General features: G+C 42.3%; 1 protein-coding gene across 1 annotated transcript; it reads right to left on the minus strand.

Moving 5' to 3' along the window:
- Positions 1 to 103,464: 103,464 nt before the first annotated feature.
- grin2cb (glutamate receptor, ionotropic, N-methyl D-aspartate 2Cb) lies at positions 103,465 to 225,636 on the minus strand. Its single transcript, XM_034038607.3, has 13 exons — positions 224,677 to 225,636; positions 184,953 to 185,370; positions 151,834 to 152,429; positions 149,067 to 149,181; positions 140,845 to 141,056; positions 112,282 to 112,450; positions 110,004 to 110,157; positions 109,158 to 109,283; positions 108,524 to 108,753; positions 107,743 to 107,903; positions 106,643 to 106,830; positions 105,864 to 106,096; positions 103,465 to 105,523 (listed from the first exon to the last, which is right to left on the minus strand). The coding sequence occupies exons 2-13, from the start codon at positions 185,352 to 185,354 to the stop codon at positions 103,970 to 103,972; spliced, it is 4,140 nt and encodes a 1,379-aa protein (XP_033894498.1). The 5' UTR covers positions 185,355 to 185,370; positions 224,677 to 225,636; the 3' UTR covers positions 103,465 to 103,969.
- Positions 225,637 to 288,358: the final 62,722 nt, after the last annotated feature.

Consider the following 288,358-nt stretch of genomic DNA (forward strand, 5'->3'; position numbering starts at 1 on the left):
CATTCTGTTGTAAAGTGTACCTGCAAACCTGACCATTCTGGTAGAAAGTGTATCTGCAAACCTGACCATTCTGTTATAAAATGTATCTCGAAATATGACCATTCTGTTATAAAGTGTATCTGCAAACCTAACCATTCTGTTATAAAGTGTATCTGCAAACCTGACCACTGTGTTATAAAGTGTACCTGCAAACCTGACCATTCTGTTATAAATTGTATCTGCAAACCTGACTATTCTGTTATAAGTGTATCTGCAAACCTGACCATTCTGTTATTAAGTGTATCTGCAAAACTGACCGGCGTAATATAAAGTCCACCTGCAAACCTGACAATTCTGTTATAAAGTTTGTCTGCAAACCTAACCATTCTGTTATAAAGTGTATCTGCAAACCTGAACGTTGTGTTATAAAGTGTATCTGCAAACTTGACCGCCCTGTTATAAAGTGTATCTGCAAGCCTGACCATTCTGATATAAAGTGTACCTGCAAACCTGACAATTCTGTTATAAAGTTTATCTGTAAACCTAACCATTCTGTTATAAAGTGTATCTGTAAACCTGACCATTCTGTTATAAAGTGTATCTGCAAACCTGACCATTCTGTTATAAAGTGTATCTGCAAACCTGACCATTCTTTGTAAGGTGTATCTGCAAACCTGACCATTCTGTTAGAAAGTGTATCTGCAAACCTGACTATTCTGTTATAAATTGTATCTCCAAATATGACCATTCTTTTACAAAATGTATCTGCAAACCTGACCATTCTGTTATAAAGTGTATCTGCAAACTTGACCACTGTGTTATAAAGTGTATCTGCAACCCTGACCGCCCTGTTATAAAGTGTATCTGCAAGCCTGACCATTCTGTTAAAAAGTGTATCTGCAAACCTGACCATTCTGTTGTAAGGTGTATCTGCAAACCTGACCATTCTGTTAGAAAGTGTATCTGCAAACCTGACCATTCTGTTATAAAGTGTATCTGCAAACCTGACCATTCTGTTGTAAGGTGTATGTGCAAACCTGACCATTCTGTTAGAAAGTGTATCTGCAAACCTGACCATTCTGTTATAAATTGTATCTCCAAATATGACCATTCTTTTATAAAATGTATCTGCAAACCTCACCATTCTGTTATAAAGTGTATCTGCAAACTTGACCACTGTGTTATAAAGTGTATCTGCAACCCTGACCGCCCTGTTATAAAGTGTATCTGCAAGCCTGACCATTCTGTTATAAAGTGTATATGCAAACCTGACCATTCTGTTGTAAGGTGTATCTGCAAACCTGACCATTCTGTTACAAAGTGTATCTGCAAACCTGACCACTCTGTTATAAATTGTATCTCCAAATATGACCATTCTATTATAAAGTGTATCTGCAAACCTGACCATTCTGTTAAAAGTGTATCTGCAAACCTGACCATTCTGTTATAAAGTGTATCTGCAAACTTGATCTCCCTGTTATAAAGTGTATCTGCAAGCCTGACCATTCTGTTATAAAGTGTATCTGCAAACCAGACCAGCTTGATATAAAGTGTACCTGTAAACCTGACAAATCTGTTATAAAGTTTATCTGCAAACCTGACCATTCTGTTATAAAGTGTATCTGCAAACCTGACCATTCTATTATAAAGTGTATCTGCAAACCTGACCATTCTGTTATAAATTGTATCTGCAAACCTGACCATTCTGTTATAAATGTATCTGCAAACCTGACCATTCTGTTATAAAGTGTATCTGCAAACCTGACCGCCGTATTATAAAGTGTATCTCCAAATATGACCATTCTGTTATAAAATGTATCTGCAAACCTAACCATTCTGTTGTAAAGTGTATCTGCAAACCTGGCCATTCTGTTAGAAAGTGTATCTGTAAACCTGACCATTCTGTTATAAAGTGTATCTCCAAATATGACCATTCTTTTATAAAGCGTATCTGCAAACCTGACCATTCTGTTATAAAGTGTATCTGCAAACCTGATCATTCTGTTATAAAGTGTATCTGCAAACTTGATCTCCCTGTTATAAAGTGTATCTGCAAGCCTGACCATTCTGTTATAAAGTGTATCTGCAAACCAGACCGGCTTGATATAAAGTGTACCTGTAAACCTGACAAATCTGTTATAATGTTTATCTGCAAACCTGACCATTCTGTTATAAAGTGTATCTGCAAACCTGACCATTCTATTATAAAGTGTATCTGCAAACCTGACCATTCTGTTATAAATTGTATCTGCAAACCTTACCATTCTGTTATAAATGTATCTGCAAACCTGACCATTCTGTTATAAAGTGTATCTGCAGACCTGACCGCCATGTTATAAAGTGTATCTGCAATCCTCACCATTCTGTTATAATGTGTATCTGCAAACCTGACCATTCTGTTGTAAAGTGTACCTGCAAACCTGACCATTCTGGTAGAAAGTGTATCTGCAAACCTGACCATTCTGTTATAAAGTGTATCTCCAAATATGACCATTCTGTTATAAAGTGTATCTGCAAACCTAACCATTCTGTTATAAAGTGTATCTGCAAACCTGACCGCTGTGTTATAAAGTGTACCTGCAAACCTGACCACCCTTTTATAAAGTGTATCTGCAAGCCTGACCATTATATTATAAAGTGTATCTGCAAACCTGACCATTCTGTTATAAAGTGTATCTGCAAACCTGACCATTCTGTTATAAAGTGTATCTGCAAACCTGACCATTCTGTTATAAAGTGTATCTGCAAACCTGACTGTACTGTTTGAAAGTGTATCTGCAAACCTGACCATTCTGTTATAAAGTGTATCTGCAAACCTGACCGCTGTGTTATAAAGTGTATCTGCAAACCTGACCGCCCTGTTATAAAGTGTATCTGCAAACCTGACCGCCCTGTTATAAAGTGTATCTGCAAGCCTGACCATTCTGTTATAAAGTGTATCTGCAAACCTGACCATTCTGTTGTAAGGTGTATCTGCAAACCTGACCATTCTGTTAGAAAGTGTTTCTGCAAACCTGACCATTCTGTTATAAAGTGTATCTGCAAACCTGACCATTCTGTTATAAATTGTATCTGCAAACCTGACTATTCTGTTATAAGTGTATCTGCAAACCTGACCATTCTGTTATAAAGTGTATCTGCAAATATGAACATTCTGTTATAAAGTGTATCTGCAGACCTGACCGCCGTGTTATAAAGTGTATCTGCAATCCTCACCATTCTGTTATAATGTGTATCTGCAAACCTGACCATTCTGTTGTAAAGTGTACCTGCAAACCTGACCATTCTTGTAGAAAGTATATCTGCAAACCTGACCATTCTGTTATAAAGTGTATCTCCAAATATGACCATTCTGTTATAAAGTGTATCTGCAAACCTAACCATTCTGTTATAAAGTGTATCTGCAAACCTGACCGCTGTGTTATAAAGTGTACCTGCAAACCTGACCACCCTTTTATAAAGTGTATCTGCAAGCCTGACCATTATATTATAAAGTGTATCTGCAAACCTGACCATTCTGTTATAAAGTGTATCTCCAAACCTGACCATTCTGTTATAAAGTGTATCTGCAAACCTGACCATTCTGTTATAAAGTGTACCTGCAAACCTGACCACCCTTTTATAAAGTGTATCTGCAAGCCTGACCATTATATTATAAAGTGTATCTGCAAACCTGACCGTTCTGTTATAAAGTATATCTCCAAACCTGACCATTCTGTTATAAAGTGTATCTGCAAACCTGACCATTCTGTTATAAAGTGTACCTGCAAACCTGACCACCCTTTTATAAAGTGTATCTGCAAGCCTGACCATTATATTATAAAGTGTATCTCCAAACCTGACCATTCTGTTATAAAGTGTATCTGCAAACCTGACCATTCTGTTATAAAGTGTATCTGCAAACCTGACTTTACTGTTTGAAAGTGTATCTGCAAACCTGACCATTCTGTTATAAAGTGTATCTGCAAACCTGACTATTCTGTTATAAAGTGTATCTGCAAACCTGACCACTGTGTTATAAAGACTATCTGCTTGTCTGAGGCCAGAGAGTGCAAATCTATCACACTAATGAAACGTCGAGATCCTGAGGTTGTTTATCTTGACATAACACATTTTTCTGTTGTATTCATTTGAAACTTTTGGTCTGTTTGTTCTCAGTGTTTTTCATCGCGTATTCAAAATGACATTTTGGAAACTTTGTATTGGTTATTACTTTGCTCTCCTGAAGTTTGCCTAAAAATAGACATATTATTAAATGGACCCTAATAAATGTATAAATGAAATACCATCTAGTTTCCCAGCATACTCCCTTATCCTGGAAACCTTTTTGTCAGTAGCTGGTGCATCTTTCTGTTTCGGTCTGTGATGAAACAAAAGGATTTTGGCTCGTAATTCCACATCCAAACAGCGGAGGGTGTCTGCCCAGCTTAAAGTACCCTTTACCAGGATCACGTGAGCGAGACAGAAGTCTCTATTGTGGGCAACGCCATCCTGATGAAGGGCAACAATCTGTGTGAGCGAGGCGCGCCCACTCGGGTCAGAGAGGAATTATAAACACCTGTAAGTTAGCGATTGGTGTTTCCAGGGGGTGGGGGGGCACAGGTACAAGAAGGATCAGGTTGTTGTACTCGGGGTATGGTGCTTAGAACGGGAGATGAGAGGAGGAGAGGCGAGATCCAGACTAATGAGACTGTTTCTTTTAAATAACTTGTGTTTATCTTTTTGTTTTCTCGATCCTCGTGGTTGTACAGACTTTTAAACAGCACAGAGAAGCAAGTCCTGGATTTTTGTTATGTTTTGATTTCGCCCTCACAACTTCCCTCCCTCACAGTTTTGTTTTGTTTATATATAAAAAGAAACTTTCTGTTGTTTACAACTGCAACACAGCTGTATACATTGTCTATTTATCATGACCATCCTTAGTCACACAGTCTTACAAATGTTATAGCTAACAAAATAATCCTGGACATATCAGTTTTTAACCAACCCAGTGCTTCCCCTTATTACTTGCCTGCTTTGCAGCCAGTGACATGCTTTTGCCTTAAGACTCTCCTGAGGCAAAACTGCCATGGAAGTGCAAGAGTGCAAAGTATGGCATGGAAACTAAGAACTACTTTTTAACCTAGTGTGGTACTAGATTTTTAATATGAAAACACAGTTTTGCTATAATGTGAAAACTGTACAAATGTGATCTACAACATGAATGGAAGTGCACTACAGGTAAGATTTATAGAATCATTTTGTTGGAACTTTCCTGTAGCTTTTCATTTGGAAAGCGGTCGTCTAGTGATAGCACTGCTAACTATTTGATTAGCTCCCTGTATACCGATCACAGGAAATAACGCAGCTGCCACGATCTGATAGATTTGTGTGAGCTCCTGAATGTTTAGGTTTGATCCGGCTAGGCAGGGCAGCACACAGTAATACTGATCCAGTACAGGACAGGTATTTCGGTAGCAGCTGTCGGCAATTCTTTTCCTCGATTCTCAGATCGACTTCCTCTCCCTGTGGGACTGGCCTTTTCCTGTTAATATAATATTTGTATTGGAGCCCAAGGGGCTGTGCTGTGATAGTCCATTTTACATTGATGCTGGAGATGAAGGATGAATCTAATTAAAGCAGTTTAAATATAGTTGCCTTGGGAGAACTGCAGCCAGCCCACTACACTGTGTGGCTCTGTGGCAGAGCTCTTTGAATTTCAAATGCAGGATAATTTTAGAAGGAGAAACTTGAGCAGTTGGAGAAAATGTGACAGGTCAGGTAAGTAGGGCAGGATGAAACTGTCAGGAATAGGAGCAGTGCAGAATTCACTTTACTATTTATAATCTATCCATGGATTTTAAATATGGATATTTATTTACATTTCTCAGTTTGTACCAGACGCTAAATTGTCATTGTCAGTTCTTTGGCATTTTTTTGCACTTGTTTTAGAACCAAAATATTTCTCTAACAAAATACTTTATTATTCAAAATATATTCTTTCACCAAAGCTAATGAATTCGTTTATCTGATGAAATGCATTAATTAAACATCTATTCATGTATACAGTATTTGCATGTTGTGCTTCTTTCACATTTTGACTGTTAAATAATTATTTTGGAATCCATTTGGAATCCAGTGGCTCAGTTTAGAAACCTGCAAAACTACGGTGGTGAATTTATTAACCTGCAGCCATCTCAGAACGAGATAGCAGAGGCGGGGTTTCAATTCCAGACTGAAGGTCATGGCTGAGCTTTGTGGAGATGCTCACATAGCCCTGCTGACATTTTCATTAGCACTCTATTACAAATGAACTGAGTACAGAGTATAAAGTACACAGCACCTGGGTTTAGTAATACACATGCTTTAATCTGTTAATCCACTTGCATCTGTGGTTCTCAATGATAATACATTACAAAGTATAAATAACTTGCACTATTTACTATGAAAACCAGATAACTGATTTCCCCATTCACCAGTCCTGAGCCAGCCTGACTTAGTGATTTAGGGAGTGGACTGAATGTGAGTGGAGATTGCAATGTGACATATGGCATGTAAAACAGTTTTTTGTTTTCACTGTCAAGATGAGTTTAGGACTAGTATCACATTGCTTTGAGCTGAGGCCTGTTAGCAATGCACCAGCATTTAAAACCAAATACAGTAGTCTCAGCTTGTAGGAGCTGCTTCACCATTCCGGTAAATAATGTATATGTCTTGAATATTGCTCCTGTATATGCATTCATAATTAATCTAGAGCTTCTGCTGCATTTTTTAACGTGTGGTGCTGTGTTAATTTAGTTTGACAGTTTATTAACGTTAGTTTGTTTGTTACTTTATTATTATAGTTTATTAACATATACTTGCCTATTGCTTTTCTTTTACTTATTCAATTCATATATTGATGCATGTGCGTCATGACAATACATATTTATTTATTTTTTGATTAATATTGTGTCTGGTGGCTAACTCTGTCTTAAAGAACACTTGGGCTAAGAGAACACTCCGGCTAAGAGAACACTTGGGCTAAGAGCTGGGACAGGGACAGCATTGCCAGTCTCCTCACAGGCTGTGTGAAGCTGGATGTCAGAGGGGTGGAGCTGGGATAGGGACAGCATTGCCAGTCTCCTCACAGGCTGTGTGAAGCTGGATGTCAGAGGGGTGGAGCTGGGACAGGGACAGCATTGCCAGTCTCCTCACAGGCTGTGTGAAGCTGGATGTCAGAGGGGTGGAGCTGGGATAGGGACAGCATTGCCAGTCTCCTCACAGGCTGTGTGAAGCTGGATGTCAGAGGGGTGGAGCTGGGACAGGGACAGCATTGGCAGTCTCCTCACAGGCTGTGTGAAGCTGGATGTCAGAGGGGTGGAGCTGGGACAGGGACAGCATTGCCAGTCTCCTCACAGGCTGTGTGAAGCTGGATGTCAGAGGGGTAGAGCTGGGACAGGGACAGCATTGCCAGTCTCCTCACAGGCTGTGTGAAGCTGGATGTCAGAGTGGTGGAGCTGGGACAGGGAGAGCATTGCAAGTCTCCTCACAGGCTGTGTGAAGCTGGATGTCAGAGGGGTGGAGCTGGGACAGGGACAGCATTGCCAGTCTCCTCACAGGCTGTGTGAAGCTGGATGTCAGAGGGGTGGAGCTGGGACAGGGACAGCATTGCCAGTCTCCTCACAGGCTGTGTGAAGCTGGATGTCAGAGGGGTGGAGCTGGGACAGGGAGAGCATTGCCAGTCTCCTCACAGGCTGTGTGAAGCTGGATGTCAGAGGGGTGGAGCTGGGACAGGGAGAGCATTGCCAGTCTCCTCACTGGCTGTGAAGCTGGATGTCAAAGGGGTGGAGCTGGGACAGGGAGAGCATTGCCAGTCTCCTCACAGGCTGTGTGAAGCTGGATGTCAGAGGAGTGGAGCTGGGACAGGGAGAGCATTGCCAGTCTCCTCACTGGCTGTGAAGCTGGATGTCAAAGGGGTAGAGCTGGGACAGGGACAGCATTGTCAGTCTCCTCTCAGGGTGTGTGAAGCTGGATGTCAGAGGGGTGGAGCTGGGACAGGGACAGTATTGCCTGTCTCCTCACAGGCTGTGTGAAGCTAGATGTCAGAGGGGTGGAGCTGGGACAGGGAGAGCATTGCCAGTCTCCTCACAGGCTGTGTGAAGCTGGATGTCAGGCGGGTGGAGCTGGGACAGGGAGAGCATTGTCAGTCTCCTCACAGGATGTGTGAAGCTGGATGTCAGAGGGGTGGAGCTGGGACAGGGACAGTATTGCCAGTCTCCTCACAGGCTGTGTGACGCTGGATGTCAGAGGGGTGGAGCTGGGACAGGGACAGCATTGCCAGTCTCCTCACAGGCTGTGTGAAGCTGGATGTCAGAGGGGTGGAGCTGGGACAGGGAGAGCATTGCCAGTCTCCTCACAGGCTGTGAAGCTGGATGTCAAAGGGGTGGAGCTGGGACAGGGACAGCATTGCCAGTCTCCTCACAGGCTGTGTGAAGCTGGATGTCAGAGGGGTGGAGCTGGGACAGGGAGAGCATTGCAAGTCTCCTCACAGGCTGTGTGAAGCTGGATGTCAGAGGGGTGGAGCTGGGACAGGGACAGCATTGCCAGTCTCCTCACAGGCTGTGTGAAGCTGGATGTCAGAGGGGTGGATTTGGGACAGGGAGAGCATTGCCAGTCTCCTCACAGGCTGTGTGAAGCTGGATGTCAGAGGGGTAGAGCTGGGACAGGGACAGTATTGCCAGTCTCCTCACAGGCTGTGTGAAGCTGGATGTCAGGCGGGTGGAAGTGCGGGGATCATTTTAGTAACGGATGCCACAATCTGTCATTTTGCTTGCTGTACTAAAAGAATCCAGACAGGTAATAAAAGCCTATATTTATTCACCTACTCCCAGTTTCCACACATTCAGCAGCTGAAGTAATATATATAAGTTGAAATATGCATACTGAAGCAATAATCCTATGTTGTATTACATCCTCCACTGCCCATTTTAATTAAAGTATTTATTGTTGCGTATCTTATTTCATAGTCTCTAACTGTAGCTGTACCCAGGTAATCTCCCCTTTCATTCCCTAAAATAGGGATGTGGTAACTTTATTATTTATTATAATGAATCAGAAAATTCTACTTTAATAGAATATACGGAGCTCATCTCTTCTCACAGATGGGCTGGGTGTATTGAAGTGCACAGGGCAGGTAGTATGGAGCTCATCTCTTCTCACAGATGGGCTGGGTGTATTGAAGTGCACAGAGCAGGCAGTACAGAGCTCATCTCTTCTCACAGGTGTAGTGAAGTGCACAGAGCAGGCAGTACAGAGCTCATCTCTTCTCACAGGTGTAGTGAAGTGCACAGAGCAGGCAGTACAGAGCTCATATCTTCTCACAGGTGTATTGAAGTGCACAGAGCAGGCAGTATGGAGCTCCTCTCTTCTCACAGGTGTATTGAAGTGCACAGAGCAGGCAGTATGGAGCTCCTCTCTTCTCACAGGTGTATTGAAGTGCACAGAGCAGGTAGTATGGAGCTCCTCTCTTCTCACAGGTGTATTGAAGTGCACAGAGCAGGCAGTATGGAGCTCCTCTCTTCTCACAGGTGTATTGAAGTGCACAGAGCAGGCAGTATGGAGCTCCTCTCTTCTCACAGGTGTATTGAAGTGCACAGAGCAGGCAGTATGGAGCTCCTCTCTTCTCACAGGTGTATTGAAGTGCACAGAGCAGGCAGTATGGAGCTCCTCTCTTCTCACAGGTGTATTGAAGTGCACAGAGCAGGCAGTATGGAGCTCCTCTCTTCTCACAGGTGTATTGAAGTGCACAGAGCAGGCAGTATGGAGCTCCTCTCTTCTCACAGGTGTATTGAAGTGCATAGAGCAGGTAGTATGGAGCTCATCTCTTCTCACAGGTGTATTGAAGTGCACAGGGCAGGCAGTATGGAGCTCATCTCTTCTCACAGGTGTATTGAAGTGCACAGAGCAGGCAGTATGGAGCTCCTCTCTTCTCACAGGTGTATTGAAGTGCACAGAGCAGGCAGTATGGAGCTCCTCTCTTCTCACAGGTGTATTGAAGTGCACAGAGCAGGCAGTATGGAACTCCTCTCTTCTCACAGGTGTATTGAAGTGCACAGAGCAGGCAGTATGGAGCTCCTCTCTTCTCACAGGTGTATTGAAGTGCACAGAGCAGGCAGTATGGAACTCCTCTCTTCTCACAGGTGTATTGAAGTGCACAGAGCAGGCAGTATGGAGCTCCTCTCTTCTCACAGGTGTATTGAAGTGCACAGAGCAGGCAGTATGGAACTCCTCTCTTCTCACAGGTGTATTGAAGTGCACAGAGCAGGCAGTATGGAGCTCCTCTCTTCTCACAGGTGTATTGAAGTGCACAGAGCAGGTAGTATGGAGCTCCTCTCTTCTCACAGGTGTATTGAAGTGCACAGAGCAGGCAGTATGGAGCTCCTCTCTTCTCACAGGTGTATTGAAGTGCACAGAGTAGGCAGTATGGAGCTCCTCTCTTCTCACAGGTGTATTGAAGTGCACAGAGCAGGCAGTATGGAGCTCCTCTCTTCTCACAGGTGTAGTGAAGTGCACAGAGCAGGCAGTATGGAGCTCCTCTCTTCTCACAGGTGTAGTGAAGTGCACAGAGCAGGTAGTATGGAGCTCATCTATTCTCACAGGTGTATTGAAGTGCACAGGGCAGGCAGTATGGAGCTCATCTCTTCTCACAGGTGTATTGAAGAGCACAGAGCAGGCAGTACAGAGCTCATATCTTCTCACAGGTGTAGTGAAGTGCACAGAGCAGGCAGTACGGAGCTTATCTCTTCTCACAGGTGTATTGAAGTGCACAGAGCAGGTAGTATGGAGCTCATCTCTTCTCACAGGTGTAGTGAAGTGCACAGAGCAGGCAGTACAGAGCTTGTCTCTTCTCACAGATGGGCTGGGTGTAGTGAAGTGCATTCTTCAGACCAGGTGTTTTGTCGAGTCTTTTTGAAATTCCTCTATTAAAATACCATCATGAAGGGAAATAATTTGATAAAAGTTTACGATCTTCTTAAAATATTTATAATTTTATGAATATCACCTTTTTTTAAACAGTGTTGCTTTTAAACGATACACAGTGTGTTTAGCAGAATGTATTTACAGAGCAGTGTGTCACAATGAAAGATCTGGTCAATAACTTTTCATGAGAGAACATAAAATTAACTCATGGAAATTTAGCCACATGAGTAGCATAAATCCAGTTACATGTACACCGTAAACCCAATTATAAACACATGCCATAAACATGAAGATATTTTTATTCTTTGAACATTAGCCTATAAGTGTTATTCAGATGTGCAAGTTATAAGCATATGTGTTATACAGAGGGGCATGCTATAAGCATGTGTGTTATACAGAAGTGCGTGTTATAAGCATGTGTGTTATACAGAGGTGCAGGTTTTAAATTAGATTACGGTGCTAACTCTGTGTAGCTTCATTTTAGAAAGTGGGATTGTCTGTCAGTGACTGCACATGCAGCCCCTGCTTTATATATCTACAATTCAATGGCTATTGTGTCAAATGTGGAAAACATTGAAAACATCAACATGTACCTACCACACCTGGGACAGTTTGCTTTGCTCTTAATCAATGAAATCCCAAACAGTGTGCTGGCGGGTGGCAGTATTCTCTAGTTAATGTGTCTTCACACAAATTACTTGCTTGTAAGGTCAAATACTTCAGATTACAGCATAACCTTTTGAATGGTTTCCTTCGTAGAAATTGTCCACTTGATTAATATTCCATACTGGTTGTGCTTTCATATCATCCAATTTATTTCCTCAAATGTAATTATCAGATGTGTAAAATTCTCTGTGCTTGAGAGTCTCGACACTGTAGGGGGGCAGGGCTCGGCTCAGCTGTATCAGTACAATCTCATTACAAACACTAATGATAAGCGTCTTTGAGACAAGATCGAGGACCGCTAACAATCAATAATGCTGCTCCTCTCGCAGTGTATAAAACACTCCCATGCAAAGGGGGACTCTGGAGAAGGTGAGAGCGACCCCACAGTGAATAGTCCACTGTGCAGCTCGGTGCCTTCCGGGGACTGCTCTGAAAAAGGGCCGGAGCCCAGGTGAGCTGAAGGTGAGATCTGACGCTCTGTTTCAAATTGACAATCATCCCAGGAGCTCTTAGTCTGCTGCAGTGATTAGATTTGAACTTTAGGGGAATGGGACGTGCCAGGCGTGTGAAATACAACCGCAGCAACAGACAGGGTTTATTAACACAGAGACATCAAATCTCTGTACAAAATCCAGAGCTCTGACAAAGTTCCTGCCATGCTCCGGGACGGATGTGAATTGAGCAGCCTTCCTCGCGTGCCGGGACAGCAAAACAACAAAAAAAACTGTCTGCCCCGGGACGATCCTTACAAATTCAGTTCCCAGTCTCACCACGTTACTGCCATGCACTTCACTGTTTCCTTTTTCTTTCTATTTCTTTGATTCTTTTCACTTTTCAATCAATCAGTCAATCTTTATTTAATATAGCACCCTTTGCAACAAGTTGCCACAGAGCGCTTCACATGGGCAAAACAAGAAAATATACATAGCAGTAAGCATTAGAAGCAGTCCAACAAATCAGTAAATACAGTAAAATACATAAGTATGATAAAATAATAAAAACAATAAAACATACAGTAAAAAGGCAATAGTACTAATCATGTATATGATAGACTATAAAAATATGTCTTCAGCCTAGTTTTAAAAGCTGCCATAGTTGGTGCCTCCCTTACAGAGACTGGCAATTCATTCCACAGTTTAGGGCAGTGGTGCGCAAACTTGGGGCCGCGCACTTCTGGGGGGGCGCGACTAAAGAGGCAGTTCTGTTAAAAAAAAAAAAGACAGAACATTTTAAATAAATACATAAATGACAGCTAATTAGGCCAAGTTTTTACCTTTCAAATGAGCCGTTGACGATTACTCTAGGACTTCTGGAACCGGAGAAATTATGTTTGAAGTGGTGAGTGTGTCAGTGAAACTGCAGTGAACAGGGCCGATAAGTTTAAAAAAAATGTCCTAAATTAATGTAAATCGCGTATTTTCTCCGAGATTTAAAAAAAAAAAGTCCCGATTTAGATAAATACATAAATGTTAACAAACACAGTCTTAAAAGTCGGAGTGTAAGCGCAGCTCTGCAGCATAGACTGCCAAATCAAACACGTCAATGGGCATGGGCTTGCATGTTAAGAGCTATGCACACCGGACGTGACCTTGCGAATCAAAAATAATAATAATTATAAATAATAATAAAACTATTGATTTAAATGGAGTAATGCACAACACAAGCGAAGCGAGTGGCGTGAATGAAGCGAGCAAATATAGAAATACATTTATTTTATTTGAATTTTATTATGCGCTGTTCGCGTCGCAATGGACCAATCAGAAATAAGGTCAATGGTAGTGGCTGTCAGACTGTCTGTCTCACTCACGCAGAGATTACCACAGAAATAAAAAAATCTACATCAATGAGAATTTAATTATTAAAGTCGAAAAAGATAAAAATGTCAATGTCTGCGGTTATTAAGACAATAAAAAGGACGCACATGTCAAGAAATAGCAGAACAATTGGAAATTGATGGTATGTCTATCTCTCTTTATTTCATCTTAATTTTAGTCAAAGTGATGGGGAGCGCCACACACTGATTTCGTATTTATGTAAAGTGATGCTTCTTTGTTTTAATAATGTTGACCAGTAATAATAATCACATTAGCTCTTTCACAAGCCGGTGTTATTCCCTAAACTGTTTCCTTTTTTAGTGTGTGGTGTTCCCATGCTATCTGTGTTTTATTTATTTTATTTCTTTTGTCTTTTCTTTTCATGACTATTATTTTTTTGTACTCGTACTGTATTCGTGTCGTTCGCTTCGCTCCCGATGTGCATACTGTATTTTGTGAAAACCTCAGATTTAATTGAACGATAACACCGTGTAACAATTTATTTATTTTTTGTTCCTGGGTAGTAAGTTTTATTTCCTAATTGCTTATGCCTCAAAAGTATAGAAAATGGCTGTTATTCCCCACAAACTTTGCTTTTGTGACCAGGACAGAGATATTTTGAAATTTACCTATTTTCCAGAACATTCCAGATAGATTCAGTGCTGAGTAAACTTGGAGTAACTTCTAGAACTTTCTAGAACTTTCCAGTAATATAAATAGTAGTATAAATACAGGGGCCTTAAGCCCACCAGTTCAGTTTAGTTCCAGCTGCCTAAGTGGATACATATCTGCATTTCTCTGAGATGGCATCAAGGTCATAGGAGACTTCAAAATGGTGGCATTCCTGATGGGTCTCTGTGGCAAAGTGGTAACTACGTGCAGGTGAGTGCAGTGCAGAGCGGAATAATCACACAGAAACGTATGGTACAGGTGCAAGGGTGTTTATTAATGTTTATAATGTCCAGAGCCTTATGGCAACAACCTGTAAATAATAATACTGTTGGAAGTGGTACAGCGGCGTGTATGACTCCGTTTATACAGATCCTACGGGTTTGACCTGCAACCAAAAAGTCCTGTTTTTCCTCACCCACACAAAACACAAACACAGACACAGTTTCTACAGTGCGTGAATTAGGTGCTCGTGGTGAAAAGACAGTCCTGAAGTGAAAGAAGTGAGTGCTGAAGTCCCGGTTAATGTTGGCCGACGGCTACAGCTCCGGATTGTGCTAGTACTCTTAAACGACAAACAACACAAAACAGACAGTGTTACAAGACAGACGAATACAGCGAACACTCACGGTTTCAAGTTCACGGGCTCCTTCTAGGTTTATTTGCTTAACCATCTACAAAGGAACAGATCACTCAAGCCATGCCCCCTATTTATACCCTCGCCCATGACCCCGAGGTTAACAAGCACATCCGCTCCTCCAGTCCTCGGATGCCACGCCGCTTACCGTCCGGGTCAATGAGCTTGGGTGCCGTAGCTCTGCCCCCTTCCTAAATGACCGACTTCCACCTACCCTACGGAATAAATTGTTGTGCCATTTAATTAAGGGTACTCTGTTCCTCTTGCACCGTGCCCTCACAGGTCGAGAGGGAGATCTAACACCAAGAGTCATTCGATCTCTGTCACAGTCTCCAAGGCGGTTTTACCAAGTTTCCCTGCTATCTTTGCCTTTGGGACAGCAGGGACACCAAGGCGCACTACCACAGGCGGGACTGGCCACAGCGGACCGAGTTCTCTGTGGGGAGGAACAACGTCAAGTGGGAGCCACTGGTGGACCCCCGGAAGGTGCTGATGCCACCACTGCACATCAAATTGGGCCTTATGAAACAATTTGTCAGAGCTCTAGATAAGGAGTCGGCAGCCTTCAAGTACCTTCAAGACTTCTTCCCTAAGCTGTCTGAGGCAAAGGTTAAAGCCGGTGTCTTCGTCGGACCACAGATAAAGAAGGTCCTGGAGTGCAATGAATTCCCCAAGAAGCTCACTAGTAAGGAGAAAGCGGCTTGGAACAGCTTTGTCGCAGTGGTTCGGGGCTTCCTGGGCAATCACAAGGCCGAAAACTATGTGGAGCTGGTTGAGACTCTGGTGAAGAACTACGGCACAATGGGCTGTAGGATGTCCCTCAAAGTCCATATCCTTGATGCTCATCTTGATAAATTCAAGGAGAACATGGGAGCGTACTCGGAGGAGCAAGGCGAGCGCTTCCACCAGGATATACTGGACTTTGAACGCCGCTACCAAGGACAGTATAACGAGAACATGATGGGAGACTACATTTGGGGGCTGATTCGTGAAAGTGATTTACAGTATAATCGTAAATCTCAAAAAACTACTCACTTCTAAATCTTTTGTAGTCATTTTTGTATTACTTTAGTATAAATACATGTTAATTTGGATTCATATGTTGTTTTTTTCTGACTTTATGTGAACGAAAAGACACAAATTCGCCCGTTTTTTCATTGGAAATAGGTCAATTTCAAAATATCACTGTCCTGGTCACAAAAGCAAAGTTTGTGGGGAATAATAGCCATTTTCTATACTTTTGAGGCATAAGCAATTAGGAAATAACACTTACTACCCAGGAACCAAAATTGTGTTACATAGTGTAATGTTTTTCACATGTATCTGTCAAGTAACGGTTGAATCGCCAAGTTTAAACAAAACAAACAAAAAAAAGAGTTAAGTTACATGTATTTTTTCACTGATTTATTTGATAGAAATGTTAGCTAAATGTTGACTTGCCAAGTGATTTATTTGTTAGAAAGCCAGGTTTAACATGTCAAAATGTTCACTCGAAGTGTAAAAAAAAAGATTTCAAGAATATAATGTTGAATTTGTGATACGTGTGTGTATTTAAATGTTGAATTTGTGATACGCGTGTGTATTTAAATGTTGAATTCATGATAAGCATGTGTATTAAGCTAAATCTGGACTTTTTTGTGGTTAAGGAAAAAATACGCAATTTACATGAAATCAGGGGGAAAAAACTGTTAAAATATAAAGTTATGGGGTATAACGTTTTAATATGGGGGCGTGTGACAGATGCGAGTGGTGTGTGAATAAATAACAGTCCTGAAACAGCATTTCTCCCACAAAAACGACTGTGTTTATTAAAATAAACCCCCCCTTTACCTGCGAGGGTATTGGGGGGAACACAGCTGGCTGACAAACAAAAATACAAAAACAAACAGAAAGTGTCCACAATGAAATCCCGAGTGTCCTGTGCATGAGAGTGCTCTGTAATCCACACGGGGTGTGCTGATGTTGGTGAAGGGAAGGTAGTGCTCTGTGATCTGGAACTGGCTCCGTGGCTCCAGTCCCGCGCTCCTACTCCGCCTCTGAAAACACACAACAAACAACACGTAATCCAAAAAACACAACGCTCCGGCCGGTGGCTCAGTTTCTTTTTTTCTTTTTTTATTACTTTTATTTTTCTATTACTTGTGGAGTGAGAATGGGAAGAAAGAGGATGGGAGGAAGAAAGAAGAGCTGCAGACAGCAGCAGCTGCAACAACTGCAGCAATAGCATGCACAGAAGGAGATCAGCTGGGAAGCCCTCCTCCGCAGCATAAGTCAGACGTACTGTTGCTGCATCTGTGGGGAGTGGGGGCATTTCCCAGTTAATTGCCCCCTCTCCGAAGAATGGAATTACAGCTGCAGGAGAGGAGACAAGGGGAAGGAATCGGTGCATCCACAGCCCAAGAGGGAGGAGGCCGAGCGTCCACAGCCCAAGAGGGAGGAGTCGGTGCGTCACAGCCCAAAAGGGGGGAGGCCGAACGTCTATAGTCCACGTCTCCACCAGCACAGGGAGAGTACCTGCTGGTTCCGCCTCGACCACCGTGGGAGGACTGTGCCGCTCCCACCTCCGCCAGCACAGGGAGAGTAACTGCTAGTTCCGCCTTCACCGCCGTGGGAGGACTGTGTCGCTCCCACCTCCGCCAGAAGAGGGAGAGTACCTGCTGGTTCCACCTCCACCTCCGTGGGAGGACTGTGTGTCACTCCCACCTCCACCAACAGAGGGAGAGTACCTGCTGGTTCCACCTCCACCTCTGTGGGAGGACTGTGTGTCGCTCCCACCTCCGCCAGCAGAGGGAGAGTACCTGCTGGTTCCACCTCCACCATCGTGGGAGGACGACTTGCCGCTCCCACCTCCACCAGCAGAGGGAGAGTACCTGCTGGTTCCACCTCCATCGCCACCACCAGCAGAGGGAGCATGCCTGCTGATTCCCCCGCTGCAGCCAGAAGGGGAGGAGCCCCTGCCACCTTCGCCGCCAGAAGGGGAGGAGCCCCTGCCGCATTGCTGCCAGGAGGGGAGGAGCCCCTGCCGCCTTCGCAGCTAGAAGGGGAGGAGCCCCGGCCGCCTTCGCCAGGAGCAGAGCAGCAAGAGTTGCCTCTGCCTTTGCCTCCACCATCACCACCTGAGGGAGAGGAGCAGGAGCTGCCTCTCCCTTCAAGACAGGACGGACCGGGACAAGATGCTGGCGGTCCACAGCTGCCCTTGCATAGGCTGCTAAGCAGAGCGAGGGGGAAAACTGCCGGGTTGCAGCGGCTGAGAAGAGGGCCAATCCCAGCACCACCGCTGGTCCTGGCTCCCCTCCTGCAATTGCCTCCTGAGGATCCGCTGCCACCGTCGCCTCCCGAGGGTCTGCTGCCGCCGTCGCCTCCTGAGTGCATCGCCTGGGGATGCCAGTTCACCATCGCCTGGGAATGCCTGTTCGCCATCGCCTGGGGATGCCAGTTCGCCATCGCCTGGGGATGCCAGTTCACCATCGCCTGGGGATGCCAGTTCGCCATCGCCTGGGGATGCCAGTTCGCCATTGCCTGGGGATGCCAGTTTGCCATTACCCGGGGATGCCTGCCTCGTACCGCCCAAGGATGCCTGCCTCGCACCGCCCAAGGATGCCTGCCTCGCACCGCTCAGGAATGCCATGCCCGCTCTGCTCAGGGATGCCACATCTTGGTCACCTGGGGCTGCCTGCTGCTCCGCATCGCCTGGGGAGCCACCAGTTACAGGGTACGAGGGAGAAGTGGAGCTCCCGCTGCCGCCTCCGTGGCCAGGGGTTCCCCTCCTGAGTTCGCCTCCCGTGGGTCCGCTGCTGCCATCGCCTCCCGAGGGTCCGCTGCTGCCGTCGCCTGGGGTCGCCGGCTCTGCTTCTCCTAGGGTTGCTGCCTGTCCTGCTTCACCTGGGGTCACCGAGGGTCCCGCTTTGCCTGGTGTCGCCGAGGGTCCTGCTTCGCCTGGGGTCGCCAAGGGTCCTGCTTCGCCTGGTGTCGCCGAGGGTCCTGCTTCGCCTGGGGTCGTCGCTGGCTCTGCTTCGCTGGGAGTTGCTACCAGTCCTGCCATGCAGCAGGATATATTGTGGCTGGAGCCCCATGGAGGGGAGCTGCTGGCCACGAAGAAGGGGGGGGGGAGGTCAGGAGACCAGCTCCCCTAGCCACACTTTCGCGGCAGGAGAAACTGTGGTCAGAGCCCTGCAAAGGGGAGCTGCCGGCCATGAAGAAGGGGGGGAGATTAGGAGACCAGCTCCCCCCGCAGCAATTTTGCTGCAGGAGAACGGGTGGTTGGAGCCCCACCGAGGGGAGCTGCCGGCCATGAAGAAGGGGGGTGGAGGTCTGGAGACCACCCCCAAAATTTCCTTGGCCGGAGGAGCTGGCCTGTGCGCGGTCCACCGGGACGCTGTTGCTGTTTGGGTGGGAGGAGGACATCCCACCGTGGCCGCCACCCTTGGCCCATTGCTGCCCCTGTTCCGGTACTTTGAAGCGGGACTTTGGGATAAAGGGGGGAGGTGACTGTTGGGCCAGATGTGCTTTGCACAAGGGGGGGGGGGGGGGAATGTAACAGGGCGTAATACCCTGTCACAGGGCCCTATAGCCAAATGCTCTACCACCTGTGGTCTTTTTTAAAATGTTTGGGACGGTGAGATACCCAGCATCCTAAGGTTGGAGCAGGCGACCTGAAACATATGAGACCAATAAGTCTCAGGTAAGATGGAGCTAACCCATTTAAGGCTTTATAGGTTAAAAGCAGGACTTTAAAAGCAGGACTTTAAAATCAATTCTGTATCCTATTGGGAGCCAGTGTAGGGATGCCAATACCAGCATAATATGGTCAAACCTTCTTGTTTTCATTAGGATCCTGCAATCTGGACAAAACACAGTTTGGAATACCAGAAATTTGGGCATTACAGTAGTCTATTCTAGAAGTTATAAAGGCATGCATCAGTCTCTCAGCATCCTGTGCTGAGATAAAGCATCTTAATTTAGCAATATTTCTTAGATGGAAAAAAGTTTAGTTACGTTCCTAATGTGGTACTCAAATAAAAGATTAGGGTAAAAAATGACACCCATATTTTTAATTTCTGTCTTTGACTCAGTGGGGTAGCTGTCCACTGTACAGGCACATTGATCTACCCTCTCTCGTTGATTTCTTGACCCCTAAATTATGACCCCTGTTTTATCAGAATTTAAATAGAAAATTTGTTGACATCCATTTCTTAATATCAGTGAGACAGGTAGTTATGGTATTTGCAGATTTTAGATGATACAATTGTGTGTCATCGGCATAGCAGTGAAAGTTTACCCTGTGTCTACAGACATCACCCAGGGGAGCATATACAGGGAAAACAAGATTGGTCCAAGAATTGGTTCAAGATTGAGTCCTGCGGGACGCCACACGTAACTAGATAAGAAGCATATTCTAACCAATTTGAAAGATAGGATTTCAACCAAGAAAGAAGATAGCGCGGAAGATAGCACAGCCTTGTAATTCATGACGCTGTCTTTGCAGGCAAGGTAAAAAAAAACTTTAATTCTGTGGCTTTCCATCTACGTTCATATTTACAACATGTTTATTTGAGGATACGAGTTGTGTCATTGAACCAGGGGGAGAATCTTTTGTTATTAGCGGCCCTACAGTGTCCAAGATATTGCTTAATGTCGTGTTCTTATTATCTAGCAATACATCAACTGATCCTGAACAGATACAGTAAGTGCTGAGGTGGACAATGCATCCAAGAATTCAGCAGCAGTCGAGGAATTTAGGGACCGAGTTTTAATAAAATGTTCCTTACTTGTCAAGACGCATGTGCATGAACATATGAATTGCATAGAATAAGTAAAAGAAAAGCAATAGACAAGTGTATGTTAATAAACTATAACAATAAAGTAACAGAAACTAACATTAATAAACTAACTGTCAAACTAAATTAACACAGCACCCCAATACACATTAAAAAAATACAGCAGCAATATACAAGACATGCACATTATTTAACAGAATGATGAAGCAACTCACCAGAACTGGAAACACCAAATTGCTCGGCGACTTGGTGTCTGATTTAGGTTTTTGTAGCTTTTTTTTTGTTGATGAGGTGTACTCATGGAAATCAGAATGCAAAACGAGTTAATGATATGACGGCGGTTCTGGAAAGATTTAATAAACCAATCAGTGTGCTTTTGAAAAGACTGAATAAAACATGTTGATGATGAGGCAAACCTTTAATGTGTTTCCCCCTGATTTTAATGAGAAAACTGCCTTTGTCCTGCAATGTGATTTTGATGTGAAAACTGCCTTTGCCTTGCAATGTGATTTTAATGAGAAAACTGCCTTTGCCCTGCAATGTGATTTTGGTGACATGCTTTGCCCCGTCCTTTCCCATCTGTGCCAGTGCCAGTGCCAGTGCCAGTGCCAGTGGTTGGCATACACTTTCAGGGTGTGTCCATTGCATGTTAACTTTAAACAATTTCAAAGAGGGCACAGACTCAATGTAACCAGTAAGGGGAGGTTCATTTGAAACGCAGGTGCAGACACTCCCATTACGAAAAGGGAGCAGCAAGTGGTGAAGGGGCGAGCAAGTGAGAGAGAAAGCACACATTATACAAACCATTTTCTATGTTATATGTATTTTTATATTTTAAAATAAGCAGTAAGTATTGCAGTTGTGTGAACTGCGATGTGGAACATGCCTTCGTTGACTTTAGGACTGCTCTGAAAAATAAAGTAATTTATTCCAGTGTTTTACATTTGAATATGCACATAATCATCAGGCTGTCAGAATTTTTCAGAGCAGCATTAAAATGTATGAAGCCGTTTTCTGTTCGATAACGAGTGCCATTGCCTTTGGTCTCGTATGTTAATTGCAAAGTCTTGAAAGATATCCTATATCCATCGAACCGCTGAAGGGCAGCCCAGACTAGGAGCCATGCTGGCTTGTATTTTAGTTTTAGTTCAGTCCTGAACGGCAGCCTGAAAAGAGCGCTGGTGGAAAGTCGTTTTAGCAGCAGTCAGTGGATAAACCCGGCCACAATTCTCTGTGATTGGTTGCAAATATGAATGTTGACTGTTTAGTAATTCTCCATATTTGCACGCCGCTGTACAGCTGCTTTTTAATGCTACTGGTCATTCAACCTTCTTTAGTCGCATCAAGTGTTGTACTGTAATAAGTTAGATATGGTAGAAACACAGCAGCCTACATGAAAATACAATATTCTGTAATTTCTGTTAACAGCGCGACGATGCTCTGGGGAAAAAACGGGACAAAATGAGCTTCCCAAGAAGGTTTTGGGGACACTGGGACTAGTGTTCCAAAAGTGGGACTGCCCCGTCCAAAATGGGACGTTTGGTCACCTTAGGCAGGGCAGCTTGTACAGAGCGCTCCTGGAAAGTCTTGACATGTTACAGTACTGCTGTAAACTGTGGAGGCAGAGTGGAAACAGACGAGTTTTCCCTCCTCTTCTGGGACAGTGCAGTGGAAGTTTGATAGGCTTGTCAGGTCCACTTGTATGTATTCTTTAACGCCTCACTGTGTACTGGTAGAGCAGAGAGAGAGAGAAAGGAAGGCTTTTATACTCTTAACAGCTACCCTCTGCTCTCAGTTTTAGTTATCAATTCAAACACATTTTTTCAAGACTTCTTGTCAAAAAGGGTCTACATTTATAACAAAGTTCCTTTAAGCACGACTGACCAGACTGACCATCGGGCCATATTGCACTCCTTATAAAACCTCATTTTATAAAGATTTCCTCAGTCATGTGCCTTATCCTTGGATTGCTTTTCTTATTTTGTATAAGAAGACCTTTACTGTCCAAACTTAACTAACACGTTTCAGTCTTTTATCTGACTTTTATCATCAACATCAGTGTCAGGGTAGATAGACAGAGAGAATGTCATGGCCCAGATTTAAAAAGCAGTTGGATAAGAAGTTAGACAGTTTAATTGGATAAAAGAAAAAGATTAGCGAAGTCTCCGTCAACCCCATAGATAACTGATCCAGCCGCGGTGCCAAGGAGCGCTCCTCTTGGAATCAAAGGCCTTGTCTCTGAGAGATCGGCAGTGTCTCCTCCAGGAGACACCACCATTATCCAGTGATAATGAAATGGGAAAGTGTTATTAGCACTGTGAGGGAATGGCTCGTCTTAGAGCAAGGGTTTTCAAACTGCAAGGTTATCAGGGGGCCGCAAGGACCCGACTGGTCAAGACATTTCTTGTTTCTTCAAAATACTTTTGATAAAATAAGAATTTCCCTTCAGAAAGATCTTGTTGCAGCCTTTATACATAGGTTTTGTCCCTCAAATCCCGAGATTACTGGTGCACAGTACCAAAGTCAACGCCCCCAGCTCCCATGCGCTATATCACTGACATGAGCGTGACGCTTTACTCAGATGTCTTTTCCGCTCGGTAGAGACAGTTGCTTTGTGAATGAATGGAATGTTGAGTAAAGTTAAGGATGTTGATTCTGGGAGAGGAACAAGTACAGCTGGGCAAAAGAAAAATAGGAGACATGATCCTTCCGACTTGGACTTGGGATTCACATGTACTGGTTCTGACGGAAACCTTGAATCCAATGCGTTGAATGTGGTGAAGTTCTTGCATGAAACCAAGCAAACTAAAAGGTCACTTGGAGGCCAAACATCCTGCCCTCAAAAATAAACCATGGGATAGTTTTGAAGCTCTTTCAACTACACAGACAGATGAAGGTAATCCCAGAATGCACTGCTCCCCCTGCCAATGTATTCGAAGCATCCTATACTGCCTTATAGTGAGAAACGGAAAATCAAAGCAGTGAGGCAAAGTACTGACTGTGCCAATGCAGCACAAATGACGGTTTTCATTCAAAACATCAACTCATCTGAAAACTAGTGCTGAGGAGGAATTTTAGACCCGTACATGACAGATAAAAACATGGAGTGGAATCGTTTTGTTGAGATTTTGTACAGATGTGGCAAAAGTCATGACTGGACGCAATAGTGTATACTGTATGGCTTCACTGTTGCATACACAGGGAGGCGCGAGACACAAAAGCGATGCCAAAAGAGCTGTCAGATTATGGCAGGGCTGAGGCCTGCCCCTGTAAATAATGTATTGTTGGTGGTGGTTTATATTATAAATATGGCTTGGTGGGATTTGTTTGATTTTTTGTAATGCAAATGTATGTGCTAGATATGGCAGGGCAGGGCAGGGAGATTAAACTTCCCTCCCTGCCTAATTGAAAGGAATGTGCAGCAGGTGGCCAGGTGTCAATTGCATAATTGATGATTAATTAACACTGGTCACTTGCCTTTAAAAAAGGGGCTGGAAAGCCAAGCCCTTTGTTCTTGGTTCTCCATTGGCTGGGAATCCTCTCGACTGTGTGTACGAACCAGGGTGAGCAAACAAAGTAACCACTCATGATCACTGTGTGTTAACCGGGATCCGAGTACTCCTCATAGGGATTAGTTTAGGGGATTTTAATCCCACCCCAGTGTATAGAGTGTGTTAGGGAGAAGGTTCCTGAAGTGGGGCCTCCCTTTTTTAGTGGGAGCAGTGCTGAGCCACTAGATGGCAACCTTTTTTTTTCTTTTAGCTGTTTTGCCCTTTTGTATTATGTACACCTGTGTGCATGTCCTTCCGCACTAGGGATACCATTGCCGGTACCCTAGTGGCAGCCACCAACCACTGCAACTGCCTGATTGTTAATAAAGCCTGGACGCCTGAGTGGTGTTTCAACTGCAAACCCTCTGTGTCTCTCTAATATCTCAGTGGATACTGCGACAGGGCCCCCTGTTACAAAGATGTACTGACTTCTCAGTGCTGTGTGAATTGATGGAATCGTTGCACCAGCAACTTCTGCTTCATACAGAAGTGCAATGGCTGTCACATGGTAAAGTTCTGGCAAGAATCTGTGAAGTCAATGTAACTCTGTTCCTAACATTGTCTTCTGTCATTATTAGGGCCCTGCGTTTTTCATGACTTGTTTTAGTCCTCTAGCCACACAATGTCGATATTGCCTCCACAGTAAAACAAAAGTTATTGTATTTCTTGCTCTTACTGTATTACTTGTATTGTAACACTTAATGTATTTGCTTACGATTGTAAGCCGCCCTGGGTAAGGGCGTCTGCTAAGAAATAAATAATAATAATAATAACATAATGAGCAGTCATTAAACAATCATCCTATTACATTACTTTAACCATTTGAATTTCTCATCCCATTACTACAAATTACATATTAGCAGATTAATAAACAGAACGCTGTAGATGCCGACTGACATTTATTTAACCCTTACATCTCTGTGAACACGTATAACAGGATTTTAAAAGGTAGTTTTTTTTCAATATTACTTAAGTACATTATTTATTGGTTTTCGCAATGCGAATGAATTGAATTGCAATTTAGCAGACAAATTAATGACGGTGATGAATTTGGCCGGTGATCTTGTCCCTGGGTGCTCGACAGCTACCCGCAATGCTGGCTGGCAAGCACATACATGAATGATATCATATAGGCTAGTGCCGCAGATAGGAAGTGGCGCGTAGCCACCTCCCCCCAAAAAGACAAAGCCGCAAAACCATGACTGGATAAAATGAAGAAAATAAATGGTTAACGACAACAACTGCAGTGGCGCAATGTCACCTACCTTTGGCCGGGGACCTTGTCCCTGGGTGCTCGACAGCTACCCGCAATGCTGGCCGGCTAGTGAACACATGAACAATATTGTGCAATCTAGTGCTGCGGATAAGAAGTGGCTCGTAGCCACCTCCCCCCAAAAGACAAAGCCGCCAAACCATGAACCCAAAATAGGAAAGTATGAATGAAAAGTAAGCAGTTGAGACACGCACCCTGCAGAAACTAAATACGAACTGCTCTGCACTCAGGTAAGGAAAAAAACCCTACCTGCTGGTAGGAGGAAACCTTAGGGAATCCATGGCTGAGGGTAGCCCTTCCTCCAGGCTCTAAAGATGGCCGTCTCCCTGTTTGGCCTCGCCGCCCATTGCTGAGAGGCCAAACAAAAAAAAAAACAACATGAATGAAAGCCCCACAGAGCCTTTATGCGCTTGTAGATGACGTGTTGAGTAGTGGGTGGATTCTCCCCCGGAAATACAACCAAGTTTCCCATTAATTTACCAGTACACTTTTACGCAAATCATTTGTTAAAACATATTAATTACATTTCCTTGATATCTGGATCTCACTGGGCACAAATATGTAATTCGTCATATTTCTTTTGCACCAATCCTGAACAGTATAGTTAATACAGCAATTTAACAGAATCTGGTAATTTCATAGATTATGTAATATATATAAACTGTGTTTTTTATTGGTCTTGTTTTGTTCTTTGAATATAATGTAATGTAAAGGTTGTTCATAAGGAGTCCATAAGTTTTACATGTCTGCATGAAATACAACAAAAATCCATTCTTGTGCATTAGATTTTGCTATTAAACTGAAGCATCGTCATTTGGTCAACCCGGACTTCTTTCATGGATTAACATTGCTCTGTGAAAATGTTGCTCTGTGGAAATGTGTCCATATGAAAAAATGCAGCGATACATGAAGTCATCGCTCCACAGGGAAAGCGATGTGGCAACCGCGGATTGGAGGAGAAACGGTTGCACTCGCTAACCAAGGCGGCGTGACTGAAGGTACAAAAGGGGAAGTGGTAGATGATATGTTCCTTTGTTATGGTTAAGAGTGAACCGCTAAAGGACGAGTGTAAAATTACCGTGAGTGTTTTGTTTGTTTTGTCGTGTCTAAAAATCTACTTGTTTTATTATTAGATGGATAACACAATCCGGAGCTGTCACTACACTAAACCCGGACAACACTGCACCATTGTACACAGATAAATGGTATTTCACCACGAGCACTATAGCACTCACTCTGGACTTGTGTCTACTGTGTTTATTATTTGCAAACTTTTGTCTTATTATTTCAGGACTGCAACCCAGTGTTTTGGAACAGCGCAATACACATTGCTGTGTGTTGCTTGGGATTATTCTTTGTGGTCGCCAGACTGGGATTATAAATAAACGTATTGTTTGGACCGTGAACTTTGTTGTTTGTCTTCTGTTATGGAATCACATCACCACTACACCTGCACACTGCAAACCACTTTGCCACACGTGGTGTCAGAAACGGGATGGATCACACTACACTGTCGGTGCTGTTGGAGGCGCTGGATAGCAGACGGGAGGCCGAGGAGAGAAGGAGAGAGGAGCAGTACACGGCTCTAATTGAGAGGGTCGATATCGCCATGATGCCCAATGCACCAACGGGACCTGTGATGACGGCCCCAAAGGCTCGGGCACTGAAAATGCGGAGGATGACCCGGAAGCCTACCTTGTCGCATTTGAGTGGGTGGTTACCACCGCGTCATGGCAAAAGGATTTCTGGGCTAACCAGCTAGGGCCCTGCCTGATCGGGGAGGCCCAGGCAGCCTACCAGGCCATGACGGACGCCAAAGCCACCCATTACGACATGGTGAAGAAAGCCATTCTCTGCCGCCTGAATATCACAGGGGAAACTCACCGGGTACGCAGTTTTTGCTCCAGGACTTACAGACTGAGGGTCAATGTGGCCCCCTCTCAAAATTTTAGGGGGACATTTTCTTCAGTGAGGGGGTCAATGTGTTTGATTCAGAACCAACCACCATTTCGTATTTTTGTTTGTTTTAAATATGCCAACAGAGTTTACTGACCTTTATGTTTCTGAAGAACAAAAAATAAAACTGTAAAGCTGTAGATACAACCCCAAGGTGTCTCTACAATACTCACTGTCACTTTTGGGGAAAATATTGGGAAATGTGTCTCAGTGATGCTGGTGTATCACTGAGTAGAGGATATTCATTGTACCAAATCACATTAGAACAGGGGTTTTCAATCTTTTTAAGCTTTGTACCCCTTTCCAAAAATGTAGTCCACCGCGTATCCCCATCTGAGATTTAGTCATAATAAAATGAAAACAGAAAAAAGGGTCTGTACAAGAACATGATACTGTATACAAAACGCACAAGCCTTGGAGTGTGTGATGGATACAATTATCAAAGTTACAGTATGTGACGAAGTGCCCGCCCCTGTGTATATTTTCTGTTATATGTTGCGTGTGGTTTCTCTTTTTGAAGGCCCTCGATCAGGGAAAGTTGGAGGATGCGGAGGAGTGGCTTCGCCTAAAGGCCACGAGACCAGTCCACCACCAGGAGCTGCCTCTGCCTCTTCCGACCGCAGTTTCTGGTTTGAAAACAAAAAAACAAAAACAACAACAAAAAAAATAATAAAGAAATGGAAGGCTGGAGCTGGAGAGATGGCTGCCAGGATCTGGAGGACCTCCTCGGTGGTCTAGAGGACCAAGGCTGGTGCCTTGCCTGTGGGGAGTTCGGGCACCCGGTGGTGCGCTGCCCCTACCAAGAGGGAGAGGAGGAACTGGCCCAGGAGAGGAAGGTGAGGAGGAGGCAGAGAAGGGGAAAGGGGAAGAGGAAGGCAGAGAGTCCACCGCCCAAGTCTCCACCAGCAGAGGAAGAATGCCTGCTGGTTTTGCCTCCAGAGCCAGAGGGAGAGGAGCCGTCTCCAGCGCCAGAGGGAGAGGTCCCACCGCTGTCTCCAGAATGGGAGGGAGAGCCGCACCAGTCCCCTGTAACAAGGGTAGACTACACGCTGCTCCCACCTCCGCCACCAGGAGACTGCACACCTCCGCCACCTCCACCGGTAGGAGCAGAACAGCAGGAGCTGCCTCTGCCTCCGCCACCTCCACCGGCAGGAGCAGAGCAGCAGGAGCTGCCTCTGCCTCCGCCACGTCCACCAGCAGAGGGTGAATGCCTGCTGGGTCCCTGTCCACCAGCAGAGGGTGAATGCCTGCTGGGTCCCTGTCCACCAGCAGAGGGTGAATGCCTGCTGGGTTCCCGTCCACCAGCAGAGTGTGAATACCTGCTGGGTCCCTTTCCATCAGCAGAGGATGAATACCTGCTGGTATCACTTCCCCCACCAGCAGAGGATGAATACCTGCTGGTATCACTTCCCCCACCAGCAGAGGATGAATGCTTGCTGGTATCACTTCCCCCACCAGCAGAGGATGAATGCCTGCTGGTATCACTTCCCCCACCCTCAGAGGATGAATGCCTGCTGGTATCACTTCCCCCACCAGCAGAGGATGAATACCTGCTGGTATCACTTCCCCCACCAGCAGAGGATGAATGCCTGCTGGTATCACTTCCCCCACCATCACGAGGAGAGGAGCTGGAGCTGCCTCTGCCTTCATCACCATCAGGGGGAGAGGAGCAGGAGCTGCCTCTTCCTTCACCAGGAGGACCAGGACTAGATGCTGGCGGTTCTCAGCAGCCCTTGCATAGGCTGCTGAGGGAAGCACAGGGAAAAACCGCCCGGCCGCAGTGGCCGAGAAGGCGGCCAACACCCGCACCCCAGCTTGTCCTGACTCCCTGCCTCGCTTCGCCCAAGGATGCCTGCCTCGCTTCGCCCAAGGATGCCTGCTTCGCTTCGCCCAAGGATGCCTGCCACGCTTCTCCCAAGGATGCCTGTCTGGCATCACCTGGGGCTGCCTGTCGCGCCGCATCGCCTGGGGCTGCCTGTCGCGCCACATCGCCTGGGGCTGCCTTTCGCGCCGCATCGCCTGGGGCTGCCTGTCGCTCCGCATCGCCTGGGGCTGCCTGTTGCTCCGCATCGCCTGGGGCTGCCTGTTGCTCTGCATCGCCTGGGGCTGCCTGTTGCTCCGCATCGCCTGGGGCCGCTGCCTGGCTTGCGTCGCCTGAGGCCACTGCCTGGCTTGCGTCGCCTGAGGCCGCTGCCTGGCTTGTGTCCCTCTGGGTCGCTGCCTGGCTTGCGTCCCTCTGGGTCGCTGCCAGTCTTTCTTCGCCCGGGGTCGCTGCCAGTCTTGCTTTGCCCAGGGGCGCTACTGGTTCTGCAGGACCGCAGGAAGCACCGGGGCAGGTGCCTCGGAAAAGGGGGCTGCCGGCTACAAAGAAGGGGGGAGAGGTCAGGTGACCAGCTCCCCCTATTGCAGTGCAGCTGGATGCCCACCAGAGGGCGCTGCTGGCCATGAAGAGGGGGGAGGTCAGGAGACCAGATCCCCCAGCTGCACTTTCGCAGCAGGAAGTGTTATGGCCAGAGCCCCACAGAGGGGAGCTGCCGGCCATGAAGAAGGGGAGGAAGGTCAGGAGACCAGCTCCCCCAGCTGCACTTTCGCGGCCGGAGATCGTGTGGTCGGAGCCCCACGGAGGGGAGCTGCCGGCCATGAAGAAGGGGGGGGAGGTCAGGAGACCAGCTCCCCCAGCCGCACTTTCGCAGCAGGATATGGTGTGGCTGAAGCCCCGGAAGAGGGAGCTGATAGCCACAAAGAAGTGGGGGGTGGAGTACACTGGATATAAACGGGTCTGTGTGTCACGTGTGATTTAAATTGTATATTTGTATTTAGGCACGAGGATGGCACATCACATCATGTGCATTTAAAGTATTAGTATGTGAACATGGGAAAGTGCACTTTAATTAATTCACATGCAGTTGTACCGAGATTCCAATTGAATGATTGACTAGCAATCGAGTCTCAGTACAACTGCATAAAAGCAGCATGTTTTCACTCACTCGGGGTTGTGTGTTCGGTGAGTGGAGAATGGGTGTGGAGAAGGAGGTAAAACTAACGAGAAGTAAAATAATAGTAATAAGTGTTCTTACTCACCGTGTTTGTCTGTTCGTCTGTTTACTGTTTAGTCCATTTTGTTTATATATTTATTTTGGCGTAAGATGCCGTGTCCTGTGTGTTTGTTACCACCGTTTATTTTCTGTTCTGTTTATTTATTAAATGCTGAGCGAAAGCATTCGCTCAGCTTCACCAAACTCCACATCTCTCTCTGTTTATTTTCCTGTTTCTGGTCTGACGCCACCCACTCCGGCCGTCTTTGTGACACAGTATTATAGCGAGAAAAAAATATATTCTATTTACTTTTGGATAAAAATAGTCCCTCCAGACAGGTTTCTGGTTGTTGAAAACATCAACATCATTTTATTTTAATTACTAATTAATTCAAATCAATGTAGGGATACAGGTTATATTTGCCCCAGCCTTGTTGTTAACAAGCCTGATGTTGTCGTCCAGGCTTTACTGTGAAACTGACTGTAACCAGGGAGGGTGTGAGCGCATTCTACTGGACTGGAGAATAAGAGCACAGGAGTTTAATTATGAAAACGCAAGTGTAAACAAACAAGTAAAAAAGATTAGCCTGTTGTCAGACATGTCATGTTAATGCAAAATGCATTAATTTACTGCATATTGGTATTGCATCTGGTCTGGGAAGGGGGACACATGGGCGCGTTAAGAGAAATTCAGTAGGACATTTTTTATTTCTGGGGGGCATTGGCGCAATATGCGGCCCAGCGCAAACACTGGGTGCGGTTCAGGGAGTACTAACGGTAATGTATAACAAGGAAATGTATATTAGCTCGATTTTATTGGGTAGGGCTTCATAATGAAGTGTCAAAATATGTAGCCACATACCCAGACTGAGACAGAGAGAAGTCAGGTCAAGTGCGCCCTGCCCCTTTGGTCCCACTGGCCAATGAACGCATTGCAATGGACATAGTGGGCCCATTGCTACCTTCTGATTCTGGGTATATGCATATATTAGTGGTGGTAGATTATGCCACGCAATACCCGGAAGCAGTTCCATTGAGGTCCACTAGTGCAGCTGCAATAGCCAAGTGCAGATTATGTAGAGAGTAGGGATCCCCAAAGAGATACTGACTGATCATGGAACTAACTTCCTGTCTAATACGTTACAGCAAGTGTATAAAATATTAAAAATACGTACCATAAGGACATCTTTTTATCATCCACAGACGGATGGTTTGGCGGAACGTTTTAATCAGACCCTAAAGCAATGCCGAGACGATTTGTAAACCAAGAGCAAAAACATTGGGCATCGCTTCTCCCCTACCTCCTTTTTGCAGTGACAGAGGTGCCGCAGAGTTTGACAGGGTTCTCCCCATTCGAGCTCTTGTACAGCCAACAGCCTCGCAGCATCCTTGATCTGTTGAGAGAGGGGTGGGAAGAACAGCATGTGCTCCTACTTAGAGATTGCCTGGATTTGGTTGGTCGTTTGGCCCAGGACAATCTCAAATCGGCTTAGCATCGGCAACAGCAGCATTACAATAAAAATGCACGAATTCTGACCTTTCAACCAGGAGACAAAGTAATGCTGCTGCTTCCCTTGTCGGAATCGAAACTGTGTGCTAAATGGTAGGGGCCATATGAGGGGAGTCGGGCTATAGGAAAGGTAAATTATGAAATTATGCAGCCCAATCGCTGTAATGAATATGAACTTCACATGTTAATTTGTTAAAGCCCTGGCAGGCAAGGGAGACCTTATTTATAGCCCCAGGCGAGATAGAAGATGATTTAGGCCCCTGTCTAAAGGCTCCTAGCACTAGAGACATTCCAATGGGGGAACAATTGGTTCCAGATCAGCAAAGAAAGCTGCATAAGTTAATTGAGGAGTTTGTGTTAGCTAAGAGGTACAGGCAATGCTCAAAATTGGGGTGACTGAGCCTTCCAGGAGCGAGTGGTGCAGTCCTATTGTGATAGTCGCCAAAAAGGATGGCACCAACCACTTCTGCGTTGATTTCTGTAAGGTAAACGCTATTGCCAAGTTTGATGCCTACCCCATGCCTCGGGTCAACGGGCTTCGTATATTGACGATGTGGTTATTTACAGCTCCACCTGGCAAGAGCATTTGACTAGGATTATGGCTATCCTTCAGTCTCTAAGGGTAGCCCGACTGACAGCCAACTTTTGAAAATGTATGTTTGCCAAAACAGAAACTCAATATTTGGGATTTATGATGGGAAATGGTTGGGTGAAACCAGTTGCCACTAAAGTCCAGGCTTTGATGGACACCGCAATCCCTAAAACCAAGGCTCAAGTGAGGTCTGTACTGGGGTTAGCAGGTTATTACCGAACATTCATCCCCGAGTATGCCACAATGTATCAATCTCTTAGTTAACCTCACCAAAAAGAGTGCTCCAAATTTGATTAAGTGGTCAGGAGAATGTCAGGGGGCGTTTGATACTATCAAGCAGAGACTTTGCCAGGCCCCCACTCTCATCACAACAGATTTCACCAAGAGATTCATCCTTGTGCGGTGCGGTTCTGTCCCAAACGGTAGACAGAGTAAAACACCCCATCATGTACCTCAGTAAAAAGATGCTCCCCTGGGAATGCAACTACTCCGTTGTCAAAAAGGAGTGTTTGGCCATTAAATGGGCTACTCATTCCTTACGATACTACCTGCTGGGACATTCATTCGATCTCGTCACAGACCACGGCCAACTCAAGTGGTTAACCACAATGAAGGACAGCAATGCTCGGATAACTCGGTGGTGTCTGGCATTGCAGCCCTTCAGGTATCATATGATTCATCATACAAGGAAAGAACACCAAAATGCAGATTATTTTTCCCGGGAGGGAGGAGTAATGGGAAAAGTAGATTCAGCCGAGTGTTCCTTCGGCTCCACTCTGAGCGGTGGGATATGTGACAGAAAGACAATGATTCTTCTTCCTCTCGACCTGTGAGGACGCAGTGCAAAGGGAACAGAGTGCCCTGGACCAGATGGCCTGACAATTCATTCCCAGGGTTAGGTGGAAGTCGGCCATCTAGAAAGGGGGCACAACTGCGGTACATTAAGTCATCGCTCCAGAAGGAACGCGATGTGGCAACCACGGATTGCTGTGTATTGCCTGGGATTATTTTTTGTGGTCGCCAGACCAGGATTACAAATAAACATATTGTTTGGACCGTGAAGTTTGTTGTTTGTCTTCTGTTACGTAAACACATCACCACTACATCTGTATGCTGCAAACTACTTTGCCACAATGATCCACTAGTCCCTTACCATGTGTTGCAATCAAGGAGAGTTGAGACCAGGTGGATATTGCTGCCTGCTTGTTGGTGCATCCATTTTTTCTAACACAGCAAGTCTCGAAGTAAGTTTTTTCTTTAAATGCATCAATTTCTAGAATGGCCATAAATGTCCCACCTAATTAGGGGGTTTCTAATTATCCAGATGTGTTCATTGCTTAATTATTCTTTAGATCAGAGGTTTAGGACTGAATTGCAGGTTAGTCCTGTCCCGTGAATTTTTCAGGGCCCTAGTCATTATGTACTGTGAAAAGTTTGCCCTTAAATTAAAGATGCAATTCTGGAGCATCTGTCTTAACTCTGAATGCAATTCAGCAATTGTTTTCCCAAAAGAGAGGCAAATGAATTGCAGGATTTCACCTGGGCTTGAAATCCGTTTTCAGAGAACTTTGTAGCAAAAGCCAAGATTGCCAGGACTCGGTTTTGAGAGATACTTTTATAGTCATGCCCCTTGATCAGTTCTGGCTCTCAATTCTAAAAGAGTTAATTGAATTGTCACAAGCAGCCTTCGAAATACTTGTTCACTTTGCCTCAACGTTATCTCTGTGGTGGCTTTTTTGTTACTACATCAAAAACAATTACAGAAGCCGCTTGAATGTAGAGACAGGACAAACAGGCTCAACCTTCTCACTGTTCAGTAGTAGAGTAGTGGTTCTGTGCTATTTATGTTGCATTGTATCTTAAAGCAATGTGTTATGTTGTTTGAGAAAATAAAATCCTCTTGTTCTTTGTAACAGGCAGAGGCTGGGCTCAAACCGACAACCCTGTGCACTGCAAGCGAGCGTCTTAACCACAAAGCAAAACAGACAGGCTTCTCGGCATTCATGGTTTTAGAGCTTCTAACCTCATCTCATCTAACCGATGACAGACTCCGTAACGGCAGTGTATCACATAACTCTGCCTGTTACATATGCAAACATTTCTTAGAAAGAAAGGGAAAACAAGGTTTGGGAACCTCTGTCTTGGAGGATATAATTTCTTATAAAAGTTTACTTTGGTATACCAGAGTACAAGAAAAGTTCAGTGTTGTAAAAATGTTTGAAAGCATGTGTGGCAATGCGCCCCGCCCCTGTGTGCATTTGTGTGTTATGTGTTGTATGTTGCATGTGTAAATGTTGGTGTATAGATTGGTACACAAGATATAAACGGGTCTGTGTTTCACGTGTGTTTAAAAAGTGTAGATTTGTATTTAGGCACGAGGAGAGCACAAATCACTTCACGTGCTGGTTAAATGTAATATGTGAGCACGGGGTTGCACAGAATTAATTCACGTGCTGGGATTCAAGTGAATAATTAATTAGTAATTGAATCCCAGCACAACAGTATATATAGAGACACGTAGCATGCAGTCGGGGTTGGGTGTTTGAGAGTGGAGAACGGGTGTGGAGAAGGAGAAACTAAATAGTGAAAGAAAGCGTAACTATAATAGTTGTTTGTACTCACCGTGTTTGTTTGTCTCCGTGCACCGTTTGTTAAGTGTCAGTCGTTTTGTCTGTGTGTTTATTTTGGCGTCAAGTGCCATGTCCTGTTTTGTATTCCGTTGTTTAAACCTTTTATTTTGTTATTAAACGCTGAGTGCAGCCATTGCACTCAGCTCATCACAACCACCGTCTCTGTGTTTGAAATCCTTTCTGGTCTGACGCAACCCACTCTGGCCGTCTTTGTGACAGCATGATACACAAGAAAACCTGATTAAGCTTGGTAAAGAAGAAGGAATCGTAGTCAGGTATGGTAAAAGCACTTAACACCTGCCAACTGTAAGGTTCCAGATTTAATAAAATTCACATATATACAATTCTAGAACAAAAGTGCTTGACAGCGTAGAAAGCTTAGGTAACATTGAGTTCTAATATCTTCAAAAAATATATTACTTTAAGCAATTGTATTACCTAACTCATTAAGTGCAACAAAAGAACCAGAAATTATCTTAACAGACTTTGAAATTATTTTATATTTGTAGTTTTCCCCTCAATACCAAACATGACCAGACTCCATCTTGGCAAAACAGCCCTGGCTTGTTATGAACAGCATCAAAAACAAAACACTGGCCATTCTAAACAACAAACAATCAAATTTCATTAGCTTCACATGTGACCATGACAATAAAAAAATGCAATGTTCAAAGTTCAAACTCTCAGTTTTTTGTTCAATGTAGAAATGCAGTATATCCAAAATGAAAACAAACAAAAACATCAAACACAGTCTCTAATCCGTAGAAAAATAAAATGACAGCTGCACAAAAAAATAACCCCAAAATGTAACAACATGTGGAGAAAAAAAGAACAGTGATCAGTAAAGCCAATGCATAAAAATAACCAGTTTGCTCTCAACACACATTATTGGCGAGTTTGTACTCCGCAGCAGATCCCGGCGCGGAGTCGATCTTCTTAGCCTGGTTGTGACACAGAGACGTCCTATTGAACTCTGCTGCAGTCAGGCACATTGCTTGAACTGTGTAGAGTGCTTATTCTAGATGAATACATTTGAGCTGTACGATGACGTCATGCAGGAAGTGACAGAGCTGTACGATGACGTCATGCAGGAAGTGGAGATCAGCACCAGGGGAGACCCCGGAACTCTGATACAGTCCTGATTAAGGCAATAAAATAAAAGTACGGGCACAATTCCAAACCAAAACTGCTTAAGAAAATGATTATTGTTTAATATAAATATATTTCTTAGAAAATTGTATGTGAACCATTTTTGCATGGCCAGGCTTTCTGCTGTGCAATTAAGTCACAACAGGCAACACGTTTATTGTGTCACTATTATGTGGACCTCGCCACATAGTCCCCCCCCCCTACCCCCCCACCGGAGGTACGATGGACTTAAGACCAAAATAGGGTTTCAAATTCACCACATTAACATTATCTGTCTTAAGAGGATCCGTCCACTTAATCCTTTAGTTAACTAGCCCTAATTTTTTCAACACTGTTGCGGGTCCCTTCCATTTAGGAGCCAACTTCCTTGAAAAACATGCACAGGTATCTGAGGCAGAAGTTCTCTTCTACGGGAGTTATAACTTTTAGCCTGACATGCTTGAGCCTTACTAACTCTCTGGCTTACTTCTTTGGCTAATTTCACCTGTCGTTCTAACAAGGTATATTGCGGCTGTGAAGAAGAGGGAGCTTTAGCTATTAGACTGTTGAGAGGACTCTTAAGAACTCTCCCTACTGTCAGCTCAGCTGGAGAAAAAACAGTGGTGATCTGTTTCGCCGTGTTAATGGCAAACTGTAGCTCCAGAAACCATTGGTCCCACAGCTGGTGGTTTTCTCCCACAAACAATGCCATTGTTGTTTTTAAAGTCCTGTTCACTCTTTCAGTGAGATTCATTTGGGGGTGATAACTGGTGGTAAGTTTCTGAACTGCCCCCCCCATTTCTTACATATGTCCGACAGCATAGAACTAGTGAACTGGGCTCAATGATCTGACACAAGATACTTTGGCGTGCCCCAACGGGTAAAGATTTTCTGAGTTAAAATCTTGACTATTTTCGGGGTCTGACTGTCTCGGAGGGGAAATGTCTCTACCCACTTGGTATAATAGTCAACAACCACTAGGAGATACACATTTCCCTGCTTGCTGCCTGGCAAAGGTCCCACCAGGTCTATACCAAGCATCTCTCCAGGCTCACAAACAGTGGTAGACTGTAAAAAAAAACCTGCAGGTTTTTGGTTCAAGGGTTTGTACATCTAACATACAGTGCATCTTTTCACATGAGCCCATACATCTCGGTGAACACTGGGCCACCAGGCCACCTCTAAAATGCGAAGAAGAGTTTTCAATCAACCCAAATGACCCCCCACAGGGTTGTCATGATAATAATGCAAGAAAGGAGGTATTAAGGGGCTGGTACCACAAGTTGATATCGTTGCCCTTCTTCCATTGGTACTCTTCTATACAATATCCCCTGTTCGTTTATTATTATTATTATTATTATTATTATTATTATTATTATTATTATTATTATTATTATTATTATTATTATTATCCAGACTAACTCACCTTCTTAATACTGACAGTGTGCTCTCCGGGCATTGTAATTCCGAGCTTGCCGTTTCTGAGCTTTGGCAACGTGATCCCTCACCTCTTCGGCAATCTGCTGCTGGCAATCTAGCAGTTGGTAGGGATCGGTGGATGGAGCAGGAGGAACAGCGATTAACCCTTTGCGGTCCATTGTCGGACTGGGTCCGACATTGCAATTATTCCTCACAGGTCCTTTGTCGGACTGGGTCCGACATCATTATAGCAACGCAATAAACGGGTGTTTAGTCGTTTTTTCTCCGGAAAAAGCCGAGAAAACCATTAAATTGCCGAGTGGTAGCGACAGGAGCCGAGACAAGTCGGAAAAAAAAGGCGTATTTCATGAATAGTCATACATGGTATCAGGTATCAGATAATGGGCGTCCATAGTAAACAAGCTGGCTAAGTGCGTCAGCGCACTGAGACTATCGTGGACATTTGCAGAGCTTTTTTCAGATGTTATAGTAATAAAATAATGACTTGGATCGCATTATTGAGGAGTTTGGTGATAAAACGAGTGATCTGGAGATGATCGATCGGTATGTACGACTATTATTATTATTATTATTTATTTCTTACATAGCTGAACGCTATAGCAAACAAAAGGCTGGGGCGGGGCTGGAGATGCCTAGTGTGTGCTTTGTTGATATGCAGGGCCATTTAAACCCGTTTGACTGTGAAAAAAATACTTTTAAACAGCGCGTATAAAATTAACTGCGCGTGTGAAAATTAATTAGACCTGGCGTGCCTGACGCGCGATTAATAAATGGACCGCAAAGGGTTAATCGGTCCAATGGGCCTCTGATGGTCCTTCCGAGCGCTAGAACTGCAGGAGAGAAGCCAGTGGTTTCATGTTTGGCGGTGTTGAGGGCGAAACGAAACTCGGGTAGCCACTGATCCCACAGCTGATGGTTTTTCCCGATGAAAGATGCAACCATGGTCTTTAAGGTGCAGTTCACACGTTCTGTCAGGTTGGTCTGTGGGTGGTAGCTGGTGGTGAGTTTTTGTACGACTCCCCAGGTCTTGCACACCTCTGCGAGTAGCTGGCTCGTGAACTGAGGTCCACGGTCTGAAAGAATGTGTTGCGGTGTTCCCCATCGAGTGAATATTTCCTGCGTCAAAATGTTCACAATCTTGGTGGTCTTACTGTCCCGCAATGGAAACAGCTCAACCCACTTTGTGAAGTAATCAACAATGACCAGGATGTAAGTGTTACCTTTTTTACTTCTTGGGAAAGGTCCCATTAGGTCCAGACCCAGCATCTCTCCTGGCTCCTTCACAGTAGTGGACTGGAGTTGACCTGCAGGTTTGGTGTTGGACGGTTTGTACTTCTGGCAGGTTTGACACTCCTTTATGTGGCGCCATGTATCTTTACGGATGGAGGGTCACCATGCAACCTCCAGCATGCGCAACAAGGTCTTCATCCTGCCCAGGTGACCTCCCAAAGGGTTGTCATGGTAGTGGTGGAGGAAGGAATCCGTCAGCTGTTCCGGAATAACCAACTGGTATCGGGATCCTTGTTTAGGAATGGGCACCCGGCGATACACAAGTCCCTGCTGTTGGATGAAGGAGATGCAGTTATCATTGGCAGTATTGGAAGCAATGTCATTGATGATGTCAGAGATAGCTGGGTCTTTGGACTGAGCGGCCGCAATCTGGTCCATGGTGGTGGGAAGATCCATGCTACTCGCAGGGGCATTGCTAGCACACACTGATGCAGAAGGAGTTGAAGGTGGTACAAGTGGAGCTCATCAGGTACAAGATTCAGACTACCTTTCCTGTAAATAACGGTAAAAGTGAATTGTTGTAGGCGAAGAGTCCAGCGGGTCAGTCTGGAAGAGGTTTTTGGGTTATTGAATGCCCAGGAGAGTGCAGCGTGGTCAGTGACAACCTCAAACTCCATCCCCTCCAGATAATGCCGCCATTTTTCTACTGCCCACACGACAGCGAGACACTCCTTTTCGGATGTGGAGTAGTTTTTTTCGGCAGAGTTCAGTAATTTTGAGGCGTAGGCTATTACCTTCTCATCATCTCCTTCTAGCAGAGTCAGAACCGCTCCAAGTCCTACATCGCTGGCATCAGTAAAGACTCGGAACGTCTTGTTGATGTCCGGGTGAGAGAGGACTGGAGGACTGATCAAAGCTTCTTGGAGGAGTTTGAAACTCTTCTGGCACTCTCCTGTCCATTTCCAGGGGACAGCTTTCTTTTTCAAGTTGTTAAGTGGGGCAGCAATATCCGCAAACCTGGGGATGTACTTGTGGTACCACCCTGCCAAACCTAGGAACCGTTGCACCTCCTTCAAGTTGGTAGGAATGGGATATTCCTGGATGGCTTGGAGCTTGTGGGGATCAGCAGCTACACCCTCACCTGAAACCACATGACCAAGGAAATGGAGAGTGTGTTTAAAGAAGTGGCATTTTTTGAGATTGAGAGTAAGACGGGCCAGATGAAGTTTGTGGAAGACAGCTTCGAGGTCTTGAAGATTCTGCGCTGCGTTTGGTGAATAGACAATGATGTCATCTATGTATACGAAACAGATCTTCCCTCGGAGGTCTCCTAACATTCTCTCCATCATTGAAAAGTGGCTGCAGCATTTTTTAACCCAAATGGCATTACATTAAATTGATAAAAACCAAAGGGTGTGGTAAACGCAGTCTTCGCTCTACTTGCTGAGTCCATCGCCACTTGCCAGTAACCCGAGCGTAGATCAAGGGAACTGAATACCGCAGCACCACTCAGGGATTCCAGGATGTCATGAATGAGGGGCATGGGATATGCATCAAAGACAGTCTTTGCATTCAGCTTTCTGTAGTCCACACAGAACCTGTAACCACCATCTTTCTTCTCTGTGAGCACCACTGGAGAGGACCATGGGGAGTTCGATGGTTCTATAACTCTGTCCAGAAGCATGTCTTGGATGTGTTCCTTGATTAAAGCCTTTTTCAGTGGAGATACTCTATACAGTCGACCCCGAACAGGGACTTCGTCCTCAGTGGAGATGGAGTGACGGGTGACGGTGGTCATTCCCAACTTATCAGTGCAGACCGATGACCACTTTTGCTGGAGGTTCTGGAGTTGTTACTCGACAGGAGATGGTTCAGCTGAAGTGATGGTCATGGTCACCTTTGCCGGTTGGCATGGCTTTGGATCAGAGGTGGTAGGTGGCTGGCAAGATGTATGGAAGTAGAGGCTGACACTCGATAAGGACCTGTCCCAGGAAGCTTCCCCCTCATACCGTGGCAAAAAAGGATGGTAGGAGAAATCCTTCTGCTGTTTGACACCATACTGCCTATTGACAATGTCAACCTGGTATGAGTTTTCTCCAGGAAATCCAAGCCTAGAACAAGGGGAAATGTTAGATGATGATCCTGTAGGATATATGTGCCTAGAAACCAGATCTCTCCGTGGAGAAGGTAAGTGAGGCGAACTTGACCTTTGGCCTGGTGTGACTGTCCATCCGTCAGCATGAAATACTGGTCCTGTGCAGACTCCAGCTCTTCCCCTGAATGAGCTATCTTCCTCCAGAGACTCTCTCTCATTAGAGTGAAGGTGCTCCCAGTGTCCAGGACTGCAGGCCCTTGGAGCCCTCGAACGCCCACATCCACGATCAGCAGAGTCAGGCTTGCAGAAGGAACTATATTTTTCTTCTCCTGGCTTCTCACCATGCTGACCTCTGCCGGCTTCTTCGTAGCTCCTTTCTGGCTCCTCTTGTCCTGAACGGCTTTGCTGGAGTTTGACTTGACCCAGTATTCCCGCTGGGCAGCGTTGTCTCTCTCCACCTGGGTCCCGATGCGCACCAGTTCTTTCACTGTCTTCACCGTTCCCCTCAGACAGCTTGCCATTTTGGGATTACAGCTGTTGAGAATCCGTCGAACCACTTCAGACTCCTCCAAGTCTGACTTCCAGCGCAGACATAGGGCACGATAGTCATAGGCGAAGTCAAGGATTCGCTCGTCAGGCAGCTGGACTCTGGAGCGAAGTCAGTCTTCCACTTCGGTCTGGAAGTCAGACGGCAGAAAGGCTTGACGGAAGACAGTCTTGAACTGTTCCCAGGAGTGGATTCCCTTGCGCTCTGCAAACCACCAGCTCTTTGCTGAGCCTTTCAGCACACTGGACATGGTTGCCATGATCTCATAGGGTGTCATGGGTCGTAGTGCTAGGAATTCATCACATTTGTCCAGGAAGTCAATAGCATCGCTGCTGGCCTCCCAGCCAAACTCTGGGAAGTTGATTTTAATGGGCAGTTTGCTTGGGGAAGACGTCCTTCAGTCCTGGAGCCATGGTAATCAGCAGACCCACCGTCAAATGAGAACTGTTGTGGTGCAGATTGCTTTCTAGAGGAGAGAGATGGCAAAGAAAGTGGCAGACGAGAGGTGCTGGTCTTTCTGAAGAGTTTCTTCAGCTCTTCTCCCCACCGCACATCGCGGCGTTTCAGGCACTTCACCACTTCCAGATCCATTTCGTCAAGGGCCTCTTGCCTTCGATTCTCCATATCTGCGAAGCGTCCTTCGATGTAACCTCGCAGGACCTGTTCACGATTAATGCTGCTCTCCTGTAACTCAGACAGCTGTGTTTCCAGTTGCTCAACACGGTCAGTGAGATGGGAACAGTGCTCAATCAATTGCCCTATCGCAACACTGTCAGTAAGGTTCCCTTCATCATCATCGCCTCCAGAAAGATCTGCCCCTTCCTGTGTAATGTACAGGTCACTAATGCGGGTGGTTCTCTCTGTGATAGGCTCTCTGATAGTCACATGGGGTCTATCTCCAATCTCAGAGAAGTTTAGCGAAGTCAAGGTCTGATTTTCCATTTCTGACATTAAGTTCCCAACAATTTAAACTGATGAATTTAGATTTGAATTTAATGACACAAAGGGTCCCCGTACGGGCCACCAATTCTGTAACGATCACTCTGCACAACTGAGAAGCAGTTGCACTGTCCTCCCTAAGGAGATACTACTGGCCCTATTCCTATAGCTAAATAAGTCAGCAAGAGTGACAGACAGCAAAAGCAGGGACGTCAGAGGTGTCAATTTCACGAACAATCGGTTTATTATTGTGAACAATAATGTCAACAAATGAAAAAATGAACAAATGAATGAAATGAATAATGATAAGAAAGGAATTCAAATAATTGCAGGTAACAGGTAAGAATAAAGCTGGTACAGATAAGTATGTAGGGACAAACAGAAGGCTAAACAGTATCACCAAATAGAAATGGATGTAGTGTCCGGAGGGTCTCCAATAAACCCACACTCACCAAGACCAAGGATAAATAAATAGATACAGATGACAAACAGTGATTTGTGGAAACAATTACATTTAACAGTCTCTATGGCAATGGTGGGAAAATGACAGGTATGCCCAACAAGTCCAGTAATAGCAGGGTAATTGAAATCCATACAAAGTAACAAAATAACAAAGTATACAGGAAACAAAGTATCAAATTAAAGTAGAAAAATCCAAACAAAAAAGAAATGATCTCACCCACAAATAAGGCAGTCCAGCAAAGTGTCCCGAAATGATGGTGATTGTAGAAGGTTGAAAACATTGAGTTTGTTGAAAATGTTGAGACTGTCCAGTAGTGTTGAGTTGAATGGTGAACAGTTGTTTGGAGAAAATCAGGAGGATCAGGAAAAAATGGAGGCTGTCACACATAAAACAACAAACACTAAACAGACCTAGAAAAACAGCTAAACTTAAACAAGTAACAGTGAAAACAAAAAAAGCAGTTTAGACAAAGCGCAGTGACAAAAGAAAATGAACGGATGCACTGGAATTATCTAAGGATGGTAATGGATTCACTGAAATTTAAGTAGAGAAAATGCTGTAGTTAAATGGATTCCTCTGAGAAAGGGAGTCTCCCTCAGGCCTGATTAGCCAGCTTTAATACAAGTGCTGGCTACTAAGGAACTCTGAGATTGGAGGGGTGGAAATCTGAATGAGCCAATGGGGAGAGAGGATGAACAGAGGGTGGTTGCAAGGAACTATAGGAAATGAAGTTTTAACCTGGCCAGGCTACTGACCCTAATTAAAGGGACAGGTGGGTGAGACTTACACCCACATTATGTAGCATGGGAATTGCTACAAGTTGGTGAGGAAGGTTCGGATTCTTCGGATGTTGCTCAGGAAGAATCGGCAAGTGCGTGCCAGAGTGGAGATGTGCTGGGAATAAGAGAGGCAGGGGTCCAGGGTGACTTTGAGGTTCTTAGCGGAGGAAGAGGGAAAGAGTGTGGTAGATTCCAGAGGAACAGAGATAGAGAGATCAGAGGAGGGGGAAGAGGAGGAGGGAAAGAAAAGGAGGTCAGATTTAGAGAGGTTGAGTTTGAGGTGATGCGAGTGCATCCAGGAGGAAATAGCAGACAGACAGGTAGAGATACGGGAGGGGATGGTGGAGTCAGAGGTGGGGAAGGAGAGGAAAATCTGAGCATCATCAGCATAGAAATGGTATGAGAAACCACAGGATGTGATCAGGGGGCCCAGGGAGCGGGTGTAGAGCGAGAACAGGAGAGGACCCAAGACTGACCCTTGGGGGACTCCTGTTGAGAGAGGGCGAGGTGTGGAGGTTGTTCCACGCCAGGTTACCTGATAAGTGCGGTTGGAGAGGTAGGAGGAGAACCAGGCCAGAGCAGTGACAGAGATTCCCAGGTCAGCGAGAGAGGATAGTAGAATAGAGTGATCGACAGTGTCAAAGGGAGCAGAGAGGTCGAGGAGAATTAGGACAGAGGAGAGAGAGGCAGCTCGGGCAGAGTTAAGTGAGTTGGTGACAGACAGGAGGGCGGTTTCAGTGGAGTGAGCAGAGCGGAAGCTCTGGAGGACACGGACAACATGCTCGACATGTCGATCTGTTCCTATCCAGTTTTAAATAACTTTAGCATAACAGAGGCAAATATGTTAAAGGGACTAGGAGCTCTTAAAATACACAAATCCCCTGGGTCAGATGAGATCCTCCCAATAGTACTCAAAGAAATGAAAGAAGTTATTTACAAACCACTAACCAAGATCATGCAACAGTCTCCTGACACAGGGGTTGTACCGACAGACTGGAAAATAGCAAACGTAATACCGATCCACAAAAAGGGAGACAAAACCGAACCAGGTAACTACAGACCAATAAGCCTGACTTCTATTATATTTAAACTTATGGAAACTATAATAAGATCCAAAATGGAAAATTACCTATATGGTAACAATATCCTGGGAGATCGTGTCAAACTAACCTCCTTGACTTTTTTGAGGATGCAACATTGAAAATGGATAATTGCAAAGCATACGACATGGTTTATTTAGATTTCCAGAAAGCTTTTGACAAAGTCCTGCATAAAAGATTAATTCTCAAACTGTACGAAGTAGGGATTCAAGGAAATGCATGCACATGGATTAAGGAGTGGTTAACATGTAGAAAACAGAAAGTACCGATTAGAGGAGAAAACTCAAAATGGAGCGAGGTAACCAGTGGTGTACCACAGGGATCAGTATTAGGTCCTTTACTATTCCTAATCTACATGATGATTTAGATTCTGGTATAGTAAGCAAACTCGTTAAATATGCAGACGACACAAAAATAGGAGGAGTGGCAAACACTGCTGAAGCAGCAAAGGTCATTCAAAATGGTCTAGACAGCATTCAGAATTGGGCAGACACATGGCAAATGACATTTAATAGAGAAAAGTGTAAAGTATTGAATGCAGGCAATAAAAATGTGCATTATAAATATCAAATGGGAGATACTGAAATTGAAGAAGGGAACTATGAAAAAGACCTAGGAGTTTATGTTGACTCGGAAATGTCTTCATCTAGACAATGTGGGGAAGCTATAAAAAAGGCCAACAAGATGCTCGGATATATTATTATTTATTTATTAGCAGACACATTGTGAGAAGTGTTGAATTTAAATCAAGGGAAGTAATGTTCAAACTTTACAATGCATTAGTAAGACCTCACCTAGAATATTGTGTTCAGTTCTGGTCACCTTGTTACAAAAGGATATTGCTGCTCTAGAAAGAGTGCAAAGAAGAGCAACTAGAATTATCCCGGGTTTAAAAGGCATGTCGTATGCAGACAGGCTAAAAGAATTCAATCTATTCAGTCTTGAACAATGAAGACTATGCGGTGATCTGATTCAAACATTCAAAATCCTAAAAGGTATACACAATGTCGACCCAGGGGACTTCTTTGACCTGAAAAAAGAAACAAGGACCAGGGGTCACAAATGGAGATTAGATAAAGGGGCATTCAGAACAGAAAATAGGAGGCACTTTTTTACACAGAGAAATTGTGAGGGTCTGGAACCAACTCCTCAGTAATGTTGTTGAAGCTGACACCCTGGGATCCTTCAAGAAACTGCTTGATGAGATTCTGGGATCAATAAGCTAGTAACAGCCAAACGAGCAAGATGGGCTGAATGGCCTCCTCTCGTTTGTAAACTTACTTATGTTCTTATGTTCTTAAGCCAGATTGGAGAGGGTCGAGCAGAGAGTGGTTGGACAGGAAAGCAGAGAGCCGGCGGTGTACAGTCCGCTCGAGGGTTTTGGAGAGGAAGGGTTGGAGGGAGACACAGTAGCTCTGGAGGGAGGTGGGGTCGAGGGTAGGTTTTTTGAAGAGGGGAGTGATAGAGGCTTTTTTGAAGGCAGAGGGAAAGAGACCAGAAAGGAGAGAGGTGTTGAGAAGGGAGGAGATGAAGGGAAGTAGAGCAGGAGCAGCAGCTTGAAAGAGGTGAGTGGGGAAAGGGTCCAGGGCACACGTGGTGGGTTTATGACCCTGGAGCAAGGAGGAGAGGTCAGAGTCTGAGGGGCGAGAAGGTGGAGAAGGAGGGTGAGTTAGTAGGGGATGCAGTGGGTGTAGGGGTTGGAGCAGGAGGGGGTGCGGGGGAGGGAGAGGTGTTAAAGAGTTTGCGGATATCTGAGATTTTAGAAGAGAAGAAGGAGGCAAAGTCATCAGAGGAGATAGAGGAGGGTGGAGGAGGGGGGAGGGTTTAGGAGGGAGGAGAAGGTAGAGAATAGTTTACGTGGGTTGTTAGTGGAGGCTTGGATTACAGATTGGAAATAAGTACATTTAGCAGAGGAGAGAGCAGAGGAGAAGGAAGAGAGGAGAGTGCACTAAAGGTCTAAGGCAGCAGGGAGTTTGGTTCTCTTCCATTTCTTTTCAGCAGATCTCAGTGTGATTCTTGCTGAGCGGAGCACAGAGGAGAGCCAGGGTTGGGGAGGGGAGGGGCGGGCAGGTCGGCAGGTGAGGGGACAGAGGGAATTGAGGGAGGAGGTGAGGGAGGAGAAGAGGGTGGAGGTAGCAGAGTCTATGGAGAGTTGTGAGAAGGAGTCGATAGGAAGGAGTTGAGAGAGAGCAGTGGAGGCAAGGACAGAGGTGGGAGAAAGAGCGGAGGTTAAGGCGAGAGGTAGGGGGAGCAGGGAGAGAGGGGAGAGACTGAGAAAAAGAGATGAAATAGTGATCAGAGAGGTCCAGGGGGGTGACAGAGAGGGTGGAGGGGCAGCAGGCCCTGGAGAAGGTGAGGTCCAGTTGATGCCAGCTTTGTGGGTAGTAGGGGATGGAGAGAGACAGAAGTCAAAGGAGTGAAGGAGAGGGAGGAATCCAGCAGAGTGGCTGGGGTTGGAGAGATGGATATTGAAGTCACCTAACAGGACAGTTGGGGTAGACAGAGAGGGGAGGGAGGAGAGTAGATAGTCGAGTTTATCTAGAAAGTGAGCGAGAGGCCCAGAGGGACGGTACAGTACAATGTGGCAGCAGTGTGGAGTAGCGGTCAGGGCTCTGGACTCTTGACCGGAGGGTCGTGGGTTCAATCCCAGGTGGGAGACACTGCTGCTGTACCCTTGAGCAAGGTACTTTACCTAGATTGCTCTAGTAAAAACCCAACTGTATAAATGGGGAATTGTATGTAAGAATAATGTTATCTCTTGTAACAATTGTAAGTCGCCCTGGATAAGGGCGTCTGCTAAGAAATAAATAATAATAATAATAATAATTAGCAGGAGTTGACAGGGAGAGGTTAGTTGGACTGCATGAAATTCAAAGGTATTAACAGAGAGTGAGGAGAGGTTGGAGGGGACAGAAAAGAATAAGGAGGGAGAGAGGAGAAGACCAGTACCACCTCCCCGTCCAGTGAGACGCGGAGTATGGGACAGGACATAGAGAGAGGACAGGGCAGCAGGAGTTACAGTGTTATCAGGGGACAGCCAGGTTTCAGTGAGAGCAAGGAAATCGAGAGAGGTGGGAGGCAAATGCAGAGATTAAATCAGCTTTGTTAGCAGAAGAGTGACAGTTCCAGAGTGCACCAGAGAGTGTGCGGGAGGGGGGGAGAGGCAGAGGGATGAGGTTAGAGGGGTTGGAGGAGCAGCGGCAGAGAGAGGCAGAGGACAAGGGCGAGAGGACAGAACAGGGATGTGAGAGACAGTCATAGCAGGACAGGCAAGACAAATAGGCACAGTGGGAGCGGTGGGGTGGAGGGTACAAACCTGACTTGTAGATGGCATCTTCAAGAGCGCTGTTAGGTTAGAATCTATTCGAACAGTGTCTCGGCGCAGGTCTCCCCTCGCTGGACTCCCCCAGCTAGACTCTTTTGTTGAGGCTCTTCTGTTTGCTGGCGCTTCTTGCTGGCGCGGAAATAGGCTGCCTAATATATATATATATATATATATATATATATATATATATATATATATAACAACTGCGTGGCAAAAGAACCAACTAAACTGTGTGGAAACCAATCAAATAGCAAATCAACTTCAATTCAATTTAACCACTCACCTGGTACTAATCACACACTAACTCAGCTAATTCAAACACCACTTTACAAAGTTACCAAATGTAGTTAATTTAAAAATTACTTGAAGCAGGAACTTACCTATCTGCCTCAGTCCCTGGTTCCTGTTTATGAACCCGATCCGGTCCATCTTGGCCGGGATCAGTGCAGATATGTCCTTTTGAAAACCTACTGTATTTTGGTCTTTAGACTGCGAGCCTGCAATCTCATCCATGGTTGAAGGAAGATCCGAACCAGACGACACTATTTTCCTGGATGAACACACTGACGCAATTCCCTCTGTCTCCACTGGAGATCGGGATAGGGCATCCGGAACTAGATTAAGACTTCCTTTCCTGCACAAAACTTTAAAAGTGAATTGTTGTAACCTTAGCGCTCGTCAGGTTAACTGAGATGAAGTTTTGGGAGAATTGAAAACCCAGGTCAGCGCTGCGTGATCAGTCACCGCCTCAAATTCCGCCCCTTCAAGGTAGTGGCTCCCCTTCTCCACTGCCCATATGACTGCCAAACATTCTTTTTCCGAAGTTGAGTAGTTCAGCTCCGCTTTGTTGAGTATGCAAGATGCAAAGGCGATAACGTGTTCATTGTCGTTATGCTTCTAGGCCAGAACTGCCCCTAGTCCCACCTCGCTAGCATCAGTTTATACCCTAAATGGTTGGGTTAAGTCCAGATGGGCAAGTACAGGTGAAGACTGTAAAACTGTTTCCATGCTCTTCTAACAATCCACCGACATTTCCAGTCTACTCCTTTTTTCTTCAGATTATTGAAGGGTCCAGCAATGTCTGCAAATCGAGGGATGAATTTATGATGCCATCCCGCTAACCCCCAAAAACGTTGCAATTCCTTGATATTGGATGGCGCCAGGTAGTCTGCTGGTCCTTAGTCACAAAGTGACAGAGAAACTTAAGACTGGACTTAAAAAAATGACATTTCCAAGTTAAGAGCCAAATTTGCTTTATGAAGGGCCTGAAACACTGCTTCCAAATCCCTCAAATGGGATTCCTTAGTGGGTGAATAAATTATGATGTCATCAATGTACACAAAGCACAGTTGCCCCATTAACCATTGGAACGTAGCTGCTGCATTCTTAAGTCCAAAGGGCATGGGTAACAGGGCGAGGAGCCCTGTATGTATTATTTGTTTATTTATTGTTAGAACGGGGTCTTCCCCTCTGCCCCTGTGCAATGTATTGTTTTATTATTGTATTTATATTTGTCGCCTGTATTTATATTTGTCACCTGTATATAAATCTGCAGCTTTCTACCCTTGGGGTGGGTGTTCAAGAGGAGGAACGAGAACGGAGAGAGCGAGCAAGGGGCGAGAGAAAATGAAACTTTAAAAAAAATAGTAATACAGGAACAGTGACAGCCATTGCCCAGCCTGACCTGTGTTGTTTTGTTTTGTATTTTGTGTTCATGATTTTGTTTTGTTTAAACCTTTTACTTTCGCTCTGTGAGCAAGTCTTTTTGTTAAAACCTTTTATTTATTTTTGTTATTTAAAAAATAAACGGCGCCCCACGTCTCTTTTGAACTGCAGTACTACCTGGTGTCAGAGTTTTGTTTGGTTCCTGAGACTGATCTGACGTCACCGCCCAGCCACCCTGTCACAGCATGACATTGAATTGAAAAAGACCAAAAGAAGTAGTAAACGCTGTTTTTGGCTTGCTTTCCTTGGACATAGACACCTGCCAATAGCCAGAGCATAGATCAAGCAAGCTAAACACAGTAGCACCCTGAAGGGACTCCAGAATCTCATGAACATGAGGCATTGAATAGGCATCCAGTTGTGTTTTGGCATCCTCTGTAGTCAATGCAAAACCTGTAGGTCCCATCACGCTTCTCTGTACCAGAGCAGGTTTCACAATTCCATCCTCCATCATCTTCTGCAGGTGCTGATGAATTATGGTCTTCTTGTGTAGCCCAGGCACACACAGGTATCCCCATTGTGGATAGTGTGTTGTTTTTCCAAGACTAGTAGAACACACTGAAGGCCATTGAGTCATAAATTATTTAAAAGCGGGTGGTACCTGTTTTTAATTAGCGAAAACATTCAGCTGGGGTTTTATGCCTAAAACAGGACAGATGACTTTGTTTTTTTTCATAGAGTCCAATGCTGCGAAAGTAGGAAAGTGAGATATGGACAAATATAAATGAGCCAAAGGCTGGTCCTTTCTTACTGCTTCTTCTGACTTCCAAGATGCCTCCCAAGCCATCTCGTCTACCAAAAGATAATAAGAATATCCCTCCAGATGGTTGACTCCATAAACTTGTTTGCCAAGGTCAAGTAGTGTGGCTGATTTAAACAAAAAATCAAGTCCGAGAATTAGTGGGAAAGCTAAATGGGAATCATCCATAATAAAAGTGTCCACAGACCACAACTCTCCATGTAGATCTTATACAAGCCTTATCTTCTCCAATGCATGGTGGGAGTGTCCATCTACCAACACAAAGGCCTGCTCTTGACAAGGATAAAGGAGATCTTTCGGTCTTCGAACCTGCTGCCAAAGACTACTTCTTATCAATGTGAATGTGCAGCCTGTGTCCAACAGAGCAGCTCTCTGAAATCCCCTAACAGACATTTGAATTGTCAATAATATGGGTCTCTTATCACTGGTGCTTCTTGGCTTTGACAATCTAAAGTTCTGCACAACACTAACATCAGCAGACAGTCTTGCTGAGCCTTTGCTGATCTTTTTACTGCCTTTATCCCCCTTGCTGTTGACCTTTGCCCAGTAATCCTTCTGTGCTGCACAATCTCTCTCTACCATGGCACCAACATGTACCAAATCTGCTACTGTAGAAACTGAGCCACGAATAAAGCTAACAAGTTTAGGGTTGGAGTTGCCTAAAATCCTCTCGATGATTTCGACTTCCATCATATCTGGATGCCATTTTAAACACAATGCACGGTAATCATAAGAGAAATCCTGGATACACTCCCCTGGATCCTGCACTCTGTCATGCAGTCTTTTTTCCACCTCCTACAAATAATCAGTAGACAAAAAGGCATCCACAAAAGCTGTCTTAAACTCCTTCCATGTCTGTCTCTCGGCTATCCAACAACTCTTCGCCGGGCTTTTTAGAACCGAAGACAATGTTGCCATTATTTCTGGCTCGGTCAATGGCAATACCGCCAAGTAATCCTGACAAGCCTCTACAAAATTGAGAACATCAGAATTACTCTCCCCCTCCCCATACACTGGAAAACTGATTTTTATAGGAGGTTTGGAAGCAGCCATGGGCTGTCGTCTATTTCCAGTTATCATAGGAAGATGAGCTTGATCAAATGTTATGCTGACTTGGTGGTGGAAAGAACCTGGGGGTGCTGGCTGACCTACTGAACAGTTTGAACTTATCCTGCCAAGCCTTCTCCCAGCATTGAAAACAATTTATCACAGAATTCTACAACTGAGTGGCAGACAAATTGACTAATTTTTCAATCCTGTCAAACTGCTGGTCTATATACACCATCAACAGTTCTTCTCTATTCACACTACTTTCCTGTGCAAACCTCAGCACTTCCTCTAATTCCGCTACTCTGTCATTAAGTTGAATTAGAAGATCATAGCTCTGGGATCTGTGGAGTTATCTAGTTCCACCAGCTCCTCTTCAGCGGGATGCTGGTCATGTATAAAGATCACTTAATCGAGCAGTAATTTCAACAACAGGTTCCCTATGAGCCACAAAGGGTCCTGGGGAAAAATCAGTTAAAATAAGGGTTTTCCTCCTGGATCCCAACCTCAGCTTCCCCAGTTGCATGTCATAAAATGGACATATACAATGTTAAATATATAACTATGTATACAATAATACTATGGAATCTGTACCATGATTGATCCAAATCCCCAAAAAGATCACACACTCTGATACAAGTGAATAAAAAATAATTAATAATGAGGAATATTCCCCATATGGGCCACCAAATCTGTAACAAGCAGCTTTTAACACCTGCCAACTGTAAGGTTCCAGATTTAATAAAACCTAAATTGTTGCTCCAAACTCACACATATAGCAATTCTAGAACAAAAAAAGTGCTTGACAGCATAGAAAGCTTAGGTAATGTTGAGTTCTAATATCTTAAAAAAGAAAAAAACATTCCCTTTAGTACTTTGTGGGTATTATATTTACTTTCAGCAATTGTATTACCATTAACTCATTAAGTGCAACAAAAGAACCAGAAATAATTGTAACAGACTGTGGAAGGGTGGTGGGTAATTCACTGACACAGGAGACAGAAATGAGGCTGAAAACACCGCACAGGTGCCCAGTTTTATTAGAAACTTATTTTGGGTTCAGCCCGCAGAGGGCGCTGTTGTCTGTGGCCTGCCGTACCAGCTATGGTAGCGACAGAGCCACAACTATACCGGAGCGGTACAGGGTACAGAGGTTAGAACAAAAAAATACTAATCAAAAGGCAAAAGAAACAGAGAAAACAAAACACAGTAAACAAAACTACAAAATAAAAAGTGCTGCACTCGGCAGCTTCTCCCCAACCGTTGCTACTCGTACGGCCCGGGTCTCCGTCCTACTCTAGCGGCTCCCTCAGCCTGCTATCCACTTTATCGGGGCTGCCCAAGAGCTTTTTTTGTTTTTCCCCGCTACTGCTAAATCTTTCTTTCCCGGCTGATTTTCCTCCAGCGCTTCCGCACGCCGTTTTACGTCTCCGTGGGCAGACCTGAGGGAACAGCAGAATGAAACTTATAGGGTCAGCAATTCCCCCAAGACCCGCCTACACTCTAATCTGTAGAACACACTCTAATCTGTAGAAAAATAAAAAGACAGCTGCACAAAAAATAATCTCAAAATGCAACAACATGTGGAGAAAAAAAAGAACAGTGATCAGTAAAGCCAATGCATAAAAATAACCAGTTTGCTCTCAACACACGTTATTGGCGAGTTTGTACTCCGCAGCAGATCCCGGCGCGGAGTCGATCTTCTTAGCCTGGTTGTGACACAGAGACGTCCTATTGAACTCTGCTGCAGTCAGGCACATTGCTTGAACTGTGTAAAGTGCTTATTCTAGATGAATACATTTCCTGGGCCAAACAGCTAGAACCATAAAGCTTGCTAATACACTGAAATCAATCTGACTCTACTGCTTAAGCATCTCTCTCCCCTACTCAGTTCAGCGGTACATTCAAACACTGAGCTGTACGATGACGTCATGCAGGAAGTGACAGAGCTGTACGATGATGTCATGCAGGAAGTGGAGGTCAGCATCAGGGGAGCCCCCGGAACTCTGATACAGTTCTATATATATACAAACACGTCACTTTCTTTATTGATGATTAAGGCAATAAAATAAAAGTATGGGCACAATTCCAAACCAAACTGCTTATAGAAAATGATTATTGTTTAATATAAATATATTTCTTAGAAAATTGTATGTGAACCGTTTTTGCCTGGCCAGGCTTTCTGCTGTGCAATTAAGTTACAATAGGCAACACGTTTATTGTGTCACTATGAGTTTTGAGACTGGCTACTTTATTACCCTGGACACCTCTGTCATTGTCCTTGGTTGGTGAAAATTATTAACCATGCAATATAATGTGAGGTCTGAAACAGAAGTGTTAACAGAATTGTATGACCTTGCTGCTGCTCATTGTGAATAACAAAATACACAATGAATTGTTTTCTAAAGTTTCGTTCTGCACCTGAAAGTCCTTCCATTATGTTGAGATGAATGTGGGATTTAGGTCCTGTTTGTATTGCACAGGAAGTTCTTAATATGTATTTTTTGTATACAACTGTAAGTCGCCCTGGGTAGGGCGTCTGCTAATAAATAAATAATAATATTAATAATAATAATAATAATAATAATAATAATAATAATAATAATAATAATAATAATAAAGTTACTGAGTCTCCTCCCATAATGTCTACCTCAACGGTTTTTCAGTAAGTGAAACTATTTTCAGTTTTAATCGACTGACCTAGGTTGAACCAGTCTGTCTTGGGGGGGAGGAGTCTCGCTGTTCCAGTCTGTCTGGGGGGGAGGAGTCTCGCTGCTCCAGTCTGTCTGCGGTGGAGTCTCGCTGCTCCAGTCTGCCTGGGGGAGGAGTCTCGCTGCTCCAGTCTGTCTGGGGGGGAGGAGTCTTGCTGTTCCAGTCTGTCTGGGGGTGAGGAGTCTTGCTGCTTCAGTCTGTCTGGGGGGGAGGAGTCTCGCTGCTCCAGTCTGTCTGCGGTGGAGTCTCGCTGCTCCAGTCTGCCTGGGGGAGGAGTCTCGCTGCTCCAGTCTGTCTGGGGGGGAGGAGTCTTGCTGTTCCAGTCTGTCTGGGGGTGAGGAGTCTTGCTGCTTCAGTCTGTCTGGGGGGGAGGAGTCTCGCTGTTCCAGTCTGTCTGGGGGGGAGTCTTGTTATTCTAGTCTGTCTGCGGTGGAGTCTCGCTGTTCCAGTCTGTCTGGGGGGGAGGAGTCTTGCTGCTCTCTAGTCTGCCTGGAGGAGGAGTCTTGCTGCCTTGCCACACATGATGAATATCATTGTTACAACCATTGCTCTTTAATCAAAGTAACAGATGCAATTTGTCTAAAGCTGGATTGCACAGGCTTGCTCTCTTCTGGGTAATCTTTTCTGAAGGCTAAGTACCGCTGGGATAAATATCAGAGCGCTTCTTACAGTAGTAGTGGCAGGGAATCAACCCTTCAGTGCTGCAGGCTGTTGGAGGGGAAAGGGGGTGGTGCATTTAATAAATCTTGAAAATAATGTTCAGAATGTATAGAATTGTTTCAGCATGCAATTCTACTTAACCCTGCAAAAAAAACAAACAATTTGGCGGCCTTCTAAAGCGCCACATCACTAATGGGCTTCTCGTCCGCATGAACCATCTGGCCCATGCTCCAGTTGCCGTGGTTTTCCTAGAAATGTTTAATTACCCTTTTCAGCAGGGCTCTCAATCTGCTCTCACTAACACCCTTGCTCCATGCAGAGCCCTCCCTGGCAGGCTGAATCAACAGTCACCCCACAATAGCACCGGCCTGGGAGAGTGACCCAGAGAAAGCAACTCAGAAGGGGAGATACTGCCCTGTGTGGGTTCATGTGCTGCAGTACACTGTAGAGCGGAGTAATAAATTAACAATATCTGGGGGACGTGTGGCTAATGGATTTGCATGTATGTAACTGAACAGGGTATGGCTTATGTATTTAGGGATGCTAAGATATTTAATGAGAAAGCAAAAGACTGAAGGGTTTTAGTGGTCTCAGGGAAGGCATACAGACTGTTTTGCTTTAGCTGTATTTTTGTGAGTAAATTGGCTCTCCGAAATACACTAGCACCTTGAGGTTACTGAAGAATGAAGACAGATGCTGTCGTATGGAATAATTGACTGAAGGCAGATATAAAACACAGTGGAAGCGTGGTATTGGTATGTTGCTTGAGGCATGTTAAGCAGGCAGCAGAGGGCTTTATTCCAATGCTATATGGTGTCCCATTAGACTGGCAGCCACACCCTGTGACTATCTGCACCACCCATCAGAAGGATCTGAATTCCTCTTTGTAAAGACATTACAGACCTGAAAGAAACAGAGGGATGACAACTAGGAGCCCCTGTGATGCTATATTATGGGACGCTGTGTATATTGATATAGATTTAGAAATACTAAAACAATTGTTAGAAAGTGCCTGCAAGCAAACCTTATGTAGTTCACCAGGCAACTGCACTAGGTCCACCCTTTCCCAGTACAGGATCTGTGTCCTGAGGTTTAGAAACTACATTGACTCTTCTAACTCCCTACTTCTAAAGTAATAAGAGCAAAGGTCTGCCAAACTCCTAAATCTGCTCTCTCACGGATCTCTTTCCACTTACAGTATATCGTTGTATTCAGTGATGATGCTGGAAAATACCAGTGGGGTTAATACAAAGGCAAAATGCAGATGTAAGAACATAAGAATATAAGAACGTTTACAAACGGGAGGAGGCCATTTGGCCCCTTGCTAGTTTGGTTGTTAGTAGCTTATTGATCCCAGAATCTCCTCAAGCAGCTTCTTGAAGCATCCCAGGGTGTCAGCTTCAACAACATTACTGGGGAGTTGGTTCCAGACTCCCACGATTCTCAGTGTAAAAAAGTGCCTTCTATTTTCTGTTCTGAATGCCCCTTTATCTAATCTCCATTTGTGATCCCTGGTCCTTGTTTCTTTTTTCAGGTCAAAGAAGTCCCCTGGGTTGACATTGTCAATACCTTTTAGAATTTTGAATGCTTGAATCAGATCGCCGTGTAGTCTTCTTTGTTCAAGACTGAATAGATTAAATTCTTTTAGCCTGTCTGTATAGATAGCATTAGTGTTTTTAGATAGCAGAAACTTCTGGCAGACAAGACACAATATATTGCAGACGCAAATGTTGGCATTTGAAAGTGGATTGTAAATGTAATATGTTACAGAGAGTATCTTGCATTTTTTCATACACCAATGGGAATTACAGAGGAAATCTAATGGAAATCCTGGTAGTTTAGAGTTTATTTTTCTTTCTTCTATTATTAAACACTAATGTAGCTAATGAGCAAGACTTTCTTTAACTCTAACCTTAACAATAGGCTGCTGTCCCTCATACCACCATTTCATCACATTAAGAAAGGCAATTATTTTCAGTGTGTGTGTGTGTCACAGAGCCGGCAAGTTTGACAAATGACAGCATGCAATTACTGACCATGTCCATCCATCACCATTAATTACGTTTGTAAAACCAGGACCTCGCATTGCAAAACAAGGTCTCTTCTGCTGGAATAATGTGACCTTAGTAGAATATGTATTTTGGGATATAATTAGGGATAGGGTTGGGGGGGGAGGGGGTGTAGGTATATAGATGAATTAGGATTTTTTTATTTATGATTTAAGAACATAAGAACATAAGAAAGTTTACAAACGAGAGGAGGCCACTCAGCCCATCTTGCTCATTTGGTTGTTAGTAGCTTATTGATCCCAGAATCTCAACAAGCAGCTTCTTGAAGGATCCCAGGGTGTCAACTTCAACAACATTACTGGGGAGTTGGTTTCAGACCCTCACAATTCTCTGTGTAAAAAAGTGCATTCTATTTTCTGTTCTGAATGCCCCTTTATCTAATCTCCATTTGTGACCCCATGTCCTTGTTTCTTTTTTCAGGTCAAAAAAGTCCCCAGGGTCAACATTGTCTATACCTTTTAGGATTTTGAATGCTTGAATCAGATTGCCGCGTAATCTTCTTTGTTCAAGACTGAATAGATTCAATTCTTTTAGCCTGTCTGCATACGACATGCCTTTTAAACCTGGGATAATTCTGGTTGCTCTTCTTTGCACTCTTTCTATAGCAGCAATATGCTTTTTGTAACGAGGTGACCAGAACTGAACACAATATTCTAGGTGAGGTCTTACTAATGCATTGTAAAGTTTTAACATTACTTCCCTTGATTTAAATTCAACACTTCTCACAATATATCCGAGCATCTTGTTGGCCTTTTTTATGGCTTCCCCACATTGTCTAGAGGAAGACATTTCTAAGTCAACATAAACTCCTAAGTCTTTTTTATAGGTTCCTTCTTCAATTTCAGTATCTCCCACATGATATTTATAATGCACATTTTTATTGCCTGCGTGCAGTACCTTACACTTTTCTCTATTAAATGTCATTTGCCATGTGTCTGCCCAGTTCTGAATGCTGTCTAGATCATTTTGAATTACCTTTGCTGCTGCAACAGTGGTTGCCACTCCTCCTATTTTTGTCATCTGCAAATTTAACGAGTTTGCTTACTATACCAGAATCTAAATCATTAATGTAGATTAGGAATAGCAGAGGACCTAATACTGATCCCTGTGGTACACCACTGGTTACCTCGCTCCATTTTGAGGTTTCTCCTCTAATCAGTACTTTCTGTTTTCTACATGTTAACCACTCCCTAATCCATGTGCATGCATTTCCTTGAAACCCTACTGCATTTAGTTTGAGAATTAATCTTTTATGCAGGACTTTGTCAAAAGCTTTTTGGAAATCTAAATAAACCATGTCGTATGCTTGCAATTATCCATTTTCGATGTTGCATCCTCAAAAAAATCAAGCAGGTTAGTTAGACATGATCTCCCTTTCCTAAAACCTTGCTGACTGTCTCCCAGGATATTGTTCCCATATAGGTAATTTTCCATTTTGGATCTTATTATAGTTTCCATAAGTTTACATATAATAGAAGTCAGGCTTATTGGTCTGTAGTTACCTGGTTTGGTGTTGTCTCCCTTTTTGTGGATCAGTATTAGGTTTGCAATTTTCCAGTCTGTCGGTACAACCCCTGTGTCTAGAGACTGTTGCATGATCTTGGTTAGCGGTTTGTAAATAACTTCTTTCATACATACCTTCTTCAACTGTGCAGTATTTTTATATCTTTTTGATGCCAGTGTCCGTGGTTAAAGACAATAAAAAGAAGGATGCCACATGTCAAGAAATAGCAGAACAACTGGAAATTGATGGCATGTCTATCTCGCTTTATTTCACCTTAATTTTAGTCAAAGTGATGGGGAGCGCCACACACTGTTTTCGTATTTCTGTAAAGTGATGCTTCTTTGTTTTAATAATGTTGACCAGTAATAATAATCACATTAGCTCTTTCACAAGCCGGTGGTATTCCCTAAACTGTTTCCTTTTTTTAGTGTGTGGTGTTCCCATGCTCTTCTGTGTTTTATTTATTTTATTTCTTTTGTCGTTTCTTTTCATGGCTAGCTACATTTTTTTGTACTCGTGCTGTATTCGTGTCGTTCGCTTCGCTCCCGCTGTGCATACTGTATTTTGTGAAAACCTCAGATTTAATTGCTGAACGATAATGTTTTTCAGTATCTGTCAGGTAACTGTTGAATCGCCAAGTTTAAACAAAACAAACAAAAAAGTGTTAAGTTACATGTATTTTTTCATGGATTTATTTGTTAGAAATGTAAGCTAAATGTTGACTTGCCAAGTGTAAACAAAATATTTAAATTCACTGATTTATTTGTAGAAACCCAGGCTTAACATGTCAAAATGTTCACTCGAAGTGTAAAAAAAAAAAAAAGATTTCTAGACTGATTTTAAATGTTTAATTTGTGATATGCATATGTATTTAGCTAAATCTGGACTTTTTTTGTGGTTAAGGGAAAAATACGCAATTTACACGAAATCGGGGAAAAAAACTGTTAAAACATAAAGTTATGGTCTAACGTTTTAATATGGGGGTGCTACCTAGGAGTTTATGTTGACTCAGAAATGTCTTCATCTAGACAATGTGGGGAAGCCATAAAAAAGGCTAACAAGCTGCTCAGATATATTGTGAGAAGTTCTGAATTTAAATCAAGGGAAGTAATGTTAAAACTTTACAATGCATTAGTAAGACCTCACCTAAAATATTGTGTTCAGTTCTGGTCACCTCGTTACAAAACGGATATTGCTGCTCTAGAAAGAGTGCAAAGAAAAGCAATCAGAATTATCCCGGGTTTAAAACACATTTCATATGCAGACAGGCTAAAAGAACGGAATCTATTCAGTCTTGAGCAAAGAAGACTATGTGATTCAAGCACTCAAAATTCTAAAAGGTATTGACAATGTTGACCCTGGGGACTTTTCTGACCTGAAAAAAGAAACAAGGACCAGGGATCACAAATGGAGATTAGATAAAGGGGCATGCAGAACAGAAAATAGGAGACACTTTTTTACACAGAGAATTGTGAGGGTCTGGAACCAACTCCCCAGTAATGCTGTTGAAGCTGACACCCTGGGATCCTTCAAGAAGCTGCTTGATGAGATTCTGGGATCAATAAGCTACTAACAACCAAACAAGCAAGATGGGCTGAATGGCCTCCTCTCGTTTGTAAACTTTCTTATGTTCTTATGTTCTTATGACTGCAGGTGACCTAAATTAAGCTGTTGTTATTTAGGGGGTTCATGCTGTGCTGCTAATATCCTTGGCTACACCTTGAATGTGCCTCTGGATGTACTGAGTCTGGTGCACATGATCTTTAATAACAGATACAGTACACGCTGTCCTTGATCATAATATCTTATAGGAAGTGCAAAGCTGTGTTTTTAAATCTTATCAATTGTATTCCTTTGCTTTGTTGACTTTAGAATGATCTTTCTGGGTAGTTGGTTATTTTGTGTGTGTTTTGTACCTGCTACATTGCAATGCCTGGCAGGTATATTGACTCCACCCTGAGGGGGAAGGGAAGTGAAGTCTGAGGGATGTTACACAAGCACTTTTACAGCATGCTGCCCAAAAAAACAAATATACTATTATTGCATTTTACATTGGCTAGCTGGTCCAATGTTAGAGTAGTAGAAACTGTCATGGACAAAAGCAGGCTACATATTTATAAGGTAAACTTTTTGTCAAGTCAGTTAAATTGCTATAGTTTTGTACCATGCCATTTGTTCTACAGTTTGGGGCATCATTTCCTATAATCTACAGAACTCTCTATATGAAGTGGAGAGGTGTCCATCTATGATAATAAACTCCTTATTATTCAAAAGGCAGCATATTGGACATGTTCTAGGTGTTTATTAATGCAGCCAGCTACAGGACACATATTGCATAGTCATTATTGTGATTATAGGATAATCATAAGGTAATTATTTTAGAATCATGCGGTAACCATGTAGGGCCTTGTGTGCTTGTAAATAGTGTGATGTGTTGTTTAAGTTTGGCAGGGATGGGGTTAAAATCCCATCCCTGCAGAAATAAGTGTGAATGTGGCCATTCTCAAATTGGTTAATTGATTGTCAGTTTGGGGATGGCCATCTTATAAAAGAGGAGCCAGGTGCTTTGTTGTTTGGTTGGCTCTAAGACAATTTGGGTTTAATATTAAGTGAAGCAGCCAGATGGCAGGGAAGTTTTTCGTGTTCCTAAATTTTATGACAACTTGAAAGGTGATTCCACTTTATTCTGTGTTTTAAGGGAAATTATACCTCTGTCTAAACATAATTTCCTACAGTTTAAATGTCAAAGAAAATAGGCAAAAGGCTTACTCCTTTATTCTTCCCTCTTCCTCCCTTTTCAACTATAGTTTTATTGCCTTGTGAGTGAAACACCTAGGATATTTTGAAGTGGTGTTCTCTTGGAGATAGAAGAAAGTGGACCCACATGGTCAATGATATGATTGGTTGATATAAATATGTATCAGTATGTAATTCTCTTTTCTGATAGGTTAAGGAATAAGGAGTGATGTCATAAGAGAAGCTATATTAATCCGAACATTGTATTGTCTTGTTGATTCTATTATAACTTTTGCTTAAGGAAAATGGAGTACCCAGTTGCTTTACTGTGTGTAATAAAATATCTTTGTTGAAATCTACAATGGAGTTTGGAATCACAATAATTTTCTAGTCACGGACGCGTGAAGGAAAAAAGAACATTAAGAAACGTTTTTAATTTCTTGTTCATTTCTACAAACTGCAGTCTTCAGCCTCTGTGTCTGCTATTCCTGCCGCTGGCCAGCCTTGACCACAGAGCTACCAGACCACAGGCCTGCTGAGCATACATCTGAGAACAAAAACTCAAATTGGAATGTTGTAGTCATAACATAACATATAAACAGGGAAGAAATTAAACATTCTGACATGATAGAAAGTTTCATGTTAGAATGTTCAACTAGCCACTAAAGTGGAACAGCGAGGATGGAGAGTCCGGGTTTACCCAGTGGAGGTGGGTTGTCGAGGATTTGTGACACACTCTACAACCCGTTTTCTCAGAGACGTCGGATTCAGTGGCCAAGAGTTGTGTCGCACAGTGAAGAACTTATCTGAAGCAGCAGAGAGGAGCAGCAACTGGCTGTGGTTGAGACGGAAAGATTCTGGTTGGGGATCTCAAGCACAATAGAAAGAAAAAAACGCTGATGTAAGGGTAAGTAAGCTGGGCTGAGTTGAGTGGGGGATGGAGGGGGGTGATGCTGGGACGCCAGAATCACTGTCGAGTCCTCTTGAGGTGTCGTGGGCTAGACAACGAAACACTGAGCACGGAAGGTGCCCACTTGAAGACCCCAGAGATGTACCCTACTTAGCTCAATCCAGACGGTTGTCATGCTGATGCGCTGGGGAGACCGCACTGTGGTTGACCCCCGGAGCCAGCATCGCAGCCGTTGTGTGTGCTGATGCGCTAGGGAGGCAAAATAAGCTGATCCCTGGAGCCAGCATTACACTTCAGCCATCAGCACCAGGCAGAAGGATATCTACATCATCATATGGAAGGAAACGCAAATGGATGGAGACACAGATGGATCATATTAGTTTATTGTAAAGCTTAGTTGGTGCTTATCTTGGCGAGAGCCGAGTTCAAATCAGCATGAAGTTTTAACATCTACTCTCGTGTAATGGAAATCTTATATTCAAGTTGGTAACACTTTCCATTGTGTCACTGTACTGTAATTTCATGTCTAATTACATAGTAATTACATTGGAAATACACAACCATGGGTGTAAACATAGTTTATAGGTTTTATCAATTTTCATCTTCAGTTTGACCCCAAAATATTCTGATTTAGAGCAAGAAATCCACAACTTTGCATTTGGTTTTACATTTATGTAAATGATTAATTTTAGTGCACTATGAGCTATCTGTTTAATGTAGTTAATGTAATCTCTTAAAACAGTTAATGTAATCACTTTTGCTTGCTCTCTCTCTCTCATCAAGCTCCCAATTAGTTGCTAAAGATAGAGCTCACCTGAATCTCGCTCAGCACCAGGTAAGGGCTCCCATCCTCTTTCCTGCACCCCTCCTACACTTCCAAGAATAATACAACTGATCATTTGGCCAGAGAGTGCCAGATGGTTGTGAATGAACAGATGACTTGTATAAGAGAGTGGTACAACAGGAGAAATGAACTTAGATTAGCAAAGCAACCTGTCATCACATACGGTGAACAGCCAGGTTAGGTGAATGACACGTTAGGCCTGTACTGTAAAGCACACATCTGAGAGCTGTTGAACTCTTGCACCATTCTGAAGTGTAACGCTGTAACAGAGCAAGGTGCCCTGTACATTGATTTGTTTATTTATTTTTAGAACGGGGTCTCCCCCTCCGCCCCTGTGCAAGTTATTATTTTGTATTTATTTGTTTTTGTATTTATGTATTTATATATGACGGCGAAGCTCTGTGCGTTTTGTTATTGTTTTGTATTTGTTTAGAAATGTATTGACGACGTAGCCGAATGTTTGTTTGTTTTTTGTATTGTCTAGTAGCGAGGATGGTTAACCCCATCCACAGTAATTGAAAAACCTTGTGCAGAAGGTGGCCATCTCCCGAATTAATTAAGTGATTAATTTGTTGCTAATCGGGAGATGGTCACCTGCATAAAAGCCTGCAGCTCGCTGCACTCAGGGTGTGGGTGTTAGGAGCGAGAGCGAGAGGAGCGAGAGAAAAACGAAGCTTAAAAGTAAATACAGGATCAGTGAAGGCTACTACCCAGCCTGACCTGGGTTTTGTTTATTTTTGTGTTCGTGATTTTGTTTTGTTTAACTGTTTTATTTTGCTCTGTGAGCACAGTGTTTTTGTTTAAACCTTTTATTTTATTTTTGGTCATTTGAATAAAGGGCGCAGCATCTTCTTTTTGTATCTGCAGTACTTGGTGTCAGTGTTTTTGGATCCTGCTTCTGACCTGACGTCAACACTCGTCCACCCTGTCACAAATGAGCTTCCTCCAGACAGCAAAGAAACCCATTGCTGAACTCTGAGGGAGAACAGAGAGCAAACAAACCTGTTACTGAACTCTGAGGGAGAACAGAGAGCAAACAAACCCATTACTGAACTCTGAGGGAGAACAGAGAGCAAACAAACCCATTGCTGAACTCTGAGGGAGAACAGAGAGGAAACAAACCCATTACTGAACTCTGAGGGAGAACAGAGAGGAAACAAACCCATTACTGAACTCTGAGGGAGAACAGAGAGCAAACAAACCCATTACTGAACTCTGAGGGAGAACAGAGAGCAAACAAACCCATTACTGAACTCTGCAAGAAAACAGAGAGCAAACAAACCCATTACTGAACTCTGAGGGAGAACAGAGAGCAAACAAACCCATTACTGAACTCTGAGGGAGAACAGAGAGCAAACAAACCCATTACTGAACTCTGAGGGAGAACAGAGAGGAAACAAACCAATTACTGAACTCTGCAAGAAAACAGAGAGGAAACAAACCCATTACTGAACTCTGCAAGAAAACAGAGAGCAAACAAACCCATTACTGAACTCTGAGGGAGAACAGAGAGCAAACAAACCCATTACTGAACTCTGCAAGAAAACAGAGAGGAAACAAACCCATTACTGAACTCTGCAAGAAAACAGAGAGCAAACAAACCCATTACTGAACTCTGCAAGAAAACAGAGAGGAAACAAACCCATTACTGAACTCTGCAAGAAAACAGAGAGCAAACAAACCCATTACTGAACTCTGAGGGAGAACAGAGAGCAAACAAACCCATTACTGAACTCTGCAAGAAAACAGAGAGCAAACAAACCCATTACTGAACTCTGCAAGAAAACAGAGAGGAAACAAACCCATTACTGAACTCTGCAAGAAAACAGAGAGCAAACAAACCCATTACTGAACTCTGCAAGAAAACAGAGAGCAAACAAACCCATTACTGAACTCTGCAAGAAAACAGAGAGCAAACAAACCCATTACTGAACTCTGAGGGAGAACAGAGAGCAAACAAACCCATTACTGAACTCTGAGGGAGAACAGAGAGGAAACAAACCCATTACTGAACTCTGCAAGAAAACAGAGAGGAAACAAACCCATTACTGAACTCTGCAAGAAAACAGAGAGCAACCAAACCCATTACTGAACTCTGAGGGAGAACAGAGAGGAAACAAACCCATTACTGAACTCTGCAAGAAAACAGAGAGCAAACAAACCCATTACTGAACTCTGAGGGAGAACAGAGAGCAAACAAACCCATTACTGAACTCTGAGGGAGAACAGAGAGGAAACAAACCCATTACTGAACTCTGCAAGAAAACAGAGAGGAAACAAACCCATTACTGAACTCTGCAAGAAAACAGAGAGGAAACAAACCCATTGCTGAACTCTGCAAGAAAACAGAGAGCAAACAAACCCATTACTGAAGCACAGAGATGTTGTGGCGAGTGAAAGTTACAGCTCACTCTCTTCGGAGATGGAAGCACATTCACAGCCATTAACAACAAGGCAGGCGTGATGTGAAACTCCTGTGTCCACTCACATGCCCCAAGCTTGCATTTCTACTGAAAATAAGCAATTACCCACAGTGAGATTATGATAATTCAAATCTTCTGGGAGGAATGCATACATACGGTAGGTGCCTTAGCTGATTGGAACAGTAAAAACCTAAAGAAATGTTACCCGCTGTGTTGTCTGAACTATTCTGAGTCATTGTGTGGAAATTAAGTATAAGGGAAACTGGAATCATCGCATTGCAAATGAATTATACAGTTCTCTCTCTTCATAACAAGAAAGACAGGTCTATAACTAAGATTCTTCTTAGTACCTCGGAATGGTGATATTAAAGTTGAAACATCCATAACTCAAAACAACTCAATCACAAATTGTTGAGGAAACTAATCTGTGACAACTGCATGATGTGGGAAATCCGAGAAAACCCAACAGAGCTCAACCAAGTTTGTGTAAAGTGCCGCACGATCCAGGACTTGCTTCAGTGATTAAGCCTGCTAGAAAAGGAGCTGTAGGAAATGAGACAGCAACAGGAGCTTGAGGAGCTGACACACCCACAATTCATGGAAGTCTGCACCCCTAGCAGACTGAAAGCCACCAGGGAGATGGAAGAGAGTCGAAACAGCTGGGTTCAGATAGGCAGAAGCAGGGAAAAAAGAAACTTCGTCAAACACAACCACCAGAAATCCAGACATCCAACAAATTTGAGCCACTTCAACATTTAGATGACCAAAACCAACATCAAGAGAATGAAAGAAACAACATCCAGGACCCTATAAACAGTGCTGGCCAGGCAGCAAAAAGAAGGGAGGTCATGATTGTTGGGGACTCCATATTGAGAAACACAGCAAGTTCAGTTCGCAGTTTGGACCCCCTTACTACAACAGTGTGCTGCCTTCCAGGAGCCTCTGTCAAGCACATCACTGAGAATGTGGACAGGCTCCTAGAACGAACAGGAGACGACCCGGTAGTAGTCGTCCACATCGGTACAAACAACATTGGAAGAGATAGGCCAAGATCCCTGCAAAACAAATTCAGAGATCTAGGAAGGAAATTAAAAGACAAGACCAAAACTGTGGTATTTTCTGGGATACTGCCGGCACCTTGCAAAGGACCATATGGGCAGCTGGAAATACAAAATCAAAATGTATAGCTGAAATCGTGGTGCACACAGGAAGGCTTCACCTTTCTTGAACATTGGAGCACGTTCTACAACAAGGACTATCTACACAGGTGGGACGGACTGCACTTAAACAGAAAGGGTACCAATCTACTCGGAGAAAGGATCCTTCAGGAGGTCCAGAAGCATTTAAACTAGAAAGGAAGGGGGGAGAAAACAGAAAAACAGAAGGGAGACCACATCAAAACAAGCGCAACAACTCAGGTATTAAATGTATTTATCTTAATGCTAGAAGTCTCAGAAACAAAATATTAGAACTTGAAGCTACTGCACTAACAAGTAACTACGATGTGATAGGTGTTACAGAAACTTGGTTGTCTGGGAGTGATGGAGACAAATATAATATTAGTGGGTACACATTATATAGGAAAGACAGGCAGGACAGAAGAGGCGGAGGGGTAGCGCTATACATAAGAAATAGTCTTGAAGCCCAGGCGTTAAATCAGGACAAAGAAAACAATGCAGAATCAATATGGGTCAGAATAATGGACACAAATTCAAAGGGCATAATAATAGGAGCATGCTATAGACCACCAAATTCAGATGCTGAGCAAAATAATCTGTTGTACAATGACATTCGAAATGCGTGTAGAAAAGGAGAAGCCATACCAATGGGGGATTTCAACTTCCCCCGTATAAAATGGGAAAACCCGATGGGGGGCATGATGGACCAAATTGAAATGGTGGAAATGACAAATGACTGCTTGATTTAGTCTTTTCAAATAACGAAGACAGAATAACTAAACCAGAGGTCAGAGAGCCATTGGCAAACTCAGACCACAACATGGTCTCATTTGAAATATTTTTTAAAACCCCAAAAATAATGACTAAAGCTAAAGTTTACAATTTTAGAAAGGCAAACTATGAAGGTATGAAACAGAGACTAACAGAAGTAAATTGGAGTAAAATAGAGAAAACATCCACAGAAAAAGGATGGCTGTTTTTTAAAAATGTAGTACTAGAGGCACAAAACAATTACATCCCAAAAGTAGACAAATCTAAATCTAAAACAAAATGGCCAAAATGGTTTAATAGATCAATTAAAAAAAAAATTCAGTGAAAAAAGGCACTTTACAGAGCATTTAAAAGGGACCAAAAACAAAGTACACAGAAAGAGTACTTGGCACCGCAAACACAAGTCAAAAAGGAAGTTAGAAAGGCCAAGAGAGAGATAGAAATCAATATTGCTAAGGGGGCTAAAACCAATTCCAAAATATTTTTCCAATATTATAACAGCAAGAGAACATTCAAATAGGAGGTTAAATGTCTAAGAGACACAAATGGCAAAATCATAGATGAAGAAAAAAAAATAGCAAATATATTAAATGATTACTTTTCACAGGTTTTTATAAAGGAGGACACGGACAACATGCCCCACATGTCGACCTGTTCCTATCCAGTTTTTAATAACTTTAGCATAACAGAGGCAGAAGTGTTAAAGGGACTAGGAGCTCTTAAAATAAACAAATCCCCTGGGCCGGATGAGATCCTCCCAATAGTACTCAAAGAAATGAAAGAAGTTATTTACAAACCGCTAACCAAGACCATGCAACAGTCTCTTGACACAGGGGTTGTACCGACAGACTGGAAAATAGCAAACGTAATTCCAATCCACAAAAAGGGAGTCAAAACCGAACCAGGTAACTACAGACCAATAAGCCTGACTTCCATTATATGTAAACTTATGGAAACTATAATAAGATCCAAAATGGAAAATTACCTATATGGTAACAATATCCTGGGAGATAGCCAGCATGGTTTTAGGAAACCTAAACCTACTTGACTTTTTTGAGGATGCAACATTGAAAATGGATAACTGCAAAGCATACAACATGGTTTATTTAGATTTCCAGAAAGCTTTTGACAAAGTCCCGCATAAAAGATTAATTCTCAAACTGAACGCAGTAGGGATTCAAGGAATATAATATTAGTGGGTACACACTATATAGGAAAGACAGGCAGGACAGAAGAGGCAGAGGGGTAGCGCTATACATAAGAAATAGTCTTGAAGCCCAGGTGTGAAATCAGGACAAAGAAAACAATGCAGAATCAATATGGGTCAGAATAATGGACACAAATTCAAAGGGCATAATAATAGGAGCAAGCTATAGACCGCCAAATTCAGACGCTGAGCAAAATAATCTGTTGTACAATGACATTCGAAATGCGTCCAAAATAGTAACCTCAAAAGAAATCATTCAAATAAAGCAAATAAATGAACAACACAGGATATTTCATTATTTATTCTGTAATCAAACAAAAACTTTGTGAAATGTAGCTCTGTTCTCTTTAAATTGCTCGTGTTCACTGTTTATAACAAAACTATTATAATTGAAAAAAATAAAGAGAGACAAGTAACTAAAACATTGCTAACACGTCTATTTATTTGCATTTTTATAGATGACACCATAGTTGAGGCATTAAACCCAAATGCCATCCACGCAGGACTGTTCTCTCACTCAGTAAAGCACATCCAGATGTGACTTTCACAGGAGAGAAGGACACCACTAATGTATGCCACCACAACACCTGTAAAACAGATGTAGATGTTTTTGATTTAGAAATTGTGGAATCCCAGTGCCTCATTTCTAAAAAAATAGATGAATGGGGTTCAAAGAAGTACATCTTAACTCAAGATCACCTACTATATACCAAAAGCAAACATCGAGATGGGGGTAAATAATATTCATAAGCACTTAACTGAACAAAATGCAGAGTTAAAGGGATGTAATACACAGCTGGTAACATTCAATACATCTATTGGAATGCTAGTGCGGCATGTGACACAATCAAACTTTACCACAAGCCAGCAAAGGGAACAGAAGCCATCAACATCTGGTACACCTGCACGGCGCAGCGGCAGAGCGCAAGAGAAAACATTCAAAAATGATTCTCTTTTAAAGCCACACCCACCATTTAAGTAGAAATATATCATTTATGTTGTGTACATAACTTGATTTGATGACAAAAACAAGGATTGACAAGTAGGGTACATTACAATTAAAAGTAAGGATTTTTACACTTACATTTCAGAGTATTTTACTGGAAATGGTTGTTGACAATTTGGTTTCTTCCTCATCTCCCTTGAATAGCGTCTTGTTGAGCCCGCTGTTGACAAGCATTGATCATGTCTGCGTTTTGTTCTAAATCAATATCGTTTCTTGAGGGATGCCACTTCTAATGGCTATGTTGTGAAGAACACAGGATACTATTATTATCATGCAAACTTTGCGAGGACTGTACTGCAGAACACCATTGAGTCAATGTAGGCACCTAATTCTACTTTTTAGTATGCCTATAATCCTTTCAATTACGCAACGCGAAAGATGGTGAGCATTATTATAATTTGACTGCATCCTGTTACTAGGATCAAAGATTGGTGTCTTAAGCCATGGTTTTATACCCACTGTTCCTTATAAAGAGAAACAATAATTAATGGTAAAATGGTTAGAACGAACTTGTGCTGTCTGAATTACTTTTCACTTTAACACATTTGTTTAAATTGCTAGAATAAATGCTGGGATATTTAATAATGAAAATAATGGTTACCAAGAAGCAAAACACAGCCTAGTGGCAGGCTCTCCTTTATAGTGTGGACTGCAGATTGCTCCAAAATGTAAGAATCATGGCAAGACCCGGGGAAATTCACAATAATGTAATATTTGGCATTGCATGACATCTGGACATTTCTGGAATGAGAATTCTTGCGGTTTCTGTAAGCAGCTTCATCCTCTGATGGTGGTGAGATGAGAACATGGGTGAATCTATTGCACAGATCACTCTAGGGAATCCACTTATGTTAAAAAAAAAAACTTTTTTGATTTCTTGTAGTTGTTGCTCGGTATGTGGAAAGCATATATATTTATCGGCTTGTAGCAGGGGAGATCTGGACTGACTATCTGGCACATGCGTGGTACTGCAGGTAGAGGGCAGCAGTCTCATAGGGTCCGCCTGTCAGTCATGGCGATGACACTGAGAGGTGGGGAAGAGGGTGTGTGTGCCTTCCCTTTCTCTGAGTGGCTGAGAGGCGGGCCTTGGGAGATTGCTCAGACCATAAGAACTGCGCTTGGTTGTGCATTCGGGTGGCCGTGTTTGGGAACACAGTGACACTGACAGAAGACGTCAGTTTAAAAACAAGGACCAGGCAAGCCTGGCTGGGGAAAACAGCCTGCCTTAAAATAATTTAAAGAAAAATAGAAGAAATAATTACCTACCCGAGGGGACGTTTTTAGCTGTACGGAGAACTCTGGCCACCCCAGTGTTTAGGGTAACTGAGCGTAGGGCGGAGGCCCATTCTAACCGGCTTAGCGGCAGTTGGGGCACTGCGTAAGCAGCACTTTTGTTTGCAGTTTTATTACTTATTTCCCTTTTTTTGCCTTTTATTATCTTGCACTTGTATGTGCACTGGACTGTGTACCTGTATTGGTAACCCTGTGGTCCTGTTTACTGTTGCCAGTATTCAGGCCACGGACAACAGCACCCTCTGCGGGTAAAAATAAATCAGTGCACCTGAGGAGTGTTACAAATAAAGTTATGTTTCCTTTGTGTCAGTGAATTACCCACCACCCTTCCACACGGCTCTTTTCAGGAAAGCTTCAGACACCTGCTCAATAACCCTTGAGAACGAAGGTTGACCCATGCCAGCTAATCGGCCACTATACATTTGCACGTTGCCAGTTGCAAAGAACCGGAGAGCTGCTGCCACTTTAATTTCCACTGGCAAAGTGTGACACGCTGAATGGTGTGGTGCAGTAGAAAGTGAATGTCCAGACTGAATTCTCCCAATAACAAAAAGGTTTTAATAATTAACAAACAAAAAGATCATAAAATAAATCCCCTTGGAAAAATAAATAATAATTATAATGATAATAAATAATAATAAGCCCCAGTACCAGTGATGGTACTGGGGCAAAACTCAACTGCGTCCAGCTAAAACAAAAGTAAACAAAACACACTCCAATAACCACAGTCCTCCGTGCATGAAAATGTGCTCTTCTCTTCCAAGGTTTGTGGTGCGTGCGCTGTGCTGTGAAGTGCTGTGCAATGAGGGGCGTGCTCTGGGGTATGTGCTGGCTCGCTGGCTACAGCCTCCCGTCCTCCCGCTCCTCTGTTAACACACAAAAACAAAACACGTAATCACAGAAAAACAAACATCGGCTCCGGCCGATTGCTTTTTAACTCAGCGCAAGGGGAGGTTTTGAAGTAGCTGCTTCCCCTTCGTACCCAGCAAACTCCTCCTTGCAGTCAGCGCGTCGCCATGGTTTCATCATTAGAGGGCTGCCCCGCAGCTGACCGCAATGGAATCGTCCCGAGTATTTGCAGCTACGCACCCCTCCTAATATGGTCACCTTCCGGTTTCCACCTACCACCGAGGTGGCAGATCTAGGAGGCAGCATACCTTCCCCCTTACACAGCGCCCTTTCTAATCGGGAGGGAGATTTACAGCATCGATCCTTTCTCTCTCTATCACACAAAGCATGACTTCTTTTTGTTTGGCTTTGTAAATCATCTGCCAATTCTTGGCACAAAACTAAAATAGATTGTGCATTTAATCTGTAATTCTTATGATTTAATTGTCTACCTAATCAAAAGGGCAAGCAGACCCTTGGTAAAGGTGCCCGGCGATGTCGCTGTAGTAGTTGACGTCCTCTTCTGATACGGTACACTAGGGCCATGGTATTGTAGCATAGGGTAAATCTCACTCCTTTAAATAAACTTTCGCTAGGATTTCACAAGCTCACAAGCCCGCAAAAATGACCTTACGAGTTGACTCAATTTCGCCTGATTAAATACTACGTGAATAAGGAGAAATCAAGTTTTAATTATTCATGAGCCACTAATGTGTAATGTGTAATAAGTAATGTGAGTAATCGCACAACATTCCAATATGTGATGTATTCACTCAGAGTCCAGGGTAAATGCTAAACTTGTTTATTAAACTTGAACACAGGCAACATGCCAACAGCTGTTTATTGTTTGGGGGACCATCTAACAATTACAAACTGATGTAACTTAAAAAAAGGATGGTGAGTAAGTAGATTCAAGAAAATGCACAGAGTCCTTTTCTTCACTCAGTTGTTAGGTTTATTGAAATATGCAGGGAGTCTGGTCCCAGGTACAGGACAAACAGAATACTCGTTCTTACAATCTTTTGCATGACATTAAATACCCCTCTGTATAGATGGTCCACCTCCTCTTTCTCTGACACTTAACCAATAGAAAAGGTACAACACATTATCCTGTTACCATATATTTCATTTAGTGTGAGTGTGTGTGTGTGTGGTGTGTGTGTGTCTGTGTGTGTAGTCTAGTGTGACGACCTCTGAACTCAGTGCATTCTTCAGACCCCTGGTGCCAAAAAGGCCCATACATCTGTTTTTTGTCATCTTCCTCTTGAGACCCTTTGGATCTCTCTGAAGTCTTAGAGCCTGGCCCCTTCTGGTCCCCCTGAAGACTAGCTTTATGACCCCCTCATAAACCAGCTGTATATTCTAAGCAAAAACCTTGTTTAATTAGTTTTATACCCCAGTGGACTCCCCGAAGGGCAAACATCTTTCATGTCAGGGCTGGAGATCAAAGGACTTGTTTGTACAGCCTTGTGCTGCTGGCCAGTCATTTGCTTTGACACAAAAGAATCCTTTTCAGTTGTCATAACTTCAGGGTAACTTCTCTACCATATTGCCTTCAATTTACTTCTAATGTGCAGTTGTTTAAGTATAGTTAAATATACGTTAACTTGGTGTTTTTCTCAGCTCTCTGCTACCATCCATTGCTCAATGAAGCTGCTATTATTTCTTGCTTGCTCGGAGTCAATGCAGTGCAAGTATCTATATACCCAGAGTATATAGCCAGCCTCCATCTATTACAGCAGTGCTTGCATTTTTGGAACTAACAGTTTTTTCTATCCAATGTTAAATCACTTTTCAGAAAAATAACATGAATACAGCCGTCATTCCTCATGCGTAGCAAACAGCTATTCAATACTTGTTCCATGTTTTCCAACACAAACCACTTAGGGACTGTCTACATTTTACAAACAATATTGGAGCAGTATAATACTTTGATGCTAAGTATACCCCCATTTTTAAGCTTGAAAAAACAACTGACACTTTAATACACATTTGTTTTGGATGGCATGCCTCCTACAAGTAGAACATTTCAATGTTGAAAAGTAGAGCAGACTTAAAAAACAAACTACTAGAACTGTATAAGTCTGATTTCACAATAGCATTTAACAGAGTTCTTGTTTATCATCAAATCACAGGTTTAAGTGATCTGGTGCCCTCCGTACACGTTCTGACCTTCACAGTGCTTCAAGCACAGCTGATGAAGAGTTCTCATCTGTGTGTGCACCCGAGTTCTGTAGTGGAAGGCTTGCAACAGGGAGTTCCACTGGTGCACTGTCCTGAGACACAACAACTGGTGTAGCCTGGGATCCCTCACTTTGAACTGCATGTGGGATAGAAATAGCATCAGCACTCACATCTGAAGCTGTTGGTCTGACATGGTTAGCGTGGCGTCTTACTGTGCGTCCATCTGTCAATTTGATGACAAATGAAGAACCATACTTCTGTGCCTTTCAACCAGCGTGGACCAGCCCCAAAGTTGTACACGTAGACAGAGTTCCCAATGTCAAGAAACTTGTCCTTTGTGTGTGCATTATGCCAGGATTTTTGCTTTGCTTGATTATGACAGACTTTCCGTGTTTCATCCGGTTGCATGAGGTCCAGGTGAATTTTCAACTTCCTTCCCATAAGGAGCTCAGCAGGTGACTTCCCTGTTGTTGAGTGTGGCGTTACACAATATCTAAAGAGGAACCTGGAGACTTTCGAGTCCACACTTCCTCCACACTGTTTTCTCATGCTATCCTTGAAAGTCTGCACTGCCCGCTCTGCAAGGCCATTTGATCCTAGATGGTGAGGAGCAGAAGTGTGGTGATTGATCCCATTTACATGCATGAATTCCCAAAACTCCGCACTGATAAACGACAAACCATTGTCTGATACTAAAGTGGTCGGTAATCCATGTGTGGAAAATGCTATCCTCAGTTTACTGATGGTTGCATCAGAAGTTGTTGATGACATAGAACATAAGAACATAAGAAAGTTTACAAACGAGAGGAGGCCATTCAGCCCATCTTGCTCGTTTGGTGGTTAGTAACTTATTGAAACACTTCCATCCACTTAGAGTATGCATCAATTAGTATCAGAAACATCTTATTCATGAACGGTCCAGCATAGTCAATATGTATGCGTTCCCATGGGCAGCTCGGATATACCCAAGGGTGCATAGGTGTGGCAGGAGGCAGCTTAGCATTTGTTTGACAGGAATCACATCCATGAACCATACTGTCAATGTCCTAAGTACGGCCACCATACACAGCTTAGGGAGAATGTTTTCATTTGCACTATACCAGGGTGTGACTGGAGCAGCATCTGTAAAACCTGTGGTCTGCCCTGTGGAGGTACAATAACTCTACATCCCCAAAGTACCACTCCATCATGAACACTCAGTTTGAGCTTACATACAAAGTATGGTTGAATATCTGGTTCAACAGAGTGTGGCCATCAGTTTGTGACAAATCGACATACACATGATAACACTGGATCACGGTCTGTCCACAGTTTAATTTCCTCTACAGTGACTGGTGAGGCGTCCAGGAGTTCCATGAGTAGCACTGAGTCCATGGGGGTGGACACGATAGAGGGTTTCTCTTGTAGTGGCAAGCGACTCATAGCATCAGCATGATTCATTTCTGTGCCTAGCTTGTACGTAAAGGAGTAATCATAAGCAGAGAGGGTAAGCGCCCACCTCTGAATTCTTGATGAAGCCTGTGTTGGCACACCTTTGGTTTCGCCAAACAGAGTCTGCAATGGTTTGTGATCACTTGTGATCTCAAAATGTCTGCCGAACAGGTAGAAGTGAAATTTCTTCACTCCAAAAACTATGGCTAGAAATTTCTCATGTGCTCCTCCTCTGTTTCTCCAGTAATTAGGATGTCAGCCATGTACACACACACGTTGAATGTTCTGTAACAGACTATCCATGCATCGTTGAAAGAGAAATTCCAAAAGGAAGACGGTTGTACCTGAATAATCCACGGTGGTATTAATGGTAGTGTATTCCTTTGATTTTTCATCCAGAGGTAGTTGCAGATATGCACTGCTCAGATCAATTTTTGTAACTATTTTCCTCCACTGAGGGTTGCATAGAGGTCTTCAATACATGGGATGGGGTATGTATCCAGCTTTGCTACTCAATTTATCATCACCTTGTAGTCTCCACATATGCGTATTTCACCATTATTCTTCAGTACTGGGACAATGGGTGCTGCCATTCAGAAAACACAACAGGTTCTATTATTCCTTCCTGCTGTAACCGTCTCAGTTCTGCTTCAACTTTCGCTTTCATTGCATATGGCACTGGGCGGGTGTCACAAAGACGGCCAGAGTGGGTTGCGTCAGACCAGAAAGGAATTCAAACACAGACGGTTGTTGTGATGAGCCGAGTGCAATGGTGGCACTCAGCGTTTATTAACAAATAAAAAGGTTTTAAACGGTACACAAAACAGGACACGGCACTTGACGCCAAAATAAACAGACAAACAAAACGGACTACACAGACAAACGGTGCACGGAGACAAACAAACACGGTGAGTACAAACACTTATATTTACGATCTTATTTTACGTTTCTCCTTCTCTCTCTCACCCGTTCTCCACTCTCGAACACCCAACACTGACTGAATGAAATGTGCGTCTATATATACTATTGTGCTGGGATTCAATTACTAATTAATTATTCACTTGAATCCCAGCACGTGAATTAATTCTGTGCAACCCCGTGCTCACATATTACATTTAACCAGCACGTGAAGTGATTTGTGCTCTCCTCGTGCCTAAATACAAATCTACACTTTTAAATACACGTGAAACACAGACCCGTTTATATCCCGTGTACCAATGACTATACACCAACATTAACACACGCAACATACAACACATAACACACAAATGCACACAGGGGCGGGGCGCATTGCCACATATACCCCCCCTTGTGCGCAGCACACATGGCCTCAACGGCCACCTCCCCCCTTAAAAATCCAGCAGTCCAGGCCAAAGTCTCGGGCTGGGAAGGGAGGCTTCCAGGGGCCCACAGGTGGCAATGTTGCCAGTAGCCAGGGTGCACTGGCCATGCTGTCAGCAGACGTGCCGACAGCTCCCAGACTGACTCCTTCAGCCGGGGCAGTCCTGGCAGCGGAAAAGCTGCTTGGGGAATGGTCTCCTGACCTCCCCTCTTCTTCGTAGCCAGCAGCTCCCTCTTCCGGGGCTCCGGCCACAGTCTCTTCTGCAGCACAAGTGCTGCAGTGGGAGCAGGTCTCCGGACCTCCCCCACGATCTCCGGCAGTGAAACTGCTGCAGTGGGAGCAGGTCTCCGGACCTCCCCCACGATCTCCGGCAGCGAAACTGCTGCAGTGGGAGCAGGTCTCCGGACCTCCCCCACGATCTCCGGCAGCGAAACTGCTGCAGTGGGAGCAGGTCTCCTGACCTCCCCCACGATCTCCGGCAGCGAAACTGCTGCAGTGGGAGCAGGTCTCCTGACCTCCCCCACCTTCTTCGTGGCCGGCAGCTCCCCTTGGTGGGGTTCCGGCCACAGTACTTCCTGCTGCGATGCGGAGCGGCTGGCAACCACAGGCGATGCCAGACAGGCATCCTTGGGTGAAGCGTGGCAGGGAGTCAGGACCAGCCGGGGTGCGGGTGTTGGCCCTCTTCTCGGCCTCTGCGGCCAGGCGGTTCTTCCCCATGCTTCCCTCAGCAGCCTATGCAAGGGCTGCTGAGGGCCGCCAGCTTCACGTCCTGGTCTTTCTGGTGAAGGGAGAGGCAGCTCCTGCTTCTCTCCCCCTGATGGTGATGGAGGCAGAGGCAGCTCCCGCTCCTCTCCTCATGATGGTGGGGAAAGTGATACCAGCAGGCATTCATCCTCTGCTGGTGGGGGAAGTGATACCAGCGGGTATTCATCCTCTGCTGGTGGGGGAAGTGATACCAGCAGGCATTCACCCTCTGCTGGTGGACAGGGACCCAGCAGGCATTCACCCTCTGCTGGTGGACATGGCGGAGGCAGAGGCAGCTCCTGCTGCTCTGCTCCTGCCGGTGGAGGTGGCGGAGGCAGAGGCAGCTCCTGCTGCTCTGCTCCTAATGGAGGAAGCGGTGGAGGTGGCAGAGGCAGAGGCAGCTCCTGCTGGTGAAGGTGGGAGCAGCGTGTACTCTCCTGCCGATGGAGGTGGGAGCAGCGTGTTATCTCCCCCTTTTCCAGGGGACTGGTGCTGCTCTGCCTCTCTTGCAGGGAACTGGTGCGGCTCCGCTTTTGACGGGGAAACCAGCAGGCATTCTCCCTCTGCTGGTGGCTTGGGTCCCAGAGCTGTGGAAGCCCAGACTTCCCTCTCTTTGGGCTGTGGACGCACCGACTCCTCCCTTTTGGGCTGTGGACGCACCGACTCCTCCCTTTTGGGCTGTGGACGCACCGACTCCTCCCTTTTGGGCTGTGGACGTTCGGGCTCCCCCCACTCAGGCGTAGGACGTTCGGGCTCCTCCCGCTCGGGCTGTGGACGCTCAGGCTCCTCCCGCTCGGGCTGTGGACGCTCAGGCTCCTCCCGCTCGGGCTGTGGACGCTCAGGCTCCTCCCGCTCGGGCTGTGGACGCTCAGGCTCCTCCTGCTCGGGCTGTGGACACTCAGGCTCCTCCCGCTTGGGTACTGGCGAGCTGGCATAGGGGCATCCCGACCAGTCGTGTCCCCCTTCCTCACATCGCCCGCACCAGCTCGGTGGCACCTCGGAGCAGTCCCTCCAGCGGTGATCCACCTCTCCGCACCAGGTGCACCAGGGGAACAGGTTCTCTGGCTCCTCTGGCCGCTGTTGCAGTTGTGGTTGGGGCGGTGGGAGCAGCAGTCTACCCCCCCCTGCTGGTCGTGGAGACTGAGGCGACCCCTGCTCCTCCCTCTCCTGATGGACAGGGCAGTGGGCCACGAAGTGCTCACCTCTGCAGATGGGGCATAGTTGGGGTAGCTGTCCGAGGGGGTACCAGGGGCAGTTGGTGCTGGAATGCCCAGGCTCAGCGCAGCAGTAACACCCGGGCTGCTTTTCCTCCGGCTGGTGTTGTGGTTGCTGTTGCTGCTGCAGCTTTCCTTTCCCCCTTCTCTTCTTACTCCTCCTCCCCACCTTCCTCTCCTGGGCCGGTTCCTCCTCCTCCTCACCTTGGAAGGGGCAGATCGCCACCGTGTGTCCGTAGACTCCACAGGCCATGCACCAGTCTTGGTCCTCGAGGCCCCCGAGGAGGTCCTCCAGGTCCCGGCAGCCGTCTCTCCAGCCTTCCATTTTCACTTTTTTTTTTTTTTTTTTAAAACAGTCCTGTGGTTTTTTTTTTTTTTTTTTTAAACACAAAACCCCCTCTCCTGGTCTGATGCTTGGAGGCGCTGTTATCCCACTTCTGATACCACGTGTCACAAAGACGGCCAGAGTGGGTTGCGTCAGACCAGAAAGGAATTCAAACACAGACGGTTGTTGTGATGAGCCGAGTGCAATGGTGGCACTCAGCGTTTATTAACAAATAAAAAGGTTTTAAACGGTACACAAAACAGGACACGGCACTTGACGCCAAAATAAACAGACAAACAAAACGGACTACACAGACAAACGGAGCACGGAGACAAACAAACACGGTGAGTACAAACACTTATATTTACGATCTTATTTTACGTTTCTCCTTCTCTCTCTCACCCGTTCTCCACTCTCGAACACCCAACACTGACTGAATGAAATGTGCGTCTATATATACTATTGTGCTGGGATTCAATTACTAATTAATTATTCACTTGAATCCCAGCACGTGAATTAATTCTGTGCAACCCCATGCTCACATATTACATTTAACCAGCACGTGAAGTGATTTGTGCTCTCCTCGTGCCTAAATACAAATCTACACTTTTAAATACACGTGAAACACAGACCTGTTTATATCCCGTGTACCAATGACTATACACCAACATTAACACACGCAACATACAACACATAACACACAAATGCACACAGGGGCGGGGCGCATTGCCACAGCGGGGCATGAAGAATTTTGGCTGAGCTGTAGGGTCCAGGTAAATTTGCCAAGCACATCCTGGAAAACTCCTGGGTACTTCTTAATAACTGGTACATGAGATGGTGCATTGCTAACCAGACAAATCTCAGCCCATTTTAATGTGAAAACCTTCAGCCAATCACGGCCAACAAGATTTGGACAATTTCCTTCCACAATAATTAGAGGAATGGTTGCTCTTTGGTCATCATACTGCACATCAACAGCAACAGTGCCAACTACACTGATCGGCTCTCCTGTGTATGTATGTAAAACTGCACTAGATTTGCGAACAACTGTGGTTCTCGACAATATGTCTCTGTAAGTTATGGCACTCATAATGGACACAGAAGCTCCTGTATCAATCTGCATTCCCACAAGCTGATTGTTTATGGTGAACTCAGCTACTAAGGGGTATGCTCAACCAGTTCCAGCACTAACACTAAACATTGTGTAGCTGTCTCCATCGTCTGTGTCATCCTGCACTATGTTTGCTGTGTAATGATCATTTCGTTTTTGTGTTTGTTTTCCATTCTTTTTTTTCATCTATAGGCTTTAGCAATGTACCCTTTCACATGGCACTCGTGACACCCAGCATATTTAAATCAACAATCATCTGAAGAGTGGTATTTGCTCTGGCAACAAAAACATGCTTGTGAATTCTCCCTGGAGGGATGACCACCTCTATTTAGAGCAGCGCTGTGGTTGCCTGTACTAAACTTCATCTCAAACTGTTTTTTGTTAAATTGTTTTTCATTGTGTTGTATTTTTTTACAGTCTCCTCCTTCCCCTGGGGAGTGAGAGAACTTGAGGCCACTTGTATATCTGTAGCATTTTTGGCTGCCACTTCCATCCCCTGAGCTATCTCCATAGCTTTGTGAAAATCAAGATCTCGCTCAGATAACAGTCTACGTTGAATGCGTTCATCTTGGACACCGAACACAAGCCTGTCGTGCATTTCCTCTAAATAACCTCCAAACTCACAATGTTCAGCCAGATGTCAAAGAACAGCTACAGATGCTGCTAAGCAGTGGCTAGGTTTGCGAAACTGAGAGTTAAATTTGAAACGTTGCACTATTGGTGATGGTTTAGGGTGGTGATATTCCTGAATAAGATTACAAAGTTGTTTGAAAGTTTTATCAGATGGTTTGTCTGGAGACAATAAACTTCTCATAAGTCCATAGCACTTAGGACCACACACACTCAGTAAGATAGGACGTTGCTTCGCTTCATCTGTAATGTCATTAGCAATGAAATATTGCTCAAGGCATTCTGTGTACTGAGCCCAGTTCTCAACATCACCGTTAAACTCATCAATTTTGCCAAATGCAGCCATAATCACTGTTAGAATTCAGTCCACATAAAATCCAAGTACTTGCCTAAGTATCCTTGTCGCCAGTTGTGATGTATTCACTCAGAGTCCAGGGTAAATGCTAAACTTGTTTATTAACATGCCGACAGCCATTTTGAATTCTCCTGCTGTTTATTGTTTGGGGGACCATCTAACAATTACAAACCACTTAGGGACTGTCTACATTTTACAAACAATATTGGAGCAGTATAATACTTTGATGTTAAGTATACCACACAATATACCTGAAACATCTTTGAAATTGACATTAACAGCTATTGGTGAATAAGGCTGTTGTTAAATATGTGCTTAACTGGATTTGAGTCGAATACAGCATGAGGGGTACATGTTCCGTACAAAAATTGTCCAGGCAGCAATGCTGTGCATGATGCTGTGAATGGTCCAGGCAGCAATGCTGTGCATGATGCTGTGAATGGTCCAGGGAGCGATGCTGTGCATGATGCTGTGAATGGTCCAGGCAGCGATGCTGTGCATGATGCTGTGCATGATGCTGTGCATGATGCTGTGAATGGTCCAGGCAGCAATGCTGTGCATGATGCTGTGAATGGTCCAGGCAGCAATGCTGTGCATGATGCTGTGAATAGTCCAGGCATCGATGCTGTGAATAGTCCAGGCATCAATGCTGTGCATGATGTTGTGAATGGTCCAGGCAGCAATGCTGTGCATGATGTTGTGAATAGTCCAGGCAGCAATGCTGTGCATGATGTTGTGAATAGTCCAGGCAGCAATGCTGTGAATGATGCTGTGCTGTGAATTGTCCAGGCAGCCAAGCAGTGAATGATGCTGTGCTGTGAATTGTCAGTCTGGCAGTCCTAGAGTGTTTATAATCCATTTTGATTGTATCTTGTCTGTGTTCCGAGCTGAGCTGTACCTCTGACCTCGGACACCGACAATGCAGAAGAGCTAGGTCTTGCATTTCAACATATAAATGAGTGGAACTTCAGGACAATGTGTATTTTGATTATTTTATTTGCCTCATTCTAGTTCTTGGAAGCAGGTCCAGAGTGTGTGAATCCTGCAGCTCTGATTGTCAGAGCCGTACCGTATACTCACGCAGCCTAGAGCAAGCGCTTGTTATCTGTCATAAGATACTTCAGTCATGCACCTGTGCAGGAGAATAAAAAGTGCATCACATGGAGACTGATATAAGCATGCCCCCTCCCTTTATAGATATGCATTACTATACAACAACATGGTACAGTATGTGACCGGGATAGTGTTTTAAAATCGAAAATATCATATCACAGCCTTGTAGATGGGTTTACAAAGGTCTTCCAACTTTCCCTTTCTTTCATTATTATAAATCATAAAACCACTCTCAGCCAATAAAAACATTCTAGTACAAGGTCCCGGAGTGGCTCACCTGGTGAAAACATGGCAGTGTGGTGTGCAGAGTGAGTCATACAGTCAGGGGGCGCAGGGGAGCGTCCTGGCAGTGCAAAATTGCTGATCTTCGCTGGGGATTCCAGAAAGAGTGTCGCATTGGCCTTGGCGCTCCCGCAGTAAGGGAGGCAAAACTATCAGGGACTGTTTCTCCTCATTGTTCTACAGCGACCCTACCGACCAGGCACCCAGAGCTCAGACGGACACCTGCATGGCGCTGATCTGCACTCTCGAGTTCCTGGGTGTAAAAGAGGAAGCTGGCTGGGTCGTAGATTTGGAGGACACCCCCTGAACCTGCAGTTCTCCTGAGCTGTGTGGGGAATTGCTGTGGTGAGGGGGCATCATTGGACATTCTAAACTGGGGATAAAATCAGGGATAAAATCAAGGGACACTCTAAATTATAAAAAAAAAAACCTAAAGACATAAGTAATGACATTAACCACAGTATGTATTGTGTTTTTCCTTTGAATGACATTTTATTATAAGTTAATATGTACAGTTGACTGTCTCTTATGGTTTAGGAGTATCTTCTTATTTTGCTCAGCTTTGTATTGCAGCCTTCACAGTGTACATATTAACTTCTATAATAGCCTTGCATACAAGCCCTGGTGCTTGTCTCACATATAGTATAGGCCCACCTCCCACACATCAGTGCATTCACCTTGAGCCCAGTGATGCAGTATTACTTCATTCTCCTGGTGGGACTTCATAATTACTGTGTACTAAATCAAAAGGCTAGAAAAAGAGAAGTACAAACACCCAAAATACACCAACTGTTTATTTTCCAAAGACGGTTCCTTTTTTGACAGCAGTGTTATTACAGAAGAATTGAGAGTGGAAAATAAGCACTACTGTACATACATGTATAGTTACACATGGATTTGCTACAACGCTACACTTGATTAGCATTTAATTACAATTTCCATAATGCCATAGTCTTCTTTCACACAATAACACACACAACCCCCTCCCTAAGAAGAACCACTCTAGGGTCAAGTGCAGCAAACCAAAACTGAGTCCACTTGATGCGCCCAAAAGGGGGATTGAGTCAGTTCGATTCACTGGCTTGACTAACGTTAGTACTATTGCTAACCCCAATTGCAGTGTACCAAAGGTGGATGACATCATTGGGATCATCAGTTAAACTAGATCAAGTGTAGTACTGATTGCATAGTGCTAAACCAGACCCTTGCGGTCACAGAAAAGAGCCACATTAAGTGGAATAACTTAGTGCTGTGAAGATAGACTGTGCTACTCTGCACAGTTTGTCCCCTTTTGTCCCTATGCTTGTGAATCTGTGTAATATGGGTTATACACAAGAAAACTGGGTTCTTTACATTCCTGTATTACATCATCCTGGACAATGTATATTTGTAATAAATATAAGTGTTTTAAACTTCTAATACAACCTTGCAGCCCTTATAAAAATTAGCATGGGAATTTTACACAGTAACATTGTTATACTTACTCTGCTTACTATATCTCTTTTTACTTTGGATTTATAATGCTTTCATATATTACACTGTGCTGTATTAGCTTTATATATATATAAATGTATACTGTGAAGGAAGTTTATTTTAAAGAATATGAATATTGTTTCAGCTTTGTACCTTTATAATACAGTTAATATATAACAATAATAACAATAAACCGTGTTCAGTCTATAGATATTAAGAACAGAACAAATGGTGAATTTCTAAATATATTTTATTCTTGAAATTCCACATGCAAATTATGCATATTAATTGCAGATTGGATGGGATTTTTTGCATATTGAAATACCACACAACATACAAATATTTATAGTATTAATAATAAACAGCCTTTATCAAGCTGGCTATAAATCATTACATGTACACAGATCACAAAAAGTTTCTTAAAACCATCACAAATTCTGTTTTCAGTGTTCTATATACTACTCTATGGGTTGGTTCCCATGACCAGTCTAACTTGGTCCACTCGATCAGATCAGCTAAACGAATGAACCGGCTCTTCTGACGAGTACGCTGCAAGTGGAACTCATTTTGTTCAGCTCCTGGGGATTCTTTTGTCCCGAAGAAGTCTGCTTGAAGTGCAATTGACCCAGACTGTACATATAAAACACTTTACGTGTATAAAAAGTGTAACACTTCATTGTTATATAGCATTTAAAGAAGACAAGGCGTGCAAATGATTTCTACCTTGTACTGTGCAGACAATGTGACATAGTGCCACTGGGTAGGATGCCCTTATAATATGATGAGATAGCAGTTGATTAGCCCTTCCCCCAGTGCAGGTACTGTAGCCACACCAACCAGTCTGGCTAACACTATTAATCGGGGATTTACTGATTAAAGATTAATCACACAAGGTAGCATTTTATAGTTTTTTCTTTTTGATAAACGATTCAATCGTTTAAAAGTTAAATCAAATAAAATGAAGTAAACACTAAATGCACAAAAGAAGTGAATGACATCTGCACATCTTTCTCCTGGTACTGAAGCTTCATTTATTTGTAAATTATTTTATTATTATTACACCGTGTAACAATTTTTTTTTTTTTTTTTGGTTCCTGGGTAGTAAGTGTTATTTCCTAATTGCTTATGCCTCAAAAGTATAGAAAATGGCTATTATTCCCCACAAACTTTGCTTTTGTGACCAGGACAGTGATATTTTGAAATGTACCTATTTCCAATGAGAAAACGGGCGAATTTGTGTCTTTTCGTTCACATAAAGTCAGAAAAAAACAACATATGAATCCAAATTAATATGTATACTAATATATACTAAAGTAATACAAAAATGACTACAAAAGATTTAGAATTGAGTAGTTTTTTGAGATTTACGATTATACTGTAAATCACTTTCACGAATCAGCCCCCAAATGTAGTCTCCCATCATGTTCTCATTATATTGTCCTTGGTAGCGGCGTTCAAAGTCCAGTATATCCTGGTGGAAGCGCTCGCCTTGCTCCTCCGATTACGCTCCCATGTTCTCCTTGAATTTATCAAGATGAGCATCAAGGATATGGACTTTGAGGGGCATCCTACAGCCCATTGTGCCGTAGTTCTTCACCAGAGTCTCAACCAGCTCCACATAGTTTTCGGCCTTGTGATTGCCCAGGAAGCCCCGAACCACTGCGACAAAGCTGTTCCAAGCCGCTTTCTCATTATTAGTGAGCTTCTTGGGGAATTCATTGCACTCCAGGATCTTCTTTATCTGTGGTCCGACGAAGACACCGGCTTTACCTTTGCCTCAGACAGCTTAGGGAAGAAGTATTGAAGGTACTTGAAGGCTGCCGACTCCTTATCTAGAGCTCTGACAAATTGTTTCATGAGGCCCAATTTGATGTGCAGTGGTGGCATCAGCACCTTCCGGGGGTCCACCAGTGGCTCCCACTTGACGTTGTTCCTCCCCACAGAGAACTCGGTCCGCTGTGGCCAGTCCCGCCTTTGGTAGTGCGCCTTGGTGTCCCTGCTGTCCCAAAGGCAAAGATAGCAGGGAAACTTGGTAAAACTGCCTTGGAGACCCATCAGGAATGCCACCATTTTGAAGTCTCCTATGACCTTGATGCCATCTCAGAAAAATGCAGATATGTATCCACTTAGGCAGCTGGAACTAAACTGAACTGGTGGGCTTAAGGCCCCTGTATTTATACTACTATTTATATTACTGGAAAGTTCTAGAAAGTTCTAGAAGTTACTCCAAGTTTACTCAGCACTGAATCTATGTGGAATGTTCTGGAAAATAGGTAAATTTCAAAATATCTCTGTCCTGGTCACAAAAGCAAAGTTTGTGGGGAATAATAGCCATTTTCTATACTTTTGAGGCATAAGCAATTAGGAAATAACACTTACTACCCAGGAACAAAAACTGTGTTACATAGTGTTATTATTATTTAATGCTGATTTCCAGGCTTCTTTTTTAATATTTATATTGATATTGGACCAGCTTGAGTGTCACAAAGTTTACACTGCCTGTTTAGGGGTAGACCATTATTGGGGTAGACCATCACTAAAGAATAATCCATTTTAAAAGAACAAGACAGGATTGATACTCCTAGCTTTAAAGAATCCTGTCAATTCAGTAGCTTCCACCTCCTTAATTAAGCTTCAAATTATTAATTCGTTATTTAGCAGATGCTAACCCAAAGCAATTTACAGAGATTAGGGGGTGAACTATGCATCATCAACAACTGCTGCAGAGTCACTTACTAGGATCTTGTTTGATTTATGTGTCATCCAAAGGACAGAGCACAAGGAGGTTAAGTGACTTGCTCAGGGTCACACATAGCGAGTCAGTGGCTGAGCTGGAAGTGAACTGGGAACCTCCTGGTAACAAGCCCCTTTCACTAACCACTGGACCACCAAGCCTTACTGAAATTGAATGATAATTGATCTGGTTGACTATAACAGAGATCAGTACAATGACTACAATACACCCTTGATGCTCACATGCTCCAGAGCACTTTTACATGATTACATGCCAAACACAGCTCTGCATTAAGAAAAGACCTAATTCACGCAATTGAGGTTTTGAAAGTGTAAATCTTGTTAAGTTCAGTGTACAGGGGCATGATGTGTGGATGGGTTTATCTGCCATGATCCCTGGTAGCTTGACATAAAGGGAGATCCATGAAACCATGAGACAGAGGAGACACCGTGATATTGAAGACTCAAAGCAAGTGGGAGAGAAAGCTCTGGAGAACTCTCCCAGAACCCTGTTAATCTACACTGAATGCAGTGTCCTCCTGCTATGATTCCTGGCCATCTTAAAAATCCAAAACACGTTTCTTAACAAAAAAATGGAGGTAAGTGAATCTCGAACATGGTGATCGGTGATCAGCACGCATGTGCCAAGACAACAAAGGCTATAAATATGAGCAGCACGACTTCGTCTCTTCTCAGTCTTGCATGGTGTGTTACTTTGCGGAGAGGCAGAAAATGTTTAAGCTGTTTAAATATTAAAATAAAATTCACCGCATGTTTGGGGTAATCGATTATTAAATATATCGTACAGTATATTTGTATTATTTTAATATTATTTATATAATATTTTAATCTTGTTGATAGGTGTTTTTAAATTACTATTTTTTAACTGTTTGTTTGCAGCTGATCAGACCTTTATTAGGTCTATATAAATTATCTGCTGGTCCCTGAAAATAAAAAAAAAAACCTACTTCATTGGTAATCATAGTGTTTTTTTGTGGGGGGGGGGGCTTAATTGTGATTGTCTTATTTTTTCGTGTTCTTGGTCTTTGAACTTGAGATTGATTTAGATTCAGGGACAACTTAAATTTAAATAAATACACATTTACATTTGAGTACATTTGGTTTGTTTTAGTTTTTTTTTTTTTTAATCTTTTTTTTGGTATATTGCCAGGTTTTAATATTCTAAGTTAATCAAAAAACAAAAAGAAGACATGAACACAATAGAATTTGCAATCATTTTGCTACAATGGAGGAAGTGCAGAAACTGCAGATCAAAAGGTTGGGACCCAGCAGCCCTCCAGTAGAATGAGTGCCAGTGAATAGTGACAGAGGACGGGCACACACTCGAACCTGTAACCAGTCGTGCTATAAGCTTAGGCCATGGGGCTGTGCAAGTGAAAACAGCAATGCACTGTTTGCTTTCCTTGCCTCCGTTTTGCAAAGGCTCAGGGTGACCCTGATACAGCATGGTCAAGAACCGGATTACAGACCTGCAAAATCTCTCCTCTAAAAAAAAAAAAAACATGAAAAATCAAGAGTTCATAAGACATGTGAAATGCATCTGGGTATGTTAGGGAGAGTGAATATTGCTGCCCAGCTTAGCACTGTTTTTAGAAGTGTCTAAAAACTGACATACACGCATCATTGAATGCATGAAGTTCTGTGGAGCTTTTGAATTGGCCTTACAAGGTCTTGATGAATCATCTTCCAATCCTGGTGTGTTTCTTGGGCTTGATCAGGCAATGGAAACACACTTGAGGAATGCCACAGTCTTTAAAGGCACCTCTAAGACAGTTCAAAATGAACTTCTAGGCTGCATGTTAGAGGTTTGCAGGGAGAATATTGTGAAAGAACTGAAACAGACTGATCATGTTGCTATTCAACTTGATGAAACCAATGACATTACAAATATTTCCCAAACTGTACTAATTTTTAGGTACATTGTTCCCAAAACTGGACATGTTGTGGAGAGATTTTTTGGGTTTACTAAGTTGCAACATATAAATGTTGAAGCCATTTCCACTGCCATTATGCAACAGCTAGATGCCATATTCACAGAAGGAAGTAAAAAGTCTAAAATAATTGCACAGAGCTACAATGGAGCTAGTGTAATGCGTGGCGAGACTGGTGGGGTCCCAAAGTTTGTAAGGGAAAAATATCCAAATGCACATGATGTCCATTGCTATGCCCATCAACTAAATCTAATAATGGGACAAGCAGCGAGTCAAGTTTCAGAGGCTTGAATTGTTTTCCAGACCCTCTCTGGTTTTACAACTTTTTTCTATCGCTCTCCAAGGAAAACTGCTGTTTTGGATGAAGTTGTAAAGAAAAGACTACCAACTACTCCTCAAACAAGGTGGACTTTTCATAGTTGAGCAGTGAGGACAGTGTTTGAACAGGGTAATAACCTGTTAGAGTGTTTTCAAACAATTAGTGATTCAGGAGATTTTGACAGTGTCACATTTAGAGAAGCTAATGGTTTTTGATATAGCCTCGTGGACAGAGAGTTTCTGTACTTCCTGTACTTGTTCCAAAAGATAATGATAAAGGTGGATATTTTGTATGGAAAACTCCAGGCAAGGAATATTACATCTGTTGATGCAAATGAAGCGGTAACTCAATTTGTTCAACGCATTCAGGACATGTGAGCATCTGTTAGAGCCCTGGAATCCAGCCTCCCTGAGAACCTGCCACCAATGCCAAAAAGACGAAGGGACCCAAATACCACAGAAGACTATGACACAGCTGCCATGCAAATTTGTGACATCATCATCTCTCACGCAAAGGAACGGTTTGCCTTCAGAAAGCACCTTGTCTCTGCATATCCAATGCTTAGTAAGACTTCCTTATGCATTGACTTAAAAACAGCGTATGAAACAGAAGATTTAAAAATGCTGAAAATGCATGAAGTAAGCTTGAACTGATGATGTATAACAACTTGGACAGAACATTTCTGGAGATTACAAAACTACTGAAGATAGTTATTACCACTCCGATGAGGCAGAAAGGTGTTTCTCAACAGTAAAGTGGATAAAAAACCTTCTTGAGAAACAGTATGAAAAACGAACGATTAAATGCTTAGCCATGTTATCTATTGAAAAAGACATCATGGCTGACATTCCTGACTTTAATAATAAAGTAATCAAAAAATCTGCCAAGATAAGACATCGCTGAGCAAACTTTTTGTATCGCTTCCAACAAGAAACAGATCCTCTGGACAGTGCTTCTACCACTGAGGTTGGCCCCGGGACCCCACCCCCTCCTGCATCTGAGGTGTGAACACCCAAAAACTTTGGCCACCAGCCACCACTGAAACCATGGGAGAAATTCAACAACTGCAAATAACATGGAACACATGGATGAAATGGTCTCTTCTGGTGAAGACGTCCGCTAAAACTGTCAACTTGACCAAGTGTTTCTTCTTTATTGCAACAGAAAAGAAGTTAAAAATCCTTTTGGAAGTTTTCTGTTTACTGGGACAAAGCCTTAAATTTAGGGATAACTGTATATAAAGAACAATGCAATTCCTTACAAAAATATTGTTTAACATTGTTACAGTTTACGCTTATATAGAATTGTGCAGTATTTCCATGTAGAGTAATAATAGTATATTACATAGGAAACATACACGCGTTGGCATACATGGTAATATGAATCGAACATACGGCACGTTATTGCTATTGTCATTTTCAAGTTTTGGTAAACAGGAAATACAGTAACTGTTCATTAGTGGAAAACACAGATATAATACATGTATGAGATGGATAGACACTGAAATAAAGGTAATTAGAGATACTGACTTATTGGGAACCCCCCCCAGATCTTTCAGTTCTCATCCTGCAGCTCCCTGCTCAGGGCTAGTGTCAGAGGCTAATTCTCCATCCCAGTCTAAATGTGTGGGGGTGCACAATCAGTTTAACTGGAACGGTTATTAGCTCGGCTCTGTATTGCTCGTATATGGATTTATTTGTTTCCTGTTCTCAGTTGATCTATTACACTAAACACCCCCATGACCTGCCTTGACCCCTCAACCCCTAGGATGAAGCTCTTGGTTGATTCTCTTCGATCAGTTAAATGATTGTCTAATCGAAATGACTTTGGAAATCATCAGCCTCTCATCCTTCCCTCACCAAGCAGCTTCCACAAATCGGAGTCTTCCTAGGAATTATGAGTTTTAAAAGCATCTTCCACAGCTCTTTCAAAGGGGATGTCATTATAATCCCAATGCGTTACCCTGAAGGAACCCTAGCTCTCTGAACCTATATAATCCTAGTGTGTTACCCTGAAGGAACCCTAGCTATCTGAACCATTATAATCCGTGCGTTACCCTGAAAAAACCCTATATATCTGAACCATTGAGGCCTCAGCTTTTGCAGCAATGGAAACACAATGGTAGCTGTAATTACTTGCAGGCAAAGTAACTACTGAAAATTATCAGGTTTGAATGAGTTTTGCTGTGTTTCCCCTCACCAAGTCAGCAGCACTGAGGAAGGAAGTATCTGTTTTGCACTGTGCATGTCCACAGGGACTCTTCTTACAATATTTAGTGGGACTCTTGCACTTATTGAGAACTGTTCATTAGATAGATTTTTAAAGAGGGCAATTATATTGTGATTTGCATAAAAACTGAGCAGCACACATGCTTAGATGAACGCAAGGGTATAATCTAGAAATGTAGACCTCAAGGAACCCCCATGATAATCTGTGATATTCTAGTCAAATGAAATCATTTTCAATTAATGTGAGGGTAAGCACATAGTCCTGACTCAAACTGGCACCGAGTTAGTCTGAAAGCTTGCTGTTTCCAGGGGGTCTTTATAGTGGGGTTGTGGCGCCCACAGTAACGTTGTCAAGTTGGTCTAACCTGACATTCATTTAATACCATTTATAACTTTCTCTATAGTGCCTTATTACATTTTACATACCCTATTAAGAATCTATAAAGTATTTATTGTTTTCATGTTGCCTCATTCCTATAGCTTTTCTCTTGGTTTGTACTTGATGTTGAACCTCGATCTCTTTGAAGCATGTGTAAAACAACCAGCAAAGCTGTACCTGGGAAACTTCCATGAGGCAGAAGTTCACCTTGATTTGGTTGTATTTGTCTCTCCAATGAAATCACTGCAGAGGAATGAAGCCTCCCTTCCAGTCCCAGAGTCCCTAGTGTTTATGCAGGAACAGTAAAGTAGGGCAGACAGCCTGCTTGTCTCTAAGCATTGACCTAACCTGGATTTCAGCAACCCATCCTAGACATTTCTGATCATTTGATTCCAGTAATAAACTTTTTCACATTCAAATTCAGTTTTTACTTTTTTTTTGTTCTCATTTAGATTCTGTACAGTTTGTATACTATCAAAACCGCACTGTGAGTTTTTACTAAAACTAAAGAGACAGGGCTGGGGAATTTCCTGAAGGTGACTGGGAGTATCTGTAAAATTGATGAAGTATGAGGTCATTTACTCCATGTATGAACATGCTCAGAGTTTCACGACATTCCCAGAGTAATACAGAAACCTGTAAGTGTATTACTAGCAGGAGCTTCTGCCTGTTTTTCATTCAGTGACCTTGGCTACTGGATACTGAAAAAAACAAGCCCTGGTCGAGTGATCTCTCCCTTGGGGCCCCAGATAAATCACAACCTGCATCCCGGAGAGTCTGAAGGACACATTCCAGGTGCAGTGATTAGAGACAATGACTCAGAGATGAGTGAACCAGGGTTAAAATTCTTCTTTTTCACAAACTGCTATGATTACCTTATCTGCTTGAAATTGCGCCCAGTTTTGACTGTCCACCTGTATTCATATTAGCAGAGTCTCAACTGACCGCCTGTATTCATGTTAGCAGATTCTCAACTGTCCGCCTGTATTCATATTAGCAGAGTCTCAACTGACCGCCTGTATTCATGTTAGCAGATTCTCAACTGTCCGCCTGTATTCATATTAGCAGAGTCTCAACTGTCCACCTGTATTCATATTAGCAGAGTCTCAACTGTCCACCTGTATTTATATTAGCACAGTCTCGACTGTCCACCCCTGTTCATATTAGCAGTCTCAACTGTCCGCCTGTATTCATATTAGCAAAGTCTCAACTGTCCACCCCTATTTATATTAGCAGAGTCACGACAAAAAAAAAATAAACTTTTTTGAAGACCCCAGGGAGTTTTATCCATGCATATGTATATTACAGGACATCCGAGTTTAATGACAATTAACTTGTTTTGTCAACATGGAAATATACTAGGGAACGCACTTATTATATCATTTAATTGATATTAAATGATTTATTTCTGCTTTAAAATGGAACATTTGCCTGCAAAAAATATAAAAATATAAAAAAAGGTCTGACGTGTGGGATTTGATGAAACTGTAACCTTTAGTTTGCAAGCGTGTTGTGTTATATATACTGTCAGTGCTACACGATTAGTTGAGACAAGCAGTATTTTGAAAGATGAAGTCAGACAGCTGAGAATTCTTGGGACTGAGAGTATTTGAATCATCATTCATCTTCATCATCATCATCATCATCATCATCATCATTCTGAGATTCTGATCTTGAGCTCTGAAAAATATTGGTTTCCTGTCAGTGTAACGCTCATTGTGGTCCCTATTGGTGCAAGGAAGTACGGTTCCTCTTGATACTGGTTGATGAGAGTAACGCTATTTGTGATTGAGAATAGCCTATATATTTGGTAAAAGTAAAACATTTATTTCTTCATTTATCTATCTATCATATACACATTTAATACTGTATGAAATGAAAATAAATACTCAACAGTTCTTGTTCAATTGTATATTAGTGAAGATTTCGTCATGCTTTCATATATTTTTACTTTCAAATTAAAAAATATATTGTAACGACCCAGACAATTGCTTTGTTGCAGGACTTGTTGTCTGTTCAGTTTGTCTCGTCAGTTTGATATGAAAAACACAAGCCAAGTTTCGAGAAACCATTGGGGCAAACTTGCCCGGCACAAAGCAAATAGGCACAACTGTAAAACCTATGGGGGCCAAGCTTGCCCTAATTGTTTCTACTAACTTGGCTTGTGTTTTTCAGGCACAACAAAAGCGGATCGATCTTGCATGAGAAACACAAGCCAAGTTAGTAGAAACAATTGGGGGTGATTTTTCTGCTAAATGCTAAACTATCAGCATTCTACAAGAAGAGAAAGGACACGCTTGTCGCCAGTGGCTGGAAATGAAAAAAACTACTGCTGACATGTTAAGCCGACGAGTTATACTTTTTGATTTTCGTATTTTTGGCTGGTAGTTTATTTAAATGCACAATAATTAACATACCTATTCAATTAGGTTAAGCATGAGAATAGTGTGAGAAATAAAACAGTTAACACTTCTGCTCCGGCGAACATTCGACCTGTTTGAGTTCTGACTGACATAATGGGACTTTCGGCTTGTGTATCAGGACAAATCTCCACCAAAGGTATATCATAGAATACCTTTCTAAACAGCTGAGAATCTGAAGATTATCAAGAGAATAACGTTTTCACTCTATGATGAAATATACCTAGTTCAAATGTAAAAAATATGTTTTAAAATGTATTCGGAAATTCTCTTTAGAAATGTCTCCGTAAGTGTAATTTAGTGATCTCCTACCTAAAAACTGTAACCGTATCAGTGGTAGCTACAACTCTCAGGATGTAGGATCAGAAAGAATTGTATCAATACCGTGTCTGGTTTTCATTTTGCACTAAATTTTCTGACTGTGGCGTAATGTGAAGAAGTTTGCCATCAGATAGATCTGTGAACTCTTTCGGATTGGTAGGCATTCTTTGTTATGTAAAGCATTTCAGTATGCTCTCCGGTAATGCTGCACTTTAAAATCAATCCATATACATAGTGTTCCGTGTTTTTGGTTTTTATCTTTTAAAAAAAATCCGGGGATTTTCTGGCGTTTATTTTACATATATTAACATGGGATACAATCGGTAAAACATTGTTTTTAATTGAAACATCTGTAAAAATCGGGGGGGGGGGGGAATCTCAGTATACACTCTTTACTTGTGGAATATCATGCATAGCAGTTCTGGTTTCTGATTAAGAATGTCCCTGGCATGTCTGACGAATCAGAATCTGTGCAAGTCGAAGTCACATTTTCCAAAGTTAGCTGGTACTTTGCGAATGTTTGGGCAATCGCTGTGCTGACGGAAATAGTATCTACAGAAGGTATGAACATGACATCAGCACAAAACAAGCCAGGTTTATTCGCCTTGAAATCATAAAAAGAAAATAATTGACAGAACTGGGTGGTGCTAGCCATCGGGAGATGCGTCAAAAATCACACTGGACATTTCCATCAATGCATTCCATATAAGTTTACCAACTAAAGCATCACCATTTTCTTTCAAATATTTACGATTAAGATTGTCGGTGTTAGGCAGTGTTTTAGCTGATGGACAGACAGTACTGTCGCACAAAGTCACCGTTTCACACCTCTCTGCAATAAACAGTGGCTGTCCAGCAAAGCACAGTGCTGTGACAAACTCATTAACACAGTCATTCTCTGCTTTCTTTTTATTAAAACGTATGTAAAAGCCACATAAATGGATTGCTTGTCTCTCAGTTCACTTTCTTGTTTTAGTTTAATGTGTCGCTTATTTTTCAGTATGTTCTTTTATTGTCAGCGCGAACATGTACCTCAATGCAGCAGTATTTGCAGCGATGTGCATCCTCTGCCTCATCTGACCCACTTCTGCTATTTTTGCTTTTTGTATACTCCGAAACATTAATTTTCTTTTGAATATTCATTAACTGATTTACGTTTTCTCCCCATTCCTCATCCACTAAAAATATTATATTTTTGTGCAAGTATTTTAATTTAGTTTTGGATCAAGCTAGTAGTTACTACGCCCAGCAATTGCCACAATAATCAGACTTTAATTGGCCAACATAATCAGGTGATAAATGTGTTTGTGAAGTGACAGAGAACCACGTTTGAACGTTATTTGATTTAAACGTCGGCTGTATCCTAGGATACAGTGTAGGTCTGCTTATTAGAATGTCAGAGTCAAAATAAAATAGCATTTTAGTCAAAATATTGTGTATTTCCTAGAAAATAGTACCGGGAAAATATTGAATAGACAAAAATTCGAAATAAACCGCAAACGCGGAACACTATAGGCTATATACAGTATCAAAACAGAAACCAAGATACTGAAATGCTGCACCTCATAATAAAAGTTATTTCCATTGGCTTGGGGCTTCAGTGAAATGCGTTTTGATTGGAGAGTCATCCGTGATGTCTATCGTATGAATATTTCACTACAGTTAATATTCTGTTAATTTGTTTTTGGGTTTATAAACATTTTGGACGATTTAGTATGATTTTTGGTAAGCTTCCACTTGTGATCCCCAAATCTCCTGACAGAAAAACAAAACAAAAAAACCTCACTCATCTATTTTTCTGTCTGGCTAACTTTACTTTCGTTTTGAAAGTATATAAAAACCACCCCTGAATGGTTGTTGAAGCCTTTGGAGATGTCAGTCATTTGTTAAGCAACCCATGGTTGTTTAAAATGGTTTAAAATGGGTGTCTAACACCACCATTACATCACTGTGTATATATATATATATATATATATATATATATATATATATATATATATATATATATGTACAGTGCCTTGCAAAAGTATTCAGACCCCTGACTAGTTCTCTCATATTACTGAATTACAAATGGTACATTGAAATTTTGTTCTGTTTGATATTCTATTTTAAAACACTGAAACTCAAAATCAATTATTGTAAGGTGACATTGGTTTTATGTTGGGAAATATTTTTAAGAAAAATTAAAAAAACGGAAATATCTTGCTTGCATAAGTATTCAACCCCTGTGCTGTGGAAGCTCCCAGTTTACACCATGAAAGAAATTGCCCTAACGAGGACACAATTACCTTACCATTGGCCTCCACCTGTGAACCATTAAAGTTGCTGTCACATTTTCTGGATAAAAACCCCACTGTTGAAGGATCATTGGTCAGGCTGTGAATCTGAAGGAAAATGAAGACCAAAGAGCATTCTACAGAAGTTAGAGATAAAGTAATACAAATGCATAGATTAGGGAAAGGGTACAAAATAATATCCAAGTGTTTGGATATCCCAGTGAGCACAGTTGGATCAATAATCAGGAAGTGGAAGCTGCATCACACCACCCAGGCACTGCCAAGAAAAGGCCGTCCCTCAAAACTCAGCGCTCAAACAAGAAGGAGACTTGTGAGAGAAGCCACAGAGAGGCCAACAATCACTTTGAAGGAGCTACAGAGTTCAGTGGCTGGGAGTGGAGTAATGGTGCACCAGTCAGCCATATCAAGAGCTCTGCATAACACTGGCCTGTATGGGAGGGTGGCAAGAAAGAAACCGTTACTCAAAAAGTACCATCTGAAAGCACGTCTGGAGTTTGCCAGAAAGCATGAGAGTGACCCAGCTGCGATGTGGGAAAAGGTTTTGTGGTCAGATGAGACCAAGAGAGAGCTTTTTGGCCAAAACTGAAAGCGCTATGTGTGGCGCAAACCTAACACTGTCCATGCCTCAAGACACACCATCCCTACAGTGAAGTATGGTGGTGGCAGCATCATGCTGTGGGGATGCTTCTCATCAGCAGGGAATGGGCATCTTGTTAAAATTGAAGGAAGAATGGATGGAGCAAAATACAGGGAAATACTGCAAGAGAACCTGCTTCAGTCTGCTAAAAAACTGAAGCTTGGGAGGAAATTCACCTTTCAGCAGGACAATGATCCCAAGCACAAGGTCAAAGCAACATTGGAGTGGCTTAAGAACAAAAAGGTGAATGTCCTACAGTGGCCCAGTCAAAGTCCTGATCTCAATCCCATTGAGAATCTGTGGCACTATTTGAAAATTGCAGTCCACAAGCGTCGTCCAACCAACCTGAACAACCTGGACCAAATCTGCCAAGAAGAATGGGCCAAAATCACTCCGACACTATGTGCAAAAGACTTAAAGCTGTTATTGCAGCGAAAGGTGGCTCTACCAAATATTAATGTGTGGGGGTTGAATACTTTTGCAAGCAAGATATTTCAGTTTTTTATTTTTCTTAAAAATAGTTCCCAACATAAAACCAATGTCACCTTACAATAATTGATTTTGAGTTTCAGTGTTTTGAAATAAAATATCAAACAGAACAAAATTTCAATGTACCATTTGTAATTCAGTAATATGAGAGAATTGGTCAGGGGCCTGAATACTTTTGCAAGGCACTGTATGTATATATATATATATATATATATATATATATATATATATATATATATATATATATCATACTAAATCAACCAAAATGTTTATAAACCCAAAAATACATTTAGAAAATATGTCTAATCCTAGGCTAATCCTAGAACACTGGGACGGGACGGGGGTTTTAAATTGCCCTTAAACTGAAAGAAATAAACACGTGAATTGAGCACTAAACACTTGCTTAATTTATACTGCTTCTTAAATATCTGAATCATTGTGGTGATACAAATCTTACAAAATAAAAAAAGCATCTTGAATAAACATGTGTGTAGGTTTATTCAAGATACTTTTGTATTTTGTAAAATAAGTATTTCAGTTATCAATATTTAAAAGGTGCTATTTATATCCTGTTAATTAGTAACATGTAGCCCTAATTTACATTGACTTTCCCAATTAAATAATAACACTGATCAGGTGTTCACGCTGTCTGGTGTCAGGAATAGTGAACAGCTGCTCAGTATTAATGATTTGAGTGGGAGAAGGCGATACACTATTAGAAACTATAAAGAAACTTTAAAATATATATTAAAACTATTAATAAAATAAATAAATATTGATGATGGTACTTATTTATTTAATTTGTTAAAAGCTATTATTGTATTGTCATGCTGCCTCGAGATAATTAATCAACACAATCAATTTAGCAAAGGGTTAGAGCTAAATTCACGTGTTGATTTCCTTCAGTTTAAAGGCAACTTCAAAATCATGTTCTGTCTCCCAGGGCCAGGTGGCAACCCTACCCCCCACTGAAGGTTAGGTTTTGAGACCATTACATAAGTTTACTTGTGATCTATGCCAGATTCGAACCCAGGCCTCCATAGGTGTAAGGTTAGTACAATAACCCGTGCCCCAGGCATGAGTTCTTCTATACAATCTCTGAGGCTGGTCTAAATCCTCCTTTTGACTTGTTCCAACAAGCTTTTCAACTGAGCAGTGGAAATTATCCCAAACTGATGAAAGATGGATACTGTAAATTAAATGAAATAAGAGGGAGGCTGGTGATCTGTTGATCAACTGCACCCTTTACTTGCTTAATCCTGTATGGCACTACACATCACTGGATCCTCATCCCAAGAGCCCAGATGTCCTGACATCTAGCGATGCAGCCGATGGTTCAATGACTTCGCCCATGAAAGTAATTCCTATAGTTCTGTTCCAGACCCCTCTGAGGTATTTCTGAGGGCAATGTTTGTGAACATGGAGTACTGGGGATGTTGTCCATGCTTTCAATTCTAGTTTCTGTGCTGAATGGAACCATCTGACCCAGCTCATGACAAGCACTCGTTAGCATCTGGAATATGAAGTGCCAGCTGTGCGGTATGTGTTTTGTAAGGTGCCTTGTCATTCTCAGTGCCAAAGAGGATTCTGAAAGTCAGCCTCAATGATCTGCACCCTCCCCCCTTCCCCAGTCATAAGGCTCTTTCATGTGCTGCATGTAAAGCTGATGACATTCAGAGTACATTTATATTCACTATGTAAAATAGGTCTCACCCTCTGTCACAAAGACGGCCGGAGTGGGTGGCGTCAGACCAGAAGCAGGAAATAAATAAACAAAACGAGAGGTAGAGTTTGGTGGAGCTGAGCGAATGCTTTCGCTCAGCATTTAATAAACAAACAGCACAGAAAATAAAAGGTTTTAAACACAAAACAGGACACGGCACTTGAGCCAAAATAAATAGACGAACAAAACGATAAAGCAGTAAACGAACAGACAAACAAACACGGTGAGTGAAATAATACTTATTATTATTATTATTATTATTATTATTATTATTATTATTATTATTATCTTGGTTTCTTTTCCTTTCTCCTCTCCACACCCGTTCTCCACCGAACACACAACCCCGAGTGATTGTTCTGGGATTCAATTACTAATTAATTATTCACTTGAATCCCAGCACGTGAATTAATTCTGTGCAAGCCCGTGCTCACATACTATACTTTAAATGCACGTGAAGTGATAGTGCAATCCCGTGCCTAAATATAATTATACAATTTAAATACTCGTGCTGCACACACCCATTTATATCCCGTGTACCGATGACTATACACCAACATTAACACACGCACGCAACATACAACACATAACACACAAAATACACACAGGGGCGTGCACTTCGTCACACCCTCCCATGTACGAAAGAAATGCACATAATGGCAGACATGATTATTACTCTAACAGTTTGCGGTCTTATGTCGGACCAGGTCCGACATTGAAATTTTTCCTTTCCAGTCCGATGTTGGACCCTGTCCGACCTCATAAAAAAGGCGTCATAAACAGGTCCCTAGTCGTTTTTTCTCCAGAAAAAGCTGAGAAAAGCTTTCAATGGCCGAGAGAGGCCGATAGAAGCAGAATCTGGATCTGAGCAATACGCATAGTCCCTTCACCACAGACATAACACGGACATAAACAAACAAGATAGCTGCTTCCGCATCCAGCACTCAAAGAACATTTGCCAAGTTTTTTGAGATGTTATAGTAATACAATAATGACTTGGATAGCATTATTGGGAAGTTTGGTGATAAAACGAGATGATTTATCAGTATGCACTACTATGAAGAGATATGTGATAAATACAGCAAACAAGGAGTGGGGTAGGGCTGGAGATGCAGTGCTGAGTGTCCTGTTCATATGCAGTGCCTTTTAAACCTGTTTACTGTGAATAAAATTACTTTTAAACAGCGCATGTAAAATGAACAGCTTGTGTGAAAATAAATTAGACCTGACGCGCCTGACAGGTCCTGAATAAATGGACCGCAAAAGGTTAAAACATAATATATTTATGCCAGTTAAGAAAGCATAATATATTTATGCCAGTTAAGCACTTTAAATAACCAATCTTCACTCATTTGCACACCACTGCGTCCTTTACACATTTACATTTTTGAAAAAACAGCACAACTTCCTGCTCCGAAAAGCCTCATTGTTTAACCCTAACCCTGACCCTAACCCTACCCCTGACCCTAACCCTAACCATGACCCTAACCATGACCCTAACCGTAACCCTAACCCTGACCCTAACCCTAACCCTGACCCTAACCCTGACCCTAACCCTAACCCTGACCCAAACCCTAACCCTAAACCAGTCTTGGCAACTGTTGAAATTTCTAACAGGGACATTCTTCGTAATTATCTGGGCTTTAACGACCCTGAATTACACATAAGATAACTCCTGAGTTTCCTATTAAATCAGTAATCATTGCCTTCTGCTACAGGTGTGAAACCCTGCATTCACTTTATAAAGTAAGTAGAAGGGTTCTGAAAAATATAATGTTAAACATCCCCACGTGTTCTTCTCATTGTTAAAATCCTGACCAATTTGTACACTTATACCAGTCTGTTTCAAAGCTGTTTTCAAAACTGCCGCTCTAGTGCACTGATAGTGTAAGGATTATTGCCCACATTGTCAAACAGGTAACACAGCAATAACGATCCATGATGTGGTATGGAACAGAAAAGTCAGAGCACTAGTTGTTATGTTTTTGATTTTTTAAATCACTCTTTCTGCAGTGATTTAGAGGACAGATTTCAAACCCCAGTGCACTAGAGCAGCCATTTTGAAAAGAGCTTTGAAACAGACTTTAAAGTTATAAGTGTAAAAAGTTGTCAGGATGTTAACAATGAAAAGGTACGTTATTTAAACAGTTGTAGCAGCACGTGGGGACGTGGAACACTGTATTTTTCGGTACCCCGCTACTGACTCTTTAAAGTCTACAATGGGACTTGTTTTAATGAGCTGCTGTCGCTGTGAACATTGTTGTCTTAAAATGCACATTCTTGTAAAAATGGGATCCAAAGGGAGCTGGGCAGTTGGAACAGTTGTTCAATGCTCATGCTATGCATTTACTATGCTTTAGGATAAACATGCTTCAAACATTTGCAAAGGCCAGAATTACAGTGCGAAGTAAAAAGCTGCGGACACTAAATAATTCCATAATCATTTTCATGCTCTGATTTTCTGATTCACCCCTAAAGCATCAGTAAAACGTGACATTTTGCAGCTGCATTTTATGCAGTTGTTGGTGTGGTTTAACCGAGGATCTCCTGCTTGTTAAGGCCAGGATTTTCAATTGTAGCTCCTCTGTGACCTCCAAGTACCTCAGAGATGCTCAATAGTTGCATTAACTTTGGAGATCAATAACTTTCAACAGGTACTGAAATAATCCTCGTCTTTGTTCAGTGTGCTTCAGGGTTTTTGTTATGATAAGAACTTGTTCCCTGATTTTGTGTCTCACTGTGTTCTACATTTCAAAACAAGTATTGTAATGCTTCCCATACACAGCAGACCGTTTACCTAGTAAAAAAAAAACATATTTCTCTGTACTTTATCATGCTTGGCAGTGCTTTACTACAGTAAACCTTTTACAAATTGAAGGAATAGCAGTGCATGTGCTACACTGGCAGCGCTACAGGTTATGGCTCTTAATTCCCTCTCAAGCCAAAGGTTCACTAATAAGATGTCTCTCACTAAAGGCTGAAATGGTAGGCACATTTACCAGCCTGTCCTAGAAAACATTTATAAAACAATCCGACTGCCACTCTACCCACTGAAGCTTGAGCCCCTTTGCTCTCCACTGTGTGGGATATTACCTTGTGTGAGGATGCAGATTCAGCCTGAACCTTTGCATTGCCTCGGGACGGACCTCGCCCCTGGAGAGGAGATCCTGACAGCCTGCTGACCTGAACCAGAAGCAGATGCACAGGTGTGACATTGTGCACCTGCAGCTGCTCCGAGCCCTCCTCTCCTTGCAGGGACCCCTGGGAAGAGAGCACGAGGGCAGGAGAGGAGAGGAGAGGGGAGAGGCAGACACAGACACTGGCATTTACACACACTCAAACTTCTGCAACAAAAGACTTGGAATTTCTCAACACTTGCCCAATTATTTAACCCTGTGCCCGAACACAGCAGTGCAATAATGGTTTATGGCCCTATTATATAAGAATTTTTCATTATTTTGAATAATTAAATAAAGTGTAAATCACTTGTGAACTTTTTTAATAGGGTTTTTTTTTTGTTTAGTAATATGATCTTGGTGTAGTGATAACATTTCACATTAGCTGAAGTTTCTCATTTAGGCTTATAAGGCAACAACCTTCCCAGACAGTGAAAACTGTGAACCTGCAGGGGACACCGAAGCTGGTATTCATGAATGGTTTAGTCATGTACTCCACCAATATGTTACTACACACACAAACTTCTCCCAAGTTCGACTGCAAGATAACTATGATTTCATGTTTTCTTGTACCCTCTACGGGAGAACAGTATCAGGAAGAACACTGGCTGGTCCCTGAAGACCCCCTAATATTTTATTGAATAGTGGAAGAATCTCAAGAATACAGACATTGAAAACAAACCATTCCCGGTCACCCTGTCGCACTTCTCTACCAGAGTTTTGGCACAACCTCAATCTCTCCCCCCTGCCCCCAACACTCCCACCTCCCTACCTCCCCACATCCCCTACCCAGCAGTTCCTGGAAGACATTTCATTAGAACAATTACAAAATTGAGTTACCATGTCTAGACTGGTGAAAGGATCTTAAAATGCTTTAAAAAAAAAAAAGAACAATAGTATGCTGATGCAACCGAGTTCAAGAGCCCTCAGTGGAGTGGTGGACTAATCCAAAGAGCACAGCAGTTTCTTTTTAAAAAATAGGAAGTTATGAATAGCTACTCCACACCCTCGTGTTTCTTATTCTTTCCTTAAATGTCTCTAGCCATTCGCCAGCATTGACATGAATCGCAGCAAGAGTCCCTCCCTGTGCGTGGGCTGCAGCATTCCATTTTCTCATCGCACTTGATAGCTGTTGCAGCCTCCCCCTGGGTTGAATGTCTTCTTTATTTAATAAGCTTGATGGGTAAATGCAGAAAAATAAAGAAGCACAGATGGGCGATAGTTATCCATCGAAAACCCATCCAAAACTAGGCAGCCAAGATGTATTCTTAGGTAACCTGCTCACTCAAACCTCAGATTCCAGGCTTGATATTCTACTCCAGGGTTTTGGCACATATGGATTGTTCACTCTTCTGGCAGCTAGAACTTGCCTCCTGTCTCTGTCTCTGAGCGCAGCTGCATCGAGGTGGGGCTCCCCCCGGACTCTACCGCCCCCGTACCCCCCGTCCTCGTAAAAAAACGGCCGGTCGGAGCTCCTGGGCAGCAGCGTGAGCTCCTCGGGACAGGGCCCCATGCAGGGGAAGAGGTTACAAACCTCCTTGGAGTGCTCGTAGAACTGCGCAGGACCCTGAGCCATCGGGCCCATGTACACCGGCAGGTCTGTGTAGGAGTTCAGGTAGGTGGAGTAGTGTCTGTGCACCACAGTGGAGGAGCGCCTCAGAGCCGCTGCGTTCTGCAGGACAGCCTCGCGGTATGAGGGCAGCCTCGTGGACTGCGAATGCCTCAGCTTCTGCTCTCTGTACGGATGGCCCTGGCTGGGCTGTAGGTAGCAGAGGCTGCTGTCCGGCACGCCATACACCTTTGGGCTGGGCTTGGGGTTCACCACCACTCGGGGGAACAAGTCTGGCACATCCATCCTGGCCTTCTCCTCCAGGGGCTGCATCTTCTCGTGATGCCCCCACATGGCCTTGCTGAAGGTAGCCCTGTGGTGGAGCTTCTCCTTCCCCAGCAGAGGGACCTCCTCTTGCTCTGGCTCCACGTGGGCCTTGATGCAGGAATTGCAGCTGGCCCTCGGGTAGTGGCTGTTGATGCAGGACAACGTGGGGACATGGTTCTCCATGAGGTGGTTGGCCTGGAGCTCTGTAAAGCACCTGATGGGATCTTCTGACTCAGGTCTCCTTCTCATCTCTGGGGTTTCCACCATGAGACTCTGGGGCCTTTTTTTTCTCACCAGGCCATCCGGGTACAGCTTCCTACAAACAGGGTCTTTGTGCTCCACATAAATGTCTGGGACCTGCAGCTCGTGATAGGGGACGAACGGAGAGCGGGGGTGCCTGTGGTGGTTCTCCACGTACAGCCTGTTCCCGTGGTGAGGGTTTGTGACAGGGGGAGGGTCCCTCATGGCTATCTGAGGGCTGCTGAGGCTGGAGATGGGAAGGGTCCTATCATACAGCTGGCTCCCCCTGGAAGGCAGGGTGTAGCGGATAGGGGTTGGGCGTGCCACAGGTCTCTGCTTCTCCAGCAGTGGCTGGCTGGGGTTCTCTGCAGAATGCACGGTCAGTGTGGGCGTCAGGACTCTCTGTGAGAAGGGAGTGTGGTTATCAGTGATGCTGGATATGTTAGGGAGTCGGTGTGTGCAGACAGCCATGTCGGAGGTGACCACCTGGGGCACTCTGGTTGCAATGCCCCCCTTGAAGTTCTCACTCCTCCTGCTCCAGTTCTCAATGGTCTTGGTGGCGTTCTCCAGGGAGTTCTCCATCTTGGCAGAGGAGACAATGTCCTTGGCGGTCTGCAGCATCTTCAGCATGTTGGCCTGGGTGTAGTTAGTGGTGACGTCTGGGTTCTGGATATTGAGTGGACCGTCCACATCTTCCACCCCATTGAAGCAGCTGTAAATACCCTGAAGAGGAACAGCAAGAAGAGATTAAGAGGTTAAAGACATTACAATCCAAGTCTATTTGTTATTTGTGGGTATTTTTGTTTGTTTTTACAAGTGCTTCTCCTTTTTATAGATTCATTGTTTAGATCTTTAATATACAATGTTTTAAAATACATGCATTTTCAGCTTTTGGGATAGTGATTTCAATGTAGTTACCTCTCCTCTTGGTGCATATCTGACAACTAATAAGAAACTGATGTTTTTGTAATCACAACAGTTATATACTTGACTAGTGACACATTTATTCTCAAGACATTTGTCTACCTGTAAGCTGACAGTAAAAGATGGGAACTCTTCTTACCCTGCTGATTGCCAGGAGGAAGTCGAGGCGGTCGGACTTGCGCACAGAGTGTCTCAGTTTCCAGTAGAGGAGGTGCTCCCAGGCGAACACCAGCAGGCTCAGCCCCATGGCCACCAGCAGCATGTAGAAGACGCCCGCCATGTTGTCGATGTCCAGCTTGCTGCTCATCACCTCATTCTTCTCGTTCTGGCAGATCCCCGTCAGCCACACTGTCTGCAGCTTCTGGGTGTCCCCTGAAGGAGGGAGACCAACGTCTATTCATACAGGATCGAAACCCACTGAGATCAAGAATTTATTCTACAATGCTGTAAATAGATGGCCGGGTCAATTTGAATGATTTTAAGACGGCTGCCCTAAAACGAAACCTTCTATTGCAGACCTGCTTATGTACAGTGATGTTTCTAGAGCGGTCAGTAGAATTAATATAGATATTTGGATCGATCAATGTTAAATCATTAAAATTTAACCCTGCAATAGCATAACTAGTCATTTTACAACATTCCAGATAACAACAATCAGAGATCTTACAGTGTACAGATATTCACACAGACGGTTTATTGATATAACTAAAATGGTATTAAAAACAACAGAGAATACAAGTCAGGGATACACAAACATGTGAGATACTTATTGTATGGGCACTAGTTCTAGTTTTTAGACCAACCTGCCTATCAGGAGTGACAGTCATCAAATTCTGCAAGAAGAGCCGATGGGACAGGGTGTTTTATGTCACTCTGGCTAAAGGACTCTGGAACTGCAAAAGAAACAGTCTCATTTACCATCTCCCAGAAACTGCAGCAGGGCCAGGTCTACGGAGCGCTTCCACTTGGATTCCTTCTGCAGAGCGATGCCGTAGCCCGTGGTAGCAAACACCTTCCCGCTGCCGATCGTCACCAGCTTGCAGCCTTCATCCTTCCCAGCCATGTAGTTCAGCACGGCCGCGTCATAAATAAAGGCGTCCAGCCTCCTATACAATCCAACAGAGTGACAAAACAGAAGGAGATGGGCATTCCTCAAACAGCAATGCAATTGCCCCTGTCATCACTATTAATGTACTAGTACTTAAAGGACTTGATAAAAAAAACATCAAAATGTCTTTCTAAGACTGTCTAAGTTTCTTTGTAGTACTTCTATATATCTTCTAAATGAGCGCTTAAAGCTATGGATCATCATTATCGGGTAAGAGGCTGACACAAGTACTCTCACACAAATAAAAAAATGAAATACATTTTAAAGAAACCCCAGTAGGACCAATAGCCGGCAATAGCATTGCCAGCAATGGCAGGCAATGGATTTGGAGTAAATACTGCCCAGTATAGTGATCCTGATACAGTAGAACACGGTCTGTCTGATAATGATACACATGCTTCCATACTGTATTTGTGTTCATGCCATTGTGATACCTTTGTGTTGTCAAAATATGCAAATGTTCCCACTGATCGTGGAACCATTCTACCATTGCCATTCTCTTGCCCCCCAAGACAGTACCATTCATTCCTACTGTAGGTCTTTTAGGGAGTGTTGGATTCGTACACCTCAACATGAATATTACACTGTATCTTGTAAAATGCTTTGTGATGGTGGTCCACTATGAAAGGTGCTATATAAAATAAAGAATGATTGATTAATTGATTGATATTATCAGATTGTAGTCCAGTTTAAATATGAATCTTTAGCAATAAAGGTATTTTTTATGAGAAGCCTTTTGTGGTATGAACTACCTGTCCTGGCTTAGCTGCACTTACAAGCACTTGGTACAGGTCTCGTACCTCTTGTACAGTTTCTCTTACTCTGTTATTATTCATGTAAATTGCAAGATAAACCCCCTACAGCCCAGCACAAAGAACAGTGCGAAGCAGAGGGGGAGAGGGTGCGCTACCCTGTCTTGAGGCTGTTGAGTGCGTCCTCGACCCCACGCTGGTTGTATTTGATCATGTGGGAGTGCATGTCCGGGTAGTTGCTGCGGATGTTCCTCTCCGTGCTGCCGTTGGGCACCGTGCCAAAGCGGAATGGTGGGTAATGCTCCTGGGGCTTCTGGAACTGCAATTCAGGGAAGGAGGGCGGGGACAGTAGAACGTTCATTTAGAATATACTTGGAGTTCTAATGGAAATTGGGTTGCAATGTATTTGGAAACAAATTATAAGTTACGTCCCCACTGGAACCTATTAGCAGTAGCTACACTTATAATTTCTCACACTCAGAAAGTCAATGACAAAGAATTCTAAATGTTTAACTACATCAGAATCAATATAAACAGATTACATGTGTTAATATCAGCATCTGCTTTTTATATAGATGTAATTACTTATGTTTCCAAGTGTTCGACGGCTACCTCTTATCAATTTGAGAGCATACTTTCTCTTGCACTCTATGACAGACCTGACTAGCAGGCTTGACAAAGCACAGACTTGATTACAGGTAGCCACCAAACATGCATAAACATACAGTACAGTGAAAGCTGAGTTAAGCATTGGTAAACAAGGTAAAACAGATACAGTAGTATATACAAGGGAAATCGCTGTACAAATTTATCATGATTAACTTATCAGAGCTGAACCTATTGCTATTGATATTTTAATTAATAAAAAAATAGAATGCCATAATAAATGACTCTTTTTAAAACTAATAATACAACACATTTTATTCCTGGGGTCCCTACCTTCTTGTCGCTCAGTCCGGACACGGTGTCGACGTACTGCTCCTGGATCATGAAGGCCGCCAGGTTGGCGGTGTAGCTGGCCAGGAAGATGACAGCGAAGAAGGCCCACACCAGCACCATGATCTTGCTGGTGGTGCCCTTGGGGTTTTCGATGGGGACCGAGTTGTTGAACACCAGTGCCCATAGCAGCCAGACAGACTTACCAATGGTGAAGGTGGGGCCTCCTGGGTCTGGTGGAGAGGAGAGGAGATGGGACTGAGTGAGACTGAGCCTGGGGCACAGGAGGAGGGGGACTAGAAGTGCACTACTTCTCATCCTGTGTTACAAGTAATATAACCCCACCTTCTATGGGTTAGCATTAACAGATGGTCATATGATTTGTATCTATTTGTAAATATAATAACTGTGCATATCCATAGCTTAAATGCATTATCTTTGAAAAATTGTACTACAAAATATGGAAGAACGAAGAGCATCTGTCTTGGTAACATTCTTTAAACTGAGTGTATTTGCAGTGGAATTTTCCATGAACATGGGAACACTCCTGAATCCTTTCACCTGGAAGTAAACCTAAAGCAAGTTGTCAGGATAGGTAGGCTCATTGTAAAAAGCAATAAGAGACTCCAACCCTTACCCTTTGCGCTGGTGAGGTTGCGGTTGTACCCGATGGGGCTGAAGTACTCAAAGATGAACACTGTGACTGCGACGACAGAGAGACACATCACGAACATCATCACCCACACTGCAGGGCTGTATGGCTCTGAGGAAACAAGCACAACACCATCACACACACTGCAGGGCTGTACAGGCCTGTGGGATCTTTAACATCCACATTGAAAGATAACAGGTAGACTGCTAAAGAGGCCCTCCTATCAAGGGACAGATCCAAAGCTGTTTTTATAATAAAAATATACATGTCATTTATTTTATAATGTGCACAAAGTAAGTGTTTTTATGAAAGCTTGTGAGTCTTAACACTTAACTGGTTTATCCTGGATATCATTCACAAAGGAAGGGGAAGAAAACAGGCCCAGTTCCAGTGTTATAATCATCTAGAACACCCACCCACCTGCTATTAACAGATCTGTGAACAGAATTACAACTGTATTGTAAAGAACACAAGAGAGTCCCACGTATTTACTAAGGAGTGTGTTGGGAAACTCCACAGACCAAATTGGAGCAATATTTATTTGGATCTGATTAACACATCTTCACTCATCAGTGAGTAGTTAATTCAGTCAAGAGAAATCTGCTCTTGTTTATTGAATAAACCTATAATTTCCCAAAACGCTTCTCTAAGCTAAACAGCTACTTGAGGCCCTTAGCCAGAAACTTCCACTGAAATAGGGTTCTGCAATGGTGACTGTCACCTACAGATCTGTTGTCAGTTTTCTAGCAGGTTTCCACCCAGGTACACTTGCCAGCAGCTCTTGCTGTGCTCAGCCAAACCCTCGTCCTGCTGAACGTGGAGCTCTCTTACCTAGGAAAGCGGACGGGGAGACAGTGCCGTTGCTCCGGGCCACCATCACGCTGATCCCAGTCTCCACAAAGGGCACGGAGAAGTCGATGATCTCCGAGCGCTCCTCATTGATGGTGAGGGAGCCGATAGCCATGTCAGCACGCTTGTAGTACACCTGAGGAGAGACACATGCCACACCATCACATTCCAGGAGCTAAAGAAGGATTAATGTTCATCAAGGGATTCTGGGGATGTGAATAAACTCCAATATGGAATTACTGCCTTAGACAGACCGTTTGGTGTATTTCATTTGTTATAGTTCGTGGAAACATAAAACAGAAATATAATGAATTTTATGGATTTGTTTTTAACTTCATGGTCTTATAATTGTTATTGTGTCATGTTTATCCTCTGTAATTGTTCTCCCAGGAAACTTCATCTAGAGCTTGCTATTGTCTTTTTTGGTTCGGCATTTATTATGTATTTACTTTTGAAGTAAATGCCAGAGAACTGAGCATGTACAGTCTAACACAAGTACTGAATGAAAATAAGACTGATCATATTATTTTAAATTTTAAAGTATTACATGGGTTCCAGTTCTATCAGTTCAGACTAGATGTGCACAAACACATTATTTGATTATTTGATTATTTGATTATTGGGATGGAGGTCACCACAGCGAGCAAGAGCTGACACCTAGGGGAGGGGCAATGGTGTTGATTGGGCTAATTCAGCATTGTCATAGAAGCATTCAGCATTGTCATAGAAACATTCAGCACTGTCATAGAAACAATCGAATAAACAGATGATCTGTGCTGATTGCTGCTCTATAAAGCTTGCCTTAGCCTCTGTGGAGAGCAGCAGTCAGAACAAACTAAAGCAGCTGTTTCTTTTATTGCTTCAGTTGGATTGGGAAATTAGCCCGATGCACACCATTGACCCTCCCCTGGGTATCAGGGTAGCCTGTGATGTAGTAATGGCCTGTCAATGGGTTTTCATCTCTATATTATCAATGGATAGAATGCCTCAGGAGCCTGTGATGTAGTAATGGCCTGTCAATGGGGTTTCATCTCTATATTATCAATGGACAGAAAAAGGCACCTTTGAACTCAACTCTGCAGTCATAACAAATGATGCTAATATTTGATTCCTGCTGCAGTAATGCAGAGGGGTCCTTGTATTTCTGGTGTGGCAGGAGGAGGATTACTAAAAGATAACGTGCTGTCATTTACTAAGAAACAGCTTCCATGTATTAGAGTGCGGCCACCAGTACCCTGCATCTGAGGAATAGCAATACATTCAGCCGGCATGTAGAATAAATCAAATAAAACACAGTGTGTGCAGCCAGATAGGGTTCCTATGAAAGCATCGTCTTCATAAATAATACTAACTTACTGTATGTCTGTGTGGGTGCTGTTAGAAGCTACACAATTATCTACTTTTTTTGTAATTATAATTATGTTTTTGTATTATGTAGTCCTGTTTTAATCCCATGTGGAACTGCACACACACATCATAAACTCATTAAATCATTCAAACAAGTGTAACTATAGTCACGCATCGTGCTATGAAAATGTTTATTGCCATTCTGCACATTAATAGATTGCATGTTACATTTGCTCATTAAATGATTATTATAAAAAGATAGCACATATATCAATGGATAATCCCATGGTATACTGTAGATCTAATTAAGTTAGTATGATTGATATAATCTACAACAGTGAAATCATAGAGAAACAACTACATTCCTGACTGTCATTCACTTTCGCTATAAATGTCCCTCTTAACAAGCATTTCTCTATTATGTATGTTAATTGACTGCATTAGTGTGCCATGTATATCAAGGAATATAGTAGTCTTGGTCTCTCAGCCTGAATAATTGCCTCATTGAACTGGTTTGTTTCACAGTGCACTAGACAAGCATAGTAACCCAATGTAACATGAGCACCCAACCCTGTACTTAGCTTTTACTCAAATGGAAAAGCAAACATTTCATTTAGAAAAAATGTTAGTGTTGCAAAATAAACAATACGTAGGACTCAAGAATTCTTCATTAAGGGCTCAGCAGACTGTAGCAAAGGCTCCCATGCCCTGATAAAACACCAATACCTGCACATCTATGACATCTGTTCTGAATAAAATATGTATACACCCACTTGCTTTGTATGCATCTTCTCTCTTTTCCTCCAGTATCATGTATTGTATAGTCAGAATGAGGTAGTAATAGGTTTGATCTGATCTGAGCATTGCTGTGAACACTATCCTCTCCCTTAAAGACTGACAGACAGGGACCCACCTCTCCGATCATGCCGTTCCAGATCCCGCGCACCTTCTTGCCGTGCTTGCCATTGGTGACCAGATAGAGATCGTAGGTGAACTTGACGGTCCTGGCCAGCTTCTTGAGGATGTCGATGCAGAAGCCCTTGCAGCACAGCTTGGTGTAGGGCTCGGTGAGGCCCACAAAGCTGCAGAGGAGAGGAGACAGAAACAGCAATGAGACACCCAGCAGAGCTGCTGCAGAGGAGAGGAGACAGAAACAGCAATGAGACACCCAGCAGAGCTGCTACAGACGAGAGCAGACAGAAACAGCAATGAGACACCCAGCAGAGCTGCTACAGAGGAGAGGAGACAGAAACAGCAATGAGACACCCAGCAGAGCTGCTGCAGAGGAGAGGAGACAGAAACAGCAATGAGACACCCAGCAGAGCTGCTACAGACGAGAGCAGACAGAAACAGCAATGAGACACCCAGCAGAGCTGCTACAGAGGAGAGGAGACAGAAACAGCAATGAGACAGCCAGCGGAGCTGCTACAGAGGAGAGGAGACAGAAACAGCAATGAGACAGCCAGCGGAGCTGCTACAGAGGAGAGGAGACAGAAACAGCAATGAGACAACCAGCAGAGCTGCTGCAGAGGAGAGGAGACAGAAACAGCAATGAGACACCCAGCGGAGCTGCTGCAGAGGAGAGCAGACAGAAACAGCAATGAGACACCCAGCGGAGCTGCTGCAGAGGAGAGCAGACAGAAACAGCAATGAGACACCCAGCAGAGCTGCTACAGAGGAGAGCAGACAGAAACAGCAATGAGACAACCAGCAGAGCTGCTGCAGAGGAGAGCAGACAGAAACAGCAATGAGACAACCAGCAGAGCTGCTGCAGAGGAGAGGAGACAGAAACAGCAATGAGACACCCAGCAGAGCTGCTGCAGAGGAGAGGAGACAGAAACAGCAATGAGACAACCAGCAGAGCTGCTGCAGAGGAGAGCAGACAGAAACAGCAATGAGACACCCAGCAGAGCTGCTGCAGAGGAGAGCAGACAGAAACAGCAATGAGACACCCAGCGGAGCTGCTGCAGAGGAGAGCAGACAGAAACAGCAATGAGACACCCAGCGGAGCTGCTGCAGAGGAGAGCAGACAGAAACAGCAATGAGACACCCAGCAGAGCTGCTGCAGAGGAGAGGAGACAGAAACAGCAATGAGACACCCAGCAGAGCTGCTGCAGAGGAGAGGAGACAGAAACAGCAGTGAGACACCCAGCAGAGCTGCTGCAGAGGAGAGGAGACAGAAACAGCAATGAGACACCCAGCGGAGCTGCTGCAGAGGAGAGGAGACAGAAACAGCAGTGAGACACCCAGCAGAGCTGCTGCAGAGGAGAGGAGACAGAAACAGCAATGAGACAGCCAGCGGAGCTGCTGCAGAGGAAAGGAGACAGAAACAGCAATGAGACAGCCAGCGGAGCTGCTGCAGAGGAGAGCAGACAGAAACAGCAATGAGACACCCAGCAGAGCTGCTGCAGAGGACAGGAGACAGAAACAGCAATGAGACACCCAGCGGAGCTGCTGCAGAGGAGAGGAGACAGAAACAGCAATGAGACAGCCAGCGGAGCTGCTGCAGAGGAGAGGAGACAGAAACAGCAATGAGACACCCAGCAGAGCTGCTGCAGAGGAGAGGAGACAGAAACAGCAATGAGACAACCAGCAGAGCTGCTGCAGAGGAGAGGAGACAGAAACAGCAATGAGACACCCAGCGGAGCTGCTGCAGAGGAGAGCAGACAGAAACAGCAATGAGACAACCAGCAGAGCTGCTGCAGAGGAGAGCAGACAGAAACAGCAATGAGACACCCAGCGGAGCTGCTGCAGAGGAGAGCAGACAGAAACAGCAATGAGACACCCAGCGGAGCTGCTGCAGAGGAGAGCAGACAGAAACAGCAATGAGACACCCAGCGGAGCTGCTGCAGAGGAGAGGAGACAGAAACAGCAATGAGACACCCAGCAGAGCTGCTGCAGAGGAGAGGAGACAGAAACAGCAATGAGACAACCAGCAGAGCTGCTGCAGAGGAGAGCAGACAGAAACAGCAATGAGACACCCAGCGGAGCTGCTGCAGAGGAGACAGAAACAGCAATGAGACTCCCAGCGGAGCTGCTGCAGTGGAGAGGAGAGGAGACAGCAATGAGGCACTCAGCGGAGCTGCTGCAGAGGACAGGAGACAGAAACAGCAATGAGACACCCAGCGGAGCTGCTGCAGAGGAGAGGAGACAGAAACAGTAATGAGACAGCCAGCGGAGCTGCTGCAGAGGAGAGGAGACAGAAACAGTAATGAGACACCAGGCGGAGCTGCACTGAGCACGGATAGAGGAGGGCACGGGACACTGGCAGACACTATAGGGTTTTATTATTATAATTAGTATCATATGGGGTGTCCCCACAACAACATCTGACTACTGTTTGGTCTGAAAGTACAAAAACTGCACCCAAAGTCAGCAGGAAAATACACAGGACTGTCAACAGAGAGCCGCGTGGGTGGGATTACTAGCATTTATTTTTCCTAAGTGGTTTCACTGCCATGTGTAGCAGACAGACAGAGCCTGTAGAATAATGCACATGCTTTTCATTGCTATTGGCTGACAGCCCTAAATGACAGATGTCCTGTACTGTTTTCTCTCAAACCAACATAACCAGCGTTCCAGTCTTTAGTCCAGCTAAAGGAAGGCATGACCAGGTCTTGCCAGTTTAAAATTGCCACTGGCCAGAGCTGGGTCCTCTATCAGATGGGCCTTAGGAGGGGTCCAGCTTCTTAGTGTTTACACACTTTCCCCTGCTTGAAGCTGTAATAGGCGCCAAGACAACCCTACCTGTCAGTCTAGTTCTTTATAGGGTTAAACTGACATGTCTCTGTTACTGTATGTCAGATGCTCATGTTAAAGTTCAATAATCCATTCCTTTGCAGCACAAATACTGGTAATCAGAAAAAAAGTTTGATTGACAGTCGCTAGGGTGCAGTGGGTCCCCTTATTACTATAGTAAAAGCATAGCAAAGTATAATAAAGCACAGGGAAAGCCTGGTAAAGCATAGTTAAGTCCAGAAAGCCATGGTAAAACATATTTTTTAAAAAAATGGCAAACCATGGCAAATGCATAGTATAACCATGGGAAAACTGCAAAATGACCTTGTAAATTTACCATAGCAAACATGTATAAGGGTCATAAAGCTGTGCTGTATTATTTGATTGAATTCACTCCTTACTGCGTCTCTTACACCTGCCCTCTTCTTTTAACAAGAGGTTTCAAGTTACTGCTCACTGGCTCCCTTTGAAAGCCTCCTGAGCAGTCCAGCTCCCTGTTTTCAGTTGGAGCTGCCAGGAGCGAGTCAGCACAATCTCCGCTGCTCCGTGCGGCCGCAGTGACGTCACACCAGGACTCGGCATGTCTCCGGGATTGTGTCACTGTGCTGACAGATGGAGCCGCAGCCGGGACTGACCAAAACAAATCCAACGCAAATGAATCACCAACAAACAAAGGGAGATAAAATACAGGATAGCTGGGATTTAATGGATAATACCCACAGTACATCTGTACACATTACTGTACCTGCAGTGTGCCCTGACCCATTGAGTCCCCATTTTTGAGACAGTTCACTTGCATGATAGATAAATTACTCATGTAAAGGACAGGCAATTTGCTCTAAGGTGTGTGCTACATGTCTGTTTCTGGAGGACGGGGGGCATGTGTCTCGGATGCCCTCTCTAGTGCCTGTTCGTTTATACATTAGTCTTGCACAAGTTCGCAGTGTTCCATTCTTTATCGCACAAGGTCAAGTCTCCACGATCCTCTCAACTCCCTGTTCATTATCTTGAGAGTAAAACATCCTCACTTGCCTTGCAGTTGTGAGCACAATGTGCTTATTATATTCTCATGAACCCTTTACTGTCCTTATGAAAGGAGAAACATTCATGTCACAAAATTACATGCAAGCAGCTTCAGAGTGTTTTTAATTACATTTTTGTAATTGTATTACTTTATTAATGGCTGTGTGGTCCTAGTTTTGCACAATTAACAGACGAGTTATGAATGGAGTAAAAGCTTCCTTTGTGTCTGGCCTGTCCTCAGTGCCTCTGGGTAAACAGTGCTGCAATATCTGCACAGTATGTGTTTGTAATGTACTGATTTACTCAGTACATTAGAAACTCTCTCAATATGCGTTTGACATGTGCAATGTGCTTGTATTGTAATAACTTCAACCTGCCAGACGGCTGTAATAAATCCCTTTGCATTGGGATTGGAACGGTATATGAAAGCCTGGTTCCCCGAGGGTGTCTGTGGGAGGAGCGATGAACTCATTCCACATGCTGCACATTAAGACAGACCAGGCTGATTAATAACCACATAGCCCCAAGCATGACACCGCAGCTACATTGCTTAACGGCCATACAAATTGAATATGTGACTTGTTTATTTCTGGTTTGGGAACTTTATTGGAGGTGTTTTTCCTTGTTGAAAACATTGTGCTAATGAAAGTTTTCAGAATCTAGCACAGTAACATGTATAGTTCTTTGACAAACCAGAATATTTTTCAACTTCTTGAAACAACTGAGAATTGTATAATTCTGGATGATTAATGTTTGTAAAGCCCGCCGCACACAGCCTGACTCAAGCCGTCCCGACTCATCTCATCTCAACTGGCCGTCCAGAGTTTGGATGAATCGTATCAGTGTGCGTGCCCTTAAAACCAAGATTATGCAGATTTCAGTCTGGGTGTCTTCAGATTGAAGATTGAAGATGTTGAATCTTTTTCAGACGCAGTTTCGTTCAGATGTGATCAGTCTGTCTGTGTGCAGCGATTGCCGACCAAGACTGACTGAGACCGATTGATTAGTCACGAGGGTGTCAACCAATGGAGGCAGGTTTAAGTGACGTAGCTTGTCATGTAACTTGTCACACGATGGCGGAATATTGACAGCTTTAGTTCCACAGGAAAAAATACATTAGTCTTGAATTCATCTGAGTGTCCTGAATTCAAAAATATCAGATATGTGCACATTTGAATAGGTTTTTTTAGGCGTTTACTAATCAAAGATAAATGATCAATTTACCTTTTTAATATCAATCTACTGGCAGCCTATATTTTCTTACTGCGCTAAAACAGAAGTAACCGGTGTGTCGATCTCCAATAGATCACAAATCACAAGCCCCTAGATCCACACGCTGAGAAAAAAAAACGCCAAAGTCAAATAAAAAATCAACAGGTTGGATTTTATTTACTGCAGGCTAAAGTGTAGTAGACAAGCTATACAAAAAGTCAAACACTGCCTGAAATGTTTGCACGGTGTAAATGGTCAATTAATTAATAGGCTAAGGGCTTCTTTTGGTTGCCTCGCAGCGCTGTCTCTGCCGTCTAATCAGCATACGATGCCATGCATAATATGAGGGTCGCTATGTTGGGCTAAGTTAATACAAAAATGTGTACAGGGCAGTATTAATTAAATCTGCATACATAGTAATCACCAGGATCTAGTTGTGGTCATTAATTCAGTCTTAGCAGTGTGCGACACCCAGTCGGGAAAAACTCAGTTGTGACATCAAACCAAAACTGAGCACAACTGATCGCAGAATCCGTGCATACTCAGATGAGATGAGGTGGGATGGCTTGAGTCGGGCTGTGTGCGGCGGGCTTAAGGTTTTCTCCTTTGCTGTGATCTACATGCATTGTGTTCAATTACGTCTTGCAAAATATCCTTGTTTAATCACATTTAGGCAAATGGTTCCCTTGTAGTGTAACCAATGACAAGCCAGAAACAATGATGAAGTAGCTGATCATGAGCTGGATACTGACAACCTCAAGACTACATCACAACTGGACAGCTGAATAGATATCAAGTGGCACCAAAAATGATTTTAACAGTCACCCCAAGAATAATACCCAGTTTTCTATATTATAGCTTGTTATGTAAAAACAGTTCCCAATAACTTCAAACACCAATACAGTATTAAAGTTAAGAAGATAATACAAATAAAAATTAAATACAATGTACACATGAATTGGAGAAACTAACTTCTATAAATGTAAGTGTGACACACATGCATGTGTCTGTGCCTAATTTATTTTAATGTATTGAAATTATGAAGTTTGTTTTAGTATTTCTAAATTCAGCCCTATATAGTGTTTAATAGTTCTGGATGGTGTATCTGTGCCACTGTATGGAATCTGAGTTGCCTGCTATGGACTCTTGCCCCTTACAAGACACTGTTAATACAGTCACTGTGATGTCACAAACTGTACAAATGTAATGTACTTGTCCCAGGTCCACACTGTGTGTTGTATGAATTCTGTTGTATGTATTTTATATCTCATATTCACTTCACTTTTGGTGATTTTTAGCAGTGGGGTTTGTATCTTTGACAGTACCTGTTCTGTGACTAAGCGAGGCAGTGTGAGGAGACACGCCCGTCACACACAGCCACATCCAGCTAATGATTCAGCTCCTTAGCAATCAATCTCTACTTAAAGTAAGAGGAAAGTCTGGGTTTATTCTTCCAGGTTGAGTGGTACAAGTATGTCATGAATGCAAGTCTCTGAAAATTATGATCAAACCAGAAAAAATAAAACAAAGAAGCAAACCTGAAAAGTGACACATTACATAACCTAGGAAGCAAAGTAATATTTGAAAGAAGTGTCCTTTTCAAAATAGATCAAACTTGTAATGGATTCATTTTAATAATTTTACGAGTATCTGAAATCCCAACTGGTTTAAATATTTTTGCAGTAATCTGCTGGACTGTAAAAAACAAGTATACAAACAATTACAGAGAAATGTAACCTTCGAAGTATTTTTGCACATTTTTCAAGTTGCATTAGCCTGCCTTAAACAACATTCCATAACAACAAATACTGAATTTCTAGAGCATCTTTTACGCCAAGACAAAGCACTGAACGCAACATCAGAGATTAGCATGATGTAATCTGCAGCGCATTTTGACAAATACATTGGTTTTTAGATTATCGCTTTTTTATCATATATCAAACAGCTGAACAGGCTTTGAAATATTCAAAACAGAAATGAACATGACAACCTGTTATGAAACATGTTAGTGACTTTCTGTTAGTAAAGAATTAAGGCAGGAATATGCATGTAGTTGGAAAACGCAGTGCCAGATGAATGCAGCCTCACTGACTTTGTTAGAAATGCAGACTCCCTCCAAGCCCCTCATCTTCAGACCCAGCTCCCCACAATTCTGCTTACCCTCAGACTTTCACATTTATACTCCAAAACCCTCCAGGGCAAAAAAAAAAACATGAGGCCACAGATTGCTGATGCAACAAAGTTGCTCTTAAGTTAATGTCAATATTAGAAGTGTTTCTACTCAAAGTAATGGCTCCATTGTATCTCAATGTACTGAAAGGTTTTACACAAACCTACTAAGTAGCTTAATTGCTATTGAAAATATTCTGAATATGTATTATATGAGCATTGTTTGAGTTTTACATGGGGGGGGGGGTCTACATCATGAGGCAACATAGTAAATGGGGTTACAGCTACAGAGATTTTAAGCATATTCTCTGTGTCTTCCTACGAACTACACTCACATAATTTGATAAAGGTATACCCATAGCACAGTCTTGGATTCAACTTGTATACATATAACTAATCAATTTACAATTTACTAAAATTACTAACCAGACACTAACAAAAAAGTCTTGTTTCTTTATATTTTTAATTGATTATTTATTAAGTCAAATAAAACAAAGATAACAAAAACACAGAGCAAGACTGGCTATTAAAAATATTCAATATTTGTAGGTGAAAATGAAGGCAGGCTGCCAGAGTGGAAACTCAATTAATTGAACACAACAGTTTCGAGGAAGTGCTTTTGCAGCTGAAGTGATAAACCAACTGGACACTTGTTGTTAAATCTCTCTTCATAATTTTACCACATGTTATAGTATTTCCCCAGAGTGTGTGTGTTTCAACTCACTTTGCAGCTGAATACCACTTATTGTTTTCAAGAAGCAAATAATTGCAAACGTAATACCGATCCACAAAAAGGGAGACAAAACCGAACCAGGTAACTACAGACCAATAAGCCTGACTTCTATTATATGTAAACTTATGGAAACTATAATAAGATCCAAATTGGAAAATTACCTGTAAGGAAACAGTATGCTGGGAGACAGTCAACATGGTTTTAGGAAAGGCAGATCGTGTCTAACTAACCTGCTTGATTTTTTTGAGGATGCAACATCGACAATGGATAATTGTGGTTTATTTAGATTTCCAGAAAGCTTTTGACAAAGTCCCGCATAAAAGATTAATTCTCAAACTGAACACAGTAGGGATTCAAGGAAATGCATGCACATGGATTATTAGGGAGTGGTTAACATGTAGAAAACAGAAAGTACTGATTAGAGGAGAAACCTCAAAATGCAGCGAGGTAACCAGTGGTGTACCACAGGGATCAGTATTAGGTCCTCTGCTATTCCTAATCTACATTAATGATTTAGATTCTGGTATAGTAAGCAAACTTGTTAAATTAGCAGACAACACAAAAATAGGAGGAGTGGCAAACACTGTTGCAGCAGCAAAGGTCATTCAAAGTGATCTAGACAGCATTCAGAACTGGGCAGACACATGGCAAATGACATTTAATAGAGAAAAGTGTAAAGTATTGAATGCAGGCAATAACAATGTGCATTATAAATATCATATGGGAGATACTGAAATTGAAGAAGGAATCTATGAGAAAGACCTAGGAGTTTATGTTGACTCAGAAATGTCTTCATCTAGACAATGTGGGGAAGCTATAAAAAAGGCCAAAAATATGCTCGGATATATTGTGAGAAGTGTTGAATTTAAATCAAGGGAAGTAATGTTAAAACTTTACAATGCATTAGTAAGACCTCATCTAGAATATTGTGTTCAGTTCAGTACAAAAAGGATATTGCTGCTCTAGAAAGAGTGCAAAGAAGAGCGACTACAATTGTCCTGGTTTAAAAGGCATGTCATATGTCATATGTAGACATATGGAGTCTGGAACCAATTCCCCAGTAATGTTCTTGAAGCTGACACCCTGGCATCCTTCAAGAAGCTGCTTTGAGATTCTGGGATCAATAAGCTACTAACAACCAAACGAGCAAAAAGGGCAGAATGACCTCCTCTCGTTTGTAAACGTTCTTATGTTCTTCTGTTCTTAAACATTGTGAAAAAAATACAACCTTGCATGCAAACAGCCTATAATGGGAGGATATGGCCGTAAAAACAGAATTAGAAAATTACTTTACAAAACCTAGAACTATTTTCACGTTAGCAAAGGTTAAATACTGTTTTTATAAACATGGTACGTAAATGCTGCCTTTCAAATTGACACATTTGTAACAACACAGTATGTTTTTCTTTCTTTCTTTCTTTCTTTCTTTCTTTCTTTCTTTCTTTCTTTCTTTCTTTTAAATAATGTCACAGATGGGCTGTTGTATAACACAACCCTGAATTATTACTAAACTGTTCAAATCAAGAACAAAGTTGTCCACAATAAGTAAATAGTATGGCATGACTACAGCCAAACTGTACCAGTATGCAATATATTAATAATTTAATACATGATTTGAAAGTGTAGAATCTTGTGTAAAAATAATTAAATAAATAAAATAAATAAAATAGTCAATAACAGTAATTGCAGTAACTTCATATCTGGATGCATGAGTTACACTAAAGTTCAAATGGGATGTGTGATTTCTTTTTAAGATATCAAGAATGAAATATACAATTCTATAAACAAAATAATAAAACAGGGGCTTGGAATATGGAGATTAACCAAATAATAATAAGTCTTGTCTTAATAGTTCAGCTACCTTCCGCAGTTTCGGAGCAAAATCAAAAAACGGGGCTTTTCTCAGGCCTCTCATCTGCAGGCTGCTGGGGCTTGAAAATTTATACATGTTTTTAGGGATAGCCCTAGTCAAGCATTATATATTTTTTAAATGCTTATTAAAATCAATTGTACCTGGTAAATTAGCCAGACATTTATCCCTCCATATCAAAGTACCAAAACTAACCTCTGGGCACTTGTGTTCAAGTAGAAACCCTTTTTTGCCGACTTCCATCGATCATCAAAAATAGCCTGGCACCTTGACTCCACTCCATTCATCCCCACGCTGCTCCCTGCTGCTAGCAGGACAATTTATTTTACTGTAACCAGTTTTAATTAAATAACAACCTCTTCTCTTGTCAGCCATTCACATTCACACTTGTACTTCATTTGGCAGAGAACTCTTTCAAACCCATGAGAACACACTGTGGTCTCCACACTACAAAAAGAGAAGAGCTAGACTAATCCCTGGGCTCAAGGGTGTGAACTGAACCTGCTTACCCTGGAAAATAGATGTTTGTCTTTAAATCCTAAAAGGGGACAACAAAGCCAACCCCAGTCACTATTTCAAACCAGGACCAGAGGACACATATAGAGGTTGCTGCAGGAAGTAACCTGAACTGGATACACTGCAGATACACCAGCACCCTGAGATGTGAGTGCGAGCAGGCAGACACAGATACACTGCAGATACACCAGCACCCTGAGATGTGAGTGCGAGCAGGCAGACACAGATACACTGCAGATACACCAGCACCCTGAGATGTGAGTGCGAGCAGGCAGACACAGATACACTGCAGATACACCAGCACCCTGAGATGTGAGTGCGAGCAGGCAGACACAGATACACTGCAGATACACCAGCACCCTGAGATGTGAGTGCGAGCAGGCAGACACAGATACACTGCAGATACACCAGCACCCTGAGATGTGAGTGCGAGCAGGCAGACACAGATACACTGCAGATACACCAGCACCCTGAGATGTGAGTGCGAGCAGGCAGACACAGATACACTGCAGATACACCAGCACCCTGAGATGTGGGTGCGAGCAGGCAGACACTGGGAGTGAAGTGAGGGATGAGTTGGGACAATAAACATGCATTTCTATTGTCTTTAGTTAATAAGGGTTAAATTAATCAACCCTGGAGAACATCAGATGGATTTTTTAAAATGAAATGTGACAGTAACTGTATTAATGAAGGTTTACCCTAGGATTTTTTTTTAAACTATACCACTGCCGAACGAGCTACACCAACATGCACTCTCTCACGCTGTAATGTAGGCACACGTGCACTATAATTAATAGGAACTAATGTGCCTGTGTAAAGGTTGTTGAGGGGGACGATTGTCAGTGTAACACCAGATTGAGAAGCAACAGAATGAAGCATGCATCTGTTTAAACTACGGTATCTTCTTTTGTCTCAAATAAATACTTATATATTATCTTAGTCTCCAAGTACTTGACGTGACATGGTGTCAGAGGTGAATGCTGCATAAAAGTGATGAGAGACATCACCGTTCGCCAAAACAAAAAAAAGGAAAATGGTGAACGTGGACTGGCCTGATTGGATAAAGCGTTTCAAACGCTACAGGACAGCGACCAAGCTTCATAAAGAAACACTCAAGTTCAGGTATGTTCTGTAATCATTGCAAGGGGCAGTTTTCAGCTAAAACAAAATTTAAAGGCACAGCATACCAATTTAACTTATACGTGATCAGAGGTCCCCTGCTAGGACATGGGATTCGTACGTCAGGTGGAAGAAGTGTTTACAGACATTTTGGAAAAATAGGTCTCTTAAAGTCTGACACATTTAAATTCAGCCAGAAGAATCTCTTTACCAATACTTCCTGAAGTAAAACAAGAGTTAGAACACATGGTCCACAGTGGAATAATTGAAGAAATTAGAGAGCCAACTGAATGGTGTGCCCCAATGATGTCAGTGCCCAAGAACAATGGAACAGTACGCATATGTGTGGACCTGAAACAAGTGCCCCTGAAATATTCCACAGGGAGATGACTGAGTTGTTTCAACAGCTGGAGGGAGTGGTCGCCTACATGGACAACATCTTAGTGCTCGGCAGCACAGAGGAAGAGCATAACAAGTGTGTAATGAAAACAAATCAAGGCTGCAGGCCTAAAGCTCAACAAAGAAAAATGTCAGCTGCACCAGAAACAGCTGCACCACTTAGTACACTGCATTGATGGGCATGGCATGAGCCCAGATCCAAGAAAGGTAAGAGCCAATGCAGAAATCCAGCCACCCAAGTCTGTACCTGAGTTAAGAAGGACCTTGGGAGTAATGCATTATTTAAGAAGATATTCATCGAACTTGACAGACATCACACACCCCCTAAATTAAATTTTGAAGAGTGACGCTATTTGGAATTGGAGTTCAGTGCAGCAGCAGCCTTTACAGAAGTGAAACCACTCATATTCAAGCCCCCGTACTTGCTCTCTATGATGCCACGACACCTACAGCAACTGGCTTAGGGGGAGCACTGTTGCAAGACCATGATAGCCAGGTGAAGCCAGTGGCATTTTGCTCAAGAACATTAACAGATGCAGAGACCTGCTATGCACAAATCAACGCGGTGATCTGATTCAAGCATTCAAAATCCTAAAAGGTATAGACAAAGTCGACCCAGGGGACTTTTTTGACCTGAAAAAAGAAACAAGGACATGGGGTCACAAATGGAGATTAGATAAAGGGGCTTTCAGAACAGAAAATAGGAGGCACTTTTTTACACAGAGAATTGTGAGGGTCTGGAACCAACTCCCCAGTAATGTTGTTGAAGCTGACACCCTGGGAACCTTCAAGAAGCTGCTTGATGAGATTCTGGGATCAATAAGCTACTAACAATCAAACTAGCAAGATGGGCTGAATGGCCTCCTCTCGTTTGTAAACGTTCTTATGTTCTTATGTTCTTAAAAAAGAGCCACGGTTTGGACCTGTGCAAAGTTTTCAAAATATCCCTATGGACTAGATTCCTTCGAGCTCCAGACTGATCACAAACCACTGATTAATAGCAAAGACCTGGATTGTGTGCCATGGAGATGCACATGATGAGGTGCAATCCCCAAGCACAGTATGTGCTAGACCTTGCTGTAATTGAACTTGACATTGTTCAGCCGGTTAAAGAGATCGAAGCCTATGAAGGAGATTCATATGCCTCAAAACCAATGTCTGAGACCAAAATGCAACAGGTGATCAGGCAGGTGACCAGCACAGACTCAGAACTCCAGATGGTACTACACTGAGTGCAGAAAGGCTGGCCTAGACACATCAAAAGCGTGCCTCACAGCATCAGGACATAGATAGTTCGTAGTTCCCAGAGACATCCTGGAAAGACGTCATGATTGTCACCAGAGCGTCACTAAATGCAGTGAACGTGCCAAGATATCTGTATGGTGGCCAGGAATTGAAAAGACATCCAAGAAACAATCAAGGTTTATGAATTGTGTCAAAAAAACAAACCCATTCAGCGAAAGGAACCGTTGATAACCACTCCATCACCCGACTGACCCTGGGAAAGAGTGGCGGCTGACATTTGTGAAATGGACAGGCAACACTAGCTGATAAACTGCTTTTCCAGATATTTAGAAATTGGTCATCTACCAGACATGAGCAGCCAGACTGTCATAAATTACCTAAAGAACATCTTTGCAAGATGGGTGCCCAAATGAAGTTATAACTGACAATGGACCACAGTTTGTGGGAAAAGACTTGTATTTTAAAAATGATTATTAAAAACAATTGTACCTGATATAATTCATGTACGCTCGCAGAGACATACTTTTTATTGCTAATACTGCTAAAAATACAAATGCAGTATAATCAAGTTTATTTTATATTAATATACAACAAAGCCTATACATACCAATCATGGGCAAACATTTGTCTCATAGGCAAACATCACGTCACACTGCAGGACACCAGTATCATAAGAACATAAGAAAGGTTACAAACGAGAGGAGGCCATTTGGCCCATCTTGCTCGTTTGGTTGTTAGTAGCTTATTGATTCCAAAATCTCATCAATCAGCTTCTTGAAGGATCCCAGGGTGTCAGCTTCAACAACATTACTGGGGAGTTGGTTCTAGACCCTCACAATTCTCTGTGTAAAAAAGTGCCTCCTATTTTATGTTCTGAATGCCCCTTTATCTAATCTCCATTTGTGACCCCTGGTCCTTGTTTCTTTTTTCAGGTCAAAGAAGTCCCCTGGGTCGACATTGTGTATACCTTTTAGGATTTTGAATGTTTGAATCAGATCGCCGCGTAGTCTTCTTTGTTCAAGACTGAATAGATTCAATTATTTTAGCCTGTCTACATATGACATGCCTTTTAAACCAGGATAATTGTAGTCACTCTTCTTTGCACTCTTTCTAGAGCAGCAATATCCTTTTTGTAACGAGGTGTCCAGAACTAAACACAATATTTTAGATGAGGTCTTATTAATGTGTTGTACAGTCTTAACATTAGCTTCTCTACATTGTCTAGATGAAGACATTTCTGAGTCAACATAAACTCGTAGATCTTTTTCATAGATTCCTTCTTCAATTTCAGTATCTCCCATATGGTATTTATAATGGACATTTTTATTGCCTGCATGCAATACCTTACACTTTTCTCTATTAAATGTCATTTGCCATGTGTCTGCCCAATTTTGAATGCTGTCTAGACCTATTTTTGTGTTGTCTGCAAATTTAACAAGTTTGCTTACTATACCAGAATCTAAATCATTAATGTAGATTAGGAAGAGCAGAGGACCTAATACTGATCCCTGTGGTACTGCACTGGTTACCTCGCTCCATTCTGAGGTTTCTCCTCCAATCGGTATCTCAATTTCCAGCAGATGAGCGGTTTATTTGAAATCCTCTTTACATCTTTTCTTTTGCTGTATTGAACGGTTTTAAAATATATATTCTTTTATTTATTTGTTTGTTTGTTTAATTTCTAAGAGAAAAAGGATGTTGTAGTTCAGCCACAACTATAAAAGCATTTAAATATCAATGACGAGAAGGATACTGCAGTGATCACTGCTGTGTCCCATCATGCTCAGCTTCAGCACGGTGCAATTCAACAGTAAGCTTTCATTCATTTCCCGTGCATGAAGACACGAGAACAATTTGGCTGAAAAATATTCCAAGAGATAAATTCACAGCAACAAAACAATGATTTACTATGAAACTATCATCAAGCATAAATAATGCAATTGCGTATAACACATTAGTGCTTAAACTGTCTTGTGATACGTAAAACAAAATTGCCTATTATTGTGTATTATCAGATGCATTAGAAACGTTAGACATAATACTTATGGTAATGCAACAAACAAAAACAGAACGGGAGCTCTGAACTTTACACCCGACTCTTAAACTATGCAGCTTCTCATTCTTCAAGGATCTAAAACAGCGGGGCCGTATGCTGATTTCACCTTGTCTTTATCTGACACTACAAACAAGTAGCAGAAAAAATAATTGGATTACTTTAGAGTGCTTTTATAAACTGACTATGTGCTAATGTAATTATAATGACACACGAACAGTATATCCTAACTGAAACAGTTTAATAGAGCAATGCTGAAACTTATTACATGTTTTTACAAGGATAGGTACAATTTAATTAAATAAACTGATTTAAACGTAATAACTCCCCTCATAGTCACAGAGGTAGCTATGTTATTTGCATGCTGCATAAGCACCACTGGCCATCCGTTTTGCATTATTTTGAGACTGCATGCTTTAGCGGATCATTACTTACGCTAGGAATGTATTTTTAAAATGTGAGCTTTCAGTATTATAAATGAGATGTACCATTAAGGCACATTTTGACAGGATGTAAGGTGGCTCTTAGCCAAGGACGGTTTACTTGGCGCCATGACCAGGTGCTGCGATGTTTGGCCTTAGCATTGGAAGACAAGCGTAACATGACCAATAAGTTGCCACCTGTTCCATCAAAACATTACACACAAAAGACAACATTCCTCCGCCCAGGAGAGCAACCACCAAGAAAAGGTGTTAAAACCAATCCTCGCCCAGGACAACTGGAAGCTGCTAGAGACTGGAATATGCTGGCAGATGTTGGTCAACGGCTTATTTTTCCACCTGAGATTGCCACCACTAACCTTCGACCAGATATTGTCTTGTGGTCTGGATCAGCACGCCTTGTTCACCTGGTAGAGTTAACAGTGCCATGGGAGGACGCTGTAGATGAGGCGTATGAGAGGAAGAAACTGCGGTATGCTCAACTAGCCACTGAAGCGGAACAGCGAGGATGGAGAGTTCGGGTTTACCCAGTGGAAGTGGGTTGTCGAGGATTTGTGGCACATTCTACAACCCGGTTTCTCAGAGACGTCGGATTCAGTGGCCAAGAGTTGCGTCGCACAGTGAAGAACTTATCTGAAGCAGCAGAGAGGAGCAGCAACTGGCTGTGGTTGAGACGGAAAGATTCTGGCTGGGGACAGGTAAGTAAGCTGGGCTGAGTTGAGTGGGGGACGGAGGGGGGTGATGCTGGGACGCCAGAATCACCGTCGAGCCCTCTTGAGGTGTCGTGGGCTAGTCGACGAAACACTGAGGATGGAAGGTGCCCACTTGAAAACCCCAGAGATGTACCCTACTTAGCTCAATCCAGACGGTTGTCATGCTGATGCGCTGGGGAGGCCGCACTTTGGTTGATCCCTGGAGCCAGCATCGCAGCCGTTGTGTGTGCTGATGCGCCAGGGAGGCAAAATAAGCTGATCCCTGGAGCCAGCATTACACTTCAGCCATTAACACCAGACAGAAGGATATCTACATCATCATATGGAAGGAAACGTAAATGGATGGAGACGCATATGGATCACATTAGTTTACTGTAAAGCTACGTCTTAGTTGGTGCTTATCTTGGCGAGAGCCGAGTTCAAATCAGCATGAAGTTTTAACATCTACTCTCGTGTAATGGAAATCATGAAGATCTGGATACGTCCAGTGACTGCTGTGAATAGTGCAGCTGGCAACAAGGGAAAGACCTTGTGACAGCCTGGAGAGACAGCTGACAGGAGGAAAGAGACCCCATTGGGGCTGGTAAGGGTTAGCTACCCTTGTCGGCAGTATCCAGCTCTGTGTTTACAGGATGCTGGAGACACCCGCCCAAGGCTTCTAAGAAATTAAAGAGAAAAATACCCCTAGAGTCTGCGAGAGCGGGGGCGGAAGATGACTCAACGTTGGACAACACGGTTAACGACTTGGGAACGGAAACGGATATGAGTATGGAGAGTACTTCACAAAAGACTAGTTCAAGATCTGCAGTTAACAAAGACATGGAACTCCAGGTTTGTGTCTGCGGCTGGAGCAAGGCGACAACGGTCAGGGGTTTGAAGATTCATCAAGGGAGAATGAAATGCTTGAGGGAGAAGGGACAAGGGCCTCGCATTGATCAGTACTTCTTACGAAGTCAGTCAAGTCAGTCGAATGAAATCCAGCGACAGGAAGCAAACCACAGTTCGCAGGATATCAGCACCCCTGTCATAGATGTGAGGAGGACTTGCATGGACACAGTTAGTGATGAACCTAATGATCCTTGTGAACCCGGTCAGACAAACCAGCATAAGAGAGAAAAGAACCTCAACGGGCACAAGCCTGGAGTTAAATGGCCAAGAGCTTGTGAGAAAACTGCATGGGACACAGTAAACACAGATCTCTGCGTTGCATTGGAAAGATTAAGTGGAACAGTTGAAAAGAAGCTGGATAAATTTGGGGACATCATCTACGCATATGGAAGTGAGAGGTTTGGAGTTGAAAAAAGGAAGGAAAAAGTACAAACTATTCCTGGAAAGTCTAGACGGCAGCAGGAGATTGAACGCTTAGTTAGAGAAAGGAGACAGCTGAGGAACCAATGGAGAAGAGCAGAACAAAGTCAGAAGGAGGGACTCAATCTCTTACAAAGGGTCATAAAAGATAAGCTTGCAACATTGCGCAGAGCTGAGCGCCTACGGAAACGCTACAAAAAGAAGGAGCGTGCGAGAACTAACTTTTATAAAGACCCATTCAAATTTGTAAAGAAGTTATTCACCAGTGAGAAGAATGGCACACTAAAAGCATCTAAGGTTGAGCTGGAGAGATATTTGGAGGAAACACATACAGATTCAAAAAGGCAGGAGCCTATGTCAATTCCGTCAGACATCCCACCTATCAATCCACCAGAATACCAAATGGAGGACTGTGCACCTAAGTGGAAAGAAATAGAGCAAGCTGTGAAAAAAGCAAGGGCTTCATCATCTCCAGGGCCTAATGGAGTTCCGTACAGAGTGTACAAGAGTGCTTCAGGAGTTCTACGAATTCTGTGGAAATTGATGAAAGTGGCATGGGAAAAACAGGTTGTACCAAGAGCATGGCGCCGAGCAGGTGGAGTCTTTATACCTAAAGAAAAAGATTCTACAAGCATCAGTCAGTTTCGTCCCATTTCCCTATTAAACGTAGAAGGCAAGATTTTCTTCAGCATTATTGCTCAGAGATTGTCAGCTTACCTATTAAAGAACTGCTTCATTGACACTTCAATACAAAAAGCGGGCATTCCAGGTTTCCCAGGTTGCTTAGAACACATCAATGTGATCTGGCAACAAATTCAATCAGCTAAAAAGGAGAGGAAGGAGCTCCATGTGACATTCCTGGATTTGGCTAATGCATATGGTTCAGTGCCACATGAACTACTTTGGGCAGCATTTGATTTTTTCAGTGTACCGATGACAATAACAAATTTAGTGAAAGCCTATTTTGGAGATTTGCAATTCAGTTTTTCAACTTCAGAATTCAGCACTACATGGCAATGCCTAGAGGTTGGAATAATGGCAGGATGCACCATTTCTCCACTGGCTTTTACCATGGCAATGGAAGTAATCATTAGGGCATCAAAATGGGTAGTAGGAGGAGAGCGCTTGGCTTCTGGAATGCGACTACCACCAATTCGAGCATACATGGATGACATGACAACCATGACTACAACAGTAGCCTGCACTAATCGATTATTGGGCAAGTTAACCAATAACATTGAATGGGCACGAATGCAATTCAAGCCCACTAAATCAAGGAGCATCTCTATAATTAAAGGCAAAGTAGTAGATAAAACATTCTTCATTAATGGTGAGGCAATACCAACAGTGTCTGAGAAGCCAGTGAAGAGTCTTGGGAGATGGTACGACGGGGATCTAAAGGACACAGTTCGTGTGGGAGAAGTTAGACAACAAGCAGTGGAAGGGTTGAAGAGCATAGACAGCTGCGCTCTACCAGGTAAACTAAAACTCTGGTGCTTTCAGTTTGGTCTACTGCCGAGGTTGCTGTGGCCACTGACTGTGTACGAGGTTTCTTTGACAACAGTAGAGAAGCTGGAAGCTTTAATCAGTTCATACATCAGGAAATGGTTGGGAGTTCCACGCTGCCTCAGCAGAGTGGGACTTTATGGTAAAGGAATACTGCAGCTACCAGTCTCTGCTCTAACCGAGGAGTTTAAGTGCGCCAAGGTCAGACTGGAAATGACATTAGTAGAGTCACGCGATAAATGCGTAAGGGAGGCAGCACCTGTGTTGAAAACTGGAAGAAAGTGGGCGGCAAAGAAAGCTGTGGAAGATGCAAAGGCTGCCCTTCGAATTGGTGATATCATGGGGCAAGTTCAGCATGGAAGAGGGGGTCTTGGTTTCAGTTCAACTCCTCCTACATGGCACAAGGCGGCCCCAGCTCAAAGAAGGAAGCTGGTAGTCAACGAGGTGCAAAAGCAGGAGGAGAGGATGAGGTGTATAAAGGCCATTTCCCAGGCCAAACAGGGAGAATGGATGAGATGGGAGAGTGTGGAACAACGCAAGATTGGCTGGCAAGACCTATGGTCAATGGAACAGAGCAGGATCAGTTTCCTCATCAGGTCAACATATGATGTTCTCCCATCACCACAGAACCTAAACCTCTGGGTAGGAGAGGATCCCTCATGTCCTTTGTGTTCATCACCTGCAACATTAAGGCACATTTTGACAGGATGTAAGGTGGCTCTTAGCCAAGGACGGTTTACTTGGCGCCATGACCAGGTGCTGCGATGTTTGGCCTTAGCATTGGAAGACAAGCGTAACATGACCAATAAGTTGCCACCTGTTCCATCAAAACATTACACACAAAAGACAACATTCCTCCGCCCAGGAGAGCAACCACCAAGAAAAGGTGTTAAAACCAATCCTCGCCCAGGACAACTGGAAGCTGCTAGAGACTGGAATATGCTGGCAGATGTTGGTCAACGGCTTATTTTTCCACCTGAGATTGCCACCACTAACCTTCGACCAGATATTGTCTTGTGGTCTGGATCAGCACGCCTTGTTCACCTGGTAGAGTTAACAGTGCCATGGGAGGACGCTGTAGATGAGGCGTATGAGAGGAAGAAACTGCGGTATGCTCAACTAGCCACTGAAGCGGAACAGCGAGGATGGAGAGTTCGGGTTTACCCAGTGGAAGTGGGTTGTCGAGGATTTGTGGCACATTCTACAACCCGGTTTCTCAGAGACGTCGGATTCAGTGGCCAAGAGTTGCGTCGCACAGTGAAGAACTTATCTGAAGCAGCAGAGAGGAGCAGCAACTGGCTGTGGTTGAGACGGAAAGATTCTGGCTGGGGACAGGTAAGTAAGCTGGGCTGAGTTGAGTGGGGGACGGAGGGGGGTGATGCTGGGACGCCAGAATCACCGTCGAGCCCTCTTGAGGTGTCGTGGGCTAGTCGACGAAACACTGAGGATGGAAGGTGCCCACTTGAAAACCCCAGAGATGTACCCTACTTAGCTCAATCCAGACGGTTGTCATGCTGATGCGCTGGGGAGGCCGCACTTTGGTTGATCCCTGGAGCCAGCATCGCAGCCGTTGTGTGTGCTGATGCGCCAGGGAGGCAAAATAAGCTGATCCCTGGAGCCAGCATTACACTTCAGCCATTAACACCAGACAGAAGGATATCTACATCATCATATGGAAGGAAACGTAAATGGATGGAGACGCATATGGATCACATTAGTTTACTGTAAAGCTACGTCTTAGTTGGTGCTTATCTTGGCGAGAGCCGAGTTCAAATCAGCATGAAGTTTTAACATCTACTCTCGTGTAATGGAAATCTTAAAACATCAAAACATATCTCAAAATAATGCAAAATTTGTCATGACACCGTACCTAATACCTTTAGAGATGTCGTGAGCCAGCATGTAGACGCAGAGCAGCTGACAATTCAATTACTTCCGGATTGGCTAAAGTCTGTGCGCAGTGAAGTATGGAAATATTTTGTTTTGAGGTGGCTGACGATGGAATAGTAAAACAATATAACAAGACCTTGTTTTTCTCCATGGATATTGTGAAGCAAAGCACCACTAAGTTAAAGTAAGTTATTGCTCTTCATATGGAAATAGCTATTAAGGTGATCATATGGCTCCATGTTCAGCGGGACAGTTTGGGATAGTTCAGGCTTTGCAATTCGCAACCCAATGTATTCTGGTATGTTTTACCTGTCTCAGGTACCATTTTTACCTTTAAGAGAAGCAGGACTACACCTACCAGAATGCACTGGGTTGTCAGTTGAAAAGCCTGTACTATCCCAAACTGTCCCGCTGAACATGGAGCCATATGGTCATCTTAACGTCTATATATGTTTGATATTGCAATTGTGTTATTATATTTCTGTGTTTTGGAAGACTTCGATATTATCGCTATCGATATCGAAAATGTGCACGATATCAATATACAATTTTCATGTCATTGCCCCCCATAGTAATTATATATATGTATATATATATATATATATATATATATATATATTGTGAGAGTGTAGTCCTGGGGGAAAAGAAAACAGGACATGGGTGAAAAACCCTAAGTTAATTATAAATTTAATTGTTTTATTAGTAATGATCCCCTGCACCTGGCTATCATTGTCAATTAGAGTCAGGTGCAGGGTATTTAAAGAAAGCAGCCAGTCTGTTTGGGGCTCCTGTGTGGAGAGCCTGCTTGCTAGGGTGCACAAGCGTATGAAGAAGGTGGTACTGTGTGGAAGCCTTGTTGGGATTTGTGTTATTTGTTTAAAAACTGTGGTTTGATTTTGGTTTTTGCAGGTAAACAGCTTAGCTGTCCTGTTATATAGTTTAGGTTCCTGTTTTGTGTTTTAGTTTAGTGCTTAAGAAAAGAGCTAGTTGTTTGTTTTGTTTATTTTGTTTTTGTGTTTGTTTATTAAAAAGATATAGCGTGTCAGCGCTTAAACCTCAATTTCCTGTGTTAAAGGGGCAAAGAACCCAAGTGGGTGCGGTTCTGTTACAATATATATATATATATATATATATATATATATATATATATATATATATATATATATATACAGTGCCTTGCGAAAGTATTCGGCCCCCTTGAACTTTGCGACCTTTTGCCACATTTCAGGCTTCAAACATAAAGATATGAAACTGTAATTTTTTGTGAAGAATCAACAACAAGTGGGACACAATCATGAAGTGGAACGAAATTTATTGGATATTTCAAACTTTTTTAACAAATAAAAAACTGAAAAATTGGGCGTGCAAAATTATTCAGCCCCTTTACTTTCAGTGCAGCAAACTCTCTCCAGAAGTTCAGTGAGGATCTCTGAATGATCCAATGTTGACCTAAATGACTAATGATGATAAATAGAATCCACCTGTGTGTAATCAAGTCTCCGTATAAATGCACCTGCACTGTGATAGTCTCAGAGGTCCGTTTAAAGCGCAGAGAGCATCATGAAGAACAAGGAACACACCAGGCAGGTCCGAGATACTGTTGTGGAGAAGTTTAAAGCCGGATTTGGATACAAAAAGATTTCCCAAGCTTTAAACATCCTAAGGAGCACAGTGCAAGCGATAATATTGAAATGGAAGGAGTATCAGACCACTGCAAATCTACCAAGACCTGGCCGTCCCTCTAAACTTTCAGCTCATACAAGGAGAAGACTGATCAGAGATGCAGCCAAGAGGCCCATGATCACTCTGGATGAACTGCAGAGATCTACAGCTGAGGTGGGAGACTCTGTCCATAGGACAACAATCAGTCATATACTCCACAAATCTGGCCTTTATGGAAGAGTGGCAAGAAGAAAGCCATTTTTTAAAGATATCCATAAAAAGTGTTGTTTACAGTTTGCCACAAGCCACCTGGGAGACACACCAAACATGTGGAAGAAGGTGCTCTGGTCAGATGAAACCAAAATCGAACTTTTTGGCAACAATGCAAAACGTTATGTTTGGCGTAAAAGCAACACAGCTCATCACCCTGAACACACCATCCCCACTGTCAAACATGGTGGTGGCAGCATCATGGTTTGGGCCTGCTTTTCTTCAGCAGGGACAGGGAAGATGGTTAAAATTGATGGGAAGATGGATGGAGCCAAATACAGGACCATTCTGGAAGAAAACCTGATGGAGTCTGCAAAAGACCTGAGACTGGGACGGAGATTTGTCTTCCAACAAGACAATGATCCAAAACATAAAGCAAAATCTACAATGGAATGGTTCACAAATAAACATATCCAGGTGTTAGAATGGCCAAGTCAAAGTCCAGACCTGAATCCAATCGAGAATCTGTGGAAAGAACTGAAAACTGCTGTTCACAAATGCTCTCCATCCAACCTCACTGAGCTTGAGCTGTTTTGCAAGGAGGAATGGGCAAAAATTTCAGTCTCTCGATGTGCAAAACTGATAGAGACATACCCCAAGCGACTTACAGCTGTAATCGCAGCAAAAGGTGGCGCTACAAAGTATTAACTTAAGGGGGCTGAATAATTTTGCACGCCCAATTTTTCAGTTTTTTATTTGTTAAAAAAGTTTGAAATATCCAATAAATTTCGTTCCACTTCATGATTGTGTCCCACTTGTTGTTGATTCTTCACAAAAAATTACAGTTTCATATCTTTATGTTTGAAGCCTGAAATGTGGCAAAAGTTCGCAAAGTTCAAGGGGGCCGAATACTTTCGCAAGGCACTGTATATATACAGTACTGTGCAAAAGTTTTAGGCAGGTGTGAAAAAATGCTGTAAAGTAAGAATGCTTTCAAAAATAGACATGTTAATACATTATATTTATCAATTAACTAAATGCAAAGTGAGTGAACAGAAGAAAAATCTAAATCAAATCCATATTTGGTGTGACCACCCTTTGCCTTCAAAACAGCATCAATTCTTCTAGGTACACTTGCACAAAGTCAGGGATTTTGTAGGCATATAGTCAGGTGTATGATTAAACAATTATACCAAACAGGTGCTAATGATCATCAATTCAATAAGTAGGTTGAAACACAATCATTGAAACAGAAACAGCTGTGTAGGAGGAATAAAACTGGGTGAGGAACAGCCAAACTCAGCTAACAAGGTGAGGTTGCTGAAGAGAGTTCATAAGTCATACACCTGTCAAAAGTCATACACCATGGCAAGACTGAGCACAGCAACAAGACACAAGGTAGTTATACTGCATCAGCAAGGTCTCTCCCAGGCAGAAATTTCAAGGCAAACAGGGGTTTCCAGATGTGCTGTCCAAGCTCTTTTGAAAAAGCACAAAGAAACGGGCAACGTTCAGGACCGTAGACGCAGTGGTCGGCCAAGGAAACTTACTGCAGCAGATGAAAGACACATCATGCTTACTTCCCTTCTCAATCGGAAGATGTCCAGCAGTGCCATCAGCTCAGAATTGGCAGAAAACAGTGGGACCCTGGTACACCCATCTACTGTCAGGAGAAGTTTGGTCAGAAGTGGCCTTCATGGAAGACTTGCGGCCAAAAAGCCATACCTCCGACGTGGAAACAAGGTAAAGCGACTCAACTATGCACGAACACACAGGAACTGGGGTGCAGAAAAATGGCAGCAGGTGCTCTGGACTGATGAGTCAAAATTTGAAATATTTGGCTGTAGCAGAAGGCAGTTTGTTGTAAATGAAAAGCTTCGTTCTACGCAATGTCCGTACCGTGTCAGACAACAAGAACGTCGATTTGAAACAAAACCGTTAAAAGAGAACAGAGAACAGGACATAAAAACAACAGCATTATTTTTGAATCTATACCGTTCACTTTGCATTCATAAGGAGTCTTTTCATTATATTACCATGTCTGCAGGCAACAGTGAAGCATGGTGGAGGTTCCTTGCAAGTTTGGGGCTGCATTTCTGCAAATGGAGTTGGGGATTTGGTCAGAATTAATGGTCTCCTCAATGCTGAGAAGTACAGGCAGATACTTATCCATCATGCAATACCATCAGGGAGGCATCTGATTGGCCCCAAATTTATTCTGCAGCATGACAATGACCCCACACATACAGCGAAAGTCATTAAGAACTATCTTCAGCGTAAAGAAGAACAACGAGTCCTGGAAGTGATGGTATGGCCCCCACAGAGCCCTGATCTCAACATCATCGAGTCTGTCTGGGATTACATGAAGAGAGAGAAGCAACTGAGGCTGCCTAAATCCACAGAAGAACTGTGGTTAGTTCCCCAAGATGTTTGGGCCAACCTACCTGCCGAGTTCCTTCAAAAACTGTGCAAGTGTACCTAGAAGAATTGATGCTGTTTTGAAGGCAAAGGGTGGTCACACCAAATATTGATTTGATGTAAATTTTTCTTCTGTTCACTCACTTTGCATTTTGTTAATTGATCAATATAAACTATTAACATGTCTATTTTTGAAAGCATTCTTACTTTACAGAATTTTTTCACACCTGCCTAAAACTTTTGCACAGTACTGTATATATATATATATAATGCTTAGCCTCTCCACTTATTAAAGTTAGGAGCCACTAGTGACCAGCACGATGCTTGTTTTGGGGTTTGTGTTCACAGGTTTTGGTTTTTTGTTTTACCCCACGTGTCATTTACTTTACTATTTAATTTGCATTATAAATCCACGCACCAGCACATTGACTCACAGTACTGTGCATCTGTACTTCCTGGTCTGACATCACCCACAAGACATTCCGTTCACAGTAACATTCATTTGTAAACACCTGAAGCTTACTTTCACAATGGCATGTAAACGGTAGACCAATATCATAGACTTAACTTGGTGTTAAGATACATTTCTTTCATAGTTTTGCGATCCGTATTTGGTCCCTTTGCCCCAGGGTACCGCGTTCAGTCTCATATTCCACTACGACAAGCTGGTTCAAAAAATGTTTGTTTTAAGTCAGTTTGAGAGCCAATGGGAAAGACATCAGTTAGAACAATGCATACATTACTGTCGTTTCACAAACAGACTTTAAAGTGATGGTTCTAAGGGTCGTTCTAGAGAACAGGTATTGTATTGATGGTACTGTATTAGGTGGTACTGTATTGTATTATATTGAACTGAGCGATTTGAGGAATGGTTATGTATTACACAGAACAATTTAAATATATTTAAGATTCATGGTCAATTTGAATCAATGATGTCCTGCTGCCCATGGTGACCCTACACCCTGCTGACAGTGTTATGGCATGTAATTCACCCCTCTACTTACAGTCCTTACCATCTGCAGCACAATCTGCCCCTTCACCCACTGAACTACTCCAATCTGTAGCTTCAGTTTGAGGGCACACAATATAAACCAGTTGCCATCTGCAGTGCAGAGCAGCCCACTGACCAGTGCCCCCTCCGAACCACATGGCTGCTTCAGACCTGGCTCAGTTCTAGTTTGGGGCTGAAGGGCCAATCGGATAAAGCTGTCCATGTGGTGCCAGATTTATGAGAGAAAATTTACATCTGTGTGAATTTTGTATCAGTTTTACGCCACTCATGAGAAATTACTTTTAGTAACTTCACTCAACACTGTGCATCTCATGTAGTAATGCCAAGGCCCTATTTATGCAATTGACCCAAAGTGTTGCATTCACTGTTTTATCTGAAACTATAATTAGAAAAAAAGACTCTTTCAACCACCATATCTCTCATGGTGATTGACAGCCTGTCACACTGTCCTAGAATCACATTAAAAACTTAATGCAGCATTTCAGAAGCACAAGATTCCCAAGCTCCAGAAAACCCTGTGAAAGGGGAGGGTGATACTGTGTAGCAATGCACAGGGAATGAGCTTCAGATAGCTGTCCTACACCCATAGAAACAGCGATGTGGGGACCTATCTATCACTGCAGGGATTGGAAGCAAGCCATCCATCACCGCCGGGGCTGGAGATACATCTGTTCTTCTAACTGAATGGTGTCACAGACTAATCTTCGACAACGACAGGATTAAAGAAAGCTGCACACAAGCAGTTCAGCACACATCCATCACCACAAGTAATAAATACATTACAGTACTACAGGCTACTAACACCAACAGAGAATACATCAGGGATAATTACAACAGAGGTGTGTGGTGGAGTAAAGCATGTCTAGAGGAGGTCTATGGTGGGGTAAAGCATGTCTAGAGGAGGTGTGTGGTGGGGTAAAGCATGTGTAGAGGAGGTGTGTGGTGGGGTAAAGCATGTGTAGAGGAGGTGTGTGGTGGGGTAAAGCATGTCTAGAGGAGGTGTGTGGTGGGGTAAAGCATGTCTAGAGAAGGTGTGTGGTGGGGTAAAGCATGTCTAGAGGAGGTGTGTGGTGGGGTAAAGCATGTCTAGAGGAGGTGTGTGGTGGTGTTAAAGCATGTCTAGAGGAGGTGTGTGGTGGTGTTAAAGCATGTCTAGAGGAGGTGTGTGGTGGTGTTAAAGCATGTCTAGAGGAGGTGTGTGGTGGGGTAAAGCATGTGTAGAGGAGGTGTGTGGTGGGGTAAAGCATGTGTAGAGGAGGTGTGTGGTGGGGTAAAGCATGTCTAGAGGAGGTGTGTGGTGGGGTAAAGCATGTCTAGAGAAGGTGTGTGGTGGGGTAAAGCATGTCTAGAGGAGGTGTGTGGTGGGGTAAAGCATGTCTAGAAGAGGTGTGTGGTGGGGTAAAGCATGTCTAGAGGAGGTGTGTGGTGGGGTAAAGCATGTCTAGAGGAGGTGTGTGGTGGGGTAAAGCATGTCTAGAGGAGGTGTGTGGTGGTGTTAAAGCATGTCTAGAGGAGGTGTGTGGTGGGGTAAAGCATGTCTAGAGGAGGTGTGTGGTGGGGTAAAGCATGTGTAGAGGAGGTGTGTGGTGGGGTAAAGCATGTGTAGAGGAGGTGTGTGGTGGGGTAAAGCATGTCTAGAGGTGTGTGGTGGGGTAAAACATGTCTAGAGGAGGTGTGTGGTGGGGTAAAGCATGTGTAGAGGAGGTGTGTGGTGGGGTAAAGCATGTCTAGAGGAGGTGTGTGGTGGGGTAAAGCATGTCTAGAGGTGTGTGGTGGGGTAAAACATGTCTAGAGGAGGTGTGTGGTGGGGTAAAGCATGTCTAGAGGAGGTGTATGTTTCCCTCTTTCGGCAAACAGGCCCTCTGCACTGCTAATGTTGGAAATCAAAGACACTGGGGATTTGATTACAATCCTTTAGTATTTACTTTCAACAAGGTGTATTGCTGTTTCTATCAGTCAGTAGTATACTGTAATTGTTGCTTTCACAACAATCCTCACAGTACCTCCTGATCATCCCAACTGCAATCCTCACAGTACCTCCTGATCATCCCAACTGCAATCCTCAGAGTACCTCCTGATCATCCCAACTGCAATCCTCACACTACCTCCTGATCATCCCAACTGCAATCCTCACAGTACCTCCTGATCATCACAACTCGCAGCTGCAGAGATTGTGCACTCACACTACATGAGTACAACACAAGCAGTCTGGAGGTACAGGACTGCACTGCACTCACATCTCTGTGCGGTTGGACTGCTTGCGGCAGGGCACGGTGTTCCTCACGCAGGTCCCTGTCACAGGGTCCACGTTCTCCACGATCACAAAGGGCCGCTCCTCCAGCGTGGCGACAGTCAGGTGCCGGTTGTCTGAGACGGGCTCCAGGAAGGTCCCGTAGCGCGGCCACACGGGATAGCGCATCACCAGGATCCCCTCCTCGTAGGTCCCGACCTGGGCAAGAGAGAGCCAGGGCAGGGTGCATGGTCAATTCAGTGAAGTCTATTGAAAACACATTTTAGCTAAAAATCAAAGAAAACATTTATTTAAATCATTACATTATTTGTATGGTTTTGTGCAGAGAATTTGTGTATGTATTAATCATAATGTGATCTTGCAATTAAAAAATATATATATAGAATTGCAACAGGGAAATGAATCTTTTTTTTATTTATTTTTTAGTCGTTGGCAATTATTTTTTATTATTTTCTCCCAATTTGGAATGGCCAATTATTTTTAGGCTCAGCTCACCGCTACCACCCCTGCGCTGACTCGGGAGGGCGAAGACGAACACACGCTGTCCTCTGAAGCATGTGACGTCAGCCAACTGCTTTTTTTCAGACTGTGGACTCACTATGCAGCCACCCAAGAGCTACAGCGTCGGAGGACAACGCAGCTCTTGGGCAGCTTACAGGGAAGCCTGCAGACGCCCAGCCAGACTACAAGGGTTGCTGGTGCGTGGTGAGCCCAGGACACCCTGGCCGACCTAACCCCCCCCCACACGGGTGGCGCTCGGCCAATTGAATGCCGGCCCCTGGAAGCTCCCGTCCTCGGTCAGCAAAGGAATAGCCTGGACTCTAACTTGCGATGTCCAGACTATAGGGCACATCCTGCACTCCACACGGAGTGCCTTTACTGGATGCGCCACTCGGGAGCCCGAGGGAAATGCATCTTTTATATAAAACAGAATGTCAAGGATTCTATTTGCAGCAGCATGACAAATCAGATGTCCACCCATTTACACAGAGGTGTTTCTGATATTGTATCCAATCCCTGGTTTCTGGTGTACAGCGATCATAAATAAGGTTAATTAATGATAATCTCAGATTTTGTTCAGTATCTTGTAAAGGACAAAAGTAATGCAAACCTAACTATACTTTATTACTCTGGTATTGTGAAAGGAATAGCATGCTGCATTAATACAAGGAAGAAGCAGTAAAAGCAAGTCGTGCAAGGTGAAGGCAGGAAACTCTAATTGATGATTTGGCTGTCAGATGCACCTCAAGAAATATCAAGGGAGAGAGACAGATAGCACTGCCTGCTCAGCACTGGCTTTAGATCTGATTGCATGTCCTTGTTGATTAAACACTCGAATTGCAATGCCGGCAACTCCATTGAATCCCATTCATCCGGGGGGTGCCAGCACAGCTGCTCAAGAGCACAAAAGCTTCATCGAGTCAGTGTGAATGGGCAAGGGGCTCCAGGGCCCCTTTATAGACACAACAGTAGCAAAGCAGTCCCAGGGTCCCTCCAAGGGAAGTTATTTGTAGTAACAGTCTACAAAGTCTGCAGTGCCTCTCGACTACTTTATTAGGTTTGTAAAATGGAAAACAGCAGTACAGCGGTATAAACCAGTGGTGTGCAAAGTGAGGGGCTCGGAGAGTCAGTAAGAGGGGCGCGACTATCACTAAAGGCTACAACATTTTAAATAAATACATAAATGACAGCTAATTATTATTTATTTGTATTCGCGCTACTCTCTGTTCACGTCGCAATGGACCAATCAGAAATAAGGATAAAGGTAGTGACTGTCAAACTGTCACTGTCTCGCTCACACAGAGATTACCACAGAAATACAAAAATGGACATCAATGAGAATTTAATTATTAAAGTAAAAAAATATAATGTTCTTTATGATGCCAGGGTCATGGTTATAAAGACAATAAAAAGAAGGATGCCATACGGCAAGAAATAGCAGAACAATTGATGGTATGCTATCGCTCTTTATTTCATCTTAATTTTAGTCAAAGTGACGGGGAGCGCCACACACTGGTTTTGTATTTCTGTAAAATGTTGATAATGTTGACCAGTAATAATAATCACATTATCAAGCCGTGGTTTTCCCCGAATTGTGGTGTACCCACCCATACTCTCTTTCTGGTAACACTTTATTTTAAGCACTACATATTAGGCATTTATTATGTAGTTATTTGTGACTAATTAGCACATAATATATCATCTATAGCCTCCTAATAAGGGGTTGTTAGGTACTTATTATGCTTATTCTCAAACATGCCTTACTAACAGGTTACTGGACATTAATAAAGGATTTGCATGCCTTATACTGAAGTGAAGACTGTTCTTGGCCATATTAGGTCCTACTAGCTGCTTGTATATGATTAATACCTTGGTAATAAAGCAGCAAAACAAAGTGGACCATGCATGGATAACACTCTATCCCAGAGTTGGACTTTGTTTCCAATAAAGGACTTATTAGGAGGATATTGGTCACTAGTAAAGAGTTGTGCAGCCCCTATTCTGAAGTCAAGGTTTAATTTTCATTAATTAAGAGCTTATTAGAAGCATATGGGTAATTAATGAAGGGTTTTGCAGCCCCTATTCTGAAGTGAAGATTTAATTGTCATTAATTAATAACTTATTAGAAGCATATAGGTCATTAATAAAGTGCCTCCTATTTTCTGTTCTGAATGCCCCTTTATCTAATCTCCATTTGTGACCCCTGGTCCTTGTTTCTTTTTTCAGGTCGAAAAAGTCCCATGGGTCGACATTGTCTATACCTTTTAGAATTTCGAATGCTTGAATCAGATCACTGCATAGTCTTCTTTGTTCAAGACTGAATAGATTCAATTATTTTAGCCTGTCTGCATACGACATGCCTTTTAAACCCATTGTGTTCATGAACCTGACAAAAAAATAAATAAATAAGTGGAAGTAAAAAAAGAAACAGACAAAATCCTTTTATTTTGGAATTTATTTGGGTTTTTTGAAAGAACTGTTAAATTTGCTATATAATTATTTTCCCAGTAAAACATACAATCTTAAATTGGAAATATTTTTTCCAAAAAAGGTCAGATACATACTGCATTCCTAAACAGATACAGCACCAACTGCTGTAGTGTGTAATGGATCTTTTTTTTCTAAGGCCATCAGCAATCTCTTGTAAAGGGATAACATTGGAAATTTAAACAAAGTACTATTTATTTTTTCCGTATTCGGTATTATTAGCATTACAGAAATGGAGATTTTGAACGTGATTTTGCAAGTAAGTCAGTTCCCTGTTGTAGGTATTGTTTTGTTTTAGTTTTTTTTTTTTTTTTTTTACCGTAATAACTGATGACTGATACAGAGAAACAAAAATATATATTTTTTGCTTGGAGAGGAAAAAGAAAAAATAAAGTTTTTAACTTATACAACCCGTTTTAAAAGTTAACAATACTATTTGTCAATACAATTCAACAAAACATGACTCTTACTCCAATGCACACCTGCGGTGTATATAAGTTAAATTAAATCAACCTAATTACATTTTTTAAAATGGTAAAAACTGATATCATAAAACAATAAAACGATTTTCATAGGGCCCTGACTGTTCATGTTAATTTGTGATGTTAAAGCTGAAAATCATGTTAGAAATCACGTTCAAAATCTCCATTTCTGTAATGCTAATAATACAGAATACGGAAAAAATAAATAGTACTTTGTTTAAATTTCCAGTGTTATCCCTTTACAAGAGATTGCTGATGGCCTTAGAAAAAAAAGATCCATTACACACTACAGCAGTTGGTGCTGTATCTGTTTAGGAATGCAGTATGTATCTGACCTTTTTTGGAAAACATATTTCCAATTTAAGATTGTATGTTTTACTGGGAAAATAATTATATAGCAAATGTAACAGTTCTTTCAAAAACCCCAAATAAATTCCAAAATAAAAGGATTTTGTCTGTTTCTTTTTTTACTTCCACTTATTTTTTATTTTTTTTTGTCAGGTTCATTAACACAATGGGTTTAAAAGGCATGTCGTATGCAGACAGGCTAAAATAATTGAATCTATTCAGTCTTGAACAAAGAAGACTATGCAGTGATCTGATTCAAGCATTTGAAATTCTAAAAGGTATAAACAATGTCGACCCATGGGACTTTTTCGACCTGAAAAAAGAAACAAGGACCAGGGGTCACAAATGGAGATTAGATAAAGGGGCATTCAGAACAGAAAATAGGAGACACTTTATTAATGACCTATATGCTTCTAATAAGTTATTAATTAATGACAATTAAATCTTCACTTCAGAATAGGGGCTGCAAAACCCTTCATTAATTACCTATATGCTTCTAATAAGCTCTTAATTAATGAAAATTAAACCTTGACTTCAAAATAGGGGCTGCACAACTCTTTACTAGTGACCAATATCCTCCTAATAAGTCCTTTATTGGAAACAAAGTCCAACTCTGGGATAGAGTGTTATCCATGCATGGTCCACTTTGTTTTGCTATAAAACAATATACAAGCAGCTAGTAGGACCTAATATGGCCAAGAACAGTCTTCACTTCAGTATAAGGCATGCAAATCCTTTATTAATGTGCAGTAACCTGTTAGTAGGGCATGTTTGAGAATAAGCATAATAAGTACCTAACAACCCCTTATTAGGAGGCTATAGATGATGTATTATGTGCTAATTAGTCACAAATAACTACATAATAAATGCCTAATATGTAGTGCTTAAAATAGTCTTACCCTATTTGTTTGTGTTTTATTTATTTTATTTCATCTCCACAAAAGGAGACAGCCTTTGTTTTTCATGACAGTTTTGTTTTTTATTTTATGTACTCATGCAGTATTTATGTTAATTGCTTCGCTCCCGGTGTCCATACTTTATTCACCTCGAATTCGCTCGCTCATGTTCGGTGTACACAGCCCTCTAGCTTCTGATTTAGCTAGCAAAACATATATATATATACACTACCGGTAAAAAGTTTTAGAACACCCCCATTTTTCCAGTTTTTATTGAAATTTAAGCAGTTCAAGTCCAGTGAATAACCTGAAATGGTACAAAGGTAAGCGGTAAACTGCCAGACGTTAAAAAAAAAAGTTTAGGTTACCAAAAACTGAAAAATAATGTACATTTCAGAGTTATACAAAAAGGCCTTTTTCAGGGAACAAGTAATGGGTTAACAACTTACAGCTGTTCTGCAGCAATGGAAGTAAATTAAGCCTTGAAAGTTGATGCTAACAATTCCTACAGGTGTCCCAACTTTTGTTGATTACTTACAAACCCTCTGTCTGTATAAAAGCAGCGTTGGAACAGACTGTGTTACTACACCCTCTTAAGCATTATTTGGACAGTATTGTACTGCAGGAAGTAGTATATTGCTCTCATAATGGCGAGAAAAAGGCAATTAACAAAGGAAGACAGACAGACCATTATAACCCTTAAAAGTGTAGGTCTTTCCTTTAGAGAAATTGCAAAGAAAGCCAAGGTGTCAGTGAGTGCAGTTTCCTACACCATCAAAAGGCACTTGGAAACTGGAGGAAACTCTGACAGGAAGAGGTCTGGCAGACCCAAAGCCACAACAGTATCAAAAGACAAGTTTCTGAGAGTCAACAGCTTGCGTGATAGGCGGCTCACAGGACAACAGTTTCAAGCACAGCTTAACACTGGTCGAAGTACACAAGTCTCAGTTTCAACTGTGAAGAGAAGACTTCGAGCTGCAGGTTTGACAGGTCGAGTGGCAGTAAGAAAGCCATTGCTAAGATGGCAAAATAAGAAAAAGAGGCTTGCCTGGGCCATGAAGCACCACCAGTGGACTACTGAAGACTGGAAGATGGTCTTATGGACTGATGAATCAAAATTTGAAATCTTCGGTTCATCACGCAGGGTTTTTGTAACCCATCGAGTAGGCGAAAGGATGGTTCCTTGGTGTGTGACACCATCTGTCAAACATGGAGGAGGAAGCGTGATGGTCTGGGGCGCTTTTGCTGGATCCAGAGTCGGCGACTTGCACAGAGTGAGTGGCACCCTGAACCAAAACTGCTACCACAGCATTTTGCAGCGCCATGCAATACCCTCTGGTATACGCCTAGTCGGTCAGGGGTTCATCCTACAGCAAGATAATGACCCAAAACATACCTCCAGGCTATGTCAGAACTACCTTAGAAGAAAACAACAAGACGGTAGGCTTCAAATTATGGAATGGCCAGCACAGTCTCCAGACTTAAACCCCATCGAGCTGGTTTGGGATGAACTGGACAGTAGGGTGAAAGCAAAGCAACCTACAAGTGCAACACATTTGTGGGAACTTCTGCAACAGTGTTGGGAAGAACTTTCCGAACAATATTTGATTTCCATTGTAGAAAGAATGCCACGAGTGTGTTCAGCTGTTATATCTGCAAAAGGTGGCTACTTTGATGAGTCAAAAATTTAGATTAAATTTTGTTAAACAAAATTATCTCCAATTGTTTATTTGTTCTATGCTTTAATTTCAGAGTACATTGAGACATTAAACTGTGTAAGTTTCAATAAAAACTGGAAAAATTGAGGTGTTCTAAAACTTTTGACCGGTAGTGTGTATATATATATATATATATATATATATATATATATATATATATATATATATATATATATATATATTTAGTGAAAACCCAGATTTATTTTTTTATTTTTATTGAATTGCTGAACGATAATGTTATTCAGATTTATGTTAGGTAAATGCACTTAGAAAGGTTGTGCACCACTGGTATAGACCAGAAAGATACTGGTTTCAAAGTGAGATACTACTAGGGGTTTTTAATTATCATCCAAGCATCTAAAGGTGTTTTTTGGAAACAGATGGTCTTGCAAACAGGTGACTCACAGGGGCAGTACTAATGAGGAGCCTTGCTGGTACCAGGGGTCTTAAATAAAGATCAAATACAATTGCATATCAGTATGTTTCCATATACAGTAACGTGTTTTTTTTTGTTCATGCTGCTTCAGATACATTGCTGGTATTAAAGAGTAAGTAGCGGGGTTCCAAAATATATAGGGTTCCACGTCCCCTTGTGCTGCTACAACTGTTTAAATATAGCGTGATACACCCCCTCGTGCTGCTACAACTGTTTAAATATAGCGTGATACACCCTCACGTGCTGCTACAACTGTTTAAATATAGCGTGATACACCCCCTCGTGCTGCTACAACTGTTTAAATATAGCGTGATACACCCTCACGTGCTGCTACAACTGTTTAAATATAGCGTGATACACCCCCTCGTGCTGCTACAACTGTTTAAATATAGCGTGATACACCCCCTCGTGCTGCTACAACTGTTTAAATATAGCGTGATACACCCCCTCGTGCTGCTACAACTGTTTAAATATAGCGTGATACACCCCCTCGTGCTGCTACAACTGTTTAAATATAGTGAGATACACCCCCACGTGCTGCTACAACTGTTTAAATATAGCGTGATACACCCCCACGTGCTGCTACAACTGTTTAAATATAAAAGTTGTCAGGATGTTAACAACGAAAATAAAAATTACAGGTACGTTATTTAAACAGTTGCAGGAACACGTGGGGTCATGTAACACTATATTTTTCGGAATCCCACTCTGACTCTTTAAGGAGCGCTAATCAAGGTTTCAAATCCATTGTTAGTGTCGCCATTCTTGTCAGGACCTATTTTCTTGTGTTGAATAACTTTTTAATCAATGACAGTGAGTGGAGTGCATGCAGTAATAATCAATGACAGTGTGTAGAGTGCATGCAGTAATAATCAATGACAGTGAGTGGAGTGCATGCTGTAATAATCAATGACAGCGAGTGGAGTGCATGCTGTAATAATGACAGTGAGTGGAGTGCATGCTGTAATAATCAATGACAGCGAGTGGAGTGCATGCTGTAATAATCAATGACAGCGAGTGGAGTGCATGCTGTAATAATCAATGACAGTGAGTGGAGTGCATGCAGTAATAATCAATGACAGTGAGTGGAGTGCATGCTGTAATAATCAATGACAGTGAGTGGAGTGCATGCTGTAATAATCAATGACAGTGAGTGGAGTGCATGCTGTAATAATCAATGACAGTGAGTGGAGTGCATGCTGTAATAATCAATGACAGTGCAGAAGTAAAGTTTGTGTTGTAATATGAGGCTGCAGTAAGTTTATAATAAATATTCAAATTGCTGTATTGTTAAGCAAAGTAAGGGTTTTGGTGTGGCGACAGTAAGAGCCTGGGCCTACCTTTTCCCATTCATGTTCTCTGTTCAGGGTGATGACCAACATGGAAGGCCTCACCAGGTAACCATCACTGTTGAAGGCGAAGTCCTTGTGTTCCCAAGTTACATTGAGCATGTGTCTGCAACAGAGCGAGACAGAGTGAGGGCTATGTAAAGCAGGAGATAACCCAGGTATTGGGGTACTTTCCTACTGCTATACTGGGCAAAAATACTGCTGTAGGTCTTCAACCTGTTTGATCATTACAAATCACTATATATACATGCATTTCCAGGTAAGAAAGCCCAGTGACTGCTGCTGATTTTCTGATAGCCGGTTACATTAGGTGCAAGGAGTCTAATTAGGTGGGTAAATGCTCAGTTTAAAGCATTGCAAAGCTCAGTGACAGTATTGTATGGCAATGCTAAATGTTCCAGTGTCACCAAGGTCACAGAGACAATCATCTGTACCAGCTGTCCTCCTGCTCACAGCCTGTTGGGGCTAACAAAGGGTTTACATTCAACTGACCACTTTAAAAAGAAACATAAAGACTCAATCCCTTTTAAGCTCACCCACCTTGCTTGTCTGTCAAGGTAGCCACCCCCTGTGTGAAAACAAGTGACATCACTACAGTCACCCTGTGTGTGAAAACAAGTGACATCAAGACAGCCACCCACTACCAGGAACTGTGGCTCATTGCAAAAAGCCTCACAAAAATCTATTGGCTTGATCTATAAGGGTAGAGGAGCAGGGTGGGATTTGGAATAGGAAACAAGTCAAGGCAGACAAGGGGAAGGTTCTGGAGTGAGGGCAGAGGAACGACCTGGGGTACTGGGGCTGGGTGAGGGCAGGGGAATAGTCTGTTTGATTTGTTCCATCTCTTGTTGGCTATCCTGCGGAAATAATTAGGAGGGTCAAAAACACTAAACGTCAGACAGACTTCATTCGGACTGACGTTGCCACAAGGCCTGAGTTCTATTCATCGCAGACAAACTGAACAGCCTCTAGGGTAAAGATTTGGAAACTGGCAGAATCATTCTCGGGACCAGATGAGCCCCCCATTGCTTCCGTTTTTAAACTAATCAGAGTTCTGCTAAACTGGATACAGGGCCATGTGATCGTCTTCCAAGGACCTTGTCAATGTGGGGTCAGCTGGAGCTAAACTCTCCTGACCTCCTTCAGCATCCTTGACATCCAGGGTCAAGACAAGCCAGGTGCCAAGTACAGGCATTTCAACATGTGGGCACTTTCATATAAAAGACAAGCCAGGTGCCAAGTACAGGCATTTCAACATGTGGGCACTTTCATATAAAAGACAAGCCAGGTGCCAAGTATAGGCATTTCAACATGTGGGCACTTTCATATAAAAGACAAGCCAGGTACCAAGTACAGGCATTTCAACATGTGGGCACTTTCATATAAAAGACAAGCCAGGTGCCAAGTATAGGCATTTCAACATGTGGGCACTTTCATATAAAAGACAAGCCAGGTGCCAAGTATAGGCATTTCAACATGTGGGCACTTTCATATAAAAGACAAGCCAGGTACCAAGTACAGGCATTTCAACATGTGGGCACTTTCATATAAAAGACAAGCCAGGTACCAAGTACAGGCATTTCAACATGTGGGCACTTTCATATAACAGACAAGCCAGGTACCAAGTATAGGCATTTCAACATGTGGGCACTTTCATATAAAAGACAAGCCAGGTGCCAAGTACAGGCATTTCAACATGTGGGCACTTTCAAATAAAAGACAAGCCAGGTACCAAGTACAGGCATTTCAACATGTGGGCACTTTCATATAAAAGACAAGCCAGGTGCCAAGTATAGGCATTTCAACATGTGGGCACTTTCATATAAAAGACAAGCCAGGTGCCAAGTACAGGCATTTCAACATGTGGGCACTTTCATATAAAAGACAAGCCAGGTGCCAAGTATAGGCATTTCAACATGTGGGCACTTTCATATAAAAGACAAGCCAGGTACCAAGTACAGGCATTTCAACATGTGGGCACTTTCATATAAAAGACAAGCCAGGTACCAAGTACAGGCATTTCAACATGTGGGCACTTTCATATAAAAGACAAGCCAGGTACCAAGTACAGGCATTTCAACATGTGGGCACTTTCATATAAAAGACAAGCCAGGTACCAAGTATAGGCATTTCAACATGTGGGCACTTTCATATAAAAGACAAGCCAGGTGCCAAGTACAGGCATTTCAACATGTGGGCACTTTCATATAAAAGACAAGCCAGGTACCAAGTACAGGCATTTCAACATGTGGGCACTTTCATATTTGTACGTAAAGGTTAAAGGAGTGATACTGGAAAAACAGCTTTTAAGGATAATCACCCCATGACAGAAATTTATAACGGACCACAATATTTTCTGATTCTTTGATCACTTGTATAGTGTATTTATTTTCTATCTTCAGTACTGGTTAAAGTACCATCTTTGTTCGATGTATAGGTGATATACAGTATGATGATTCCGACATGTGTTTGCACCAAAAATATAGTGATGCTCTCTACAGAGAAACTACTCTTGTAAAAATTTTACATGGTCAAAATGTTTTCCCATAGTTATACTAATGTATGCATTTACCACAGTTTACTATTGTTTGATATGTTTTAATATGCTTTTACATACCTCTGAGCTTGTACAATGCTTATCTATAATTTGCCATGATTTCTTGCACTTTGCTAAACTTTTATAAGGTTACCTCTAATATTCCAAAGCAGTCAGCTGGGAATGCAGATATTTCAGTGTGCTCTGTGGCGGCAGGTTTACCTGTAGAAGGTGTTGTTGCTCAATGTGGGGCTGGAGGGCGAGCGGCAGTCCGTGTGCCCCTGGGGAACGTAGCCGCGCTGCTTGACGAAGCTTTGCACCCCTTTAACCACGATGGCCACCCCGTCCCGCACGCGCTGCCGCAGGCTCATCTTCCAGCGGTCGCTCATCACACTGATCACGCCCACAGGGAAGACGTCGGAGGGCAGCGTGTCCGTGCTGCCCACCGCCAGGCTGGGGAGGATCCAGATGTAGCCGGGGCCCACCAACCCTGCATCAGCCGCCACGCTGAACAGGTACTGGGCCTCCTCGTGGGAGCAGTACACCATCAGAACCTGGGCGTCCAGCTGCTTGAGGAGGCGGCGCGCCCGCGTGGTGCCGTCCGGAGACATTTCGAAGGAGAGGATGTCCTGCAGGTCCCACAGGAAGTAGCTGGTGTCGGTGAAGTCCTTGACGTGTTCGATGAAGCTGGTGTAGCCAGGGTACAGGCTGGTGATGACGGCGAAGGTGCCCCAGTCATACTCCTCCATCAGCTTGAACATCACGCTGACCTGCTGCTCGATGGAGGCGCCCAGCTGCAGGAATGTGGAGCCACTCTCCTGGAGAAGGGAGGCAGACACACACTGGGGTTAGAGTAACACTCCACGGTGACAGCCAGCAGGGCCAGCGGCAGGTTTTTGTGGGATCAGGGCAATGGACCTCTAGTGGGCCCCCCCTTAACCCCCAAATCAAAAAGGTTTTAATAATCAGTAGTCCCTTGCTAAAAAAGACATGTCTGGAGTCATGAGTTGTCCAGTTTAAATAAATAAATATATAAAAACATTTTTTTTCTATAAATATGTACAGTGGGCCTGTACAGTAGTAAAATCAAATGAATACCTGTAGCACACTTTCTTTTTACTTTAGCCTACCTGTAACACAAAAGAAATCATCCTGCTGCATTTTACACATTACTGTACAGTGTGAAAATAGTTAAGGATTATTTTTAATTAAAACTAAATTGTTTTAGCGCATTTTCTTTTTTTACTGTAGCCTACTTAGTTCACAAGTAACAGAAAACAGAACTGTCACACGGCTGGCTGAGTGGTGCCGTCAGATCCAGGAAATGAATAACACACAGGACAGATGGAATGAAATGATGATGAAGACGCTTGCTTGCGCCGGTTTATTGTAAAATAAAAAGGTTTTAACAAAACACAGGACACGGCAATTTAGCCAAAATAAACAGCCAAACAAAACGAACAGACAGTGACACACAGAGTACGAACACTAAACAAACAAGTACCGTGCTGGTCCTCAAGCACCATGTAGCAATTGATTATTATAATTATTTCTCTCCTCACTCTCTCCCGTTCTTTCGCCCTGAATACACAACCCTGAGTGAGTAAAAGGTGCATCTGTATATACTGTTGTGCCGGGATTCAATTACTAATGAATTATTCACTTGAATCCCAGCACGTGAATTAATTATGTGCAACCTCGTGCTCACATATTAAATACTTTAAATGCACATGAAGTGATGTGCAATCCTCGTGCTTAAATACAACTATACATTTTAAATAACTCGTGCTGCACACACCCATTTATATCCCGTGCAGCCAACTACAATACACCAACATTAACACACGCAACATACAACACAGAAAAGCACACGGGCGGGGCACATTGCCACAAGAACACACACTTACATATTTAAATTTACATAACAAATTTGACTGTACTTATTGTATTTTTTTTTAGATTTTCATTTTGTGTAGAGTTTTCCTTCCGTTTCTTTTCATTTGGAGGTTCCAGAGGTTTGGCAGGTTTCATTCTGATGGTTTAAGATCGTATAATTATATTAGGCGTTCAGGTGTTATGATAATAATAGAAGTTATGATAATGAGGCTCGACAAAACGCTTGTCAATTGAAAGTCTTAATTGTTGGAAAGTATGAAGGAAATGTGCCAATTATAGAATATCTTTAATTGGGACATTTGTATAATTGTATGCAGAGATCAGCCAATAGCTTTCTGCTTTATGAAGAACTGGGTAGGACGGAAGCTAATAGGGAGAGAGAAAAGGCGGGAGTAAGGGAACAGGAGGCAAGTAAGAAAAGAGAAAAGAAAAAAGGGGAGATCTGGAAAGTTTTACTGCACTGCATGAATACAGTTTAGTTTAGTGAAAACTAAATGTTTCTAGCCCTAAAGGCTGCTTGAGTAGGATAGCTGACACAGAAATAGTACATTTATTCATATTTCCAATTTCATTTCTGTATGTGTGTGGGCCCCCCTCTGTCGGGGTCCCAGGCGCTTGCCCGGGTGCTGACGTCGGCCCTGACAGCCAGCATTTTTAAATAAATAGGCCCTGCATAAAAAAAGTAAGACTGTTTCAAGGAAACATTTTTCAAGGACTGCTTTGGGTTAGAGTTAGGGTAAAGAGTGTTTACAAACATTTGAAAAGTAAAAATTAACTTCTAACCCTCTATCAGACGGTTGAGAGAAGGGTTCATGAACTGCGAACTTGATTTAATTAATTAAAAAACCCAGTCTTGAACAAAATATTCCTACAAACATTCCTTAAATGAACAGTGTTCATTTTCCCCTGTGTGGGTTCTTGTTATTATACTTGTATTCAGAATATGCTGCAGGCATTAAAGATAAACCACTCTGGAACTAAAAGTTGTGTCCTGGTACCTAATTGCTTCCTGTGCTGTACTGCATGTCAACCTCTTTCCAGTGGTCCTGTTTCAACATTAGTGTTGTACTTGAAAAATAAGTATATCCAAATAATAATAACAATAATATCAATAATAATAATTCAAAGAACTCAAATATTTTCAACACAACAAAATGTAGTTCTGTGATAAATCCACCAGTCCACAAAGTAATCTAGACTGCAAGTGTAAAAACAAACTACTTTGAACTCAATGATACTGATGGACATATTAATCAGTTTTAAAGTAGTCAGTTAACATAACAACCTTCACATATTGCCTCATGTTGATCTGCTGTATTCACTTTTCATTTCCAGTCTATTTTCTCTTTGGTTTGAGTGCAGCATATTGATTCTGTGCCCTCACAATGGGCCTGTGTCCTATTTTGACCTGAAAAAAGGGGACCAGGGGTCACAAATGGAGATTAGATAAAGGGGCATTCAGAACAGAAAATAGGAAGTACTTTTTTACACAGAGAATTGTGAGGGTCTGGAGCCAACTCCCCAGTAATGTTGTTGAAGCTGACACCCTGGGATCCTTCAAGAAGCTGCTTGATGAGATTCTGGGATCAATAAGCTACTAACAACCAAATGAGCAAGATGGGCTGAATGGCTTCCTCTCGTTTGTAAACTTTCTTATGTTCTTCTTATGTTCTTATTGTCTATACCTTTTAGGATTTTGAATGTTTGAATCAGATCGCCGTCTAGTCTTCTTTGTTCAAGACTGAATAAATTCAATTCTTTTAGCCTGTCTGCATGTGACATGCCTTTTAAACCCAGGATAATTCTGGCTGCTCTTCAGCAATATCGTTTTTGTAATGAGGTGACCAGAGCTGAACACAATATTCTAGGTGAGGTCTTACTAATGTATTGTAAAGTTTTAACATTACTTCCCTTGATTTAAATTCAACACTTCTCACAATATATCCGAGCATCTTGTTGGCCTTTTTTATAGCTTCCCCACATTGTCTAGATGAAGGCATTTCTGAGTCAACATAAACTCCTAGGTCTTTTTCATAGTTCCCTTCTTCAATTTCAGTATCTCCCATATGATATTTACAATGCACATTTTTATTGCCTGCATGCAATACTTTACACTTTTCTCTATTAAATGTCATTTGCCAAACATAGCTGTGCAGATTGAGAACAGATCATAGTGCGTTCCATTGGCTTGGGAAACAGTAAGAAAGTTCCCATTCAGCCTGCGTCCAGCATTGATAAATGCAGTATAGTACTATAGAATGTACTGTGGAATTATTAGACTGTTTGGCTCAGGGCCTCGCCTTCTGGTTCAGATGGGAGCCGCTGTCATGGCAAATTTCTTCCAGGCGAATGTCATGTGGGCAAGTCACATGATGGTTCTGTCCAGGCAAATCATGTGATATATCTTGTGCTAACCCTTTTAGTGTTTGGTGTCCAATATATTTGACATTGAGAAAGTAGGTATGGGAATGTGGCAGGGACAGTTCCATCATGGACTCCTCAAGAGCATGTGCGGTACTGCAGGGGTAGCTGGGACGTCCGGCCATGGAAGAGAATACATGATTGGCGCGGGGGGGGGGGGGGGCGTGTCTCAGTGAGCACCTGACCTTTTAAAAAGGGAACTGAGCTACTCACTTGTTCTAATCAGAGGTGAACGATGGAGAGTGAGAGAAAAAATCAGCTTGAATCAGCTACCACTACAAAATCACTAGGAGAGCTCAGGGAGAGTGAACTAGCCAATACAGTAACAGTTCTGCCTTTTAAAAGTCACTGCGTGTTGGCCAGGACAATTGAAACATGTTCGACTAGGGCTAGCTTAGGGAATTTTAGAATCCTGACGCAGTAAAGGGGGGGGGGGGGATTGTAGCCCAGTAGGCTCCTGGAGCGAGACCCTCCTTTAGTAGAGGTACACTCGCCCAGCTTTTGTTTTCTCTGTGTTTTGTTTTCACTGTTTTGTATCCATTATTTCTTTGTTTACACTCCCGTTTGTGTATCTGCGCCCATGTCTATAACATTGTAAGTACAGTCACATGGTCTCTGCCTCACTCCAGCCTAGGTGCTGTCATTGTTGGTGTCCTAGTAGTGGCAGCTTATAATCGCATCGAAAAAAGAACTGCAACAAATCATTAAATCATTAAATCTGCGCTCCTGAGTGGCATTGTCAAGCGCAACAACTATGTCTGTCAGACATGGCCTGCCAGCGGATAACCCACAATCCCCTTTTGCAGGGAACATACCCAGGGCAATATATATTCATCTTTAAATAAGTTTAAGTCTTTTTTGTTTTACAATATTTTTGTACTGGAATATTTATATTTTGATACTATATTTGTATTAACACTAGAAGCGCCACAATTTCGAACTGCCAAAGAAGCGCCAAACCATTTTAACCGATAATGAAAGACAAATGATCGTATAAAACTCAAAAGTTTTATTTATAAACATCAAATAAGACATTTGTATAGCTGTGTGATAGAGAGAGAAAGGATCGATGCTGTAAATCTCCCTCCCGATTAGAAAGGGCGCAGTGTGTAAGGGGGAAGGTACGCTGCCTCCTAGATCTACCACCTTGGTGGTAGGTGGAAACCGGAAGGTGACCATATTAGGAGGGGCGCGTAGCTGCAAGTACTCAGGACGATTCCAGTGCAGTCAGCTGCGGGGCAGCCCTCTTTTGGAGAAACCAGGCGACGCGTTGACTGCAGGGAGGAGTTTGCTGGGTACAAAGGGGAAGCAGCTACGTCAAAACCTCCCCTTGCGCTGAGTTAAAGAGCGATCGGCCGGAGCCGATGTTTGTTTTTTTGTGTGATTACGTGTTTTGTTTTTGTGTGTTAACAGAGGAGCAGGAGGACGGGAGGCTGTAGCCAGCGAGCCAGCACTTACCCCAGAGCACGCCCCTCATTACACAGCACTTCACAGCACTTCACAGCACAGCGCACGCACCACAAACCCTGGAAAAGAAGAGCACATTTTCGTGCATGGAGGACTGTGGTTATTGGAGTGTGTTTTTGTTGCTTTTGTTTTAGCTGGATGTTGCTGAGTTTTGCCCCATTACCATCGCTGGTACTGGGGCTTATTATTTATTATTATTATTATTATTATTATTATTATTATTATTATTATTATTATTATTATTATTATTACTTATTTTTCCAAGTGGATTTATTTTATGATCTTTTTGTTTGTTAATTATTAAAACCTTTTTGTTTTTGGGAGAATTCAGTCTGGACATTCACTTTCTACTGCACCACACCATTCACCGTGTCACAAGCTGAAACACCATATTTAAATGGGAAAAAAAACAAAGAATATTTTTTTTCAAAAGGAGCCGTACAAACAAGAACAACTTAAATAAAACATAAATAAAATAAACATTTCACTAGTAGCTATTTTGTAATGGGTCTCTGTACATAGGAAATTGTATAAACATTTTATTTCTTTGTAAAAATAATATCAAAGGGTCTTTTTTTTGAAAATAGTATATAATGCAATACTTCAAAATATAAATAACTTTAATACAATAAACTATTTACATAACATATTTATTTAGACTACATACCTGGCAGTTTTCTAACCTGTACAGTCCACACACAATACACGCTTCTCCACTTTCCCTGAGTATTTACCGCACACTGCCCTTCCACAACCAGCGCAGACAGCCAAAGTTTTGTTGTCGTTGCATTGTGCAACCTGGCACTGTTTCCTCTTGCGTGTGGGTGCAGCGGCTGCAGCACTGCCAGAGGGGGCATCTGTCTCTGTCCTTTTCTGATCCATATGTGCTTGCTGAAGCTCAGTGGCTAACTGCAAGATGAAGTCCCTCCTGTTGCAGTTTTCTCCGGTACATTCCTTGTACAAAATATACGCATTGATGGCTGCCAGGTCCAAAATGTTATAAAACACAGCCACAGGCAACTAACGAGACCTGCCTTTGACTGAATTCTGTCGTGCCATCTGGTCCAGCACATCCACACCGAACTTTGTGGCATTGTAGTATTCCACTGTCTCAGGCATTTTTTGCCACTGTTTTGTGCATAGAGCTGAGAATGAACCTGCAATGCTATACACAGGGGGGTACCTATGACTCAGAGAGGCGTGTTTTTCAAGCCCTCAAAGAATGTAGGCAGGTAGACAGCACTTGGTCAAGTATTGATTAGACTGTATTGAAAAGGACAGGTGATTGTATTGAAAAGGACAGGCAGGATTATAGGTTATATTTGATAAATAAATATGTATTGAAATAACCCATTAAAATGACCGGATTTGGCACTTCTAGATAAACGTGCTTATAACTATCAATTTCTTGTGAATATGCGGCTCAAACGCCATCAGTATATCTAATAAATATATTTAAGAAAAGTCACAAACTTTTAAAATTTAAATTTTAAAACCCAAAACAATCAAACTGACCGGCTTGGTGCTTCTAGTATCAATGGAATCATAATTAAATGCGCTGATGTATAACTTGATACCTTATTTTTCTTCGATGCAAGAACAAAATTAGCCCCAACTGGAGCCTGAGGAGTGACCTCCGACACTGGGTAGAGTTCAGCTGCAAGGCCAGATGAGGGAGGAGCGACCTCCGACGCCGGGCAGAGTTCAGCCAGGTGAGGGAGGAGCGACCTCCGACGCCGGGCAGAGTTCAGCCAGGTGAGGGAGGAGCGACCTCCGACACCGGGCAGAGTTCAGCCAGGTGAGGGAGGAGCGACCTCCGACGCCGGGCAGAGTTCAGCCAGGTGAGGGAGGAGCGACCTCCGACGTCGGGCAGAGTTCAGCCAGGTGAGGGAGGAGCGACCTCCGACGCCGGGCAGAGTTCAGCCAGGTGAGGGAGGAGCGACCTCCGACGCCGGGCAGAGTTCAGCCAGGTGAGGGAGGAGCGACCTCCGACGCCGGGCAGAGTTCAGCCAGGTGAGGGAGGAGCGACCTCCGACGCCGGGCAGAGTTCAGCCAGGTGAGGGAGGAGCGACCTCCGACGCCGGGCAGAGTTCAGCCAGGTGAGGGAGGAGCAACCTCCGACGCCGGGCAGAGTTCAGCCAGGTGAGGGAGAAGCGACCTCCGACGCCGGGCAGAGTTCAGCCAGGTGAGGGAGGAGCGACCTCCGACGCCGGGCAGAGTTCAGCCAGGTGAGGGAGGAGCGACCTCCGACGCCGGGCAGAGTTCAGCCAGGTGAGGGAGGAGTGACCTCCGATGCTGGGCAGAGGTCAGCCAGGTGAGGGAGGAGCGACCTCCGACGCTGGACAGAGTTCAGCCAGGTGAGGGAGGAATGACCTCCGACGCTGGGCAGAGTTCAGCTGCAAGGCCAGGTGAGGGAGGACCCTCCATCTGGAATTAGGGCAAGCCTCCACTAATAACATAAAAAACATATGAGCTCCCAAGACTAAGACAGACGAGGTGGTGGATGGCCAGCATTGAGCACCCCCCACAAGGCTCTTTTTCATTGTGATTAAGACGATTGCTTGGGCAGCAGTGTGGAGTAGTGGTTAGGGCTCTGGACTCTTGACCGGAGGGTTGTGGGTTCAATCCCTGGTAGGGGACACTGCTGCTGTACCCTTGAGCAAGGTACTTTACCTAGATTGCTCCAGTAAAAACCCAACTGTATAAATGGATAACTGTTTGTAAAAATAATGTGATATCTTGTAACAATTGTAAGTCGCCCTGGATAAGGGCGTCTGCTAAGAAATAAATAATAATAATAATAATGTGCGGGGTCGCCGGTTTGCGCCCAGCCTTAGAATCAACTGCCAGAACAATCCCATAACAACCCTATTGCTCTGCAGATGGAAATAGGCCCATTGCAGGGATGTCGTTCAGAACTCTGCAAAATAACAAAGCAGGTTTGTTCCTCTGGGTCATCTCGTTTTATTTTCCTTTAAAAACCACATGCTGTACTGTAGGCACCAACTTTATCTCATGAGGTATAACAAAATCTGTTTTTATGAATAAAATGTAGTTCATGACACTGTTCTAGACTGCTGTTGTCTTCTTCCAGTTTCATGAATATAAAACTTTATTTTACACATGAAAACAGAAACAAGGCCCACAATATCCAAGTTTGCCGGCTACAGTATAGCACTATTCACTACAAAGGGAAGTCGCTTATCTAGTTACAAAATTGCAGCTATGTTTAAATAGTGTCTCAAAATTGATTAACAGTATAAGAAATTATTCATCAAGTTCTGTAAAAGGGCCTGTAGCAGGGCGGTAGAGAACCTTGTACATTCATTTGTTTATTTATTTTCAGAACGGGGGTTCCCCCTCCGCCCGTGTGTTATTTTGTGTTTGCTTATGTATTTATTATTTATGACGCAGAGGCGCCGTGTGTTCTGTTATTATTTCTGTGTTTAGTTATGTATTTTAAATGACGGCGAGCGCCGTGGGTTTTGTTATTGTTTTGTTTTATGTAAACGTATTCTGTCAGAGGCGAGATTGGTGCTCGTCCTCTGCCAGGAATAATTAGAAAACCCGTGCAGAATGTGACTGGGGCATTATTAAATAATAGATAGTTAATCCCTCGGTCACTAATATAAAAGCCTGCAGCTCTCGGCACTGGTGGTGGGTGTACGAGAGGAGCATAGAGAGTGAGGAGAGAGAGAAAGAGAAAAACGAAACTTAAAAATAACATAGGAACAATGAAGGCAATCTGCCCAGCCTGACCTGTGTTTTATTTCTTTTGTGTTTGAGATTTGTTTTGTTTACCTGTTTTATTTTGCTCTGTGAGCAAGTCTTTTTTGTTAAAACCTTTTATTTATTTTTGTGTTATTTTTGCTGAATAAAAACAGCGGCCAACCGCGTCTTTCTTTTCAAACTGCAGTGCCTGGTGTCAGTATTTTTACCTTCCTGCATCTGTCGTGACATCACCGCCCAGCCATTCCTATCACAGGGCCATTTGAAGTGTTTTTTTGTGAAAGGAAACTCAATCTGTGAATTTTCAAAGCTTAATACTGTAACAAACAACTTGAGTTCTTAAATTAACTAAGTTGCTTGTAACTCATTTTGTAGAAATTGCAGGCCTTGATGAATCTGGCCCTAGCTGTTGTGTTTACTTGCAATGCGGTTACAGAGAAACACATCATTGCTCAGGACTGACTTTCACAGAAGACTGTCGTTGTCGGTGTTTCTGTTTCTCTGTTTGAACTCATAAGCAGTAGACACACAGCACTTCAGGGGTAGTTACACTTGGAATGCAAATTCTATTCATGTTTTAATGACAAAATATATTTAACTCGGATGGACCATCCTATTTAGGTCAGCAGCTGCTGCTCGACTCAAACTAGCTATTGCCTCAGGCCTGAGAAACACAGGACTGTTGTGTCATTGGAGCCAAAGAGCAGCCTTCACCTGGAAAGCCTTCCTATGGCACTGAAAAATGCTCCCCCTTGTTAAAATCCTGGAAGGCCTTCATCATTGCAACGGTAGTTTACAAAATAAAAAAGGAACAAAAAAGAAAAAAAACTGATAAGCTGGTCACAAGCATCCCTCTTCACAAAGCTTCAGCTTGTGAGTTATTTAAAGAACTGTGAGATAACGCTTCCTGTTTGAATGATCTACAGTTTGGTATTCATTAACCCTTTATTCTTCTCTTACCTGTGTAATCTGAATGTTACCGACAGTTTGTGACAGGGTACGCCCTGCCCCTGTGTGTATTATATTGTTGTGTAGATAAACATATTGTTTAATTTTGTAAAAACACACTGTTTTATTATTGTTACAGCCTGGATGGGGTTAAAATGCCCCATTCAGATAAAATTGTGAGAATGCGTGGTCAACAGCGAGTGCTTATTAATAAACTGGCTGTTGACCAGGCATATGATAAAACCTGTGCCGAATGTGGTTGAGGGGTAAATTAAGTCATTGATAGCCAGTTGAACCTTCGGCCACAATATAAAAGACCTGCAGCTTTGGCTGAACAGGAGTGTTGGAACGAGAAAGCGAGACAATAAGAACTAGAAACACTAAGCAATTGCTACTCATGCTGGCTTTAACAAGCATAATAGCCTACTTTTTTATTTAGTGTTTGCTTTATTTTGTGTTTTGTCTATTTTGGCCAACATTGGCCGTTTTGCTTTACAGAAGTGTTTTGTTTGTTCAGACCTTTTATTTTGTTTATTAACAATTCAACTGCGCAAGCAGAGCTTTCATTCATACCCAGTCTGCTGTTGATTTTCATCCATTTCCCGGTTTGAAGTCATCCACATGAGCAATCCGTCACACACTTGTAGGAACCGTCAATGAAGGCCCTGCTGTAGCGAATGAGTTGTGCTCTTATTTTAGCCGGGCACTGCTACCGTGCATTATTATCTACTGCTTGGTTTTAACCTTGTCTTGTAGTGATAATGATATGAAAGCTATGTTATGTCATTTGCTGTTCAAAGTATGTGAACAATATACAGTATATGAAAAATGTAATGTTACTAAAGAGCTGATAGTTCAAATATTTTCACTAGAACAACATAACCACGCTTAGAGACATCATCAAATCTGAACAAATTATTGATGAACAAATTACGCTTTAATAATACAAGAGCAACAGGGCTTGTTTGTGAAAGTGGTGGCAGGGCACAGGGAGTCTCCAGTTCTGCAGATACAATCCTGAGTCCGGGGGGCACCCAGTTCAAGGTGTCTGTTCCTCTCCCCCGGTGTGTGGAGGTGAATGGGTAACTGTTAGAAGAGACTTTAAAGTTAGGGATTCCTTATCTGTGTCTCATAAACTCAAAATCAGAAACAATCAAAACCCTCCTGAAATAAATTCTAATGAAGTGATCTTTGTAAAACATGTTAGCACAGCATTTAGGAACACTCAGAAAACACATGGTAATTGTTTTCCACGTGCAAGAGTGCTTGATATTGCTTCTCAAATGGACAATCTAATTGAACAGCATAAACAGGTGTCAACCATGATTGTCCATATAGGTAATAATGATATTAGGTACAGGGAGTCTGAGACTCTCAAGAATAATTGTAAATCCCTTTCTTGTAAATTAAAAGAACAAGGTAGAGAGATCATTGTTTTGGGACCTCTACCTGTTAATGGTAGGGGTTGCAAAGCTTTCAGTAGACTGTCCTCTTAAATAGATGGTTAACAGATTGGTATACTTCTGAGAAGCTGTGTCTTATTGATAACTGGGATAGCTTTTGGGAGGGACCTTTTTTTTTTTAAGAAAGATGGTTTGCACCCCAATAAGAGGGGTTCGGTTAAATTGGTAAAAAAAAATATAAGCGTATCTTAAAGATTCTTGACTAAATGGGAGAAGGGATGCTTCATGACCTCAACTTAAATGAACAAACTTCACAAACGAATGACTCTATTGAGGTAGTGACTGTACCCCGTTATCACTGGTCAGCCTCTTCCTGGGGTTCTTGTCCTGAGAATTTAATTAAAATTGCTACTACGATATCGTGTGGTTACTCAAATTACCCTACGCTTGGCATTACTCAATGCAAGGTCTTTAGCTGGTAAATCTATCTTAATTAATGAGTTTATTTTAGAATCAAGGTTCTCCTTCTCTCAGAGCACACATCCTATAGCAGAGGCTTGTCCATCAGGGTTCTCCTTCTCTCAGAGGACAAACAATTGAAGTCGTAGTTTTATTCAGGAACATCATATAAAGCATCTACACAACCGAAACATTGTAAATAAACTGACATTTGAACAGAAATGTGTTTATATACAGACATATTACATAAAGCGCAACCTCAAAAAATTGTAAAAAATTAAATAAACAAATATTTGAAAATAAATTTGTGTATATACAAGTATATCATGTACATAAACTGTACAACTGAAACGATGTAAATAAGTATCAAAATGTTCTACAATAAATGGGTTTATATTGCCTACATAACAAAGCGCATATACGCAACCGAAGCTATACGTTTATATGCAGACATACTATAATCAAAATTACATGAATAAATAAACATTTGAACAGAATGGACTTCATGTACAATCATTTACAAAGTCTAAGTTCTGGCACAAATCACACAGATCCTGCGCTTTTCAAAATATGCAGTGTACTTACCACAGACTGTCTTTGCGCATTGGCACAACTATCAACAGTAACCCAGGCTTCTGGCACCAAAAGCTCCACGGGCTTATACTAGTACAATGGAAACTTCTAATTCTTCCAAGGGTATTGACCAGGGATCATCTTGGTGTCACTGCTGCTGGAAGGTTCATCTTCGCAAACCCAGTCTGCTTCAGAGCCATATTCGTCATGGTCCGTCTCTGCTGCATCAGAATCTTGTCTCAAAATTTGCAGTAATTCCAAACACTGCTTTGCTGTCCTGTGTCTTCAGCGATCCATTTGCAATGTGTATTGGGGTAACAATGAATGTCTTAGAAAAACGAGTGACTTATAGTAACCAGACTGCAGACAGACAGCCTGGCGCTGTGAGCTGTCAAGGCTGATTGATGGGCTATCAGGAGGCTCATTGAAGCAATAGAAATGTCAGAAGACTACTCACTTGAGGAATGCAGACTGATATAATCAAACTTCAATACATGGCTGCAAGTGCCGGTTGATAAATACAAATAATACAAATTTCAATTGTTATAATACAGGTAGTGGACAAAAAAATGGAAACACCAATGTAAAGTAACTTAATAGGGTGTTGGGCCACTGTGGTATCCTGCTCTGTGGAGTTCTCGGCGGAGCGTTTTTGACGAAACTGGCTGCTCACGCCCCAGGTTGAAATTTTGCAGTCAGTTGATCTGCAGTTGCTCGCCTGTTTTGCCTTGCACTTCGAATTAATGCACGGGTATCACGATCCTGGAGTATGCGCTTCCGCCCGCTGTTGCCCTTTGCTGATGATGTCTTTCCCCCGGAGTTCCATGCCGACATCACCTTAGACACTGTTGCTCGTGAAACATCAGCAAGTTGAGCTGTCTTGGTCACTGAAGCTCCTGCCAAACGCGCCCCAACAATCACCCCTCTTTCAAAGTCACTGAGGTCTCCTCTTGCAGCCATGCTAGCCATAATTATAGGCAATCAGGCCTGTCCAGCATTTTTATACATGACCCTAAGCATGCTTGGATGTTATTTGCTTAATTGCTTGATTATCTCACGATTAAAAAAATTAATCTTAGTTAATCTCGGTTTTAATCACATATTAAATTGTTACAATTACTACATCCATTTAATTTAAATTTGTTTTTATTACTGATGCCATTGTTTTTATTATCCTTAACTGTAAATCAAATTGTTTAAAATGTATTTATTTATGTATTTATTTAACCAGGAAATTTACCCATTGAGACCACCACCAAAATGTACTAGGGGCAATAATTTAGAAATTACAAATACAACCAACACAATAAAATGAGTGGTTCAAGCTTGATCAGCAGCATACAGAGATCAGAAAACATAATACATATGACAGGACATAGGATATCTATTTTTAAATGTGATTGTGAACTGAAATAAATTTTATTTTAATAAAATTATAAATATATAGCTATAGTAAGCACTTCTAGGAAATGAACTGTTAACTGTGAAGAGAACATTAAAAAAAACTGTCATCATATCCAAAAACTGCAAACTAACAATTGTTAGGCTTTACATACTACGTGCAAAAAAAAAGGAGCAACACAGCCTAACTCATTTATTATCATGATCGTACTTAGCTTGATATGGGCTTGCAGCGATCCAGCATTTCTGTCGAAACTGGTGGGTTTAATTTGTTGTTGTTATTGTCTGTAGCAAAAGAGCTGCTAGTGTATTTTGAGAGATGAAGGCAGCAGACTAGATGTACTCGTGTTTGATACTGGAACTCACTTTGACAGTAGACAAGTAAGCATCTTTCTGTCCAGTGAGCCAGTCAAAAAAAAAATCCCATTCATTTTTAGTGGTTTGTTCCATTAAGCGGTTCAGTGACTAACTTTCTATTTAAACAATAACTGCACTCAGACACTCAATACAATGTTGCTGCGGCCGGGAATGAAGTACAGTGTGCCGAAATATATATATATATATATATATATATATATATATATATATATATATATATATATACAGACGTGCTCAAATTTGTTGGTACCCTTACAGCTCATTGAAATAATGCTTCATTCCTCCTGAAAAGTGATTAAATTAAAAGCTATTTTATCATGTATACTTGCATGCCTTTGGTGTGTCATAGAATAAAGCAAAGAAGCTGTGAAAAGAGATGAATTATTGCTTATTCTACAAAGATATTCTAAAATGGCCTGGACACATTTGTTGGTACCCCTTAGAAAAGATAATAAATAATTGGATTATAGTGATAATTCAAACTAATTAGTTTCTTTAATTAGTATCACACATGTCTCCAATCTTGTAATCAGTCATTCAGCCTATTTAAATGGAGAAAAGTAGTCACTGTGCTGTTTGGTATCATTGTGTGCACCACACTGAACATGGAACAGAGAAAGCAAAGGAGAGAGTTGTCTGAGGAGATCAGAAAGAAAATAATAGACAGGCATGGTAAAGGTAAAGGCTACAAGACCATCTCCAAGCAGCTTGATGTTCCTGTGACAACAGTTGCAAATATTATTAAGAAGTTTAAGGTCCATGGAACTGTAGCCAACCTCCCTGGGCGCGGCCGCAAGAGGAAAATTGACCCCAGAGTGAACAGAAGGATAGTGTGAATGGTAGAAAAAGAACCAAGGATAACTGCCAAAGGGATACAAGCTGAACTCCAAGGTGAAAGTACGTCAGTTTCTGATCGCACCATCCGTCGCTTTTTGAGCGAGAGGGCTCCATGGAAGAAGACCCAGGAGGACTCCACTTTTGAAAGAAAAACATAAAAAAGCCAGACTGGAATTTGCTAAAATGCATATTGACAAGCCACAATCCTTCTGGGAGAATGTCCTTTGGACAGATGAGTCAAAACTGGAGCTTTTTGGCAAGTCACATCTGCTCTATGTTCACAGACAAAAAAATGAAGCTTTCAAAGAAAAGAACACCATACCTACAGTGAAACATGGAGGAGGCTCGGTTATGTTTTGGGGCTGCTTTGCTACACCTGGCACAGGGTGCCTTGAATCTGTGCAGGGCACAATGAAATCTCAAGACTATCAAGGCATTCTGGAGCGAAACGTACTGCCCAATGTCAGAAAGCTCTGTCTCAGTCGCAGGTCATGGGTCCTCCAACAGGATAATGTCCCAAAACACACAGCTAAAAGCACCCAAGAATGGAAAAGAACAAAACATTGGACTATTCTAAAGTGGCCTTCTATGAGTCCTGATCTGAATTCTATCGAACATCTATGGAAAGAGCTGAAACTTGCAGTCTGGAGAAGGCACCCATCAAACCTGAGACAGCTGGAGCAGTTTGCTCAGGAAGAGTGAGCCAAACTACCTGTTGAGAGCTACAGAAAACGTTTGATTGCAGTGATTGCCTCTAAAGGTTGTGCAACAGAATATTAGGTTAGGGGTCCCATCATTTTTGTCCATGCCATTTTCATTTGTTTTCTTATTTACAATATTATGTTGAATAAAAAATCAAAAGCAAAGTCTGATTTCTATTAAATATGGAATAAACAATGGTGGATGCCAATTACTTTTGTCAGTTTCAAGTTATTTCAGAGAAAATTGTGCATTCTTCATTTTTTGTGGAGGGGTACCAACAAATTTGAGCACGTCTGTATATATATATATATATATATATATATATACAGTGGCTCTCAAAAGTATTCACCCTCCTTGGACTTTTCCACATTTTATTGTGTTACAACATGGAATCAAAATGGATTTAATTAGGAGTTTTTGCCACTGATCAACACAAAAAAAGTACTGGTGTCAGAGTTTTCGGGTCCTGCTTCTGACCTGACGTCACCCTGTCACACACCTCAACTGAAAATATTCAGACTACCTGTCCTGCTGACATTAAGCAATGGATGTCAAGACATTTTAACCTGACGTCACCCTGTCAAACACCTCAACTGAAAATATTCAGACTACCTGTCCTGCTGACATTAAGCAATGGATGTCAAGACATTTTAACCTGACGTCACCCTGTCAAACACCTCAACTGAAAATATTCAGACTACCTGTCCTGCTGACATTAAGCAATGGATGTCAAGACATTTTAATGTTAAACTGATTGATTATGTTTTGGTGATCACAAAATCAACTAAATAATATAAATCCGATTTCACATTTGGTAGTTTATCCTCCGAGTTGAAGGCTGAAATGAGTAATGCGGTTGTTATTTTTGATCCAGATTTAGTGTGGAATGATCTGCTATGATTTGTAAGGGAGGGACCATCTCCTGCTGCTTTTAAAGTAAAATTAAAAACACATTTTTATAATTTAGCAGATATATTTAAAGGGAAAACGTATCATCCTATTTTATACTACTTATTTCATTTTTGTATTTTACAGTCAGCACTCACATCTCCGACCCTGTCAAAGTTTGAATTCAGTGACAGTTAAACGCATGTGATGCATATCTGATTATTTCATTTTGGCCTGTTCCAGCCCTTGTCCATTTTTCAGGAAACACAAAAAAGATACAATATCAAAAATACATATCTGAAAGGACTGTATTTTAAAATAAGTAGGCTTCCATTTAGATGTACTGGTTTTATTGGTACAGTACTATATTTTTACCAGAAGTAGTGTTTTAATTCAGAACGATATGATTCTGAAAATATCACTTGCCAAAACTAAAGAGACAACACGTTAACTATAATCTAGTACATACTTTTAAATCTAGTACGTATTGTAGCAGTATGTAAAATGTCCTATTAATGACCTAACAGCAAAATTAAATTTAAATGTTATCCATACACAGAACTGCGTAAAACGTAAAAGGCATTACAATTTTGCAAAACCAAAAGATTAAAAAAAAAAAAACATCGTTAAAACAGTATCCCAAGTCAGTATTCAAAATTGCAGAATATAGTGCTCGATAAGGCCCTAATGTCACCGTTCACTTGCAAATGAAAATGCACAAAAGCAACAAAAGATCATAGATAAAAAAAAATCACAGTATCTAAAACTGTTTAATTACTGTTACATTATCCTAGCTTGTCTCGTTCGCTTTGTTTTGGCTGCATTTTCGTCAGGTGAAACTGGATGAAGTGCTGTGTAACTGCACAATATAAGACTGATTTGGCATTAGAGAGGATTAAAAAAAAAAAAAAAAAAACGGGTTGTGACGGATATTCAGATAAATTGTAACATTGAAGAGATGGGCTTTGTATCAGAAAACTGGTGACAGAGTCGGAAATTGCATGTGACGGGTAAGTGCATTAATTTGTTACATATATATAATGGGGATTGATTTTATTCTTAATACAAGGGCGGTAAAACGCAACTGACGTGTATCTGGGTAACGGATATCCGAGTGCTGACTGCACTTATTCTTGTCACTGCTTTTTAAAGTAAGAATTTAAATAACTTTTAAAATTATTTTTAATATATGTAATTTAAAGTGGTATTTACTATTTATTTTATAAAGAAAAAAAGATTGATTGAGTGAGAGATTGATTGAGAGAGTGATTGAGTGAGAGTTTGATTGAGAGTGGTTGATTGAGTGAGAGATTGATTGAGAGATTGATTGAGTTTGTGATTGAGAGATTGATAGAGAGATTGATTGAGTGAGTGATTAAGTGAGTTTGATTGAGATAGTTGATTGAGTGAGAGATTGATTGAGAGATTGATTGAGTGAGTGATTGTGTGAGATGGTTGATTGAGTGAGAGATTGATTGAGAGATTGATTGGTTGATTGGTTGATTGATTGAGTAATTGAGCGAGAGTTTGATTGACAGTGGTTGATTGAGTGAGAGATTGACTGGTTGATTGGTTGATTGAGTGAGAGATTGATTGATTGAGATATTGATTGATTGGTGGATTGATTGATTAAGTGATTGATTGACTGACTGACTGACTGATTGATTGATTGATTGATTGATTTAAAGATAAAATGAGATAAAATGCCTCCATCACTATTTTTGTTTGTACAACTAGGATGAACTGGTCTGTAAACTCTGATCATCTCGGAGGAAGACATCAGTGTTGGTGCTGCCAATTCAGAACCTCACTCAAGCACCAAGTCATAATAATAATAAAGCAGGAACTTTAAACATTTCTTCAGAGAGAGGAGTAATTACTTTTACGTAACTCTCCTAAGCAGCTTTACTTTATCTGCAGATGGCAGAGTGTCAAGCTCCACTTCATGGCACAGAGTGATGCATTAAAAACAACACTGGGAAGAGGCGATGGGGCATGGATTACTCGACTGGCTGAATAATTCATTTCCACCCTTTTGCATGAGGAGCACACTGCTGGCTGTGATCTACGCGGTGTGGAATGGATATCAGACCCACGGGCTTTGCTATGATGCTCTCCCTCAGCCTTCCCTGCAGCGACAGTGTCCTGACCTTGGAGTGCAAGAACTAAACACAGCAATTACTCTGGGAATCTTGCTATGTGGGGATTTCACTGCACTCAAATGGAGGCCTGCCCAGCCCACTACACTATACTGATTCAACCAAAGCCAGATTCAATGCAGCACAAGCTCCAGCAAACCCTGAGCGATTCTATACAACAGTGTTACTTTTGTATTGCTCCCCCTTAAATCAGTTATCACAGTAAATTTGCACTGTAAAATGAAACAAGGGCGAAACTTGAAAAAAGAAACAAGGACCAAGGGTCACAAATGGAGATTAGATAAAAGGGGCACTGAGAACAGAAAATAGGAGGCACTTTTTTACACAGATAATTGTGAGGAACCAACTCCCCAGTAATGATGTTGAAGCTGACACACTGAGATCCTACAAGAAGCTGCTTGATGAGATTCTGGGATCAATAAGCTACTAACAACCAAACGAGCAAGATAGGCTGATAGGCCTCCTCTCGTTTGTAAACTTTATTATGTTCTTATGTTCTTAATTCTTCAGTTTTCCCATGCTTTGACATGATTATCCCATGCATTTAGTTGCCCATAGTTTGCCATGTTTTCACTATGCGTTATTATACTTTGCTATGCTTTTATTAATTATGGGAATAGACAGGACCCTTTAAGTTTGAGGCAGGTTCCTGTTCACAAGTACAAATCCAAGATCAAAAAATAGAAAAACAGTGTTTTTAAACATTTCCTATTCCTGATTTAGTGAAAGGTCACAAGAAAGTGCATGTGTTCAATAAATAGGTTGAATAGATGTCTGAACATGCTAAATAACCGTAATAATGCACTGTAGACATCTGAGAACTGTAAATGACAAACAGAAGTTTCCTTGTGTTTGTCATTAGTCTGTGTGTGTTTTTATCAGACCTGCCTTAAAGGTAACCAGTGGTGTACCACAGGGATCAGTATTAGGTCCTCTGCTTTTCCTAATCTACATTAATGATTTAGATTCTGGTACAGTAAGCAAACTCGTTAAATTTGCAGACGACACAAAAATAGGAGGAGTGGCAAACACTGTTGCAGCAGCAAAGGTCATTCAAAGTGATCTAGACAGCATTCAGAACTGGGCAGACACATGGCAAATGACATTTAATAGAGAAAAGTGTAAGGTACTGCACGCAGGCAATAAAAATGTGCATTATAAATACCATATGGGAGATACTGAAATTGAAGAAGGAATCTATGAAAAAAACCTAGGAGTTTATGTTGACTCAGAAATGTCTTCATCTAGACAATGTGGAGAAGCTATAAAAAAGGCCAACAAGATGCTTGGATATGTTGTGAGAAGTGTTGAATTTAAATCAAGGGAAGTAATGTTAAAACTTTACAATGCATTAGTAAGACATCACCTAGAATATTGTGATCAGTTCTGTTCACCTCGTTACAAAAAGGATATTGCTGCTCTAGAAAGACTGCAAAGAAGAGCGACCAGAATTATCCCGGGTTTAAAAGGCATGTCTTATGCAGACAGGCTCAAAGAATTAAATCTGTTCAGTCTGGAACAAAGAAGACTATGCGGTGATCTGATTCATGCATTCAAAATCCTAAAAGGTATAGACAAAGTCGACCCTGGGGACTTTTTTGACCTGAAAAAAGAAACAAGGACCAGGGGTCACAAATGAAGATTAGATAAAGGGGCAGTCAGAACAGAAAATAGGAGGCACTTTTTTACACAGAGAATTGTGAGGGTCTGGAACCAACTCCCCAGTAATGTTGTTGAAGCTGACACCCTGGGATCCTTTAAGAAGCTGCTTGATGAGATTCTGGGATCAATAAGCTACTAACAGCCAAATGAGCAAGATGGGCCGAATGGCCTCCTCTCGTTTGTTAACTTTCTTATGTTTTTATGTTCTTATGTAACGTGCACTGGTGTACAAGATGACAGGGCACTGTCCAGAGTGATGAAATAGTGGGGCACTGCAGGACCAGCGTCAAACTGTGCTGGTATCACAGAAGTTTCAAGGCAGTCTATCAGACAGTCCATTGAAATGAATAGCAAGGCTCCCAATGCAGACAGCCTCTGTATTTCCAGTTCAATGAAGATTAGAGATAATCCTGTAACCCTGCTGGTCAGTGCAGCGAATCAGCCATTGACTAAAACCCTGTAACCCTGCTGGTCAGTGCAGTGAATCAGCCATTGACTGATGACTGGGGGTTAAACACTTATTGTTGTTGCATTTGGCGGACACAGAGCAGGAGAGAATACAAGCCTTTCTGTTTCTTTAAAGATAATAATGATAATAATAATAATAATAATAATAATAATAATAATAATAATAATAATAATAATAACTAGAGTTGCTAGCAACTATAAAGGCTTCCAAGCAGTTATCGTGGAATTGAAGCGCATTGGTTATTATAGATGAAACGTGATCATCTCAACTGTGCTAACTGTGTCCATTTTGGCACAAATATGAGAAGACTTTTGAAAATTGCCCGAAATTTTCATTAAATCTAAGATGGCTGCCACACCATGTGACCAAAGGCCGCCATATTGACCATGGCACAACATCCATAGTCCTCTACATCCTTGTCAAATTTCGTGCATTTTGGCGCAGCCTATAAGAAGTTATGGGCAGTTTTATACCCAGTTGCGTATGTTGATGATGTCATGCATCACGTTTGATCTTTAGGAGAGGTCAGAGGTCACGGGTGATGACATTTTTTCATAGAGCATATATGACTTCCTATACGTGTTCCATTATAACTATGACCCTATAGGCATTCCCTAAAGAGTTAAAATTTCAACGTAAATTCCAATATGGCCGCCACACCGTGTGAGCAATCTGTTTCAATCTTCAGCAGTTATTACTTTCCAATGGTCTATGCAATTGTGTTGACATTGAAGAGCATAATTGCAATGGTGTTCTTGTTATGGATTGCAAAAGTTTTTTTACGTTTATCAATATGGCCGCCAAAATGTGTCATTTTCACATCACCAGTACGTCACGTGAGTCTCTATGGTCATATAAAGTTTCATGACTGTAGTTTATTGCACCTTGGATTTATGCATGAATGTATGAAAATAGAGCTGCCGTGAAACGGTTATTTGTGCGCCGCAGCCATGTTTTGTAACGAAAAAGTGTGATTTTACAAATTGTAGAAAGGACCTGGTCATGAACATGTGTGCCAATTTAGGTGTCGATTGACATTGCGGTTTAAGACAAGAAGATTGTTGAATATTTGGCGCCAATCCACCTCCAAGTAATTGTTCAATCGACCTCGATTGAACATATGTTTTTTATAGGCCATTGCTGCACTATCTGCTGCCATTGTCACAGCTCCATCTTAAGTTGTTTTTAAAGGCAAGAGTTTTGAAAAGTTCCCCAAATTTCCATGAAATCCAATATGGCGGTCGAACCATGTGACTTTTTCATTCGGGGACGCCAGTCTGATTGTCCAGCCATAGGCATCTACTTAAGTATGCGTTTTCATAACTCTGCGATGATGTTTGGGAATAATAATAATAATAATAATAATAATAATAATAATAATAATAATAATAATAGACATAAACAATAGGCTTCCCCAGCCTTTGGCTTGGAACCCTAATAATAATAATAATAATAATAATAATAATAATAATTATAATTATAATAATAATAATAATTAGACTAATACAAATATGATTTACTGTCTATTACATAACTAAAATAAAGAATATGAACTTATTTTCTTTGCATTATTCGAGGTCTGACAACACTGGATCTTTTTTGTTATTTTGACCAGTTGTCATTTTCTGCAAATAAATGCTCTAAATGACAATATTTTTATTTGGAATTTGGGAGAAATGTTGTCAGTAGTTTATAGAATAAAACAAAAATGTTCATTTTACCCAAACACATACCTATAAATAGTAAAACCAGAGAAACTGATAATTTTGCAGTGGTCTCTTAATTTTTTCCAGAGCTGTAGATATATATATATATATATATATATATATATATATATATATATATATATATATATACACACATAATTTTCTGTTGTACTTCTGCCTTGTTTCTTCAAAAATATAATTAAGTTCTTGAACAGCTTTCTGAAAATAAAAGATTTAAACACCAAACTACACAAAACGAAAGGCAAGAGTGCCAAAACAAACAAACCCAAACAACAAGTATTGTGCTGGTCCTCCAGCACGAGTGGAAATTATTATTATGTTCAGTTTTTAATTTACTCTTCTTCTCTCTCGCGTTCTCCACTCACCAAACACCCAGCCCCGAGTGAGTGAAACACTGCATCTTTTATGCAGCTCTACCGAGACTCGATTGCTAATCAATCATTCAATTGGAATCTTGGTACATCTGCACGTGAACTAATTGTGCTCCCCGTGCTTCCATACTAATAACCTCTTTAATCTGCACGTGGAGTGATTGAGCAATCCCTGTGCCTAAATACAAATATATATTTTAAATCACTCGTGATAACCCACACTCCATGCACCAATACATGCATACATATAACAGACAACATAAAACACAAAATACGCACAGGGGCGGGGCAGCCCGCCACAGTCCTCTATTCTTGGTTTTTAGAATTAAAAGGATTCATATTGAAAGCCAGTGTTGAATTAAGAGGGTCATGAAGCAGCTCTGTAGTTTGATTGCCTATAGTGTGTTGAGAGACACATTCCAGGAAATCCAAAGAGAATGGGTAGAGGCTGTAGTGTAACACACCCTGCATGTTTTTTTTTGTATTCAGCCGATGGAGGACTTGTAGTCCAAAACCTGATAATTGATTTGCAATCAATTATTCTACCTTTTTAAGTACCTGAAATATCCTTTTCTTTTTTCTTTATATATATATATATATATATATATATATATATATATATATAATCAAAGCCTTGGGACTAGTGGGAGAGGAGGGCATTGTCATTTACTGTCCATCTGTTAAGCTTTAATCAATAACACCTCTGATAATAATAGGTTGTTGTGGCAATGTGCCCCGCCCCTGTGTGCATATTATGTGTTGTATGTTGCGTGCGTGTGTTAATGTTGGTGTATAGAGATTGGTACACGGGATATAAACGGGTCTGTGTTTCACGTGTATTTAAAATGTAGATTTATATTTAGGCACGAGGAGGGCACAAATCACTTCACGTGCTGGTAAAATGTAATGTGTGGTCACGGGAGTACACTTAACTAATTCACGTGCTGGGATTCAAGTGAGTAATTAATTAGTAATTGAATCCCAGCACAAGAGTATATATAGATGCACATTTCTGTCACTCGGGGTTGGGTGTTCGGTGAGTGGAGAACGGGATTGGAGACGGAGGTAATTGTAAATTATAAAAGCGAATAGTTAAAGTGTTTTCACTCACCGTGTTTGTTCGTCTGTCTGTTGTGCACTGTCTAGTCCGTTTTGTTTGTCTATTTATTTTGGCGCAAGTGCCGTGTCCCGTGTGTTGTTTGTTTCAAACCTTTTATTTTCTGTTCTGTTTATTAACCAAAACCACAAATCTCTTTCTGTTTACTTCCTGCTTCTGGTCTGACGCCACCCACTCCGGCCGTCTTTGTGACACGTGGTGTCCTGCGTGGGATCTACAGCGCCTCCAGGACTCAGGCCAGAGCAGGAACAGAATTTTTGGATTAAAAAAAAAAATGGCAGAAGACGCAATCAAAGTGCGGGACTGGATGCTGGAAAATGCTGGGCTGGAGGCCCAGTCTATACCAGTAGTCGTCCGGTTCCTGCGATTTATGGATAGGGAGCGATGGGAGGCATATGCGAGGGAACAGACCCTAAGCACCTGGGAGGAAGGTGTGGGGTTGGTCCTCAGCTACCTGGAGGCAATTATAAGTGGAACAGCAGCCCAGGTAGCAGGTCCACCAGCAGAGGAAGAATGCCTGCTGTCCCCGTCTCCACCAGCAGAGGAAGAATGCCTGCTGGTTTTGCCTCCACAGCCCAAGTGGGAGGAGCCAGAGCGTCCACAGCCCGAGTGGGAGGAGCCGGAGCATCCACAGCCCGAGCGGGAGGAGCCGGAGCGTCCAAAGCCCGAGCGGGAGGAGCCTGAGCGTCCACAGCCCGAGCGGGAGGAGCCTGAGCGTCCACAGCCCGAGCGGGAGGAGCCTGAGCGTCCACAGCCCAAGCGGGAGGAGCCCGAACGTCCTACGCCTGAGTGGGAGGAGCCCGAACGTCCTACGCCTGAGTGGGAGGAGCCCGAATGTCCTACGCCTGAGTGGGAGGAGCCCGAACGTCCTACGCCTGAGTGGGGGGAGCCCGAACGTCCACAGCCCAAGAGGGGGGAGTCGGTGCGTCCACAGCCCAAAAGGGAGGAGTCGGTACGTCCACAGCCCAAAAGGGAGGAGTCAGTGCGTCCACAGCCCAAAAGGGAGAAGTCGGTGCGTCCACAGCCCGAAGAGAGGGAAGTCTGGGCTTCCACAGCCCTAGGACCCAAGCTGCCAGCAGAGGGAGAATACCTGCTGGTTCCACCTCCACCAGCAGAAGAACAATGCCTGCTGTCCCCATCTACACCAGCAGAGGAAGCATGCCTGTTGGTGCACCTGCTGCTGCCATCCCGAGAGCTAAAGGGGGAGGAGCCATCGCTGCCGTCCCAAGAGCCAGAAGGGGAGGAATTGCAGGCTCAACCCCCTGAATTTTTCTGGGGGGGAGAAGGGCAGGATGCTGGTGTCCCCCAGCAGCCTCTAGTTATGCTGCTGAAGGGAGCACGGCGCACACCAGCCCAACCGCCACAGCCTCCCTCTGAGTGGCCAGCATCAGCCCCATGGCCTCTGCCTCCACCGCAAGGAGCAGAGCAGCAGGAGCTGCCTCTGCCTCCGCCACCTCCACCGCTTCCTCCACTAGGAGCAGAGGAGAAGGAGCTGCCTCTGCCTCCACCACCACCAGGAGCAGAGGAGCAGGAGCTGCCTCTGCCTCCACCACCACCAGGAGCAGAGGAGCAGGAGCTGCCTCTGCCTCCACCACCGCCAGCAGCAGAGGAGCAGGAGCTGCCTCTGCCTCCACCACCGCCAGAAGCAGAGCAGCAGGAGCTGTCTCTGCTTCCCGTACCTCCACCACAGGGAGTACGGTGGCCGGAGCCCCAGAAAGGGGAGCTGTTGGCCACGAAGAAGGGGGAGGAGGTCTGGAGACCTGCTCCCACTGCAGCTTCTTCGCTGCCGGCAGTACTGGGGTCGGAGCCCCACCAAAGGGAGCTACCGGCTACAAAGACAGGGGGAGAGGTCAGGAGACCACTTTCCCCAGCAGCAGTTTCGCTGCTGGAGTGGACCAACAGGCTGTCAGCCGTGCCACTCCTGGCAGGGGTGCTGACAGCATGGCCAGCCATGGGCCCACTGAAGCCTCCCTTCCCAGCCCGAGACTTTGTCCTGGACTGCTGGATTTTTAATGGGGGAGGTGGCCGTTGAGGCCATGTGTGCTTTGCACAGGGGGGGGGGGGGTATATGTGGCAATGTGCCCCGCCCCTGTGTGCATCTTATGTGTTGTATGTTGCGTGCGTGTGTTAATGTTGGTGTATAGAGATTGGTACACGGGATATAAACAGGTCTGTGTTTCACGTGTATTTAAAATGTAGATTTATATTTAGGCACGAGGAGGGCACAAATCACTTCACGTGCTGGTAAAATGTAATGTGTGGTCACGGGAGTACACTTAACTAATTCACGTGCTGGGATTCAAGTGAGTAATTAATTAGTAATTGAATCCCAGCACAAGAGTATATATAGATGCACATTTCTGTCACTCGGGGTTGGGTGTTCGGTGAGTGGAGAACGGGATTGGAGACGGAGGTAATTGTAAATTATAAAAGCGAATAGTTAAAGTGTTTTCACTCACCGTGTTTGTTCGTCTGTCTGTTGTGCACTGTCTAGTCCGTTTTGTTTGTCTATTTATTTTGGCGCAAGTGCCGTGTCCCGTGTGTTGTTTGTTTCAAACCTTTTATTTTCTGTTCTGTTTATTAAATGCTGAGCGCGATCACGCGCTCAGCTTAACCAAAACCACAAATCTCTGTCTGTTTACTTCCTGCTTCTGGTCTGACGCCACCCACTCCGGCCGTCTTTGTGACAGTTGTCCACCACAGTGTGTTATTACACGCATTTAAACCCAGCACAGTGTGTTATTACAAGTATTTAAACCCAATACAGTGTGTTATTACAAATATTTAAACCCAGTAGAGTCTTATTACAAGTATTTAAACCAAATACAGTAATTAACAACATAGGAACATAAAAAAGTTTACAAACGAGAGGAGGCCATTCAGCCCATCTTGCTTGTTTGGTTGTTAGTAGCTTATTGATCCCAGAATCTCATCAAGCAGCTTCTTGAAGGATCCCAGGGTGTCAGCTTCAACAACATTACTGGGGAGTTGGTTCCAGACCCTCACAATTCTCTGTGTAAAAAAAGTTCCTCCTATTTTCTGTTCTGACTGCCCCTTTATCTAATCTCCATTTGTGACCCCTGGTCCTTGTTTCTTTTTTCAGGTCAAAAAAGTCCCCAGGGTCGACATTGTCAATACCTTTTAGAATTTTGAGTGCTTGAATCACAGTCTTCTTTGCTCAAGACTAAAAACCCAGAATAATTCTGGTCACTCTTCTTTGCACTCTTTCTAGAGCAGTAATATCCTTTTTGTAGTGAGGTGACCAGAACTGAACACAATATTGTAGATGAGGTCTTACTAATGCATTGTAAAGTTTTAACATTACTTTCCTTCATTTAAATTCAACACTTTTCACTATATATCCAAACATTTTGTTTGCCTTTTTTATAGCTTCCCCACATTGTCTAGATGAAGACCTTTCTGAGTCAACATAAACTCCTAGATCTTTTTCATAGATTCCTTCTTCAATTTCAACATCTCCCATATGGTATTTATAATGCACATTTTTATTGCCTGCGTGCAGTACCTTACACTGTTCTCTATTAAATGTCATTTGCCATGTGTCTGCCCAGTTCTGAATGCTGTCTAGATCACTTTGAATGACCTTTGCTGCTGCAACAGTGTTTGCCACTCCACCTATTTCTGTGTCGTCTCGGCTGCAGTGCTGTGCGTGGTGATGAGGTGTCTGAGAGCTGTGCGTCTCGGCTGCAGTGCTGTGCGTGGTGATGAGGTGTCTGAGAGCTGTGCGTCTCGGCTGCAGTGCTGTGCGTGGTGATGAGGTGTCTGAGAGCTGTGCATCTCGGCTGCAGCCCTGTGCGGGATGACGAGGTGTCTGAGAGCTGTGCGTCTCGGCTGCAGTGCAGTGCGGGGTGACGAGGTGTCTGAGAGCTGTGCGTCTCGGCTGCAGTGCTGTGCGTGGTGACGAGGTGTCTGAGAGCTGTGCGTCTCGGCTGCAGTGCTGTGCGTGGTGACGAGGTGTCTGAGAGCTGTGCGTCTCGGCTGCAGCCCTTTGCGGGGTGACGAGGTGTCTGAGAGCTGTGCGTCTCGGCTGCAGCCCTTTGCGGGGTGACGAGGTGTCTGAGAGCTGTGCGTCTCGGCTGCAGTGCTGTGCGTGGTGACGAGGTGTCTGAGAGCTGTGCGTCTCGGCTGCAGCCCTTTGCGGGGTGACGAGGTGTCTGAGAGCTGTGCGTCTCGGCTGCAGCCCTTTGCGGGGTGACGAGGTGTCTGAGAGCTGCGTGCCTTGGCTGTAGCCCTTTGCGGGGTGACGAAGTGTCTGAGAGCTGTGCGTCTCTGCTGTAGCGCTGTGATGAGGAGGTGTCTGAGGCATCCACTCCGCAGGAGAGTGTGAGGAGGGAAGGATCAACTCCACCAGGGATTTCAAATATTGAAAAGTTTTTATTGGAACGATATGCTCCTTAAGAATTTATATTAAATGCTAGATCATTGACTGAGGCAACAGGTAAGTATCCCAACGCTTTTAAAAAAGACACACATTTTTTAACACTTTCTCTATCCACTGAGGCAGTGGTGCGCAAACTTGGGGGCGCGTGGAGTGTCACTAAGGGGTGCGCGACTGACTAAAGAGGCAGTTCTGTTAGAAATTAAAAAAAGAACATTCTAAATAAATACATAAATGACAGCTAATTAGGCCAAGTTCTTACCTTTCAAATGAGCCGTTGACGATTACTCTAGGACTTGTAGAACCAGAGAAATTATAGTGGCGATTGTGTCAGTGAAACTGCAGTGAACAGTGCTGATAAGTGTAAAAAAAAATGTCCTGGATTAATGTAAATCGCATATTTTTTCCGAGATTTAACAAAAAAAGTCCAGATTTAGCTAAATATATAAATGTTAACAAACACAGTCTTAAAAGTCAGTGTAAGCGCAGCTCTGCAGCATACACTGCCAAATCAAACACCTCAAACAATGGGCATGGGCTTGCATGTTAAGAGCTATGCACACCGGACGCGACCTTGAGAATCAAAAATAATAATAATAATAAATAATAATAAAACTATTGATTTAAATGGAGTAATGCACAACACAAGCGAAGCGAGTGGCGTGAATGAAGCGAGCAAATATAGAAAGACATTTGTTTTATTTGTATTTTGCTACGTGCTGTTCGCGTCGCAATGGACCAAACAGAAATAAGGTCAAAGGTAGCAGCTGTCAGACTGTCAGTGTCTCGCTCACGCAGAGATTACCACAGAAATTAAAAAAAAAAAAACTACATCAATGAGAATTTAATTATTAAAGTCGAAAATATAAAAATGTCAGTGTCTGTGGTTATAAAGACAATAAAAGGATGCACATGTCAAGAAATAGCAATAACAACTGGAAATTGATGGTATGTCTATCTTTATTTCACCTTAATTTTAGTCAAAGTGACGGGGAGCGCCACACACTGGTTTCATATTTCTGTAAAATGATGCTTCTTTGTTTTAATAATGTTGACCAATAATAATACAGTAATCACATTAGCTCTTTTACAAGGCGGTGGTATACCCTAAACTGTTTCCTTTTTTAGTGTGTGGTGTTCCCGTGCTCTTCTGTGTTTTATTTATTTTATTTCTTTTGTCGTTTCTTTTCATGGCTAGCAACATTTTTTTGTACTCGTGCTGTATTCGTGTCGTTCGCTTCGCTCCCGCTGTGCATACTGTATTTTGTGAAAACCTCAGATTTAATTAGTGAACGATAATGTTTTTCAGTATCTGTCAGGTAACTGTTGAATCGCCAAGTTTAAACAAAACAAACAAAAAATTGTTACATGTATTTTTTCATGGATTTATTTGTTAGAAATGTTAGCTAAATGTTAACTTGCCAAGTGTAAACAAAATATTTAAATTCACTGATTTATTTGTTAGAAACCCAGGGTTTAACATGTCAAAATGTTCACTCGAAGTGTAAAAAAAATAAAAAAATAAATAAATAAAAGATTTCTAGACTGATTTTAAATGTTGAATTTGTGATACACGTATGTATTTAGCTAAATCTGGACTTTTTTGTGTTAAAATATAAAGTTATGGTCTAACGTTGTAATATGGGGGGTGAGGGGGCCGACAAAATGTATGCTAAAAAAGGGGGGGCGGCATTTAAAAACTTTGCTTAACACTGCACTAAGGTACCCAAACCCACTAACCTCCAAACTGCTGCCCAGCGTTTTTTCAAACTACTGAGCTGCTCAAACCCCTACTGCCTTCTACGCTGCAGCCCAACACTTGCTCTAACGACTGAACCACTCAAACTAGAGTTCTGCGCGGGTCCAATTTTTACAACCCGCTTCCGACCCAGACCCGCTACTACAGACCCGACCCGAACCCGCAACCCGCTGCAACAATGTCTTCTTACCCACGACCCGACCCGCTTTAATAAGACCTGCAACCCGACCCAAACCCGCAAGTGTTTGTCCTTTACCTACTGCCTGCGTCACCTGACTCTCTCACGCTCTCACATTCACACAGAGATATTTCTACCATTCTCCACAGATTGAGTTTACACAATAGGCTATACAGCGTGGTAGCTTTCTCTAGTGGTCTGGATATATTTTAACATTGTAACTCTACTTACTTTACTATAAAATACCTGTCTATTCCTTTCATGCCACCAGTTGAAAGGGAGCTACACCTGTGCTTTCTCAGAGGTGATGTACCGGTTTTGTGTCTGTCGTTCACAAATACATAATGACAGGTTTTACAAGCAACAAATCCAGTCACATGTTCATTATTTTCATTCGCTGTGATTCCAAAATAATTCCACACTTCTGATTTATCTCTCGACCTACATGATAGAAACCCTGCGCTATCTTTAGTTTCACCTTGTTCACAAACATGTTTAATATCACCAAGCAGATGTGATAAAAATATCTTGCGGACGTATCAAACAAGCGAAAACGACACTGCTTAGTCAGCTGACTCCTCCCTAATCGCCTCCTGCTTTAGTGCAGGAAATACTGGTACGTTTACCTTCTAATACGTTATTTGGGAAAGGGTTACAGACGAGTACACAGAATATATTTTTGGTGATTCAAATTCAGACCCGAAAATTATTTTTGTTTGACGTGCACCCCAACCGCAAACCTCAAAAAGGTTCACATTCCGACCCGAACCCGACCCGCTTTTGCGGGTCATCCGTGGGCCCCGCGGGTACCCGATCCGATGCAGGACCCTTACTCAAACCCAATTCCCTCCAAGTTAAACAATATAAATTATAAAACAACAACAGATAAGATGAAGATGATAGACCTCAGAGATCTAGTGGACATTCTCAGAAAACTGTTTGGGTTGCTTGTATGAAACGCTCAAATCTGCACACATAAATACCTGCCAGTGCAGAGCTGATGAAATGCTGCCTGTCAGTCCTTCAAATGTTGAAGGGTTTTAATGTATATTGAAAGTGAGACTCATATAGCAGGCTGTTAAATCTGTGATGAGAGACATTCCTGATTCTTCTGTCGCAACCCATCCACATGCTTTCACATCCTATTAACTTCCCTCATCAATACTGGAAGGGATACACTACCTAATATCTCTAATATTAGGCTAGTTCTAGATTTGTAGTCTTCTGCCAAGCCATGTGGAAAACCAGTATGCTTTGATTACACAGTTTGAACGCTGGCAGCTGTCATGCACTTTGTAGCGGTTGTTTTATATATCTAGATAGACAGATAGATAGATAGCATACTGACACCCTCACAACTGCACTTTACTAGATAATGTCAAGTCCAGTCTCACCAGGTGTATAAAATAAACACAGTTGCAATTCTGCATGATCAATATGGACCAGTTTATTGATTAGAAGCCTCACCACCAATACAGTGCTAAAAACAAATGTACAAATGTACATAAGAATTTAGGCTTTTCAAATGCCTTTATAAACATCAGTAGAAAAAGTCTCCTGAACTGTCCAGTCTTTGGGTTTGATTGAACAGTGCCACAGAACGAGGAAGCAACAGACGTTTGTAATTGTATTCATTAAATCTACCCCACAGAAGTTGCTAAATGAAAAACTTTCAAAAATTAAAAAATGTATATAAAAATTCCAAATCAGTAGTGATAGTCCCCAAGCAGCGCAATTTTTAAACAGATGACATTTTCTATTAAATAAAAAAAGATATTGATTTTAATATTCTAATTCCGGTCGTAATACCAGAGCTCAGAAGACTCATTATAGTTTTTCTATTTCATGTCTGAAACCCCAGTTTATTGTTACAGATTGCAGATCCTTATGGGTCACCCCGCCCTCTGCACATTGAGTGAAACTCTCCTCGCCTGGAAATATGTGGCTATGGTATTACAATCTCAGTTTCAGAAGAACAACAAAAAGAAATCCAATCCATAAACCATTAGTATTGCTCATAAAAAAAATTGCAATACAGGCACATATGAGAATAACTCAGATGACAACTACTAAAATCCTGCAGCATAGCACTCTAACCACTAAGCTACGCAAATCCACTGTCTTCCACACTACAGCACAGCACTTTCTCTAAACACTGAGCTACTCAAACCCATTACTTCCCACACTGCAGACAAGTGCTTTATCTAACCACTGAGCTGTTCAAACCCACTACCTTCCACCCTGCAGCCCAGCACTCTAACTGCTGAGCTACTCAAATCCACTTCCTTTCACACTGCAGCCCATTGCTTTCTCTAATCATTGAGCTACTCAAACCCAGTGCCTTCCACTGTACTGGGAGCTGTACCGCCCCCCCCCCCCCCCCCCTCCTCCTCCTCACCTTGGGTGTGAGCACCACGGCTGAGCCTCCGCTGATGCCTACGATGGGGACGGTGGTCTGGGTGGAGATGAAGTCCAGGATCTGAGCTACGGCCTCAGTGCCGATGCTGTCCTCGAAGACCAGGCCATGGATGTGTGCATTGGCCAGTGTGTCGCAGATGTGGGTAAGCAGGGCACGGGGGTTGGTGTCGTTTACGATGACGGTTACGGGGTTCACCTCTAGAGGCAGGTCCAGGAAGTTCTCACGGCTCAGCCGGCCCTTGAGCTCTGTCTGGTAGCTCGAGCCACCGAATACCACAGCTACGTTCACCACAGGCACCCCAAGTGCACGGCCCAGGCTCCCACGGACCCCCCACAGCAGCAGCCACAGGGAGGCACTAAACCAGCCTAGAGGAAAGCCCATCTCAGCCACCTGCTGCCTGCCAGGAAACAGAGAGCATCCGTCAGTCTTGCCAGAAACACACAGGACTCACACAGGTGTCATTACCTCATCACAGACACCAACACACAGGACTCACACACGGGTCTTTACCTCATCACTATAACCACCAACACACAGGAATCACACAGACGTCTTTACCTCATCACTGACACCAACACACAGGACTCACACAGGCGTCTTTACATCATCACTATAACCACCAACACACAGGACTCACACAGGCGTTTTTACCTCATCACTGACACCAACACACAGGACTCACACAGACGTCTTTACCTCATCACTATAACCACCAACACACAGGACTCACACAGGCGTCTTTACCTCATCACTGACACCAACACACAGGACTCACACAGGCGTCTTTACCTCATCACTATAACCACCAACACACAGGACTCACACAGGCGTCTTTACCTCATCACTATAACCACCAACACACAGGACTCACACAGGCGTTTTTACCTCATCACTGACACCAACACACAGGACTCACACAGACGTCTTTACCTCATCACTATAACCACCAACACACAGGACTCACACAGGCGTCTTTACCTCATCACTGACACCAACACACAGGACTCACACAGGCGTCTTTACCTCATCACTATAACCACCAACACACAGGACTCACACAGGCGTCTTTACCTCATCACTATAACCACCAACACACAGGACTCACACAGGCGTTTTTACCTCATCACTGACACCAACACACAGGACTCACACAGACGTCTTTACCTCATCACTATAACCACCAACACACAGGACTCACACAGGCGTCTTTACCTCATCACTATAACCACCAACACACAGGACTCACACAGACCTCTTTACCTCATCTCTGACACCAACACACAGGACTCATACAGACGTCTTTACCTCATCACTATAACCACCCAGGACTCTCACAGGCGTCTTTACCTCATCATTATAACTACCAACACACAGGACTCACACAGGCGTCTTTATCTCATCACTGACACCAACACACAGGACTCACACAGGCGTCTTTACCTCATCACTATAACCACCAACACACAGGACTCACATAGGCGTCTTTACCTCATAACTATAACCACCAACACACAGGACTCACACAGGCATCTTTAACTCATCACTGACACCAACACACAGGACTCACACAGGCGTCTTTACCTCATCACTATAACCACCAACACACAGGACTCACAAAGGCGTCTTTACCTCATCACTATAACCACCAACACACAGGACTCACACAGTCATCTTTACCTCATCACTGACACCAACCCACAGGACTCACACAGACGTCTTTACATCATCACTAACACCAAAACACAGGACTCACACAGGTGTCTTTACCTCATCACTATAAACCACCAACACACAGGACTCACACCGGCGTCTTTACCTCATCACTGACACCAACACACAGGACTCACACAGGCGTCTTTACCTCATCACTATAACCACCAACACAGAGGTCTCACACAGGCGTCTTTACCTCATCACTATAACCACCAACACACAGGACTCACACTGGTATTTTCACCTCATCACTGACACCAACACACAGGACTCACACAGGCGTCTTTACCTCATCACTATAACCACCCAGGACTCACACAGGTGTCTTTACATCATCACTATAACTACCAACACACAGGACCCACACATGCGTCTTTACCTCATCACTATAACCACCAACACACAGGACTCACACAGGCGTCTTTACCTCATCACTGACACCAACACACAGGACTCACACAGACGTAATTACCTCATCACTGACAACAACACACAGGACTCACACAGACGTCTTTACCTCATCACTGACAACAACACACAGGACTCACACAGACGCCTTTACCTCATCACTGACAACAACACACAGGACTCACACAGACGTCTTTACCTCATCACTGACACCAACACACAGGACTCACACAGGCGTCTTTACCTCATCACTATAACCACCAACACACAGGACTCACACAGACGTCTTTACCTCATCACTGACACCAACACACAGGACTCACACAGGCGTCTTTACCTCATCACTATAACCACCAACACACAGGACTCACACAGGCATTTTTACCTCATCACTGACAACAACACACAGGACTCACACAGGCGTCTTTACCTCATCACTATAACCAACAACACACAGGACTCACACAGGCGTCTTTACCTCATCACTATAACCACCAACAGACAGGACTCACACAGACGTCTTTACCTCATCACTATAACCACCCAGGACTCTCACAGGCGTCTTTACCTCATCATTATAACTACCAACACACAGGACTCACACAGGCGTCTTTATCTCATCACTGACACCAACACACAGGACTCACACAGGCGTCTTTACCTCATCACTATAACCACCAACACACAGGACTCACATAGGCGTCTTAACCTCATCACTATAACCACCAACACACAGGACTCACACAGGCGTCTTTAACTCATCACTGACACCAACACACAGGACTCACACAGGCGTCTTTACCTCATCACTATAACCACCAACACACAGAACTCACAAAGGCGTCTTTACCTCATCACTATAACCACCAACACACAGGACTCACACAGTCATCTTTACCTCATCACTGACACCAACCCACAGGACTCACACAGACGTCTTTACCTCATCACTAACACCAACACACAGGACTCACACAGGTGTCTTTACCTCATCACTATAAACCACCAACACACAGGACTCACACCGGCGTCTTTACCTCATCACTGACACCAACACACAGGACTCACACAGGCGTCTTTACCTCATCACTATAACCACCAACACAGAGGTCTCACACAGGCGTCTTTACCTCATCACTATAACCACCAACACACAGGACTCACACTGGTATTTTCACCTCATCACTGACACCAACACACAGGACTCACACAGGCGTCATTACCTCTTCACTATAACCACCAACACACAGGACTCACACAGACGTCTTTACCTCATCACTATAACCACCCAGGACTAACACAGGTGTCTTTACATCATCACTATAACTACCAACACACAGGACCCACACATGCGTCTTTACCTCATCACTATAACCACCAACACACAGGACTCACACAGGCGTCTTTACCTCATCACTGACACCAACACACAGGACTCACACAGACGTAATTACCTCATCACTGACACCAACACACAGGACTCACACAGGCGTCTTTACCTCATCACTATAAACACCAACACACAGGACTCACACAGGTGTCTTTCCCTCATCACTATAACCACCAACACACAGGACTCACACAGGCGTCTTTACCTCATCACTGACACCAACACACAGGACTCACACAGGCGTCTTTACCTCATCACTATAACCACCAACACACAGGACTCACACAGGCATTTTTACCTCATCACTGACAACAACACACAGGACTCACACAGGCGTCTTTACCTCATCACTATAACCAACAACACACAGGACTCACACAGGCGTCTTTACCTCATCACTATAACCAACAACACACAGGACTCACACAGGCGTCTTTACCTCATCACTATAACCACCAACACACAGGACTCACACAGGCGTCTTTACCTCATCACTGACACCAACACACAGGACTCACACAGGCGTCTTTACCTCATCACTATAACCACCAAAACACAGGACTCACACAGGCGTATTTACCTCATCACTATAACCACCAACACACAGGACTCACACAGGCGTCTTTACCTCATCACTATAACCACCAACACACAGGACTCACACAGGTGTCTTTACCTCATCACTATAACCACCAACACACAGGACTCACACAGGCGTCTTTACCTCATCACTGACACCAACACACAGGACTCACACAGGCGTCTTTACCTCATCACTATAACCACCAACACACAGGACTCACACAGGCGTTTTTACCTCATCACTGACAACAACACACAGGACTCACACAGGCGTCTTTACCTCATCACTATAACCAACAACACACAGGACTCACACAGGTGTCTTTACCTCATCACTGACAACATCACACAGGACTCACACAGGCGTCTTTACCTCATCACTATAACCACCAACACACAGGACTCACACAGGCGTCTTTACCTCATCACTATATCCACCAACACACAGGACTCACACAGTCTTCTTTACCTCCTCACTATAACCACCAACACACAGGACTCACACAGACGTCTTTACCTCATCACTAACACCAACACACTGGACTCACACAGACGTCTTTACCTCATCACTGACACCAACACACAGGACTCACACAAGTGTCTTTACCTCATCACTATAACCACCAACACACAGGACTCACACAGGCGTCTTTACCTCATCACTATAACCACCAACACACAGGACTCACACAGGCGTCTTTACCTCATCACTATAACCACCAACAAACAGGACTCACACAGACGTCTTTACCTCATCACTGACCCCAACACACTGGACCCACACAGACGTCTTTACCTCATCACTGACACCAACACACAGGACTCACACAAGCGTCTTTACCTCATCACTATAACCACCAACACACAGGACTCACACAGGCGTTTTTACCTCATCACTATAACAACCAACACACAGGACTCACACAGGCGTCTTTACCTCATCACTATAACCACCAACACACAGGACTCACACAGACGTCTTTACCTCATCACTGACACCAACACACTGGACTCACACAGACGTCTTTACCTCATCACTGACACCAACACACAGGACTCACACAAGCATCTTTACCTCATCACTATAACCACCAAAACACAGGACTCACACAGGCGTATTTACCTCATCACTATAACCACCAACACACAGGACTCACACAGGCGTCTTTACCTCATCACTATAACCACCAACACACAGGACTCACACAGGTGTCTTTACCTCATCACTATAACCACCAACACACAGGACTCACATAGGCGTCTTTACCTCATCACTGACACCAACACACAGGACTCACACAGGCGTCTTTACCTCATCACTATAACCACCAACACACAGGACTCACACAGGCGTTTTTACCTCATCACTATAACCAACAACACACAGGACTCACACAGGCATCTTTACCTCATCACTGACACCATCACACAGGACTCACACAGGCGTCTTTACCTCATCACTATAACCAACAACACACAGGACTCACACAGGCGTCTTTACCTCATCACTGACACCATCACACAGGACTCACACAGGCGTCTTTACCTCATCACTATAACCACCAACACACAGGACTCACACAGGCATTTTTACCTCATCACTGACAACAACACACAGGACTCACACAGGCGTCTTTACCTCATCACTATAACCAACAACACACAGGACTCACACAGGCGTCTTTACCTCATCACTGACACCATCACACAGGACTCACACAGGCGTCTTTACCTCATCACTATAACCACCAACACACAGGACTCACACAGGCGTCTTTACCTCATCACTGACACCAACACACAGGACTCACACAGGCGTCTTTACCTCATCACTATAACTACCAAAACACAGGACTCACACAGGCGTATTTACCTCATCACTATAACCACCAACACACAGGACTCACACAGGCGTCTTTACCTCATCACTATAACCACCAACACACAGGACTCACACAGGTGTCTTTACCTCATCACTATAACCACCAACACACAGGACTCACACAGGCGTCTTTACCTCATCACTGACACCAACACACAGGACTCACACAGGCGTCTTTACCTCATCACTGACACCAACACACAGGACTCACACAGGCGTCTTTACCTCATCACTATAACCACCAACAAACAGGACTCACACAGACGTCTTTACCTCATCACTGACACCAACACACTGGACCCACACAGACGTCTTTACCTCATCACTGACACCAACACACAGGACTCACACAAGCGTCTTTACCTCATCACTATAACCACCAACACACAGGACTCACACAGGCGTCTTTACCTCATCACTATATCCACCAACACACAGGACTCACACAGGCTTCTTTACCTCATCACTATAACCACCAACACACAGGACTCACACATGCGTCTTTACCTCATCACTGACACCAACACACAGGACTCACACAGGCGTCTTTACCTCATCACTGACACCAACACACAGGACTCACACAGGCGTCTTTACCTCATCACTGACACCAACACACAGGACTCACACAGACGTAATTACCTCATCACTGACAACAACACACAGGACTCACACAGGCATCTTTACCTCATCACTGACACCAACACACAGGACTCACACAGGCGTCTTTACCTCATCACTATAACCACAAACACACAGGACTCACACAGACGTCTTTACCTCATCACTATAACCACCAACACACAGGACTCACACAGGCGTTTTTACCTCATCACTGACACCAACACACAGGACTCACACAGACGTCTTTACCTCATCACTATAACCACCAACACACAGGACTCACACAGGCGTCTTTACCTCATCACTGACACCAACACACAGGACTCACACAGGCGTCTTTACCTCATCACTATAACCACCAACACACAGGACTCACACAGGCGTCTTTACCTCATCACTATAACCACCAACACACAGGACTCACACAGGCGTCTTTACCTCATCACTATAACCACCAGCACACAGGACTCACACAGATGTCTTTACCTCATCTCTGACACCAACACACAGGACTCACACAGGCGTCTTTACCTCATCACTGACACCAACACACAGGACTCACACAGGCGTCTTTACCTCATCACTGACACCAACACACAGGTCTCACCCAGGCATCTTTACCTCATCACTATATCCACCAACACACAGGACTCACACAAGCGTCTTTACCTCATCACTATAACCACCAACACACAGGTCTCAGACTGGCGTCTTTACCTCATCACTTTAACCCATAACACATAGGGCCCACACTGTCTGCTTTAAACTAGGCAGGGGGGTGAGTGGAGACCAAAATCTGGTTCTAGTTAGGGCTAAAAGAGTAAGTCACACAGAATCAAAAATGAAATGCCTGCATCTAAATGCCAGAAGCATCAGAATTAAATTGTTAGAACTAGAAGCACACAAGTCAACTGAAAAGTATGATGTTGAAATCACAAACTTAGTCGTGAAGATGGAGAACAATTCCACATCCTATAAAGCTATTAGAAATGCATGTAGGGGCAGGAATACTGTAATCATTGGTGATTTCAATGTTCCCAATAAAATCTGGGGAACTCCAATGGGATGTGGGAACATTGGAACTGAACTGATTGATGCAGTAAATGACTGCTTCCTGACCCAGTGTGTCAAAAACCTGACAAGGGACAGAACAAGTTTAGATCTGGTGTTCACAATCAACTAGGACATGCTGTGGGATACAGAAATAGTAGAACCACTAGGGTCCAGTGATTATAACACGGTTACATTTGAAATGACTGGGATTCCAGGCACAAAGCTGTACAAACTAGTGTATACATTCAGTAAGGCAAACTTTGAAGGGATGAGACAGGAACTCCAAAATGGAAAATTACCTATATGGTAACAATATCCTGGGAGATCGTGTCAAACTAACCTCCTTGACTTTTTTGAGGATGCAACATTGAAAATGGATAATTGCAAGCATACGACATGGTTTATTTAGATTTCCAGAAAGCTTTTGACAAAGTCCCGCATAAAAGATTAATTCTCAAACTGAACTCAGTAGGGATTCAAGGAAATGCATGCACATGGATTAGGGAGTGGTTAACAGGTAGAAAACAGAAAGTACTGATTAGAGGAGAAACCTCAAAATGGAGCAAGGTAACCAGTGGTGTACCAAAGGGATCAGTATTAGGTCCTCTGCTATTCCTAATCTACATTAATGATTTAGATTCTGGTATAGTAAACAAACTCGTTAAAATTGCAGACGACACAAAAATAGGAGGAGTGGCAAACACTGTTGCAGCAGCAAAGGTCATTCAAAATGATCTAGACAGCATTCAGAACTGGGCAGACACATGGCAAATGACATTTAATATAGAAAAGTGGGCTACTGCACGCAGGCAATAAAAATGTGCATTATAAATATCATATGGGAGATAATGAAATTGAAGAAGGGAACTATGAAAAAGACCTAGGAGTTTATGTTGACTCAGAAATGTCTTCATCTAGACAATTTGGGGAAGCTATTAAAAAGGCCAACAAGATGCTCGGATATATTGTGAGAAGTGTTGAATTTAAATCAAGGGAAGTAATGTTAAAACTCTACAATGCATTAGTAAGACCTCACCTAGAATATTGTGTTCAGTTCTGGTCACCTCGTTACAAAAAGGATATTGCTGCTCTTGAAAGAGTGCAAAGAAGAGCAACCAGAATTATTCCGGGTTTAAAAGGCATGTTATATGCAGACAGACTCAAAGAATTGAATATATTCAGTCTTGAACAAAGAAGACTACGTGGCGATCTGATTCAAACATTCAAAATCCTAAAGGGTATACACAATGTTGACCCAGGGGACTTCTTTGACCTGAAAAAAGAAACAAGGACCAGGGGTCACAAATTGAGATTAGATAAAGGGGCATTCAGAACAGAAAATAGGAGGCACTTTTTTACGCAGAGAATTGTGAGGGTCTGGAACCAACTCCCCAGTAATGTTGTTGAAGCTGACACCCTGGGATCCTTCAAGAAGCTGCTTGATGAGATTCAGGGATCAATAAGCTACTAACAACCAAACAAGCAAGATGGGCTGAATGGCCTCCTCTTGTTTGTAAACTTTCTTATGTTCTTATGTTCTTAACTGAGAGAAATAGACTTTGCAAGGGAATTGGAAGATATGACAGCTGAAGTTCAATGTAGTAGGGCCTAATTTACAAAAGGGCACTAAGTGTAGCTGTAACATGCACATGAAGTAGTGATCCTAACCTGCATCATAAATCTAAATGTATTGTCCCATTTACTAACAGAGAATGCATTAATTTACGTGCACACTATTTGACTAATTTGCATACCATAGTGTGCACACTATATTTATTGTGAGTGATAATTTAATGTGCACAATAATGTCGAAGTCTTACCCATGACCACCATGATATAAAAAGCCCCAGCCGTCCAGGCGTATCTTTTGGTCAGTCGCTTATTGTGAAAGGTGGAGGTGGCTTACATTGACCGAAAATGAGCGATCAGCAGATGCAGCCCTCCACAGGGGACAGGCAAACTGAAACTGCATGCAGAGGAGTTAGAAATTCTAGTGGAGAAAGTTGTTTTAAATTATAATACCTTGTTTGGTCCAGTGTTTTATTTAACCACTCTATTATTTGTACCAAATGTAATGAACTATAAAGTAAAATCTAATAAATTATATAATGAATTCACGTTTATTCACTCTTAATATAACCAGGTAATTTTCACTGCTCTAAATGAAAACTTTAATGCAAGTAATGGTTCCATGATGCCAGATAGATTTCAGCCCAAAAAAATAGGTTTAAATAGTGCGCCTATCAGTGGTTAAATCCTGGTTTCCAACCAAACTAATTATCACTCACTTTAAGGTGCACACTACGATTATCACCCTTTAGTAAATACAGTGTGAATAAAGATCACCTCATTATTCAGAGCGGGGTGCCTCATTTAAATACATTATCATGCATTACCATACAAATCACATATTCATTCTGATTACTACAGTGTGGCACAATAAAATCAGGGTGCACCATAATATGCCCACCATTTCACGCAATAATGAATAAAATTGCAATAGTAAATGTGGAAATCATTGCAATTATGGTGCACCCTTTGGTAAATGAGGCTCATAATGTTTTAATGCAAGACATGCAGGACAAGCAGTCACCATGTTGGTTAAACAGATCAATACAAAATAAACTGATAAAAGATGGCTGTATATGACTCACAGGGAAGATGGACGAGCAAACAATTGGGGGAGGCCGTAGGAGAATGTTAAACAGGTAGAAATGGATGTCGGGAAGGCCAAAAGAGATCAAGAAAGACATATTGCCAGTGATACTATACATAACCCTAACATGTCTTGCAATACTATAATCGCAAAAGAGCTGTGAAAGGTTAAGATATTAAGAGGAGAAGATGATAACAAGGTTTATGAGGACTGTAAAATATCTGATGATTAACCCTTTGCGGTCCATTTATTAATCGCGCGTCAGGCACGCCAGGTCTAATTAATTTCCACACGCACAGTTAATTTTATACGTGCTGTTTAAAAGTATTTTTTTTCACAGTCAAACGGGTTTAAATGGCCCTGCATATCAACAAAGCACACACTAGGCATCTCCAGCCCCGCCCCAGCCTTTTGTTTGCTATAGCGTTCAGCTGTGTAAGAAATAAATAATAATAATGCAGTCTAAACAGGTGGGTCTTGAGGAGGCGGTGGTAGGCAGTGAGAGACAGGGCAGTCCTGAAGTTCTGCTATAGCTGGTTCCACCACAGAGGGGCTAGGGAAGAGAAGGAGGATGGAGAGTGGACAGAAGGCATGACCACTCAGCCCGTAGAGGAGAAGCGGAGAGGGTGAGAGGGGAGAACGAGGGTTTGGAAGTAGGAGGGGGCAGTGTGGTGAAAAGAGGGGTAGCTAAAACAAGGGTCTTGCATTGAATTCAAGCAGAGATAGGTAGCCAGTGGAGGGTGTGAAGCAGAAGGGTAGCGTGAGAGTAGCAAGGTCATCAGTGATTTATTGTGAGAGTCTTCTCACCATACACAGGTGATTTTTGTCATCCAGTGAGATAATGGCAGAAGGAGAACTGGCAGTTTTATGTGCTTGTACAACTCTTGCTTTGAAAAACAGTTAATGTAATTTGGGGTGCTGGATTTACATATATATATATATATATATATATATATATATATATATATATATATATATATATATATATTGTAACCAGGCAGGGAGGGAGTTAAAATCCTCCCTACCAAAAACATGTGCAAACATGTATATATTGGGTTTTTTTTTGTTAATTATCAACCGCACCTGGTAACTATTGTAAATTAGTGCCAGGTGCAGGGTTTAAAAAGAGTGCAGCTATTTTGTGCAGGGCGGCTGAGGTGTGTGTAGAAGCCTGTGACCTGAAGTCTTTAAAATCATAAATGTTCTAGATAAAGTGAACCCAAGACACTGCTTCAAATTTAGCACAGAGAGAAGAACACGAGGGTATAAGTGGAGTCTGATTATAAGTAAGTGTAGAACAGAAGGAAGGAAACACTGTTTTAAGAATATAAAAGCATGGAATAGCTGACCAGGTGAAGTAGTAGGATCTAAAACACTGGGAACATGAAAAAAAAAAATTCTGTGATTTTAAATAAGATCCCCCCAGGAGAGGATAATGGTGTGCTAACAAGGGATGAGCCCTGATGGGCCGAATGGCCTCGTTCCCAAACTTTTCTTCTGTTGCTTTGTTCTTAATATAACCACCAACACACGACTCACATGGGTTTCCCACCAACCTCGCAGGGATACATAGTACTTAGGAGTGGTGCCACGTGCGTTCTTTGTATGCAAGCAAGGCCTGCAAAGCTCTTAAAATGATACCAGGTAGCCACCCTGAAACACTTACAAAGAAATTATGTCATGTTGCTACTGAATAAAGCTCTATGTAAAGAAAATATCTGAAAGCATGTAAAGAAAATATCTGAAAGCGAGTAAAACCCAGAGAAGACTAGCTGTAAAACTTATCAGAATTTCAAAGGATCAACAGCATTTAATTCAATATGGTTTAACTGGGATAATTATTGCATTAGTTATATTTCCAGGGAGGTCCTGGAAAATAATATTAGTATTTCTCTGGTAGAATTAAGATATGAACTCAATTTTTTGGCATGGATTTACCAGGTTTATTCACATTTTATCTCTGTCACCTTGGCCTAACACTGCAATGCAACCAAGCAGAAGGTTTGCACTGTACAAGTATTGCTTCTCTTTGAATAGAGAGCAATGGGATTTCCGACAGTGTTTGGCTGCCTGTGTGTGTGTGTTGTGCCACTCTGTATTTCAGTGTTTCTCTAGTCTGGCGGTAAATGAGTGCTGGTTACCTTTGGTGTGTATAAAAGTGCCCAGAAGTGGGGCTGATTTATTGATACAATCTCTCATGGGTAGGAACGTGTCTGTACTTTTTTTCTTTGCCAGTCTTCAGAATACTCCAGGGTTCACTTTGTGTATTAAACTGATATAAATTCGGGGGCTCGCTGAGAATCACAGACTGAATCTTTCTAGAAGTCTAACTCTACAGTTGCACTGTTGGAATGCTGTGATATTGGATTATGCTGCTCTGAGGGCTGTGATCAGCACTGATATTTCCAAGGAGAGTGTGACAGGCTGACCTGGGTAAGGAGACTCAGAGTCAGGATGTGCAGGGAAAATAAAAGACTTTTAATTAAACAAAATACACAAAACAAAAGGCACAATGACCAACCAGAAAGACAAACACAAAAACAGGCTCTAAACAAACTATACCAAAATTAACTACTCACTCTCTCATACAGGTCTTCTCACTCTCACAAACACTCACCAACTAACATACCCAACCACTCCCTTTTATACAGGTGCCTGGGCTAATTAGGCAATTCGCACCTCATTAGCCCAGGCACATTCCACATATTCCTCACACAAACTCACTGAACCACACTCCAAACTCACTCTAAATAATACAAAAAACACAAAACCACCACAAAATAGGCTGCACCCCATCACACACCTCCCCTCCTTGTGCGCAGCACAACATGGCCTAAATTGCCACCTCCCCCCTTAAAGTCCCAAAATCGTCTCTTCTGGTGCTGGGGAGAGGGCAGAGGCTTCCCCTGGCCCACAAGCAGTCCGATGGTCCCAAGCAAAGATAGTCTGGCAGCCCCGGGCCATAACAGCTGACCCTCGGGAGGCGATGGCGGCAGCAGACCCTCGGGAGGCAAACTCGGGAGGGGAGCCCCTGGTCATGAAGGCGGCAGCGGGAGCTCCACTTCTCCCTCGTACTTCGTAACTGCCGATCCCCCAGGCAATGCGGAGCACCAGGCAACCCTAGGCGAAGCAGGACCCTCGGCGACCCCAGGCGAAGCAGAACCTTCGGTGACCCCAGGCGAAGCAGGACCCTCGGCGACCCCAGGCGAAGCAGGACCCTCGGCGACCCTAGGAGAAACAAAAGCAGAGCAACAGGCAACCCCAGGCGATGCGGAGCAGCAGGCAACCCCAGGCGATGCGGACGTGGCATCCCTGAGCGGAATGGCTGTGGCATCCCTGGGCGGTATGAGGCACGCATCCTTGGGCAGTGCGAGGCAGGCATCCTTGGTCGGTGCGAGGCAGGCATCCTTGGGCGTGGCCAACAGTGCAGGAACCTCCGGCCAGGGTGGCAGCGGCCAGAGTTCTTCTTCCCTGTTGGCTACAGGAGGTAGAGCCCGCTCCAGCTCCTCTGATGGTGGAGGCGGGAACAGCAGCTCGTCTCCCTCTGGTGGCGGAGGCGGGAACAGCAGCTCCTGCTGCTCTGTTCCTAGCGGTGGTGGAGACAGAGACAGCTCCTTGCTGCTCTGCTCCTAGCGGTGGTGGAGACAGAGACAGCTCCTGCTGCTCTGCTCCTGGCGGTGGTGGAGACAGAGGCAGCTCCTGCTGCTCTGCTCCTAGCGGTGGTGGTGTCAGAAAGGCTGCAGACTCCTTCGTCAGTGGTGATAGGGCCGATGCTGGCCACTCAGAGGGAGGCTGTGGCGGTGCTGGCTCCCTCTGTCGTGGCGGTTGGGCTGGTGTGCGCCATGCTCCCTTCAGCAGCATAAATAGAGGCTGCTGGGGGACACCAGCATCCTGCCCTTCTCCCCCCCCAGAAAAATTCAGGGGGTTGAGCCTGTAACTCCTCCCCTTCTGGCCCTGGAGACGGCAGTAATGGCTCCTCCCCTTCTGGCTCTCGGGACGGCAGCAGCAGGTGAACCAGCAGGCCTGCTCCCTCTGCTGGTGGCGGCGATGGAGGAAGAGACAGCAGGTAATCTTCCCCTGCTGGTGGAGGTGGCACCGACTCCTCCCTCTCGGGCCGTGGACGCACTGACTCCTCCCTCTAGGGCTGTGGACGTTCGGGCTCCTCCCACTCGGGCTGTGGACATTCGGGCTCCTCATAGTACCGGAAGGGACAGGCAGCAAACTGATGTTGCTGGTTACAGAGGGGGCACAACAGTGGTGACCTACAGCTCCTCGAGTACCTGGCCCTGCTGTACTCCTCCTCCTCCCTGTCCCTCGCTTCCCGGTCCTTCTTCCACCTCATCCTCTCTTCCTTTTTTTCCTTTTTTTTTTTAAACAAAACAAACAAAAAAAATCCTGCACTCCTGCTCCAAGTCTCCAGAGGCACTATCCCACTTTGACACCAAATGTGACAGGTTGACCGGGGTAAGGAGACGCAGAGTCAGGATGTGCAGGGAAAATAAAATACTTTTAATTAAACAAAATACACAAAACAAAAGGCACAATGGTCAACCAAAAAGACAAACACAAAAACAGGCTCTAAACAAACTATACCAAAAATAACCACTCACTCTCTCATACAGGTCTTCTCACTCTCACAAACACTCACCAACTAACATACCCAACCACTCCCTTTTATACAGGTGCCTGGGCTAATTGAGCTAATTAGCCCAGGCACATTCCACACATTCCTCACACAAACTCACTGAACCACACCCCAAACTCACTCTAAACAATACAAAAAACACAAAACCACCACAAAATAGGCTGCACCCCATCACAGAGAGGTACAGGCTTTTCCCTGCTACTGGACTATATGGCACCCACCTGTACCAGTACTTGCATCATCTGGTACTTGCACTTAACTGCTCCAAACATTGCTGTATTCTACTACTGCTCTCAATAATAATTATACTTTCTGTATCTTGTACTTGATTTTACTTTTAAAGGTAACCGCATTCAAGTTTTTTGTAATTGCTCTTATTTGAAATCGTTCTTATCCATTTATTGTACTTACTACTTGCTTTTAATGGAATTTACTCTTATAACCAAATATTTTTAAGTTTAGCTGCTCTAAGTCGTAATCGCTCCCAAACATAATTATTTACTGTATTTTTTATTTTCTCTCATTTGAATTTGCTCTTACTAGTGATTTTATTGTATTTTATAACTGCGCTTATCTGTAATGTGATATTTTGTATTGTGATATTTTGTAATGTGATACTTTGTAACAACTATAAGTCACCCTGGATAAGGGTGTCTGCTAATAAATAAATAAATAAATAAATAAATAATCCTGGTGAACTTTTCAAAGCTTGAAGAGCTGTTTGTGTTCGTTTTCTGTTGTCATGTTTTATTTATTTAATTTATTTATTTATTGCATTTGTATAGCGGTTTTTATATAAAAGTATCACAAAGCACTGTACAGTACATAGCAGCAAAAAAGAACAAACCACAATACAACTGTCACAGTCAGACCATTTAAATAACATATTTAAATAACAGTATACACATAATACTAAAGCAGCAATTTTAAAGTTACATTAAAACCCACTAAGATAAGAAAGCCATTTTATAAAAGTGTGTTTTTAGTCTTGACTTGAAAACTGTAACGGTCCCAGCTTCCCTGAAAAATGAAGGCAGAGCATTCCATTATGTAAGAGCTCTACAAGAAAAAGCCCTTCCTCCCGTGTTGCTTTTGTTGACCCTAGGAATAACCAGCAGCCCCGCATCCTGTGATCTCAGAGTGTGGTTTGGAAGATACAGGGTCAGTAACTCCTGCAAATAACTAGGTGCTAATCCATTCAGGGCCTAACAGCAAAATCTTAAAATCAATGCCATACTGCAAAGGGAGCCAGTGTAAAGAGGCCAAAACAGGGGTAATATGTTCACTTTTCCTGGTTTTAGTTAGAATTCTAGCGGCGGTATTCTGAACAAGCTGCAAGCAGGATACCACACGTTTTGGGACACCAGAAAAAAGTGCATTACAATAAGCAATTCTAGATTAAACAAAGGCATGCATTAGTCTCTCAGCATCGGATACAGAAATAATTGGCCTAAATTTGGCTATATTTCTCAAATGGTAAAAAGATACTTTAGTAACTTTCCTAATACGAGTCTGAAATGAGAGATCAGGATCAGAGTCTTAATTTCTAGTTAAAGTTTTGATGAGAGATTGCAAAGGTCAAGCTCATGTAATCCCACATTTCCTTTTAGTTGGTTCTGTGAGCCCACTAGCATAACCACTGTTAGAGGCAGAAGAAATTCCTGGCTTTAGAGACAAATCAGCGTAGCAATGGAAGTTCAATAATAATAATAATGTGATATATGTATGATGTGAAATAATGTATAATGCGATATCTTATAACAATTGTAAGTCGGGGGCTCCCGAGTGGCGCATCCAGTAAAGGCGCTCCTCGCAGGATGTGCCCTATAGCCTGGAGATCGCAGGTTCGAATCCAGGCTATGTCACAGCTGACCGTGACCGAGAGTTCCTAGGGGGCGACGCACAATTGGCTGAGCGCTGCCCGGGTAGGGAGGGCTTAGGTTGGCAGGGGAATCCGCGGCTCACCGCGCATCAGCAACCCCTGTGGCCGATAGGGCGCCTGTGGCTCTGCAGCGGAGCCGCCAGATCTGTGTTGTCCTCCGGCACTATAGGTCTGGTGGCATTGCTGTGGATCTGCAGTGCAAAAAATGACGGCTTGGAAGGAGCACATTTCGGAGGACGCGTGTTGCAGCCTCCGTTTCCCGAGTCGGCGGGGGGGTTGCGAGCGGTGAGCCGGGGATACAGATAATAATTGGGCATGCTAAATTAGGGTGAAAACCGGGGTAAAAATAATTGCCGACGACTAAATTAAAAAAAAAAAAAAAAAAAAAAAACTAAACAATTGTAAGTCGCCCTGGATAAGGGCGTCTGCTAAGTAATATATAATCATAATCACTCCTTGTCTGCAGATAATGTCAGCTAACTGTAGCATATATAATGAAAACAACAAGGGACCTAGAATGGAGCCCTGTGGAACACCACAGACAACTTCAGATAATGCTGATTTTACCTCCCCAACAGAGACAAACTGAAACTCAGAAAGATAGGATTTGAACCAGGATAGGACAAGGCCAGACAGTCCAACAGTGTAATTGAATTACAACAACTCTCTCTAAGAATGGTAGGTTGGAGATTGGCCTAAAGTTATTGAAGACTTTAGGGTCCAAATTGTGTTTCTTAAGCATAGGCTTTACCACAGCGACCTTAAGTGCTGAGGGAACTATACCATTTTTAAAACGTAGGTATTAATAAAACCAAGAACATCATTTAATAGTTTTGTAGGAATAGGATCAATAGAGCATGTAGTAGCATGTAAGGTAATCAAAGAAAAGCCCCCATAGTAGCCTTAATAGGTGTAGTTGTTACATTGTGCTGGAGTCCTCCTTAATAGATGGTGTCTAGGATTATTTTTATTTGTTTCAATGAAATTATAATAAATCTAGCCAACACCAGAGCCTTCCTATATTTAACCAGGTGGCCCTTCCATGGATGTAATGAACGTGCAGTTGATCAAGGTTGTAACGATCACTCTGCACAACTGAGAAGCAGTTGCACTGTCCTCCCTAAGGAGATACTACTGGCCCTATTCCTATAGCTAAATAAATCAGCAAGAGTGACAGACAGCAAAAGCAGGGACGTCAGAGGTGTCAATTTCACGAACAATCGGTTTATTATTGTGAACAATAATGTCAACAAATGAAAAAATGAACAAATGAATGAAATGAATAATGATAAAAAAGGAATTCAAATAATTGCAGGTAACAGGTAAGAATAAAGCTGGTACAGATAAGTATGTAGGGACAAACAGAAGGCTAAACAGTATCACAAAGTAGAAATGAATGGTGTCCGGAGGGTCTCCAATAAACCCACACTCACAAACACAACACACACAGATAAAGACCAAGGATAAATAAATAGATACAGACAAAAAACAGTGACTTGTGGAAACAATTACATTTAACAGTCTCTATGGCAATGGTGGGAAAATGACAGGTAGGCCCAACAAGTCCAGTAATAGCAGGGTAATTGAAATCCATACAAAGTAACAAAATAACAAAAAATACAGGAAACAAAGTATCAAATTAAAGTAGAAAAAATCCAAACAAAAAAGAAATGATCTCACCCACCTGTCCCTTTAATTAGGGTCAGTAGCCTGGCCAGGTTAAAACTTCATTTCCCTTAGTTCCTTGCAACCACCCTCTGTTCATCCTCTCTCCCCATTGGCTCATTCAGATTTCCACCCCTCCAATCTCAGAGCTCCTTAGTAGCCAGCACTTGTATTAAAGCTGGCTAATCAGGCCTGAGAGAGACTCCCTTTCTCAGAGGAATCCATTTAACTACAGCATTTTCTCTACTTAAATTTCAGTGAATCCATTACCATCCTTAGATAATTCCAGTGCATCCATTTATTTTCTTTTGTCACTGCGCTTTGTCTAAGCTGCTCTTTTTGTTTTCACTGTTACTTATTTAAGTTTAGCTGTTTTTCTAGGTTTGTTTAGTGTTTGTTGTTTTATGTGTGACAGCCTCCATTTTTTCTACTGCCCACACGACAGAGAGACACTCCTTTTCGGATGTGGAGTAGTTTTTTTCGGCAGAGTTCAGTAATTTGGAGGCGTAGGCTATTACCTTCTCATCGTCTCCTTCTAGCTGAGTCAGAACCGCTCCAAGTCCTACATCGCTGGCATCAGTAAAGACTCGGAACGTCTTGTTGATGTCCGGGTGAGCGAGGACTGGAGGACTGATCAAAGCTTCTTGGAGGAGTTTGAAACTCTTCTGGCACTCTCCTGTCCATTTCCAGGGGACATCTTTCTTTTTCAAGTTGTTAAGTGGGGCAGCAATATCCGCAAACCTGGGGATGTACTTGTGGTACCACCCTGCCAAACCTAGGAACCGTTGAACCTCCTTCAAGTTGGTAGGAATGGGATATTCCTGGATGGCTTGGAGCTTGTGGGGATCAGCAGCTACACCCTCACCTGAAACCACATGACCAAGGAAATGGAGAGTGTGTTTAAAGAAGTGGCATTTTTTGAGATTGAGAGTAAGACGGGCCAGATGAAGTTTGTGGAAGACAGCCTCGAGGTCTTGAAGATGCTGTGCTGAGTTTGGTGAATAAACAATGATGTCATCTATGTAGACGAAACAGATCTTCCCTCGGAGGTCTCCTAAGTGGCTGCAGCATTTAACCCAAATGGCATTACATTAAATTGATAAAAACCAAAGGGTGTGGTAAATGCAGTCTTCGCTCTACTTGCTGAGTCCATCGCCACTTGCCAGTAACCTGAGCGTAGATCAAGGGAACTGAATACCGCAGCACCACTCAGGGACTCCAGGATGTCATGAATGAGGGGCATGGGATATGCATCAAAGATGGTCTTGGCATTCAGCTTTCGGTAGTCCACACAGAACCTGTAACCACCATCTTTCTTCTCTGTGAGCACCACTGGAGAGGACCATGGAGAGTTAGATGGTTCTATAACTCCGTCCAGAAGCATGTCTTGGATGTGTTCCTTGATTAAAGCCTTTTTCAGTGGAGATGATCTATACAGTCGACCCCGAACAGGGACTTCGTCCTCAGTGGAGATGGAGTGACGGGTGACGGTGGTCATTCCCAACTTATCAGTGCAGACTGAAGACCACTTTTGCTGGTGGTTCTGGAGTTGTTGCTCGACAGGAGATGGTTCAGCTGAAGTGATGGTCATGGTCACCTTCGCCGGTTGGCATGGCTTTGGATCAGAGGTGGTAGGTGGCTGGCAAGATGTATGGAAGTAGAGACTGACACTCGATAAGGACCTGTCCCAGGAAGCTTCCCCCTCATACCGTGGCAAAAAAGGATGGTAGGAGAAATCCTTCTGATGTTTGACACCATACTGCCTATTGACAATGTCAATCTGGGTATGAGTTTTCTCCAAGAAATCCAAGCCTAGAACAAGGGGAAACGTCAGGTGATGATCCTGTAGGATATATGTGCCTAGAAACCAGATCTCTCCGTGGAGAAGGTAAGTGAGGCGAACTTGACCTTTGGCCTGGTGTGACTGTCCATCCGCCAGCATGAAATACTGGTCCTGTGCAGACTCCAGCACTTCCCCTGGATGAGCGATCTTCCTCCAGAGACTCTCTCTCATCAGAGTGAAGGTGCTCCCAGTGTCCAGGACTGCAGGCCCTTGGAGCCCTCGAACGCCCACATCCACGATCAGCAGAGTCAGGCTTGCAGCAGGAACTATATTTTTCTTCTCCTGGCTTCTCACCATGCTGACCTCTGCCGGCTTCTTCGTAGCTCCTTTATGGCTCCTATTGTCCTGAACGGCTTTGCTGGATTTTGCCTTGACCCAGTATTCCCGCTGAGCAGCGTTGTCTCTCTCCACCTGGGTCCCGATGCGCACTAGTTCTGCCACTGTCTTCACTGTTCCCCTAAGACAGCTTGCCAGTTTGGGATTACAGCTGTTTAGAATGCGACAAACCAACTCAGTCTCCTCCAAGTCTGGCTTCCAGCGCAGACATAGGGCATGGTAGTCATAGGCAAAGTCAAGGATTCGCTCGTCAGGAAGTTGGAATCTGGAGCGAAGTCGGTCTTCCACTTCGGTCTGGAAGTCAGATGGCAGAAAGGCTTGACGGAAGACAGCCTTGAACTGTTCCCAGGACTGGATTCCCTTGCGCTCCGCGACCCACCAGCTCTTTGCTGAGCCTTTCAGCACACTGGACATGGTTGCCAGGATCTGATTTGGTGTCATGGGTCGTAGCGCTAGGAATTCATCGCATTTGTCCAGGAAGTCAATGGCATCGCTGCTGGCCTCCCCGCCAAACTCTGGGAAGTTGATTTTAATGGGCAGCTTTGCTTGGGAAAGACTTCCTTCATTTCTGGAGCCATGGTAATCAGCAGATACACCGTCAAAGGAGAATTGTTGTGGTGCAGATTGCTTTCTAGAGGAGAGAGACGGCAAAGAAAGTGGTAGACGAGGGGTGCTGGTCTTTTTGAAGAGTTTCTTAAGCTCTTCTCCCCACAGCACATCGCGGCGTTTCAGGCACTTCACCACTTCCAGATCCATTTCGTCAAGGGCCTCTTGCCTTCGATTCTCCATATCTGTGAAGCGTCCTTCGATGTAACCTCGCAGGACCTGTTCACGATTAATGCTGCTCTCCTGTAATTCAGACAGCTGTGTTTCCAGTTGCTCAACACGGTCAGTGAGATGGGAACAGTGCTCAGTCAATTGCCCTATCGCAACACTGTCAGTAAGGTTCCCTTCATCATCATCGCCTCCAGAAAGATCTGCCCCTTCCTGTGTAATGTACAGGTCACTAATGCGGGTGGTTCTCTCTGTGATAGGCTCTCTGATAGTCACATGGGGTCTATCTCCAATCTCAGAGAAGTTTAGCGAAGTCAAGGTCTGATTTTCATTTCTGACATTAAGTTCCCAACAATTTAAACTGATGAATTTAGATTTGAATTTAATGACACAAAGGGTCCCCGTACGGGCCACCAATTCTGTAACGATCACTCTGCACAACTGAGAAGCAGTTGCACTGTCCTCCCTAAGGAGATACTACTGGCCCTATTCCTATAGCTAAATAAGTCAGCAAGAGTGACAGACAGCAAAAGCAGGGACATCAGAGGTGTCAATTTCACGAACAATCAGTTTATTATTGTGAACAATAATGTCAACAAATGAAAAAATGAACAAATGAATGAAATGAATAATGATAAAAAGGAATTCAAATAATTGCAGGTAACAGGTAAGAATAAAGCTGGTACAGATAAGTATGTAGGGACAAACAGAAGGCTAAACAGTATCACAAAGTAGAAATGAATGGTGTCCGGAGGCAGTCCAGCAAAGTGTCCGGAAATGATGGTGATTGTAGAAGGTTGAAAACATTGAGTACGTTGAAATTGTTGAGACTGTCCAGTAGTGTTGAGTTGAATGGTGAACAGTTGTTTGGAAAAAATCAGGAGGATCAGGAAAAAATGGAGGCTGTCACACATAAAACAACAAACACTAAACAGACCTAGAAAAACAGCTAAGCTTAAACAAGTAACAGTGAAAACAAAAAGAGCAGCTTAGACAAAGCGCAGTGACAAAAGAAAATAAACGGATGCACTGGAATTATCTAAGGATGGTAATGGATTCACTGAAATTTAAGTAGAGAAAATGCTGTAGTAAATGGATTCCTCTGAGAAAGGGAGTCTCTCTCAGGCCTGATTAGCCAGCTTTAATACAAGTGCTGGCTACTAAGGAGCTCTGAGATTGGAGGGGTGGAAATCTGAATGAGCCAATGGGGAGAGAGGATGAACATAGGGTGGTTGCAAGGAACTAAGGGAAATTAAGTTTTAACCTGGCCAGGCTACTGACCCTAATTAAAGGGACAGGTGGGTGAGACTTACACCCACATTATGTAGCATGGGAATTGCTACAAGGTGATCAGAAATAGTTATGATGTTCTTAACAGCTAAACCACGAGAAATTACCAGATCTAAAGTATGGCCACGATTATGCGTAGGACCTTTGACCTGCAGGATATAATCTAAGGAATCCAATAGCCTCAAATTCCAAGGATTAGAATCAGAATCACTGTCAACAGGAAGGTTAAAATCACCCAGTAAAAGAATCCTATCATATTTGACTGTCAATATAGATAGCAAATCACCAAATTCAGTCAGAAATAGCGGGTTTGACTTAGGTGGTTGATAAATAATTATAATATGAACCGGTAATGGACTGTTTAATGTCAAGGTTAAAACTTCAAAAGATGAACAACCTTCAACAATTTCCTGTTTGATTCTAAGTTCACTATGGAAAACAGCAGCAAGTCCACCTCCACGCCCAGTAGAGCGAGCTTTCTGGAAAAAATAGTTAGGTGGAGAAGCCTCAATCAGGGAAACATTGCCATTCGGTCCAAGACTAGTTTCAGTTAAAGAGAGAATATCAATGTTTTAATCCTGAATAAAATCACTAATTAACTGAGCCTTATTAGACCTGACATATAAACCTAGGTGTAAATTGGTACAATCAAGAGCATGTGATTGCGCAGGGGTAATAGGAATTTGACGAAGGTTACTGTAGCACACACCTGAATTAACCTGAATTATACATGCCTCTTTAAATTCCCTCCCCAGTTCCTTGTTTATAGATTACAATGCTGTTCAAAAAATATATGATTCAAAACTCAACAATGAATTATAATGAAAACTTGGGAAAGAAACTAAACTGAGAGGCACTCGTTATAGATGAAATTAAACTGAGGAGTAGATGTACTAAAGTGTTGTGCCTGTTGTAATAGTCGCAAACCAGTTGCAAACGAGTTGGTAGTCTAGGGTGAAATGTACTAAACAAGCGCAATGCTGTTAGTGACTTTTTAGGGAATGCTTTGAGGCAGCAGCTTTTCTTTGCAGTTCATCCTTAGATGAATATGTAATTATGGGCGTTCCTGCTTAAATTCGCAAAAAATGAGGTGGAGCTAATACAAATGAAGGTTCTCAAATATTATAATGAGATTCACTAAAGCTGCCAGCAATTGCAACACTTACAATAGCATACATTTGTTAAGAACTTTTGAAAGCACGTTTTAAACATTCGCAATTAGGCAAACTTTTAAAAGGCAGTATGAAAAACACTATCCCCTAACCATGGCCACTGTGATTGCAGCAAGGAGGCATGTCTTCAGCAAGAATGAGTGATTTGTAGGATGAGAAGAGAAAGGGTATTTTGTACCCACATTACCCACTACGATTTAAAGGGATCAGAATTAGGTCCTCTGCTCTTCCTGATCTACATTAATAACTTAGATTCTGGTTGTGGCCCGTATTTATTATTATTTGTATTTTTGTTTGCGGTGCGGATAAAAACGCTGCATCTTTTGTTATTGTTTATAATTTAAAAACCCCGTGAGGATGCGTGACTGATCATCTACTGATTATTTAACTAGCTGACAGTCACGCATCCTTCCGAAATGCGTGCAGACTGTGGCCAAGGGGTAATAAGATAATTAACAGCTAGTTAACCCCTCGGCCAGAGTATAAGAACCTGCAGCTGTCCGTGCTACAGGGTTGGGTGTACAGAGAGGAGGTACGGGGAGATAGAGGAGACAGACTTTAAAATAAACAATTGCTAAAACGTGCTGGATTAGCCAGCATGACACTTCTTGTTTGTTTGTCTGTCTGATTCGTTTGTCCCTCATGCCCTTTGGTTTCTGTTTTGTTGTTTGTTTAAATCTTTTATTTTTGTTTTGTTTATTAATAAATCAACTGAACGTCGTTGCGTTCAGTTTCATCCGCCCATCCATTGGTTTGGTTCAGTTTTTTCCTGGTCTGTGACGTCACCACACCTCACCACTGCAAGCCAGCCTGCCACACTGGTATAGTAAGCAAACTTGTTCAATTTGCAGATTACATAAAATAGGAGTGGCAAACACCATTGCAGCAGCAAAGGTCATTGAAAATGATCTAGACAGCATTCAGAACTGGACAGATACATGGCAGTGTGACATTTAATATAGAAAAGTGTAAGGTATTGCACGCAAGCAATAAAAATGTGCATTATAAATACCACATGGGAGACACTGAAATTGAAGAAGGAACCTATGAAAAAGATCTAGAAGTTTATGTTGACTCAGAAATGTATTCATCTAGACCAATGGTGCACAACTATATTTTGTGAGGGGCCAGATACAGGGAAAGCCAACTTGCCAAGGGCCGAAATTTATGTGGTGAAGAATATTACCAAGACATTTTAAATTATTCCCACGTATTGCATACCATAGGCCTTTGTTTTAAACCCTGGTAGCTAAACACAATAATAATAAGGTTTTTAATACTTACCCTCTCTGATTGATAAAGATTTCAGTGGGAGAGGTTGCAGTGTTTCTGGGACACCAGTTTTTGGATGCTGGGCTCCAGTGAAGTGGTGGTGACTGTAAGCACAGCATGCACGTTATCATCTGTCAGTCTTGTTCTCACGTGTGACTTATTCAGGTTCATAATGGAGAGCACCTGCTCACATATGTAAGTACTTCCAAACAAGGAGACCAAATTGTATATTGTGTCTTGTGAAAAGGCTTCTTGACATGTTTCAAAGTTTGTCAGCTGACTTGTAATATCAGTTAAAAAAGCAAGATCAGCAATCCAGTCACTGTCTTGCGTAATAGAGGTGTCCTGTCCCTTCTTTTGGAGAAATGTTTTTATTTCATTTCTCAGCGCAAAAAAAACACTTAAGATGTTACCATGCCATCTAACTTCTGTGTGATAAACAACTTCCCCGTAAATGGCATTTATATTTTCCAAAAATGACTGAAATTCACGATGATTTAAAGAATGTGCACGAATAAAGTTAACTGTTGATACAACAAATTCCATGACCTCTTTGAATTTCAAATATTTCACACACAAGGCCTCCTGGTGTGTTATGCAACGGTACTCCTTTAACAGCTCAGCTCTTTCACCAAGGTGCTTCTTTAAACAGCCAATGAACCCTGTACTCGCACCTATCATAGCCGGTGCACTGTCAGGAGTCGCCCCCACCAGCTTATCCCAGGGCAAACATAATTCTTCTATTGCAATTTCAAATGCATTAAAAAATATCAGAGCCAGTGGTTCTGCCGTGTAGAGATGCAAGGGATGCAAATGTTCTTGTTACTCAAGGAAAGAAAATTAAAAGTTGGGCAGCTGAGTAGTACACAAAATCATTACATTTGCTTTTTAGATGATCATAGCTATTTTCAGACATGTTTACTATACATCGCTGCATACTCGTTCTGGAAAGGCAAACCTTCTTAAAGGTATCTTTTTTTTCTATGCAAACGGTAGCACATATTTCCATCAGACATTGTTTTGCAAAATCAGGATGAGCCGAGCGACTTTGAAACTTGCTATCGTATTAGATTCAGATTCCTTGTTTTATGTTCAAAAACACCTTACTGGCCTAATAACTGCTTTCTGTGATTTTCAATTTTTTCTGTCCACTCTGGGTTAAACTGCCGGTGTTCACGATCAGTCTTTCTCTTTTTCTCAGTATCTGGCTTTGACAGAGACATATTTGTGAATTCATTCACTGAGTACATATTATCCAAAACAAACCCTTGCTTCTTTCAGATTAGCTCTCTTTTTTGTGTGTGTTTTGTTTTTTGTTTTTGTCTAGAAAATCGCCGCCACTAAACACCTCACATTCAATCCCCGCTTCTTAGACTCACTATGATGCACGCAAAGAACATCAATGCGAACGAAGCGTACGTTTTGGTATATTGACTTCAGCTGTGTAGAAAGAAAAGTAAACACAGATAAGTACACTTTTTCTTTAAATACCTTTGCTTTACAGCGTTGATTTGTTTTTCTACACAGCTGAAGAAGGGCTTTCCTTATGAATGTATAGAACTTCAAAGTACAGCCTGTCGCTTTTCACAGCTCCACATCTCTGTCGACAGGGAGGTATTTTGGGTTTCCTCAATCAACTTTAAAGCTTTTACATCTCCCTTCTTTTTCCTTCTTTTAATTTCATTCTGCTCTCTAGATCTGTCAATTTCTTTTTTATTTCGGCTACTGCTCTTTGCTCCACCCCAACAGTGTTTACTGCATCAGTGTGGCAGGATGGCTCACAGTGGTGAGGTGTGGTGACGTCACGGACCAGGAAGTAACTGAATCACAACAATGGATGGTCGGGTGAAACTGAACGCAACGGCTTCAGCTGATTTTATTATAAACAAAACAAAAGATTTAAACAAAACAACAAAACAGAAACCAAAGGGCACAAGGGACAAATGAATAAACAGACAAACAAGTAAATGTCGTGCTGGCTAATCCAGCACTTTTTAGCAATTGTTATATCATGTCTCCTCTCTATCTCCCCGTACCTCCTCTCTGTACACTCAACCCTGCAGCACGGACAGCTGCAGGTTCTTATACTCTGGCCGAGGGGTTAACTAGCTGTTAATTATCTTATTACCCCTCGGCCACAGTCTGCACAAGTTTGGTAAGGATGTGCGACTGTCAGCTAGTTAAATAATCAGTAGCTGATCAGCCACGCATCCTCACAGGGTTTTAAATTATAAATAATAACAAAAGACGCTGCGCTTTAATCCGGCCGCAAACAAAAATACAAATAATAATAAATGGGGGCAGGACACTCCGCCACAATCAGTGATCATCTTCAACTTTTTTTCTTCTTCGTGACTTAAACTTCCTGAAAACTTGCCGAATAGGACACATTTCTGTTGACCAGCCATTTCAATAATTGTATAATTTTGTTTCTTAAAAAAATAGCTTTCCTTTGCAACCCTGTCATTGTGTATTTACCTGATCAGTCACTGTGCCTTAAAATTGATTACTGAGTGTGGCAAAGTGGTTTGCAGTGCGCAGATGTAGTGGTGATGTGATTATGAAACAGAAGACAGACAACAAAGTTCATGATCCAAACAGGTTTTATTATTGTAATCCTGGTCTGGTGACCACAAAGAATAATTCCAGGCAATAGACAGCAATGTGTCTTGCACTGTTCCAAAACAATGGGTTGCAGTCCCGATATAATAATACACAGTTCGTAAATAATAAACACAGTAGAACACACAAAGACACGCACGTTCACAAGTCCAGAGTGAGTACTATAGTGCTCATGGTGAAATACAATTTATCCGTGTACAATGGTGCAGTGTTGTCCGGGTTTAGTGCTGGCCTGTAGTGACAGCTCCAGATCGTGTTAGCCGTCTAATAATAACAAACAAGTAGATTTTTAGACACAACAAAACAAACAAAACACTCATTGTAATTTCACAGTACTCCGTTCCAGTTTCAGCTAACCATAACAAAAGGATCACCTCGCTACGTCCCCTTATGTACCGTCAGTCACGCCCCCTTGGTTAGCAAGTGCAATTGTTTCTCCTTCAATCCACGGTTCCCACATCGCTTCCCTTCCATGTCGATGACTTGGTGTACTGTAGCTCCGTCCCCTTTCTAGATGGCCGACTTCCACCTAACCTTGGGAATTAATTGTCAGGCCATCCAGTCCAGGGCACTCTGTTCCCTTTACACAGCACCCTCACAGGTCGGGAGGGAGATTTATAACCAAGATTCATTCTTCCTCTGTCAGAGTCATATATTGCTGGCATTGGTGGAAACCTGTTGGTCATGCTGCACTTGTCTTCCAATGCTAAGGCCAAACGTCGCAGCACCTGGTCATGGCGACAAGTAAACCATCCTTGGCTAAGACCCACCTTACATCCTGTCAAAATGTGTCTTAATGAAGCTGGCGATGAACACAAAGGACACCACACCTCTCTACTGATAGATTAAGGTTCTGTGGTGATGGGAGAACATCATATGCTGATCCTGCTCTGTTCCATTGTCCATAGATCTGGCCAGCCGATCTTGCATTGTTCCACACTCTCCCATCTCGTCCATTCTCCCTGCTTGGCCTGGGAAATGGCCTTTATGCACCTCATCCTCTCCTACTGCTTTTGCACCTCGTTGACTCCCAGCTTCCACCATTGAATTGGGGCTGCTTTGTGCCATGTAGGAGGAGCTGAACTGACACCAAGAACTCCTCTTCTGTGCTGAACTTGCCCCATAATATCACTGATATGAAGGGCAGCCTTTGCATCTTCCACAGCTTCCTTTGCCGCCCACTTTCTTCCAGTTTTCAACACAGGTACTGCCTCCCTCACACATTCACTGTGTGACTCTACTCCTCGGTTAGAGCTGAGACTGGCAGCAGTGGTATCCCTTTACCATACAGTCCCACTCTGCTGAGGCAGCGTGGAACTCCTAACCATTTCCTGAAGTATGAACTGATTAACACTTGCAGCTTCTCTACACAGCAACCTCGGCAGTAGACCAAACTGAAAGCACCAGAGTTTTAGTTTGTCTGGTAAAGCATTGCTGTCTATGCTCTTCAACCCTTCCACTTCTTGTTGTCTCACTTCTCCCACACAAACTGTGTCCTTTAGATCCCCATCATACCATCTCCCGACTTTTCACAGGCTTCTCAGACACTGTTGGTATTGCCTTACCATTAATACAGAACCTCTTATCCACTACTTTACCTTTAATTATAGAGATGCTCCGTGACGTAGTGGGCTTGAATTACATTCGTGCCCATTCAGTGTTATTGATTAGTCTGCCCAATAACCGATTAGTGCAGGCTACTGTTGTAGTCATGATTTTCACTTGATCCATGTATGCTCTAAATGGTGGCAGTCGCATTCCAGAAGCCAAGCACTCTCCTCCCACTACCCAGTTTGACGCCCTAATAATTACTTCCATTACCATGGAGGCTGTGTGGTCCAGTGGTTAAAGAAAAGGGTTTGTAACCAGGAGGTCCCCGTTTCAAATCCCACCTCAGCCACTGACTCATTGTGTGACCCTGAGCAAGTCACTTAACCTCCTTGTGCTCCGTCTTTCGGGTGAGATGTAATTGTAAGTGACTCTGCAGCTGATGCATAGTTCACACACCCTAGTCTCTGTAAGTTGCCTTGGATAAAGGTGTCTTCTAAATAAATACCAAGGTAAAAGCCTGTGGAGAAATGGTGCATCCTGCCATTATTCCAATTCCTAGGCATTGCCATGTAGTGGTAATCTCCGAAGTAGGCTTTCACTAAGTTTGCTATTGTCCTTGGTACACTGAAAATATCAAATGCTGAAGTGTCAATGAAACAGTTCTTCAATAGGTAAGCTGACAATCTCTAAGCAACAATGCTGAAGAACATCTTGCCTTCCACATTTAACAGGGTGAAACCGACCAATACTCGTAGAGTCTTTTTCTTTGGGTATAAAGACGCTCAGTCTTCTGCTGCCACCTAGACTTTACAGGAATAGTTTGTACTTTCTCCTTTTTTTTCAACTCCAAACGTCTTGCTTCCGTATGCGTAGATGGTATCCCCAAATTTATCCAGCTTTTTTTGGCTGTTCCACTTAACCTTTCCAACGTAAAACAGAAATCAGTGTTTTCTCACAAGCTCTTGGCCATTTAACTCCAGGCTTGTGCCCATTGAGGTTCTTTTCTCTCTTACGCTGGTTCATCTGACCGGGTTCACAAGGATCATTAGGTTCATCACTAGTTGTGTTTATGCAAGTCCTCCTCTCATCTATGACAGGGGTGCTGATATCCTACAAACTGTGGTTTGCTTCCTGTCGCTGGATTTCATTTGACTGACTTGACTGACTTTGTAAAAAGTACTGATCAATGTGAGGCACTTCTCCCTCAAGCATTTCATTTTCCCTTGATGAATCTTCAAACCCCTAAGCATTGTTTGCTCCAGCCACGGACACAAACCTGGAGTTCCATGTCTTTGCTAACTGCAGATCTTGAGCTAGTCCTTTGCAAAATACTCTCCGTTCTCATATCCATTTCCTTTCCTAAGTTGTTAACCGTGCTGTCAAACCTTGAGTCTTCCTCACCCGCTCTTGCAGACTCTAGGGGTATTTTTCACTTTAATTTCTCAGAAGCCTTGGGCAGGTGTCTCCAGCGTCATGTTCCACTTGAAAACACAGAGCTCGATACTGACAGCTAGGGTGGTTAACCCCTGAATTCAAATGAAAATTCTCCTTAAATTAAAATGCAAAAGTGGCTTAAACTGCACAGAGAGTGCAGATAGGGCCATGGTGAATATGAAACACATATAAGAAACTATATGGGCTCTATCCAAGAATGACCTTAACATTGACCTTTGATCTATGAAGTTTGTTAAAACTGAAGTTGCTGCATCAAAAAACATGGAGGCCACGTGCAAATCAAATTTCACCATATATGGTAGAGGCCAATGGAGTGCTATTCCACAGGGAAATACGGTCATAGGTCATATGGTCTGGCACTTGCAGTTATTATTATTATTATTATTATTATTATTATTATTATTATTATTATTATTATTATTATTATTATTATTGTTATTATTGTTATTGTTGTTGTTGTTGTTGTTGTTGCTATTATTATTATTATTATTATCATTAGTAGTATTAGTAGTAGTCCTAGTTGTAGTAGTAGTGTTGTGCATTATGATTTTGTCAAAGCTCTTGAATGTAAAGCTGTGCATTTGCTACATGTCCTCTCCCACAGAGATTTACAATGTATTTAAATGGAAAAATGAGTAATCTCACACATAATCACCTGCAATCCAGCTAGTGCCCTGAAACCAGCATGATGTGTACACCTTACTATCTTCAAACCAGCATGATGTGTATAATCACCTTACTATCTTCAAACCAGCTTGATGTGTATAATCTCCTTACTATCTTCAAACCAGCATGATGTCTATAATCACCTTACTATCTTCAAAAGGCAGTGAAACAGAGTAACACATACACATGCTAACAGTGACACACACACGCTGACAGTGTGATACAAACACACACACACACTGACATAGAGTGATACAAACATAAGAACATTAGAACATAAGAAAGTTTACAAACGAGAGGAGGCCATTCAGCCCATCTTGCTCGTTTGGTTGTTAGTAGCTTATTGATCCCAGAATCTCATCAAGCAGCTTCTTGAAGGATCCCAGGGTGTCAGCTTCAACAACATTACTGGGGAGTTGGTTCCAGACCCTCACAATTCTCTGTGTGAAAAAGTGCCTCCTATTTTCTGTTCTGAATGCCCCTTTATCTAATCTCCATTTGTGACCCCTGGTCCTTGTTTCTTTTTTCAGGTCAAAAAAGTCCCCTGGGTGTGTCGTCTGCAAATTTAACAAGTTTGCTTACTATACCAGAATCTAAATCATTAATGTAGATTAGACACACACATTGACAAAGCAATACACACACAAGCACACACACACATTGACATAGAGTGATACACACACAGACATTGACACAGAGTGATAGACACAGAAAGATGTACACATATACACTGAGGTCTAATGTATTAGATTGCAGTCTTGACTTACTGTACAGTATATTTATCAATAAATATGAATCTCCCACACAAACACATGTAGTTCAGTGACTTACACACACTCACAGACACACACTCTCATACACATACACGCACTCACACACAGTGACACAATCACATACATCCAGACGACTGTCATTTGTTAGGATTTTGTGACTATTTAGGAACAAATTGACCAGTTAGCAACGGTGAACCAATGAAATAAGCAGTGCAGCACCCCTGCATGGGTAGACAGGGTGTCCTTATTTATAGCTTCATAGCTGCTAGTTTTAGGGGCTATTGGCTGCACTGGTCTCCTTCTTTTAAGGAATAGTTTCCCACCTCTTGTGGAACTGCACACACTTGGTTGGCTTGCTTTGGGAGGGGCTCTGGCTAAATTGAATCCCAGGGGGAGCTTTATTCACTGGCCGTCCAATCGAGAGAGGCGCACCCATGGGTTGGTTTGGCAATGAATGCAACGAAGCTGCAGGACATGTGACATGAGGTAAGGGCAGGGAGTTAGCTCAGCACTGTTACTGGAACAAGGCATGTTAGAAGAGCTAGAGTTCAAGTGAAGACAAGTGGGCGAGAAACACAGGCAAGACACTGGACTGTATGAGATCAGGGACCAGGCAGAAGCACAGGCAAGACACTGGACTGTATGAGATCAGGGACCAGGCAGAAACACAGGCAAGACACTGGACTGTATGAGATCAGGGACCAGGCAGAAGCACAGGCAAGACACTTGACTGTATGAGATCAGGGACCAGGCAGAAGCACAGGCAAGACACTGGACTGTATGAGATCAGGGACCAGGCAGAAGCACAGGCAGGACACTGGACTGTATGAGATCAGGGACCAGGCAGAAACACAGGCAGGACACTCGACAGTATGAGATCAGGGACCAGGCAGAAGCACAGGCAGGACACTCGACAGTATGAGATCAGGGACCAGGCAGAAACACAGGCAAGACACTGGACTGTATGAGATCAGGGACCAGGCAGAAACACAGGCAGGACACTGGACTGTATGAGATCAGGGACCAGGCAGAAGTACAGGCAAGCAGGCAAGACACTGGACTGTATGAGATCAGGGACCAGGCAGAAACACAGGCAAGGCACTGGACTATATGAGATCAGGGATCCTGGCTCTGCTGTGGTTGCTGCTTTATGGTTACATGTAATAGAAGTGCCCAGGGTGTGAATATTGCTCCTGGCCATCTACTATTTCATTTGAAGTATGTCCCTTGGTTGTAGCCTACCCATAACTGTTCCAATAGTAATGAGTTGCTTGTTAATTGTATTATAAAACTTCTTCTTCTCTCTATGAAGGTTGTTTTTATGTCTCTAGAAGGAGTGTCAATGAGTTAATGATGTACTGAAAGCAGGCCTGGCCGATCACACCCACTTGCACTGTTCAGCTGGGTTTCCCATCACACCCACTTGAACTGCTCAGCTGGGTTTCCCATCACACCCACTTGAACTGCTCAGCTGGGTTTCCCATCACACCCACTTGCACTGCTCAGCTGGGTTTCCCATCACACCCACTTGCACTGCTCAGCTGGGTTTCCCATCACACCCACTTGCACTGCTCAACTGGGTTTCCCATCACACCCACTTGAACTGCTCAGCTGGGCTTCCCACAACAGCAGTGCAAAGGCCCCTCTATATTACTGTTTATGTACCTGATGCTAAATCAATATTTCCATAGAACTTTGACAAATCAATAGAGAAGAAATCATAAGGGTGCCTAACACAGCTAATTAAGAAATAGATTCAAATGCAATTGACTTGCACAATGCAGTTCCAGGCATGTGGACATCCTCCTTACAGTGTTTCTAGTTTCTCTACAATAACTGCAGTACAGTAACTATCTAATTAAACCAGCTTAAGAAGATAATAGGGGTTTATTTGGGTTTGTTCTTTTTAAATGGTAAAAACCAGTTGATTAGGTTGGCCAGGGTGTCCTCGGCTCACCGCTCACCAGCGACCTCTGTAGACTGGCTGGTCGCCAGTGGGCTTGCCTGTAAGCTGCCCAGAGCTGCGTTGTCCTCTGACATTGTAGCTCTGAGGTGGCTGCATGGTGGGCCTGTAGAGTGAAAAAAAGCGGTTGGCTGACGGCACACGTTTTGGAGGACAACGCGGGGGTGGTAGCGGTGAACTGAGCCTAAAAAAATACAATTTCAAATTGGGAGAACAATGGAGTAAAAATCAATTGCCGACTACTAAATAAAATAAAAAAAAGAAAACCAGTTGATTAAATTGATAAAACACTGTCTCCAAATGTTTGAACAAATGTTACTTAAATGATTTCTTTCTTTGTCAGTTGTTAGTTGAATGAACTTCACTTGTCTTCATATTCTTCTCACCACACTTGGAAACCAATGAGCCCAGAAATTGTGAAAGGGAGTTTAGTACCCTCTAGTGGAGGCTTGTGAAATACAGGAGGACAGTTTGGCTGTCAACAGTTGCTGAGAAGCAGCACTGAGACACAGTTATTGCACATCACTTTATCTAGTGCAGGAATCCCTTCGGCAATATCACTCATTTATACTGCAGTACTAATGAAGTTTTACAGCTTTACAATGACAGCACTATACTACATTTTACAGTAGTAATATCTATATTATTAAAGTATTCTCTCCAGAAGACAAACATTTCCACTTTGTAAGTGCTTTGGAACTGAGCAGCCAGATTTCAGTTTTTGCCAGATATCAACAGTTGTTAATGTCCCTTAAGTTGTAACACTGCATAAGCATTCTGTAGAATGTGCACTGAAATCTGTTCTCCAATATTATATAAATGCAGTACAGGTGCAGTATAGTGCAACATTATAATATTCATGTTGTTCTACAATATAAAAACCTACATGTCTACATTTGCTGAAAACTCATTAGTGTTACCAATGCCTATGCAGATGTGAAATTCCCACACTTAAGAGCCATCACAATATTACAAAGTATAAATATTAAATGCAATTCAATCTCAGACATCTTGGTAAATCTCCAATGTTTATTGCTATTCTAGACCACCATCTTTGCCAGGTAGTCACATCGAGGTTAATAATTAATTTAGATTTGATTGGACTATCAAATACAATAACACTGTTGATAAAGATAGGATAGTTGCATGTGTGTGTGTCTGTACATATGTGTGTGCATGCGTGTGCGTACATGTGTGTGTGTGTGTCTGTTTGTGTGCGTGTGTCTGTGCGTATGTGTGTGTATGTGTCTGTGCGTATGTGTGTGTATATGTGCCTGTGCGTACGTGTGTGTGTATATGTGTCTGTGCGTACGTGTGTGTGTGTGTGTATGTGCGTGTGCATGTCTGTGTGTCTGTGTCTGTGCATACGTCTGTGTATACATGTATGCGTATTGTCCATGTGTACAGGGAGACTGCCCTAGAACAAGAACTGTGATGAATGCTGGAGGGCACAGTATTGATGGAATAATCTTCCAAGATTAAATCTAGAAGAGTTTGCACTACCCTTCAACCTTGCTTCACAATACTTGCACACAAACAAACACATACTATACAAAACCCTTATAAAGTATGTACAGTCATTTTGCACTTTACAATTGCCTATGCTATGCATTTGCTGTGTTGTACCATAGTTAAACATGTTTTTACCATGCTTGCCACTGCATTAACATGAGTTAACAATGCTCTACTACACTTTGCCATGTCTTTACAATGGTTTACCACAGTTACCTTTTATAAATGTCTAATCCCAAGAGTTGGGGCAGTATCTAGACAAGATTGCAAGAGGTTTGTGTGGAAAGTATCAATAAGGCATTAATGAATTAGGCTTTTTATGTTGTCATGGAATTGTGTGGTTTGTTATCACAGAATAAAATTCAGCAACACCAGGCTAAGGTTAGAGTAACTCTACTCATCTGTACAACAGAGCACAGTTATATTAACTCAGATTACCTGTACATTAGAACATAAGAAAGTTTACAAACGAGAGGAGGCCATTCAGCCCATCTTGCTCGTTTGGTTGTTATTAGCTTATTGATCCCAGAATCTCATCAAGCAGCTTTTTGAAGGATCCCAGGGTGTCATCTTCAACAACATTACTGGGGAGTTGGTTCCAGACCCTCACAATTCTCTGTGTAAAAAAAGCCTCCTATTTTCTGTTCTGAATGCCCCTTGATCTAATCTCCATTTGTGACTCCTTAGGATTTTGAATGCTTGAATCAGATCACCACGTAGTCTTCTTTGTTCAAGACTGAATATATTCAATTCTTTGAGTCTGTCTGCATATAACATGCCTTTTAAACCCGGAATAATTCTGGTCGCTCTTCTTTGCACTCTTTCTAGAGCAGCAATATCCTTTTTGTAACGAGGTGACCAGAACTGAACACAATATTCTAGGTGAGGTCTTACTAATGCATTGTAAAGTTTTTATTGCCTACGTGAAGTACCTTACACTTTTCTCTATTAAATGTCATTTGCCATTTGTCTGCCCAGTTCTGAATGTTGTCTAGATCATTTTGAATGACCTTTGCTGTTGCAACAGTGTTTGCCACTCCTCCTATTTTTGTGTCGCCTGCAAATTTAACGAGTTTGCTTACTATACCAGAATCTAAATCATTAATGTATATTAGGAATAGCAGAGGACCTAATACTGATCCCTTTGGTACACCACTGGTTACCTCGCTCCATTTTGAGGTTTCTCCTCTAATCAGTACTTTCTGTTTTCTACATGTTAACCACTCCCTAATCCATGTGCATGCATTTCCTTGAATCCCTACTGCGTTCAGTTTGAGAACTAATCTTTTATGTGGGACTTTGTCAAAAGCTTTCTGGAAATCTAAATAAACCATGTTGTATGCTTTGCAATTGTCCATTGTCGATGTTGCATCCTCAAAAAAATCAAGCAGGTTAGTTAGACATGATCTCCCTTTCCTAAAACCATGCTGGCTGTCTCCCAGGATATTGTTCCCATATAGGTAATTTTCCATTTTCAATCTTATTATAGTTTCCATAAGTTTACATATAATAGAAGTCAGGCTTATTGGTCTGTAGTTACCTGGTTCGGTTTTGTCTCCCTTTTTGTGGATCGGTATTAAATTTGCATTTCTCCAGTCTGTCAAGAGACTGTTGCATGATCTTGGTTAGCAGTTTGTAAATAACTTCTTTCATTTCTTTGAGTACTATTGGGAGGATCTCATCCGGCTGAGGGGATTTGTTTATTTTAAGAGCTCTTAGTCCCTTTAACATTTCTGCCTCTGTTGTGCTAAAGTTATTTAAAACTGGACAGGAACATGTCGACATATAGAGCATGTTGCCTGTATCCTCCTTTGTAAAAACTTTAATATATTTGCTATTTTTTCTCTTCATGTCTTCAACATTACTGGGGAGTTGGTTCCAGACTCCCACAATTCTCTGTGTAAAACAATGCCTCCTATTTTCTGTTCTGAATGCACCTTTATCTAATCTCCATTTCTGACCCCTGGTCCTTGTTTCTTTTTTCAGGTCAAAAAAGTCCCCTGGGTCAACCTTTTACAACAGAGCACAATTATATTAACTATATCCATCTGTACAACAGAGCACTATTAAATGCAAGTATGTCTTTAGAGGCAAACGAAGAGAATACTGTTTTTGAGTGTAATTTGCAAAGAGGGTGCTTCTATATATATATATATATATATATATATATATATATATATATATATATATATATATATATGTATATATATATATATATATATGTATATATATATATATGTGTATATATATATATATATATATATATATATATATATATATATATATATATATATATATATATATATATATATGTGTATATATATATATATATATATATATATATATATATATATATGTGTATATATATATATATATATATATATATATATATATATATTTCTGCTGCAGTACATTAGATACAGAAACATTTAGAAACCGGGAAATGTGTTTTCTCAATATTCTTAAAAAACACAGCAAAAGCTGTAAGAGTTCGCAGTGGCAGCTCCAGTGAGAATGCCGTGTTGAAACGTGAAGGCTCAGTTTGGTGCTGGAGTCTGTATGTACGTTGTCAGAAAGATGACTGTTTCAAAAAACTGATGTGAAAAAGAGAGAGATCAAGAGGCTTTTCTGGCTTGTTTTGTAGAGATACAGTGCAGTGCCAGTCAGGGCCGAGCTAAGCGCTTTTCCACTGTTTATGTAAACAGTAGGCTGGCTATAAACTCATGTAGATATACTCTGGAGAGATTCAATAGCTGTTTGAGGTGCCGGGGCTGCTCACACTAGGGACCCAAGTACAGGATTGTGTCTGCCAGCCAGCCAGCATCGAGAGATTAAAGCAGCATCTGTTTAAGAAATCTCTGCGCAATCACTCATTTTATTAATTCGCACTGTTTAAGAAATCTCTGCGCAATCACTCATTTTATTAATTCGCACTGTTTAACTGTTTACTATTACAAATTCAATTCAAATCTCTCGGGCGGACGAAAGAAAGAAAGACTCCTACAAAGTGTCTGGCTACATGTGCTTTGCCTTTTTATGGAGAGTGAGCATGTCTCATATCTCTGGCTGGCAGGAGAGTCAGGAGAGCCAGGAGAAAGGGAATGGGAAGCAGCACAGAGGACTGCGAGATGAGAGAATCTCCGAGAAGTGCAGCAACAAGCAGCCTCCACTGTCCCGAGCCAGGATCAACAGCATTCACTTCTGCCAAATTCCCATCAAAGATCTTATCACCGGCATCATAACGGACTCCATCATGGGGCAGCTTGTTCTCCAGCAAGCCAATCACCCCTCATAACCCGTCTAGCTGCGGGGTCATTTCTCACAGTACTGGGAACCAGTCTCACAGACGTAACATTCACACTACAGTACACAACTATACTCACAGCAACAGCTGGAAAACAGAACATCTCCACCAAAGTAATGAAGACCTCAATTCAATATATTGGGAAAAATTTAATCTGACAAATCCCCTTTTTACATGAAGCCAAAAGAGCAAGCACAACAAAACTGATACATGTATTTACTGAGCTGAATCTGCGTAGCTATACTGACAGAAAACAGCATACCGTTGTATCTATTTCAAGAACAGGACAGAAGAAATCAAACTGTGACTCAAAACGCGGCAATTTGTGTCAAATAAGGTTTAAAAACCTTGTGAAAATAAACAGATTTCAATGTTTATATTTGTACCTTTTAACCATCTATTGAATCAAATATCTTCACAACAGACAGACATGCATGCAGAGAGTACATTGATACTACTCAAAAACATGAACAAAATAATATTACCTTTAAACACATTCAGCCACATCAGTCAGACAAGGAAAGACCCTTTCTGCCACACTGTAGTTTAACTGAAAGATTGAAAATACCTCTAACAGGAAAACAAAGCATTGAGATGCTGAGCTCCGCAGCCGCTCACACAGAGAGGCACCTGTTAGATAAAGTCGAGCAGTTTGGAGAGATTGCCATACCTGTGTTAGAACTCCACATCCAGCGGAGCTGCCCAGCAACTCATCCCCCAGTGCAGACACCTCAGTCCCTCAGCACTTGTGTAAGTCTATTTCTGTGACGGAGGAGCCTGCTGCGCTGGTGGCATGCTTTCCACAATTCTTGTAGGTCACATTACTCCTGGTTGTTGCAGGCTGGGAGAGCGAAGCAGCCACACACACATTTCCTGAATTTACCAGGTTTTAGGGCAAATCAAATCTGCACTCTGCCCAGGGTAGGTGAGAGCAAGTAGGGAGCAGCTGTGTGTCAGGCAGTCGTGTCTGTCCTGTGAGTGTGTGTGAGTGTGTGTGTCGGTATGCAGCTATTTCCAGACTGGAGGAGCCTTCACCTCCAATCAGCTGTCTAATCTGTAACTCTCCCGTTTCCCTTATTATTCATTCCACTTTTCAAACAAGCAAACACACCAAAAACACCTTGGTAAGCATATTCCTGATGAAAGTTGGAAGGAAGAAGAAAAGAAAAATAATTTGGCATGCTAGCTGTCTTTCTCAGCTTCAGAATTTCAAATTTCTATTTGAGAAAAAAAATTGCGTTCCAAGCCACTTTTACTTTACTGATTATTAATGTTTGTGATGCAATTGTGTTTTCTTTTCCTCAGAAAGTGTGCTCCCAGAACTCCCTCCTCAGTCTCTGGGCTTGTTTCAGCTCCCCTCCACAGTCCAGCAGCCTCCCTGTGCTCCGGATGTATGGTGGTATTAAAGTCCCAGGCAGGCAGGCTACTGCATACAGATGGCAGGGGCAGCCGAAACAGCAGCAGGTTTTGAAAGTTGGAAATCTGTTTCACACAGGTTGTGCACGACTCCCCCTTCCTCCTGCTTATTCTGTTGAGTTGTAATCCTGCTTTCTAGACTCCATGTAATATGAGGGGGTCTATGAGCCCTAATGATTACGTTGTAAGGATTTATCTTCTCTCTCTGTCTCTCTCTCTGTCTCTCTCCTCCCTCTTTCTCACTCACTCAGCTCCTGCTCTCTCCTCCCTCTCCTTCTCTTAGTATATTCCATGCTCTCTCTCTCTCTCTCTCTCTCTCTCTCTCTCTCTCAGTCTCTCTCTCTCTGTCTCTACATGTTGCTTGTTGAATTCTCCCTTCTTTTCTTAGATTCTGGCAGACTCCCTGCTACAGGTTTCAACTGTTTCTGCTCTCTCTCTCTCTCTCTCTCTCTCTCTCTCTCTCTCTCTCTCTCTCTCTCTCTCTCTCTCTCTCTCTCTCTCCTGCATTTGATACTTTAGTCTTGCTACTAAAATATGGGATAAAGTAAGTTTGGAGGAATTCAACATTCAACACAAAATTGATGATGTGTTATATCAGCCCACAATAATGGTGTGAACAGGATGGCTTGGTGTTGACGTCAGTCCAGGAAGTGATGGACACACACGCAGTACTGAGGGTTATTGAAAATAAATAGTTTTAATAGAAACAAAACACCTATACAAATGATGGCACAAAAAATCTACTTACTCCGTGAACACCCAACCCTGATCAACAAAAGCTGTGAATTTTTATACATATGACCATCTCTGGATTAGCAATAAATTAATCAATCCCGAGATGGTCACATTCTACACTTGACTTTTTAGTCAATAATCACCAGCTGCCGACCACGCATTTTCACAAGATGTCTGGCAGAGACAAGCTGCTAACAATCGCCCCTGCCAGACCACATTTAACTATACAATAATTCAACCCAAAATAAACACCAAACAATACCTTTCAATATTCTGCCAGCCACATATCCCCACACCCCCACAGCAGAAGTGCTGATATTGGTAAGGCTGGCTCCTCCAGCCGGGGCAATCCTGGCAGAGGAATGCATGCTAGTGGCAACGCTGGCAGCTGCAATGCTGACAGCGTAATACCTACCTCAGCGAGGCACACTCCGGCAGTGGCAGCGGTGCTGTACTATGACAGTGATGGTGGTGCTGGCAGCGGTAATGCTTCTCTCAGCGAGGGACACTCCGGCAGTGACAGTGGTGCTGTGTACTCCAACAGTGAAACTACGGCATGTGGAGGTGGTCTCCTCACCCCCACCCCCTTCTTCGGGCGGTGACGTGCAGGCAATCCCGGGGGGTGACGTACAGGCTTCCCCGGGCGGTGACATGCAGGCATCCCCGGGGGGTGACGTACAGGCTTCCCCAGGCTGTGACGTGCAGGCATCCCCGGGGGGTGACGTACAGGCTTCCCCGGGGGGTGACGTACAGGCTTCCCCGGGGGGTGACGTACAGGCTTCCCCGGGGGGTGACGTGCAGGCATCCCCGGGCGGTGACGTGCAGGCATCCCCGGGCGGTGACGTGCAGGCATCCCCGGGGGGTGACGTGCAGGCATCCCCGGGGGGTGACGTACAGACTTCCCCGGGCGGTGACGTGCAGGCATCCCCGGGAGGTGACGTGCAGGCATCCCCGGGGGGTGACGTACAGGCTTCCCCGGGGGGTGACGTGCAGGCATCCCCGGGCGGTGGCGTGCTGGCATCCCCGGGCGGTGACGTGCAGGCATCCCCGGGCAGGGATGTGCAGGCATCCCCGGGAAATGGCAAACTGGCCTCATTTTTTGCCCTCAAGGATAAGTTTATTTATGAAAAAAGGGGGTGGTTATGAGTTCACACAAGGAAATAGACTGGTAGACAAATTTAATTGCTTTTTTTTTTAAAGTATTTACAATCAAATATAATCTCTTCTCATAAAACTTTTGGTGATTACAACTATAAACAACAGCGTTTGCTGTGACAGTAGGCTTGTCTTCACAGGGCAGTGCTGTAAATTGTATAGCGGAGCTGTGAAGCCAAGGCAATGGCGCCAAAAAGACCTTAGCCCTCAGGTAGCAAAAAATAAAAATAAAAAATGGAGGTGAATCACACAAAAAAGAAAAAGGTATTTTTTTATTTATTATTATTGATATGGGTTTTTAACTTTTAAATTAAAAACATATGATAATGTTATTTGTAGATATAGATATTTTGACATCAGATGAGTAGTTATATTATAATTTCATAACTATGTTATTGAAAAGATCAGAACGTTGTTATTAATCCGAGTTGATAGCATTGGTACATGGGATGAAGCTATTTCTGTCAATTTCCTACCACAATATCAACTCTGCATATCAGAGGTTCTCAACCTGGGCATCAGTCTTTCTAGGGGGCACTGCGAGTGTTCTAATAATTCAGTAATTATTGAAATTAAAAAAATCTAAATAAAAGTTTTAAAGTCTCAATGTGAATCTTACCATCTTGGCTGCGAGTAATATGAACTCTCCAGGTGGTTGACTATTAATATATAAAAATCATAACACTTATATTTCATTGCATTAAAATGGAAACACTGAGATCTCTGTGTAACTGGTGGGACTGTGGATATCAACTATTAACACTATTAAAATATGTTCTTGTTGTTATTAATACCCACATTTTAAAAATTATAAATAGTTCACTTTCCTCCAGTATAGTTCCCTCAGCACTTAAGGTAGCTGTGTTAAAGCCTATGCTTAAGAAACACAATTTGGACCCGTGGCAAAGTGGTTAATAGTGTGCAGGTGCAAGTGATCAATGAGCAGACACGATTATAATCCAGGTGCAAAGTTGTTTAATGGGTTTGTATGTCCAGTGCCTGACGGCAAAACAAACAATAAACAATAATGATGGTAAGTAATACAGCAGGCGTGTTTTACTTAGTTTGTAATCCCTGTTTATTGTAACCCCACATGAAACACAAAACACATACACAAGTCTGTTAGTGCGTGAATTAGTTGCTCGTGGTGCAAATACAGTTATTAGTGATACAAGTGAAGTGCTGTTCCAGGTTTGTGCTGGCCTCTGACGACAGCTCCCTAACGTGTTAGCTGTCTAATAATAACAAGCAACAATTAGACAAAACAAACAAACACTCACAATACGGAAACACAAAACACAGGTCCTTCTGGGTTCTCAAACCAAAACGAAGGGACAGATTAAGTCACTCCATCCCCTACTTATACCGTCACTCATGACCCCTTGGTAAATGATTGCAGCTGCTCCTCCAATCCGCGGCTGCAACATCATTTCCCTTCCGGGTTGATGAGTTAATGTACCGAAGCTCCACCCCTTTTCTAAATGACCGACTTCCTTTTAACCCTAGGAACGAAGTGTCAGGCCAAGCAGTCCAGGGTACTCTGTTCCCGTTACTTAGCGCCCTCACAGGTTGGGAGGGAGATTTACCACCAAGAATCATTGTCTTTTTGTCACAGGACCCTAAAGTCCTCAATAACAATAGGCCAATCTCCAACCGACCATTCTTAGATAAGGTTCTAGAGAGAGTTGTTGCAATTCAATTACAAACATTTCTAACTCTTAATGGTATATCCGAAAAGTTTCAGTCTGGTTTTCGTGCTGCACATAGCACCGAGACGGCCCCTGTCCGAGTTCTGAACGAGCTGCTGATAAGCTCTGACTCGGGCTTTCCATCAGTGTTCTTCTTGATCTAAGTGCTAAGTGTAGACCATTCTATCCTACTGGATCGTCTTGAAGAACAGTAGGACTGTCTGGCCTTGTCCTATTCTGGTTCAAATCTTATCATTTTAATAGGTTTCAGTTTGTCTCTATTGGGGAGGTAAAATCGGCATTATCGGAAGTTGTCTGTGGTGTTCTACAGGGCTGCATTCTATGTCCCTTGCTGTTTTCATTATATATGCTACCGTTAGGTGACATTATTGGCAGACATGGAGTGAACTTCCATTGCTATGCTATGATACCCAGCTATATTTCTCCCTAAAGCCAGGAATTTCTTCTGTCTGGGTGTTATTAGCTACTTGCCTTACAGAATTTTCTAATGTTGAATTCAGATAAAACAGAGGTTATGCTAGTGGGCTCACAGAACCAACTAAAAGGAAATCTGGAATTACATGAGCTTGACCCTTGCAGTCTCTCATCAAAACTTAAACTAGAAATTAAGAGTTTTGGGGTCATCTTTGATCCTGATCTCTCATTTGAGACTCATATTAGGGAAGTTACTAAAGTATCTTTTTTACCATTTGAGAAACATAGTCAAACTTAGATGAATGCTTTTGTTTAATCTATAATCTTGCAGCTAGAATTCTGACTAAAACCAGGAAAAGTGAACATATTACCCCTGTTTTGGCCTCTTTACACTGGCTCCCTGTGCAGTACAGAATTGATTTTAAGATTTTGTTGTTAACTTACAAGGCCCTGAATGGATCAGCACCTAGTTATTTGCAGGAGTTACTGACCCCGTATCTTCCAAACCTCACTCTGAGATCACAGGATGTGGGGCTGCTGGTTCTTTCTAGGGTCAACAAAAGCAACACGGGAGGTTGGGCTTTTTGTTGTAGAGCTCCTAAATTATGGAATGCTCTGTCTTCATTTGTCAGGGAAGCTGGGACCATTACAGTTTTCTAGTCAAGACTAAAAGCGCACTTTTATAAAATGGCTTTCTTATCTTAGTGGGTTTTAATGTAACTTTAAAATTGCTGCTTTTATATAATGTGTATACTGTTATTTAAATAGGTTATTTAAATGGTCTGACTGTGGCAGTTGTATGTGTGACATGCTATATAAATGTATTGTGGTTTGTTCTTTTTTTCTGCTATGTACTGTACAGTTTGTGATACTTTTGTATAAAAAGTGCTATATAAATGCAATAAATCTATAATATATAACTTAACTGGGTGTAGTCAGCATATTTGATAGGCGATCTATCGATGTTGCAAATGTAAGCAAGCTGAATACAGAAAGCAAGTTAGACTGTAAATAGAAATTCTCTGCTGTTGAAAGAAAGTAATACATAGTTTATTCAGTCGAGTTTCCATATATCTGATTAGTAGTACACCAACTCAGTTGCAAGTGTTGCGCTATTCTGCTCTGTATACAAGAACGCACCCAGGATGATGTTATGAACTAGAGAAACATTTGCAGGACAACTTTCAAAGTTCTTTGTTCCAGTGCAAAATTTGCTCCCCTTTTTCAGCTGCAAATAAACTCCAGCTAATTTTCCAAAACTGTTTAAGTGAAAAAAAAAAGAAAAAAAAATTCATTGTATTTTTCTTTTCCATACCTACTCTTGCAAGATTTGCACCGTTAAACTTTTACAATTACTTTCAGAAAATCAGTAGTAAATTTTGCTCTGGAGCACAAAGCTTTGAAAATCACCCTGTTACTGTATTAGTGTCACAAATGACCAATGTTTGAATTGTTTTTTTCACTGGTGGTTTTCTTATATACTGTTTTAGTTGCACTACTTATTGTATTTTTTACAATGTGTGTTTTATTAATTTTTATACCCAAAGGGAGACCCCAAATAAGGGGTTAAATGTATGTGTTTTATTTACCCAGAGGGAGACCCCAATAAGGAGTTTTATATATGTGTTTTTACCATTTTAATTATTTTATCACAGGCACGGTCACAAGTGATTGGGACCTTCATTTTAGTCAGGTGCAAGTCATCAGCACCCCTTGATTATAACTGGAACCAAAAGAATAGAGAGGGAGAACACTGGGGGAACACACTGGAACTGGACCGTGACCATTTTGGACATGGAAGGAAGAGAAGCAGCACTGGAGCCTAAGCAACAAATACTTTGAAGAGAAGCAGAAGGAAACAAAACAGCACAACTAAATGCAGCAAAGACTCACATCACAGAAAAGAAAGTTGAGTACTCTTTGCATTGCTGAGACTAAGAGAATACTGTTTCACAACGAACTGCGAGTATAACTTGTGTTGTTTATGCAAGCGTCCCATTTGATGGATGCTAGTGTTCTAGTTATTGTTAACTGTTACACGACTCCAGTACATAGGGACTGTGAATGGAATAAGTATACTGTTGGACTGGAAGATGTCTTTATTGTATTATGAGTGCTGATGCATTGTAGTTTTGTCTGTCTCCAGGCCTTGCCTTCTCTCTCCTTGCATTTCAGAAGTATTGTGGAGAAGACAGACTGCTGTGTTACCTGCAGACACCCAGATAAGCGAGGCTCTTGCCTACTAGAGTTACGTACCGGTGGCCAGGTCGGAAGACTAATGCTCTGGTAGGGAAGGGCCGAATGTGGAGTGTGTGAATTAGCCCCACTCAGAGAGTGAGACTGGGAGGGGAGATTAAGTATTAAGGATGGATTGTTTTCATTGTTTCTTCAGGATCGATGTCACGGAGGGAGGGAGGAAGCACCCTCTGGAGACGGGCGTGGGATCTGGATGCAAAGTATTGGCAAGGAGCCATTTGGACTTTCATGGATAAATTAAAGTGCCTGCATTCTGGTGAAGACCACTTTGGAGAAGATTGCTTTTTGTCCTTTGAGGAACGAGACACTCTGCGACCACTGAAGGTCAGGTGACACTAATGGTATTGTGGACATAATTAATCTACCTTCTAATCTAGTGGTGCACAACTTTTTTGATATCCAGGCCTGTGACAGGGTAGCCATGTGGTGACGCCAGGCCAGATGCAGGAAGGACTCAGAGACACTGCAGGTACAGTGCAATGGCACGTGCACCGTTTTATTTGCAAATACAACCAAAAATAAAATAAAAGGTTTAATAAACAGAAAACACTTTGCTCACAGAGCAAAAATAAAAGTTGAAATAAAACAAATCACAAACCCCCAAAAACCATATAGGTCAGGCTGGGCGATCACCTTGACTGTTCCTATATTTTAGTTTTAGTTTTAGTTTTAAACTCTTCGCTCTCTCGCTCGCTCCGTTCTCTCCTCTGAACAACCCACACAGAGCAGGGAGAACTGCAGGCTTTTATATTAGTGACCGACGGATTAACTAGCTATCAATTATTTGATCATCCCTCGGCCACATTCTGCACAGGTTTTTTAATTACTATTGGCAGAGGATGAGCTGCCGACCTCGCCTCTGCCAAAACACATTTAACAATAACAAAACAAAAATATTAAAAAATACATAAATTATAATAAAACAAAACAGATACAAAATAACACACACTAAACACAGGGGCGGAGGGGTACCCCGTTCAAAAATAAATTAACTTATACATTTTAAAATCATAATACAAAACAAATACATTTTACTTTGCCCTGCCCCCTTTTCATGTGCAGGGCTCCTACCCCTGTCACAGGGCCAGATTGAATGTAACTCACTTCTGAGGGCCACTAATACAGAAAGGTTTTTTGTTTTTGTTTTTGTATTCAGAATCAGTCGAAGATAGTTTTGTTATAACACAGGAGACCAAAATATAAATGTTTGTTAACGGGTTAATTTATTTTAAGCTTTCTACGAAAACAAAATACAGTTATTCATGGTCTTTTTTATGTAACACAACATTGTGAAATGCTTGTTTCATTTCAGAGAACCTGTAGGTGTTTGACAGCATGTATGAATAGCTTGACTAAACAAAACAAGGCGTTACTTGGATGTTGGATGCTCTGTTAATGGGACACGTTGCACTGCTTCTGTGATACCAATTTAGGAATGTCTTTATTTTTTATGTTGCCAGTCACATAACAGCTTGAAGATTATCGCTGTTTTGATTTATTGAGACTGTATTGAAAAGGCACGCTCACAAAGGAAAGAGCTTCCAAACAGACTATGGAACTTCATGACCCTCTGTCGCATTTTTGGAAATTTCTCAGAATCCAGGCAATTGTAGAAATTGAGGAGATTTCCTTCACAGAATTTGCTGCGAAGCGAGTCACAGTATTGCAGATCGATAAGTTCAAATTGAATACTTGATTCCACAGCTTGTGGATCAGATGAAAATGGGTCAGCAAACAACTTACGTTTGTCTTTATCCCACCTAAAGTCTGAGAATTGCTACTGAAATGAATGCTGAAGCTTCTCCACGACTTCAATATAGGGCACAGAGTCACAGTTATGATCAGAAAACACCACCTGGCAGGTAGGAAAGTGAGAGAGATCACCATGTTATATTTGCATATGGAATAGTTTCACTTCAGTTTCCAATGTTGTGATCTGGTTGGCGAGGTCAGAAACAAGTTGTTTCTTTCCTTGAAGCTGGACATTCAGGTCGTTCAGATGGTTAATAAGGAAAGCGAGATCACAGAGCCACGTTGCATCATCCAGTGGGATTACAGGTATTTCTTTCCTTGCCAGAAAAGCTTTAATCTCCACTAGCAGAGCCACAAACTTTTTCAAAACTTTACCTCTCCTGAGCCACCTGACTTGGTAAGATAAAGCCGATCACCATAATCGGCATCAATTTTTCTAATAAAGCTTGAAATTGACGGTGGTTGAGTGAGTGATATTTTATAAAGTTCACTGTGGAGACCGCAAAATGCATCACATGCTCAAAGCCAAGATCTTTTGCGCACAGATTTTGCTGATGAATTATACAGTGATATTGGAGGATCAGTTCCTCTCAATCACTCAGATGTTGCTTGAGATGTGATGTGTGATCATTCCATTTCTCTCACCACTCATCGAGGGTGCACCATCTACTGCAATGCCTGCCAGTTTTGCCCATTTGAAACCCAAACTCTTAACCTTATCTCGGAGACTGTTAAACAGATAAATACCCGTGGTTCATCCACGAAGTTATGCCAATCCTAAAAATTCTTCATAAACCTCAAACTCATTCATCACACCATGCACAAATACTGCCATCTGAGCTGTATCTGAACGATCAGTTGTCTCGTCCACTGCCAGGGAGAAGTATACAAATTTCTTTGCCACATTTTTCAATTGACACAAAACATCTTCTCCCAGTTCTGACACACGCCGCTGCACAGTCATACGATTCAAACTGACATGTTTAAAGTTCGGAAATTGAGCATGCTATTAATAAAATCACAAAATCTCCATCAGTAAATGGTCGAGATGTCTTGGCAATTAATGAAGCTATTGTATAGCTTACCTCTGTGGCACTTTTAGTTTCTTTCTATGCCTTTCGGATGGCATCTTGCTGGGCAGACAGCTGTCATCTAACTAAGATCTGCAATTTTTTGATTTCGCAGTTCTCCAGTATACTCATTAAAACTTGAATGCTTTGTATCGTAATGCCTTTTTAAGTTAAATTCCTTTGGCACTGCAACAGTTCTCTGACAAATTAAAATTATATTTAATCCTCTATCTTCCACAAAGCAATGTTTTTCGGTCCAAGTTTCATTGAATTTCCAATGTTCATTATCAATTTTTCGCTTTTTTATTCGAGCCATAACTCATACAAATGAAAAATGCAACAATATTATAATGAAACATACTAACAGTCAACTTCAACACTACAAGTCAGTATACCGCAGTGCCAGTATTGCCTCTCTGCGGGACGGATGTTGTGCACCACTGTTCTAAACAGTGTGGGACATTTTGAAATCCTCCGGTGGGACTGAACTATACTTTTTACTTACCTGAATCTTATGTTTTTATGTTCTTATGTTCTTATGAATACTTACTATGTGGATATTCAATTATAGCATCCCTGGGGAAACCATTGTTATTTTAGGGGGTATAGGTGTTCTCGTTGTTGACATTTCTGTGTTCTATTGATTTTTGTTGTTTGACATAATAAAGAACAACCATTTTACATACCTGTCTGTGTGGTTCCTGTGCACTCCAGGGGGGGTCCAATGGTCAGTCTGAGATCCAAACAACCTGGGGGGTATAGAAGAGAAGGTTATTATAAAAAACATACCTACCTGCAAAGTCACGCAAACATCAACCCCTGACATTTTCTGGCGTAATCTGCAGGATCTCAGCTGTACTTATACCAGACTGAGTTACCATGAGCGTACAGGATCCAGCAGAAGTGGTCCCCCTCGTGGTGAAGGAAGTGGCCCCCTTAGTTGAGGAGGTGGTGCCTCCTTCTGCCACAGTTAACATGATTGTGCCCTGGATGCTGGGAGCGCCTTGGGTTCCAAAATTTGAAGGGACAGCTAGCGGCGTGCGGTTTGGGGAATTGCGGAACCGGGTACAGGCCATGCTATGGAAGCAGACATTGAGCGACGAACAACAAGTAGATTTCATTACAAATGCTTTGGAAGGGGATGCGAGGAAGGACATGTTAATACTACAACCATTAGAACGTACTAACGCTGTACAAGTGTTTAAGACCCTGAGCGAGCTGTATGGAGACAGAGCATCATTGGCTCAACTACAGACCCGCTTTTTTAGTTACAGTTAGGTGGGAGAAGAAACGGTGAGAGCCAATACTCTGTGGTTGTGGAAACTATTCAGAGGAGGAATTCTACGGAGCCCAAAATGCAGGATGTGGTCATTTGGGACTAATGGGTCTTCAGTCTACAACCTGGAGCGGTGTGCCAGGACTTGCAGAGTCAGGTACGTTGGATCCCCACCTTAACCTTCCCTGAAGTGTACCGCAAAGCTTGACTATTTCAAGGAGATAGCTAGCTGTGCCAATCCGTTAAATCCAGATACAGTGCCATCATCCAGAGGCCTTCCTCGTTCCATGTGCTCACTCAGGCCTTAAACGAGAACTCCCGCCCACTGTAGGGTAAGTGATTGGAACCTGCTCCGGGGTAGAAGTAGAATTTGGGGGGATTCAGCTGCCTTGTCTCTCACTCAAGGTTGAAAGTAACATTATTTATTGAATCTTTCTTTCAGAAGTGGCTTGGAAGTCATGGGACGAAAAGCGCTACAGACATTGATTGGTTGACCCTGCCAACGGATTGAACATTCCATATGTCGGGTATGCCATGATGGACTTCCAGATCGGAGGGGTGAGGATCCCAGATCGGGGCGTAGTAATTGTGAAGGATGACTGCCTGGGGAAGGAAAAGAGAATTTTGGTGATGAACGTAATTTCTGCTTGTTGGAATACTGTGTTCAAAGAATCCGCTTTACAAAATGCGAACATACCGGCAAGCTGGTGTAGCTCTTGGCTCAGCCATCTTGGGGAGCACGCATGTTGATGTCAGGCTTTATTATAGCCGTGAGCTCGCTTAATAATAGTTAATGTGGGGGAAAATACAATATATCCTTTAGCTGGGTTTTAACTATAGTATGCTTAACTGGTGAGAGTGGGTATATAATGTTTAAACAAAAGGAAATTACCCTAACTTTTTAGTAAGTGTGAGTCAGTTAAATGCAGATACTGTAACATTTAGAAAACCATACTTTAAAACCATGCTTAAATACAGGCTTGTGGATATGATTTTGTTAATTATTAATGTTTTGTACTGCCAATTTTCACCTGAGGCTTAAATGAAAGCTTACTTTTGGCATTTTAATCTTGACTTCTGACTGTTTCCTGCCACCTGCAGTAGCCACTTGACCACGCTTCACATTTGGTGGCAGCGGTGGGATCCAGTGGCCAGCAGGGGGCGCTTTAACCCAGAAGTAGAGTGCCGGGTCGCCAGGGAGTGGACGGGCTTCTTTTGTGCCTCCCTGTGAAGCTGTCATTGTGAAGAGGATGGAGCCCAGAATTGTGTTAAGTTTGTGTTACCGGGTGCGGTTGCTTGTTATGATGCACCGCTGTTTCCGGATATTTATGAAGAGTAATGTTCTACTGAAGCTTGCTCGCTGACAAGGAGTTTTGTCTTCAGGAGGGCCACTGTTAGAACTTCAAGGTTGCCGGAGGTCATCTGAATAATGGTGGAAGCGTGGCTGGTGTGAGCGTGTTGCTTCGTTGCACCTGGAGAGACTTCAGTGGAGAATCGGAGAGCAGGAAGCCTGGTCTGTGCCGAATGTTTGTATTTCAGTTAAGGATGACAGAGTTCACTTGTGCTTCAGATCATGAGGCTGAAGAGACAAGGTGTGTTTGCTGTAGCAATGGGACATGGACACTATTCTGGACTTTGTATAAAGGAGGACTATTGCCCTTATGTTTCCTGGTGATTTTTGTTTTGTGTCCTGCAGACTTGGTTACATGTCCTGCGGATGACGAAACAAAAAGGAGAGGTGTCAGGAAATGTGACGGTGTGAAAACAAAAGAGAAACACACTCCATCACTAAGGTCATACATCACTGTATAACGGAAGGGCATTATCCTAAAGACTGTCTTTTTAATACTGGTTGTTTGTGATTCACATTGTAGATGCAAAACCATATTTATAGTGTGATCAATAGTACAAAAGGACAGAGCTACTGTACGTCCACACATTTAAACCATAGCAATGAGAAAGGTCAGGGCACACCCACTCTGCAGCTCAGGAAACACACAATATCTTCATTGCATGCCAAAGAAATGCCATGTTTACAATAGGATATTGATATACCACTAAAAGGTGTCAGTAATATTTATAATTGAAGATGTCAGTGCACCACTTGATATCTCCTGCTGACTTCTAAATACAGCAGGGAAACGTCATTCTTTGCAGGACAATGAGTGCTATTTATTTCAGTCATCACTTATCCACTGTTTTAGCATGGTGATCTTCTCTTTGAATGTATTTCAAGTAGTGTTTGTTTGAATATTTAAATAGATTCCTCCAATCTGTACCGGCCATTTGATTCACTTGTTACATGATTGCTCAAGATTACATGGACTTGAACTGACAGCTTCAGTTACGAAACAGGAACCATGTACTCAGGCCTGGTCACGGAGAGATGCACTGTCTCTCAGGCCTGGTCTTGGAGAGAGATGCACTGTCTCTCAGGCCTGGTCTTGGAGAGAGATGCACTGTCTCTCAGGCCTGGTCCTGGAGAGAGATGCACTGTCTCTCAGGCATGGTCTTGGAGAGAGATGCACTGTCTCTCAGGCCTGGTCTTGGAGAGAGATGCACTGTCTCTCAGGCCTGGTCTTGGAGAGAGATGCACTCTCTCAGGCCTGGTCTTGGAGAGAGATGCACTCTCTCAGGCCTGGTCTTGGAGAGAGATGCACTGTCTCTCAGGCCTGGTCTTGGAGAGAGATGCACTGTCTCTCAGGCCTGGTCTTGGAGAGAGATGTACTGTCTCTCAGGCCTGGTCTTGGAGAGAGATGCACTCTCTCAGGCCTGGTCTTGGAGAGAGATGCACTGTCTCTCAGGCCTGGTCTTGGAGAGAGATGCACTGTCTCTCAGGCCTGGTCTTGGAGAGAGATGTACTGTCTCTCAGGCCTGGTCTTGGAGAGAGATGCACTCTCTCAGGCCTGGTCTTGGAGAGAGATGTACTGTCTCTCAGGCCTGGTCTTGGAGAGAGATGTACTGTCTCTCAGGCCTGGTCTTGGAGAGAGATGCACTCTCTCAGGCCTGGTCTTGGAGAGAGATGTACTGTCTCTCAGGCCTGGTCTTGGAGAGAGATGTACTGTCTCTCAGGCCTGGTCTTGGAGAGAGATGCACTGTCTCTCAGGCCTGGTCTTAGAGAGAGATGCACTCTCTCAGGCCTGGTCTTGGAGAGAGATGCACTCTCTCAGGCCTGGTCTTGGAGAGAGATGTACTGTCTCTCAGGCCTGGTCTTGGAGAGAGATGCACTCTCTCAGGCCTGGTCTTGGAGAGAGATGCATTATCTCAGGCCTGGTCATAGAGAGAGATGTACTGTCTCTCAGGCCTGGTCTTGGAGAGAGATGTACTGTCTCTCAGGCCTGGTCTTGAAGAGAGATGTGCTGTCTCTCAGGCCTGGTCTGGAGAGAGAAGCAGCTCTAAGGGTCGGAGCTGCGATCTGATCCCTGGTTTTGGTTGACTCGTTCACTCATTCATGTTGTTGTGCTGCTTGTTAAACCGTTAGTCTATCTACTTTGTTGGATCAGCTCGTTTGTTTTTCTGTCTCTCTCTCTCCTGCTCTTTTGTATTTCATAGCTGTCTTCTCTGAACTGGAACAATACTGTGACTAAAACCACCTCCCCTTCACAGTGTTATTCTTTACATTTGATTCTAATAGGATTTTGAGCACCATGGATATTATACCATACTTGGGATGTCATTGGTATGATTATCTTTGTGAAAAAGATAATATCAAACAATGTAACTGACAGTTTTCCAATTTCCAACAGCAGTTCAATTTACGGTTGAAACTATCATGTCTTTTTCTCCTGTCCTCTCATCTCTCCTTCTCTCGTTACCCAGCTTCCTTGCCCTTCATTCTGTACACCTGTATTTTTTTAGGTATTATTTCAAATATAAACTCATGCACCTATGCAGGTGCACATATTTGCAAATATAAGTCAAAATAAAAAACATAAAAAACATTAAAAACATAAACAATTATAACACTTAGAAGGTAGGTACCTTTTTCAAGCTTTACTACAGCTTGGTAAAAGAATGGATTAGTAAAAGCATTGTAATGCTGTCACAAAGACGGCCGGAGTGGGTGGTGTCAGACCAGAGCCAGGAAATAAATAAACAGAGAGATGTGGTTTGGTATAAGCTGGGCGCGTGATTGCGCTCAGCATTTAATAATTAAACAGAAAATAAAAGGTTTGAACAGACAAAAACACGGGACACTGCACTTGTAGCCAAAATAAACAGACGAACAAAACGGACTAGACAGTACACAGACAGACAGACAAACGAAACACGGTGAGTGAGACAGTTCTTTCCTTATTATTATTATTATTATTATTATTATTATTATTATTATTATTATTCTTTTTACCTCCTTCTCCACACTCGTTCTCCACTCACCGAACACCTAACCACGAGTGACTAAAAATGTGCCTATTTATACTGTTGTGCTGGGATTCAATTACTAATTAATTATTCACTTGAATCCCAGCACGTGAATTAATTCTGTGCAACCCCGTGTTCACATTATATTTTAAATGCACGTGCGTGATGTGCAATCCCGTGCCTAAATACAAATATACAATTTAAACACACGTGAAACACAGACCTGTTTATATCCTGTGTACCAATCTATACACCAACATTAACATACGCACGCATATATACATACACAGAACACACAAATGCACACAGGGGCGGGGCACTTTGCCACATATACCCCCCCTTGTGCGCAGCACACATGGCCTCAACGGCCACCTCCCCCCTTAAAAATCCAGCAGTCCAGGACAAAGTCTCGGGCTGGGAAGGGAGGCTTCAGTGGGCCCATGGCTGGCCATGCTGTCAGCACCCCTGCCGGTAGTGGCACGGCTGACAGCCTGTTGGTTTGCTCCTGCAGCGAAACTGCTGCTGGGGAAAGTGGTCTCCTGACCTCTCCCCCTGTCTTTGTAGCCGGTAGCTCCCTTTGGTGGGGCTCCGACCACAGTACTGCCGGCAGCGAAGAAGCTGCAGTGGGAGCAGGTCTCCGGACCTCCCCCACGATCTCCGGCAGCGAAACTGCTGCAGTGGGAGCAGGTCTCCTGACCTCCCCCACGATCTCCAGCAGCGAAACTGCTGCAGTGGGAGCAGGTCTCCAGACCTCCCCCACGATCTCCGGCAGCGAAACTGCTGCAGTGGGAGCAGGTCTCCTGACCTCCCCCACGATCTCCGGCAGCGAAACTGCTGCTGGGGTTGGTGGTCTCCAGACCTCCTCCCCCTTCTTCGTGGCCGGCAGCTCCCCTTTCTGGGGCTCCGGCCACCGTACTCCCTGCGGAGGTACGGGCAGCAGAGGCAGCTCCTGCTCCTCTGCTCCTGGCGGTGGCGGAGGCAGAGGCAGCTCCAGCTCCTCTGCTCCTGGCGGTGGTGGAGGCAGAGGCAGCTCCTGCTCCTCTGCTCCGGGCGGTGGCGGAGGCAGAGGCAGCTCCAGCTCCTCTGCTCCTGGCGGTGGTGGAGGCAGAGGCAGCTCCAGCTCCTCTGCTCCTGGCGGTGGTGGAGGCAGCTCCAGCTCCTCTGCTCCTGGCGGTGGTGGAGGCAGAGGCAGCTCCAGCTCCTCTGCTCCTGGCGGTGGTGGAACCAGCAGGTATTCACCCTCTGCTGGTGGAGGTGGGAGGGGCCAGCAGTCCTCCCACTGCGGTGGAGGTGGAACCAGCAGGCATTCACCCTCTGCTGGTGGAGGTGGGACCAGCAGGTATTCACCCTCTGCTGGTGGAGGTGGGACCAGCAGGTATTCACCCTCTGCTGGTGGAGGTGGGAGGGGCAAGCAGTCCTCCCACTGCGGTGGAGGTGGAACCAGCAGGTATTCACCCTCTGCTGGTGGAGGTGGGAGGGGCAAGCAGTCCTCCCACTGCGGTGGAGGTGGAACCAGCAGGTATTCACCCTCTGCTGGTGGAGGTGGCGGAGGTAGAGGCGATGGGGCTGATGCTGGCCACTCAGAGGGAGGCTGTGGCGGTGCTGGCTCCCTCTGCTGTGGCGGCTGGGCATGTGCGCGCCGTGCTGCCTTCAACAGCATAGCTAGAGGCTGCTGGGGGACACCAGCATCCTGCCCTTCTCCCCCCAAAAAATTTTCAGGGGGTTGAGCCTGTAACTCCTCCCCTTCTGGCTCTTGGGACGGCACCAGCAGGTATTCACCCTCTGCTGGTGGAGGTGGGACCAGCAGGCATTTTCCCTCTGCTGGTGGCTTGGGTCCCAGAGCTGTGGAAGCCCCGACTTGCCTCCCTTTGGGCTGTGGACGCACCGACTCCTCCCTTTTGGGCTGTGGACGCACCGACTCCTCCCTTTTGGGCTGTGGACGCACCGACTCCTCCCTTTTGGGCTGTGGACGCACCGACTCCTCCCTTTTGGGCTGTGGACGCACCGACTCCCCCCTTTTGGGCTGTGGACGTTCGGGCTCCCCCCACTCAGGCGTAGGACGTTCGGGCTCCTCCCACTCAGGCGTAGGACGTTCGGGCTCCTCCCACTCAGGCGTAGGACGTTCGGGCTCCTCCCACTCAGACGTAGGACGTTCGGGCTCCTCCCGCTTGGGCTGTGGACGCTCAGGCTCCTCCCACTCGGGCTGTGGACGCTCAGGCTCCTCCCGCTCAGGTACTGGAGAGGGCAGCGACTGCTCCTCTCCCTCTTGCTCACTGGAAGGCATCCCTCCCATGTCTGCAGCTAGGTAACCCAGCACCACCATGGTGAGGTCACGAACGGATGCCGGGTTGTGCTGTTGCTCCCAGTCCTCCCATCCTCGCTTTACTATTTTTTTTTTTTTCACAAAACCCCCTCTCCTGGTCTGACGCTTGGAGGCGCTATTATCCCACGATGACACCACCTGTCACAAAGACGGCCGGAGTGGGTGGTGTCAGACCAGAGCCAGGAAATAAATAAACAGAGAGATGTGGTTTGGTATAAGCTGGGCGCGTGATTGCGCTCAGCATTTAATAATTAAACAGAAAATAAAAGGTTTGAACAGACAAAAACACGGGACACGGCACTTGTAGCCAAAATAAACAGACGAACAAAACGGACTAGACAGTACACAGACAGACAGACAAACGAAACACGGTGAGTGAGACAGTTCTTTCCTTATTATTATTATTATTATTATTATTATTATTATTATTATTATTATTATTATTATTATTATTATTCTTTTTACCTCCTTCTCCACACTCGTTCTCCACTCACCGAACACCTAACCACGAGTGACTAAAAATGTGCCTATTTATACTGTTGTGCTGGGATTCAATTACTAATTAATTATTCACTTGAATCCCAGCACGTGAATTAATTCTGTGCAACCCCGTGTTCACATTATATTTTAAATGCACGTGCGTGATGTGCAATCCCGTGCCTAAATACAAATATACAATTTAAACACACGTGAAACACAGACCTGTTTATATCCCGTGTACCAATCTATACACCAACATTAACATACGCACGCATATATACATACACAGAACACACAAATGCACACAGGGGCGGGGCACTTTGCCACAAATGCATACACAAGAACAGAGAATAGCAGGAAAGCAATACAACTCTGGGGCTGAAATATACAGTACTGGTACCGTTCTGGGATCTGGGAGGCCGGTATTAAATTAATCTCATTAAAAAGAGATCTGTTATTGTCACAGTGTGACCAAATCGTGGACTTTTTCTCTATGATTCCTTGAGCACTTTTTTTGTATGCAATTTATAGTAATTACATATTTAATCATTTTCACGTATTTAATCATTTTCACGTTTTTAATAATTTTCACGTATTTAATTATTTTCACGTTTGAATTTATGTATTTTTGGATTGAGGACGTTTTTGTGAATTGTTTTTATGCACTCATTTGTTGTATTTTTTTTCTTTTTAATTTTCATGAGGAAATAGGCATGGTTTAAGTATGTAACCCAGCTGCATCCCATCTGAATGAAGGAGCGCAATCTAGTAATTGACGAATTAGATGTGAGAGGGACTTGCATTTAAACACAGAACAGAATAGGAGGAGAAAGAGAAACACACAGCAACTGGAAAGGAGGAAAGAGGAAAGAGGAAAGAGGGAGACAGACAGACAGACGCAGACAGACACAGCACATAGGGCAGCGAGACACACACACACACACACACACACACACAGTACGTGCAGGCAGGACGTAGAGTGAAATGTGCAGGACAGACGGACAAAGCAGGAAGAAACCCACGGCAACTGGCAAGCAGGAATAAGAAGAAGCTGAGTGCGAATTGATTGACCAGAAAGTCAAGTAGAGACATTGATGAGGCAAGCGAAAAGTCGATCAAAGAAAAACAGAAGCTGAAACTACTGTGATACGCTTCCAGATTACCAGAGTCAGGACCAGATTTAAGTATATTTGCCCCTGGGGCATTAAAAGCAGAAGAGACAACCCCCCCCCCCCAAAAAAAAGGGGAAAAAAATGCTAAAAGTCTTTTTAGAACTGATGAAAAATTAAAGTGAGAATACTTTTTCATAAACTTTGATACTAAAAGCCACCTAACTGATTTAAAACCCAGCAACCAAAATATAAATGCCCAATACCAATTTAAAAAAGAGTTTACAATGTTACTATGTGTTCGTACTACATTGCAATACAGTGCACTCTGAAAGCAATAATGTTCTCCCTCTTGATTTCGCCTTTGCAAAGTCTTTGATGATATCGGAGAAATCCACCTTTCTCAAAATGTCAGTGATTGCAAGGCAGTTGAAATGATCCTGGCCCATGGTGGCTCTCAGTTCATTCTTTATAAGTCCCATACGAGAGAATGAGCAGTTAGTGCACATCAAGGAAAGGTAAATATGCGAAGTCGTGGCAACATTTGGAAATGTGGAAATCACAGTTTAATCGCATTTAAAATGAGGTGAAGGAGGTCAGAAGCTGTCATCTTTTCTTTACCCACAACAAATTCAGCAAAGTGAAGCAAGTAGTAATATTACTATAGCTTCTGTCAAAAGTTTGATTGATGAGGGGGCGTGTATTTATGAATTTATGAATACATAATGAGGGGGCGTGTATTTATGAATATATAATGAGGGGGGCGTGGATTTTATGATGGTTACAAGACAGATATGCTTATTGAATATAGGTATATATATATATATATATATATATATATATATATATATATATATATATATATATATATATATATATATATATATACCTATAAACTTATGGCACATCTTTTTATAAGATATGGACAAAAAAAATCCATGTTTAATATGTTAATTATGTAATCAGGGGATAGTGGGCTACCCAAGTTTTTATAAATGCTTATGTTAACTTATGCTTTGTGCAGACAACATTAAAGTCTTTTGTTTTAACATAAGACACACTTAATGAAAAGAGAAAGTTTAAAAAGAAGTTATTAAAAGCATAAAGAAAAAAACAAACAAAAAAAGAAAACACCTTATTCACCATTTAAAAGCATTTAAACAAACATTACACACAGTAATCACATTGCATATCCTGATGTAATAACCCCTTTTATAATTTATATATTTTTTTAGATATTGTCACTGTTATCTCATTATATATATATATATATATATATATATATATATATATATATATATATATATATATATATATATATATATATATATAGACACTTAATGAAAAAGAAAGTTTAAAACAGCGTATCACAAAATAAAACAGATATTAAATTAAATATTTATAAAAAAGAACAAAAACAAAACAAATTCTACCAGAGTACAATTTCTGAGTACATGTTAAATATACATTTAACATGTACTCAGAGTACATGTTAAATATAGAGTAAAGAAAATATAAGTAAAGTATAGCATTCCACTAAAGAATAAGGCCTACGGCCTGCATTATTTTTACTTTGTGTATTTAAGAATCATGAACAAAAAATAGGTGCAGTCATCATGTACCTTAAATTAGAAACTCCTCCTTTATAGATACGTTTTCAATGTGTTATTTTACTGAACATAATTACAATATGCTTTTACAATGTGCTCCAGGTATTATGTTTTATTTTTTTAATGCATGTGGATATAACCTTAGGTGTCAATAATTATATAAATAAATACATCCTTATTTACATGATAAACGCAGATATCTATACGCCCAGAATGCCTTATTTCTTTAAATTATTGTATACACTCTTTATTGTTGAGCTCTCATTAAATTTAATTTATTTATATACAAAATAATTAAATGCTCCCCAGTGTTGTGAATGTCAGAATATGACAGGTCGCCCCAAAGTTTGTGTTAAAAATATCCTTACTTTAAGTTATACATACTTTAATTTTTTAATAATGGATTGATGCGTGGATTTGTTTAACTTCATATTCCCCCAAAATTGTTATGTTGGTAGGTTTGTAACACCGGGTCAGTGTTATTTTGGGGGTAGGTGTTTAAAAATGGTCCACCTTGTACTGCGCTTGACCCGGGTATGTGTAAATGATTTTAGCTCAGAAAACAAGCAAATGTCCACCTGAAAGGGGTACGATGTACTGAGTTGGTCCCTTAAAGTAATTTTTATATAATATTTCACTATTCATCAAATGTATGTGACTTTAACTGATGAGCAACAAATAGGGTTACATTGTAAACATCTAGGATTTGGGAGTTGAACTATAATTTGGCTTGTTCTTAGTGACTTATGCAGTAGTCAATCAAAGCAAGGACAGCGTCCCATTTTCTGACGTTACACAGGTCAAGTTGCGGTACACATACCATATTCTGATTACATACCACTTACTGGTCCTATGCCAGAGCCACAAAAATAAAGAGGGAAACAAGGAGAAGAGTTATGTGTATATTTGAATAATAATAGTATATTGTAGTCTACTGTCTGTTTAAACTTCCCAAAGTGTTACAAATGGTACTTTGTGATGTATTATTATGAAAGAAAGGGTTTCTTTGACACCAGTCGGTACCAAAGAATGTAACGTGGGGCCATGGTTATTTTTATTTGATGCATATCAAACATGTACAGTATAGAACTACAGGAGGTTTCTCTTTTACTATTTGCTTATGTTTTACTGTAAAAATAAGGTATAGATTTATCTTGTTCAGAAGCAGGTTCAGATATCTGCTGTCTTTATACATTATGCATATTGTTAAATATAGTTTCTTTCTGTTCATATTCAAATAAAAGCCTAAACTTTAATGTATCAATCCAACATTACAAATACTATAGTCTACCTATTTAAATATCTTAAGAGTTATTTGAGAATGAAGCAAAATAAATACATAATAAGCAATAATGGGGTGTTGAGCTGGGAGATACGATTGTATTTGCTTTTATTTAGTATGAAAACAGCTCCTTGGATAAAGGCAGCCGGTAAATAATAATAATAATAATAATAATAATAATAATAATAATAATAATAATAATAATAATAATAATAATAATATTAATCATAGGTCATCAAGTTATCGATTGTAGTATGCAATGAGAGTAATAATATGCAACTAAATTAAGGAATACTAACTTATTGTTGAATAGCTACAGTATAAAAAGATAATAAATTAATTACAAAGGATAATTTCTGAAAGACAATATTTAAACTGTTGATTATATAGAGTTGTTAACTACAAGTAGCCTACTAGGCTAGTACATATCTAGCACCTGAACATGTCTCGTCTTAAAAAATGTTATCGTGGTAAGGTCATCAGGCAAGTTAGTACCACAGCGCCTTCATTAACACATCCCTTTTTTAAACTGCTTTAATAATACATAGACAGGTATATAACGTCTAAATGGCAATAGATTGTCTATTTGTCTAACCTGCCTTTTATACATTTAACATGTTTTTGGTCACATGACAATAGAAAGACATACAACAATAAAGTGTTATGATCGATTGTAAAAACATCTCACATGTTGTCCCTAAATGAAAATGTTTAATTGCTTTATTCACCATATGCTTTTACTAATAATTATTGTAAGACAAACCATATTAGAACCATTACTTGTAGGGAAAAATACATAATAATTCTACTTACAAGACAGGGGGCCCAGCTGAGAGGAGATATTTTCCCTTGACCTATTTAGAGGTCTGGTTGAATGTGTTAAATTGTTTATATTTCAGGTTAATAGAATGATTGTATTGGGAAGTGAAACTGTTGATGGAATATGTTTTCGGTGCAAAATCTAAATGCAGAGATTACAGTTTTCTCAATTGCTACAGTTAAATAAGCAGGCAGGTGACAGAAGCAGTAAAATTAAACCCACAGGTAGCTGTGGTGGTTAGGGTTCAGGCTCCCATCATCCTCCTGAAACATCTCATTGGGTTTTACATTTCACCACAACCCACCTGTTCATAGCAACACTCTTTCTATTCAGTTTATTATTATTATTATTATTATTATTATTATTATTATTATTATTATTGGGTTTTTTTTTTTTTTTTAACACAAGGGTGCGTTTTGATCAAAACCTAATGTGCTGTGCTTAAGACCAAGCATTCAACTTTCAAGTGGTTCTAAGAATTCCAACTACTTGCTGAATTCGGTGTAAATGGATCTCAATAAAGAGGGTGAATAAAGGAGACTCAATGACAGGCTGTTCCGAACACGGTCACACCTCCCTCCCTGGAAGTAAAAAGAATCATTCTGTAAGCATTCATTCTTTGAATTGTTTACCTCCATGTTAAGAAAGCTATGCATCTTAACAGATGATATATGGTAAGACAACCACTTTGAAACCCCAAAGTTATCCTGCAGATTTATAAGCTTACATTTTGAAGAAAATATTTTTACACTTTGACGTTAAGGTAAAAAAATAAAAATAAAAAATAAAATAAAAAATCACAATGCTAGGGCAGCAGTGTGGAGTAGTGGTTAGGGCTCTGGACTCTTGACCGGAAGGTCGTGGGTTCAATCCCTGGTAGGGGACACTGCTGCTGTACCCTTGAGCAAGGTACTTTACCTAGATTGCTCCAGTAAAAACCCAACTGTATAAATGGGTAATTGTATATAAAAAATAATGTGATATCTTGTAACAATTGTAAGTCGCCCTGGATAAGGGCGTCTGCTAAGAAATAAATAATAATAATAATTTAGATGGGATTTTTAAAGAACAGTAACATTCTTTGGAATAGTTAGTTTGTAAATATACTTGATTCATTGTTTGCCAAATTGACAAACACACTGTTATTTTTGCACCCCAGCGGGATTCCCTTAATCGGGGACACCAGTTTACCAAAACGAGCTAAATTCTTTTCTAATGGCTCATTTTTTAAAAATGGAGGCACATTAGAAATAATAACTTTCGTTACTAGAGGGGAAACCTGAACAAATTCTCCTTTGACTGTAAAGCCTTCCTCTACCAGCTTGTTTACCAGAGACACCTCCACTAAAAAAATTACCAGCGCTTTATTCATCCTTGATGCTGACATAATATTCTCAAACCCCACCACCTCTCCTACTGCCAGCAGACACTCCTCCACCGAAACCCCGGGGTCAGGCAGGCAACGGACCCCGTGTCGGCGGGTGAGAGCCCCCAGCCCTCCTGAATGAGACCCCATTACGGGATCTCCAAACACACACCACCACCCTACAAACAAACAAACAAACAAACACACACACACACCACTAACCTACGAACAAACAAACACCCAAAAAGAACAACTAAGTAACTATCAAAACAAAATAAATAAATAAATAAATAAATAAATAAATAAAGTTTTAAATTTCCCGGTCCTACCGCACCAAGCCCTTCCCACAATCCTCCACGAGAGAGAGAGAGAGAGAGAGAGAGAGAGAGAGAGAGAGAGAGAGAGAGAGAGAGAGAGAGAGAGAGCACTTTTTCATTGTACTCTGGTAGAATTTGTTTTGTTTTTGTTCTTTTTTATAAATATTTAATTTAATATCTGTTTTATTTTGTGATATGCTGTTTTAAACTTTATTTTTCATTGTCTATATATATATATATATATATATATATATATATATATATATATATATATATATATATAATGAGATAACAGTGACAATATCTAAAAAAATATAAATTATAAAGGGGTTATTACATCAGGATATGCAATGTGAATACTGTGTGTAATGTTTGTTTAAATGCTTTTAAATGGTGAATAAGGTGTTTTCTTTTTTTTGTTTGTTTTTTTCTTTATGCTTTTAATAACTTCTTAAGACTTTAATGTTGTCTGCACAAAGCATAAGTTAACATAAGCATTTATAAAAACTTGGGTAGCCCACTATCCCCTGATTACATAAATAACATATTAAACACAGATTTTTTTGTCCATATCTTATAAAAAGACGTGCCATAAGTTTATAGGTACATTCAATAAGCATATCTGTCTTGTAACCATCATAAAATCCACGGACCCCTCATTATATATTCATTAATTCATAAATCCACACCCCCTCATTATGTATTCATAAATTCATAAATACACACCCCCTCATTATATATTCATAAATACATGCCCCCTCATCAATCAAACTTTTGACAGAAGCTATAGTAATGATTTCCATTACACAAGAGTAGATGTTAAAACTTCATGCTGATTTGAACTCGGCTCTCGCCAAGATAAGCACCAACTAAGAAGCATTTCTGCTGGGAAAGATCCATCCCAAGAATAAGTGGACACGAGGGCAGTTTGTCTCTGCCTTGGAGACGCACTTCGGTGTGACTTGGTCCATCTTGAAGAGCACTGGGCAGTCGTCTCTCCCGTTGCGCTACATTCCGGTTTGTCTTCACTGCTAGTTGTGTGGCGCATTCTTCATAATCATCAAAATCATTGAATGTTTTGAAGATATGATTTTAGAGATTCCAGTAATTTAACCACCTGTGACAGTTCAATGTCTTCTGCTTGGACTGACTTAATTGTTGCTTTAAATCTCTCCAGGATTGTATCCCACAGGTCAGCTAGAATGACTGTTTCTATGTGGTCCATCTGGCTCCTAAAGTGTTTAGCCATGTGTCTACTTTCTGGTGGTTGATGTTCAATGTCTTGAGCGACTGTATCCAGAGTGTTCTTTATCTGCAGATATCCTTTCTTAAATACCCTAGCAGCATTGTGTCTTACTGACCGCTTTGTGTCTGACAATCACTTGACAACAATGTAATTTTTACCCAGGTTTTGACAAAGTATTTCCCAGCGGTAAGAGGAAGAGGAGAACAAATTTAAAATGGACACCTTTGTTCTTTTTAAAGATAATAGAAGAGTAACGGTAAGAGAAGAGGATATGATATCGGAGAAAACTGGTCGTATTTTCAAGGTGCAGTAATAGTTTCAATTAGGATTAGGGTGAAAAAATATAAATAGATTTGAATATGGTTAATATAATTGTATAATTATTAATAATGGGCAAATATATACATCAACTAAAATGGTAGGAAGGCAGATGAAATTGTATGCTGGTTTGGATAGAGATGGAGAGATATATCGACACCATTAAAATGATGAAAAATAGAAAAGCAAAAAATAAACAATGTGCTCTTTTTAATTCAGTCAATTTATTTGTAGAATAATTCTATAATACCCCTGGCAATAGACTTGTTTTGACAATAGTTTTTTGTTTTGTTTTTTTTTGGGGGGGGGGTTGCATTTATTGAGGTATGTATATTATGTTAGATACATTCTCTTGTATAATACACTGTTGTATCTGCTTATTTTAATAAAAGCATTTCAAAAATAAAATAGGATTAGGGTGAAGGTTAGGATTGGGGATATATATGGATACACCAGCAGAAGCTGTGGATTCCTATGAATGTGATAACACCGTGTAACAATTTTTTTTTTTTTTTTGGTTCCTGGGTAGTAAGTGTTATTTCCTAATTGCTTATGCCTCAAAAGTATAGAAAATGGCTATTATTCCCCACAAACTTTGCTTTTGTGACCAGGACAGTGATATTTTGAAATTTACCTATTTCCAATGAGAAAACAGGCGAATTTGTGTCTTTTCGTTCACATAAAGTCTGAAAAAAACAACATATGAATCCAAATTAACATGTATTTATACTAAAGTAATACAAAGATGACTACAAAAGATTTAGAAGTGAGTAGTTTTTTGAGATTTACGATTATACTGTAAATCACTTTCACGAATCAGCCCCCAAATGTAGTCTCCCATCATGTTCTCGTTATACTGTCCTTGGTAGCGGCGTTCAAAGTCCAGTATATCCTGGTGGAAGCGCTCGCCTTGCTCCTCCGAGTACGCTCCCATGTTCTCCTTGAATTTATCAAGATGAGCATCAAGGATATTGACTTTGAGGGACATCCTACAGCCCATTGTGCCGTAGTTCTTCACCAGAGTCTCAACCAGCTCTACATAGTTTTCGGCCTTGTGATTGCCCAGGAAGCCCCAAACCACTGCGACAAAGCTGTTCCAAGCCGCTTTCTCCTTACTAGTGAGCTTCTTGGGGAATTCATTGCACTCCAGGATCTTCTTTATCTGTGGTCCGACGAAGACACCGGCTTTGACCTTTGCCTCAGACAGCTTAGGGAAGAAGTCTTGAAGGTACTTGAAGGCTGCCGACTCCTTATCTAGAGCTCTGACAAATTGTTTCATAAGGCCCAATTTGATGTGCAGTGGTGGCATCAGCACCTTCCGGGGGTCCTCGTCGTACTCATCATACTTCAAGGCATCCAGCAAGGTCTTGATGCTGTTGTAATCCTCTTTGAGGTGCACTGAGTGAGCCAGGGGAAGAGACGGGTACTTGTTACCATTATGGAGCAGCACGGCTTTGAGGCTCCTGGATGAGCTGTCAATGAAGGACAGTATAACGAGAACATGATGGGAGACTACATTTGGGGGCTGATTCGTGAAAGTGATTTACAGTATAATCGTAAATCTCGAAAAACTACTCACTTCTAAATCTTTTGTAGTCATTTTTGTATTACTTTAGTATAAATACATGTTAATTTGGATTCATATGTTGTTTTTTTCTGACTTTATGTGAACGAAAAGACACAAATTCGCCCGTTTTCTCATTGGAAATAGGTAAATTTCAAAATATCACTGTCCTGGTCACAAAAGCAAAGTTTGTGGGGAATAATAGCCATTTTCTATACTTTTGAGGCATAAGCAATTAGGAAATAACACTTACTACCCAGGAACAAAAATTGTGTTACATAGTGTAATTTGACTTTAATTAAATACCACATGCATATGAAATTATATATACAGTGCCTTGCGAAAGTATTCGGCCCCCTTGAACTTTGCGTCCTTTTGCCACATTTCAGGCTTCAAACATAAAGATATGAAACTGTAATTTTTTGTGAAGAATCAACAACAAGTGGGACACAATCATGAAGTGGAACGAAATTTATTGGATATTCAAACTTTTTTAACAAATAAAAAACTGAAAAATTGGGCGTGCAAAATTATTCAGCCCCTTTACTTTCAGTGCAGCAAACTCTCTCCAGAAGTTCAGTGAGGATCTCTGAATGATCCAATGTTGACCTAAATGACTAATGATGATAAATAGAATCCACCTGTGTGTAATCAAGTCTCCGTATAAATGCACCTGCACTGTGATAGTCTCAGAGGTCCGTTTAAAGCGCAGAGAGCATCATGAAGAACAAGGAACACACCAGGCAGGTCCGAGATACTGTTGTGGAGAAGTTTAAAGCCGGATTTGGATACAAAAAGATTTCCCAAGCTTTAAACATCCCAAGGAGCACTGTGCAAGCGATAATATTGAAATGGAAGGAGTATCAGACCACTGCAAATCTACCAAGACCTGGCCGTCCCTCTAAACTTTCAGCTCATACAAGGAGAAGACTGATCAGAGATGCAGCCAAGAGGCCCATTATCACTTTGGATGAACTGCAGAGATCTACAGCTGAGGTGGGAGACTCTGTCCATAGGACAACAATCAGTCGTATACTGCACGAATCTGGCCTTTATGGAAGAGTGGCAAGAAGAAAGCCATTTCTTAAAGATATCCATAAAAAGTGTCGTTTACAGTTTGCCACAAGCCACCTGGGAGACACACCAAACATGTGGAAGAAGGTGCTCTGGTCAGATGAAACCAAAATCGAACTTTTTGGCAACAATGCAAAACGTTATGTTTGGCGTAAAAGCAACACAGCTCATCACCCTGAACACACCATCCCCACTGTCAAACATGGTGGTGGCAGCATCATGGTTTGGGCCTGCTTTTCTTCAGCAGGGACAGGGAAGATGGTTAAAATTGATGGGAAGATGGATGGAGCCAAATACAGGACCATTCTGGAAGAAAACCTGATGGAGTCTGCAAAAGACCTGAGACTGGGACGGAGATTTGTCTTCCAACAAGACAATGATCCAAAACATAAAGCAAAATCTACAATGGAATGGTTCACAAATAAACATATCCAGGTGTTAGAATGGCCAAGTCAAAGTCCAGACCTGAATCCAGTCGAGAATCTGTGGAAAGAACTGAAAACTGCTGTTCACAAATGCTCTCCATCCAACCTCACTGAGCTCAAGCTGTTTTGCAAGGAGGAATGGGCAAAAATTTCAGTCTTTCGATGTGCAAAACTGATAGAGACATACCCCAAGCGACTTACAGCTGTAATCGCAGCAAAAGGTGGCGCTACAAAGTATTAACTTAAGGGGGCTGAATAATTTTGCACGCCCAATTTTTCAGTTTTTTATTTGTTAAAAAAGTTTGAAATATCCAATAAATTTCGTTCCACTTCATGATTGTGTCCCACTTGTTGTTGATTCTTCACAAAAAATTACAGTTTCATATCTTTATGTTTGAAGCCTGAAATGTGGCAAAAGGTCGCAAAGTTCAAGGGGGCCGAATAATTTCGCAAGGCACTGTATATATATATATATATATATATATATATATATATATATATATATATATATATATATATATATAAAATTGATAACTAATGAAAATACAATTACAATTTATATAATGTATATTTTAATAAAATAAAACAAATACAATTTTAATCAATGCACTATCATTAATGTCTGCTCCCCAATAATGGTTCAAATGTCAGAACAGTGATGACAAAACCAGTTTTATCTTTTCTAGGTCAACCCTCACAATTTATATCTCACGGATGATGTGAATATTGCAGTATTCCCGGGTGCAAATGGATGCTTTAATTTCATAGACCTCAGGCATCAGAGTCACGATGAGGTTAATGGAGACAGCACAGTGGAACCTGTCCCCTCTAGCTCATCAAGTCCCTGTTTTGTCAACCACCAGCAGATCCTTTCAAAGGTTTGTCATGAAAGCTGTCTGTTGCTTCCTTTCACTAAATTTTAGTGGTGAGTGTATTCCTATACATAAACTGGGAATAATTAACAATTAGCTCATTAATTATCAAATAGTACACAATCACAAAATAATATAATTAAGCCAATCTAGCCAAATTTTACATTTACAATGCTGTCGGTTTTCAATATTGTTAGTAATAATAACCAGTTTTACATACACACACACACACACACACACACACACACTCACATATATATATATATATATATATATATATATATATATATATATATGGATGAAGGCTATATTTACATCCTGAGCCATTCGGAAAAAAAAGCATACTAGCAGAGTGGTGACGTCAAACTGTCACTTCCTCTAGAGCAGAGGTTCCCATGCTGTGGTCCGCGGGTGGACACAGTCCCGGGTGGGCCGCGGGAGCAGTGACATTCTATATTTTTTTCTATTAATAGTGAAAAGCAGGTGCCGGAGGCAGCTGTAACTGTAGAAAAAAAGTGCAGCAAGGGAGTATTGGCGGACTGTCAATCAAAGCAGAAATTCACAAATCAGAGCTAACTGCCTACCTGTAGGCGGGATGTAGAGTGAGAGCGCTGACTACAATATGTCGAGTCCGCTACTTTGTAAAGTATAAAGAACAAAAAAGGCAGCTACAGGAGTTTGAATGCATTTGTACCGCGGGCTCAGTTTTGAGGTGCTGGAATGGGTTTGTTCTTTTGTAGAAACGTTTTCATACTAACTTTTGTACTTGATAACATTCATTTACAAATTCAATTGATGCCTATGATTAACACGTTTTTGTGACTAAGCTATTAACATATAACTTTTATATTGACTAAATCAAGTTAATAATCAAACTCATAAATCTTGTTACATACCGATAATTGAGTTATTAATGTGTTTGGATATACTGCTATTTTTATTGATTACTGGCTCGTTCACAGTCGTCTTAAAATAACGCTAGAATATGTTTTGTTGGAAAATAATAATACCAAAAACAAAACGTTCTTTGAATGATTCAAATTTCGCTGCAGATGGATTTATTGTCTTATGTTTTCTTTTGGTTAAGTAGCTGATTCTTTTTTTGGGAGGGGGGATGTTGCAAGCCAACTGAATGTGATTTTGCAAGTTGTATTTGGTTGCAACAGTACAATTGAGATCAAGATACAAAATACGATGACTTTAGTCCTAATAAGAGCAAATACAAAACACAGTACGATTTGATATCAGGGTAGTTCAAGAGCAGATAACAGTGTTGATAGTTACATCAGGGTTAGATATGAGTGCAGGTGAAATACAAAATACTACAGATTGGGTTAAGGGCAGGATTAAATACAGTAACCTTGGGAGCAGATAAGTGCAAGTTGTTGTGCATTAAGGCAGAGTGCTATATTGTCCAGAAGGGAAGAGTTGAATTTTACAGGTGTTGTCTGAAGAGATGTGTCCTGAGGAGGTGTCGGAAGGTGGTCAGGGACTGGGCAGTCCTGACATCCATAGGAAGGTCGTTCCACCACTGAGGGGCGAGGGTGGAGAAGGAGCGGGCTCTGGAGGCAGGGGAGCGTAGAGGAGGTTCAGCCAGTCTTCTAGTGCAGGCGGAGCGGACAGGTCGGCTGGGGGTATAGGGAGAGATGAGGGTCTGGAGGTAGCTGGGTGCAGTCTGGTCAAGGCATCGGTAGGAGACTAACTTTTTTTAACTTCTAATCATGAGTTCATCTAGATTGCTTTCACAAGTTGGGGTACCTGCTGCATAATACGTTGTACTGGTAAGTAGTTTTAATGTTTCACATTGAAAACCTTAATGTCACACAACTACAAAAGATGTGGCAGTCGATGCCAAGTTGTCTGTGATAAATGATCGATAATAAATATGTAATCAGAAGTTGCGTACAACACATAGGCCCTAAAGCAGATCTTTTTCATAGGACAGCACATTAAGAGCCTGTAAGGATATGCGCAGTGTAAACAATTGCAGCTGCAAATCCAAATTGCAAAAAAATGTTTTCTTAAGGTACGCTTTTATTAAATACAAATTAAATACTGAAATTAATAATTATTTTTAGAAAACAAAGACGGTTGACTATAGCAGGACAGTGATATAACTGCCATGACGGAGCTATCTTTTCAGAACACTTTCAGTTCTTTTTGGGAAGAACAAAAGATGTTGCGTAATATTTGGATATACATTTTTTGTGTTGTAGTAAAAATAAAATATGATTTACTGTTGCAATATTAGTGTTTTGCATAGCCTACACCAATCCCTTTGCACATATACTTAAGCCTAAATACTGTAAGTGGGTATATTGTTAATTTTCTGGATGATCTACACAAGAAAATTCTGTTCAGGCTACTTGCAGTTCAAAATAAAAATAAGCTAAATACAATTGTTAAAATTGCTAGCAGTATTTTCATAGTGGCTTTCGATAGTATTTCAACTATTTATGAAACACAAGCCCTATATTTTACAAGCTCTGATTTTAGAATGATGAAATTGGTGTGCATTTTAATGTAATAAAGTATGGTATAGGTACGGTGCCTGTCGCAGTGTTTTGTTTTAGTTTATATTGACACCAGAACAACCGAACCCCAATCCAGCTATACGTGAACAGCAAAGGTGTAACCAATTAATAAACTATTAATGGCGAATAAATAAATACTGCAACAAGAGTATTAAAATAGTTTTTTTTTCATTTATCTACACATCCTACCCCACAACTTCCAAGTGAAAAAAATATTCTAGAAATTAGTAGAAAATTAATTAAAAATAAAAACTGAAATAGCTTGGTTGGATAAGTATCCACCCCCCTTGTAATGGCAATCCTAAATTAGCTCAGGTGTAACCAATCGCCTTCAAAATCATACACCAAGTTAAGTGGCCTCCACCTGTGTTAAATTGTAATGATTCACATGATTTCAGGATAAATTCAGCAGTTCCTGTAGGTTCCCTCTGCTGGGTAGTGCATTTCAAAGCAAAGACTCAACCATGAGCACCAAGGCGCTTTCAAAAGAACTCCGGGACAAAGTTGTTGAAAGGCACAGATCGGGATGGGTATAAAAAAATATCAAAGGCCTTGAATATCCCTTGGAGCACGGTCAAGACGGTTATTAAGAAGTAGAAGGTGTATGGCACCTCCAAGACCCTGTCTAGATCAGGCCGTTCCTCTAAACTGGATGACTGAGCAAGAAGGAGACTGATCAGAGAGGCTACCAAGAGGTCAATGGCAACTTTGCAAGAGCTACAGGCTTTTATGGCCAAGACTAGTCAAAGTGTGCATGTGACAACAATATCCCAAGCACTCCACAAATCTGGCCTGTATGGTAGGGGGGCAAGAAGGAAGCCATTACTCAAGAAAGCCCACCTTGAATCCCGTTTGAAGTATGCAAAAAAACACTCAGAAGATTCTGTAGCCATGTGGCAAAAAGTTTTGTGGTCTGACGAAACTAAAATGGAACTTTTTGGCCTAAATGCAAAGCGTTATGTTTGACGCAAACCCAACACAGCGCATCACCCACAGAACACCATCCCTACTGTGAAGCATGGTGGTGGTAGCATCATGTTATGGGGATGTTTCTCATTGGAAGGGACTGGGGCACTTGTCAGGATAGAAGGGAAAATGAATGGACCAAAGTACAGAGAAGTCCTTGAGGAATACCCGCCGCTCTTCAAGAAAGCTGAAACTGGGACGGAAGTTCACCTTTCAGCATGACAACAACCCAAAGCACACAGCCAAAGCTACACTGGAGTGGCTTTGGAACAAAAAGGTAAATGTCCTTGAGTGGCCCAGTCAGAGCCCTGACCTAAATCCAATCTAAAATTTGTGGCATGACTTGAAGATTGCAAAGTCTTAAAGAGCAAACTAGCCAGAAGTGAGAACAAAGATTCAGAAAACAAATCATCTGCCAGTATGCTTACATCAGGAAAGATGACAGGTTCTAGTGGTGAGTTTTGCATTTTAGAAGATTTATTTTTTTCTTTTGGGTGTTAATTACTTTCCTGACTTCTTGTGTGTATAGGCCTAGGCTACTGTAGTGATAGTATAGTAAAATGAAAAACAACCAACAGTAATTCAGTAAAAGCCACCTTGTTTTTTGGTTTGTTTTCTCACTTACGATGTCAGACTGTGTGTATAGGCTAGTAACAGTTTATGCAGTGTTCACAAAGAGCAGTGTCCAACTTCAAAACATAATTTCAGAATGACACATTTATAGAACTGGGATGCAATACATAACAAAACATACACAGAACTGGGAATTATTGCATCCCATGTAATGTGTCATTCTGAAATTATGTTTTGAAGTCAAATTTCCTCTACTTTTGATGAAGCATATAGGCTACAGATGTATAGTATATACATGTACATACCATCAGACATTGTAGATATATGGATAGATCACTGCAAAGTTGCATTCTCGTGTTACTCTCACAGACACAGACACCATTGTTTTTTAAATCAACAGACTTTTTTGTTTTGTTTTTGATATATGATACCTGGTGAACACAGGGACATACAGCTGTATCACAGTATATATAAATTATTTTGACCCATGCGCTTCCCTCAAGCACTCCTGCGAGGCGACAGTGGTCATGTGACCTACATAGCAAGTAGCAAGGCTGAGCGCTGTGGTTGCTTTATTACATATACTGTAGTTCTGTACACATTTACAATGTGCTATTACTTGATGAGACAATTAGCTGTTCAGTAAAACATTTAGTAAGTAGTCTGAGTTGGCTATAATTTCTGACACTATTCTGTATATTTCTGTATGCAATTATGTATTTTTTATTATTATTGTTATTATCATTATTGTTATTATTATTTATTTGCTAGCATATTTCCTCAATCCAGTAATGCCTCAACTGAGATCTCCCAAGAAGACAATGTGGACAGCCTTCAGGGTGTTGCTACATCATCAAACAAAAATACAGTCCAGAACCAGGGTGAAGAAAGAGGTAAACGAATGATGATGAACACCCCAGGTGTACAGAACCGGAAGAAGAAGAAAAAGATTGCAGAAAATGTTACCGAAATGATGGCCTTCTGCATTGACTTTCAAAAAGAGGAACAGGAGGCTAACTTGCAATGGAACAAGAGCGTCACCAGCATGAGGAGAAAGCAGGCCCTCCAGGAGGAAGGACGATACCAAGCTCAATTACAGCCCCACCGTGAAACCATGCATATGTTTGCACAGATAATAGCATTTACACCAGCAGGTGTTGCAGTGGCACCCATTCCTCACTCTCAAAATGCAGCGTTTCAGCACCCTAGAAACCAACCACCACCATCTGACGAAGGCAAATATCGAGGCGTGCCATTTACCATACCTTCCTGTTGTCTTTCTGCCACAGACAATCATCCTGCACCAGGTGATTATGAAAGAGTTTATATTTTGTTTATTCAACAAACTAATTAAGCTGTTATTATTATTATCGCTTTTTGCGAATGTTACCTGCAACATTTTTTAGGCGTTTGCTAAATGTCTGCAATTATTTATATATATAAATATTTAATTAGCTGACAGTCGTGCATCATTTTTAAACTCGTGCAGACTCTGGCCGAGGGGTAATAAGATAATAACTAGCTAGTTAACCCCTCGGCCAGAATATAAAAGACCTGCAGATTGGCTGCACGAGGAAGAGAGTGTTCAGGGAGTAATGAACAGGAGTTATTATTATTATTATTTATTTCTTAGCAGATGCCCTTATCCAGGGCGACTTACAATTGTTACAAGATATCACATTATTTTTACATACAATTACCCATTTTCACTGGAGCAATCTAGGTAAAGTGACTTGCTCAAGCGTACAGCAGCAGTGTCCCCCACCAGAGGATAGAACCCAAAGACCCTCCAGTCAAGAGTCCAGAGCCCTAACCACTACTCCACACAAGGAGAGGAGAAATAAAAAGGTAAAAGAAAAACTAAAACAATTGCTATTGTGCTGGAACCGGCAGCACAATCTTTGTTAGTATAATTGTTTGTTTGTTTTGTTTGGCCAACGTGCCTCAGTTTCACCCGACAGTACTGCCTGTCTGCTTGTTCCTTTCTGGTCTGACGTCACCACCAAAGCTATCTTGTCACATATGGTGTCCAGCGTGGGATAACAGCGCCTCCACGAGTCAGACTAGAGTACTGCAGGTGACAATTCTTGGTTGGAAATAAAAAAAAAAATGGAAAGCTGGGTCTGGGGAGACCGCTGCAATGACCTGGAGGACCTCCTCGGTGGCCTCGAGGACCAAGGCTGGTGCCTTGTCTGCGGGGAGTTCAGGCACACGGTGGCTATCTGCCCCTTCCAAGAGGAGGAGGAGGAACCAGACCAGGAGGTGAAGGACAGGGAGGAGGAGGACTGCCCACAGCAGGAGCCGGAGGATGAGGAGCACGAGCGTCCAGCGTCCAGAAGGGGGGAGCTCATGCATCCAGCGCCCAAGTGGGAGGAGCCCGTCCGTCCAGCACCCAGAAGGGGGGAGCCCGTGCGTCCAGCGCCCAAGAAGGGGGGGCCCGAGCACCCAAAGCCCAAGAGGGAGCTGTTCCCACCTCCACTGCGAGAGGAAGACTGCCTTTCGCTCCCATCTCCAGCACCAGGGGGAGACTACACGCTGCTCCCACCTTCGCTTCCAGGGGAAAGCTGCTTGCCACTCCCACCTCCACTACAAGAGGGAGCACAGCAGGAGCTACCTCTGCCTCCACCGCCAGAGAGAGAGCAGCAGAAGCTACCTCTACCTCCACCGCCAGAGGGAGAGCAGCAGGAGCTGCCTCTACCACTAAGAGGAGAGGAGCAGAAGCTACCTCTGCTTCCACCGCCTTCTGGGCCAGGGGCTCCCCTCCGGGCTTTATCGCCTGGGGATGCCTGCACGTCACCGCCCGGGGATGCCTACACGACACCGCTCGGTGATACCTGTTCACCATCGCAAGGAGATGCCCATGCGCTACTGCTGGGAGAGGCATGCCCTGGAGGGAGTTTGCTGCTGACCTCCAGGGATTTGCTGGGGTTGGAGGAGCCAGCCTTGGAACTGCCAGCCTTTCCGCTGACAGCACTGCCACTGGTAGCATCGTCACTGCCAGGATCGCCTCAGCTGAAGGAGCCAGCCTTAGAGCTGCCAGCACGCCTGCTGACAGACTCGCCATTGGCAGCATTCCTACTGCCAGTGGTGCAACGGGAGGAGACAGCCTTGGTGCGGTCAGTACGTCGGCCTCACCATTAGCAGCTTTTCTGCTGTCAGGACTGACCTGGCTGAAGGAGTCAGACTGGGAGCTGTCAGCAGGTATAGATTTCAATCAATTTCTCAATGCACTCCCATTGCCACGTAACTACAGACACCATTTCTCCAAGTTGTTTGAATGACTCTTACCATGTAACATCAACAGCAGTGCTTATTGGTTGATTCCGAGCAACTTGTCGCCAAGAATAGAGGGGAGCTCTAATCTCTAATGACCCGTTGTTTCTCGCAGACGAGAGATGATTTATCATCATAGACGGGGCGATTCTGTCGTGGCTTTAAACTTTCTATTTGAAAATTGTGTACTAGAACTTTTAAAGCACTTTGAAACTGTCAGATCATTTTAAAAAGTTTTAAAAAAATGTTCATTCCATTTTCATCAGATCGCGCCTGTAATCAGAAATATCAGCGCAATCTGTTGTCACAATAGGGATTACAGGACAGAACTGTCGTCACAATAGGGATTACAGGACAGTACTGTCGTCGCAATAGGGATTACAAGACAGTACTGTCGTCATAATAGGGATTACAGGATAGTACTATCGTCACAATAGGGATTACAGGATAGTACTGTCGTCATAATAGGGATTACAGGACAGTACTGTCGTCGCAATAGGGATTACAGGACAGTACTGTCGTCGCAATAGGAATTACAGGATAGTACTGTCGTCACAATAGGAATTACAGGATAGTACTGTCGTCAGTAGTAGTTTGTAATCATACAATTAAGAATAGGGTTTTAAAGGGAAATATCAGTTACACTGGTATTATTCTATATCTAATACATGGAGGAAGGCTATATTTGCATCCTGAGCCATTTGAAAAAAAAGGCATAATACCACAGTAGTGACGTCAAAATGGCATATTCGTCTAGAAGGTTATACTTGACATTTAACCCATATTTGACTCCTGTGCACCCCGAGACCACTTTCAAACACAAAATGTATATTTTGCAGTCACTCAACAACACCCACAATTTGTGGTTTTTAACACATCTATTTCTGTGAAGATTTACAATCATCCTCCACCAACGGGAGCACCAAACAAGCGAGCGAGACAAATAATCTTCTATTCTGACAGTGACCAAGAAAAAAAATTAAAAGCATACAGCATTAAAACACCTTTTCATTAGAAATACGTTATTTTTCAGTTCATTATCTACCCATCTTAATTCACCGTTTCTGAATTATCAAAAATAATTATATTTAAGATTCTTTAATATTGACTTAATTTACATTATTATTATTCATTCAGTTCAGTTGCAATTTGAACTTTAACACCCGTTTATTGTCTTTTTTATTATAATATAATAAAATAATAGATAGGCTTCAGTGAGTTAAAGGAAAAAATTCCATCTTGGGTTACAGTAATGGGAGTAGCAGAGAAGGTGAAAGAAGCCCTTGCCAGTGAAGAGCCACTTGTTCTTACAGATGTACAAGGCAATGAAATTCTTGATTCTGAGGAGACTTTTTTTTTCTTAATTATTAACATGATTATTTTAATGATGCTACATGTATTGTAGTTAAGTTATTAGGTTATACAGTGTATGGTTAACCACCATTGTTAATGCTCTGTAATTCCACAGTGAATTAAGATCTCTATAAATGTCATACTTATTTTTTAATTACCCAGTTTTCCATGACCATAAGCATACAAGAGCAGAACAAGTACATTTGAACTCAAGGACACATTTTTCTTCAAAACCAACATTCCACAATCCAGTGGTAGTAAAATGTTTCACTTTGGGATTTGCATATTATCTATCTATCTGTAGAAGCAGACATCACTATTGGTACCCTCCATCTCCAGCAATGTTATTCACAAATGTATTTAGTTTAATTATTTTTTTGTTAAAGTATACTTATTTGGCAATTCTACTATGATCTTGAAACACTGATTCATCCTAGCAAAAGGTAGTCAATAATTGTAGTGAATTAACTCATTTAAGACACAGGGTTTGAATACTTGTTTCTGCAACTCTGTAACAGTTTATATAGAGTGTAAAGTTACACAGGCTTAAGCTGTCGCTATGAGCAATGAAACGTGTCTAGATAAGTGCAAAAACTTTTACTTGCCCATGACACCCAATAATTGAAGAGGCTCCAAAAACTTTGTATGCTCTCTTTTTAGTGATCTAAACTTTCTATTGTCCCTAAAGGTTACATTTACTGGAAACAGAATTCCAGAAAATTAACCCTGTAATGCCCAAGTATTTTTTTTAATGAGGGAAGCTACTTCATTTATGCAACTAGATTATGTTTCTTGTATAAAACACTTTTTTTTGTCCATGTCCTGCCACAAGCACAATGTACTGCATATGAAACTTTGAATTGGGAGGCTGGTTTTTAAAAATAATAATAGAGAGGTGTTTAAACATTGTGTATTTGCTACAGAAATGGGCATTATAGGGTTAAGTTCACCAGCATCCGCATGTATTGTTTATTTTATTAATTCATTTATTACTGTTTTCAACACTAAAACCATTTCAAATTTGACTTGTTTGGGATTTTTTTTTTTTTTTAGTAATATTTGCATTAGTAAAAGAAACAAATTAGCTTGAGAAAATAACGTATGTTTAAGATCTGTCTAAAAGTTGAAGTCTTTTCTGCACTAACGTACTGTATGTCTCTCTTGATCTAGTCACAAAGAAGATGCTGATATCCGAGGCCTACAGGATGCAATTGAAAGAATTGATGAGGTGGTTCTGGCAGCTCAAGATCTGAAAGGTGTTGCACCTTTTATCAAAGAGTTCACACAGCTTGCCAACACCAAAACCACTGCTTTAATGACAGGATCCCAAGCGACACAAATTAAGGATGCATTCACCTTATTGGTTTGCAAAGGTTTGTGGCAACAGCCATCTGCAGTTTTTCAATACTGTCATTCTTTCCATGTCACGAATGTTTGTGACCAAAAATAGTCTCTTTACAAGTTTCTGTTTGTCATCAGTTGTAATTTCAGTACTGTGGAAACACATTAACCTCATATATGATTTATTTGCATTGCATCCTCATATATGCATTACTGAAAGTCAAAGGTTTTATAACAGTTTCAAGGTACTTAGATTTAATAACACTTGCACATGTTTTGTTGTTTTATGCTTCTCAATAAAAATGTATTACTTGCAGGGCCTATGAATGAACCAATGTTTGCAGGGTGCTGCAATAACCTCCTTGGCTGCAAGATCTGTGTAGAGAGTTGGATGAATTTCTCTACACACTGCCTCAAATGCAGGGCAGAGGATCAGAGGATCACAGGAGCAACACACACAAGGTTAATGGTCTGTGCGGTGTGCTGTCTGTGCTAAAACAAGTGATAAAAGCAGAGTGATAGGGTAGTCCTCATTTTGTTTGTCCTTCCACAGTAAATTTAGGTTTGCTTAACTTTTGTGTTAAATTGTTAAAAAAAAAATGCTGGACTAGAGTTTTATAAATCACAAAACTAGTTAAAGCTAGTTTATTAAGGATGTTCTAGCGGGGCATTCAGAAAATAGGAGGCACATTTTTACACAGAAAATTGTGAGGGTCTGGATCCAACTCCCCAGTAATGTTGTTGAAGCTGACACCCTGGGATCCTTCAAGAAGCTGCTTGATTCTGGGATCAATAAGCTTCTAACAACCAAACAAGCAAGATGGGCTGAATGGCCTCCTCTCGTTTGTAAACTTTCTTATGTTCTTATGTTCCTCACAACTTTGAGATTGCAACTTACTGTATGTATTCAGTTGCAGGTATATACAGACGTGCTCAAATTTGTTGGTACCCCTCCACAAAAAACGAAGAATGCACAATTTTCTCTGAAATAACTTGAAACTGACAAAAGTAATTGGCATCCACCATTGTTTATTCCATATTTAATAGAAATCAGACTTTGCTTTTGATTTTTTATTCAACATAATATTGTAAATAATAAAACAAATGAAAATGGCATGGACAAAAATGATGGGACCGCTAACCTAATATTTTGTTGCACAACCTTTAGAGGCAGTCACTGCAATCAAACATTTTCTGTAGCTCTCAATGAGACTTGGCCCACTCCTGAGCAAACTGCTCCAGCTGTCTCAGGTTTGATGGGTGCCTTCTCCAGACTGCAAGTTTCAGCTCTTTCCATAGATGTTCGATAGGATTCAGATCAGGACTCATAGAAGGCCACTTCAGAATAGTCCAATGTTTTGTTCTTATCCATTCATGGGTGCTTTTAGCTGTGTGTTTTGGGTCATTATCCTGTTGGAGGACCCATGACCTGTGACTGAGACAGAGCTTTCTGACACTGGGCAGTACGTTTCGCTCCAGAATGCCTTGATAGTCTTGAGATTTCATTGTGCCCTGCACAGATTCAAGGCACCCTGTGTCAGGCGCAGCAAAGCAGCCCCAAAACATAACCGAGCCTCCTCCATGTTTCACTGTAGGTATGGTGTTCTTTTCTTTGAAAGCTTCATTTTTTCGTCTGTGAACACAGAGCTGATGTGACTTGCCAAAAAGCTCCAGTTTTGACTCATCTGTCCAAAGGACATTCTCCCAGAAGGACTGCGGCTTGTCAATATGCATTTTAGCAAATTCCAGTCTGGCTTTTTTATGTTTTTCTTTCAAAAGTGGAGTCCTCCTCGGTCTTCTTCCATGGAGCCCACTTTTGCTCAAAAAGCGACGGATGGTGTGATCAGAAACTGACGTACCTTCACCTTGGAGTTCAGCTTGTATCTCTTTGGCAGTTATCCTTGGTTCTTTTTCTACCATTCGCACTATCCTTCTGTTCAATCTGGGGTCGATTTTCCTCTTGCGGCCGCGCCCAGGGAGGTTGGCTACAGTTCCATGGACCTTAAACTTCTTAATAATATTTGCAACTGTTGTCACAGGAACATCAAGCTGCTTGGAGATGGTCTTGTAGCCTTTACCTTTACCATGCTTGTCTATTATTTTCTTTCTGATCTCCTCAGACAACTCTCTCCTTTGCTTTCTCTGGTCCATGTTCAGTGTGGTGCACACAATGATACCAAACAGCACAGTGACTACTTTTCTCCATTTAAATAGGCTGAATGACAGATTACAAGATTGGAGACATGTGTGATACTAATTAAAGAAACAAATTAGTTTGAAATATCACTATAATGCAATTATTTATTATCTTTTCTAAGGGGTACCAACAAATGTGTCCAGGCCATTTTAGAATATCTTTATAGAATAAGCAATAATTCATCTCTTTTCACAGCTTCTTTGCTTTATTCTATGACATACCAAAGGCATGCAAGTATACATGATAAAATAGCTTTTAATTTCATCACCTTTCATGAGGAATGAAGCATTATTTCAATGAACTGTAAGGGTGCCAACAAATTTGAGCACGTCTTTATATGTAATTTTATAAAAGTTGTTGCATATTATTCTGCTAGTTGATTGACTGCTTATTTCTATTCTACGATAATTGTTGGTTGTTTCAGTATTACCCATTATGTTTCAATAAAACATCTGGGAAATATATTGAAGTCAATATGAAATGCTTATTTTTATTTCAGTGTTGATAATTCAGTTACAGTAAGTGGGAGTGAAGGTTGGAATACAAAATTTCTTTGAATTTCACAATCTTTACTGGGCATTTCTTTGTGTTACATTGAGATATTTGAATGCATCCTGAAATCCTAGTAAAACAGATGTGTCTGGATACTGGTCAGCAAATTGACTTTCTGCATTTGATTTTTCTTCTTCTGTAGGGAAAGGGTTTTTTTATTATTATTATTTTAAAATATATATATCAATTTAAAGGCCACTAATAAGAACATAAGAACATAAGAAAGTTTACAAACTTATTTATTACCCATTTAGTCGCTGCCTCTGTTGATCAGTGGGATTCTGCTGCCTCATCGGCGGTTAAAAAATGTAGGGTTGTGACACCTGTTCCCTAAAATTAACTGGGTCTTCGACTTCATCTTCGATGTTTTCAGCGGCAGTTGCCATGTGTGTTTACCATTTCGTACATAACTTCCTGTTTTATTCCGGCCAGCGCGGTTTTTGAGTGGGTGTGGCCATACACCACACAAATCCATCATATCTTTGTTGTTTATTAATATTTTTTAACTGCATAAAAACTATTTTATTTCTATTGATGACATCTATACAGAAATGTATTGGTGTGTTTCACCTGCAAGATACATTTTAAGACTTTTTGGGAAGTGCTTCAAGCTGTTCCCATAGAAATATGAACAAGGTCCTATCAAAACATTGAACTTCCATTTTGGAACTCTGGGCACTTACCTGGAATCCTGTGTGCATGCCATGCCTGTACGACTCAGTTTCTATCAAGGTGGTATATGTGACAGGTAAGATTAGATATGCTGTGTCTAACAATGTTGTCTTCCATGTTATTATTATTATTTATTTATTATTTATGTTCACTTGTTCTTGATCCACCAACTGAATGAGAGCCCCCTTTATCAGATAGTTCACCTTGTTGTTCACTTCTGGCCACATTCTTTCAACCATATGGTTCTGCAAGAGAAAAAGATCAAAATTCATATTTAAAGTGTTACCCTAAAATATACCCTATTAAGTTAAACACTAAGCACACAAATATATACCAGTGAAAGGTTTGAATATCTTATCACTACCTTCCTTATGAATCAGTTTGTTGGTTAGTTTTCAAATCCTGTTTAGTTTGTTTCTTTTAATGATTTATAACCATGTAGATGATTTGGGCTTCATCATCTCATTGTGCCTAAGATATCAAGGTCATGTGATGTCACCAACATCATCATTGCCAATGAATTAGCTAAATATGCAAATTGTATGATTAGGCATTGAGGTTTAACATAAAAATGAATATGCAATACATTAAAAACGTACGTTTAACAAGTTTGTGTTTAATAAACACCAGTTGTCACAATTTACATAGGATAACATTAGAAAGCTGAGCTAGGCAACAGTATAGCAGCTGACCCTTGTTGATTTTGTTGGGATGTAATACTACGATTTTTATTAAATAAATAAATGATGGATACTCCCTGAACGTTTATGAAATATTATTTCAATACCATGTGTCTGTTTTCCGGTTTAATTTTTTTAACAAATTAATGGTTCTTAAATAATACTGTATTTCACTAACAGTTTATCGTGGCATTTTAACTGACATATTAAAAGCTCTGAGCTGGGTGACTTAGTAACCAGTTTAGGGGTCCTTCAGAAACCGCTGGTCAAATGTCGTCTTGCTATCATTCTCAATCGCACATATACTTGGTTGCTTGACAGTAAGGCTGTGATTAAGTCACGGTGGACACAGATTCAGTGATTTCGGTAGAGAACATTGAACTTTACCAACACAACTTGAAATTCCACCTCACCCTTCCTTTTTGACTTGTGTTTGCAGTTCCAAGTACTCTTTCTGTGTACTTTGTTCTTGGTCCCTATTAAACGCTCTGTAAAGTGCCTTTTTTCTCTGAATATATATATATATATATATATATATATATATATATATATATATATATATATATATATATATATTTTTTTTTTTTTTTAATTATTATTATTATTTATTTCTTAGCAGACACCCTTATTGATCTATTAAACCATTTTGGCAATTTTGTTTTAGATTTTGATTTGTCTACTTTTGGGATGTAATTGTTTTGCGCCTCTACTACTACATTTTTAAAAAACAGCCATCCTTTTTCTATAGATGTTTTCTCTATTTTACTCCAAACTACTTCTGTTAGTCTATGTTTCATTCCTTCATAGTTCGCCTTCCTAAAATTGTAAACCTTAGCTTTAGGGGTTTTAAAAAGCACTTCAGATGAGACCGTGTTGTGGTCCGAGTTTGCCAATGGTTCTCTGACCTCTGTTTTAGTTATTCTGTCTTCATTATTTGAAAAGACTAAGTCAAGGCATGCCTCCCCTTTAGTCAGTGCCTTGACAAATGAGTAGAGAACCCCGTATTACTAGACTTTTTAAAAAAATCGTCTATTTGTTTTTGTATTACAGATTATTTAATTTCGAATATAATGCGACAAGCAATATGAAAAATGGAAAACAAGCCTGAATCCATTTTTGTATTTCAAACTCGAATTTGAAATACAACTGGAAAAGTCATTTTCTGGTTTTTCCGACTGGACGGAATGTACACGGACCGGGTATCTGGGGGAGTTTCCTCAATCGTTACTTCCGTTGTATTGTGGGCTTTTTGTATTTGTGTTTTTTGATTTGTATTTTTGCACTTCAGGGCCACCGTAGGATGGGAATTTTAAACATTTAAATGTATAAACTCTAAATAACTGGTTAAATGTTGAATAATATGCTAGACGCATAACCGGTCACATGACAAATTTCACCAAACGCAGATTTGTAAATGTATTAAATTTAGTTATGTATCATCAAATACAGCTGTCAGTCATGTATCTGACTGCTGTGCTGCCACCGTTAGGGTAGCAGTGTGGAGTAGTGGTTAAGGCTCTGGACTCTTGACTGGAGGGTTGTGGGTTCAATCCCCGTTTGGGGACACTGCTGCTATACCCTTGAGCAAGGTACTTTACCTAGATTGCTCCAGTAAAAATCCAACTGTATAAATGGGTAATTGTATGTAAAAAAAATAATGTAATATCTTGTAACAATTGTAAGTCACCCTGGATAAGGGCGTCTGCTAAGAAATAAATAATAATAATAATAATAATTATGAAAAGGAAGGGGTTTGGCAATTGTCTCCAAGTAGTGTTTATAACTGGTGCAACAGAAAGATTGACACTGGGGCGGTGTGACAGAAAGACAATGATTCTTGGTGGTAAATCTCCCTCGACCTGTGAGGGCGCTAAGTAACGGGAACACAGTACCCTGGACTGCGTGGCCTGACACTTCGTTCCGATGGTTAAAAGTCGGTCACGTAGAAAAGAGAAGGCGCTTCGGTACACTAACCCATTGACCCGGAGGGGGAATGATGTGGCAGCTGCATATCATAAAAAGCCGCTGCAATCGTTTACCAAGGGGTCATGAGTGACAGTATAAATAGGGGTCGAAGCAATGCTATCTGTTCCTTCGTTTTGGTTGTGTCATTGACCTGGAAGGACCTGTACTGTTGGTGAAATAATCGTGAGTGTTTGTTTGTACTGTCTATTGTTGAGTGTATTCACTAGACGGCTTGTACCACTGTAAAACTGTATTGCACCACAATCACTAATTTACACACTAACCAGACTTGTGTATGTGTTTTGTGTTTAATGTGGGGATACAAGAACAGGACTATTATTTTGGGACCAGCTTGGGGGATTATAAATGTAAGTAATACATGCCGCTGTATTACTTACCAACATTATTATTTACTGTTTGTTTTGCCGTCAGGCACTGGACATAAAGGAAATAAAAGCAAACCTTTTCACCTGGATTACAATTGTCTGTTCTTTAATCACCTGCACCTACACCTGCACACTATTAACCACTTTGCCACAGGCAGGTTTTATTTTCGGTCGATCTGGTGCTTCATTGGTACACTGTGCCTTCATGCTGTAGTGGGCATGGTATGGTTTTTTTTCTGATGTTATATCTTTTTTTATAAAATTGTAAATAAAAAGTATGTAAATAATTATGCCAAACAAAATTGCTGCACCACAAAAAGCTTCAGGGCAGTACACAAATCAAAGACAATGGTATACAATTTCAGGACTGCAGATTACAAAGGAATGCAACAGGAGCTTCTATAGACTGGGATAGAATACTAATAGATAATGATGTTGAAAACACTTTGATTAAATTTAGGGATACAATGTTAGAAAAGCAGTATACATTTATCCCAAAAATGAGAAAAGGTAAACTTAAGAAAAAGAAACCACGGTCGGTAAATGAATCTATTAAGCTGGGTATTAAAAATAAAATAAAATTATCTTTCTATTAAATCAAAGGAAGCAGCCTCACAAATAGAATACAGAGAGGCCTGTAGAGAACTTAAAAAGCAGACTAGGAGAGTGAAAATATTTTCATTATATATATAAAAAAAAACATATTTAGAGTATAAAAAACATATATTTAAAGTATAAAAATACATTTAAATTATAAAATAACCATACATTAAAATATAAAAAACACACATTTAGGTTATACCAAATATATATAAAGTATAAAAAACATGTAGATTATAAAAAACATACAGTATATTTAAAGTATAAAGACACATATATGGAGTATAAAAAACATATATGGAGACCAATATATGTTACATATACTAACACATAAAATCCTTATATTGAAAATACTATAAAATCAGGTCAATTTCATAACCAATCTGTATATAATTTATATATGAACATATATGTGTAAACATAAAAACCAAATGAAGAGAAATAACAGCATATATTGCTTTTTATATATGTGAAATCTAAATTCTTTCCAGTGGAACAGGATGCTGGACAGAGTTGTTGAAGCAGAGACTATCAGACCCTTCAAGAATAGACTGGATGCTGTCATGAGCAATACTGTAAAACCCTCTCTGTGACCATAATAAGACCTTTATCTAGCCGTCTGGAGGAAGGGCGGTCCGTCTAGCCACGGATTCCCAGAGGTTTCATTTCCCCTAATAATTAAACAGGTAGGGCTTTTTTTGTTTTTCCTCTCCTAAGTGTTAACGGATCACACCTGCATTGAGCAAGCGAGCAAAGGTAGGCCGAGTGGCCTTTTCTCATTCTAGAATTTCTTATGTTCTTATGTTCTTATGTATTTGAAATGAAAACATCCATAATAATACATATAACACGATTTTAAAAGGAAGTTGTTTTTTTTCAATATTATAAATAATTGATTTCCCATTTGGGGCACCGATCCCTGAACAGTAGAGTTAATATAAAATGCATTGGATTCTGTAACATATTATTATTGGTTTTGCTTTGGTCTTTAAGTATAATAATTTTAGATTCTATTGATTTTTTAGAATTACAAGCAGGGCAGCTGTTATAAGAGCGTTACCTTTATTAAAAATGTGCAGGGATGAATCTACTGATTAATCTACTGGTTAATCAACTAATGCCCATAAATTAACTGATCAAAAACGTAATCGAGCGACAGCCCTAATTTCAATATATATACTTCAGTGTGTACTTTTTTTTTTACTTTGTAGTTAAGTCTTTGCGATGTTAAAACATTATTTGCTTATTTAGGATTTCTTTGCTTGGAAAACACTAACCAGGGCTCTCAGTATGCATCAGAATGTAATATAAAGAGTGCGTGTGTGTGTGTGTGTGTGTGTAGATGTGGTTTACAGCATATCTTCAAGGCTGTATGGTCTGATTGCAGCTCTGTGATTGAATCTGAAAGCAGGTAAAGCAATGATGCAGCAGGAAGCAGCAGCACTAGCCTTGTTGTGAGAGTGTTTTATGTCTGTTCCACTGGGTTTCTGTATGAAGCTGACTTCATACTAGCCTTGTTTTACTCTTCTGATAGCTGCTGATTTCCTGATATACAACAATAATCTCTATTCTGTAAAGCAGCAGGAAAACAAATAGTTACAAACTGTGATTAGTTGAACACATGAATATGACAACTGGTTAGATTCTGTGTAACCCTGCTGGCATTATTCACAGATTCTGTGTAACCCTGCTGGCATTATTCATAGATTCTGTGTAACCCTGCTGGCATTATTCATAGATTCTGTGTAACCCTGCTGGCATTATTCATAAATTATGTGTAACCCTGCTGGCATTATTCACAGATTATGTGTAACCCTGCTGGCATTATTCATGGATTCTGTATAACCCTGCTGGCATTATTCATAGATTCTGTGTAACCCTGCTGGAATTATTCATAGATTCTGTGTAACCCTGCTGGAATTATTCATAGATTCTGTGTAACCCTGCTGGCATTATTCATAGATTCTGTGTAACCCTGCTGGAATTATTCATAGATTCTGTGTAACCCTGCTGGCATTATTCACGGATTCTGTGTAACCCTGCTGGCATTATTCATGGATTCTGTATAACCCTGCTGGCATTATTCATAGATTCTGTGTAACCCTCCTGGAATTATTCACAGATTCTGTGTAACCCTGCTGGCATTATTCACAGATTCTGTGTAACCCTGCTGGCATTATTCACAGATTCTGTGTAACCCTCCTGGAATTATTCATAGATTCTGTGTAACGCTGCTGGCATTATTCATAAATTCTGTGTAACCCTGCTGGCATTATTCATAGATTCTGTGTAACCTTGCTGGCATTACTCACAATTCGATTAAGTTGCAAGACTCTAGACAGTGACATCAGATTGAAGTACGAGATTGCAGACAGTGAGATCAGATTGAAGTACGAGACTGCAGACAGTGAGATCAGATTGAAGTACGAGACTCCAGACAGTGAGATCAGATTGAAGTACGAGACTGCAGACAGACAGTGAGATCAGATTGAAGTACGAGACTGCAGACAGTGAGATCAGATTGAAGTACGAGACTCCAGACAGTGAGATCAGATTGAAGTACGAGACTCCAGACAGTGAGATCAGATTGAAGTACGAAACTGCAGACAGACAGTGAGATCAGATTGAAGTACGAGACTCCAGATAGTGAGATCAGATTGAAGTACGAGACTACAGACAGACAGTGAGATCAGATTGACGTACGAGACTCCAGACAGTGAGATCAGATTGAAGTACGAGACTGCAGACAGACAGTGAGATCAGATTGAAGTACGAGACTGCAGACAGTGAGACCAGATTGAAGTGCGAGACTGCAGACAGTGAGATCAGATTGAAGTACGAGACTCCAGTAAAATCAGATTGAAGTACGAGACTCCAGACAGACAGTGAGATCAGATTGAAGTACGAGACTGCAGACAGTGAGATCAGATTGAAGTACGAGACTCCAGTAAAATCAGATTGAAGTACGAGACTCCAGACAGTGAGATCAGATTGAAGTACGAGATTCCAGACAGTGAGATCAGATTGAAGTACGAGACTGTAGACAGAAAGTGAGATCAGATTGGGTCGAGTCATATGCATGCAAACACTCATTATCATATAATGAGCAGAACGTGTGGTTTTCACTAACTCTACTGCGCAGAACAAATGAATATTTTTTTACCCCAGTGCGGCAAGGTGGTTAATAGTGTGCAGGTGCAGGTGATCAAAGAACAGACAGACAATTGTAATCCAGGTGCAAAGGTTTGTTTTTCTTTCCTTTTTGTCCAGTGCCTGACGGCAAAACAAACAAACGGCAAAACAGTAAACAATAATGTTGGTAAGTAATACAGCCGCGTGTATTACTTACGTTATAATCCCCTGGTTGGTCCCAAAATAATAGTCCTGTTATTGTATTCCCACATTAAACACAAAACACATACACAAGTCCAGTTAGTGCGTGAATTAGTGATTGTGGTACAGATACAGTTTATAGTGCTACGAGTGCAGTGCTGTTCCGGGTTTGTGCTGGCCACTGGTGACAGCTCCGGAACGTGCTAGCTGTCTAGTGAGTACGAGCAAACAAATAGACAGAGCAAAACAAACACTCATGATTATTCACAATAATACAGGTCCTTCCCGGTCATTTCATAATAACCAAAATGAAGAAACAGATAACATTGCTTCGACCCCTATTTATACCGTCACTCATGACCCCTTGGTAAACGATTGCAGCCACATCATTTCTCTTCCAGGTCAAGGAGTTAATGTACCATAGCTCTGTCTCTTTTCTAAATGATTGACTTCCTTTTAACCCTCGGAACAAAGTGTCAGGCCAAGCAGTCCAGGGTACTCTGTGCCCTCACAGGTCGGGAGGGAGATTTACCACCAGAATCATTGTCTTTCTGTCACCACCCAGTCACTGTTAAACAAGCACTTTATTTTTTCTTGTTGTTTGATAGATGCCTTTTCATGTGCTATTCCTCAGGGTTCTCTCCAGGAATTCTGTATAGCTGGGTGGCAGAGTATTAGCCTGGAGCATTTTTAACAGGAAAATAAAATGGCTTTACCTGAAATATATAATTAGACAAAGAATTTGAACGAGAATAAGAAACGGAATAATGAATAATAATCCCTCCTAACTCGTACCCAGGATACACTGCTCCATTCACCCCCTGATCTGAATAATGAATAATAATCCCTCCTAATTCATACCCAGGATACACTGCTCCATTCACCCCCTGATCTGAGAAATGAATAATAATCCCCCCTAATTTGTACCCAGGCTACACTGCTCCATTCACCCCCTGATCTGAATAATGAATAATAATCCCTCCTAATTCGTACCCAGGTGTGGCAGGGCAGAAGCCCTGAATGTGTAAATATGGAAGTGTGTGTTAGATATGGCAGGGCTGGAAATTAAGATTCCAGCCCTGGTTGTCTTGGGTGTGTTTGTGGTGGTGGTTGGCAGGAATAGGGTTAATTCCTATCCCTGCCAAATACATGTGCAGAATGTAGCCAGGTGTTGATTGAATTATTAGTTCTCAATCAACCCTGGTCACTTTGTATATAAGGGAGCTACACAGTTCCATGAGAGAGAGCCTGCGAGAGAGACACATGCTCCTGAAATGTTTGTTTAAAAGCCTCACTGTGATAGCACTGCTTGGGTGAGGGTTCTTTTGTTTTTCATTTTTGTGTGAGGTGTTTGTTTTTGTTAAACCTTTTTATTTTGAGTTTATTAAAAATGCGCGGCAGCGCTTAAACTGCAGTTTTACTTTCTCTGAGTCTCTGTCCACCCAGCCATCCTGTCACATATGGTGTCTTCGTGGGATTGAAGCGCCTCCAAGAGACTCGGAGCAGGGCTACAAGTATTTCTTTATATATTTTTATTTTTTGTGTGTGTGAGGGAAAAAAAAATTAAATAAAATGGACATCTCCTTGGCCTGGATTCTGGACCCCAGGACTCCCCTGTGGCTGGAAACGGAGGGAATGAAATACCTGGGGGCCATCCATGTGGAGATGCTGGTGGATTTCGACCACCTGACCTTAGAAGCCCAACTCAAGGGGATCCGTGAGGCACTATCCAGCACTTAAAGGAGCTTTGGATGCCATGGGCAGGGTGGTTGACCGGATCCATAGAGAACGGTGGGAAGCGGAACAGTCCCAGTTGGCCCGGGCCGGTGCACCCATGTGCTCTATTTGCATGGAGTATGGGCATGCGGAGGCCAACTGCCATGACCGGGAAGAGGACACAGACACTGACCTAGAGTGGGAGGAGCTTGAGGTCCAGAGCGAGGCAGAAGAGCTGCTGTCCCAGGAGGAAGAACCATGGCTGTGCCTAGAACCGTTGCCACGGCAATTTACAGTGGGGGACAATCCCCTGATGGGGGAGCTAAGGCCTCACCCCTCCCGACATTTTTTGGGGGGGACGAGGGCAAGTAGTGGATTACCTTCAGCAGCCACCGGTAGTGATGCTGAGAGAAGGGGAGGAGCCCCTGCCGCCTTCTCAGCCAGAAGGGGAGGAGCCCCTGCCGCCTTCTCAGCCAGAAGGGGAGGAGCCACTGTTGCCTGTGCAGCCAGAGGGGGGGAGCCCCTGCCGCCTTCGCAGACAGAAGGGGAGGAGCCCCTGCCGCCTTCGCAGCCAGAAGGGGAGGAGCCCCTGCCGCCTTCGCAGCCAGAAGGGGAGGAGCCCCTGCCGCCATCGCAGCCAGAAGGGGAGGAGCCCCTGCCGCCTTCGCAGCCAGAAGGGGAGGAGCACCTGCCGTCTTCGCAGCCAGAAGGGGAGGAGCCCCTGCCGCCTTCGCAGTTAGAAGGGGAGGAGCCCCTGCCGCCTTTGCCATTAAGAGGAGAGGAGCAGGAGTTACCTCTACCTCTACCACCACCACTGGGAGAAGTGGAGCTCCTGCTGCCACCTTCATGGCCAGGGGCTTCCCTCCTGATGTCCGCCTCGCCTGGGGTTGCCTGTGTCTCCTTTGCTTCTCCTAGGGTCGCTGTCGGGAGGTCCGCTGCTGCCAGCATCGCTTCCCGAGGGCCCGCTGCTGCCGGCGTCGCCTCCCGAGGGTCCGATGCTGCCGGCATCGCTTCCCGAGGATCCGCTGCTGCCGCCGTCGCCTCCCGAGGGTCCGCTGCTGCCGCCGTCGCCTGGGGTCGCCTGCTTGCCGTCGCCGGAGGGTCCTGTTCCATTGCCAACCTCGCCGGAGGGTCTTGCTTTGCTGTCAGCAGGGACCCACAAATGGACAGAGGAGACCGTGGGGTTAAGGGGTAGGCCAGGGGTTAAACGGGCACCCCTTTATAACAGCCCTGGGGTCATCATGGGGATTAAAATGGCGTCCCCTGACAGAAGCCCAGAAAAGGGCATGGAATTAATGTTGGGGCCAGCTGGCATCAGACGGCAGGGTAGGCAAGTAGGTAAACGCAACCCTGTCCGTCTGATGTTTGACAGATGCCGGCTGAGCCCCAACGTTCCCTCCCACCCACCCACCCACCCACGTGTTTGTGGGGAGTAAGAGGGTGGTCGAACGGACCCTGGGGGTCCATTCTAAGGGGGAGGGTATGTGGCAGGGCAGAAGCCCTGAATGTGTAAATATGGAAGTATGTGTTAGATATGGCAGGGCTGGAAATTAAGATTCCAGCCCTGGTTGTCTTGTGTTTGTGGTGGTGGTTAATTCCTATCCCTGCCAAATACATGTGCAGAATGTAGTCAGGTGTTGATTGAATTATTAGTTCTCAATCAACCCTGGTCACATTGTATATAAGGGAGCTACACAGCTCCATGAGAGAGAGCCTGCGAGAGAGACACATGCTCCTGAAATGTTTGTTTAAAAGCCTCACTGTGATAGCACTGCTTGGGTGAGGGTTCTTTTTTTCATTTTTGTGTGAGGTGATTGTTTTTGTTAAACCTTTTTATTTTGTGTTTATTAAAAATGCGCGGCAGCGCTTAAACTGCAGTTTTACTGTCTCTGAGTCTCTGTCCACCCAGCCATCCTGTCACACCAGGCTACACTGCTCCATTCACCCCCTGATCCTTTGCAGTCTTGTTTGTGTTTCTGGCAGAGCTTGCACATACAGTGCCTTGCGAAAGTATTCGGCCCCCTTGAACTTTGCGACCTTTTGCCACATTTCAGGCTTCAAACATAAAGATATGAAACTGTAATTTTTTGTGAAGAATCAACAACAAGTGGGACACAATCATGAAGTGCAACGAAATTTATTGGATATTTCAAACTTTTTTAACAAATAAAAAAACTGAAAAATTGGGCGTGCAAAATTATTCAGCCCCTTTACTTTCAGTGCAGCAAACTCTCTCCAGAAGTTCAGTGAGGATCTCTGAATGATCCAATGTTGACCTAAATGACTAATGATGATAAATAGAATCCACCTGTGTGTAATCAAGTCTCCGTATAAATGTACCTGCACTGTGATAGTCTCAGAGGTCCGTTTAAAGCGCAGAGAGCATCATGAAGAACAAGGAACACACCAGGCAGGTCCGAGATACTGTTGTGGAGAAGTTTAAAGCCGGATTTGGATACAAAAAGATTTCCCAAGCTTTAAACATCCCAAGGAGCACTGTGCAAGTGATAATATTGAAATGGAAGGAGTATCAGACCACTGCAAATCTACCAAGACCTGGCCGTCCCTCTAAACTTTCAGCTCATACAAGGAGAAGACTGATCAGAGATGCAGCCAAGAGGCCCATGATCACTCTGGATGAACTGCAGAGCTCTACAGCTGAGGTGGGAGACTCTGTCCATAGGACAACAATCAGTCGTATACTGCACAAATCTGGCATTTATGGAAGAGTGGCAAGAAGAAAGCCATTTCTTAAAGATATCCATAAAAAGTGTCGTTTACAGTTTGCCACAAGCCACCTGGGAGACACACCAAACATGTGGAAGAAGGTGCTCTGGTCAGATGAAACCAAAATCGAACTTTTTGGCAACAATGCAAAACGTTATGTTTGGCGTAAAAGCAACACAGCTCATCACCCTGAACACACCGTCCCCACTGTCAAACATGGTGGTGGCAGCATCATGGTTTGGGCCTGCTTTTCTTCAGCAGGGACAGGGAAGATGGTTAAAATTGATGGGAAGATGGATGGAGCCAAATACAGGACCATTCTGGAAGAAAACCTGATGGAGTCTGCAAAAGACCTGAGACTGGGACGTAGATTTGTCTTCCAACAAGACAATGATCCAAAACATAAAGCAAAATCTACAATAGAATGGTTCACAAATAAACATATCCAGGTGTTAGAATGGCCAAGTCAAAGTCCAGACCTGAATCCAATCGAGAATCTGTGGAAAGAACTGAAAACTGCTGTTCACAAATGCTCTCCATCCAACCTCACTGAGCTCGAGCTGTTTTGCAAGGAGGAATGGGCAAAAATTTCAGTCTCTCAATGTGCAAAACTGATAGAGACATACCCCAAGCGACTTACAGCTGTAATCGCAGCAAAAGGTGGCGCTACAAAGTATTAACTTAAGGGGGCTGAATAATTTTGCACGCCCAATTTTTCAGTTTTTTATTTGTTAAAAAAGTTTGAAATATCCAATAAATTTCGTTCCACTTCATGATTGTGTCCCACTTGTTGTTGATTCTTCACAAAAAATTACAGTTTCATATCTTTATGTTTGAAGCCTGAAATGTGGCAAAAGGTCGCAAAGTTCAAGGGGGCCGAATACTTTCGCAAGGCACTGTATATGACCCAATTTGTTGCTGTAAAAAAGGCATTTCCATTTTTTCTCCCATAACATCGCACTCTTGCGGTTTTTCCAATGTGCTTTCTAGTAGTAGCATCAGCAAGACGAGCAGCTCTGGGCTTTTCAGCTGGACAGCGACAGCCACTTAGCCGGGTGGCCCGCACTGCTGAAAAAGCCTTGGGATAACCCTGGCCATTATTTCTTGAAACAAGATTAGTACAACTCAGAATATTCGCATTTCATGTTTATTTTTTTGTTTCAGTTTCATTCTAGTTTTTAAACATTTTCCAGTTTCTATTTCTATTTCATTAAGGGAAATGTTTCCTTTTTGACTTTTCATTTTAATATATCTCAGTACCATTATCAACAATGCTGTACGAAAATGAAGGGTGTCGCTAACTCCAGTTATAAGAAATAATAACACATTGAACATGTAGGCTTTTTTATTATTATTATTATTATTATTTATTTCTTAGCAGACGCCCTTATCCAGGGCGACTTACAATCGTAAGCAAATACATTTCAAGTATTACAGTACAAGTAATAATACAATTAAGAGCAAGATAAATACAATGACTTTGGTTCAAGCAAGTACAAGTGTGACAAAATACAATTCAATAATACAGCAGATAACAGTGTCAGTGATAGTTACATCAGGATACGATTAAATACAAAATACTACAGATTACTACAGATTAAACACTTGGCAGATTACAGTACTCTGAAGTACAGGATTAAATGCAGTAAAATAGGGGGCAGATAAGAGCAAATAAAGCACATTTAAGGAAGGGTGATAAGTGTCCCAGGGGAAAAACAGAGGAGTTCTACAGGTGCTGTCTGAAGAGGTGAGTCACCGGAATGTGGTCAGGGACTGGGCAGTCCTGACATCTGTAGGAAGGTCATTCCACCACTGCGGAGCGTAGAGGAGGTAGAGCCAGTCTTCTAGTGCAGGCAGAGCAGAGAGGTCGAGTGGGGGCGTAGGGAGAGATGAGGGTCTGGAGGTAGCTGGGTGCAGTCTGGTCAAGGCATCTGTAGGCTAGTACAAGAGTCTTGAACTGGATGCGAGCGGTGATCGGGAGCCAGTGGAGTGAGCGGAGTAGTGGAGTAGCGTGGGCGAAGCGAGGCAGAGAGAACACCAGGCGGGCAGCAGAGTTCTGGATGAGCTGGAGCGGACGGGTGGCGGATGCAGGGAGGCCAGCCAGGAGGGAGTTGCAGTAGTCTAGGCGGGAGAGTACCAGGGCCTGGACCAGGAGCTGGGTAGCGTAGTTGGTGAGGAAGGGTCGGATTCTTCGGATGTTGCTCAGGAAGAATCGGCAAGTGCGTGCCAGAGTGTAGATGTGCTGGGAATATGAGAGGCAGGGGTCCAGGGTGACGCCGGGGTTCTTAGCGGAGGAAGAGGGAGAGAGTGTGGTAGATTCCAGAGGAACAGAGATAGAGAGATCAGAGGAGGAGGAGGAGGGAAAGAAAAGGATTTAGAGAGGTTGAGTTTGAGGTGATGCGAGTGCATCCAGGAGGAAATAGCAGACAGACAGGTAGATACGGGAGGGGATGGTGGAGTCAGAGGTGGGGAAGGAGAGGAAAATCTGAGCATCATCAGCATAGAAACGGTATGAGAAACCATAGGATGCGATGAGGGGGCCCAGAGAGCGGGTGTAGCAAGAGAACAGGAGAGGACCCAAGACTGACCCTTGGAGGACTCCTTTTAAGAGAGGGTGAGGTGTGGAGGTTGCTCCACGCCAGGTTACCTGGTAAGTGCGGTTGGAGAGGTAGGAGAGAACCAGGTCAGAGCAGTGCCAGAGATCCCCAGGTCAGCGAGAGATGATAGTAGAATACAGTGATCAACAGTGTCAAAGGCAGCAGAGAGGTTGAGGAAAATTAGGACAGAGGAGAGAAAGGCAGCTCGGGCAGACTTTAGTGAGTTGCTGACATTCAGGAGGGCGGTTTCATGCACCCTGTGCGGGGCAGAGCACACATTGTTCTGTTCCAATTAAATTGCACGAGTTTATTCCTGAAAAAAACTCTTTTTGATTGATACCTGACGAAGACTTACTAATTATTTTGAGAAGAAAAGTAACCTCTTACACAGTCCATCACGTTCCATTGGCTCCCACATTTTACTCAAAATCATACACATCAAATCATATTGCAGCAGCAGTGAGGAAACAATACGCTTCTCCAATATAACTGGATATGACATATGTCAATAAACTGAGATCTGGTCATGTGAGCACAATCCCTACCAGGCAGTGCAGTGCATAAGGGTCAGCAGCCCAAAGAGAGAAAAAAAAGTATGGGTGCAAGAGCGAACGCCCTAGAGCTGTAAAGAATTTCCAAGGATAAATATTGGGATTTTCTTCCTATGTATTGGGACTGTCCCGACCATATCGGACTGTTGGCATGTATGTCACTAAGGTCATATGAGCTCCCTGCCGCAGATTGATAAAGGCCTTTCCGATTACAATCTATTTTCCAGCCACCTCTGCTTTAATTCTGTCAACCCTAACCCTAAACCTGGCCCTAACACTGACCCTAACCCTAACTCTAACCCTAACCCTAACTCTAACCCCAATCTTACCCCCACCAGTTTCCCCTCCACTATCCGCTCCTCTACCCGCTCCCATAATACCAACTGTAACAGACGGACCCCCAACCCCACACCTGGCACGAGCCCCACAGCATGCACACAGAGCAGGACTATCAACATGCCCAACAGACATATGAACACGGAGAGGAAGACTACAGACTGGAGTCTGGATCCCGTAATACACACAGAACCAAATCCAGATAGAAAGCTACCCAGGAGCGAAATTTCTCCACATGACTGAGATCTTAAGAAAACTCCCAGCGCAGATAAAAGTACAAAAAGTGATCCTATCACTTGGAATCAACCACCAAAATCAAAAAGTCAAGGAAACATCAATCAAACAACTGCAGGCGCTGTACAGACAGGCTAAAAAAACCTTTCCAATGGCGGAAATCAAAGTACAGCTGATTAACTTCTCTCAAGTACTCTGGATACAGGCCAAAGAGAATCTGGACGAATTGAACAGATACATTGCAAACAATGTACCCCACGTCGACCTCCTGCCAGCAGAAAAGTTCACAGTAGGCTCAGACAACATCCACTGGACAACCAACACAGCAAAGTGCCTCTTTCAACATTGGTGCCAAGATTTAAACTGCAGAATCCCGAAAACCCAAAGGACAACTCCAGGGACGGGAACTCAAACATAGTGAACCTATCACAAACATTCAAACCAACGAACAGCCAAGAAAGCCTAGTGAACAAAGGCCTCTCCTTCCTACCAACACCTAAAAATACAGCCAAGCAGAAAGAAATGATTCTGGCAGATGCACAAGCATACCATAGGAGACTAAAGCTAGCAACCTTCTTTGAAGGAACAGACGGTGAGCACACACCCTTTATACTCAAATCAAATTGGGAACCCACAAGCAGACAAACACCACTGGAAATTACAGACATAATTGCAGAAGACTTAAAAACAATAAACAAAACAAAAATACAGTGATCAAACCAGCTGACAAAGGTAGTGCTATAGTCATAATGGATAGAGAACAATACATTTTTGAAGCCAACAGACAACTGAATAAGCAAGAACACTACAGGGAATTAGACAAACCGATGTACCTAGACTCAGGCTTGGAAATTAACAGGACAATACAAACATGAGTGGAACAAAACAAAATTACAAAAAAACAGGGACAGTCCCCCACGAGCTCATATCTTTTACATATTATCTAAGATACATAAAAACCCAGACACCTGGACAGTTCCACACACAGTACCACCCGGCAATAGCGAATCTTACAGAATTGCAGAATACATTAATTTCTACTTAAATCCTATCTCCTCTACACACCCCAGCTACATTAAAGATACATATGATTTCATACAAAAAATACAAACACTTACAATCCCACACACAGCATTCCTCTTTACAACTGATATAGATAGCTTATACACTAACATAGATACCATGACTGGAATTGCAGCGGTTAAAAAATGTCTGGACAATAATCCAGACACAAACAGACCAGATGAACACCTGCTTTAACTTCTAGAAATCAGCCTGACCAAGAACGACTTTGAATTTTATAACAAGTTTTTTTCTACAGGTGAAGGGAACAGCCATGGGCAAACGCTTTGCCCCAGCCTATGCTAATATCTACATGGCAGAATGGGAACAGACAGTCTTCCCTAAATGCCCACAGCGACCAACACACTACTTCAGGTACCTGGATGATATCTGGGGCACATGGATATACGGTATGGAGGAATTCCAAAACTTTATTTCCATTCTTAACACACACCACCAGTCCATTACAGTTAAATACACCACACATAACAATGAAATTAACTTCATGGACACTACCACCTGCAAAGGACCAGATTTCCACACACTTTACTTAAAAGACACAGACACACACACCCTCCTACACAAGACTAGCTACCATCCAAAACACACATTTAAGGGACTAATCAAATCACAATTACTCAGATTTCATCTTTTTAGCTTCCTGATTTTCAGGAAGCCACTAAGACTTTATTTACAGCACTGCAACACAGAGGATACTCTCGATCCTTCCTCATACGAAAATCACAAAGCGACAAAAAGATTATTCCCTTAATCACTACCTTCTCACAATTTAGTGTAGCAGTCAATGCATGAATGAAGCAAAACTTTACCAATAAACTCCAAAACACAAACACTCTTACAGAACATAAAATAATTTCTGCATACAGGAGAAACAAGAACTTAATGACTGCCTAATATCCAGCAAACTTCCTCCATTAAATCCGAAACCAACACAAACACCTCAATACTTTAAACAACTAGCCACACTTAAAAATAATACGACAAACATCACCTACAGGATTCCACAAACCTTCACACAGGATAGCAATAACTGTATCTATGCAATACAATGTACTACATGTACTACACTATACATAGGGGAAACAGGAAACACTATTAGAACCAGACTCTCACAACACATTTACAACATCAAACACAAAAAAGAGATACAGACACCGTTCGTGGCACACTTTCTTCAACATATCATATATTAATTCTGAACTAACTTCATTTTAGATTAATTAGACTAAGAACATAAGAAAGTTTACAAACGAGAGGAGGCCATTCAGCCCATCTTGCTCGTTTGGTTGTTAGTAGCTTATTGATCCTAGAATCTCATCAAGCAGCTTCTTGACGGATCCCAGGGTGTCAGCTTCAACTACATTATTGGGGAGTTGGTTCCAGACCCTCACAATTCTCTGTGTAAAAAAGTGCCTCCTATTTTACACAGAGAATTGTACTGTAGAGGTTTTTTGGTTTGACTTTGGAAATGTGGTGAAAATGAAGGGCTTTAATATGGCTTTCTTTTATTTTAATTGACTCTTGTGGTCCTTGCACTTATTACATTTATATATTTTATAACACCATTCTTTTGAGTTTGTTTTCACTTACTTTTTCTTGAAAGCTTTTCCGGATGACCTGCCCCTCCAGTCCTTCTTTTCATTGAATATACTTTAACTGCACTGTTTAGTCCCAATGAAGACCAAACAAATATCAAATAAACATGGAGTTTGGTACTCTTTATGGTCCAGTATTGTATTATTTGTATGTATCAGAATATTTAGATTTTTAAGTTCTAGTTGTTGTTCCAATATACTCAGAATATTTTCAGTTAATTAATATATTATCAAATCAAATCTAATCAATATTAGGAGTTCCCAATCACATAACAAATAAACCAATCAGGGTTAAAAGCTAATATTTGAACCAATGACTAACTAGCTTTTCTGTTAACCAGTATCTTGCTACAGATATCATTCGTTGTTAGGGTTAATTATACAATTAAGGACAGGTGGACATTAGGTCAAGACTAAATGATTAGTTATCCCTTGAAGAAGCTCCAGGGAGCGAAACGTCGAGAATTTTTTTTCTTTCTTTTAAAGTATTTTAGAGTTTTAATAAAGATTAAATCAAATTTTTAACAGTAACTTAATCACAGCAATTTTTAGGAATTGTCAAGGCCATGGCCCCCAAAAATTAAAAAAACGAATTGGGTTACAACAATTTACAAACTAACCCTAAGGACTAAGTCCTTTGTTTTTAAAGAAAATAAAGTGCTGTACATTTCTTAAGCGGTTGGAACCAACAGAAAAGTACTCTGTTCCATCTACAAGATACAGAGCTGAAAGCTGGAAAATCCAAAGATGGAAGATCTCCTCAACCATTATAAACTGGGACCTGAGAGTTATATATTTATTGACATTCCTTTATTACACTAAAATTGCTGTAATTAACCTTTAATTATGTATAGGAAAAGATCTAGCAATAGATTTTCAGTTTTGAGAGATGAATCAATTGAAAACAATACACTACAAATCTCTAATCTTAATCTTAACTCCAACAACATATCACATGTTCCTAATCTCAACCTTAATTCCAACACTAAGTGTCATTTCATATAATCAGTCTAATTCTCCTAGTATAGTAAAATTATTATATAGATTGCTTCAGGTACCACGCCATACCAATATCGTTAATACTTCATTACATTTGGGTACATTTCCTGCTGGAATGTTTAAACAGGTTTGAAAATGATCTAATTTTATTAAACCAGCAGCTCGGATAATCAGAAAACAAATAGAAAAAACTACGGAGATATGGATGAAGTCTAATTTAAATATATTAAGCCAACATTATGAAAGTATAATTGATCATATTCAAAACCAAAAAGATTTGAAAGACCCGGAAGCTTTTAACAAGGCAACTAATTGGGCTAGAAACATTTCAAACATAAACTGAGTTTGCTCACTATTTGATTTTAGAGATACACCTCAAACAAATTCACCAATGAGCGACACTGAATCTCAACATCATAGGTCTTCTAATATAGTAGACTCTCAATTGCTATCCTCTCAGCCCTTCATTTCTCCTCCTCTCTTCTCTTCCTCCTTCTCCCCTTCCTCTCCCCAAACTGCCATTATTGATCAATATCAAAATATTGAAAATAACACAGTACATTTACAACTATCTTCTGTAAAATTAACACCGCCTATACTCTTGGTATTACAAAATCATACTAAAAAAACAACCAGAATACAGGCACAAGTAATACTTCTGGAAGGCATTGAACTCCCTTCATCACCAGTTCCTTCAAATTGCAATTCTGTGGTACAATACAAACTCCTTCATATTGCACAGGGTGTGTTTACAATACAAACTCCTTCATATTGCACAGGGTGTGTTTGCAATACAAACTCCTTCATATTGCACAGGGTGTGTTTGCAATACAAACTCCTTCATATTGCACAGGGTGTGTTTACAATACAAACTCCTTCATATTGCACAGGGTGTGTTTACAATACAAACTCCTTCATATTGCACAGGGTGTGTTTGAATTTTTTCCATTTACAGAGGTATCACCATCCTTGTCAACTAATAATTCTATGACACAACATGGAGCCCCCCACCCAATCCAAGTAAAAGAGGTTGGAATAAGGAATCATTGACTGATAAATCAAGGATTGGTTTTCCTAAAACCAATTCTGACCATCCTCTAAGACCAGTTGGGGACTCTATTACCATCTCAGGTTGCTG

The sequence above is a fragment of the Acipenser ruthenus genome, chromosome 17 (assembly GCF_902713425.1).
Source record: "Acipenser ruthenus chromosome 17, fAciRut3.2 maternal haplotype, whole genome shotgun sequence".
NCBI classification, from domain to species: domain Eukaryota; kingdom Metazoa; phylum Chordata; class Actinopteri; order Acipenseriformes; family Acipenseridae; genus Acipenser; species Acipenser ruthenus.

Coding starts and splice junctions, on each gene's coding strand:
- grin2cb (XM_034038607.3), bottom strand. CDS start 185,354: ATGGGCTTTCCTCTAGGCTGGTTTAGTGCCTCCCTGTGGCTGCTGCTG. Junction 152,430..184,952: donor CCGTGGTGCTCACACCCAAG/GTGAGGAGGAGG, acceptor TCCCTTCTCCAG/GAGAGTGGCTCCACATTCCT. Junction 106,831..107,742: donor CTCAACAGCCTCAAGACAGG/GTAGCGCACCCT, acceptor TGGATTGTATAG/GAGGCTGGACGCCTTTATTT.